Genomic DNA, 266,555 nt, shown 5'->3' with positions numbered 1-266,555 from the left:
GATGTTACCACGGTCGTCCTGCGGGTAGTAGGATGCACCGACCTGTTGCAATTCAGCAACGCAAGGGACGTCAGCTTCTCTTGAGAAGTCGGTGCAGTAATGTTTATAAGAGAGAGAGAGGGGGGAGAAGGAGAAGGAGACGGAAAGGGTGGGAGGGAGAGGGAGAGAGAGCGAGAGAGGGAGAGAGGAAGGAGGGAGGAGGAAAGGAGAGAGAGGAAGAGAGGGGGAAAAAGGGGGAGAGAGAAAGAAAATTGGAGAGAGAGAAGGAGAGAGGGAGAGAGAGAAAGTTGGAGAGAGAGAAGGGGAGAGGGAGAAAATTGTAAAAAGGGAGGAAGAGAAAGACGGGGGAAAGGGAGGAGAGGGGGAGAGGGGGAGAGAGAGAGAAAGAGAGAGGGAGAGAGAGAGCTTGATTGATTGGCTCTCTGGGAGCAAGTCCCTTCAAGCGCCTATTAAAATCTTACAAAAAGAAAAAAAATACATAAGCATACATTACAAGTGTGTGTGTAGAACGTATGTGTGTGTGTGTATATGTGCTTGTGTCAGTGTATGTTATGTATATCACATAATTTATGCATGCTTGATGCTTCAGGTACAAAATTTATGTATAAGCATATGTGAGTGATGTTGCACAATAGAAATTCATTTATAGATGTTCTAGACTAAGTCTCAAGTAAAAGAAATCAACAAAATAACAGAATATAAAATAAGGAGCACACTTTCTTGGGTGGGTAAGAGAACACAAGCGGCGTACTACGGGTCAATTGCTAGTAAATGCGCATAGAGTAAACGTTTAAAATCAGTTGCCGTCCGCACGCCTCTAATGGAAAGCGGCAAGTTGTTTTAGAGTCTAATCGAAACAGAAACGAAGGATTGTCTGTACAACTCAGTACGACACTGCGGAGGAATCAAAGAATCCTTAGATGACCGTGTGTCTCTAGCAGAAAATTGGGCCCTGTGATTAAGTTTGTCGTACAAATAATAAGGTAGACCTGTTAGTAAAAGATTGAAAAGCAGGCAGCATACAAAGTAAGTCCACCTCTCATCAACCTTTAGCATACGCGAATCTTTGTAAAAGTGTGATGTACTCGTCCCTTCTTGCATTGACGATAAATCTTATGCACGCATTCAAGGCCCTTTGAATCTTTAGATTCTGCTCAGATGTCAAGTCGGTGAAAGCAGCACAACAGTAGTCCACATACGAAAGAATCAGTGTGGTAACCAGTCGAGATCTTAGTGCAGCCGGGAAGAGATGTTTACAGAGCTTCGGACGATAGAGGGCCGACCTGATCTCTGCCTGATGTAGGATGTAGCCGACAATATGTCAGCTGCTCGATCTCTGACAACCTGAGTACGATTTGTCAAGTAGAAGTAGATCCATGTCAACGTTGAGTCGGAAAAATTTAGATTTTTTAGTTTTCTCACGAGTCAGATGATCAACTCCGTCGAACGTTTTGGAGAAATCAAAAAAGACAGACACGGTAATCATTCTTCGATCAGCCGCACACCTGATCTCCTCCAGTGTACGGACCAAATAGGTTTGGGTAGAATGATGCCTTCGATAAGCAGATTGATAAGGATCAAGCAGGTTGGCCCCATCAAGATAGTCACATACCTGCTCACAGGCAGCACGCTCCAAAATTTTAGATAGCGTAGGCAGTATAAAGATCGGCCGATAGTGCTGTGGACATCGTAGGATTCTTAATTTTCGGAATAGGGCAGATGAGAGCCGTCTTCCAAGCAGTCGGGAAACGCTCCATTCTGCAAGGAGAAGTTAAGCAGATGCTCCAGTATCGGTAGAACCGCGATCATGATGAGCCTAATATATTTAAGCGAAATGCCATCCAGACCAACCGCATTTGACGAAGCTCTGGCTATCAATTTAGATATAACTCGTGGTGTGATGTAGCTCCAATAAAAGTTACCCTCGACATACGTTCCCTTGAAAAGTGCTGAGAAAGAAGGCCCACGGTCAGTCCCATCCTCTCCCCTTGCATTACCCACAAAAAACTCATTAAGGCTATTCACTGATATAGAAAGGCCAGCATCAGAGTTTTTGGCCCTGATCAGTCTTACAATTAGATATCGCAGGGTATCCCAGATATCATTTGTTCTATCCAGGTCACTAAAGAGGTTGAGATAGTATTCTTTTTTTGCAATCCGTATTATATTCTGGGTCTTGTTTCGTAGTACCTTATATTTATCATAATCTTGACTCTTCCTGCTTCTCCGCCAAACTCTTCTAGCTAGGTTCCTACCCCGCATATATTGACGTATATGTTCCGTCAACCAGGGGGCAGAAAAGTTCCTGAAGTTACGTCTCCTTAGGGGTGCACGAGTATCTAACAGTTCAAGTAGTTTGAAGTTAAAAAAATTGATCTTTTCATCCATGGAAGCAGCCAAAAAAAAACGTCTCCAATCCAAGTCACGCACATCCTGCTGTAGTGCCGTCACATCAAGGGCATTCTAATCTCTACAGATAATGGACCCATTCGACGATTAACCTTGACGGCATACTTAATGTAGATCAGATCATGGGCTGACAAGAAGGGAACACCATGCTGTCCATACTCCACCAGCTTCTTCTCATTATCATTAATGCACAGATCCAAGAGCGTGCTTGAGTTCCTAAGATGGTGAGTAGGGTCAAACGGCACAAAAAACAGACTGGATGAGGCAACAAGGGTGTTGAGTTGCTGACTGTCAAAGGTACACTGGAGAAGATCAGCATTGAAATCTCCCATAATGATGGAGTGCGCATAGTTCGTCTGCAAATCAAGAAACCTGTGAAAGACTTTGTCAAGATAATCTATATTAAGTAGTCTGTAGACAACGTAACCAAGAGTAACCTAGCGGCGTACTTGAGTATAATTTCCGCAATAATAAACTCAGGCCTGCCAGCTGGAGACCCAGAAGAATTTGCTAGGACATTGGCCTGTAGTGTGTCCGTCAGGTAGAATGCAACTCCTCCTCCCCCCCCCCCCTAATACATCTGTCGCATCTATAAAGAGTATAGCCAGGTAGCCTAATCATATCATCAGTGATATCCCTGTCTGAGCCACGTTTCAGACATACAGATAGCCTGGTAATCAGCCTTGATGAAATGAAGTCAGAATTCATCATATTGTGCAAACAAAAACTGACAATTTACATGACATAGCGTGAAGTCCTCTGAAAGATCCAGCCATCTACCCATAATTGATGTTAGCAATTTTATCTTTTATTCTTTTAAATAGGATAGGGCATAACCTTCCATTGGTGGCCTTATACGCAAAGTCCATGTTAGCCTGCTCATTGGAACCATTCCTCTTACAATTTGCGCATGCCGGCGATCTATTCCTTGCATCGCAGTCCCTCATCTCGTGCTTTCCCGCACAGAAACCGCAGAAAGGCCGTGACATGTTGTGTTTGAAATGAAGTTTTCTAAAGTGAATATGATTGTTATGCCGGTACGGATTAGGAAAATTTTCTGGAGGACGGCCGAATTCTAAAAGCATAGGTCGGAAAGAATGGCCTAAATTATTAATAAATTGATACATTCAATATATTCTTTCTTCAGATTGAGAATGTAATAAGATTCAAATATTTATCAAAATTACTCATTACAAGAGTATAATATTTCTACGAGAGTATTCAAGTATTTATTCAAACTTACTCTCCACAAGAGTACGAAGACTTCCGGTTAGTTTTATTTGAGCGGGATCCTAGCGGGGTCTTAGCGCGCGGTGCAATAGCTCACATCCTGATAGCCCACGACAAATTTAACATAATTCCCGATAGCCCACATATCTTTAACATACATCTCGATAGCACACAAAATAAATCACGCACTATCTCAATAGCGTATCAAGTAATACGCGCATTATTCCAATAGCACACATAATGCCGATGGCGCACGAAATGTTGGATGCATTATCCCGATTTTAATGAGTTTTCAATATATTGTAGAGCATTGAAAAATATTAGAGCCGTATTTTTTTAAGCTGCGTATCTCGACGTTTAGGAGATAAAACACCTCCTTGAAAATAATCAGTTTTCTATTTCTGAACTAATACCGTTAAAACGGGAAAAAATATTAAAAAAAGTTTTAAATAAAAACCAAGATAAATTGTTAATTGTTAGTCTAAATTAAAAACAAAGTTGTTAAGTAATTGATCATAAATATGACTATAGATGAATATCTTTATTTTAGCGACGTTTCGACCCTAAATTGAATCCTTATCCAGTTTAGTTTTAATATACAAAAAATTATTTGTTAGACATATTTGCGATTAGAGACATCAATTTCATCATGCTTATGTTAATCTTTGATTTTGCGAATACAGTTAATGACGATCGAATTTTTACTTGAATTAGTTATTTAACGTTTAATAATTTTTAATTTAGAACCTTACAAATTGATATGTCTCTAATCGCAAATATGTCTAACAAATAATTTTTTGTATATTAAAACTAAGCTGAAAAAAGACCCAATTTAGGGTCGCATGTCGCTAAAATAAAGATATTCATAGAGTCAGTGTGGTCAATTACTTAACAACCTTGATTTCAAATAAAAATTTTATAGTTTTTAATGTTTTTTAAAACAGTGCAATCAAATTTTTCAAACATGTCTAATTTTTCGGAATTTTCCCTCCTCCATAATTTTTAAAATAATTAAAAAAAAAGTTTTTATAACAATTTTGAAAGTCCATTTAATGCTAATCATATTTAATAAAGTTGTATTCCAACATCACATTTTTCAGAAATAAGCTGGAAACACCTCTATACGTGCTCCATTCGTCGAGTTATCTGCCAAATGTTCGCTACTTGTGATCATCATTTTTCTTCGTACTCTCACAGAAAGAATGAATTATCAATAAAAAATGTATATATTATAATTTATACATATATATATTATTTACATTTTTTAATATATCTTTATTTTCAACTGTTATTTTTGTAAAATTTAGAAATTTTATAATGACAAAAAATTAAAAAATATTGAATGTCACCAAATTCATCTGCATCTATACGCGCGTGCGTGCGTGTGTGTGTGTGTATGTGTAATAATATTATGTTTCCACAATGCAATTTTTATAACATCGTGTGTTGTAGAAGCGTCAAATGTAGCTATAAGCGTCGTTTTTACAATTTAATGTGTATGAGGAAATTCTTTTTAATTTTTCCAATTTATTACCATCTTCATTGATTTGCTCCTCTTATCGTCGTAGTTGTATTGATATAACTTTTCTGAATTTTAGTCTAATTCCTTCAAGTAATCTTGGTTTGGTTTTTGCACTTCTCCAGTATTCTACAGCTTGTCTTTTATAATTACTTGATATTGTTGCATCAACAGAACTGCAAATAACATCTTCCGGAAGGTATACTGTTTAGAAATCTCGCGCGAGTGGTCGGGTTGTCGCGTCGGCGGACTGCTTGACCCTGCGCTTGCGCTCCTCCGTTAATGGCTTTCCGTCTCTCAACCAGCGGCGCTGGTAACGCTTCTTCTCCCTCTCGGCTACGCTTGGTCGTCTTTGTCGTTCGTTCGTAGTAGCCATCCTGTCTGTGTCGTTTCAGTTGAGCTACATATTTTATTCTCTTGTTTAAAGTCAAGTTTGCAAGTTGATTTATCAACATTGAGTACATCTCATTCTTTGGAATTCCGTCTCTCAACAGCTATTATTCCTCGAGTTCAAATCAAAACAGAGATGTAATACAAGGAAGACGGAAAGTCTTTAAGGCGAGGCTGCCTACCACCAGAGTGTATCCGAGACGAGCACAAGGGCTTCTGGCTGGTTTTGGTTTTTATTCGCAGATTTTAGATCACTTTCAATCTCCTTAGGTTCAGGAAACCTTTTTAATCTAAAGAGATTAATCTGACGAATATCGCAGAAGCCCCGTTCTTTCTATGTATTTTCACGTTATTTTCTGTCTCCCAAGGTACGTGATTGTGCATCTTTGTAACTATTCATTGACTTTCAACCTGAGATCTTGGTTTATATTCTAACCTCAGGATGTCGGAGTTTCTTTTCAGACTGAATTAGTTATTCAGTTTTTTTCTTTTATTATAAGAGTACATTCTAATTATTTTGATTATTATTATTTATTTATTTCAGCAACACATTATATTCTATATACATATATATGTATATATACATATGTATATATATATACATATATATATGTGTATATATAAATATATACAAGGTGTCCCAGAATGGGCGAACCACCCGCAAGATACAGATAGAGTAGATTAGCCTTCCATTGTTACTTGATACTAGGCGCGCCGACGAAGCGGTGGGAGGATCGCTTTGCGCCGCGCGCTCGTACTGGGCGCCGATTGGCTTATCTTTTATAATTAATATTTCTTTAACTATTGCGAAAATCGCAAAATGGTACAGGACTTTTTTATTCAGTTTAACTTACTCTATCTGTACCTTGCGGGTGGTTCGCCCATTTTGGGACACCCTGTATATGTTAAGCGTTTACTTTGGGGAAAAAATTTCGGGCGAATACATATTTTGGAGACTTTTGTATACTTTGGGGTCAGGTCTCAAAGTATCCATATATTAAATGTATGATTTGGGGACATTACGTATATATATTAAACACATAATTCGAGGTCACTAACAGATGGCGCCACTAATACTGAAAATAGAGTATTTTCCGCCTGAGAACGATGCATAATATTCCCTATTTGTCTTGCACAAGAGATAATTAAAATCAAGTTTAGGAAAATTATTTACAAATAATAAAGCATTTAATGTAAGAGAAAGTAATAATTTATAAGTTCTCAGATTCCTTAATTTCGCAATAACATCGCGTTTGGCTCTGTGGCCGAGAAGGAGGTGCATATCGTATTTTAAATTAAAAGAGCCGACCTAATATTCTTATTATAATTTATAAGTTGTATTAATGTATGATCTCAAATGATGCATTTGTCTTATAACCATATAGTATATAAAACATAGGATTTATTTTGCAACATGCCGTCAACTTGCATTATATACATTGCTTTTAAAGTAGAGATATTGATTTTGTTTTTTTAACATATAAAGAGTGTTTCAAAAGTTTCGGGCCACTTGAATATTTCGAAAACTAAACATGGTAGAAAAAAACGTTTCCAATAAAACTTGTAGGGCTTATTATAAGACATTTATTAGTGACCTCGACTCTTTGACCTTTGGGTCAAATTTAGAGGTCATTTCATAGTCAACCTAATTTCTTAAAATGGAACCCTCCATTTTTTTACATATTTTTTTAGTTCTTTTTTTTATTCTTTTATCTCGAGAACATTCAAAAACACTATAATAAAATTATTTTTTATGAAGTACTCTCTGAGTTAAAAAGATTAGAAGAGTTAACAACTTTTTGACAAAATGTAAAATATTCTATTTTCGGTAATCATAACTTAATATTTTTTAAATCCTAGTTATTAATAACATTAATATTTTTTGCACAATATAATAAGATCAATCAATTAGTTTTAAAGAAAATAGATAATTGTTAAAAAAATTGTAATATTCAAAATACAGCTGTATACTTCTTTTTATAAGCAACTTCGTGTTTTTTTTGCATCAATTCATTGTGTTCTATAGGGCATTCTAGGTCTATCCTTCTCATCTGATACATGGAGATAGAATGATAGAATGAATTAAACGTGAGTAAAAAAGTCCGTTTTGCAACAAAATCACTTGCACATAGCGCACTATCGTTTTTCGTAGAACGTTCCTTTGTTTCACTGTGCGCTGTGTATCAAGTTACAGCGGCTTGTTTCATCTTGTGGCGCGCTTCTGTTTGCGGATTGACTGATCTTTTTAAATTAATTTCTTGTTAATTATTTTGAAAGTAGCTAAATGGAGGACCTTTTATGCAGTTTAACCTGTTATATTTCTTCAATGGATAGAGCAATTGACTTGAGACACTCTGTACAAGGTTTGTGACCAAAGTGACTTCAATGTATGCGTTGTATAATTTATAAATAATTTATAATTTTTAAGTTTTATTTTAATATTTTTTAATATTTTTTAAATTATATTGTTTATTGATTTTATGCATTTTTATTGTGTTTGCCGTTTGTGATCACCGATATATTTGAGACGGTACCAAATTGTAATGTACGGTGTTGGACATAGGAGGAGGAGGTGGAGGTCAGCTCGACACTCAATGTGCTAACGTTTTCTTCTACCATAATATAATAATTGATAATTGAAGAAATAAATTCATTTTATAAATCTTATTATTATACAAAGTGTTTCATCAAATCAATCGCTTTATCCGTTATAGAAATAAAACGGGTTAAACTGAATAAAAAATCATATATATGTATATATGTCGTAAGCATATAACGGGGACAAAATCTCAAGCGTATGTACATGTAAGCTTTGGGGATATTTCTATACTTTGGGGATATACATCAAACTATACACATATCAAACACGCGTGGTTCGCAGACAATCTCATATTAATATTATACTAAAAATGTGGTTATTATAATCTTTGTAGTAGTAAGTGTAGTAAGTTAATATTTTTTGTGTGATTTTTGGCTACCTCCGTATATCTTAACTGTCGGATCTATCAGACAAATTATCTATAAATTATACAACGCATACATTGAGCTCACTTTAATATAAGTACTTGAAATAATTTTATAACTTCTAATTCATTCAGTGAAGTCATCCATTAGTAATTGATAAATTTTAAGGTGTTCAATCTATGAGTGTAATATATAGAGGAGATTGTTTCTAAACCACGCATGTTTGATATGTATAAAGTTTGAAGCCTGTCCCGAAAGTATACAAATGTCCCCGTTATATGCTCATGACATATATACATAATAAGTATATATATATATATATATATATAAGTATAACAATAATAAATTATAAACTAATGCTAATAATAAATAGTAAATTAATAATTATTAATTTTAATATTTAGGATGAATGCTCGACGACAGGAATGAAGTCCGGCTTTCTTATTTTTATCTCATTAAGTATTACGGTTCAAAGTTTTCTTGTAATAATTGAAATTATTATACAAAATTGCATAGAAATTACAAACTGTTTATTTATTTCCTCGGTTTTGTCACGGATATAATGCAACAGTACACTTGCTATAGTAAATGCTCGAAATGACCTCCGTTAAATTTCAAAAAACTTAGGTATGTCGCAGACATCAGGATTTTTCAACGGATTTGCTAGTCAATGTGTGTACTATTTTATTATATCTGTGGCAAGACCAATAAAATAAATAAACAGTTTGTAACTTTTATGCGATTTGATATAATTTTTTTAGTCATTACAGGAAAACTTTTCGAACCATGGTAATTCTAGGAACAAGCATTTTTGATCCCATGTTTATAGCATTTTTTGCTTGTGTTTAGATCCCTGGAATTTATTCTCAAAGTTTGTAGGTTTGTACAGACCATTCAAATACATCTTGCGTATAATAGTCTTCGAAGTATGCGGTTACTATAAAGTATACTTCTAAACGCATGTTTTGGGGACAATATAAATATTTTTATCATATATATATAAATTGTATAGTTTGGGAACTCTCCCCAAAGTATTAGTTTATTATATACATGTATATATATGAAAGCCCTCAAAGGACTTAACATAAGGAAAACCTAAAATTTAAACGCATACTTTGAGGACAGGGTAAAAACGTCCGTCATATATGTGAAATGTATAATTCAAGGACTGTCCTTGAAATAATCGTTTATTATATATATATATATATATATTTTAAAGTCCCCAAAGTATACATTGTGTACTAAAAAGTTATGTAATTTAAAAATTATTGCCATATATTAGGTTTAATAAATTTGGACATGTCACTGTGACAATATTACACATATTTACGCAAAAAAATGGATATATATATTTATGTATATATACATATACATCTATATACATATATTGTATATATATACGATTAATTATATTTTTAAATATTCAAGTTTATTAGTTTTAGAGTTATTTTGGTTTCTTTATTCAATTGATAACATCAATTAAGTTTTAATTGTAATAAGAACTTTAATAGTTTAAAAAAGTTACTTTTGTTTTAACGTAGAAATTAAATTTTATTTTAAAATAGTGTTGACTGATCGAGACGAAAAAACTAGTCTTGTTTTATGCATCCAATATTTTTTTGGATTTATTTTGTATACGCAACTGTCTATTCGTACGGTAAATAACTTGTAACTTCTACATATATATTACTTTATGAATTACAATACTCTTAATAAAACTATATATTTATATAATATATTACTTTTATACTAATTCAAAGATTTCTTTTTTTTGTCATCCAGCTGCGTCCTTCCAGATATAGAATCACAATGGTTTTTAACATTTTTTGATCCTTTGAGCCGGATGCTAGTGGATAACTGAAGAGAGAGAAAATGAAGCTCAATCACGTAAAGAATCGAATAGAGCAACAGTTCGTATTAATGGACTTAATTGCCAATGCAATTGATAACTTAACCAAATTGTTGTATAAGTTGGGTAATCAAATATAACATCTCAAAGGGTACAGGCTCGTCTCACTTTTCTAAAGATAATATGGGAGATGTTCTCTACCTCTCACGAAGCCATTGGATTAGCAATGACTGACAATGAGTTAGATTCTGAGGAACAATTACAATCAAGCGAACATTCATACTTTTCAGAAAATCTCTATTCTATAACGCATAAAGGTTATTTGGAGGCAGTGGAGAAAATGAGTATACTACTCGACTCTGTACAAAAAACTATGCAAAGAACATTTTCGCAGTCTCTTTCTCAGACATCAAGCTTTCCAACGTCCTACTAGCATGCTCGATTACCAAAAATCGACATCCCTAACTTTAATGGCACCCCAGCTGATTGGTTATCTTTTAAAGATTTATTTATTTCTCTTATATTAACTAATCCCACTCTTGGCTCTGTTGAAAAACTGCAGTATTTAAAGACCAGTCTTGTAAGTTCCGCAGCTCATTTGTTGAAAAATACGACACTCACCGCAGACAATTTCCAGAAGACATGGGAAGCATTAATTTTATTCTATGAAAACAAATGACTATTAGTAAATGCTGCTCTTTATTCACTACTATCTCTAAAGCGTATGACCAAAGAATTAAATAGTGAAATTGAACAACTCTATACCAATATTACGCAAACCTACCAAACGTTAGAGACTCTTGAACGACCTGTGCATTATTGAGATAATTTCCTTGTCTTTATTGCCGCTCAGAGATTGGTTTCAGAATCTGTGAGGGCATGGGAAAATCATCTCGGATCATCTAAGAAACCTCCTATCTGGACTCAATTCACTGATTTTCTATTCACCAAATTGCATTTTCTACAAGCGTTTGAGAAATCTCGTCGTGGAAAGAATCTCTCGCAGTCACAACAACATTCGATAAAGTCACACTATCAAGGAAAGACAAAGGAGAATAATTCCAACAGCTCTAGTTCGTGCTCTAATATGTGCAGCAAAACATTATACATCAACTTGCTAGCAATACACCTCAAAAACTGTTGAACGACTAGCTATTATTACAAAACATAAATTATGTTATAATTACGTGGGGCTTCATAGAGTGTCTGCTTGTCGCATAACAAAAAGATGTCACAAGTGTTGACGCAAGCATCACATCTCCATACATCAAAATAAAACTCAATCGTCTACTTCTGAATCTAGAACACCTAAATCAACCGAATTTTCTACAACCAGTAACGATACCAATATCACGCAAACCTACCAATATTGGTATAGAGTACAAACGAGAAGCATGTATTACATTCGACATCCTCACCGAAGATCTCATCATGTGTACTTCTGGCAACTGCTCAAGTAATCGTTGTATCACAAAATGGGGAACTATCCAGAGCTCGAACATTAATTGATCAAAGCTCTGAAATTTATCTAATATCAGAACGTCTTGTACAACGATTAAAACTTTATCGAAGACAGTCGTCTCTTCCATTGTCGATGTAAGAATCTAGAGATCCTGCAAAACTCGAGGCACTACTTCGTTCAAATTAAGACCTTCTGACGGTAACTTTGAACAATTCGTTTCGGCCTATATACCTAAACTTACCACTTTAATTCCATCTATACAGATTGATTTATCAAAATGGCCACACATCGAGGGATTAAAATGAGCAGACCCAGATTTTACAATTCCAGGACTCATCGACATCATATTAAGAGCTGATATATATCAAATCATCGAAGAGGGCATTATAAAAAGACACGTAAATGCTCCTATTGCTCAATTAACCAAATTTGAATGCATCATTTCTGGTTCATCAGACTCAAACTCAACGTCTAGTGGAATACAAAGTTATCATGCATCAATTAATTGTTGGGAGCTGCATGATCTATTGCACCGATTCTGAGAACTCGAAGAAATATCATCACGACATAATTCTGCAATTTCCACGGAAAAACAGGAGTGTAAACAACATTTCAAGACAACTCACTCTCGGGACGCTCAAAGACGTTATTGTCACTCCCATTTAAGAATATTACTACTGAACTAGCCAACTCTCGAACTAAAGCTATTTGAATGATGAAAAACCTTATCCAAAAAATTTGCATCTGATTCTCAATATGCACAAGCGTACTCGAAATTTATGAATGAATATAAAGATCTACAACGTATGATTCTTGTTCTTGACTGCTCAACAAGTTCAGAATCTCAACGGAACTACTATTTTCCACATCACGGGGTTATTCGTGAACAAAGTCTAACTACAAAACTAAGGATTGTGTTTAATGGCTCAAGTCGCACGACCACAGGCGTTTTGTTAAATGATTTACTACACTCAGGAGCTAAACTACAAATAGACTTGTTCGACGTTCTTGTCTGGTTTCGACAGTTCTGTTACATTTTTTCGTCTGACATTGAAAACATGTACAGACAGATCAAGATACATCGAGATAACTGGGATTTCTAGAGAATTGTCTAAATTGATCAATCCAATAATATTCTCACCTACCAACTGACAACCGTCACTTATGGCTCTGCTTGTGCGTCTTTTCTTGCACTTCGAACATTAAAGCAGTTGCTGGACGATGAGGGAGACAAATTTTCCTTAGCTACACAAATTTTAAACAAAAAATGCTATGTCGATGACCTATTTGAGGGAGCTGATACCATTCAAAAAGCCCAAGACTTTGTCAAAGAATTAAATCAACTCTGCATGGCAGGCGGTTTTCCGCTTCAAAAATCAATAAGCAACCATCCTAATATCCTACAATCAGTTCCTTTCGACAAACAAGTTAATACTTCATCTCTACAGATTGATAAAGATGTGACTATTCACGTCCTCAAATTATGTTGGAAACCATCAACTGACACTTTCCAATTTACACTGCAGTTGTCACCTGCGAAAGTAATAACAAAACGAGCCATTCTATCTACCATTGCGAAGTTATTTGATCCTCTCGGGTTGCTCTCCCCTGTTCTCGAAAGCAAAGATCCTCATTCAAGAACTGTGGTCAATGAAACTCGACTGGGATGATCCTCTGCCTCCATTTATTTCTAACAAATGGACATCCTTCGTTGATCAACTGCAAAAGATGCCGAGCTTAACTTTTCCTCGCTGAGTAGGCTATAAATCGAATCATCATATTGAAATTCACGGATTCTGTGATGCATCGCAGCAAGCAATGTCTGCCGCTATTTACTTAAGATCTATTTCAACAGAAGGTGATATACAAGTAAATTTAATTTGCTCAAAAACCAAAGTGGCTCTATTAAAAAGACTTACTATCCCACGTCTTGTAACGCGGTATCGCCGTTACTATCGCCTCGCGGGCCAAACATCCGCCCGCCACATGAGTCTCTAGCGCCTAAAACGCCCCCTAAACGCCGTACACGAGCAGCCTCACTCTGGGGGCGCCCCACTACTGCGCCGTTGCGTTACCCCCGCTATGCACCCGACGCATGGCAGGAGGCCGCCGACCGGGTATATAAGCTGGCTCGGCAGATGAGTTGGCACCAGTCCCGTTCCAAATTCCTATATCAGGCAGCGGGCTTCTCGCTGTTAGGCCGGGCTTTTCGGTTTCTAGTTCCATCCGTTTGCATCGGGCAACGGGTTTCCGGTCTCTTCCTGCTACAAACCGGGCGACGGGCTTCCCGTCGTTAGGCCGGACTCCCTGGTTTCCGGAATACCTCGTCCCCCCTGCATCGGGCATATTAGGCAATTTGTAAGTCCCTTCCGGACACCGTTATAGGCTATACGCCTCCGTACATTATATATCCAGTCTTTGTATACCGGGTGACTTGTAAGTCCCTTCTGGACACCGTTATAGGTTATACGCCTCCGTACATTGTATATCCAGTCTTTGTATACTGGGTGACTTGTAGGTCCCTTCCGGACACCGTCATAGGATATACGCCACTGTGTATTGAGTTCGACCGCCGCGCATTGTATATATCAGGTAATCTGTAAGTCTTTTATCACCGTCTAGACTATACGCCTTCAGCGCATTAGATCCGATTTCCACTATACAACGTAACTAGCAGTACGTTCCTTCGGGGCAAAATATAATATATTTTAAAAAAACTCCATCTTCATCTCGACTAAGAGCCAAACGCGATGTTATTGCGACAAATTAATATTTAGAAATTTTTGGAAACTGAGGAATTTGAATCCTATGGTTGGGATCTCAGAAATTCCCCTTGTTCCTTCTCTTAACATCCCCTGTAAGAAAAAGACGAGAAAAATATTGGTCCGAAAGTCGGCTGAATCGGAAATCGAACCCGAGACCTTCCGCTTGCCGGGCGACTGCTCTTCCAGCTGAGCTATTCAGACACTTACAAATCAATATTTCTCTCAATGTTTATAACCCCCCACCCCCCACCAAAGCGTCGTACCTGGTCTAAACGCAACAAACATTAATAAGAATATTTGTCAGTCAGCTCTCCTATTTTTTAAAAAAACTCCATCTTCATCTCGACTAAGAGCCAAACGCGATGTTATTGCGACAAATTAATATTTAGAAATTTTTGGAAACTGAGGAATTTGAATCCTATGGTTGGGATCTCAGAAATTCCCCTCGTTCCTTCTCTTAACATCCCCTGTAAGAAAAAGACGAGAAAAATATTGGTCCGAAAGTCGGCTGAATCGGGAATCGAACCCGAGACCTTCCGCTTGCCGGGCGACTGCTCTTCCAGCTGAGCTATTCAGACACTTACAAATCAATATTTCTCTCAATGTTTATAACCCCCCACCCCCCACCAAAGCGTCGTACCTGGTCTAAACGCAACAAACATTAATAAGAATATTTGTCAGTCAGCTCTCCTATTTTTTAAAAAAACTCCATCTTCATCTCGACTAAGAGCCAAACGCGATGTTATTGCGACAAATTAATATTTAGAAATTTTTGGAAACTGAGGAATTTGAATCCTATGGTTGGGATCTCAGAAATTCCCCTTGTTCCTTCTCTTAACATCCCCTGTAAGAAAAAGACGAGAAAAATATTGGTCCGAAAGTCGGCTGAATCGGGAATCGAACCCGAGACCTTCCGCTTGCCGGGCGACTGCTCTTCCAGCTGAGCTATTCAGACACTTACAAATCAATATTTCTCTCAATGTTTATAACCCCACACCCCCCACCAAAGCGTCGTACCTGGTCTAAACGCAACAAACATTAATAAGAATATTTGTCAGTCAGCTCTCCTATTTTTTAAAAAAACTCCATCTTCATCTCGACTAAGAGCCAAACGCGATGTTATTGCGACAAATTAATATTTAGAAATTTTTGGAAACTGAGGAATTTGAATCCTATGGTTGGGATCTCAGAAATTCCCCTTGTTCCTTCTCTTAACATCCCCTGTAAGAAAAAGACGTCTTTTTCTCGTCTTTTTCTTACAGGGGATGTTAAGAGAAGGAACAAGGGGAATTTCTGAGATCCCAACCATAGGATTCAAATTCCTCAGTTTCCAAAAATTTCTAAATATTAATTTGTCGCAATAACATCACGTTTGGCTCTTAGTCGAGATGAAGATGGAGTTTTTTTAAAAAATAGGAGAGCTGACTGACAAATATTCTTATTAATGTTTGGTGCGTTTAGACCAGGTACGACGCTTTGGTGGGGGGTGGGGGGTTATAAACATTGAGAGAAATATTGATTTGTAAGTGTCTGAATAGCTCAGCTGGAAGAGCAGTCGCCCGGCAAGCGGAAGGTCTCGGGTTCGATTCCCGATTCAGCCGACTTTCGGACCAATATTTTTCTCGTCTTTTTCTTACAGGGGATGTTAAGAGAAGGAACAAGGGGAATTTCTGAGATCCCAACCATAGGATTCAAATTCCTCAGTTTCCAAAAATTTCTAAATATTAATTTGTCGCAATAACATCGCGTTTGGCTCTTAGTCGAGATGAAGATGGAGTTTTTTTAAAAAATAGGAGAGCTGACTGACAAATATTCTTATTAATGTTTGTTGCGTTTAGACCAGGTACGACGCTTTGGTGGGGGGTGGGGGGTTATAAACATTGAGAGAAATATTGATTTGTAAGTGTCTGAATAGCTCAGCTGGAAGAGCAGTCGCCCGGCAAGCGGAAGGTCTCGGGTTCGATTCCCGATTCAGCCGACTTTCGGACCAATATTTTTCTCGTCTTTTTCTTACAGGGGATGTTAAGAGAAGGAACAAGGGGAATTTCTGAGATCCCAACCATAGGATTCAAATTCCTCAGTTTCCAAAAATTTCTAAATATTAATTTGTCGCAATAACATCGCGTTTGGCTCTTAGTCGAGATGAAGATGGAGTTTTTTTAAAAAATAGGAGAGCTGACTGACAAATATTCTTATTAATAATATATTTTCTTTTGCATTATATAGCCTCAATCCGTATCACCCGCAGGGTGGCCTATAAGTCCTCAGCGGACACTCTACTTTTTATTTTCAATAAATAAAGCATTTTTGTAAAGGAATAAGCAAGTCTGAGTCTCCCTCTTCTCCCGAATCCTGGAACCGGCGAGCCGATCCGCGGCGTCGGGAAAGGTGCACCGTTACAATCTGGAACTTGCAAGAGCCATATTATTGACAAAATTGGCTTCTCATGTCATACAAATTTTAAACTTGAAAGTGTTCCTGTATATTTATAAACACACTCGTCTATTACTCATATCTAGATAAATAACCAACCTTCTCGGTGGAAGGACTTCGTCCATAATCGGGTGTGTTATATCCAAGAAACAATACCACAACAAATCTGGCGATTTGTTCCGGGTCAAGGAAACCCGGCGGTTTAACTACCAGAGGAGTAACGCCCACTCAACTATCTGAACTTTCCGTATGGTAGACTAGACCTCAATGGCTGTACCGACAACCATCTATGTGGCCAAAGAAGCCGCAAATGATTTCTTCTAATAACAACCTCATAGAATGACAAGTTTAAGTCTCCACCGTCACCAACGATAATCTATGGAACCATGGAACCTTCTTGACAGATACTCTAATACTTAAACCGATTACTACGGATCACTGCGACATGTCGACGGGTAATCAATCGATTCCGCGGAAATCAAAAGTCACTCTATAAGAACTGGAAGCTACAAAATTCTGCTGGATTAGGACAATCCAGCAATATCATTTCCGACAAGAAATCAAGATCTTTTTCAAAGGACAACCATTGTTCTGGTTTAATCCGCTTCTATGACTTACTCTGTTCATGGACACTACTGAACTATTGCGAATTGGAGGCCGGCTCCAATCTTCTCTATTACCATCAAGTGCAAAACATCCTCTGATCATCCCAAAGGATTCCGTATTGACCAAACTCATCATTTCTGACGCACACTTACGTACCATATCACACTCTCCTTCATAAAAATGAGTTCTGGATTATTGGAAGTCGAGAACCAGTACGATCACATATACTGAAATGCGTGCGTGTGTATTAATATTATGTTTCCACAATACAATTTTTATAATGTTGTGATATAGAAGCACCAAACGTAGCTAGTATATAAACGTCTATCATTTGAAAAGCGGCCATTTCATCTTGTGAAGTGATAATGTAAAGAATTGTGTGTTGTTCATCAGAAAGAGAGAAGAGAAAGAGGTGTCGGAATTAGTATAAAAAGATCATTACATTAATTATAAAGTATGTATTATTTTTTATCTAATTAAAATTTGAAACTTTAAATTTCAATAAATTTAATAAGAAAATATTTTTATCGGCTCTCAATATTATTAATAATAATATAATAATATTTAAATTGGCCAATAAAGCCCAAGCGCGAAAATTAATTTTTCGTAACTGTATCTCTTGGTTTGAGATTACTAAATTCCATATATTAATTAACCTCGAACTTACATATAGAAAAATAGGCGAGAAAAATATAGGTCCGAAAAGTCGCTGAAGCGGGAATCAAACCCACGTCTTTCACTTTTCGGGCAACTGCTCTTACCAACTAAGCTATTTAGACCTTTTCGATCCAATATTTTTCATTTGCCTTTTAGTAGATGTTAGTAAATAACGCCATGATTAAGCCCAGGCGTAAATAAAATCAGACAAGAAATATATGTCGGCTCTCAATATTAAGAATAATAATAATATATGAATTTTAAATCGGCCAATAGAGCCCAAGCGCGAAAATTAATTTTTCGGAACTGTATCTCTTGGTTTAAGATTACTAAGTTCCATATATAAATTAATCTCAAATTTATATATGGAGAAAAATAGGCGAGAAAAAAATTTATTTATTAAATTTATTTGATTTAACATTTTTTAAAATAATACATTTTAATCCATACAACATAATAATGTTATTATCTGTAACTGTTATTGCTTTCAATTTTCCACAAAGTCTGATAACATCAAAAAAAGTAGAAGTGAAAGAAAAAATTGAATGTGCTGCAGAAAATACAAAATAAAAAAGAATTCCAATTAGAAGAGAAAGAAACGTTAAATTTTTACAATTTGTTTGACATTCCAGAAGCGGAAAAAGTTGATGTATTTGAGAGATAGTAAGGTATATGTTATAAAACTACTGTGATATTTTATAACTGGAAAGACGCAGCTGGATGACAAAAAAAAGGAAATTTTTGAATTAGTATAAAAGTAATACGAGGGTCACTATTTATATTTCGGGAATAGGAACAAAAACAAATAGTTAAGCTGCGAATATATTTTTATTGTTTTTCAAAGTACTCGCCACGATGATCGATACACTTTTGCATGCGCTTAAACCAATTTTCAAAGCATTTATTCCATTCCGAATGAGGTATCTCCAAAACATGATTTTTGAACGCTTCAATAGCTTCTTCGGGCGATGAAAATCGTTGACCACGCAGTTTATTCTTCACGGATGGGAACAAAAAGAAATCATTGGGTGCCAAATCAGGGCTGTACGGCGGATGACCCATCAATTCGATGTTTTGAGTGCTCAAATAGTCTCTTGTTTGAGCCGATGTGTGAGAGCTCGCATTGTCATGATGAAGAACAATCCGACGTCTCTTGTTTGTTTTCCTTATTTCACCGAAGATTTCTGGCAAACAGATGGTTGTGTACCACTCAGAATTTACTGTTCTACGATCCTCTAGAGGCACTGTTGCAATATGACCAGTTTTTCCGAAGAAACAGGCCACCATTTTCTTTGAAGTGCTTCGTGCGCGAACAACTTTTGTTGGATTTGGTTCATCTTGGAACACCCATACAGTCGACTGCTGCTTACTTTCGGGCTCATACGAATATATCCATGATTCGTCACCTGTCACGATTTTATAAACGTCTTTTGAAGCACCGCGATTGTATTTTTTAAGCATTTCTTTGCACCAATCGACACGAGCCTTTTTTTGAGCGATTGTCAAATTATGTGGGATCCAACGCGAACATAACTTTTGCACAGCTAAGTGTTCATGTAAAATCGCATATATGCTGGTGGAACTAATGCTTAGGGATGCCTCAATCTCACAATAGGTTACATGACGATCTTGCTTAATCATTTCGTGCACAGCATTGATGTTTTCTGGCACTACAGTCGATTTTGGACGACCTTCACGAAACTCGTCGGACAGCGAACTACGACCACGATTGAATTCACTATACCAGCAATACACAGTGGTTTTTGATGGAGCTTCATCGCCAAAAGTCAAATTAAGTTGATTGACGCACTCTTGTTGTGATAATCCACGTCGAAAGTCGTAAAAAATCATCGCACGAAAATGTTCACGATTCAGTTCCATTTTTTGCCGAGACGAAACTTTCAACTAAATATAAAATAAACAAATAGCGTCCGTATGACAAAATGTTCTGAGTACGTATATCGTCAAAAATGTCAAACTTCACGATGGAACCGTCAGATGGACTCACATGACATCAGTGTTGCCAATTCCCGAAATATAAATAGTGACCCTCGTATATTATATAAATATATACAATTTTATTAAGAGTATTGTAATTCATAAAGTGATGTATATGTAGAAGTTACAAGTTATTTACTCTACAAATAGATAGTTGCGTATACAAAATAAATCCAAAAAAATATTGGATGCGTAAAACAAGACTAGTTTTTTCGTCTTGATCAGTCAACACTATTTTAAAATAAAACTTAATTTCTATGTTAAAACAAAAGTAACTTTTTAAACTATTAAAGTTCTTATTAAAATTAAAACTTAACTGATGTTATCAGTTGAATAAAGAAATCAAAATAACTCTATATAAAATTAATAAATTTGAATACTTAAAAACATAATTAATTATTTATTAGTTTCCAAATTTTCTTATCTTAATCTGACGCAATAACATCGCGTTTGGCTCTTTAGTCGAGATAAATACGATGATTAAAAATTGGAGAGCCGACTTAAAAATATTCTTATTATAATTAATTATATTGTATATATATATATATATATGTGTATATATAATATAATGTGTTGCTGAAAGAAATAAATAATAATAATCAAAATAATTAGAATGTACTTTTACACAATGAAAGAAAAAAGTTCTGAATATCTAATTTAGACTGAAAAGAAACTCCGACTGTTACATCCTGAGGTTAGAAAATAAGGACCTCAGGATGAAAATCAATGAATAGTTATAGAGATGCACAATCACGTACCTTGGGAAACAGAAAATAACGTGAAAATACATAGAAAGAACAGGGCTTCTGGCATATTCATCAGATTAAATTTTCTTATGTTAAAAAGGTTACCTAAACCTACGGAGATTGAAAAGTGATCTAAATCTGCGAATGAAAACCAAGATCAGCCAGAAGTCTTTTGCTCGCCTCGAATACACTCTGGTGGTAGGCAGTCACGCCTGAGAGACTTTCCGTCTTCCTTGTATTACATCTTTTTTTTTATTTGAACTCGAGAAATAGTAGCTGTTGAGAGACAGAATTCCAAAGAATGAGATGTACTCAGTGTTGATAAATCAACTTGCAAACTTGACTTTAAACAAAAGAATAAAATATGTAGCTCAACTAAACGACACAGACAGAATGGCTACTACGAATGAACGACCAAGCTGAGCCGTGAGGGAGAAGAAGCATTACCAGCGCCACTGGTTGAGAGACGGAAGGCTACTGACAATGGAGCGGAAGCGCAGATTCGAGATACCGCTAACGCGACACCTCGACCACTCGCGCGAGATTTCTAAACATTTCAGCCCGCCTTCGTTAACTGAAGTTAACAAACGAATTACAGAGAGTCTACTGAGATGGGCAGAAGGCAGAGCTTAACAATCGGTCTTTTGAAAGATGATGTTTGTGTACGGACAGTGACCCACTCTAATATGGCCATCTTTGCCAGGATGCATTTGAGTGATTCTTCCCAGAGGCCATTTCGAGGGAGGATATCGCTCATTAATGACTAAAACTAGAGAGTCTTCTTAGAGTGAAGGACTAGGTTGGTTCTACTTGTCGATGGCTAAATATTGCTAGATACTCCTTACACCAGCGCGACCAAAATCTATCTACTTTCTGACGAATGAATGCCATCTAGACAGACATGAGCTATTCAAGGTCTCGAGTGATGGCTCTGGAATGATGGCCGATGCACTTCTAATCAAGAAATGACCGGGAGTTAAAGCATTTAAATCTTCTGGGTAAGCTCAAAGGCCGCGAGTTAAGAACAGCCTCAATTTGTATAAGTAAGGTAGTCATCTCCTCATACGTAAAGAGTGTATCGCCGAGAACTCGTTTAAGGTAATGTTTTACAGATTTAACTTCTGCTTCCCACTTGCCTCCGAAGTGAAGAGATGGATTTGGTGACATTCGATGTTCTTTAGTTTTTGTCCTTACAAAATTACTAAATTTTACAAAAATAACAGGTGAAAATCAGGACAAATTAAAAAATTTTACATTTTCCAAAAATCTAAATAAAATATAAATAAGAAAAAAAGAATATTTCGTAAAAGCGCCAGTACATATAATCACAAGGATCACAACAACCAGTTGTTAGCTAAACGTCTCAGTAGACACACGTGTTTTCATACATATAATTTTATAGTGATGACTATCATACATATTTTATTATAATGACATCAAAGAATCTTGCATTTTAACATTTAACGTTTGTTTATTTGATAAGAACGTGAACCAAAGGTCTAAACGTAATGATAAAGATCTAATAAATTAATATATTTTTTGCCCAGTTTGGTTGTCTACAATTTTTTCAAAGATTTTTATCATTGTGAAAATATAAATATATAAATTGTAATATATAATTTTTTTGTCAATAATTTATTCTTTTTGTAAGATTACGAACGGTGATCACGAGTAGCGAACGTCTGGTAGAATCAAATGGAGCGCGTATAGTGTTATTTCTAGCTTATTTCTGAAAAAGGTGTTGTTGGAATACAACTTTATTTTATATGGTTTGGCATTGAATAGGCTTTCAGATTTGTTACAAAAAAATTTTTAAGTTTTTAAAAATTATGGAAGGAGAAGAAAATTACAAAAAACTTTACGTTTTTGAAAAATTTGATTGTACTGGTTTAAAGAACATTAAAACCCATAAAACTTTTATTTGAAACATTTTTTAATATCTTTTACCACTTCGACGGTATTAACTCAGTAATAAAAAACCGTTTTTTTTCAAGGTGTTTTACCTCCTAAATGTCGAGATATGCAACTAAAAAAATACGGCTTTAATATTTTTCAATGCTCTACAACATATTCAAAACTTATTATAAATCAGTAAGGGACACTTCCTACCGTTTCCTTGTCAGTGAACGCAATATAATATACCATAACATTAATATATATGTATTAATATTTTTTTTAATTTATTTTAAAATATATTTAAAATATATTTTTTTTTATAATTTTATAGTAATATACATATTTCATTATGTAATTAATTATGTAAATAATATACGTTTAAATTTGTTACATACTTGGATACTTGAACCTGGAATCATACGATTGATGGAAAATATCGTTTTTTCAAATCCATCACTTATAACGCACTGACACGACGAGGTAATTCCCGAATTATTTACTGGTTGTTGACAGAAGTCACACGCACTGGAATAAATAATTTCAAAATTAAAATATTTGCAAATATTTTAAATTTACATAGCAATTCAGAAACCTCAGCAAAATTTGCGAAAAAATATCTCATATACTGTTCAATATCGAAAAAAATCCTCGTCTATCAAACGGAAGTATTATTTCATTAAACCGCCGGTGTGATAATTTACAGTAAGAATTATCCACAAGGTAAATGAAAATGAAGATTTATGAAGTTCAATTCACATAGATTTATTGTAGAAATCCGGAGGATAGCTTTAATATTCACACGTTTAACAGATCCACTGAACATTCGGTGATACTCAACGTACAACAGTAACGAGAGCTCTAGCTCTGCTTTTGCTGGCTCTTAAGATCGAACTAAATAAGATCGAAACATCGAGGAATGTGCAAAACACGCGCCCCGGACGTCGCACCATCAACTCGACGGACCACGTGTAAACAAAAACTCGAACCGTCGAGGTGACGGGGTAAAGGCAAACGGTTATTTACATTGTTAGAATTACAAACCTGTTGTTGGTAATTTGAGGATTTTATTCTTCACGTTTAATATTGACCATATATGTTTTAGATAAGTGAAAATGTCTGCTATTTTGTCACAAATACGTTTATGAAAGGTTGTACACATGTTCCAAATGTTACGTTTTTTATGTTATAGTTTTTTAGATGTTTTATTGACGTTTTAATGTCATTTGGAAACTGTTTTGAAATTTTTTAATGTTTTTGAAGCATTTCTGTTGAATTTGTGTTGTGAGAAATTAAGAAATACATGTAATTATAGCATATAACAGTAATTTTATTTTTACATTGTTTTCCACATTTATTAGTAAGGTTTCCTAAGGACAGAGTTGAGCACATTTTATTCGAATAACGCATTAAGAATAAATTATTCGAATAAAATATTATTCGGATAAAATCTTATTTGAATATATCTCATTCGTAATATGGCTAACTAATATGTTATTCGAATAAATCTTTATTCATAAAATGCGAATAAAATTTTATTTAAATTAATCTTTATTTATAAAATAAGAATAAAATATTATTCGAATAAATCCTTATTCAGAATTAACAAATAAATTTTTATTTGGATGAAGGTTCAATCACATGACACGAATAAAGTTTGATTCGAATAAATTGTTATAATTCGAATGACTATAACTATATTATATTGAATATTATCGAATATTATTATATTAAATATTATATTAGTAATAAATAAATAAGTAGACATTATATAACCGTTCGAGAAACGTTCTCACGCTCTCGCAAAGCGCTTATCGCGAGAAGACGCGAACGCGACAGAAAATACGCGAAACGCCGGAAACCGCGGATTGCAAGCGAAGATCTAATCTGCTTCGCTTGCACCTAGATAAAAAACGCGTAAATAATATTAACCAATGAGAGAGCTTTTCTACATCCTCTCCCAAAAAGATGTAGAAAAGACAGGAGACCACCTGGGACGGAGGCGATGAGAGCAGTCGCTAACGAAAATCCAGAAAGACAAGTCGCTAATCAGAATCTAACTAAGAGTCGAAGACAAGCCGCTGATTACTAACCTACCGCCTGTACTCTAACTGCCGAGTGCGGAATTATCTAACTAACCACCTAGGCGGGATTTGACAGAATAAAAACCCACTCAAGAATTCTGCGTAAATAAAGAGTTTATTGAAAATAAGAAAGCTCGAATTAAATTAAAGACGTCCGTCGATCTTTTGGATCCCTATCCTAAAGTCGGCCGAGACCCGAAAAATCTTCGTGCCTCCGGCGAGGAACAACAAAATATCAATTATTTATGTCTCACATGTTGGCGCTCACTTTCACTAATAACAATAATTATCGTATAATAATTTAACCGTGACTACTTAGTTTCTAGTTTCTAGGTATCATTTATGGTATATTTATTTTTTTTATAATACATAGTGGGTGTTTTCCAGCAACGACACTGCGACCGTCTCTCCGTCCTCTCTCGTCAAACGAGAGAGAGAGTGCGAGAGAGACTGCTGCGCAACCTCGTCGTGCCGCTCTCCGTTCTCTCAATACTTGCTCGGTATCACTATGTACTCGGTATCGTATCTTTTGGGCGCCAGGTGCGATCAGGCCGCACCACTCAACAATATCTCGGCAAATAATCAGCGGACACGACGGCTCGGCCTCGGTAGCTCGGTATCAACAGGGGGTAGAGTGTCGTGGTTCTTTCCGTAAGGAGATTCGGAATCGACGTCTCGGAGAGAGAGAGGAAATCTCGATATTAATTGTACTCAGAAATAAGATAAAATAAGAAGAATATATTTTCAGTTGGTAGTATATAGATAGAATGAATAAAAGTAACTATAATATTATTATCGAGCCGTAGGGAGATCGCTGGGTTTTATCGAAATCTCTAGTTATCATTACTCTCCTCCCTTTGTATCCGGCTCGGAATCGAATAGACCATACACTAATCCAGCGTAACTTATTCTCAAGGATTGCTAATCAATGACTCGATACAATGCTACAATTACAATATATTACGATATGACTGTCGACTCGTTTCGGTGCCCCTCGGAGAGGCGAAGAAGGCAAAGATTTACGCAATACTTAATGACGCGGAAATCGCCGCGAGTCCCGTGAGTCTCTCAGCTAATTCTCGGTACTAAATTATTTATAGCATAATTGCTCGGTATTGTTACACGTCTCTAATAACTCACGGGTCTCCGCCGAATCCGCGCTTACCGGACGATCGAGGAGGTGGCCTTACAATAATTCGCCGTCGCAGGTGGTCGCTGTGGGTCGTCGTCCTTCCACGTGTTCGCAGGACACCGGCTTGCCGAACAGTGATTTCCTTTCGGGCCGGCGGGACCTTGGAAGGTACGCTGGTGGGGAGGGGGAAGACAATGCGCGCCACCCCGGCCCGGTTGCCAGGCTTCGCGGCAGCGTTGCGCCCCGCGCCGGACCCGGAATCGATTCTCGTATCGATTCCTGTGTGTCGCGGCTGGTCGCGGACTCCCGCCGCCAAATTCAAATTGTAGTCCTCGGTAACGCTCTCCGTAAACCCGATCCTGGCGGCCCCGCTCACACCTCGTACGACTGGGTGGGTATTCTTGTTAGCCTTGCTTCGCTGGGGGAGACCTTTCCGGGGTGATCAGGCCCGAGGGATCTCCGCTTTCTCCTCGACGTGTGGTGGCGGGGCCCCTTAGGGGTGTCCATCCTTGTGTAGAGATGCCGACGCCTTCCCCTGCCTGCTCCGGGCCGCTCCCGATCGTCCACTCGAGGCTGTAATGATTTCCTTGGCAGTATCTCTCTCCCTTATTCACTCGATACTGTGTGTTTTATACTCACCGGGCCGGTCGCTCAGTCTCCGCTCCTCCCCCTTCGAGATCGTCCTTCCGTTGTTCGCCTGGGTCCTCTTCTTCCTAAAACAATGGCCGTTCTCCTGGCCCACCACCTCGATCCCGATACAGAGTACGGGTGAGCTAGCGAAAAGGTTACTGCTCACCCGCACAAAACACAAAATTAAAGCGCTCTTAGACGCCTCCCGGCCGGGCGCGTCCGCCCTTGTGACGGGCTCAAAAAGACCACGTCACAACACAGAGCAACATAGCGTATCATTCAATCTTCTTTCAATATCAGTAAACAACAAAGATATTCTGTGTCGCTCTGTGTCGTTGCTGGAAAGCACCCATATGTATTACATACTATACAGAACAATAAATGTAAAAAGACAAAAATTCAGTTCCAACAAAAAAAATTTTTTCCTTGTTTTCTAACCTTTTACTACTGACATTTTATGCGATAAAATTTTATTTATTATTTGTAAATAAGGATTTATTTGAATAAATTTTTATCTACAAGTTAGAAATATAATTTTATTGGAGTAAATTTTTATTCGTGACTTACGAATAAAATATTTTGTTCGAATAAAATAATAAAAATTTATTCGAATAAAATTGTATTTTTGATTTGCAAATAAAAATTAATTCGAATATATTTTTATTTACAAGTAACGAATAAAATTTTAGCGGATAAAATTTCATTCTCAACCTTATCTAAATAAAATTTTATTCGAACAATGCCCAATACTGCCTAAGGAGATAACGATTTCCGTGGCGCGTAATTTTGACTATGAATTCTTGCTAAATGGATTATTTGAAGTAAAAGTGGACATAGTCGCTATTAATAGTTTCAGAAATATCGATCCTTTTTTTTATTGCTATATAAGCAAAGTAACTCGCATACATTTTAATTTAAAATCGAAATTAGGTTTGGTGTACGTTATACCTTTCGGACGTAGAGCCCCTCCCCCCCCCCGCCGTAGGGAGGAACAAAACCCACTGATTGTGAGTCCACGCATATACTTTACAACGCAAAGCGAAGTTCCACATGAGTTTACAATTTTCCAATGCATAGCGAGGTTCAAATCAAACCACGGTCGTGTACACAGGTCTGGAAACTCGGCCAATTTTCAGTAGTGGAGGTACGTCGCTTATTGAAGCAATTTAATTTGCTTTGTCGCCACGAGGACGAGGATCGTTGCGATCGGGTAATGTTGACAAATGTAACCAACAAATTATAAAGAGTCCGTTCAGTCATTCAGTCTTGCATTGTTTAATTAGTTTATTTTTCAATTATTATTTGGCGATGACAAAGCCGTGTGCTGTGCCGACATGCAAAACGGGCAACAGAAGCGAAAAATCGAAACGTTCTGTATTTCGCGTACCAAAGGACATTGAACAATTAAAAAAATGGATAGAAATCATTTCTGGGATCGTCAAACTGAAGCCGACGCACGTGATATGTGACAAGCATTTTGAAGATAAATATAGGTATATTATTCGCAAATAGATTAAACGAGACAAGAGTGGATGCGTTATTGCACAGGTTCGTTAATAAAATAAATTTAATGACTAGTATGTGAAAGCGTAAATATCACATTTTCTTTTATTGAAGGTCCTATATAAATATCCACAGCTTAGTAAGCTTGCTGTACCAACAAGATTCTCAAACGATGAAATAAACAATGAAACCTCAACTGAATCGTCTTTAGTGAACCCTGTTATCAATTCTGTACAGCATGATGGAGCTATATCCGTTGTCCTCCGAGTCTCCCGTTAACCAGTTAACTGAAGGGACTATGATTACAGACACCCCTCATATGCAAAATATGTGTTGCAGTATGGTTAAAGCAAGAAATATAAGGAGCTTTCCAGCAAGACACTGTGTAACACAGTGTCTATTAGTATAAGTGAGACACTGATATTTTCTCTTTCACACTAGTGGACACTGTGTTACACAGTGTCTTGCTGGAAAGCTCCCATAATGAGATATAATCATAGAATTATATATTTTCTTTTTTTAGAAAATGTATGCATTCAATTGCCAATTTCATAAGATGGACAATCACTTACAACAATAAAAGTAGCTGATATTGATTCAACAACAATGGCGAATTCAACCTCAGATCTGCAATTGAAATTGCTTCAGAGCCACTGTCCGAATGTCAAACACAGGAAAAACTTTTTCACATTCATTCAGTGTTTAGCGAACATGAGTTACCAAAACTTTTTACTGCATACATTAGTAAATCATACAATAATAAATTATAAGTGCTTAAAGCATCTGTATTCATAACACACAAATATTCTTGCAAACTGTAAAAAAGGTTGAATATTAATTATTAAGAGTATAGTGATAAATGTAAAATACGTGATTTCATGGGCTACAGTAAAGACTATACTACTAATGCTTCGAAACATCATTCTATATCTGTTTAACATTCCAAGAGAATAAAAATAGAATGATGTTTCAAAGTATTTGTAGTGTAGTCTTGACTGCAGCCATTGAAAATGTTAATTCCTTTTAGTGAACCTGAAATGAGAAAAATTAATATAAAATAATTTTTTTCCATTTTTCTTTTAGGCATTCAGAAAGGGAATGCAAATACCAATGCATGTGACACAAATTTTGCAACAATACCAAAATTCTGGAGCGTCAGTGAATTGCCTGTTCAAAAGGGACAGTGTATTCTATTTTCATATACAAAACCAAGATCGGACAATGGTATGCATTTCCCGTTAATTCAAAAATATGTTGTTCTCGACACTCACAGACAATTACAGTACTACGTCAATGGATGCCACGTCAACACGCAGGAGACGGAAATAGAGCAAATGTACAATACAGCCGATCTCATGCCATACATTTTGGAAAAGTTCCAAAACATGAATGTTTGTGGAGGTCTTGGTGATATTGATGTCCACTATGTGCCCGCTAATACTGCATTCCAAGATGGGGCCAAACAATGGCAAAACAAAAAGTGTAGTATGATTCCAAAAACAAAAAATGTAACAATTGCATGAAGTTCAGAAAATGTATACTCCAACAAGTATCGAGAGAGAAAGTTGGAAAAAGGGAGGAAGAGAGAGAGGGGGAAAAGGGCGGAGAGAGGGAGGAAGAGAGAGAGAGAGAGAGAGAGAGAGAGAGAGAAGTTGAGCGAAAGGACTTTTTAACCGTTTTGAGAGAGATAGAGGCCCGAGGACAAAAGAGGCATCTCTTCTGATAAGAATGAGAATACTTATTAAGTCAGCTCTTTTAATTTTTAAAACCACAATCTCCACTTAATTCCTCTCGACCAATAGAGCCAAACGCGATGTTATTGCGATAATTATGAAAGAAAGAACATTTGGAAAATTAAGGAATTTGAATCCAATGGTTGGGATCTCAAAAATTCCCCTTGTTCCTTCTGTTAACATCCCCTATAAAGAAATAGGCGAGAAAAATATTGGTCCGAAAGTCGGCTGAATCGGGAATCGAACCCGAGACCTTCCGCTTGCCGGGCGACTGCTGGGTAAAAATCATTCAAGGTTATCATTTCAGTGAAGAACTAAAGGCATTGCATAAAGGAGAATCTGTACCTCGAAAAAGCAACGATTTATTAAAACGATATATTTCTCGGCGAGAAGCACCTTCGAATATATATACGGACAACGGAACCAATTTTGTTGGAGCCGACAGAGAATTGAAGAACTTTGGAGAAGTTTTTATTAATACAATGCGTCATGACAAGATAGTGGATTTTTCAGCACAAAAAGGCATAAACTGGCACTTTATTCTTCCGCATGCCCTGCGCTTCGGCGGCTTCCCATAAGCCAGTAGTTAAGGCTATGAAGTTTTATTTGAAAAAAGTAGCAGGGACAGCAAATTTAATGCATGATGAGCTACAAACAATTTTGATTCAAATTGAAGCAGTGCTAAATTCCTGTCTTATGATTCCTCTGTCTAGCAATCCTAACGATCATACCTATCTAGTCCCGCTCACTTTTTAATCGGAGACGCTTTTACCGCTCCCGCTGAACCTAGCTTATTAGATCTAAAGGAAAGTCATCTTTCTCGATGGCAAATCAAACAACAGTTCTGGAAGAAGTGGCAATCTGATTATCTTAACCAGATGCAACGGCGTACTAAATAAAAGACCAACGCTCCATCCTTGAAACCTGGTGACCTGGATTTATTATGAGAAAAGACAACATCCCTCCATTGTGCTGGCCAATGGCACGCGTTAAAGCGGTGCATCCTACAGCAGATGAAGTTGTTTGCACCTCCACAGTCAAAAATGCAAAGGAAACCTACAAGAGAGCGGCATCGAAGCTGTGCCCTTTATTTATTAGAGATTAATAATTCTGATGGAAATTAATTCATTATTTTGTTATATGATACGTTTATTTGTTTCATTTATTCCGAGCATAGACAAGGGTTGCAAATAATGTTAGTTATTTATTTTATGCCGCTCTTATTTGTTTATAAGTGCTCATTTATTACATTGAAAATAATATATTTTCAAGGCGGCCGGCATGTTTAATACTTTTTTTTTTTAATATTTTTAGCGTTTGAGTTTTTTGATGCTTATTAGTTTCTGTAGTTTATTATATTGTATACAGTCCACCTCTTTGAGTTATATTTACTAAAATAATATTTCGGGCGATGTGTTTGAGCGCCCTCGATTGTATCTTATGTTAATTTGTTGCTATGTATGGAAGCCCAGAGGGCAGCGCTTCTTTTTCTCGGCCCGCTCTCGCCACTGTTGGGTCAGGTTAAGTAAGCGCCATTGTAACTTGTACGTAGAGACAGTCACTCGTGTGTAATAGAATCAAAAACAATAAAAAGTAGACTCTGGCTCACAAAAGCAAGGATTATCTCTACATCTCATATGGAACAAATTGTTCTATGTTAATATAATAATGTCAAATATTATATGTAAACATATTTTCTGAACAAATATATTGAGAAAATTAAACAAATCATATATAGTAGGCCAACTGAACGAGCAAATAAATAAGGTGTAAAAATTTTTATTAATAGTTAAATAATTAAATTAACATTCCGTTACAGAATCGATATAAATTGTAAACGTTTCGACTGCACTACAGTCTTTATCAATACATAAAAGTTAAATATTAAAATACAAAGTTAAATGTTAAAAATACAAAGTTAGTTAAATATTAAAATATAAAATTGAAACGATTCTTCGCTGTTGACCAATAGATATGCAAGGCGATTGGTCTGAGATGCCAAGTTATGCGACATTTGAGCATGCTACGGATATAATACGCGAATTAAATCAATGTCAGAGAAAATTAAAAAATCTTTCAACTTACATTATCGTTTTAACAAGTCCTTTTCCCCGATATTTCAAGTGTGTGTTGCGAAGTCTGAATACCAAATGTCAAAATAGAGAGCGTGATGTATTTATTTATTACCAATGTTTTTTCTAAATTATGATTCAGCAAATTTTTTAAGTATGTCAAAATAACTACTGTCTAACAATTCGGTGTCTGTATTTAAATTAATTCCATTTTTCTGTTCTTTAATGTGGATCATTTCAGATATTAATCTTTTATGGTAGTTCTTTTCGTGATCCATAATTTTAATATTGTCCCAGTCAAATGTATGTTGTTCGTTTAGAATGTGTTCTGTGACAACCGAATGTCTAGCAGAGTCTAATTTAATATTATTTTTATGTTCTTTAAGTCTCGTTCCTAACTGTCTTTTTGTCTGTCCGACATATGTGGCGTCACAATCGTTGCAATTCAATTTATAAATAACATTAGAATTCGTGGGGCAATTATTTTTGTCCTTTTGAACTTTTATGAAGTTATTCAATTTTTTAATGCAACGATATCCTACCACTACGTCAGGTCTTCTTATTGCTGAAGCAACTTTCTCAGATATTGATTCTATATATGGTATGACAAAATATTTAATGTTAGTATTAGTATTATTGGTATCTGTTATATTGTTATTATTAGGCTTGTTAAATTTCTTAGTTGAGAGATTTTTTAATCTGCGTTTTATTTCTGTGAAAATTAGATCAAGAGGATAACCGTTGGATAGCAAAATGTTAATAGCTTTCTCTATATTTTTTTTGTGAAATTGCGGATGTGATAGTAATAAAGCTCTATCTACCAAGTTATAAATTGTTCCTATTTTATGACAAGTCGGATGATTTGAAAAAAATGAAAGTAATCTACCTGAGAATGTCTTTTTGTGATACCAATCTAAATAAATTTTATTATCTATTACTTTGATCATTATGTCTAAAAAGCTTATACAACGATTATCCTCTTTTTCCAATGTAAACTGTAGTCTATCGTTATAATTGTTGAATTCGTTCAAAACATATGTAATATTGTCAGCGGAAGTGCATAAAATAATGTCGTCTACATAACGGAAATAGAAAGTCATTTCGCAATTTAAATTACTAATTACCAATGTTTCCAAGTCCTGCATGACTATATCGGCAATGATCGGAGAAAGTGGGGAACCCATAGGAGTCCCATAAATTTGTTTGTAAGTTATGTTATTAAAAGTGAAAAATGTAGAAGTTAATATAAATTTTATCATACCTATGAATTCATTTTTGGGAATCTTTGTGTGTGACTCTATAAAATGCCATCTATTATTGATACCGTTTAATGCAAGATCTACGGAAACATTAGTAAATAATGAAACAACGTCCAATGAAACTATTATGTCGGTATCTTGTATTGTTTTCCCTGATAGAATGTTGCATATATCATAACTGTTATTTACAAAACTGTCCGCTCTAGGAAGGCTATCTTTTAAAATTTTATGAAAGAAAGAAGCAATATTATATAGAGAAGTATTTATTGAGGAAACTATTAATCTAAAAGGAATATTTTCCTTGTGGATCTTGGGGAGCCCATAGGCTTTAGGAAGAAGAGAGTCGCTTGAAAATAAATAATAATATTCTTTTTTGTTGATGAAATCTTTTTTCAACCATTTTTTTAAACAAATATTGAGTTCTTTTTCTATTTTTGTTGATGGATTGTTTTTAACTATGGTATACGTAGAATCGTCTTCTAGGAGACTCTCATCTTATATCTGGCAGGAGATTTTAAATCACCATTGCAACTCCTTTTCTTTGTTCAACCAAAAATTATATCTCATACACAAGAAAAAATTCCTATGGCTGCGTAAATCGCATGAAACAGAGTACATTAAAAATATTGATCCTATCGAATTGAAAACAATATCATCGACAAATATTGTTGATAACACTGTTTCTGCCAACAGTTTTCGTTGTGCTACACATAACCCTTTACAACAAACTAACCAGAAATGGTTTATTAATTTAACTGATAAAAAAATTCCCCCCAATGTAACCAATCTATTACAATTGGGAGGTGAATTTAGTCTCCCAGTTAACTTAAATAAAAAAGTAGCTATACACGAATTCATCAAAGATATAGAAAGCAATTCTAATGGGATCAGAAATCTTACTTCGATTCGTAATGCTGCCATTCCACAATTTTCATTATTTTTAAACAATAACGACAAAAAAACGGACATACAAGAAAAATTATTTCACATGCATAAAGACACAATTAAATTCTGCAATCAAAATCCTAATATTTTATTTACTAGAGCAGATAAAGGCAGCATCACAGTCGCACTAGAAAAAGAATTTTATATAAAAAAAGTTGAGAGTCTCCTAGAAGACGATTCTACGTATACCATAGTTAAAAACAATCCATCAACAAAAATAGAAAAAGAACTCAATATTTGTTTAAAAAAATGGTTGAAAAAAGATTTTATCAACAAAAAAGAATATTATTATTTATTTTCAAGCGACTCTCTTCTTCCTAAAGCCTATGGGCTCCCCAAGATCCACAAGGAAAATATTCCTTTTAGATTAATAGTTTCCTCAATAAATACTTCTCTATATAATATTGCTTCTTTCTTTCATAAAATTTTAAAAGATGGCCTTCCTAGAGCGGACAGTTTTGTAAATAACAGTTTTGATATATACAACATTCTATCAGGGAAAACAATACAAGATACCGACATAATAGTTTCATTGGACGTTGTTTCATTATTTACTAATGTTTCCGTAGATCTTGCATTAAACGGTATCAATAATAGATGGCATTTTATAGAGTCACACACAAAGATTCCCAAAAATGAATTTATAGGTATGATAAAATTTATATTAACTTCTACATTTTTCACTTTTAATAACATAACTTACAAACAAATTTATGGGACTCCTATGGGTTCCCCACTTTCTCCGATCATTGCCGATATAGTCATGCAGGACTTGGAAACATTGGTAATTAGTAATTTAAATTGCGAAATGACTTTCTATTTCCGTTATGTAGACGACATTATTTCATGCACTTCCGCTGACAATATTACATATGTTTTGAACAAATTCAACAATTATAACGATAGACTACAGTTTACATTGGAAAAAGAGGATAATCGTTGTATAAGCTTTTTAGACATAATGATCAAAGTAATAGATAATAAAATTTATTTAGATTGGTATCACAAAAAGACATTCTCAGGTAGATTACTTTCATTTTTTTCAAATCATCCGACTTGTCATAAAATAGGAACAATTTATAACTTGGTAGATAGAGCTTTATTACTATCACATCCGCAATTTCACAAAAAAAATATAGAGAAAGCTATTAACATTTTGCTATCCAACGGTTATCCTCTTGATCTAATTTTCACAGAAATAAAACGCAGATTAAAAAATCTCTCAACTAAGAAATTTAACAAGCCTAATAATAACAATATAACAGATACCAATAATACTAATACTAACATTAAATATTTTGTCATACCATATATAGAATCAATATCTGAGAAAGTTGCTTCAGCAATAAGAAGACCTGACGTAGTGGTAGGATATCGTTGCATTAAAAAATTGAATGACTTCATAAAAGTTCAAAAGGACAAAAATAATTGCCCCACGAATTCTAATGTTATTTATAAATTGAATTGCAACGATTGTGACGCCACATATGTCGGACAGACAAAAAGACAGTTAGGAACGAGACTTAAAGAACATAAAAATAATATTAAATTAGACTCTGCTAGACATTCGGTTGTCACAGAACACATTCTAAACGAACAACATACATTTGACTGGGACAATATTAAAATTATGGATCACGAAAAGAACTACCATAAAAGACTAATATCTGAAATGATCCACATTAAAGAACAGAAAAATGGAATTAATTTAAATACAGACACCGAATTGTTAGACAGTAGTTATTTTGACATACTTAAAAAATTTGCTGAATCATAATTTAGAAAAAACATTGGTAATAAATAAATACATCACGCTCTCTATTTTGACATTTGGTATTCAGACTTCGCAACACACACTTGAAATATCGGGGAAAAGGACTTGTTAAAACGATAATGTAAGTTGAAAGATTTTTTAATTTTCTCTGACATTGATTTAATTCGCGTATTATATCCGTAGCATGCTCAAATGTCGCATAACTTGGCATCTCAGACCAATCGCCTTGCATATCTATTGGTCAACAGCGAAGAATCGTTTCAATTTTATATTTTAATATTTAACTAACTTTGTATTTTTAACATTTAACTTTGTATTTTAATATTTAACTTTTATGTATTGATAAAGACTGTAGTGCAGTCGAAACGTTTACAATTTATATCGATTCTGTAACGGAATGTTAATTTAATTATTTAACTATTAATAAAAATTTTTACACCTTATTTATTTGCTCGTTCAGTTGGCCTACTATATATGATTTGTTTAATTTTCTCAATATATTTGTTCAGAAAATATGTTTACATATAATATTTGACATTATTATATTAACATAGAACAATTTGTTCCATATGAGATGTAAAGATAATCCTTGCTTTTGTGAGCCAGAGTCTACTTTTTATTGTTTTTGATTCTATTACACACGAGTGACTGTCTCTACGTACAAGTTACAATGGCGCTTACTTAACCTGACCCAACAGTGGCGAGAGCGGGCCGAGAAAAAGAAGCGCTGCCCTCTGGGCTTCAATACATAGCAACAAATTTACATAAGATACAATCGAGGGCGCTCAAACACATCGCCCGAAATATTATTTTAGTAAATATAACTCAAAGAGGTGGACTGTATACAATATAATAAACTACAGAAACTAATAAGCATCAAAAAACTCAAACGCTAAAAATATTAAAAAAAAAAAGTATTAAACATGCCGGCCGCCTTGAAAATATATTATTTTCAATGTAATAAATGAGCACTTATAAACAAATAAGAGCGGCATAAAATAAATAACTAACATTATTTGCAACCCTTGTCTATGCTCGGAATAAATGAAACAAATAAACGTATCATATAACAAAATAATGAATTAATTTCCATCAGAATTATTAATCTCTAATAAATAAAGGGCACAGCTTCGATGCCGCTCTCTTGTAGGTTTCCTTTGCATTTTTGACTGTGGAGGTGCAAACAACTTCATCTGCTGTAGGATGCACCGCTTTAACGCGTGCCATTGGCCAGCACAATGGAGGGATGTTGTCTTTTCTCATAATAAATCCAGGTCACCAGGTTTCAAGGATGGAGCGTTGGTCTTTTATTTAGTACGCCGTTGCATCTGGTTAAGATAATCAGATTGCCACTTCTTCCAGAACTGTTGTTTGATTTGCCATCGAGAAAGATGACTTTCCTTTAGATCTAATAAGCTAGGTTCAGCGGGAGCGGTAAAAGCGTCTCCGATCAAAAAGTGAGCGGGACTAGGTAGGTATGATCGTTAGGATTGCTAGACAGAGGAATCATAAGACAGGAATTTAGCACTGCTTCAATTTGAATCAAAATTGTTTGTAGCTCATCATGCATTAAATTTGCTGTCTCTGCTACTTTTTTCAAATAAAACTTCATAGCCTTAACTACTGGCTTATGGGAAGCCGCCGAAGCGCAGGGCATGCGGAAGAATAAAGTGCCAGTTTATGCCTTTTTGTGCTGAAAAATCCACTATCTTGTCATGACGCATTGTATTAATAAAAACTTCTCCAAAGTTCTTCAATTCTCTGTCGGCTCCAACAAAATTGGTCCCGTTGTCCGTATATATATTCGAAGGTGCTTCTCGCCGAGAAATATATCGTTTTAATAAATCGTTGCTTTTTCGAGGTACAGATTCTCCTTTATGCAATGCCTTTAGTTCTTCACTGAAATGATAACCTTGAATGATTTTTACCCAGCAGATAGTCGCTTGATTCAAGTTGCTTGTAGTGAGGTTCTTGTTCCTTTCTTTCTTGATGTTCTTTGTATTTTTTTAGAAATTGCAGTATGTATGCTATAACTCTGATAAGACGCGTTGCTGATGAAAATCTGGAAATATTATCCCATTCTTGATTAACTCGTTGTACGCTTAAGTCATTCTTGCGTGCTTCTGGAAGCTCTTCAGTGTTGAAGAAAACTGAAGTATTTTCCAATCCTTAGTCTCATGATTAAGCCACGGAGGCCCATGCCACCAAAGTGTTGGTTGAATTAATTGAGAGGGAGAGATTCCACGGGAAATTAGATCTGCAGGATTTTCTTTTGTATTTACATGCCTCCATAATGAAGGTTGAGTTAACTCCTGAATTTGACCTATGCAATTGGAAAAGTATATGCTCCAGCGTTTGGCGTCCGATTTTATCCATCCTAGGACAATGATGGAGTCAGTCCAGTAATAAATGCTATCGAATTTAATATTAATCGCCTTAGATACCTTGTGTATCAATAAAGCGAGTAAATGCGCTGCAAAGTTCCATTCTGGGTAAGGTGATGGTTTTTACTGGAGCAACACGTGATCTTGCACACAATAAACGTGCTTCTCCATGGTTATTATGATCTATTGATTTAATATATATTGCAGCTCCATACGCGTTTAGACTTGCACCGCAAAAACCATGAAGTTCAATGATATTGGTCTGTAAAGATTTACGGAATTACTTTTCTGGGAATTGTCAAGGCTGTTTAAAAGACTCAACTGGGCTTTGTAGATACGCCATCTAGTTTTAATTTCCAAGGACACCGTCTCATCCCAATCAAGTTTAAGTGTCCATAACCTTTGTAGTAAGATTTTTCCTGTTACGATGATTGAGCCTAATAACCCGAGAGAGTAAAAAATGCAAGCAATGCTTGCAAAATTGCTTGCTTCTTTTTGTTACGTTTTTTGTAGATGTCAGCCTGGTTACATCGTACTGCAATAGATCAAGAGAAGCATGCCAATGTAGTCCTAAGGTTTTATGTCGCTCACCTTTGTTTAAAACTAATACAGACTTTGTGGTTTCTGAACTCCGAAATCTTTGCACCAATTTGGAAGAATTGGATATCTATTTTCTTAACTTGAATTAGCCTTTACTCAATGCGGCTATTATTTTGTCATGATTTTTAATGGCCTTGTCAAGATTGTCATCTTCTGTCAATAAGTCATCGACATAAAAATCTGAAATTATGAATGCTGCTCTTAAAGGAAAATTAGTCTTTTCTGCTTTCGCCGTTTCTTTAAGCGCTCGTGTTGCTAGATACGAAGTTGAGGCTGTTCCATAAGTAATAGTTTTTAATTCAAAGGTTTCTATTTCTTTACAAAAACTAGCTTTCCACAAAATGCGTTGATATTGAGTTTGTGAATTGTTGACACGAACTTGTCTATACAGTTTTTCGATATCGGCCGACATGACGGACACCCATATGCGAAATCTGAGAATAATGTTCCAAAGCTCTTCTTGTATTATAGGTCCAACCATGAGAGTGTCGTTCAGCGAAACTCCTGTAGAAGTCTTCAATGATACGTCGAAACCTACCCTTCGTGGTCAAGCTGTCTTTTTTTATAACTGGATGATGCGGCAAATAATATATAATATCCTATTCGGGAGCACCTTTACTTTGTTATTTCCTCCATGTGTCCTAAACGCTGATAATCTTCTAAGAACTCGACATATTGATGTCTTAATTCCGAATCCTTGCTCAATTTACGTTCTTGCAAAAGAAAGCGACAAAGCGCCATGTCTCTTGATTCACCCAGCTGCTTGAATAAACCATCCTTGAAAAGAAATTGTACAACAAATCTGCCATCTAGATCTCTGCAATGAGGGCGTGTGAAATGCTCTTCACAAAGTTTTTCTTCCTGCGTGTAATTGTTTCCGTTCGGAAATACGTTTGTTTTCCCACAATCGTGTAAAACTTTCGTCCAATTGATAATTAGTTACCAAGTTGCAAATTTTAGGAGTTCAATTGTTCCCTGGATCTCGAATAGCTCCTCCTAAAGTCCAGCCAAACAGAGTTTTTTGAATTACTGGATACTCCTCGGTGGCCTTGACTTACACAAAATTTCCCACCGTGGCTGAAATAAGTATATCGATATCTTCTGGCAAATGAAAGCTTGGGTTAGCTCATTTCAAGTAAGGTAAAATCTTCATTTTTAGCTTGTTAAACAAAGTTGCTGGAAGCCTATTTATAATGTGATTTAAAATAAAATGGTCAACTTCTTTTCTGTAAGAATAATGATTAGAAATAAGCAAGATTTTTACCATATCACGCGCAAAATTTGCCATTTGATTAATTCCAATGATAGGCGTGTTGTTCAAATGTCTGAGAAGTCTGAAGTTATTTATCAAAGCCTCGGTTATTAAATTCGATCCAGGATCAAGGGGGCTCAACATGAATGTGGTTTTTCTTCAACATCCAATACTTGCAATCTCACCGTTGACAGCCATACTTGAGAATGTTTGGAGTCTTGGACAGCACTAGTGACTATTGGCGTAGATTTTATAAGTTTTTCTTGATTAACATCCTTCGACGACTCATTCCTTGTATTTGATGCTGATGAAAAATGTAGTAGTGTTGTGTCGCTTATCACATGTCATGCCACAAGAAGTATAATCCTTGGCCTTATGTGAGGTGGACCGTAAGCAGATTAAACATAGCTTGCTGTTTCTGATGGCTTTTAACCTATCCGCAACAGACATTTTTAAAAAGGTTTCGCAGGCAAAAATGATCTTGTTTGCATATGGGACATTCTCTAGTATGACTCTGCGTTACGAGGTTGAATAAAGTAGGTCTTGATGGACGTTGCTCATTTATGCCAGATACAGTTGTTGATGGCTGAGTTTTTTTTAAATGATCTCCAAGGTGTGATATCGGTGCTCTAAAAAAGCCATTAAATCCTGTAAAATATCAGGACCTGTCAAACTGTTTTCCCATTTTCTGTTAGTAGTCACATTTAGCTTACTCGTGATTAAGTGCATATAAAATATCTCGTAAATCGTTTACTTTTTGACCATCCTACCCATATCCCTTATACTTTTTTATGCAGAATAGTGTGAGAAATCAATTAATGTAAAAAAATATGATAGTTCTATTTAAAAAATTTAAGGTGACATTAATTTGTTTATAAAAAAAATTTTTAATTTTATTACATGTTGAAGCTTGCGTAAAAGATTGATTTTCACTGTATAAACTTTTTTAAAAACTGATGGAAATGTCCCAAAAATTGTGGCAACCGTTACGTGAACCACCCTGTATATACAAATATTAAAAATTATAATAATTAATAAAAATAATAAAAATTATATTTTAAGAATTATAATTAATATTAAAAAAGAAAAAATACAATACACACATAACGCTTTTCATAATTACTCTAGAAGAAATATCACAGATAAATTTATTTGAAAAATACACACATTAATTTTAGAAATTTTTATAGAGTAAAAGTGAAAAAGCAACAGGAGCGTGAAGTAATCGACGAAACAGAGGATGCAAACTGATGATGGAAAAATGCAATATATAATTCATATTAAATCATATTAAAACTCATATTTAGTTTATTTTATATATATTGTAAAAGTTCTATATAGTTTATTATACTATAAAGATTATTATTCGCAGTAGCGTAATTGCCGGGCCCATTTTTGTTAATTTTTACAAAGGTGCAGTAGTAATAACCACATTCAGCAGACTTAACAGTTGAACAATTTTCCAATGTCATTCGATGCTAATTGGCTGGATCTTAAAGTAAGAATCACATTTGATTGCTACTTGAGCTGTTAAGTCTGTTGAACGCGGCTAATAAGTATTATTTTATTTTGTTCTTAATTTTATTTAAATTTTTATTTAATTTTTTTTTTATTTTTATTTAAAAATATAATACAATTTTTTTATATGTTGTGTAAGGAAACTCAACAATTGCGGAAGCATCCCAGCCAAATAAACTTACGCCACTGCGTTATTATTATATAAAAATAATTTATAATAATATATACATATATATATATATATTATTTTTATATAATAATAACGCAGTGGCGTAAGTTTATTTGGCTGGGATGCTTCCGCAATTGTTGAGTATTGTATATATAACATATAAAAGTTTGTATATATAATATATTATATTAAAATAATATATAATATGTAATTATACATATAATGATATATATACATATATAAAGTATATACACTAATGATGTAATAATTATAAATATATATATTGTGACGTGGTCGTCTCGACGCCGGTTCACGCCCCGACGCGGGGCCGAAAAGTCAAGCGGCCGCGCCAAGAGAGCGAAAGCGAGCGAGAGAGAGAGAGAGAGAGAGAGAGAAAGAGCAAACCCCGAGACACTTAGCGGCGCGAAAGAATATTATTATTAACGCGTTTCATTTTTATTTTTTTTATATATTGTTTGGGAGCCTTGCTGAGAGAATTTATTTTGTAAGAAGAGATTAACAAAGAAGAGGAAAAAAGCGGCAAACAAAGAATCGACGAAAACACCACGCATGGAACACGTGGCCCTACGAAAAGTCAGCACAACAACGGCCGCGGGGCGAGAGAACCGTAGGAGCGCGCCCACCAGCAGGCGCCAAGAAGGGCTCCAAGGACCCGCGGATAATCACCGCATCCCCGCTTCCTTCTTGCCAGAACTCCGTCGGCCGACGTATAATAAGGAGATCGCCGTTCAAGGCCGCAAAAGCCTAGAAATAACGTGCCTCAGCGAGATTTATATGTTAAATTAATTGTCGCGAAGGGTACCGAAAGTACCCCGCACGTTGCGTTACTGTCACGCGAGTCGGGGAAAATCGCGGACAGCTCTAATTAGCTGTCGCGAATCCTACCCCTGACTCGCCGAATTCGCTCGGCTGCCGATACCGAGTCGGCAGATTGGCGCGACCGCTTACCGTCAGAAGACGTATTTAGAGAGACAGAGACCAAAAAACCGAGAGGATTAGAAAGATCGGGAGAATAGAGCCCCGAGGACAAGACGAGGATTCCCTTTCGGTGAGGCTACTCTGTTCAAGTAACACGCAAGTAACACCTCCTCATTGTGTACTTTCGAGTCTCGACCGTGCTGACGCGATCGCGTAATTTAGTGTCTTTTGTTAGCGTACGGGCTAAGCCCGTTATTAGAAATAATTTCGAGTTCGTAATTAGCCGAGAGCAATCGTGGCCAAGCGGCGAGTGATTTCGAAAATCTTTACGCGTCGTGGTTGCCTTCGCGACTCACTTCTCTCGGGGATTTATTATCGTCGCGCTGTCTCACTTTTTGTCGCGTTTATTGTCGTGTATTGTATAATTGCGTTTTGCGAGAATGTCGAGCAAAGTATGTGTGAGCGAATAAGACGAATCGCGTAATAATTGTCGTTGTCCGTCGCGTAATTCGATTGTCGCGTGTAATTAAGAGAGAGCGAAGAACAAGCGAGATCGCGTGCGAGAACGCAAAAGCGACAAGGACGGAAAGTGTATGCGCGCGAGAGATCGAGACGGTGATAGCCGGGAACTGCCGGTCACTGACGAACTCGGCGTTACACGACAAATTATATCATTTTGTGGTGAGATCTTTGCTCTCAGATTATCCCTGAGGATCTTTCGGATCGGATTTCTGATTTTCTTGACTGCCGAATCCTTTGTCCGCTCTTTTATTGCATGTAATTTGTTATCACGTTGTCGCCCATCAGACATGTGTAAAGTTGCATTATTTAGCGAGCCAAGATTATCACATTATTTTGCGCCTTATGTATGTTGTCGTCTTTGTCGAAATCTCCGTGTCGTCGAGCCAACGTGTTATTCGATCTATCTTGTCAAGTACGAAATTTCTATCGAATCTATTCTTGAGTATTCCTATTTTTTTTTAATTATTATTTTGTGATAGATAGGCAAGGAGGCAAGAGAAGAAGTGACAAGATAGGTGGAGGAGTATGGGAGAGTGAGAGAGGAGGAGAGAAAGAGAAGAGAGCAAAGGTTGATAAAGTAGATAAGAGCGGCCAGTAAAGAAAGAAGAGTGGTAACAGCGGTTAACGAGAAAGGGCGTTAGGAGAAGCAGGGTGGAATGCAAACAGATGGAGCACGTGCTCAAAAGAAAATATCACACACATGGTGCACGCTCATAATTACATGTAATTATACGCAAGAAGCGGAGGTAAAGAGTAAGAGCTGACGAGAAGGAGAAGAAAATAAGGAGAAAGGAAAAGCGAAGGGAGTAGAGGGAGGTAAAAAATAAAAAGAGAGAAGAAAGAGGAGGAAAGATAATAATAAGAGGAGAAGGGCAGAAAGAAAGAAGGTACGGTGGTGAAATAGTTGAGGTTAAATGTGAGTGCCGGGACAAGGAGTTAGAGGTACAAGGTGGTGAGAGTGAGGCGAAAAGAATGCAGAGACAGGGAAGTAAAAGGAGTGTGAAAGAAGAAAGAAAATTGGGAGAAGTAAGAACTGCGGCTGCAAGGAGGAAATGAAGGAGTTAAGTAAAAAATTAAATAGAGTGGTTACGATGGTGGAGGAGATGGCAGGATGGATGAGGGAGAAAAGAGAAAAGGAAAGGAATAAAGACAGAGTGGTTAAGGTGGTGGAAGAGTTAGCAGAATAGATAAAGGAAGAAAGAAAAAGAAGGAGGAAGAAAGAGGAAGAGAGAGAAGGAGGAAAAGGAAGAGAGAAGGTAAAAGAGGATGCAGAAAGAGGTGAAGATGAAGAAAGTAAGAAGAGGGAAGGAAAAAAGAAAAAAGAGGAGAAGAGGAATGGAACGCAAAAGGAAGGGAGGAAAAAGAAAGAAGAAGGAGAAAGAAGGAAACAGAGGAAAGAAGGAAGGAAGAAGAAAGGAAGGAAGGAAAAAGAAGAAGAAAATGGGGGAAAAATGAAGGGAGAGGCGGAAGAGAAGGAAGAAGGCGGTAAGACAAAGGAAAAGGGTGAAAAAGAAGAGGGCAAGAGAATATACGTGACAGGATGGTGGAATGGTGAAGAAGAGTGGTAGAAGAGGAGGAAAAGAGAGAGTAGGAGAGAAAAAGGAGGGAAGAAAAGAAAAAGGTTAAGGAATGGAGAGAGAGGAGGAGGAAGGAAGAAGGAGCATGGGGCAAGGAGGAAAAAAAGAGGGAGAAGAAAGAGAACAAAGGAGGAAGTGAGTCAGGAGAGAAGGAAGAAAAGAGAAGAGGCGCGAGAAAGAACGAAGATGGGAAGAGAGCAGAGAATGCAAGGAGAGAATGAGAGGCAGAAAATACAAGAGGAGGAAGACAAGGAAAAGAGGAGGGAAAAGAATGAGGATAGGTAGAAGAAAGGAGAGGAAATCTGGAAGAAGATAGAAGAGAAAAAGAAGGGAAAGGGAGGAGAGAGAAGATGGAAAAAAGGAAGGAAGAAGCAAGGAAGAAGAAGGAGGAGGAATGTTATATGGAGAGACCTGGATGGAGAAGATCAGGAAAAAAGGAGGGTATTGATGGAGAAGTTTATGGAGGTGGTGCTGGATAGGGAAGTGGGGGTAGTAGGATCATCAGAAGTAAAAGGGGATGATGGGAGAATGTTGGTGATAGTGAAGATAGAAGATGAAAAGAACAAAAGAGAGTTGCTGGAAAATGGGAGAATAATGTGAAGAAGATGGGAGGTAGGGGTAGACAAGGATTTGACGAGGGAGGAGAGAAGGATTAGATGGCTGTTAGAAAAGGCAAGAAAGGAAAGGAGAAGAGGAAAGGAGGTGATGGTACGCGGAAAAAGGTGTATCATAAAAAACGATTCATTTCAATCTGTCTTTTGCGCGCGAATTTGGGACCGCGCCTTATCGTGCGTAGTAATATTCGGCAGAAAGCGTGCCTAGGAGCCTCCCACTCAGGCGAGCGGGCCAGAGCTAACTAGATCGCGGAAAGAAGCGGACGCACGCGTGAGGCGACACGTTTTCGTGAGAACAAAGGCGTCCAGTATATTTTTACCCGCGATAACGTTTTCAGTTATACCCTTAAATGCAACGAAATTAGCTTGTATTCTAACCAAAGCAAATAAATATTGTGAAAGAAGAAGAGTCAAAAATCTTTTCGACCACATCGTCGCTGACGCACTCCTTCCAGAGACACGTGTGGCGAGCACATGTTCTCAGCGTAATCATTACGCAACAAAGTTGGTCCTTTGAGCCGGATTTATTATCCGTTCATTTGTGCTTCGGAAGAAAAGTGTGGAAGAACCCGGGAATCAAACGGGCGAAATTCTCCACGCACTGTAAGCTTTCGGTATCGCAACAGGGATATAAAATTACATCGCCGCAACAGGCGATATCTACCACAGTACGATCTTCTGAACGGCTGGCATCATTCATGCAATCAGGCAGCTTCAAATATTTCAGAAGAAATCATCAACGGCATTCAGAAATTTATTCTGGACTACCAGACTGCAAGCACGACTAGCGACGCAGCGAGACCGACGCAACAAGGCGGCTTCCTCGAGATCGCGTCACGTGTAGACATTGCAGCGATCTCTACTATATCACGATTTTCCGGACGGCTAGCTGACGTTATCGACGCAATTAAGCGGCTTCTTTCTACATCGGGAAATTATCGACGGCATCCAAAAATTCATCCCGGACAACGAGACTGCAGGCACAACCACCAACGCAGCGAGAGCGGCACATCAAGGCGGCTTCCTCGAGATCGCGTTACGTGTAAACATTGCGGTAAGGGTGATTATTTCTTAGCAGCGCCAACCCGTATTCATTTTGTATTAACAAATAAACTCATTATCAATTCAATATGACTGATATCGCATCGCTCAAAAGACAGCGCGCGACCATCAAGGCTTCATACACGCGAGTCAAGACGTACGTAGATGCCATTGTTACTGTTACGCCGCCTATCGTAGCACAACTTGAAGAGCGTAAAAATAAATTAAACGAATATTGGTCGGATTACAATGACGTACAAACGCAAATCAAGTCACTCGACGAAAATGAAGCAAGTAATCGTGACAATTTTGAGGAGGCATTTTTTTTGTTATCTGGGAGCTCATTAAACCCGCATTACCGAACTTAACGGAAGGCTCACGGTCTTCATCATGCGCTTCTGACACGGTAGAAACTCATTCCAATGTTCGGTTGCCCAAACTAAATTTGCCGACATTTTCCGGAAAATACGATGAGTGGTTTCCCTTTCACGATTCTTTCAATTCTATTATACATTCCAATCGCACGCTAAATAATATACAAAAACTACAATATTTGAAATCTGCGCTAACCGGTGATGCGAGCAGTGTCGTAAACTCTTTAGAAATTAACGATTTAAATTATGATATTGCGTGGAATCTTTTAAAGAAGCGCTACGATAATAAACGCGTTGTTGTACAAACTCATGTAAAGGCAATCATGGACTTGCCATCCATGCCTAAAGAAAATTTAGTTGATTTGCGACATATCGCTGACGGAGTGACTAAACACATCAAAGCATTGGAAGCGCTCGGGCATCCTACTTCACATTGAGACGACTTGATCGTGCATGTTTTAAGCTCCAAATTAGATACACTTACAATGCGAGAGTGGCAATCGTCACTAACTGGCACAAACCCTCCTACGTTTGAGGAATTTAACGATTTCATAATCCATCGATGTCAAATGCTTGAGACCCCGGGAAAAACAATTTCTTCATGCAACAAAAACGTTAATAAGCAGTTCAGCTTAAAGCGTCAAGCCTCATGTGTCGCGACGGTCAAGCCTAAATGTAATTTTTGTAATGGCGATCACGCCATATATTATTGCAAAGATTTTTTAGCATTATTAGTACACAGAGGATAACAGAGATTTGCAATCGAAAAATTTGCGGTAATTGCATGCGTTCTTCGTCTCATACGTCCGTCAAATGCACATCAAAGGGTTGCAGGGTATGTAATGCCAAGCACAATACGTTACTACATTTGACAAACAATTCAAGCGGAATACAGGAAGTCAAATCAATTAAGGCCAAGAAACCAATTCTGTAAGCTCATCGACGACGCTGGTGACGCACGCCTACAGCAACAACATTAAAAATCACATCATGCTCTCAACCGCAGTGATTAACACTTCCCACGCCAATTGATCAACGAGAACTTGCCGTGCGCTATTGGACAATGGGTCTCAGGCACTCTATCTCTACAGATTTTATGAAGCTACTCGGATTACGGCCTCGACCTTTAAATATTTCTATATCGGGCATAGGTGATACGACTACGAAATCTACTCACGTAGTCAGAGTAAAGTTACAATCTCGGTACACCTCATACTCCGCTACAATTGACTGTATTGTTACAGATTGAATCACAGATGATCTTCCGGCTTTTACTATTAAGCAAGAAGCATATAACCTTCTTTGCAATATCAAATTGGCAGATCCGGAGTTCAACATTTTGTCTAGCATTGATATATTAATTAGAGCCGAAGTATTTTTGGAATTATTATGCGTGGGACAAATTAGGACCTCTTCCGAATACTCGACATTGCAAAAGACGCAATTTGGTTGAATACTGGCTAATCGTTTAAATAATCTACCGATGACCACACATAACGTACAATCTTTCCACGCAACTCTTATTAACAATCAACTGCATGATCAATTATCAAAGTTTTGGAATGTAGAGGACTCTCGTATTGTTGTTGACGACTCTCCGAGCACACCAAGGCAGAATCATTTTGCGAGAAACATTTTTTGGCTAACACTTCTCAAGACTCTTATGGTAGATACACAGTCAAACTTCCAGTTAACGAGTCATTGATCAATCAGCTTGGAGACTCAAAGAGCATAGCATTGAAATGCTTGCGAAACTTAGAAAAACGCTTCTGTTGAGAGCCCGCATTAAAAAAACAGTATGCACGGTTCATTTCCAAGTATTTATCTCTAGGCCATATAAAATAAGTAAGTGAATTGCCGAACGAGCACGAGCAGTCTTATTATTTGCCACACCATTGCGTGTTCAAAGGTTCTGGACCATCGTCGAAGATTCGCGTCGTTTTTGACGCTTTGTGCAAAAACGCATCAGGCGTGTCATTAAACAATGCCTTAAGCATTGTCCGGTTGTACAAGATTTAACGTCGATCTTACTGCGATTCCGTACCTTCGCGTACGTATTAGTAGCCGATATTGTAAAAATGTACAGACAGGTACTTATACATCCAACGCAAACGCGCCTGCAGAGAATATTATGGCGAGATGACCCATCTCTAGATGTTCTTATAAATTAATTACAGTCACCTATGGAACTTCTTCGGCATCCTTCTTGGCCACAAGATGTTTAAAGGATTTGGCTGAGCGGCACGCATCGAAATTCCCAGTTGGATCGACACATCTTCTACATGATTTCTACGTCCACGATATGCTCGCTGGAGCAGATAGCATCCAGGAGGTCAAATCGATTCAGGAGGAAATAATACAATTATTGAAACTGGGATTGTTCGAGCTCAGCAAGTAGGCTTCAAATCACTCGTAACTATTAGATTCGCTTGATAGCCAAAGCGATAAGCCGATTCCTATCGAGGATAAAACTATCTCTTATGTTCTGGGGATACAATAGAATCAAGGCGCTGACACGTTTCATTTTTCATACACGCTCTATGCAGAACACAAGGTCGTGTCAAAACAAACTATATTATCTGAGGTCTTTATGTTGTTTGATCCCTTAGATTTCATTGGTCCTACAATAGTTATCACCAAATTAATACTTAGGATCTTTGGAAACTGGGCGCACAGTGGGATGAATCTCCGCCGTTGCACATACATACTCGTTGGTCAGCAATCAAATCGCAGCTGGTGGAATTAAATCAATTGACAATACCACGTCGAGTCAAGTTCGACGCCAATCCACAGGCTATCCAAATACATGGATTCTGCGATGCGAGCCAACACGCCTATGGAGCCTGCGTATACATTAGAACAAAGAGGGATCTCAGCAATTATCGTGCAAAATTGCTCTGTTCTAAATCCCGCGTGGCGCCTTTGAAGGCCATATCGTTACCGCGTCTAGAACTTTCGGCGGCCCTGCTATTGGCACGTCTCATCGAGAGGATCAAAGCGGCGATAGACCTGTCGGACATCCAAATATATATCTGGTCGGATTCAACCATCACCCTGAATTGGATAGCATCCCCATCTCGCAAATGGGCGGTATTTATTGCCAATCGAGTGGAAGAGATCCAGCGATTAACTGAGTCAAAATGCTGGCGTCATATACCGTTAGCTCAGAATCCAGCCGACATGCTGTCACGGGGACTCAACCCTCGTGATGTAATCAACGCTAGTACTTGGTGGCATGAACCAAACTTCCTTCAACTTGATCAAGAACACTGGCCAAGCAATGATTTTTCTCAACTGGGCGAGGACGCTTCTGAAATGCGAAAGGTGTTCACTACCACCACCATTGTCGATTGTGACATAGTCGACAAATTGTTAAGCAAGTATTCCAACCTGAACAAGGCCTGCCGTATTTTAGCTTACTGCTTGAGATTTGTAAAGGCAAGCCCAAGGTAACAGACATGTTTCATATCGCATGAAGAAATTTCAGCGGCATTGCATCTGATGTGTAAGCTAATTCAACGGCGCTCCTTTTCCGAAGAATGCAAGGCGTTAACCAAAGGTAAAACTATCAATCCCTCTAGCAAGATTTTATTATTATCTCCGTTTATGGACAAACAAGGATTAGTTCGTGTAGGGGGCAGATTGTAAAATTCAAATTTGTTTTTCGCGGCATGTCATCCTATACTTTTACTTCGTGATCAACAAGTAACGAAACAAATAATAATGCGAGAGCATATACGCAACATGCACGCGGGAACCCAAGCTACTATGGTTGCCGTCAGACAGCAATTCTGGCCTCTATCTTTAAAATCCGCTGCACGCAAAATCATTTTAGGTTGTGTAAAATGTTTTAAGGCCAAGCCTACGTTTTCTGAAGCTTTAATGGCTCCCTTGCCCGTGGATTGCGTAACAGTTTCGAGGCCATTCTCGCATTGTGGAGTTAATTACGCGGGTCCTATAACATTAAAGGAGGGTAAACGTCGAAATGCGCAAAACCATAAGGCATACATATCTATTTTTGTTTGTTTTGCGACTAAGGCAATACACTTAGAAGTAGTAAGTGATCTAACCACTGAAACATTTATAGCCGCTTTCAAGCGTTTCATATTGCGTAGGGGGAAACCATCTCACATGTATTCCAATAACGGAACTACTTTCGTCGGCGCTCAAAATTAGCTTAAAGAATTCTTTGAATTTCTAAATAAAGACCAAACGCAGGACGATATAAAACAATTCCTTCGTGATCAACAAATTAGCTGGAATTTCATTCCTCCTCACTCCCCACACTGCGGCGGCTTATGGAAAGCAGCGGTGAAATCTGCGAAGTACCATATGACGCGCGTTATTGGTAACGCTCACTTAACGTTTGAAGAGATGCAAACAGTTGTCTGCAAAATAGAAGCAATTTTGAACTCGCGTCCTATCACCGCGTTAAGCACAGATCCAAATGATCTTTTTTATATAAGTCCGGGTCACTTCTTGATTGGCGCTGCTATGAATAGTCACCTTTGTCCCGACCTAGGTGATGTAAACGAGAATCGCTTGGTACGATGGGAGCGAGTGGAGCAGCTAAGACAACACTTTTGGCACAGGTGGAGCTGTGAATACTTAAATTCACTACAATCCCGCTCAAAGTGAAAGTCTAATAAAAGGCCTCAATTGCAACCAGATCAAATAGTGCTTATAAAACAGCCAAACTTAGCTCCGTTGCATTGGCTGCTAGGGCGCGTGACAGAAATTCACGTCGGAGCAGACGGGATTCCACGTACTGCGACTGTTAAAACCGCCAAAGGTTCTTTTACGCGATCTTTGTCTAGCCTCGCGATAGTTCCCATGAAGTCGTTGGACGCGACTTGTTAATTTCGTTCAAATTATTTGTATTCATTTAATTTATATATACCTTTGTTCATCATTTATGTATTTTGTTTGCGTTTACCGCGTCTACGACTATTTAGCTTAAGATAACTACTATGTATCTATAGGCAATATTATTCAATTTATTTGTAAGTTGCGGTTTTCCGTTCTTTAAAGGAACGCATAGTCATGCAAACCAAAGAGCAATTTATTTTACATTTATTTTGAAAGTCAGTTCTTTCAAGGCAGGCGGCGTTGTATCGTAAAAAACAATTCATTTTAATCTGTCTTTCGCGCGCAAATTTGGGACCGCGCCTTATCGTGCGTAGTAATATTCAGCAGAGAGCGTGCCTAGAAGCCTCCCACACGGGCGAGCGGATCAGAGCTAACTCGATTGCGGAGAGAAGCGGACGCACGCGTGAGGCGACACGTTTTCGTGAGAACAAAGGCGTCCAGTATATTTTTACCTGCGATAACGCTTTCAGTTATACCCTTAAGTGCAACGAAACTAGCTTTTATTCTAACCGAAGCAAATAAATACTGTGAAAGAAGAAGAGTCAAAAATCTTTTCGATCACATCGTCGCTGACGCACTCCTTCCAGAGACACGTGTGGCGGGCACATGCTCTCAGCGTAATCATTACGCAACAGAAAGATATGGATAAAAGGAAAAGAATAGGGGTGGGATAAGAAGAAAAAGAGGCTAGTAGAAAAAAGGGGTAAAGGGGAAGAAGGAGAATAAGAGATGAGGGAGAATAGTAGGTGAAGGGGAAGAAAGAGGAGATAGGAGGACGGTAGGAAGGAGAGTTTAAGAGGTGGAAAAGAGGACATGGAGAGAAAGAAAAGGGAAAAAGATAAGAGCTAGGAAATAGGAGCTAATAAAAGGATAAGAAGGTAAAAAAAGTAAGGATTTTGATGGTAAGGTTAGTTGGGGATGATTTTTGATGAAGGAAGGAAAGAAGGGGGATAAGGGAGAAGAAGGAAAAAGGGAAAGGAGGAAAGAAAAATTAGAAATATTGTAAGGTCGCAGAAGGCCAGGTGGAGAGTTTGAAGAGGATTATGAAGTAGGTTAAGGATGAAAGAATGAGGGAGAAGAAGGGAAAAAGAGAGGAGGAAGTATGTTTATATGTTTAAGGTAAAGGGGAAGAAGAAGTGCGGAGAGGAGGTCCAAGTCGAGTGCAGGACATCGATGGCGTGAGGGCGAGAATGTATTTGCGACATTGGACAGTTGGTGGAAAGAGGAGGGAAAGAGTAGGGAGAAGGAAGGAAGCAGAGAGAGACAGAGAAGCATGAAGGCAAAGGAAAAATGAGGAAGAGAAAGAAGAAGGAGAGGAGGGAACATTGTTAGAGAATTATGAGGTCGCTTAAGGTCAGGCTAAGGATGAGAAAGGGAGATTGTATTATTATTTATTGTATTATATCAGAGACGAGAAGAGGAGGATGTAAGGGATTTGGCGGTCCCTTGAAAACGCCCCGACAACCTCGAGGGGAGTCCGGAATAAACTTGAATTGAATTGAATTGAATATATATATATATATATATATATATATATAATTATGTAATATATAAGTATATATATATATATATATATATATATATATAAGCTTAAAAAACTTGACTTCGACGTAACTAGCAAATTTTATTTAATTATTTCACGACGTTTCGACCATTTGGTTGTGGTCCTTTTCAAGTGAAATTTCTACAACATAATATTACACAATAGTTTTTAACATACGAGAACTCATTTAAGTGTTAAATTAATAAAATAAATATAAATTTTATAAACATACCCATCAATTAAACCGAGATTAACGTAACACTGGTGTTATTTAAAATCGAAAGTTAAAAGTTAAAAGAGGAACACCTCCCATCGTTATGATTTTGAAAGTTAAAAGTTAAAAGAGGAACACGTCCCATCGTTATGATGTTTCGTCAACGACTAAATTTGAAACGCGCCACTAAACAATCTTTATTATTTTGTCGTAAATGTTTGTCAAATTCTCGGTGTCTTTCTGTAGGTTAACTGTATTGTCATGTTTCTTTATGAAGAACATTTCAGCAATCTCTCTCTTTCTTACATGTTTCTCGTTATGTAAAATTGTCGGTGATTTCCAATCAAAGTTATGCCCAAAATCACATCTGTGTTTGCTCAAAACCGAATGATTAGACTCATGTAATTTAATATTGCTGGCATGTTCCTTCACTCTAGTGCATAAATGTCTTTTTGTTTGTCCAATGTATGATGCATTACAATTTTCACAATTAATCTTGTATACTACATTCGTTTTAATATCATTAGTTATTAAATCTTTACCTCGTTTTATCAGCCTATTTAAGTTTTTTGGCAAACTATAAACGACATTTATGTTAGCATTTTTAAGTGACCTTTTAATACTGTCGCTAACGTCTTTAACGTATGGGAGTGGAATTACATAATTCTTATCTTGAGCCGAATTCGCATTAACGTTATTATCTAAATCATTACTCAAACTGTCGTTATTATCCGCATTGTGACCGTTAACATTCCTGTTGTTATTCAGTACATTAATTCTTTTATTTACATACTTATTAATAATATGATCCGGAAAACAATTATTAATTAAAATGTTCTTTACAATCTCAATATTCGTATTATGAAATTGTTCGTTAGAAAGTAAAATTGCATGGTCTACTAAATTGTAAATCGTATTAATTTTGTACTTAATAGGATGACTCGAAAGAAAATTGATGTATCTGTCAGAACATGTAGGTTTCCTAAACCAATTAGTTGTCAATTTATTCCCATTGCGGATAACTGTAGAATTTAAAAAATTAATGGAAGAATTGGTCTCTATTTCATGTGTAAATTTTAAACGTTCATGATAGTTATTAAATGTACTTAAAATTTCATTTATTTTAGAGCTAGGTAAAATAACAAAAATGTCGTCCATATATCTATAAAAAGTCTGAACTTTAAAACTTAAAGAATTTAAACAATTTGTTTCCAAGTCATCCATTACCAAGTCAGCTAATATCGGTGATAGAGGAGATCCCATAGGGCTTCCATAATACTGCTCGTTAAATTGAAAATTAGTTGAAGTAAGTATTACATCAATAGCGTATAGAAACTGTTGCAAATTAAATTTAGTTTTTAGACTTATGTCACTCCAACGACTTTCAATTGCAGAAAAAACTAAATCTTTTGGAATATTTGTAAACAACGAACAAACATCTAAGGAAATCATTACGTCATCGTCATTAACTCTTGTATTTTTAATAGTATTCACAAACGTCCAACCATCTTTAACATTTGAATCCGGTTTCTTAACAGACTTAACTAATATCTCATGAATGTAACTGGCAATATTATAAAAGGGACTGCCTAACGATGACACAATGATTCTCAATGGATACCCGCTCTTATGGATCTTTGGGAGCCCATAACACCGTGGTAAATTACCATTTGTGCAATTCAGAAATTTATATGTTTGATCATCAATGATCTCATTATTATGCCATGACTTTACTAACGTATGAAGTTTGTTCGTCAGACGTGTAATCGGATTTTTATTTAATTTTTTGTATGTCATCGAATCACTTAACAATAATTCCATATTAGTCACGTAATCATTTCTATTCATAACCACTGTCACTTGTCCTTTGTCAGCTTTGGTAACAATTAAATCGTTATTATTCTGCAAATATTTATTAAAAATAAACGCATTCTGAATAAATCTGTCACTATAATTGATATGTTTACTTTTAGATAGAAATTTTTGTAGTGAATTGGCAATGGATATTCTAGTTGTTTCCAAAGCATCCTCAGGAACATAACGACAATTCGATTCAAAATTCTTTATCACTTCAACGGTATAATTTAGTCGGTCGTTCTTATTTGAGCAATGAATCGGCAAGGCAAACGTGTCGCCTAAACTTAAGAGTTTAGATACAGTATCAGGTAACACTTTAGAGCTGATATTTATTAACCAGTTAGAATTGTCGATGTTTTCCAACGGATTTGACAATACCATATATTTCTGTTTCATCCTATCAAACTTTTTTATCATCCTACTTTTTATTCTATAATTAAAGTTATTTAGTCGTTATTTACTTAAACAAAAAAACTGATTTACCACGTTATTAGGCAAGGAATCAAACAATTTTTTGACTATATTAGAGATCTTACACCGAATGAAATTTAGGTTTGTGTTCAAATCTTTAATCTCCAAATTTAACAATCTAACTTGATTATTCTTAACTATAGTTTTAAACCTTTGTTTCGCATAGGCACTGTGAAAACTAATTTCAGTCTTTAGGTTCTTGATGTGTGACGGCACAATGTCATATTTTCGACATCGGAGTAAAAATTTCAGTTGATGGTTACAAGCATAAAAATTCTTCTTGCATTTAATCCATGACTTAAATAAATAGGCGGTCTCGTTATTATATTGTTCAGAGATGTGTTGGAAAAAACAATCCTTCCGTACGTGCTACGTGTTGGAAAAAACAATCCTTCCGTTACGTTAACCTCGGTTTAATTGATGGATATGTTTATAAAATTTATATTTATTTTATTAATTTAACACTTAAATGAGTTCTCGTATGTTAAAAACTATTGTGTAATATTATGTTGTAGAAATTTCACTTGAAAAGGACCACAACCAAATGGTCGAAACGTCGTGAAATAATTAAATAAAATTTGCTAGTTACGTCGAAGTCAAGTTTTTTAAGCTTATTTTCACTACTAGCGACCAATATTAATTTTGATTAATATTAATTTTAATTGATATATATATATATATATATTTATATATTACATAATAAATAATATAAAACATGTAAAATTTTATATTTTTAAATAAATCTCTCATATATTCTAATAAGGTTACAATAATCTTAAATTGTAAGATTCCACAGAGATTAATAAATATGCCATTAACCTCTCAGTACTATGTGCATGTTTGTCCAATCTCATTCCCTTAACATCCCAAAAACCTTATAGAACATGTTGTATTAATATTTATATAATATGCTAAGAATCTTTTTATTTCTAGTATTTAAAAGGTTCTTAGTATGTTTATAAATATTAATACAACATGCCCTGTAAGATTTCTGGGATGTTAAGAGAATGAGATTGGACGAACATGCACATGTTATTGGGAGGTTAATGGCATATTTTTTTATTAATCTTTGCGGAATCTTACAATATTACAATTTAAGATTATTGCAGCCTTATTAAAATGTTGATGTGCTGTGAGAGTATTTACATTATAGTATCTTATGTGGCAAGTGCTGAAAATAACGAATTACGTCGCGTGTGAAGTTGCCGCATGAGCCGAAGGCTTATGATGCATTCACACTCGTGTATCAATTCGTTATTCACACGAGTGTGAATGCATCATAAGCTGAGGCAAATGTGGCAACTTTACGCACGATGTATTTGTTGTCCTCCGCACATGCCACATACAATATTTTTTATAATACCTATCGCGAAAGTTTGATTTGAGATTAAAGAATTAATTAAAATTGAATTCAAATAAGAAATAGTATTATATACTGTTATATTTATTTATCGCTGTAGAGAGTTAGTCTACTGTTTATACGCTCGCCAGATAAAATAGCTAATTGGATATGGTATTTATGCAATAAACGTACTCATTGATTACATGACACTCATATTTATTTACTATTTACATATGTCTGCGTGTACGTGTTTAAGAGGTAATCAATAGGCACATAGCGTCTACCTCTTCTTTTTCTCATCTGAGTCGCCTAGTCCGCCGTCTTCTTTCGGGGATCCACTGTTTGCGTCGTTTTCTCCTGGGCTAGCTTCACTGGCCACTCGTCGGTCTGTGTTTCGACCGTCCGCGTCCGTCTATACCACCGGCGGCAGGTATCGCGGCGTCCAGAGTCGCTTTGGGCTGTTGTCTGTCAATGAAAAGCTGATCGACGAGGAAAGATGCAAGTCTAGCTCCGGCTCTGATGCCGTATCAGGTACCGGGGCTGGAAGGATCTCCGCTGGTAGTCTCTTAGGAGACGATCCCCTCGACGACGTCCTCGTTCCTCTTTTGTCGGAGTCGGGTGGTTTGGTGCTTGTACGCAGGCGTTTGGCGCCGGAAGATAGGTGTTTGCTTGAGCTTTTGTGCTTGGTCCCGGAACCGGAGCATCGAACGCTGGACCCGAGCAGCGACCACGGGACGTTTACTAATAGGCGTATCTTCCTCGGAGACTTCGGTTGGTCGTGACCTGAGCGTACAGCGCCCGAAGATGAGGCCTCTTGGTGGAAAGCGTCGGAGTCGGGGCGTGTGTTGTTAAAGGCGAGGTTACGCCGGCGTCGAGATACCGGAAGGCTTGGATCTTGGCGGGGAGCGCCGGAGGCCTAACGTAGAACCCGGGATGTAGGCATGAATCGCCGGGTCTTTGGCGAGAAGCGCCTGTTTTGTGGCGTGGAACGCCGGAGACGTGGCGTGGATCGCCGGGATTGTGGCGGAAAATGCCGATGATCAGGCGGGAAACGTCGAGGGAAGGCGAGGATACGCCACAAGGCGAGGAAGCGCCGGGTAAGGGCGAAAGTTCTCCGAGCGAATGCAAGAATGTACCAACTTCCTGGCTCGAGGGGTCGGAGCCCTTCTTTGCCAGGAGATGAATTGACGTTGGCCGGGTCCGTCGTCAGATCCCGCTGACGTCTTCCTCTGGAGGAGCGATGTTCTCTCTGTCCACCGTCTTTGCTTCTTCTGACTTCTTTGTATGGGGAAGATGCGCGCGGTCTTGTAAGCCGAAGCGATCAATGCGCTAAAAATTTCTTATTAATAACTCCGCAGGAGATCTCACTTACGTATTCTCCTTTGTGAGAATCTTGACTTCGAAAAAGCGGAATCAGCGTGCGGCGCCTAGCGGAGATTTTTAGTACTCCGCGTCGCTTGCTTATGTAACACGCGCGATGTTTCTTGCATGCGGGTTTGTCTTGTGAGAGCGCGGCAACGGCGGAACTATCCCATGCTTTTTGTGGTGAGTACCGCTACAATCGCCAAAATAAACTGTGAAATTTGAAGAATTATTGATATGATACGTATACCATATATATAATGTTTTTACTCATGTACTTATCTCTCGATTTTTTCGGTAATAAAGTCTTCATTTCAGCAGATTCAGCAGATAAAGCGGATTCAGCTGCTTTTATAAGTTCTAACTGCGTGGACGGTCTTGAACACTCGTTTCTTTTATCCATTTAACCCTTTTTGAATAATGAATGTCATAACAAATTGATGTTTTGCTTCGCGTGAATTTCGTTACGTTCAAAAACAAAAACTATTAACTAATAACCATTACGAAAGAAGATTTTTTCAACTAAGATTAAATTACGGCTCTGTAATATTAAATATAAATCTAAATTGCAAGAAAGGCGTAAAAAGCCATACGCGGATGTTGTTGCGTACATTTCCAACGAAATTAAGTTTTCGTTGAAAATAAACCGTGCACAAGGCACGTATTATTCTCGGTGTACTACCAAGATTTAAAATTTGAAATAACCTCTTACTTGAGATTTAATTTCAAAAATCCCTTAACCCCCCTACGAAAATAAATAAATAAATGCGAGAGAAAAATATAGATCCGAAAGTCGCTGAATCGGGAATCGAACTAGAGAACTTTTGCTTTGTTCTTTTAGTAATATTATTAATTTTTGCGACACAATATGGCATAAACATAGCACAATACAAAACAATTTTTTTTACAAATGGTGGTGCTAACTTCACGCACATGACGCCACCTTATCGCCAGAACACAACCGCTCTCTCGAGACATCCGTATCCAAATCCGCGAATAAATTCTGCGTCGCATTACCGCCAGTAAGGTGCTCTTATGTACTCCACCATCTGCCTTCGCCAATGGACATTATTCGCGCCACCAATTCGTCCCACTTGTAGACAATCCGACCTGTCGCGCAATTTCCTTCAAACTCGCTAATCGTTAAATCATTTAACTTATCCTGAGGTGCTCGGTAGATAATGCGTTATCAAAATTTTTGTAAATAACTTAGCAAAGTCGTTGCTCACCCGATATAACGGGAGACACACGATATTAAATGCTCACAAGTTTATAAAATTCTAGAATATTGTCTAAGATCACAAAGCGGACACAAAATAAAAACCAATCCGTGCACCGCGTTATTAATTTTCGCAGTCACACGAGTTAAACTTCTTGCAATACGATCACAGTCAAGTTCACTCCGCGAACGTGCATTCCAAAATCTGATCCGATTCCGCGATCCGAATTCCACCGTTTAAACCCACTTCTAAATTTTGTGGGGAAAAAGAAGAAGATTATTGTCCTTCAATTATTCAATTTATGTGGAAAGAATCAAGATAACGTTAAATAAGCAAATCGTAGATTATCATTTTATTTACTTTAATAAAAGAATGGCCAGACAGATATTTATGTATTGTAACAGGTAGGTCAAAGGAAAACTCGTGTCAAAAAATAAGTGTGGTATTGTCGGTTAATCTTTTTTGATTGATGGGTATTGACCCGTCCCGAGACAAAATCGAAAGATCTTGTGCAGTCGATCTCGTGCATCGCAAAACATGCACGTTTAAAATATAATATAAAATATATAATTGCCTACAATTTTTAATTTTTATATCTAACTATCTTTGAATAAAATTCGCACGTCATTACTGCGCCAACTGTTATGCCTTCTCTTTTATATTCACTTTATTAAATTAACATTATAAAAGTTTTAGATATTTAAATTATTTTGATTATTGTTAATTTGATATAACTCATCAGATTTTTTAATGAATTATTTATGTGAAACTGTATTTATATGTATAAATGTACGAATACATACAATACTCATATACACATATACATACCGATTATTTGACGTATAATATTCAAGAACAAAATGATAATAACAATATTTTGCTGGCTCGTTGTCTTGACATTGTCGTGCGCATTCTTCTGGTGTTGATAATTGTATAGATTTATGTTTTGTGTATTCAGATGAATCCCAGAAAAGAGAAGCTGTTAAACATAATAATAGATTTTTAAATAAAATACATAATTACAAATTTACATTAAGATAATTTATTTGAAATTGCACTTTTTATATATTTTTCGCAGACCGTTTTGATATATAATCTCTAATATTATATAATTTGATAAATAATTGATTTGTGTATAACAAATTGTAATTACATATTGTAATTGTAACTACAATATATTAGAATATATTTATCTATAACTAATTCTATAACTATAACTCTATAAAAAAATTTAATTATATTTTTGCATCTGCATCAATTATTGTAGAAAGCTTTCAAAAAGATTATCAAAATTATTTTAATGTAATCGAAAACTTAAGTATCTGATCCAGAACGAGTAGTTACAAGTTATTGTAATTAGGTCTAAAAAGTTTAACGTATTTTTTTCACTGGTTTACATTGTAAATGTTAAGGTATGTCTTGCACGTTTGAATAGCGCGCGCGTATGCGGAGCCACAGCGATGGCGTTGCATGCACCCTCAAGGTATGAAACAAATTTTGCCGAATTCAACATACCAACAAATTACGAGGAAGCGCCTGATGCATTTCGATGTATCGAAGCTATCAAAGAAGAGTTGAAGGTCCACGAGAAAAACCACACGTGGCAGACAATATCCAGAAATTACGAAAAAAGAATGATTGATTCAAAATAGATTTTAAGGTTCGAAGAAAAGACGGGAATGCGCGACAAAGCAAGACTATGTGTTCAAAACTTTCTTTAAGAAAAAGAAATGGACTTCACAGAGACTTTCTCACCCATCGTTTGTTATGACTCTTTGCGAGTGTTACTGACGACAATTGCCTAAGAGAATCTCGAGATGGTTTAATTCGACATGCAGAAGCATTCTTGTAGCTTAGAAAAAATCCTTATACAATTTAAAACAAGCGTCTCGGTTCTGGAATCGTAGATTTTATGATTTTCTGAAACAATTTAAATTGAAGCAAACAGATGCTGACGAATGTCTTTTATATGAATATCAGGGTTTAGCAATATATCTCGTGTCATTTGTAGACGAGTCTCATTGTGTGCAAATCAGAGGAAGTGTTAGAAATAATTCTCGAGAAAATAAGAAGTACGTTTGAAATCACTTTCGGAAATTGTAGTAGCTTTGCCGGATTGTAATTAATTCGTAACAGAATAACAAAACTTATGTTTATTTATTGTTACGTCCCGACTCAATAAGAAGGAAGAGTCGAAGGAAGAACGTGACTATACTGATGTCGAACGACACTAGACGGTGCGTCTGTTCGACCCGAGCGAACGTACGAAGGGCCCCGCAATAGGTCAGCGACCGCAAGGGTGACTCTTACTCTATTTAAAGGGCAGTTCGCTCGGTGGTCCCTTTTCAGCAAGAGAATTAAATCTCTTTTGCGTGGGATGGGACCCTGTGCGACTTCCAGGATGGAAAGGAATGAGAGTGGTTGCTTTTTTTTGTTTAAATAATTAAGTCCAGATTCATCCCAAAAATCTAGTTTAATATAATTATTTTTAATGAAATTAGAAAAGAAGAAAAGGTATTTACATGTCTAATACTTAAACTACACGAAAACCTTATATGTTCGATGTGAGTGTGTGTGTATATCTCGCGGGTGTTACATAAGTGCGGAGGTCATCAACCGGGGTTATAACGGATAGGGTGTGAGAATATTTATATATATATTTAAATACTAATACCCCGATTGAACATTACAATTTAGCAATAAGGTTAATTTTAAGAGTAGGCGTGTATAGGTATGTGTGAAAGGTCATTGGATTTCTTCGAGTTGGACAGTAGAGGGGGGATAAAGTTTTTTAAATAGGAGTTGCACGGGGACGAGCAGAGGATATTCCGACTCGGAAAGATACCAATATACGAATTCGTCGGGATGTGCAGTTGTTAAGAATTGCGCCAGAGCCTCTAGATCCACGAGGTCGGGACCGATCGTAAATCCGTCCTCAGGTACTTCACGTACCCTGGGGATCTGATCAATTAACCAGGCTCGGAGTTGGTCTAAAGTTAACCTGGGCTCTTCCTCGGTAAGATCGATCGTTTCGATCTCTTCGGTAGGTTCCGAGTCTTCGGAGGATGACGGGGAAGAGACAAGGGATTCCTCGAAGATGATTGTCGAAGGAGCAGGGGATGGAGATCTAGGAAAATCAGGGAGCTCAGGGGAGGAAGGGGAAGGAATTTGGGGAAGTTCCGAGGATGTGGGAATGGGAGACGTGTGTGGTGTGTGGGTGTCGAATGAATTAATATTATTGTTAATAATAGTAGGGTCTTCTACACCCCGACCCGCTCTTTGTTTCAGCCGCCCATTCCGCCGATTCCTCGATGACCTGAACGCGGTCCGCGATATTCGGTTTTGAGGTCCGTCCACTACGAGATCGGGTGGTTTAAATTGTAAAAAAAAAGAAAGGGTTCTGTTACAAATCGCGGGAGCTATATATATATATATATATATATGTATATACATACGTACATACATATACAATGTGTATATTTTTATATTCGGTTTCCCTTTTATTTCCTAATTTACTAGCGGGAGAAATCACGAAGTCGTCCGCTGTTGCGGAGACTCCTGAGTGATTTCTGGAATAGAGGGTAGAAATCACGAAGTCGTCCGCTGTTGCGGAGAATCCGGAGTGATTTCTGAAATAGAGGGTAGAAATCACGAAGTCGTCCGCTGTTGCGGAGAATCCGGAGTGATTTCGGAAGAAGCGGATAGAAATCACGAAGTCGTCCGCTGTTGCGGAGAATCCGGAGTGATTTCGGAAGAACAGGATAGAAATCACGAAGTCGTCCGCTGTTGCGGAGAATCCGGAGTGATTTCTGGGAGAAAGGTAGGAGAAGGATCAAAGGGTGTGAGGTAAATAATTGGGTTACCGAATCCAACGGCGAACCCAAAGACTCTAGTTTTTATGATTTGATTAAACTCCCGGAAATTGTACGAAGTATCGGTGTGAATGTGTTAGGTAGACTTACTACTTATCCAGAAGAACCTTGGTCAGCAGGAGGTGGCTCGGTGGTTGACGACGGCTGGGATTTCGTTTTGCGAAATTAATACTAACAGAATTAACAATTCTTTCGGTTGAACACTTAAATAAAATTAGTTGAAGTTTGCGAACGGGATGAGACTGACTGAATGAGAATGAATAAGAATCGAGAGAAAAAGCCTGTGTGTCGCTCGCACGGTGTTACTCGTATATAAACCTCCTTGCTCCTCCTTCTCCATTAGTTGTTAATATTCCCGACGAATAAGGAAATTTTCAATGACGCTTTGGAAGCGTCCTTTGATTTTGAAAATTAATATGATTGGTTCGGGCTTTGTTTAGAGTCCAGGGTTTCGACCAATAGAGAATTTGTTCTTATAGAGGGAGGTTGATATTTTATTGCTCCTCTAGTTGTGACTCAAGCAGATATCGCGTCCGGTGATCTGTCAGGCGAGGATTGTTTAGGTTATCGGAAAGTTTTATTGATTCTCAAGGGCTCTATTGAAAGGAATAGGCACCAAAAATTGTTTTCCCTCGCCTGTCACATCGTGCCCTATCTGCGGGTCTGCGATATTTTGAATATCATTTTACACTCTCCGAAAGGAAAGAGATTCGTAGATTTCACGATTTATTACGTTTACTTTGCTTTTCGGGTCGTTCTCTATCCGCTTTTGATGTTCAAGATATCGCTTTGCGTTCTTTGAAAGAAAAGAATCGTGAAGACCGCAGGACGTAACATTATCAAAGTTTGTATACGCAGAAAATTCTCGGGCAATTTCGTATGAGTGAAGCAAAACCTGTTTTAGCAGATCCCTATGTAACGTTAGAATTACTAGAATCAAAAGAGACAAAGTTGTGCAATGTTCTTTATCGCGAAGCTGTTGAACCATTTATGTTTCTCGCTATTGTATCGCGTTCTGTATATAGCATATGCGGTTAACGTTGTTAGCAAATTTTTAAATAATCCTGGCAAAAATCACTGGCAAGCGGTAAAGAGAATCTTTGCATTCCTAGTCTGTACCAAAAATGTAGGCATAACGTATCAAAGCGACGGAAACGAATCAGACCTAATAGGATATTTAGATGCGGACTGTACAAGCGAGCCTGAGACAACACTATCTACAACTTATATATTCAATTTAGCTAACAAGGGTTCAATAACAAGGGCGTCTCAAAGACAAATTAGTTGTTTTCAATACTACTGAAGCTGAATATGTCGCCGCATCTATAGCAACAGAAGAGATTCTCTGGTCAAGAAAATTAATGAGCAGTATCAGATCAATGCAATCAAGTTATTGTACTATCGAAGTACAATATGATGAACTAAGGACCGTAACTTTCATAAAAGAACAAAGCATGTTGATGTTCAATATTGGATCATTTGTGTGAAACTTCAGAGATAAAGGTGATACAAGTCGAGTATAATTCATCCAAAAGCCAAGGGTAGACATTCTTACTAAAGCGTTACCAAAGGAGCGTTTTTTTAGTCACAGTAAAAGCATCGCAAGTGAGCACTATATCAAATGCTAAGACGGTGAAAGTGTTAAGGTATGTCTTGCACGTTTGAATAGCGTGCACGTATGTGGAGCTTGGTCACAGCGATGGCGTTGCTGTTCTTCCGATCGATGTACCGCGTATATTTTTTTGTACTTTTTCTTCTTCCGGTGACCGTACCATTGTACTCTTGCGTGTAAGTTATAACGTGTAAGAATAAAAGTATGTCTAATATAACTTTTTTTCAATTTTTGACACCCTCTGCCAGTAACAAAAGCACGAACAGAGAAATACTTCCGATTGTCTCAACAGTAAATTATATGTATAAAGTGAAAGAATAAAATATGTTTATGGTGTCGTTGAGTAAAGGAGAAAGAATAGCCCTTACAATGTTTAATTACATAACGAACATAGAATGGTACAGTAAACTTCAATCTATCTAATAGGAAATACTTAAGTTTTTGATTTTCTCACACACCCTTTTTTTGTCAAAAGAAGGAGATTATGATTATCACTAATGGCACAAAAAATTTTAGTTATGGCAGCAGGAATGTTTCAATGTCTCAATTGCGTATCATCACATTTGTAATATCTCTGAGATCATTTTTTTTTAACACAAAAAAGTATATCAAGGCTCTGTAATATTAAATAGTAACTACAAATAAGAAAGACCTAAGAGCCATACGCGGATGTTCTTTGCGTACATTTCCAACGAAAATTGATTTTTCGTTGGAAATAAACAAAATGTGCACACAGGCACATATTATTCTTGGTGTAGTACCAAGACTTTATCATAAACTATCTTATACTTGAGATTTAAATTCATAAACCCCTATACCCCCCTAAAGAAATAAAGAAACAAACACCAAAGAAAAATATAGATCCAAAAGTCGCTGATCCCGATTTCCCGATTCAGCGACTTTCGGATCTATATTTTTCTCTCGCGTTTATTTCTTTATTTCTTTAAGGGGGTATAGGGGTTTATGAAATAAAATCTCAAGTATGAGATATAGTTTATGATAAAATCTTGATAGTACATCAAGAATAATAATTGCCTGTGCGCACATTTCGTGTATTTCCAACAAAAAATTAATCTTTGTTGGAAATGTACGCAAGGAACATCTGCGTATGGCTTTTAGGCCTTTTTTATTTGTAGTTAGTATTTTTTTTAATAGTAGTAGTAGTAGTAGTAGTAAAATCTTTAATGATCCCCTTGGGGATACAATCTTCTTAAACAATATCCATTTATATATACAAACAAAAATATAAAAAAGAAACAAAAATAACAATTTTCGTGTACTCCACTCTCTCCTCCAATACATAATTCATTACAACTAACTTAACCTAATTTAAAACTACTCTTAAAAACTAACGCCGAAAAGGTTGAGCTTCGGTGACCAGGTCCATCGTCCTTCCTCCGGACTATTTCTCGGCACCTCCACCCAATCTCACACACATACACCTCTTCCGCTTTAGGCTCCCGTTTTTCTTGCTTCTACTTTTCATCAATCTCCCCTCTTTATCCCTTATTCATCCTCTCCTCTCTCTCCCTCTCTCCCTTTTTCCCTCTCTCTTTCTCTCTCTTCTCTCCCTCTTTCTCTCCCTCCCTCCCTTCCTCTCTCTCTCTCTTTCTCTCTCTCTCTCATCGCTTCCCTTAACCTTTTCCTGTCCATCGAGTCAAACGCCGCCTTCAAATCCACAAACATCGCCGTCATTTTCCTCCACTTTCTTTCTAAATGTCTATTTACTATATAGTTCAACACGTAAATGTTGTTCATCCCCCTTCTGAATCCCGTCCGATTTTGCGGCACCATTTCTTTTTCTTCCACCTCCAGCCTTATCCTTTTCTCTAGTACCATCGCATATCTTATATAATGTCAACATCAATGTCACCCCACTGTACTTCTCCACCTCTTTTCTCTCTTCTTTCTTAACTATCGGCACTATCACCCCCTCTCTCCAGTTTTCCGGTCAATTTTCCCCTCTTCAAATCCTATTGCAAAAGTCCCTTACTCACATTCCCCCCTCAAACATCTACACTTTACTAGGCACCTCATCTATCCTCCCCGCTATCCCTTCCTTCAGTGTTCTTATTGCATCCTTTATTTCTCCTCTCCCTATCTCCTCTTTTGTATTCATCTCCTTTCTTCCTCTTCCTTCCTTCCTTTTTTCCTTAACTACTCTCTTCTCTACTTCTCCCAATAACCTCATGAAATATTCTTTCCATTCTCTTATTTCAATCTCATTGTTTATCTCTTTCTTTCTCCTCCTCTCTCTGTTCACTATTTCTCATACGTCTTTTTCTCTTTTCGCCTCTGCCGCTCTTCTTTCCTATCTCTCGTTTTCCTCCTCCTTCTTCTGGCACATCTTTTTGTATCCCAGTTTCTTTTCCCTGTACTCTGCTCCCTCTTCTCCTTTCCTCCTTCATTTCCTCAGTTCCCTCCTTAACATCCTTTCCTCCTCTCAACACTCCTCATCCCACCATCCTCTTATTCCTTTCACTCCTTTCTTTATCTCCTTCTGTTTCCGTCATCGCCTCCTTTAACTTCCCCGCCACTCTTTCCTATTCCTTCTCTATTTCCTCTTCTCCCATCTCTATTTCACCAGTCTTCTCTCTAAATCTCTTACACCCTTCCTCATTCCATATTCCTCTTCTCACTCCTTTCTTCCTCTCTTTCCTCCTTCCTATCTGCATCCTTCCTTTTTCAAGCTTCACTTTCACCTTTTTTTTCTCTCCTTCTCTCTTTCTCCTCCTCGCTCGTCTCTTCTAATCTCATTTCTCTACTTTCTTCTCCTGTTTTTGTGTAAAAGTCTGCTCCTATTAATGTGTATACTCCTTCCTCTTAGACATCCATCCACTGCTCCATTTCTTTTAATGCTTTCTCCATACCCATATGCTTTCTGCATATACACCCACTATCATCTATCTCTTCCCCCCTTCTCCCCCGTCTCTCTCCCTCTTCCTCTCCCTCCCTTTCCCTCCCCCTTCCCCTCTCTCTCTCTCTCCTTCTCCACCCCCCTTTTCTCTCTCTCTCTCTCTCTCTTGATTCATCCTACTACGAAACCTTCTTTATCTGATTCCATCTTCGATTCCTTCTCAGCTATTTTTTTCCTGATTTCCATTAACATGTCTCCCATTGCTATGCCTCTATTGTTCTTCCTGCTCGCCCTTGTGTTCCCCATATGTATCCTTTTGGTAAATTTCTTTTTACCTTTATTCAATCCTTTTTCTCCACCCATGTGGGCTTTTCTCCTCTTATAACACCATTACTTCCTAATCCTCTAGCTCTATCCAAAAATTCTTATCCTTATTACCTAATCCTGCAACATTCTAGAACGCTATCTTCCATTCCCCTCCCTTCTCCCTTGTCTTCCTCCCTTTCTTTTCTCCTATTTCATTTGTTCCTCCTCTTCCCCCATTTCACTTTTCCTAATATTTCCTCTTTTATCCTTCAAAACCTCCTTTACTTCATTCTATCTCCACCATTTTTCCCTTATTCTTATCTTCCCGTTACCTGTTCATGTTCCTTCTTTTTTCTTCCATCCTTGCTATTTTCCTTAGCTTCCATCTTGTCTTTCTTTCTTTCCATGTCAAATCCGCGTCAATTCTCTCCTTCCTGCCTCTTAGCTTCTTTTTCTTTTCCATTACCTCCTATTTTGTTCCTCCAACTCTACCACCATCATCTCCCTTCCCTTCTCCTTTTCTTCTCCTACTTTCTTCATTATCATTATCCTCACATTCGCTCCCCTAGCAACTTCTCCGCTCTCTCTCTCTTCTCTTCCCGTCTCTTACTTCCAACTTTCTTATAATTATGTTCCTCCTCCTTTCTTCCTTCTCCATTATGTTCCATCATGTCCTCTTCATATCCCCTACTCTTCTTTCTATTTCTCTCCCTGAGAGCTTCCCTCCTCCTCTCTGTTTCCTTCCTTTCACTATTGTTTTCTCCATCCCTTTCACTTTCCTCTTTATTTTCTCCATGTCCTCTCTTAACTCCTTCTTCTCTTCTCTCCATTTTTTCATCTGTTTCTTATAATCTTTCCTTAATTTTTCCACCTCTTTCTTCCTTTACCCCCTCTTCTTGCTCCTTCATTTCCACACTTAATTTTCCTATCATATTCCTTACTTCCTTCCTTATTTCTAGAATCAGTCTCCTTAACTCTCCCTTTTTCACTTCTTCTTTCCCTTCTTTCTCCAGAAATCTCATTATTTTGTTGCTCTTTTTAAAAGCATCCATGTCCTCCTCTCCACCTTTTTCATATCTCTCTTTTTTCAATAAATCCTTTATATTCTCTAGGTTACCACTCCTCTCTTTTCTTTTTTTCCCTTTTATTTCTCCCCCTCATTTCCCACGCTTCCTTCTTTCTTTCCGCTATACATATTTCTCAAATTTATTCCCTTATACTTACTCTTCTACCTGTCTTTTCTTCTTTCTTTAATTCTCTCTATGTTCCCATTACTTCTTGTTCTCACTATGCAAAAGACTAACTATATCCTAGTGCCTAATCTCTCTTTACGTACCTTGCGCCTCTCTCTATATCCTCTATATTCCTTGCTCGGACTGTCACCTGTCAGCTATCTCTCTACCTAACTCTTTCTTTTGCCTTTCTATTATTTATTTTCGTCCACCTCACTTTCACTTACTCACTTTCTCCTCCACTATCTTCTCACACTTTCCTCTCCTTTCTCTCCTCTTTCTATACGGCTCTAATGCCTCTCTCAAACGCACACACACACACACTCCACGTGTTCACTCCCCACGCACCGGAAACGGAAGCCCTATTTTTTTTAAATATTGCAATTGCAAAATTTCTGTAATTATGTTGATTGAAACCTTACAATTGAAATGTTTTTGCAGTATAATATTTTGTAACATTACAAATGTCAGTAACTATTTGAAACTTCTCAATGATTGCCGGATTTTGTCGGGATAGATAGCAGTGTAGTTGGGCGTAGTGTGTTGTGCTTACGTGTCTGCCGAAGATATATTGTCTCATCACGTAAAAGGTATGTATGCTTATAAATTAACGAATAAAATACGAAAATAATAAGTTACATGTAAGCATCGATAGCTTTATTTTTAACGGAAAAGTTTAAATTAATTACAACTAGAAAAAATATTTTTTGTGTCTGAAATAGGTTAGTTCATTGAAGATTAGAGATTATTTCTAAAATTTTTAAAAGTAAACCATTTATAATAAATATTTATATAATAAGTATGTCTTTCTAGAATGTGATGTAATTTTATAATGTGTGATATATATTTATATTCTACAGGGTGTCCCATAGAAAATTGCTGAATCAGCTGTCATTTTTTAATGCATGCAGATATTGAGAAAACAAAATTTGTGTTAGACAGAGTAAAGTCTGCAGTTTTTAATGGATATAAATAAAATGTTTGTATATTTTATTGAAAAAAAGTAATGAAAAAAGTATTAATAATCACATATGTAAACTATAATGATAAATATTTTTGAAGTGCGCACCATTTGAATTGGTACAAAATTCTGTTCTTTTACGAAAACTCGTAAAAACTTTTTCTAACATGTACTTTTTAATATTTTTGATGATCCTTTTAATAGCTGCTATTAAATCTGACATTGTTGAAAATATTTATCATTAGTTTATGTGATTTTATGTAATTATTAGCACTTTTTCATCATTCTTTATCAATAAAAAATAAATTATTATATTTTATTAACTAACATATATTTTATTTATATCCATTAAAAACTGCGACTTTCCTTTGTCCAACATAATTTTTTTTTCTCAATAACTGCATGTATTAAAAAATGACAGCTGGTTAGTTTCAGCAATTTTCTATGGGACACCCTGTATATTGCATATATTTTTAAGTTTAGGTATTCATCGATTAGATTTTTTAAACCAAAAACTTAATGTCTTATTTATATTTACATTTTTATATATAACGACTAAAGTTATATTATTGTTACGTATTGTTTATGGATTTGAACAAGAACGTTTGCTTTTTTGAACAATGTGGCTGTTAATTAAAAAAGGCTAAGGTATTTGATTCAAGAACATTGTATAAAGATAAATTGAATACTTAAAACGTCGCTAGTGATATTTAAAACAGGAACGATATATTAAATTCGACCCAAACTAGCCAAAAAAATTTTTATTTTATTTCCACAACGTTTCGACCATCTGTTTTTGGTCCTTTTCAAGTGAGAAACTAGAATGATACAATTAATTAAGATTAATAAAGATAAACATTTTGATGTTAAACGCAAGAATTAAAATTTACATACTTTTTTAATAAAAGCGCAATTAGTTGACACTGTTGTCATTATTAAATAATATTATTATATCGGAATTTTTTAAACATTTGAAAAAACTTTTGAAAGAAACTAACCGCATCTTATCGTTATGATGGATCGTCAAAAACTGAGTATATAGAGTTTATACGACCTTTATAATTTTGTCATAGATATTGTTTAAATTCTCTGTGTCTTTATGTAGGTTAACTGTATTATTAACTTTTTTGATAAAAAACATCTCTGCGATTTCTCTCTTTCAAATATGTTTTTCCTTATGTAATATAACAGGTGATACCCAATCAAATTCATGTCCCAACTCTTGTCTATGTTTGCTTATGACCGAATAATTTGTTACATGTAATTTTATATTGTTAAAATGTTCTTTTATACGAGTACGCAAATGTCTTTTTGTTTGACCGATATATGAGGAATCACAATTTTTACAGTCAATTTTATACACAACATTAGTTCTATCGTCGTTAGGTAATCTATCTTTCCCTTGTTTTATTAATATGTCCAATTTTTTGGCTGTTCTATAGACTACACTAAAGTCAGCATTTTTTAATGAACGACCGATATTCTCGCTCACATTTTTGACATACGGCAATGAGATATAAGGAGACTTGTTTTCTCGCACTTCATAAGTCTCATTTGTAACATTATTACTATTATTATTTTTTAGGTAATTAATTCTTTTACTTATATGTCGCTTAATAATATGTGTTGGAAAGCAGTTGTTCATTAAAGTCTGCTGTACTATATTAATATTCTTGTTATGAAATTTATCATCTGATAGTAAAATGGCATGGTCTATGAGATTGTAAATGGTGTTGATTTAACGGATGATTGGAGTGAAAGTTTATATATCTTCCGAACCAAGTGGGTTTTCTGTACCAATTTGTAATAAGTTTTTTATCATTGCGAATGACGCTAGTGTTCAAGTAATTAATTACAGAATTATTTTCTGTTTTGTATGTAAATTTCAACCTTTGATGATAATTGTTAAAGATTGATAACATCTCGTCTATTTTTTTACGTGGAAAAATTGCAAAGACGTCATCTACATATCTATAATATACGAGTACAGGTACATCAAAGTTTAATAAACTCAAACATTGTGTCTCTAAGTCGTCCATTACAAAGTCCGCCAAAATTGGTGATAACGGGGAACCTATAGAACTACCAAATATTTGCCAAATCATAGATTGTCCGTTAAAGCTAAAACTGGTCGAATCCAAAATCATTTCAATTGCGTATATAAACTGAGATAAATTAAATTTCGTGTTTTTCTCTATGTCGCTCCAGCGTTTCTTGATGCCGTCTATAACTAATTCTTTGGGAATATTTGTAAATAAGAAACTAACAAAGAGATAATTACATTGTCATTATTAATAGGCATATCTTTAATGTTTTTTGCGAAAGACTACTCATCTTTAATATGAGATTTCGGTTTTTTAATAGAGCTGTACAATATGTTGTGAATGTAGCTCGAGACATTACACAGTGGACTACCAATTGACGATACAATAATTCTCAATGAAAAACCAATCTTGTGAATCTTGGGTAACCCGTAGCAACGTGGTAAATTGCCGTTAGTGCAATTGAGTTTTTTATGAGTAATTTCATCTATTAAATTATTATTAAGCCAAGGTTTTGTTAAGGAATTTAATTTGTTCGTTAAAGTCTTAATAGGATTCTTCTTTAATTTTTTGTAAGTAGAGTGGTCACTTAATAGAAGTTCCATTTTCTCAAAATAATCTACTTTATCCATGACGACAATGGTCTGGCCCTTATCGTTCCTATTTTAAATATCACTAGCAACGTTTTAAGTATTCAATTTGATTGTATATTACTCCTTGACTTAAATATGGAGTCTTCATATATCAATGGTTTCTACAAAATGATTTCTGAACGATTTGACACCAGTAACACAGGTATTCTGAAATCATGAATAAACTGCAAGAAGAAAATGCTTATTTCCAACCAACAACTAATATTTTTATTACGATGTAGAAGATGCGATTTAATTCCGTCACATATCAAGAACTTGAAAACTAACATCGTTTTTTACAGCAACAACGTTATTTGTAAGTTTGACAACGGTATTTTGAGGAATCAGTTTAGATTGTTGAATTTAGAGATTCAGGATGAAAACATTAACTTAAATTATCTACGTATAAAGATCAAAAATATCGAAGAAAAACTTTTTGATCGTTTGCCACATGACTTAGTGATTGGTTTTTTCCAATTTAATAAACAAAAAATGTTGGCATTTAAATTTAGAACGAAAAACAATGCAATTAGGTTTAACAATTTAAAACTTAAACACAACATTAGTTTAAACCCTTTTAATGCAATTAAAGTTGCAAACCTAGAGTCATATAATAAACCAGTAAAAAATAAAAAAATTTATACATAATATTAATCAACAATTAAAAGGCAATAAGAGCTAATTAAATTCTATCAATTAGTAATTTATTTGTGAAAGGATGTATAACATATTAAATAACAGACAAAAATAAATTCGTTTGAACGTTTTGGTTCTTTTCCAACCTTCTTCAGCGTATACAATTAAAATTAGAGGTTAATAAAATTTTACAATAAATTACTTATAAATGTCATTATACTAAAAATATACAGAGTCAAGATAATTTATTTTTTAATTAAGCGAAAGCAACGCATTTGTAAAGCATGAGCATTATTTATATATAAACTATTCTTCAAAACGTCATTATATGTGATGATCGCGAAACGGATCTTTCACTAATTATTCTGTTAGGAAATCGGTTGCGAATCTCGATAAAACTGCCATTGTTAATATGTCTATAAAATCATTATGTACGAAAATTAACAATGCAGATAAATAAAAATAAAAAATAAACTTACAGTTAAATCAAGTGAGATGAAATCTTTGACGTGAAGGCTTCTAGATGTTGATTGCTCAAGCTTGCTATAACGAATGGTTCTAAACTCTCAAAAAGACGACCGCAAAGTGAGAAAAATAGTTCGTTGTTTATGTTTTTTAACTTTCAAATCTTAGGTAGTCTATGTATAATATCGTCATAAATTATTGGCAAGCCATCTATGTCTGTTTTTAAATTGAGACTGTTATTTTGTCTTTTTATAAATATCATTTCTGAAATCAATCTTTTGTTATAAAGTGATTCTTTATCAAGTATTTTTATATCGTCTCAACAAAATTCATGATTATATTTTAATCTATGGTCAGTGATTACAGATTTTTTTACATTCCTGTGTATATTAGATCGATGTTCAGATATTCTAGTAGATAATTTCCTACTAGTCTGACCAACATACGACGCAATTCACTCTTTACAATCTATTTTATATATCACATTGGTGTTTGAACACTTAGGAATAGGATCTTTGTGTACTTTTATGTATTTATTCAATTTGTTAAGACTGTAAAATGAGAGTTTAACATTCATGTCTTTAATGATGTTTCTGTATTGTTCACTAAGCGTCGGTAAGAATGGGATGCAAAAATACGAGACTTTTTCAATGTGGTCATTATTTTTTGTAAGAATATTACGTTGTTCAATTAAATATTTTAGTCTATGGTTCATTGTGTCAAAGATTAATTTCAGTGGATAATTATTTTCAAGCAATAAATTAATTACTAGCTCTAAATTTTTCTCATGAAATTCTGAATCTGACAATAAAAAGGCTCGATCAACAAGTCCCATTATTGTATCTCTTTTTTGACTCATAGGGTGTTGAGAAAGAAAATTCAGATATCTACCAAAAAACGTTTTTTTATGATACCAATCGTATATAATGTAATTATTTTTCAATATCAATGTTAAGTCGAGAAAATTAATTTTATTATTATCTTGAATTTCAAGAGTAAACTGGATTCTTTCATGACAGGAATTAAATACATTCAGAGTGTGATCTATGAAATCCGACGGAGCAGCCATTATTATATCATCAACGTATCCAAAATATATAGGTGGATTAAACTTTAGTAGTTGTAGAGCTTTATTTTCCAAGTCCTGTAGTACTATATCCGCTATGACAGAGATAAAGGAGAACCTATTGGTGTGCCGAAGGACTGTCGATAAAAAACATTGTTGAATTTAAGAAACGTAGAATTTAATACGAGGCTTACCCCAATTAAAAATTCAGACTTAGGAAAATTGCACTTATTCTCAATATATTGCCATCTACTGGAAACACTCTTGAGAGCCAAATCGATAGGTATGTTAGTAAAAAGTGAGATAACGTCAAGAGATAAAAATTTGTAGTCATCTTGGATGTAAACATCAGAAATTTTGTGCTGCTCCGTCTCGGATTCCATAGATCACACTCTGAATGTATTTAATTCCTTTCATGAAAGAATCTAGTTTACTCTTGAGATTCAAGATAATAATAAAATTAATTTTCTCAACTTAACATTGATATTGAAAAATAATTACATTATATACGATTGGTATCATAAAAAAACGTTTTCCGGTAGATATCTGAATTTTCTTTCTCAACACCCTATGAGTCAAAAAAGAGATACAATAATGGGACTTGTTGATCGAGCCTTTTTATTGTCAGATTCAGAATTTCATGAGAAAAATTTAGAGCTAGTAATTAATTTATTGCTTGAAAATAATTATCCACTGAAATTAATCTTTGACACAATGAACCATAGACTAAAATATTTAATTGAACAACGTAATATTCTTACAAAAAATAATGACCACATTGAAAAAGTCTCGTATTTTTGCATCCCATTCTTACCGACGCTTAGTGAACAATACAGAAACATCATTAAAGACATGAATGTTAAACTCTCATTTTACAGTCTTAACAAATTGAATAAATACATAAAAGTACACAAAGATCCTATTCCTAAGTGTTCAAACACCAATGTGATATATAAAATAGATTGTAAAGAGTGTAATGCGTCGTATGTTGGTCAGACTAGTAGGAAATTATCTACTAGAATATCTGAACATCGATCTAATATACACAGGAATGTAAAAAAATCTGTAATCACTGACCATAGATTAAAATATAATCATGAATTTTGTTGAGACGATATAAAAATACTTGATAAAGAATCACTTTATAACAAAAGATTGATTTCAGAAATGATATTTATAAAAAGACAAAATAACAGTCTCAATTTAAAAACAGACATAGATGGCTTGCCAATAATTTATGACGATATTATACATAGACTACCTAAGATTTGAAAGTTAAAAAACATAAACAACGAACTATTTTTCTCACTTTGCGGTCGTCTTTTTGAGAGTTTAGAACCATTCGTTATAGCAAGCTTGAGCAATCAACATCTGAAAGCCTTCACGTCAAAGATTTCATCTCACTTGATTTAACTGTAAGTTTATTTTTTATTTTTATTTATCTGCATTGTTAATTTTCGTACATAATGATTTTATAGGCATATTAACAATGGCAGTTATCGAGATTCGCAACCGATTTCCTAACAGAATAATTAGTGAAAGATCCGTTTCGCGATCATCACATATAATGACGTTTTGAAGAATAGTCTATATATAAATAATGCTCATGCTTTACAAATGCGTTGCTTTCGCTTAATTAAAAAATAAATTATCTTGACTCTGTATATTTTTAGTATAATGACATTTATAAGTAATTTATTGTAAAATTTTATTAACCTCTAATTTTAATTGTATACGCTGAAGAAGGTTGGAAAAGAACCAAAACGTTCAAACGAATTTATTTTTGTCTGTTATTTAATATGTTATACATCCTTTCACAAATAAATTACTAATTGATAGAATTTAATTAGCTCTTATTGCCTTTTAATTGTTGATTAATTTATTAAAAAGCTTTTACAAATTATATACATAATATTGTTGCGCTCCTGGATCTGTATCCTCATCCCCTAAGACGTTTCCGGGAGATCGTCGTCAAAAGTGTTGTTGATAAACAACCTCCGACTTTTGTTTATCGTCGCCATCTGTCAGTCTTGGTCTAGCTATCAAGTTAGATTGATGTTACGAGACCGCAGACATGATTTTTATTAATTATTACAAAATACAATTTATCTTCTTTGTCCTGGGTCGACCTATTAAAAACTTAACTTGTGTTCAAATGAGTCTTTATTTCATTTCGCGCGCGAGTGAGAGTGATTGTGTGTGTGACCGCACGAAAGGCGTCCGGGAGACGTAACATTTTGGGGGCTCGTCCGGGATAGTCTATAACATTCCAAGGGACCAACGAGGAATAGCTGCGACATAATGGCACCGAGTCATTCTTCGAGAGCAACGCGATCTCGAGCGGAACGTTCTCCTGTCAACGAGACTTCCTCCGAGTCGGAAATGCTCCAAGCTGCGTTGCGAGAACTGCGGGAAATGTGTGCTTAGCGAGAGCAACAACAAGCTCACTTCGAAGTTCTTCTTCGAGAGAAGGACGACCAACTGCGACAACTTGAACAGCGGATGTCACAGCAAAATCAGCTAAGTTCTTCTAATAACAGAGCTTCCGGCGACACACAAAATATTCGGGGAGCTTGTGCGATAGCCGCGATTGAGTTGACCAACGATCGCGCGAAAACGGGCTTTAAATTGAAGCCTGATACGTACAAAGGAAAAGTTTCGCTGCGGGAATTCCTCTTCCAATTTCTTTTGATCGCGATGGCAAATAATTGGGATGATAAGATAAAAACGATAACTTTCGCCGCGAATTTAAGGGGAAAAGCGTGGACTGTGTTAGAGAATATTGAGAATTTTGAAGATCTAACTTTTGTGGAATTAAAATCAAAATTATATAGAGCTTCTTTTTGGGGACGGAAATTTAACACAAAATTATTATTTTCTTTTTACTAATAGAAGACAGAAATTTGGGGAAGATTTTGCTTCGTTTGGAACCGAACTTGAGAGATTATCACGACTCGCGTATCCGGAATGTTCTTTCTTGGTTTGTGATAAAATTGCTTGCGCTCAATTTATTTCCAGTTTGACAGACGGGTTTGTGAGGAAAACCCTTCAACTAGAAGGAATAACCTCTTTAAATCTAGCAATTAAAACGGCAAAAGCTGTCAAAATCATTCAAGGGGAAAATTTTGAGAGAAAAAGGGAGAATTTTGGTAACAATGGGAGATTCAAAAATTTCGAAAAACAAAATTTTCAAAAGGCGGAGAGAAATGACGCGCAAACTAACTCCGTAAAAAGGAAACGCGAAAATTCAAAAGACTTGAGAGAAAAAGCGCAGACAAATAATTTTTCTTCTAAGGAATGTTGGTCGTGCGGCAAGACCGGACATTTTCGTTTTTAATGCCTTGACGGAAAAGGAAACTAGAATTAGTTGAACTTTTCGGGGAAAGTTCAACTTTCATTGAGAGTACCCCGACTTTTGATTTTGTAGAGTGTAGTGTTAGAAGAATTTTTCAAAAAGATTATTTCTCATATTTTCGGAAACTGAATGGAAAAAGTTGTTTATTTAAAATAGATACGGGCTCTGATGTCTCAATAATAAATAGTAAATTAATAAGAAAAAATCTTGAGAAGATTCCAGTCAAAAATATTAATTTGAAATATCCGACGGGAGAGAAAATTTTAATTAAGTTTTTAGTAGAAGCAAAGATCGAAATTGGAAATTATTTTGTTGAAATATCATTGTTTATTGCAGAAATAAATGATCAATGTATACTTGGAATTGATTTTCTTAAAAAATTAATTTGGACAGTGTTCCGGAACCGTTGAATATATTTGAGAGTCTCCGCGAAACGTTGAATGTCGCGCGATCGGACATATTGAGAACCATCAATCGTCGCATTAGCGAATCACAAATTTCCACGCGAACGAGGTGTCGCGCGTAGCCGATCCTTCTCACGCCTCATTGTAATTCGCATTTGCGGTCCTTTTTCGCCAACTCGAGTGCGCGGTGTATCGATTCTGATCTGTCGCGCACCCCGTTTCTGCCTATCTAAGTCGCTAATATCCTGCTCTTTCTTCTTGTTCCGGCTCGTGGTGGATCAACACGTTATCTAGTGATCGAAAAATCGTAATCCGCGTTGTTAAAAAATAATCCGTCGAGCTACAAAAGTGATTCATTTCCGCCGGTCATCGGCAAGATTTGTAGAGTATCGTGCATGCGATATTTTTAGTCAAGTCCGTTCATTTTGTGAAATACACGCATATTTTGGCTGCAATTACGACCGCACGTGTCATCACGTGCTCCGACATTATAGCGTTACGGAGACTCTCCAAGACCCCGATCTCGCGAACGGTGCGTCGCGCATCCGCGTTCGGCCCTTGATCGCTGCGATCTTTCGTTAAAATTGTCGCGAGAAGATTTCCGTCGCGTTCGGAACTACAGCATAGTTCTGCCCAAGATTTCCGTCGCGTACGCGCGCAGCAAGTACGATCAAGCGCAAGATGTCCGTACGTTCTCGTTGAATTTATTTTCCACCGTTCGTCGAGTGTGCCTAATTACTTGAGAACTTTAATTATTTGTAAAGAGCCGAATAAAGTTTTTATAAACGATATTTTTGCTGTTAACAGTCAATCCTCTCTTCCCTCTATTCTCGATCAAAATTATTTTATCAGTGCAATCCGCAACAGACAGAGTTTTCAATAAAGCTTTTAATGAATCTGGATTTGATAATAAAAATTTTAAATGTTTACGGATGGAAGATTTTTTGAAGAAAGTCCCGTCAATTTTAAATGAACTTTTTGAAAAGAGCTCCATCTATTTACAAGAAATTCAAAAAGACACTTTTATTGACTTTTTAAATAAATTTCAAGATCTATTCTCTTGCGAAATTATTGCCGGGAATTGTGATGTTGTTGAACATGTTATAAATGTCAAAGACTCTCTCCCCATTAAGTAGGCACCCCGTAGGATTTCTTTGCAGATGAGAGAAAAAGTTGATAAAATCATGGAGGAGATGAAAACTGGAAGGAAGTATCGAGGAATCTCAGAGTCCTTGGGTGTCTCAAGCTGTTTTGGTTAAAAAGAAAGATGGATCTCTTAGATTTTGTATCGATTATCAAAGGCTCAATGATATCACGGTAAAAGACTCCTATCCCCTCCCTCGAATCGACGATATTTTAGATCAGTTATCAGAGAATCAAGTTAAATTTCTTTGGAACAATGAATGTAATAGTGCTTTTGAAAACTTGAAGTTAATGTTATCTTCATCCCCAATGTTATCTTTTCCAAGAAAAGAAGGAACGTCCACTTCGTTCTAAATTGACGACCCATGACATTTCCGCTCAGTTCTATTGGACATATTGGGATGCATTAGTTCTTCAGAATGGAATCCTTTACAAGAAGTGGGAAGCTTCAAATTTGAAATTTAGTTTTATTCAATTAATTGTTCCTCGAAAATGAGTAAAAGAAATCCTTGAGAAGGTACATGATTCTCCCTCGGGAGGTCATTTTGGAATAAACAAAAGGTTCAAAAACGTTTCTATTGGACGACTTATAAGCAAGACGTTGAAGATTGGTGCAAGTCTTGCAAAGTTTGTGTTTCGAAAAAAGGCCCCACAGGAAAAGGAAAATCTCTTATGTAGATCTATAATATGTCGGAAGTCTTTTTAAAAGAATTCAAATAAATATCCTAGGTCCATTTCCAATAACTTCTTCTGGAAACAAGTATTTGGTTGTCATTGTAGATTGCTTCATCAAATGGGTAGAAACTTTTCCCCTGAAGAATATTAGAGCAAAGACAGTGGCAGAAATCTTCATTAATGAATTTATTTTAAGACATGGAGTACCTTTAGAAGTACATACCGATCAAGGGAAGAATTTTAAATCGAAACTGTTCACTGAAATAATGGAACTTCTCGGAATTAGGAAAACGCGGACTACTGCGTTGCATCCTCAGTCTAATGACAAGTCGAACGACAACATCAGACAATAATCAATTATCTAGCGAAGTATATTTCATAAAATCAAAAAGATTGGAATCGATGGATTCCCATGTTTCTTCTAGCTTACAGATCTTTGAAGCACGAAACCACTGGAATGACTCCTGCGGAATTATATTTCGCTCGAGATCTAAGACTTTTAGTGGATCTATTACAAGGAGATGTTCCTAGATTAGAAGAAAAAGAGCCGTCTTTGATAGAAAATTTTGCTGGTACTTTCAGAAGAAAGTTAGATAAAATCTATTCCGAAATTAGAGAGAAGATGAATATTAGATCTTCTAGGGTGAAGAGTTGGCAGATTCTCTTTCAAGAGGGAGAGAGAGTCTGGTTTTATAACCCTTGAAGAGTTAAAGGTAGAGCTCCCAAGTTACAGAGTAATTGGGAAGGACCTTTTTCTATAGTAAAGAAGTTCAATGATGTGGTGTATTGCATTTAAAAGACACCCAGACATAGGAAAAAAATGGTTTATGAGGATAGATTAGCTTCATTTATAAAAAGAAATATTGTTAATTGTTAGTTCAGAGCCCGAATAAAGATTTTTTGTGAAAATTAAGGAACTTGTGTGTGTGTTTATCTGGGAATGTGCGCACTCTCTTTGTTGAATTTGTACTGCGTGAGAAATGTTTTTCTTTTCCAGTTGGAAATCTTTGAGAGAAGATTTGCTTGAGTCTTCAAAAGGTGAAGGTCCTTCAGAAAGATTTCTATGGACAGAGCTGACACCTTCCAGAAGGAGACTTCCCATTTGCTTCATTTCCACGGTCGTTAATTCTTCAACTAACAATAAGAAGATCATCTTTTTGTCACAAGATTGTTCTTTGCCAGGAAGACTGTCTTCTCATCTTTCTCGTGGTTTTTGACCCGTGGTTTTCCCACGAGACGAAGAGCAAATGCCGAGACAGGGACTAGGGGCGTTTATGAGGAATGTAGGGTCCACGGAAAATAATCCCCCTTGTCTAAAGATTCGATGTTTCTCCGGAGGACGGTTCAGCGGAAGCAATGGAACAACGAGGACAGCAGGGATTTTGCTCAGCTGGTGTAGGGAAGAGTCTGGCCAATTTTTCTCAGGAGACACCATTTGAATGCGGAGAAGAAGAAGACGAAGGCCGGTAACTCGTAGCAGCAGCTCGAGGAGGGCAGGATTCGTCCGGACGAAAAAGACGTGTGAAGTGGATTCAGGCGTTTTGCTCGACCACCCAAGTAGCAGCTTGGGAAGAGCAGGAGACTCGTCGTTCCCCGAGAATCAACGTCAGAGTCCTAGGTCTTCAGAGTCTTCGTGTTAGATTGTCGGAACGACAATCTTAAAACAAGGGGGGCAGTGTTGCGCCCCTGGATTTGCATCCTCATTCCCTAAGACGTTTCCGGGAAATCGTCGTCAAGAGAGTTGTTGATAAGAGTGTGAGTGTGAGTGCGAGTGTGAGTGTGAGTGTGAGTGTGAGTGTGAGTGTGAGTGTGAGTGTGTGTGTAGTGTGTGAGTGTGTATGTGTGTGTGTGTGTGTGTGTGTGTGTGTGTGTGTGACTGCATGAAAGGCGTCCGGGAGGCGCAACAATATATATGATACATCCATCTCTGCCAATAGAGCCAAACACAATGTTATTGCGAAAAAATTTAGTTAAAAAAACTTGGTGTGCTGATAAGTTTTAAAATTACAATGCACCTTAAAGTAACATTAATTAATGCAAAATTAATACCTAATCAAACCATCACATACCAATGTTCAAGCTCGTATGACAATAAAAACAATGATAAATTATTAAATTAAGGCCATGTGTAACGAGCAATACGATATTATTTTATTATTTAGAAGAAAATTCTTAATTTGAAATAATAATTACACAAACGTTTCGAGCTCTACTTGCTCCTCTTCAGTGCGCAAAAAAATAATGATAATAAATAACGATAATAAATAAATACATACATAAAATTCTAATAAAAAATCCGCAATACATAGTCAATATAAGTTATATAGTTAAGTCATAGTTAAAACGCAAAATATATTTACAATGAATTGAAACCATTAAAATATTTCAACAAAGTAAGAACCCAATTAGAAGCAGAATGATTCGTCCGGTTATTCATAAAATATTTTAGAATTATTAATAAAAACTCGGAGTGACACTTATACATTGCTCCAAACGAACCACTTATCGTTATTTGACGAAAGTCCCTCGATCTGGCAATGATTATGTCCATCCTCTCCAAATTATTTGATATTTGTTAACTGAATTTAGAGAATTTATTCAATTGTAAAATAGGATTCCACTAATGTGTATGTAAAAAAAGATTAAAAATTACAAATTAAACTAAATACTAAAATATTGAACTTTTATGCTTACAAATTGTTCCGAATAACTTGAGATGACGATGCTTCTAATTGTTGTTGGCCTTATTGTTAGTACTTGACTGTTGTCTAGTCTTTTAAAAAGTCGAATAAATAGGTGTCAGATCTCACAAAATAAACATTTACATAAGTCTAAAAATTCGATATTTCTTCTAGAATGTCGAAATACGCGTTGTTAAGCAATTCGGTGTCTGTGTTATTATTTATACCATGCCTTTGTTCCTTGATGTGTATCATTTCCGAGATAAGTCTTTTATAATAATTAGATTCAATATCAAGTATTTTAACGTTATCCCAATCAAAAGCATGTTTTTTATCTATAATATGTTCAGAGACCACAGAATGCTTGGAGGAATCAAATTTAATATTATTCATATGCTCTTTTAGTCTAGTGCGTAATTTTCTTTTTGTTTGCCCAACGTACGAAGCTTCACAATCCTTACAATTAATTTTGTAGACAACATTATTATTATTGTTATGCACGTTTTTGTCCTTGTGGACTTTAATTAAATTGTTAAGATTATTTAGACAACGGTATCCTACTCTGAAATCTGATTTTTTTATTGTCGATGCTATTGTCTCAGAAATGTTATTAATGTATGGAATGACGAAAAATTTTTTCTTGCTATTATCTTCTGCAATTTCTTTTTTTCTATTGTTGTTAAACTGTCCATTGTTTAAAACTCTTATTCTCTTATTTATTTCTTTAAAGATTAAATGAATAGGGTAACCGTTGTCCAATAATATTTTAATACACAGTTCTAAATTTTTCTTATGATATATGGGATGAGATAATAACAATGCCCTATTAATAAGATTATAAATTACTCCTATTTTATGGCACATAGGGTGACTCGATAAAAAAGATAGTACTCTACCTGAACATGTCTTTTTTTGAAACCAATCTAAGTGTATGACGTTATTTATTATTTTAATGTTTAAGACTTAGATTGGTTTCAAAAAAAGACATGTTCAGGTAGAGTACTATCTTTTTTATCGAGTCACCCTATGTGCCATAAAATAGGAGTAATTTATAATCTTATTAATAGGGCATTGTTATTATCTCATCCCATATATCATAAGAAAAATTTAGAACTGTGTATTAAAATATTATTGGACAACGGTTACCCTATTCATTTAATCTTTAAAGAAATAAATAAGAGAATAAGAGTTTTAAACAATGGACAGTTTAACAACAATAGAAAAAAAGAAATTGCAGAAGATAATAGCAAGAAAAAATTTTTCGTCATTCCATACATTAATAACATTTCTGAGACAATAGCATCGACAATAAAAAAATCAGATTTCAGAGTAGGATACCGTTGTCTAAATAATCTTAACAATTTAATTAAAGTCCACAAGGACAAAAACGTGCATAACAATAATAATAATGTTGTCTACAAAATTAATTGTAAGGATTGTGAAGCTTCGTACGTTGGGCAAACAAAAAGAAAATTACGCACTAGACTAAAAGAGCATATGAATAATATTAAATTTGATTCCTCCAAGCATTCTGTGGTCTCTGAACATATTATAGATAAAAAACATGCTTTTGATTGGGATAACGTTAAAATACTTGATATTGAATCTAATTATTATAAAAGACTTATCTCGGAAATGATACACATCAAGGAACAAAGGCATGGTATAAATAATAACACAGACACCGAATTGCTTAACAACGCGTATTTCGACATTCTAGAAGAAATATCGAATTTTTAGACTTATGTAAATGTTTATTTTGTGAGATCTGACACCTATTTATTCAACTTTTTAAAAGACTAGACAACAGTCAAGTACTAACAATAAGGCCAACAACAATTAGAAGCATCGTCATCTCAAGTTATTCGGAACAATTTGTAAGCATAAAAGTTCAATATTTTAGTATTTAGTTTAATTTGAAATTTTTAATCTTTTTTTACATACACATTAGTGGAATCCTATTTTACAATTGAATAAATTCTCTAAATTCAGTTAACAAATATCAAATAATTTGGAGAGGATGGACATAATCATTGCCAGATCGAGGGACTTTCGTCAAATAACGATAAGTGGTTCGTTTGGAGCAATGTATAAGTGTCACTCCGAGTTTTTATTAATAATTCTAAAATATTTTATGAATAACCGGACGAATCATTCTGCTTCTAATTGGGTTCTTACTTTGTTGAAATATTTTAATGGTTTCAATTCATTGTAAATATATTTTGCGTTTTAACTATGACTTAACTATATAACTTATATTGACTATGTATTGCGGATTTTTTATTAGAATTTTATGTATGTATTTATTTATTATCGTTATTTATTATCATTATTTTTTTGCGCACTGAAGAGGAGCAAGTAGAGCTCGAAACGTTTGTGTAATTATTATTTCAAATTAAGAATTTTCTTCTAAATAATAAAATAATATCGTATTGCTCGTTACACATGGCCTTAATTTAATAATTGAACATTAATTAATTTAACTACAAAAAAAATATATTTTAACTGCAACAAGTTTTAAAAAATAATTTATTTTTAATATCAGTAGAATATTATTTAGCAGCGCGCCAAGTTTTTTTTAACTAAATCTTTTTATTCTTTACTCATTATATGACTTGTGACGTGGTCGTCCCGACGCCTGTCACTCCCCGACGCGGGGTCGTAAAACCGAGCGGCCGCGCCAAAAGAGCAAGAGAGAGAGCGAGAGAGAGAGAGAGAGAGAGAGAGAGAGAGAGAGAGAGAGAGAGAGAGAGAGCGAACGCGACCCAGAGAGACTTAGCGGCGCGAAAGATATTATTATTAACGAGTTTATTTTTATTTTTGTTATGAATGTCGGGAGTCTTGCCGAGAAAAATTGTTTAATCAGGAGAGATTAACAAGGAAGACAAAAAGCGGCAAACAAGGAATCGAAAACACCACGCACTGAGACGTGGCCCTACAAGAAGTCAGCACAACGGCCGCGGGGAGAGAGAGCCGCAGGGGCGCACCCGCCAGCAGGTGCCAAGGACCCGCGGATAATTTCCGCACCCCCGCTTCCTTCCTCGCCAAAACCCCGTCGGCCGAGATATGATAAGGAGGCCGCCATTCCGGGCCGTGAAAGCCTAGAAATAACGTGCCTCCTTAGCAAGATTTTTTATATTGTATTGCTGTCACGAGAGGTACCGAAAGTACTCCACATATTTCGTTATTGTCAAGCGAGTCAAGAAAATCGCGGAAAGCCCTAATTGGCTGTCGCGAATCTTACCTCTGACCCGCCGAATTCGCCCGGTTGCCGATAGCGAGTCGACAGACTCGGCAGATTGGCGCGACCGCTCGCTTGGATAAGGCGAATTGAAAGAGAAAGAAAGCCAAGAAAGGACTTAGCCGTTTTTGGGGAGAGATAGAGGTCCTGAGGACAAGGCGAGGAGTTCTTCTGGTGAGGCTACCCTCTCGTCAACGTAACGCAAGTAACACGTCCGCTTTGTACTTCCGAATCTCGACCGTGCTAGGCGCGATCGCGTAATTTAGTGTATTTATTTAGCGTACGGGCTAATTATTGGATTATTTCGAGTGGATGATTTCGCGAGAGCGATCGTGGTCAAGCGGCGAAGAATTTCGGGAGTTTGTACGTGTCGTAGGTATCTTAGCAATTTACGTCTCTCGGGGGTTTATTGTCGTCGCGCCGTCTCAATTTTTGTCGCGTTTATTTGCATGTTTGAAAGATTGCGTTATTGATGAGAATGTCGAGTATTGCATGTACGAGTGAGTGAGGAGAATCGCGTAGATATTGTATTAGTCCGTCGCGTAATTCGGTAGTAACGAAAGGTCGAGAGAGAGAAAAACGATCAAGCAAGATCACGTGAAAGCGACAAGGATAGAGAGTGTGCGCGCGCGAAAGCGAGCGAGACGGCGATAGTTGGAACTGCCGGTCACCGGCGTATTCGCGTTAAATATCAAGTTTTATCATCCTGCGGCGGTACTTTCGCTCTCTGACTAACATTGAGGATCCTTCGAATTGAAGGGCTCACTTTCGTGATTGCTAGACTATTTGTTCCGCTCTTTTCTCGCGAGTATTATATTATAGAGTTGTCGCGCACCCGCCGTGGGTACGATTCGTGTTATTTCGCGAACCGAGAGTATCGCGATATTTCGCATATTAAAAGAAGTCGGCGTTTTTGTCGAACGCTTAGTGACGTCCGTTTGCTTCGTGTAGTAAGTATCGTTGATTCGGCGGATGTTATACGGAGTCAACTTATTCCTTTTGTATTATATTTTTGTTATTGATTACTATTTTGTAAAGGCGATTACTCGCTAATTCCTAATGTTCTCATTATCGAGATTATATTTCTTTTGTAATCCAACAGTTATCCGATTTACTTCATATTACTTTCTGTATTATATTTTTTTTTATTGTAATAAATCGGAGTCTTCTTATTTTATACAGTCGCGTCTTTAGTATTTTATGTATCTTTGTGCCGTACACCTCAGTACCGGGTGATTAGAAAATAGAAATCTCGCGCCTACTGTGAGTCAGCATATTAGTAATTCTCTCCCAAACACACCCTGCCCTTCTACCATTAGGTGAGCAGCCGGCCCGTTGCGGAAGTTCCGGCCGGATTTTTGCGTTATTCCGTGTGTCGCGAATTGACGCGTGAAAGATCGTGTCTGGCATCCAAAATTTCGAGTAATTTTGCATATTCGTCGGCTGGCGTTCTACTGCGGCACGCGTGGAGCGACCACCAACTCAGTTCCCGCGTTTGATAATAATTTTTCAAGAATAAATAATTTTCTATTCTTCTTTTTTTGACGACGACCTCTGCCCGCCGCATTTGCTCCGGGGCGAGAAAAGTCGTTGCAGACTCTATATACATTTGCAACTTTAATTTTCCATTGATACAAGATTTTATTTTCACTTATAATTTTTTTTTAATATCATTTTTGTAGTACGATTCTACATAAGTACGATTCTACATGGGGTTCCAATGGTTAAATGTTCATAGGATTCTGCATGGGTTTGCAATTTTTCATAGGATTCTACATGGATTTGCAATAGGTAAATTTTCACTACTGGTGAGTCCATACTAGGCGCCTTTTTTTACCTTTTTTAAAGGTAAGTTTTTATATATTAGCAACTCTGGCGAATAAAAAAAGTTAAACATATAGTTAATAAATTTAAATTAAGAGTTTAACAAGGCTCTGTAATATAAATATAAATATAAATTTAAAGTGTCAAACAGGCAATAAGAGCCAAATCGCGGATGACAGTGCGTTATTCCAACGCGTGAAACTAAATTTTTTCGTTAGAATTAAAAACCTGTGCACAAGGCACCAAATTTTACTTGGTCACGGCCAAGATTTAAAATTAGAATAATGATGCTTTTTATTGTCGCATCCACAATTTTTTAACAAAAATTTAGAGTTAATTATCAATATATTACTTAGCAACGATTATCCTTTGGATCTCATATTTAATAAAATTAATCACAGGTTGGGTTATCTTATTTCCAACAAAAACATCAAAGAAAAACAAATAAATAATGGACTTACAAATAACACAGAAAAAAAATAAGAACAAAAAAATTAATAATTATTTCTTACATTAAAAAGATCTCCGAAATGGTTGTCTCCTCGTTAAATAATTCTGACTATTTAGTGAGTTACAGATGTCTTAATAACCTAGACAAAATCATTAAGACACAAAAAGATAAAAATGAACAACCTTTTCATTCAAACGTTGTGTATAAGATCGGCTGCAAAGATTGCAACGCCTCATATGTAGGCCAAACGAAGAGATAATTACATACTCGGTTGAAGGAACATAGGAATAATATTAAATTAGACTCGACAAAGCACTCGGTAATTTCAGAACACATAGTAAAAGAACACCATAATATTGATTGGAATAATGTAAAGATTTTAGACAGGGAAAGTAATTATCATAAGAGACTTGTCTCTGAGATGTTACATATCAAAGAGCAAAAAAATGGCCTTAATTCCAACAATGATACCGAGCTGCTCAGTGTGTGTGTGTGTGAAGCTTATTTTGATATTTTAAACATATTAACAAACAGATGATAGATTACTAAAAAGACAAACAAGACATCAACATTTTTTACATAATAACTTAATATATATAAACACTCTTAGCTTGTTGACTTGATACAGTTGAAAGTAAGATATCTTACCGAACTAACAGTTATAAAGTTTTTATATAAATTTTTTTTTAAAAAAACGTGAAATTAGCACAAAGAGATTTAAAAGTAAGCCGAACAATTACGTAAGATTTTATAAATTGTGACTGATTATTAATTGACTTGATTGTACATACCGTTATTAACCATTTCTCGCAAAAAAAACAAAGAAGTTTCACGGGAAGCATTTTATAACTTAAGAGCGATCTCTACACAAAGAGATTCATGGACGAAACATCAGACATGACACATTGCGACACGTGACACATTTCTAACATTATTAATTTGATAGGATATTAATGTAATGTAATAGCGTTTAAGATATGACTTGATAATTTATGTAACACTGAAGAAGACTGCGTGCAGTCGAAACGTCTAGATAATTCTTTTATGTAAGATTCGGTAAATTTGCGGTTTGTCCGATTCAATTGATATTTTTTCGGTTTAACAATGCTTGTAGAATATATTAAATAAATTTCTGAAACTATCTATTTAATGCTCATTATACTGGCCTCTTTTACTATATTGATTGTTTCAACAATATACGAGCAAATATTAAATTCATGTAAAGTGTTAAATATTTGGGACATATTATTTTGGGAGAAGGTACTGCCACGGACTCTGAAAAGATTGCTGCCGTGAGAGATTGGCCAATTCCTCATACTAGGAAACAATTGCGAAGCTTTCTCGGTTTTTGCTCGTATTAGCGTAAATTTGTGAAAGAATTTTTTTCTTTGGCAAAACCTCTTTATTCATTAACAGAAAATCAAGTTAAATTTGTTTGAGGAAAAGAATGCCAAGATGCTTTTCAGAAATTAAAATCGATGTTGTCTTCTCCAATATTATCTTTTCCTAAGGGGGAAGATCAGTTTATTTTGGATACCGACGCGTCTAATATCAGTATCGGTGCAGTATTATCCCAGAGGCAATTAGGAAAAGAGAAAGTAATTGCCTATTTTAGCAGAGTGTTTAACAAGGCTGAACGGAATTATTGTGTAACTAGAAGAGAATTGTTAGCGATAATAGATTCTTTGAAATTTTTCCGTCACTATCTTTTAGGTTGGAAATTTATAATTTGTACAGATCATGTATCGTTGAAATGGTTGATGTCTTTCAAAGATCTGGAAGGACAATTGGCTCGATGGCTCGAAAGACTTTAAGAATTTGAGTTCGAAATTTTTCATCGGAAAGGACAATCTCACAAGAACGCCGATGGTCTATAAAGGCGATTATGTGAGACTTTTGGATGCGAATACTACGCTAAAGTTGAAAAAAAGAGCACAGAAGAAACAGAAAAAAATGGTCGCTTGGATTGCGCTTACAGGAGAAGATCTTGAAGACTGGCGTCAAGCACAACGAAAAGATCCAAGTATTTCATTTATTATCCAAGGAAACAGGAAGAAGACCATTGCATTCGGAAGTTCCGACTAGAGATGTTTCGGCTCAGATTTATTGATCCTATTGGGATTCTCTCGTCTTGAAAAATAGAATTCTCTATAAGAGATGGAAAACCCCAAATCTTAAAAGAAGTTTCCTTCAATTAATAGTTCCTCAAAATCGAACCAAAGAAATTTTACAGAAGACTCATGATTCTCCATCCGGAGGACATTTCAAAGTTAACAAAACTCTTAGGAAGATTCGAAAAAGATTCTTTTGGGCAAGTTGTAAGCAGGATGTTGAGAAATGGTGCAGAACATGCAAGGTTTGCATATCAAAGAAAGGTCCTTCTGAAAAAGGAAAATCCCCATTGCAAGTATACAATGTCGAAGCTCCATTAGAGAAGATATAAATGATATCCTTGGTTCTCTTCCGTCGACCAAGTCAGGAAATAAGTATCTTTTGGTTATGGTAGATTGTTTTACAAAATGGATAGAGGCTTTCCCTGTAAAGAACATTAGAGCTAAAACAGTGGCTGAAGTGTTTGTGAATCAGTTTGTTTCTAGGCATGGAGTGCCTATTGAGATTCACACAGACCAAGGAAAAAATTTTGAGTCCCAATTGTTCGGAGAATTGATGCGACTTCTTGGGATAAAAAAGACAAGGACTACTGCTTTTCATCCTCAATCGGATAGCCAAGTGGAGCGTCAACATCAGACGATTATCAATTACTTGGCGAATTTCCGAAAATCAAAAAGATTGGGATGAATTAATTTCTATGTTTCTTTTGGCATATAGATAATCGAAACACGAGATCACAGGAGTTACTCCTGCTGAGTTATACTTTGCTAGAGAACTTAGACTACCAGTGGACTTATTACAAGAAGGTCCTAAATTCGACGAAGAGAGATTGCCTCCCGAGACTTTTGTAGATAATTTGAAAGAGAGATTAAAAGAAATTCGTTCTTGTGTTAAGGAACAAATGGTTTTGAAGTCTTCACAAATGAAAGCGAGTTATGATCAGAAAGCTAGAGCTATTATCTTCAAGGAGGGAGAGAGAGTCTGGTTATATAATCCGAGGAGGAGTAAAGGAAAGGCCCAGAAATTACAGCGTAATTGAGAGGGCCCTTATTTGATTGTTAAGAAATTTAACGATGTAGTGTTCTGTATTCAAAAGACTCTTAGGCATAGGAAAAAGGTCATACACGCGGAGAGCTTCTTTTCTGGAGAGGGAATAGAATTGTTAGGATAGATTGAAGCCCGGCAAATGTGTATTAGTTAGAGAATTCGGAGGGAAATTTAATCGATAGGAATAGGGAAAATTTCTACGTAATCTTCTTTTTCTGTTACAGAATCCCCAAAGAAGAGAGGTTTCGTTTCAAGGAGAGGTTTCGTCGAAAGAGAATTTCCGATTCTGCTTGGGAGAAGAGAAGTTTCCTGGAAATGGCGGAGGAGTCAGTCTTCAGGCTCAGCTTTCCGGGAAGAGGAAATTTTCGTCTTCGTTTTATTCTAAGAAGACTGCCTCGCCCACGATTTTTGATCCGTAGTTTTCCCATGGGACTTTGGGCAAATACCGAGGCGGAGACTTGAGGAGTCTACGCGAGACGATGGGTCCACGGAAGTTACCTCCCTCCCCCTTATCTGAAATTTTCTGGAGTTTGCAGGAAGATCAGGATGCGACAAAAAGAACATCGGTCGATTGGATTTCAACGGCGGATCGCTCGTTAACCTGTGGCAGCAGCCCAGGGTAGAGCAGGATGGTTCGCCGGAACCCTGGAGTCGACGTTTGACTGTCGATCGATTGGGGCCGAGAGTCGCTCGGGAACCTGTGACAGCAGTTCAGGGTAGAGCAGGAAGACTCGTCGGTGCCTGGAATTCATGTGGGTGCGACTGGATAACGGACTGTTCAAGAACCTACGGCAAGAGCCCAGGAAGGGACAAGGAATTCGTCGAGATCTTAATGTCAACATCGCAGTTTAGGACAGCGTTGAATAACCCTCCTTGATTGTCGGGACGACAATCTTGAAGAAGAGGGGCAGTGTTACGTCCCTGATTTTCATCCCTTAAGCGCCTTCATTTCTTCCCCTGACAATGAGCATCATCGTTAGGAGGGTTGTTCAACAACCGGCGTTTGGATGTTTTCCGGCGCCTCATTCAGATTTGGTCTGGCTGACACATCGAGCGGACGCATTTTGAGATCGATAACTATTTTCGCATATTGTACAATACAATTTATTGCATTTCTGTATTGGGTCGTCGCATTAAAAATCATTGCGACCATACGTGAGTTGATTCATTTTGTACGCGTGTGAGAGTGGGTGCGACGGAGTGTCATCGAGATATTGCAAGGCCGCCCCGTGGACGTAACAATATGTACAATAATCGTTATTAATTAATTCTTAAACAACATAATATTTTTACGTGAAATAGTCTGTTGTAATGATTTACAGCTATTTGTAATGATTGATTTTTGCACGTGTCATTATTGGACCAATAAATGCTCTGATTGGCTATCGCATCGTTTACCAATTGCAAGCGTTGCACGTTGCCGTGTTTTGTGTTTTGTGCTATCGTGTGCCTCGTATCTTGTGTTATTGATTCATATAAAATTTGCAGCTCGAGAACAATTGGTTGAAAGTGATAAAAATCCGGCATACATTAGAAGATTCATTAATTCTATCTAATAATCGATCAACATAAATGAAAAGAAACCGGTAAGGGTATAGTTTCCAAGAAAAAATCGATTATAGTATAAAGAAACACAAGTAAATTGCTTGAAGCAATGTGTTTATATTACTTGTGTCGTTTATATTGAAGTGATAAAATATTATATTCTAATATGTTTTTATATATAAAAACTGTTCGTGTTTCATTTCTATCAATAAACTAAATTTTTAAGTTATATATAATCAGTTGTTATTTTACTAATCGTCTTATTTATCAATATTAATTTTCGTAAATCTTAATTTTAATCAATTCCATTTATTAACTTAATAAGTTTTATATAAAAATAATTATATATTAATATATGTATTTATATATATATATATATATATATATGTATGTATAATATATAAGATCACCACGCCCGGCCACAAGCAATAGAAATGGCCAGATATTTTTCTATATTTGTAACAGCGTCTGACTGTATCGTAAGTGACGCGCTTGATTTTAAAATGGATTATATCTTGAAAACTAAAAAGCCTGCCCGTCTTAGTCTTGGAATCTTTTTAAAGGGCAAGATTTCTACTTTTTAAAATTTTTTTTTGAAGAAAATCGAAGATGTCTAAATTTAAGAAAAAATTAGTTTTTATTTTGTTTTTTGAAAATCTTATTTAAATTACTATTGAAAGAAAAAACTAATTTTACAGGATTAAAGTACGTAAAAGGACCTTTCGAAACCACTTATTTTTTAAAATCAGAGTAGTCTTCTGAAATTTATCAACGTTTGAAGTTGGACGCAACGGCCCAATTGATGAAAACTCAAGTCCCTGTTAACAAAAAACATGGGCCAAACGACTTAAGAAATAATTTTACTTTTGATAGGACTACACTTTTTGTAAATTTCAGCGTGATTAGAAAACTTTAAAAATTTGCGTGGATCACTTCATAAATAATGCCCTATATGCTTTGTATATTATTTTAAGTATTATTAAAGCATATTAAAGGGAAAATAGTATTTTAGTATGCTGCGCTTTAATGACATTTAAGATATAAAAAAAAACACATTATTATATGATATAAAATATATTATTGTAATGTGTTATATTTTAATAATATGTATGACATTATTAAAACATATTATAGTAATCATTATATATATTAAGTATTTTTTTATACAATGTCATATATTTTTTATAGTATTATTTATTTTATAGTAGAAGCAAATTCTTTGTAGATTTTATTTTTTAAATCAATTTTATGATTATTATTCCTGAATTATTATTATTTCTCTTTTTATAGATAGTATCTTTTGATTTTAATAGATACATACAAAAAATGTTTATTCAAAGAAATATTACTATATAAAAATTGTTAAAAAAAAGTTTAGTATTAAAAGAGTTTTAATATATTAATAAAATAAAATTAAACATAGAAAATTAAACGTTTTCATTAAGTTACGGAAGCATCTCAAACGAAGAGTAGAGCAGGCAATGAAGGATCTTGCAAAAGTGGCATTGATTGAGAAATTGAAAGACAAAATTATTATGTCCAGTAATATCTCTTTAGATGAAAAATGTATGGATGTACGCATCAATGGAAACCCTACCTCAGATAAAAGTCCACTTAGAAGTTGGTATTGAAGAAATATAAAATATCGCATTTCCTGCCATCTATAAAAATATTGGCTAACTAATATATATACGCACGCGCACACAGACTCAGAGACACAAACACACAGTAAGATACATAGACAAAGAGACACTCGATTCATGTCTTCTTAAAATATAGTATCTGTTCAAACATTGAATAGGGTGTTATTATTTAAAAGGATAACCAACAACAGGTTATGGACCCAGAACACGTGAAGTAGACACAAATAAAGTAAAGTACGCTAGTGTTGAAGAAAACCGACAGTAAAGAGATTAGCGAAAAAGCGCGCACAAAGAAAGCATGGCAAGTATAAAATATAAATTGCCAGTGAATATAAATTGGAAGGTCCTGATGATTGGGAAAAATGGAAATGGCACATGAACATGGTATTTCGTGCTCATGAACTTGAAACGATAATTGACGGATCCAAAGAATGTCTTGACTTCCGATAATGCCACAGAACAACATCGGAAGCTAATATCCGAGTGGAAAAAAAGACGCGAAGGCGGCAAGTATTATTGCATGCGCACTTAATAAACAAATTGCTGAGCTCGTTTTAACTTGTACTAATGCTAAAGAAATATAGGAAAAGTTATATTCTAGATTTGCGCGTAGTAGTATTCAAAGAATAAATATGCTTATTGAGTCATTTTTTCAAGCAAAATTATGAAAAGGAAGATATAAATGCACACGTTGCCAAATTGCAAAAGCTGTTGGTCGATTTAAACTCTGAATTGGCCAAGCACAATAAAAATATCCTGTCAAAAACGTACGTTAAACGGATGAATTCTATCTACTCTTGGTAAAGAATACGATAATTTCAAAGATTTGTGGGACATAATACCTACGGATAAACAAAAATTAAATCTATTTATTGAGAAACTCTGTGCAATCGAATCACGTAAAAAAACTGATAAAACATCAGATAAAAATACAGGCATTTGTAGCGCACAAGAATTATAATAAGAAGAAACACTACAAACGCAAAAGTCAAACAATGAAAAATATGACAACGCTAAGAAGTTTCCTTGTAAAAAATGTAAATAATTCGGTTATTGGATTGCTGAATGGCCTCAAAATAAATACTTGCAGAATAAAAACAAAAATACTTCAAGAAATAAAACTAATACATTTCTAACATATAATATGGATGCATCGGCTGGTACAGGCATTAATGCGGACAGTTGATGCTGTGATAACGGTGCTTTACGTCACATTACACCTAGTAAACAATACATTACATCATACAAGAAATTTGCAGTTCCGGAAATTATATCTTTAGGAAAAAGAAATGCAACAATGCAAGCTTTTGGAAAAGGCGCAGTTAATGTTCAAGTGTACTATTATGGTAACTGGCATGATGCAACATTAAAGAATGTTTGGTACGTACCAAATGCAAATACTCATTTATTCTCTGTAAAAGCAGCTGCACGAAATGGTTTACTAACAATAATAGACGATAGAGATGTTCAAATTCGGAATAAAAGAAATAAGGAATTGGCAGCAACAAGTCATCTAAATAATGAATTCTATATAATAAACATGCAAGTTAACAAATCAATTAAAAATGTACAAGTAAATATAGCTTCTAAAAATGATATGCTACAGGTATACTATGAACGATTTGCACTTCAACATAAACGTCACGCCAAGCAAATGCTGAAATAGATGAATATAGATATATGTACAAGTGCAGAAAAAAATTTCTGTGACGGTTGTGCACTAGGGAAGATGCACAGGTTCAAGCAATGAAAGGATCGCTCAAGGAACACAGGAGAACTCATACATGCTGATGTAAATAGACCTATGAGTACAGTATCTATGGGAGATGCACGTTATTATGTATGTTTCGAAGATGATTACAGCAAGTTTAGAAGCGTATACTTCCTGAAACATAAAAGTGAAATTTATAAAATGTTAAAACTCTTTGTAAATAAAGTAAAAACAAAAAGACATAATGTGAAGCAATTTTGTTGTGACGGCGGCAAAGAATTGGATAACAAAGATATTGCTGAGCTGCTGGCAAGAAGAGGTATTGAACAATTAATTATTTCATCCTACACGCCTCAAAAAAATGGAGCGGCAGAACGCGAAAATCGCACTATAGTAGAAGCTGCGCGTTCCATGCTACTGTGGCGATAAATGCCACAAGCATATTAAAATATATACAAAATAAAAATATATACAAAATAAAAATATATTACAAGCGACGAGTGTTGAGTATATCGCGACCGGTGACACAAATCAATAAATAAACAAATAAGAGACTAACATGACAAAGGTAAATTTCGATTTCCGTACATAATAAAAAGCGAAAGTACCTGAGAATAATAGATAGTCTAATCACCTAAAAATAAAAATAAGGTCGTGGAATGATCGAGAGAAGGAGACAAAGCGCGGCCTCGAAGAGGCAGATAGAATTTGACTCGCGTCCACGTAACACGGTTTTTCTCGGTGGAGAGTAAAAAGTTTGTATTCTTTGTGATTCGAATAAATGCAGTGAAATACAATATGCTTTGCACCCTAAATTATTATTCCTGATAAAATATCCTCTCCTGATTCGCGATAGTGGCGAAACATTAATTATCGAACAAGCACGCGCCCCCAAACTACAAACAAGTAAACTACCAAAAGCGATGTGGGCTGAAGCATGCATCACAGCAGGGAGGATTCCGTTAGCGCTCGAAGCGATAGCGTACAGCCCGATAGCACACGTCAAATTTAAAATAATTCCCGATAGCCCACATTCCTTTAGCACACATCCTGATAGCATACAAAGTAAATCGCGCACTATCCCGATAGCGCACCAAATAATAGGCACACTTGCCCAATAGCGCACAAAAAAATTAAACATAGTTCCGGTACCGCACGAAATGTTGAAAGTATTATCCCGATAGCGCAGATTATATATTTTATTTTTTCCGATAGCACATTATTCGCGTTTCCTTTCCTAACAGCGCATGAGATGTGCTACTGGGATGTGTGCTAACGAGAAAATACGCGTTTATTTCCCGATAGCGCATGAGATGTGCTACTGGGATGTGTGCTAACGAGAAAAGACGTGTTTCTTTTCCGATAGCGCACGAGGTGTGCTACAGCGAGGTTCCACGCAAACCTATTTGTCTAGTTTTTTGGTAGTGAAGCCCCCCGCAGGGGAGCGGAACCCACTGTTTCCACGAGATACGACATGGATTTGCAACTTTCCACGTAAAGCGAAGTTCCACGCAAACCTAGTTGTCTAGTTTTTCGGTAGTGAAACCCCCCATAGAGGAACAAAACCCACTGTTTCCACGCATGTTTTTCGACGCGAAGCGAGGTTCCACATGGGTTTGCAATTTTAACTACGATTTTTAAAATTGATAGTGCAAGAGGTGCGCTGTCAGTCGGGAAAAAAACGCGTCTTTTCTCGTTAGCTCACGTCCCAGTAGCGCACCTCGTACGCTATAGGGAAAATAAACTTGTCTTTTCTCGTTAGCACATGTCCCAATAGTGCATTTCGTGTGCTATCAGAAAAGAAACGCGATTAGTGTGCTATCGGGAAAAATAAAATATATAATATAGGAAAAATAAAATATAAATATATAATATAAAAAAATATAATATAAATATATAAAATATATAATGTGCGCTATCGGAATAACGCTTTCAACATTTTGTGCACTATCGGGATTGTATTTAATTTTCTTGTGCGCTATCGGGCAAATGTGCCTATTACTTGGTGCGCTATTGGGATAGTGCGCGATTTACTTTATGTGCTATCGGGATGTGTGCTAAAGGAATGTGGACTATTGGGAATTATTTTAAATTTGACGTGTGCTATCGGGCTGTGCGCTATCGCGCTGTGCGCTAACGGATCCCGCTCAACACTGCAGCTTACATTTTAAATCGCACAGGAACATTATCAGAAGCTGACAAAGTATCATATGAATTATGGTATGGTCGAGACATTGGAAAATGAGATCATCTAAGAATTTTCAGCATTTCTTGTTACGTACATATACAGAAACAATTTAGATCAAAGTTTTACAGCAAATTAATACCAGGACACTTGATTGGATATGTCAACGACAAAGATAGATATCGAGTGTGGATTCCATCGCAAAGAAAAGTACTAAGTAGTCATGATGTGATATTCAAATCAGTTATATGTAACATAAGTAATGATACTGAAGTCGTAATACAAGTAAATAAAGAAACACAAGACAAGATGAACAAAAATAAAACTCTAGAAGAACCACATAAAGATTCAAATGATGAAACAACTGATGAAGAAGGAAATAAATCTTTCAAAGATTCAAAAAAGACAATACAGAAGATGTAGAAGCTAATAATGAGGCTCAAAAACAAGCGGGTAAATCTGAGAAGCAAAATGATAAAACTGAAAATAAAAATAAAACTCGTAAAAGTACACGTAACAGAAAATTACTAAGCTGAATAATTGGTGAATATGTAAAGTTGTCAGAAACAGATAAAATGGATCACTATCAAAATCTAAGTTCGTATATTGAAGCAGTGAAATCACAAAAACGCAAACAATGATTCGCTGGAATGCATGAAATATTATCATCATTGGAATAAAATGACACGTGAGAGTTAATAACACGACCGCGGAATATACAAGTAATTCAAAATTGATGGTTCTTTGAATCAAAACATTAGACAATAAAAGTCCTTGTTTTGAAGCTCGTTTAATGGCAAAAAGATATGTGCAAAAACAAGGTATAGACTATGACAAAACTTATAGTCCCGTAGCGCGACATGATACAGTTCGTATACATTGGTTGCAATAGCTGTCTCAAGACAAAATTAAAACAATTCGACGTAAATACTGCTTTTTTATATGGAATACTTCAGGAGAAATTGTATCTAGAGCAACCGAAAGGCTTCAATGATGGCACTAGTCGTATATGTCGTCTGAAGAAAAGTTTATATGGATTGAAGCAATTTCCACGATGCTGGAATAAACGTTTCATAAAAAAGTTGGTTTGAAATCAAGCACAGCGGATCTATGCTTATTCTATCGAAACTATGGTAAAGTCACTATATGTTGTCATCTACGTAGACGATGGATTAGTTATAGGCAACACTGAAGAAGTTCAAGAGTTTCTGAGACAATTAAAGGAAGAATTTAAAATAACATTTGGCTCATTGAAGAATTTTCTAGAAATGCAAATAAAATCATCAAGATGGATCTATTTCTATAAATCAAGAAGACTATATATCTAAAATGTTAACAATATCGTTTGGATGAATGCAATGCTATATCAACGCCTGCATTTCAAGGAAAACTTAACAACAAAGAAAAATTAGAAGAAGAAATTTCTTATCGTCAAGCTATTGGGAGTTTAATATATTTAATGACAGCAACTCGACCCGATATTGCCTTTGCGCTCAATAAAGTCGTAAAAGTAATGGATAAACCAACAAAGAAAAATTGGACCGAAGTGAAGCGGATTTTCAAGTATCTTCGAGGTACAAGTAACTATGGAATTACCTACAAGAAGGATTTCGGACACTTTATTCACGATGTCAATTTTGCAGGAGATAAGGCAACACGACGTTCTACTAGTGGAATGATAGCTATGCTATCTCAGGGAGCTATTTCTTGGACAAGTCAATTACAAAAATCATTGACTTTGTCTACAACTGAGGCAGAAATCGTTGTCGCAAGCGAAGGTGCCAAATAATTATGGCTTACTAGATTATTATCAGAAATCATGGAATCAGATAAACTATCTCCAAGTCTATATGTTGATAATGCCAGCGCAGTTAAACTAAAAAAACCCAAAATTCCACCGAAGGACAAAGCATATTACACTTTTATGTAAGATAACGAGTGCTAAATGGCGACATCAACATTGAACATATTCAAGGAGCGAAACAGTTAGCTGATCTATTTACAAAGGCTTTAGAACGCAATAGACATGAGACTCTACGTAAGGAAATCGAAGTTTGTCCTATACATAACAAAGATTTGTAATTAAACTATAAACGCTCTACCAATATTCAAATCAAACAAAAGATCTAACTGTAGATGGCTATTAAGCAAAAGCGCAGTAAACAATGCACAAGTTATGAAACTTATAATTTTATTTAAAAAATAGACATTTCACAAACGTTTCGATTCATTTTTGAGCTTTCTTTGTGTGCTTAGATTTGCATACTCACAGATCGTTAAAATTTCGAATGATTTATATAACTTAGTCCCTATGTAGATGTGTAACTGTTTTTTGTGAGACAGAATGTTAACATATTGTATAAATCAATTTCAAAAATTTAGGAAAAAGTTCAGATTTCTATGTTTAAAAAACACCAACAGCATAAATTACACTAAACCGATTGAATATTTTTTCAGTTCAAGGAATTTAAATAACAAATTCAATTTCTCGTTTAAACAGAATAAATTTCCACAGAAACGTGATAATGAAAATATTCAAAATAAAAACTTGTGTACTTGGCTCGAATTATTGTGTTACAATAAAAATAAAATATCGACGGCAATCGGAACCTGTGCGGACGTCATGCACAAAATTAAAAAATTAAAATAAGATCTCAAGTAAAACTCATTTATTAAATTCTAAACGTTTCGACTCACTTCGGGTCTTCTTCAGTAGCTGCAAAATACAAAAAAATTCAAGAAATCAAAGATAATCGTTACAATTATAAAAATATAAAACTCGTATACATACAATCCGCAAACCAATTAAATGTTATTCTCCTCCCTATTCAAACTGTCCGGCCGTCGGAGTGTCTCCCTAACGGTGACCATCGTCAGGAAGGAAGCAGAGCACATAAGTGACTCCCTTACCAACACTAATCAAAGTCACAAACATTATATAAATTAAACGTAGAAAAATCCACAAGAATTAAAAAATTAAAAATCGGAGAGAGCACTCACCCCGACAGTAAAAACAAAGAGAAGACGATGCTACACGTGACACATCACTCTAACGACTGTGCGGTATCCTACCTCGGCACAGTCAATACATATATACGCAAAAAAAACAAAAATAAAAATAAAATATAAAATAACAACAACTAAAACTTATCGGCGCTCATATTAAAGGTCTAACAAAACCACGGATATGTATGATCACAGAGCTAGATTTTGGTAAATTTTTCTATTAAAAGATCAAATATATCATTTAATTTATCGGTGTCGCAGTGTAAATTTAAACTATTCCTCTGACGTTTTATGTGGATCATTTCCGATATCAAACGTTTACCTAAAAAAAGCTCCTAGGGAGGAGAATAACATTTAATTGGTTTGCGGATTGTATGTATACGAGTTTTATATTTTTATAATTGTAACGACTATCTTTGATTTCTTGAATTTTTTTTGTATTTTGCAGCTACTGAAGAAGACCCGAAGTGGGTCGAAACGTTTAAAATTTAATAAATGAGTTTTACTTGAGATCTCATTTTAATTTTTTAATTTTGTGCATGATGTCCGCACAGGCTCCGATTGCCGTCGATATTTTATTTTTAATGAAAATACGTATTGTCAAGTTAGATCATATGCTATTTACTAATCACAAACATACTTTTCTTGACAATAATAAATGGTTTGTTAACCTATCATCGGTCACCATTCCACGTAATATTCCAGGCTTTTTACAACTAGGACAGAATTTTAACATCTCGATTTCAGATGAAAATAGATTAACCATTGAATTTATCAAGAACATAGAGAATAATATTAAAAAATTTTTGCTAGATGACAGAATAGAAATCAGGAATAACAAATTAACATTATTAACATAAACTCTTTTTTTGCATCCTCTAACACGGTTAACACCCAGATTAAGAATCTTGTTTTTCACACCAATAAATTTTTTAAAGAAAATCCAAATTTAATATTAATGAAAGCTGATAAAGGTAATATCACGGTTGCTTTAGACAGGGACATTTACTAAGTAAGATCGAACATATGCTCAGAGACATTAATATGTATAAGGTTATTACAAAGAATCCCATAAACAAGTTAACAAATAGTTTGAGGGAATGCTAACAAGGTGTAAGAACCGAAATCTTATTTTGAAACAAATTTATAAATATTTGTTTTGTAATGATGGTGCATTACCGGGAGCGTACGGCCTCCCGAAGGTTTACAAACCAAATTGTCCCTTTAGAATAATTGTGTCTTCTTTAAACAGCCCGTTATATAACCTTGCTACCTACCTTTATAAAATAATGTACGACAATTTCTCTAAACTAGTCATAAATCGAATAGTTTTGAACCTGTTAATAAACTTTCAGATACATACATCAATGATAAGGTGAATATTATCTCTCTTGACGTTATTTCTCTTTTTATGAACATTCCCGTGGATTTGGTCATAGAAAGCATTACCAGGAGATGACATTTCATTAAATGCGACATCCCTCAAATGAAATTCCTTTCTGCGGTTAAATTGATCTTATATTCTATCTATTTTAATTTCAATGGGGTTTGCAATAAACAGACCTTTGAAACCCCCATGGGCTCCCCACTCTTTCCTATCCCAGACATTCTGCATGGTCTGGAGCACACAGCCTTACAGAATTTAAGATTCGCCCCTTCGATGTATTTTAGATGTGTAGATGATGTTATCTTTGCTGCTCTTGTTAATTCCTTAGATCATGTTCTAGAAACATTCAATTCTTTTCATCCGCGCCTTTAATTTACTATGGAAATTAGCGTAGACAATAAACTCAACTTTTTCGATTTATCATTCATTCTTAATAACAACCGAATTATTTTTGACTGGTATCACAAATCGGCTTTCTTGGAAAATATTTGAATTTTCACTCATTACCCCCTTTGTCAAAAACAAGGCACAATCATGAGACAGAGCTTTCTTTTTGTCTCATCCCTTCTTTTACCAAAAAAAATTATGCATCAATATTTTGCAGAATAACTATCCGTTAAAATTTATTTTCGATACGATACGTAAACGTCTGTGGAATTCATTTTTTAATAAAGTATATAACAACCTCACGGACAATTGCGGAATGAGCGATGAACGAATCTCCTCGGGTTTTTCCACTGTTTCTTACACCTCGTCCATATCTGAACAATTTAAATCCATTACTAATAAAATTAACATGAGAACTGCATACATTAGCTTCAGTAAGCTGAACAGATTTATTAAGGTTCCTTTGGACAAAACGAACTATAACAACATAGTTTATAAAATTAACTGTATAAATTGCGACACATCATATGTGGGACAAACGAGAAGGCAACTGAAAATGCGAATTAATGAACATTGTTGTCACATAAAAAATAATTCTGCGACTCGCTCTGTCATTACAGAATATAGGATTGAGACGGGGCATGATTTTAACTAGAATGAGATACAAATCCTAGATAACGAACCGAGTTTGGAAAAAAGATTAATGTCTGAAATGCTTTATATTAAAAGACATAGAAACAGTTTCAATTTGCAAGTGGACACTGAGTTACTCCCGGATACATATATGTCAATAATTAATAAATTGCCTTTTATTTAGTTTACTATTAGAGAAACATATTACGGATATCTTTTTTGTTTTTCCTTTTTTAATATTATAAAAGAATATATGTGATTTTATTCCAGTTATTTCGAAGATATTTATCTTGTTTGGAATCTTATTATCATATAATTTGATGTTATTTGACTTTAGTTTAATGTTATTATGATTTTTACTGTTACCGACTTTTTTGGATCTGACTTTGTTCTTCTATTTATAATATTTTTAATGTTGACGATTTTACCTACCTCTGAATATTATTTAGTGTTTAGACACTTTTAGTCATAAATTTATTTTAACAGAATATAGTCTATATCGTTTTTTATATAACTATTTTTGTGCGAGCGACATACTTGTGGGGAGTTATAATTATGTGAGTTTCTTTTGTATTTTTATTTTTATTCTTATTCTCATGAATTTTATTTTAGTTTTAATTTTCTATTGTTTTTAATTTTTTTTTATTTATATTTTTAATTATTTTTGATATATTTATTTCTCTATCTGTGCTGTCACTATTTAAATAACTTATTACCTTAGATGCTGTAACATATTTCTATTATTTTACGATTGGATTTACCGCCTCATGTATAAATACATCCAATACTTCTTTTATTGCGACTTGGGAACTCCGACATAAATTAAACGCAATTTGACGACTGATCCCGCTAAACATGTAACTTTCTGGTAACGTCACATTTCGACTATAATTAAGCAAATTTAAAACGTTTACATGCAACGGTAATAAAAGGTTCTGTAAACGTCTCAAATTAACGTTTTATTAGTGTCAGTTCGTAAAACGTATCAGAAACGTTGCTTTTCCGCATTAATTTGACAATTTGGAACGTCACAAATGAAATGTTTTGTAATGTTCAAGTAACATTTCGTATGAAACGTTTTCTTTGCGACTTTATAAACGTTACTTCAATGCTAGCATTTCTATGTTTCTAAAACATTCATTTCACTATGTACTTGAAACGTTTCATTTAAAACGTAAACTTTGAAAAACATTTTACTACTCCGCACTAACGTTATACTATAAATACGATATTATTAAAAGATTTAATTTTGCAGCCTCATAAAGTGAACTTACAATTTATCGTTGATAAATGATCATAACTTTTTAACAAATTGCAATTTTGCAACAAATAAGTCTCAAAATATTACTCCTATTATTATAATTGTTCGATTGCGACCGCTGGCGGCTTCCACGTATCAGAAAGTAAATATAGGGACATACTGATAACCGCGGCAAATGTCGCGCGCTGCAAACGGTTGCACTCACCGTTTTAATTTTTTGTTTCGCACGTTATGATTGGTCGCTTGAATTGCGACAACGCACGATGTGCTCGCGTATGCCGAGCAGTCGGGGGACTTACCGTGTAGTGTGCCAACGTATTACAATCTTCTCGTATAATTGTGTGCCGGTTGTTTTGTACATTAATAATAAAGTTCTCAAGTATAATAAAATATCAATGACGTCGCGCACTCAGACTCCTGTTGCTGAGAGAAATCAACAACAAACTTATTTATAACTTATACTAACCTAAAAATTAATTAATATTTTACGTTTTAGAAAACTTATTGTTCCAAGTAAATACTTGCGCGAGCGGATTAAAAGTAGAAAAAAATATGGGAAAAATAAATAAATGCTTTGTGTCCAAAAGACATGCGTCGAATAATCAAAAAAGAATTATTAGAAACTTTGTTGGTAAATCACAAATTAATTAAAATAAATGATAAATCACAAACTAAAACTGCATCAGCAACGCAAAAAGGAAATAAAAATAAAATAAATATTCGCATAACAATTTGCACAGACTGAAAATCAGTGTACTGCAGCATTTCCAAAAGAAATAGATGAGGCAGAATCTATAAGATATATTGAAACGCTCGTCGATGATGATTTTCAATTACATAAATGTAACGTAGAATTTGACGATAAAATTTCATCTGCGACTGAAGAGTTTGCACTTAATGCTACTAAACAATGGGTTCTGAAATATAAACATTTATTAAGTCAACGGGCCATTAATGATTTGTTGCAAATTTTAGGAGTGCCATATCCAAAGTTTCCTGCAGATTCGCGTATTCTTTTAAAAACACCAAATTCGTGCCCCTATGAAATAATTAATATGCCCCCCGGTTTCTATTGTCACATTGGTATAGAGAATACAATTCGTAGACTCATCAATGACAGTATTAAATGCAAAATTTCTTATTTCAAAATTTAGAACCAGTGTTACTCATTAGTATAAACATAGACGGATTACCTATTTCAAACAGTTCAAAAAGTCAATTTTGGCCAATTTTTATTTCTCTACATGTAGATTCAGTTAGTCAAAAAGCGTTAAAACCTTTTGTAGCTGGAATTTATCACGGGCACACAAAACCAGCTGATGTTAATCAATTTTTAAGTGAATTTATTACAGAATTCAAACATTTACAAGATAATGGATTTAATGGATGCAATAAAACTGTTAAAATGAAGGCCAGTAAATTACTTTGCGATGTTTCTGCTAAATCATTCGTTTTATGTACAAAAGGTCACACGGGATTTTACAGTTGCACTAAATGTACTCAAAGTAGTACCTTTATTAATAATCGATTAGCTTTTCCAGATATGAATGTAGACTTACGAACTGATGCAAGTTTTAAAAACAAATTAGATGATGAATTTCATAAAGATACAACTCCTCTTGAAAATCTTAACATCGGGTTAGTTTTGCAAGTACCTCTTGATGGTATGCATCCAGTATTTCTTGATGTAATGAAAAAACTGATAATGTTTTGATTGCGAGGACCAAAAAACATTCACTTCACTGATGATAAGAAAAAAGTCATTAACGATCAAATATTATTTTTAAAGAATTATGTACCTAAAGATTTTGGCCGCTTACCAAAAAGCTTAGATGACATAGAGTACTTTAAAGCTGCTGAACTAAGACAATTTTTGTTGTACATTGGACCGATCGTTTTACAAAATATGAGAAACAAGAACATGTATACACATTTTATGGCATTATCATGCGCTATTCGCATTTTATGTAGTCCTGCATTATAATTCAGTTTATAATGATTATGCTTTGCAACTTATTCAGTATTTTGTTTAAAAATATTCAGTTCTTTATGGTCCTGTGTTTATCAATCACAACGTACACGGTCTCATTCTTTACCTGCAGACTGCTTGTTGCACGGTCTACTAGATACATTTAGTTATTTCAAATATAAAAACTTTCTGTACAAAATAAAATCAAAAATTAAAACAACAAAACACCTCTTACAACAAATTTGTAACAGACTAAAGGAAGAAGAGCAGAAAGAGAAACAAGACGACAAGACTTATCCGATTTTACATCAACAAAGTAAAGTGCAAATTATTGATAAGGAAAGATGTATATTCTACAAAAAAGTGGATATTGGAAAGTATGAATTCAGCACAGAAAATAAAGAAAATTGCGTCATGCATAGAGACAAGTCTGTACTATGCGTAGACGGTATTTTCCAAAACACTAACACACTGGAAATGTTCATAACGGGAAGAAAGTTTACAGCAAATCAACGTTTTTTAAGTCATCCTGTTCTTCTGAACTATTTAATGTAGAACAAGTATAAAATATTTCTGAGAATACGTATACTGCTAATATTAGCAAAATTCAAGCAAAATGTATAAAATTTCCGCACAAAAATAAGTTGATAATTATGCCATTAATTCATACACAATAATAACAAATATTTAATAGTAGTAATATTTAATAATAGTAATTAATAATAATATTTAATAAGTAATTAATAATTGCACTGCGTCTTTTCCTGCGCCAAAACGCTAAATTCGGAGAGAGGAGCGTTCAATTTAAATATTCTGATCGTTAGCGTCGAAAATCGGTAACATAAGAACGTAACTGCTCTTATTTTGGTACTTTTGGTGATTCACAATAAAGTTGGGCGCTAGGCGCATTTACATGCGCCGCGGTAGCGATAAAAACGGGACCTTAGGTATTCCTTCGAAATTCGGCAGCGAGTCGCAGGTCTAAATTGTTCTTATTCTATGGCTGAGAGAGAGGTATTCAGAGAGACTTACACAGGTTGACATGAATAGACAGATATATTTCAGACACTTAAGATTAACAATTGTACATGGAATAGATATAAATTTACAATATAATTATATGAGGGAAGTTAACATTTAGGCTAGAGATACGAATAACTATAATGAACAGAGATGAAAATTTCGGTACGACGGTATCGATCGCCAGGATCGACTAATCGAATTTTCATTAACTATGACGGTAATTAACAGCTTCTAACAATCTCGCGACAGTATTATACAATTAAATATACAGGAATATTCGGTAAACGGTTCGGTCATTCAAACTCGGTATCTCGGGTACGCGGTATGCACAGAGGTCACATAAACACGAGTCAAGACACGGCGCGATGCAAAAAAAAACGGTAAATGATAAGGCGACAGCAATTTCGTGACTCTCTCGCCGAGTCGAAAATCGAAATAATTATCACACTCGCGGAGAACGGCTGCACGCAAATTCCGTAAATCTAATCACAGAATACTTAACAAAGAAGATCTTACGCACGGTGACCGTGACATAGAACGGTACTCGAAATATACCGATGAACAAGAATGGAAGATTTTCGGTCTCGGAAAGATTGACTGTCGGGGGCACTTCTCGGAGAGGGCTCGACTCGCGAAACTCGAAGTCGGCTGGCCCCGCGGTAACGATACTTAGAGAAAGAGACCGCTCTCTCTAGCACAAAACGACACGGTAACGAGACAATACGGTACTCACGGTAATTACTCTACTTTTTCACTACCCACGACACCAACCAACACTCACGTACGGCTACCCGAGAGGCGGCTTACAATAAGTGGCGATGAAGTCCGATGCCCTTGCGAGATATAGGCCGGAATCTAGAGGCACCCTCTAAGTGTGTATAGCTTGCCGAACAGTGAAAAACCGAGCCTCGCGCTCCTTGGTACCTCGAGCGCCGCGCCGATCTCCCGCGCATTCCATCGATGATAGGGTCGATGGCGAGGGTCCTAGGGTCTCCCGGATTCTCCTCTAACCGGTGTAACTTCTCGCCGAGAATTTTAAACGCTGAACGAGAGGATGCTTTCTCCGATATCTCAGGCTGGCATTCCTCTTGCGGGATAGGCGGTAGGCTGGCCGGGCCATCCGTTTGTCCCTCTCCAGGATATGCAATGTGGTCGATACTGTCCTGAGTTTTCTCGGTATTCTATACTATGTCAATTGCATTACTATTGCGCGAGAGATATTTAAGTAAATTTCGGCCACTTGATACTTATCTGTGCGGGGGTCCCGTGCTCTCTCACTCTCGCTCTATCTCTCTCTCTCTCTCCATGCTGCTGCGGTATCCTGGCACATCCTGTCTTGTTTCCTTTTGCCGCACAAAATAGCTTCCAGGCCGTCCTCTCGGACCGTCGTTGTCGCGCTTTTTAATAACCTTACGGCACGCGCATCGACAGACCGATGCTGCGTGTAACTCCTAGCTTCGCAAAGAAGGTCTTACAAAATACTTATCGCACCCTCCCCGATACGAGGGGCGCTCCAGATCGTCGCGTCCTACCCGGTCAGGCTTTCCGTCCTTGTGACGGCGCTCCAAAGGCGTCACGTCACAGCACAAAGGATCTGTGCTATTTAATTTTAATTAATATATAATACATCAATATAAAACCAGTAAATAAATTATATTTTGAATTTAAATTTTAATATAAAATTGAATTATAATATAATTATATGGTACAACAAGAAGGTACTTTCACATTTTGCATTTACTTATTCTGATATTTTTATTTATTTTTATTACAAATAAAATTTGTGTTATTTCAGTTTTTTTGGTCTGTATTTGAATTTGCAGAGACTTCCAAAGAATCGACTGCAGTAGAAGTCGTTCTGACAACATGGGTAACAATTTTAAACAACGAAATTACATGCAAATGGCCTGAGAAAAACATCCGCAGAGCAATCAAGAAACGGACAACCCCATTAAGTTCTTGGAAAACTTGGAATATAAGACTTTTTGCAAACTGGTAATTTTTATTGTAATTAATATTACTATTTTTATTTCAAAACACTAATAAATATATGTAACAAATTTATACAATTTTGAACACAGCATTAATATATATATATTGTTACGTCCCTGGTTTACATCCTTTGAGCACCTTCATCCCTTTTCATCTCCTAGGAGGGTTGTTTATAGACAACCGGCGTTCAAATGTTTTGGGGCGCCATGATTAGATTTGGTCTAGCTGTCGCACCGAGCGGACGCTTACGAGACCGATGGGCATTTTGGCCTATTATATATTGTATTTCTTTGTTTTATTGTATTGGGTCGTTTTATTAAAACTCCTTTCCTCATTACGAGAATTTATTCATTCCGGACGCGAGTGAGAGTGTGAGTGACATCTTTTTGTGAGACAGCGCAAGAGACGTCGCGAGGACGTAACATTTTGGGGGCTCGTCCGGGATCGAACGAACAACGAGCTACGAAAAATAATTAGGAAAATGACCACCCAACATTCGCCCAGACTAACTCGTTCACAAGCTCCGCTGCGAACACCATCGAATACGGAGACTCTTTCGGAGAAAAATGTGCTGCAAACTGCGCTCCGGGAAATCAGAGAGCTGCGAGAACAACGAGAGCAGGAGCGCACGCAATTCGAAGCTTTACTGCGACAACGCGACGAGGAGCTGCGCCTGTGAAAACGAGCTAAGTCCTCCCAATAATATCGCTTGTATCTCCGATAATAGAGCTTGCGGAGATATTAGTAGTGATCTTCGCGCGAGAATCGGTTTCAAAGTAAAACCCGATACATTTGACGGGAAAGTTCCGCTGCGGGAGTTCCTCTCCCAATTTCTTTTGGTCGCGCGCGCGAATAATTGGGACGAATCCGCGAAGACCGTTGCTTTAGCCGCGAATTTAAGGGGAAAAGCGCGAACTGTGTTAGAAAATATAGAAAATTTAGATAACCTCAGTTTTACTGAATTAAAATCAAAATTAGAATTACTTTTTGGGGAGGGAAATCTTACTCAAAACTATTATTCTTTATTCACGAATCGGAAACAAAAATTCGGGGAGAATCTCGCTTCTTTTGGTGCCGAATTAGAAAGATTGTCGCGACTCGCATATCCCGAATGTCCTTACGCGGTGAGGGATAAAATCGCGTGTGCGCAATTTATCTCTGCTCTCTATGACGGTTTCTTGAGGAGGACCCTTCAATTAGAGGGGATAACCTCTTTAAATTTGGCCGTTGAGAGGGCAAAGATTATAAAAACTATTCAAGGGGAAAATTTTGAAAGAAAGAAGGAAAATTTCGGAAAATTTAACAGCGCGAATTTCCATAAGGTGGAGAGGAACGACGCGCGAAAGGATTTTGATAAAAAATACGGGAACGATAATAAGAACCATGAAAACAGCGCGCGAAAATCTGATCATGAAAATAGAAATCCTTCAAGAGGGGGATGGCGAAGAAACAATTTTTCCTCAAAGGGCAAAGAATGTTAGACGTGTGGTAAAACGGGACATTTTCGATTTGAGTGTCCTGAGGAGAAGGGAAACGCGGTTTAGTTGAGCTGTGCGGGGTGAGCTCGACTTTTTCCGAAAAAGCCCCGATATCGAATCGATTTGTAGATTTTAGTGTTGGTAGAATTAGAGAAAATGATTTTTGTTATCTCGGAAAGATTAACGGTAAAAAATGTTCTTTGAAAATAGACACGGGCTCTGATGTTTCACTTGTAAATAAAAAAATGTTCAATAAGGATGTAGAAAAGATTCGAATTAAAGATTGTAATTTGAAATATCCTACAGGAGAAAAAGTTTTAATTAATTTTCTAGTAGAAGTTAGAGTAGAGATTGGAAGATATTGTGTTTTTATTCCTATGTTTGTCGCCGCCATAAATGATAATTGTATTTTGGGAACAGACTTTCTTAAAAAGATTAATTTACAAAATATTTTTGATAAAGAATTTAATGAATTAGAGTCAAAAGAAAATAAAACTTTTAATTGTTCTAGAATTGAAAACTCTTGTAAAGTTCCAACTATTTTAAAAAATCTTTTTGAAAATAATTCTTTGAATTTGAAAGAAACAGAGAAAGAAATTTTTGCAAACTTTTTAAATGATTTCTCTGATGTATTTTCTGAAAACATTGTGGCTGGCAACTGTAGTGTTGTAGAACATGTTATTAACATAAAAGACTCTCTCCCCATTAAGCAGGCACCTCGTCGAATTCCCATTCATTTAAGGAAGGAAGTAGATAAAATTATTGAGGACATGAAAGAACAAGGAGTTATAGAGGAATCGCGAAGTCCATGGATCTCTCCGGCCGTTATGGTGAAAAAGAAAGACGGCAGTATAAGATTTTGCATCGATTATCGAAAATTGAATAATGTGACGGTAAAAGATTCATATCCTCTTCCCAGGATTGACGATATTTTAGATCAACTCTCAGGTAACTCTTGGTTTTCTACATTAGATTTAAAGAGCGGTTATTGGCAACTAAAAGTCCGTTCCGAGGACAAAGAAAAGACGGCTTTCTCAATCGGCAGGGGTCTGTGGCAATTTACAGTAATGCCGTTTGGTTTATGTAATGCTCCCGCGACTTTCGAACGATTGAAGGAAAAAGTCTTACATGGCTTTTTATCAAAAAAATGTTTAGTATATTTAGATGATATAATAATTTTCGGTAAAACTTTTGATGAAATGTTAGAGAATTTGAATTTAGTATTTTCGCGATTGAGAGAAGCTAATTTAAAAATGAATCCAAAAAAATGTATTTTCTTTCAAAGAAATACGAAATATTTGGGACATATTATTTCAGAAGAAGGCATTACTACGGATCCCGAAAAGATTATAGCCGTGAGAGATTGGCCGGTTCCCCATACTAGAAAACAGTTACGAAGCTTTCTCGGTTTTTGTTCGTATTACCGTAAATTTGTGAAAGGATTTTCTTCTTTGGCAAAACCCCTTTATGTATTAACAGAAAATCAAGTTAAATTTGTTTGGGAAAAAGAATGTCAAGATGCTTTTGAGAAATTAAAATCGATGTTATCGTCTTCCCCGATACTATCTTTTCCTAAGGGAGAGGATGAATTTATTTTAGATACTGACGCGTCTAATATCGGTATTGGTGCAGTGTTATCCCAGAGACAGATGGAAAAAGAGAAAGTGATCGCTTATTTTAGTAAAACGCTTAGCAAGACTGAGCAGAATTATTGTGTGACTAGGAGAGAATTGTTAGCAATAATAGATTCCTTGAGATTTTTCCGTCACTATCTTTTAGGTAGAAAATTTGTAATTCGTACAGATCATGTATCATTAAAATGGTTGATGTCTTTTAAAGATCTGGAAGGACAATTAGCTCGATGGCTCGAAAGACTTCAAGAATTTGAGTTCGAAATTATTCATCGAAAAGGACAATCTCACGGGAATGCCGATGGATTATCCAGGCGATCATGTGAAGCTTTCGGATGCGAATACTGCGCTAAAGTCGAGACGAAAAACGCAGAAGAAAGAGAGAAAATGGTCGCTCGCATTATGCTTGTGGGAGAAAATCTGGAAGAGTGGCGTCGTGCTCAGCAAAAAGATCCAAACATTTCATTTATCATACGAGGGAAAGAAACAGGAAAAAGACCATTGCATTTGGAAGTTCCTACCAAGAATGTTTCGGCTCAGATTTATTGGTCTTATTGGGATTCTCTCGTTTTAAAAAATGGAGTTCTCTATAAGAAATGGGAAGCCCCAAATCTTCAAACTAGTTTCCTTCAATTGATAGTTCCTCAAGATCGGATCAAAGAGATTTTACAGGAAACTCATGATTCTCCGTTCGGAGGACATTTCGGAGTTAACAAAACTCTTGAGAAGATTCGAAAAAGATTCTTTTGGGCAAATTGTAAACAAGACGTAGAGAAGTGGTGCAGAACCTGCAAGATATGTATAGCAAAGAAAGGTCCTTCTGGAAAAGGAAAATCCCCTTTGCAAATTTATAACGTCGAAGCTCCATTAGAAAGGGTGCAAATGGATATCCTTGGTCCTCTTCCATTGACTAAGTCAGGGAATAAGTATCTTCTTGTAATGGTAAATTGTTTCACAAAATGGGTAGAAGCTTTCCCTATCAAGAATGTTAGAGCCAAAACTGTGGCTGAAATATTTGTGAGTCAGTTTGTTTCAAGGCATGGAGTGCCTATTGAGATTCACACAGATCAGGGAAAGAATTTCGAGTCTCAGTTATTTGGAGAATTAATGCAACTTCTTGGGATCAAAAAGACAAGGACTACTGCTCTTCATCCTCAATCAGATGGTCAGGTAGAACGTCAACATCAGACAATCATCAATTACTTGGCGAAATACATTTCTGAAAATCAGAAAGATTGGGATGAATGGATTCCTATGTTTCTTTTGGCATACAGATCGTCGAAACATGAGACTACAGGAGTGACTCCTGCCGAGTTGTACTTTGCTCGAGAACTTAGACTGCCAGTAGACTTGTTACAAGAAAGTCCTAAAATTGATGAAGAGAAATTGCCTCTAGAGAATTTTGTGGATAATTTAAAAGAAAGATTAGAAGAAATTCGTTCTTGTGTTAGGGAACGTATGGCTTTAAAGTCTTCGCAAATGAAAGCCAGATATGATAGGAAAGTTAGAACAATTCTTTTCGAGGAGGGAGAGAGAGTCTGGCTATATAATCCCAAGAGAAGTAAAGGGAAAGCCCAGAAATTGCAGAATAATTAGGAGGGTCCTTATTCGGTTATTAAAAGATTTAACGACGTGGTATATTGTATCCAAAAGACTCCTAGGCATAGGAAAAAAGTTGTGCATGCGGATAGGATAGCTCCTTTTCTGGAAAGGGATAAGGATTGTTAGAATAGATTAGAGCCCGAAGAATGTCTATTCTATGGAAAATTCAGAGGAAAATTTGAACAGATAAAAGTAGGGTGAATTAATTATTGCGTAATCTTCTTTTTCTTTTACAGAATCTCCGAAGAAGAAAAATTTCACTCGAGGGAGAGGTTTCGATTAAAGGAGTGTTTGCGATTCTGCTTTGGGGAGAAACGGAGTTTTCTGGATATGGCGGAGAAGCCGATTTTCGAACTGAGCTTTCCAGGAAGAAGGGTTTTCGTCTTCAGTTCATTCTACGAAGACTGCCTCTCTCGCGGTTTTTGATCCGTGGTTTTCCCGCGGGACTTCGGGCAAATGCCGAGGCAGGGACTTGGGGAGTCCATAAGGGACGATGGGTCCACGGAAGTTACCCCCCCCTTGTCTGAAATTCTTCACGAGGTCGCAGGAAAATCAGGACGTGGAAAACAAAACATCGAAGGTCGATTGGGTTTGAGTTGGCGAATCACCCGGTAACCTGTGGCAGCAGCCCGGGGTAGGGCAGGATGATTCGTTAGAGCCCTGGAGTCGACGTTGGTCTGTCAGTCGATTGGGACCAGAATGACGAAGTCGCTGGTCCCAATCGCTTGGTAACCTGTGGCAGCAGCCCAGGGTAGAGCAGGAAGGCTCGTCGGTGCCCTGGAGTCGACGATAACTTGTGTGGATGTGCGACGGGATCCAGAATGGCGGATTGTTCGGTAACCTGTGGCAGGAGCCCAGGGTAGAACAGGAAAATTTGTCGGAGTCCTGAGGTCGGCATCGGAATGCAGAGTTATTGGACAGCGTTGGATAGCCCCCTGTTTCTGATTGTCGGGACGACAATCTTGAAGAAGGGGGGCAGTGTTACGTCCCTGGTTTACATCCCCTGAGCACCTTCATCCCTTTTCATCTCCTAGGAGGGTTGTTTATAGACAACCGGCGTTCAAATGTTTTGGGGCGCCATGATTAGATTTGGTCTAGCTGTCGCACCGAGCGGACGCTTACGAGACCGATGGGCATTTTGGCCTATTATATATTGTATTTCTTTGCTTTATTGTATTGGGTCGTTTTATTAAAACTTCTTTCCTCATTACGAGAATTTATTCATTCCGGACGCGAGTGAGAGTGTGAGTGACATCTTTTTGTGAGACAGCGCAAGAGACGTCGCGAGGACGTAACAATATATATATATATATATATGAATAATTTTGATTGACAGATGAATACCAGACTGCCATAGATTTTGCAAAAAGAAAAACAAAAACTGATATAGATACGTCAGTGCCAGAAACTGGCCGAAACAAAAGGAGAATAAAGAAGAAGAGCCTAAATGATTACATGAGCGACTTCAGCGATAATTCCCAAAGTCATGGAATAACATCACCTCCGATGCTGTCTACCGTATTTGGTACATATTAGTAGTGCATTATTAATAGAACTGAAATAAGGTAGTGCATTATGTTACTATATAAATATAAAGAAGAAAGTAAAAATGTATAATATAAATTCTCCCCTATAAAATAAAAATAATATAAATATTATATTTTTTGTAATCAAGTAATTCTAATTTTGTTAAGTGTTAGTTGAAAATATGTTTACGTAATACATAAATAGTCTCTATTCATTTTTACAAGTGAATACAGAAGTGAATATTTTTGCAACGATTAGATGAGTCTTTTTATTAAATATATTTATGTTGAGAATCCAGTTATGATTTAATTAAATGTTAATCACGAACACATTCCGCGACGATATAGCACACTTGAATGGTATAACTGCAATGGCTACTAGATATTATTTTATAGATATATATTCTGATTTATACAAAAGTCCGCAGGCACGTTAACTTATACACGTCTGACGAGAGAGTGAGTATTGTATATCGGCTGCTCATCCTGTGACCGAACACGCGTGCATGTATTTATCATGTGTCTATCACGTGCATGATTCTCGAGCATTTTCAGTGAGATGTCACCATATACACGATATATTATTCGGGTAATGACCAACACTCCTTCTTGACATCTGAATCCGCCCAATGGTGCTCATTCATCATTCTGGATATGTTGCTTCAATCCTATCTTCTCTCTCAAAATGGCAAGTCTGATTCTTCCAAGCGGCTTCGTAAGCAGATCCGCTATCATTATTTCGCTGGGACAGTATTTAAAATTGACTAGTCCCTTTTCTGCTAGGTCACGTGCGAATTGAAACCTCGTATCCATATGCTTGGTTCTGTTGTTCATTGCCCTTGGATTATTTAGTAGCGCGAGGCAGCTTTGGTTATCCTCTAAAATCGTCATAGGTTTAATAATATTTTCATCAAAATCGTCTAGTATCTGGTGGATCCAAAGCAGTTCCTTGCAAGTCTCCACGAGTGCGATGTATTCCGCCTCAGTCGTGGAAAGCGCAACGCATGTCTGCTTCCTGCTGCCCCATGCGATCGTTGATCCATGCAATTGTATTAGAAATCCGCTGATGGATTTTCGATCGCTTCGGTCCTGAGCCCAATCCGCATCCGAATAGGCAATGAGTCCATTATTGTTCTCCTCGATGTTTCCTAGCTTGAGCTGAAGATGTTTTGTTCCCTTTAAATACTTCAGAATCCGCTTTGTTTCCATCCAATCGGCAATTGTTGGATTGGTCGTGTGTTGGCTCAGAATGCATACTGACACGAGAATGTCCGGCCTTGCGTTGACTCCTATGTACAGGAGTTCTCCGATGCGTTCTTGATAACTCTTATTTGATTCCAGCATATTTGATTGGTATCTGTACTTTATGCTTCCTGGATCCATAGGTATGTGCGACGTTTTCGCGTCTCTCATTCCGTTGCGGTTGATTATTTTTTCTATGTAGGTCTCCTGGTCTAGGTGAAAAACCCCTCGTGCGTCCTTTTGTACTCGAAACCCGAGAAAACTTCTCGGTTCTCCAAGATCTACGATATCAAACGTCGCTCTTAGCGCTTTTACCGTTTTATCGATGATTCTCTGAGCAGTGCTCGCAATCAAAATATCATCCACGTAAACGATTAGATATGTTGTTGTTGCTCGTGAACTTCTTTTAAATAGGCATTTGTCTGATTTGCCCTGTTGATATCCGTGTTTGTTTAAAACGTTTTTTAGTGTGTCGTGCCATGTCTTCGCGGCCTGCTTTAGACCGTACAAACTTTTTTGCAGTCTACATACTTTGTTTTCTCCTCCTTGCTTTATAAATCCCTCCGGTTGGGTCATATATACGGTTTCCTTCAGGTCACCATTGAGAAAAGCAGTCTTGGCGTCAAACTGCTTAACGATGAGTCCCCTTTTTCCTGCTAACGTGAAGAAAATACGTACTGTTGTTTGTCCAACCACCGGAGCGAATACTTCGTCATAATCCCTGCCATACTTCTGCGAAAAACCTTGAGCTACTAGGCGGGCCTTATATCTGCAAATTTTTCCGTCAGTGTCAGTTTTAATTTTAAAAACCCACTTACTTCCTATGGCTTTATGTCCTTCCGGCAAGTCGACTAGGTCCCATGTATTATTTATCATCAGGGCCTTTATCTCCTCCTTCATGGCCGAACTCCATTTTTCTTTATCGGGACCCGTTAGCGCTTCCGTGACAGTCCTTGGCTCCATTGTGAAGGCGCCAACCATGTTTGCGTGATCCGGGATTGTAAACCTGTCAGGCGGCTTGCCTTTGTTTCTGCGCGATGATCTTCTTGGTCCCTCGTCTTCTTCTTCTTGGTCCTCGTCTTCGTCTTCTTCAGCATCCTTATAGCTTTCTTCGTCACTAGTGATGACGATAGTTTTGTCTGTTGGTGATACATTTTGATCCTGCTCTTGCTGAAATGATACAGTTTTCTCATCCGGATCCTGCTCAATGGAGTTTTCTTTTCTTGATTGATCAAGGCTCGTTTCTACATTTGATGTATTTTCAAAAACTTCCTCACCGACAAAGGTCACATTTCTGCTTATTGTGATTTTTCCTGTCTGCTTGTCCAGAAGTCGATATGCCTTGGAGCCATCTGCGTATCCGACAAAAATTAACTTTTGCGCTCTAGGACTTAGTTTTCCTCGAAACATCTTAGGGATGTGCACATACGCGGTACAGCCGAACACGTGTAAATTTGTCATGTCCGGCAGCCTTCCTTCCCACAGTTCAAAAGGCGTCTTTTCCGTTGCTCTTGTCGGTAGGCGATTTTGTAAATAATTAGCTGTATTTATTGCTTCTCCCCAATATTTTTCGGCCAGATTCGCATCATACAGTAAACACCTTACCATTTCAACTAGATAGCGATTCTTCCGTTCCGCTACTCCATTCTGCTGTGGGGAGTACGGTGCTGTTAATTGTATTTGTGTGCCAGATTTCCTTAAGTATTGCTGCAGATCCTCTGTAATAAACTCTCGCCCTCGATCGGAACGTATTGCCTTAGGTTTCCGCTGAAACTTCGTAAATACCGCTTCAAAATACTCCGTTACAGCTTGCGCCGTATCCGATTTTTCCTTCAACAGACTCACGCAGGTATAACGGCTATAATCATCAATTATAGTAAGTATATATTTCTTACCACCTTGCGTAGCTGTCCTCATAGGTCCACAGAGATCAGTATGTAACAATTCTAGCGTGTTATTTGTTTTTGTCAGCGACACCTTGGGAAATGGTTTTTTCGTCATTTTTCCCTTAATACAGCATTCGCATGCGCATCTGATTCCACAATCTTTTAACTTAATTCCCGTTGCCAGTTTTTTATCTACCAGCTGCTTCACCGCAATGGGATCTCGATGTCCGAGCTTCTTGTGCCATGTATGCTGACATTCTATAGTGTGGGCAGGTTTTGCTGCGAGTGCACTTTCTACGAGATGCAAGTAATATAAACCACCTCGCAAAGTCCCTGTCGCGACTAATTTTCCTTCGCGAGTAATGCTGCAATTCGACCCGCTAAATAGTACCTTAAAGTCATTGCGAGTTATCCGTCGAACTGACAGCAGACTCCCTTTCAGCGTCGGCACGTACAGGACATCTGTCAACTTCACCGATGTGTGCTGTCCTTTACGTCCCACGCATCGTAACATCACGGTTCCGCTTTCTTCGATTCGTGCCATTCTACCGTCCGCAAGCATAACACTACCTTTCACGGCACTGAATTTCATAAATACGTTTATATTAGCTGACATGTGTTTTGACGCACCAGAGTCTATTGTCCACTCAGTGTCTGTTTCCTTCGGCTTGCTTGCTCCAACCATGAAGCACATGTGCACCGAATCTTCCGTGTCTTCACTCTCAACGTCAATAACGTTTCCCGCACTCTCTTTGTTATTCTTCCAACGTTTGAAACGGGGACAATTTCTTTTGATATGCCCCGATTTTCGACAGAAATAACAAGTTACACTGCTAGCACTCGATACCTTTAAAGCATTCTCCTTGTCGACTTCTCCGACCTTGTTTATTTTTCGACGTTTGTATTCATCGATGAGCTTTCCTTTCACGAGCGTCAAGGTCAATTGATCGTCAGGACGGCTTTCAAGAGCCGTTACGAGCGTACCATATGAATCCGGCAGGCTTCCAAGAAGAATTGCAATTTGCAAACTTTCTACAATTTTCTCACCCAAAGCCGCTAACTTGTCGACAAGCAAGAGCGTCCCGTTAATATGCTCCTCCATATCTCCGTCTTCATCCAGCTTTCGATCAACGATGCTTTTTAGAAGGAATACTTTACTGGAAAGTGTCGATTTCTCGTGGTACGCTTTTAAAGCGTCCCATGCTATTTTTGCAGTTGTTGCTTCCCTTACGTGTTGTAACTGATTGTCCTCTACTAGTAGACAAATTGTCGCGCGCGCTCGATTGTCCCTTCTTGTCCATATCGGAGTGATAATTTCCGGTGGCGTTTCATTTACAACATCCCATAGGTCTTCCTTTATTAGCAGTAGTTCAACTTTGTATTTCCACAATTGGTAATTATCGTTATCAAGTTTCGCGATGGAAATGCGTGTTGTTTCCGCCATTGTTTTTCACACTTAATTATGTTATTACTGAGCACGTTAATTTGATCCTGGGCCCATAACCTGTTGAGAATCCAGTTATGATTTAATTAAATGTTAATCACGAACACATTCCGCGACGATATAGCACACTTGAATGGTATAACTGCAATGGCTACTAGATATTATTTTATAGATATATATTCTGATTTATACAAAAGTCCGCAGGCACGTTAACTTATACACGTCTGACGAGAGAGTGAGTATTGTATATCGGCTGCTCATCCTGTGACCGAACACGCGTGCATGTATTTATCATGTGTCTATCACGTGCATGATTCTCGAGCATTTTCAGTGAGATGTCACCATATACACGATATATTATTCGGGTAATGTCCAACAATTTATCTTTCAGATCCTGCAATCAAACGTAGACGATCAAGTAAAGTTCTACAGACTACAAGAAATTTGCCAAAAGATAGTGACAACATTCTTCCAACCGTCAATAAAAAAATAAATGGTAATATAGGTGATATAAGTTAGTATTTTTTAATGTTTATAAATAGAAATATTAATATTTTGCCTTGAGTACTTATTAATTTCGTATTTATTCAGACTCAAACAATAACAATAATAAAGAAAATCAGATAGATCAAACGGATGATATAGAGGTGAATCGTAACAATAATATAAACAACACTGTGGATCTTGAAACCTACCCAACGGAGGGTATGTACCTAAACGTATATATATATATATATATATATTTAACATTCACATACACGTATTTATTGGTCGTAGTATATCTACGATAAGTAACAAATACTATTTTAATATATCAAGACTTTCTTTCCGAAGTTACATTTTTATAACATAAAATATTTTAATTCTACAGATTTAGGTCCGCAAAATATTACTGGAAACGCATCTCGAATTCCGATAAGAAATAACTTATTCGCACAAAACATAATCTTTGAAGATTTTCCACCAAGTTATCAACTTTTATCAATATTTATTGTTATTTTATTACTTAAACAACTACACACCACAACAGCAACAATAATAACAATAAAGTATGTAATAATATTTAATTGTAATTTTACAGATAGCCAGAATATAATTAAGGTTTTAGAGAACACGATAGAGATTCAAAAGCTATTAAGACAACAAAATGAATTTTTTTAGCAATTAAAACGACGAACCAGTAATATTTGCAGCAGCAGGTCCAAGATATAATAATGTTTTAATTATCCCTGCAAAACCATTTAAAAAGCATCGAAAATTGCTACAGTATGACATTTCATTGAAGAATGATGAAGATGAAAAAAACAACTGGTAATAGTATATACACTATCCGTCAATGATTCGCCCCCCTAGAAAGAAACGGCGCTATAGATTTTTTATAGTTTATCTATAGCATCGTCTTTATTTCCTAGGAGGAATGGGAACGAATCATTGACAGGTGATACATACATTCCCCACTTACTTATTTATACAATTGAACATACATTCCCCACTTACTTATTTATACAATTGAAATATAATTGCATTGTATATTCAATTAGACATGTAAATTATAAAAGATTGAAAAAATGTAAATAGCTTGTATGATGTCAATACTCAGAGAATTGTGCGGCCGAAAATACTTTTATTGTATATGAATATTTTAACTTAATTTTACTGTACATATATACTGATATTTACAATTTTCTATTACATGTTAATCTCTGAAGTATGCATATTGAAATATGTAATATTTCGACATTATTCATGTATGAAAAATGTAGTATGTCGTTATAATTGTAATAATTATATGATTCAAGAAACATTTTTCTATTTACTTGGAGGAGACTCACCCCAAGATCAAATAAAACATAGCTTGGAAAAAATGTTTTCCAATAAATTGGCTATAAAATGTTTATGGAAAGGCCAGAAAGGAAACTTTGCCATAAATTCACTTCTGCTAATAGATATCATAAAAAGTAAAACTTTCTGCATTGACCTAACTTGAAACAAAATTATATAAATCAATTTATTAAACTTTAATTTTTTCTTGCGTTTTATAGAGGCTGCTCGAAAGCATTATCTAATATTAACGGATAGATAATTTTTAAATCATGTTTCCGCTTGGCTTAAATATGCTAAAACACGCTATGATAGAAAGCAAGTACTTTTTTTATTCTACTTAAATGAATTACTATTTTTATACAGCGGAATTGATTTTTTTTTGTCTTAGGCAAAAGCACTTAGAAATCATATCGGATAATTCAATTTTAAGGAAATGTACATGAACTCATATATGGCGTTCATCCGACCCTGCAAATGCACTAATAGTTCAATATTAAAATAAGATTTATCTTATATAAATATTAGAAATATTTTAAAAATACATATTATATAAATAATATATAATAATATATATCTTATATAATGATGTTTTATATAATGAATGTTTTATATTTTTAATTTTATCACAAAATGTATGTGTATGAAAATAAATGTAATTAAAATGCGAATAATTTTTGTTTTTCACTGATCGTATTATTACGCATGTAACGAATATATAAAGTCATAATTATGACTTACGACTTAGAACACATCTGATCAACGATTAATGACTCATTGTAGACTTATACATTCGTTACAAAAACGTTGCAAATTAACCATAAAACGGAAAATAAGTTCCTCGAACGTTGTATAAAAAACGTTGTATAAACATTGATTTTGGAATGCGTTTGTAACGTTTTCCTAACGTTTCATGCAAGTTTTATAAACGTCGCAAAAAACGTTGTAAATGCGACGTCGCACATATAAGGTTTCTCAAATGCCTAAAACGCGTTGCAAGTTCGATGTCGCATATGTAAGGTAATTGAATCGGGACATTTCTGGTTCCTGCAACGTTACCAAAAGCACAATCTACCCTTCATTTCTCTCGATCAATAGAGCCAAACGCGATGTTATTGCGACAATTAAGAAAAAAAGAAAATTTGGAAACTAAGGAATTTGAATCCTATGGTTGGAATCTCAGAAATTCCCCTTGTTCCTTCTCTTAACATCACCTGTAAAGAAATAGGCGAGAAAAATATTGGTCCGAAAGTCGGCTGAATCGGGAATCGAACCCGAGACCTTCCGCTTGCCGGGCGACTGCTCTTCCAACTGAGCTATTCAGACACGAATCAATATTTCTCTCAATGTTTATACCCCTCCCCCCCCCCCAAAGCGTCGTAATTAGGTCCAGACGTGATGAAACAATAATAAGAATATTTTTAAGTCAGCTCCTTAATTTTTAAAACCACAATCTACACTCGCAATAACATCTTGAGCATCGTATCAAAAGAACTTTACTAAATCAAGTCTTGAGAACCCTGGCGAAGCCAGTCTTTTTAATGATAACTTGACAAAGTCAAGCCTTGAGAATCCTGGCGAGGCCAGTCTTTATAATGATAACTTGACAAAGTCAAGACTTGAGAATCCTGGCGAGGCTAGTTTTTATAATGATAACTTGACAAAGTTAAGCCTTGAGAATCCTGGCGAGGCCAGTCTTTATAATGATAACTTGACAAAGTCAAGCCTTGAGAATCCTGGCGAAACCAGTCTTTATAATGATAACTTGACAAAGTCAAGCCTTGAGAATCATTACCTTGACGGAATCCCTTGAGATATAATTACCCAATTCTTTGTCCTTCCATTTCCGGCAGTATTTATGGAATCTTTCCAATAAACGAACTGTATACTTCCCGTCAGGGGGTTTGATGGAAGAATCTAGCACGGGATATTGCGCACGATAAAAATCGCCTCGTGTGGAATATTGTCGTGTTTGTCCAATCGTAGACATCCAGATCAATAATCAATTCAATGATTTGAACAGATGAGAATCCTTTTCTAAACAAGAACGGTAAAGTCTCAACAGACTGTTGAAACTCAACTTAGAATGATCACGACTCAAAGATCACGTGTTTCTCTTAAGAGAGGACTATGAACAATGGCGGACTCGACTTGGCGGGACGAAGGAAGAAGCCAGCGCTTTTAGCGTTCGTGTTCGGCACCAACGGCCTCTCGTAGCGCCTCTCCTTCCGGCGCGCCACGCGTCATTTACGGAGACAATAATACGCGCTAATTTAAACGTCCGAGAGTCTTTTCAACAAATTTCATCAGTAAATTCTTCATGTGGTCTTCATTAATTATTATAAGTTCTTTGCAGAAATAAATTATTTTTATACTCTTGTTTATTTGTGGCAGATTTCGTTGATGCTTAACATTCAAACGGCTGTAACTCCACACCTATTACAAATTGTTAATATGAACTTTTTTACTCAAAATGATTCATACTACAACCTCCTGAAATATGTACCTTTCCTCCTGAAACACCCTGTATACGTACGCGCACACACTCAGAGACACAAACGCACAGTAAGATACACAGTCAGACAAAGAGACACTTGATTGATGTATTTCTTAAAATATATTATCTGTTCAAACATTAAATAGAGTATTATTATTTAAAAGCATAACCAACAACAGTTGGGATAATATATTAGAAATAAATAATGAATAAGATATATAATATTTCTCAAGTAATTATTTTGGGAAATACTGAAAATGGAAATGAACAAAGAGTACATAATGAACAAGATATGATTAAAGCACTTTTATTAGATGATGAAGATGATAATGTATTAAAGATCGAGATTGAAAATTGAAATTTGACTGATCAGAACAAAATAAAATTTTAGTTTTTATTGACCTTATTAGTTAAAATTATCTAAAAAAGGAGTCGATCAAACTGGCAATAATTTATTTCAATGTTTAATATAAATACGACGTTTCGATCGTCATTGCAGTCCTTGTCAAGTACATTTACAAAAATTAATACAAACAATTTTTTAAAAAATAAATATTAATAATAATTACAAGCAATTGCACAAATTAATCATTAAAAAATAAGAACAAAAGGAAGTAATAATATAAGTAATTATGTTACCAAAAAATCAGAAATATAAAACGCATTCATAGGATGGTAGTAAACAATATAATTCAATTGCAGACTGGCATCACTTTAGCAATTATTTTAAAGAACAATGCTAAAACTACCATACTACAGACAGAACGTATATAACGATGTTAACAGCGCGAAAGCAACCAAGTCACTAACATACCAAATACAATTACGAAGATCAAGTAGTTAAAAATAGCAGTAGCAAAGTTAAATAAATAAATAAAATCAAATAGCATCAAGCACATGATCATAAATCACACTGAAATTCTCCGTATCTTTTTGTAAATTAATAACATTTATTATGTTTTTTGATGTAAAACATCTCTGCGATTTCTCTTTTCCTTGTGTGTTTTTCCTGGTGTAAATTCTTAAGAGAATCCTACCGGAACTCATGGTTATTAGAGGTGCGGTGCAGACTGACCACAGAATGAGAAGAACTATCTTTTTTAATATTATTACGGTGTTCTTTAATACGTGTCTCTAAATGTCGTTTTGTCTGTCCAATATATATATCGAATTGCAACCTGCACATTCAATTTTATAAACTACTTCCGTTCGTTTACAAGTGTCAAGTTTATCCTTGCCTTTTTTAATAAGTATATCTAACTTTTTTGGGATGGTATATATTACATCGCAATCATTTTTATTGATACACCGTGTAATATTCTCACTAAGACCTTTTATGTACGGTGAGACAATACGTGCATCAAATCTGTTATAATCTTGTGAGCTAAGATTACGATCAAAAGTAATAGATTTCAGCCTTTTCTTTATATATACTTATTAAAAACAGATGGAGGGTAACAATTATTCCGTAAGATTTTTTAACAATGTCAATATTCTCATCGTGAAAAATAGGATCAGACAGTAAGATAGCTCTATCTACTAGACTTGTAGTAACACTAAGCTTGTATCTCATTGGGTGACTAGACAAATAATTAATATAACGGCCCAAAAAAGTTGGTTTACTTTTTTAGTTATTAGTTCTATTTTTGGCGACCTTTTATATTTTATTATCTATTTATTAAAATTATCTATTGTAAACCTGGTTTTGCAGAAAATGTCTTGTAGACTTTTATAAAACGTCTAATAGACGCGTATAATAGATGCGTCTAAAAAGAAACCACCAAGACGGCTATCTAAATGCGAAAATCGATCTATCTTAGACTTATCGAATAGACGTCTGCTATACATCTATTCGATGTTATGTTTCTCCCTGGACAAATTTTGCAAAAACGTATTGCAATATTTATGATATGTTTCAATCTATCACATAAAATATTCCTCAAATATCCCCAAAAAGTACTGTATAAGTGTGCAAAAATGAAATAAAAAATTAATCGATTTTACAGATTATCTTATATGAAAAATTTATCAAAACATTGATTATAAAGTGATTTTTTATGACATTCTTTCTTATTATTTTATATGCAAAATAACATGAGAGAATTATTTTTTAAGAATAAAATAAAGTAATTTTAGTTTTTGAAAATATATTCATATAACGTTGTTATAAACATATACAATTTTATAAATTTCAAATAATATATATAATGTAAAGTGTAACTTTTTATACTTATTTTTTATTAGACATCTAAGTGAGAAAAGCTTACTTTTTCTAAATATAAAAATAATGTTAGTATAAAACTTAAATAACAATTACCTTCACAAAACTGCATATTAATATTTATTAAAAATATCAATACAATTGGACACATTGATGCAAATAAAGACATAATAAAATAAAACCAAAAAATTGCAAGTACTAATTGATTGCAAGTACTAATATTTTCTGAGTTTCACAGTTTTATGGATTTTCTTCTTTATGCGAATTTTACGGAACAACTTTTACTATTTCTAGAAGGGACTTCATTTTTTATGTAAACTTATGCTTATCTTATCAATTCGCAAATTTGTAAGTTTATCATTTAAACAACTTTTTATTCATAAGAGTAATATGTTTATCTTAGTTTGTTGACTATTTATCGAATTTTAGGCTAATGCAAAGCGCATGTTATATCCCCCAAAGATATACAATAGATATAACTATTAAAAGTTAACCAATATTAAGAAATGGGTACTCGTATTGCATCCGCAATTACGACAGACACTGACCGCGTTAAAAAACGCATACGATGCGAGGTATACGCGGAATCAGAGTTACGACAGATAATGACCGCGTTAAAAAGCGCATACGATGCGAGGTATACGCGAAATCAGAGTTACGACAGATAATAACCGCGTTAAAAACGCATACAATGCGAGATATACGCGGAACAGAAATTGGTCAACGTGCAAGCAAAGCAGAAGGACTTTGAATCTGCTTCACTTGCACCTAGATTCTCGACCGGGGAAACCTGTTGCCAGGCACCCCTTCCGATCGGGAAAAACTCCAAAAACAACGATATAAAAAGAGAGTAGAGACGCGACAACTCGCTCAGTCGCAGACACAAATAATCGCTCTAACCACGATCTCGCTAACCGCGCGCGCACTTAGCATCGACTCGCAGTTGTGCGCGATACGCGGAGTAATATAAAGTCAGTGCCGCACACTCGTAAAGCTACAGTGTATTGATAGTGGAATAAAATAAAGACCAAGTGGTTGAAATTGAATAAAGAATTTTAATACAAAAAGTGTAGTGCATTTCTCTACAAACACCCGACAAGTCCTGACGCCCCGGATTCCCATCCCAATTTGGCGCGACCCTTAAGTGTCTCTCCCGAGGCACACAACACGCATTATTAACATAAACTTTATTTCAAATAATTTATTGACTTATTATAGTGTGTGTATATGTAGTTGAAAATTTGACAGAAAATAGAAAACAAAATCAAGCCAAATAATATTTTTTAAAAATAATATTTTGGTTTTATTATAGGTTTGTTTGTTTTGATTACACTGGCTACACTAATTCAGAGGTTATCTTTTTCCTTCCAATGTTGAGCAAAAAAGACAACCTCTGAATTAGTGTAGCCAATGTAGCCAAAATGAACAGATCTTATGCCTCAAACAATTAAATGTATTTTAGTTTTGAGACCTTCGCAGCCATTGAAATCATCAATGCAAAAGGTTTCCGGATAGATGCCGCGTGGTTGAACAGCGTAACGCCGACGTTTCTTATATAATTAAATGTATAATTAAATGTTATAATTAAATGTATTAATTAGAAATTAGAATGTATAAAATGTGAATAGAATATACAAAATAATATTGAAGCATCAATTAAACTACTCACACAGCACAAAATAAATATCTTTCAACAAATATCACTCAACAAATATCTTTCAGATACGTTCGCAAAAAATTACAAAAAAGATTTCAAAAATGTTTCATATACCTCTTAGATACGTGAAAATGTCCGCTATTTTGTCACAAATACGTTTATGAAAGATTGCAGAAACATTTCCTAGAGATTTTGCAATTGTCTCTGTAATGTTTTGCATACGTCTCTGTAATGTTTTGCAAACATTTTGATTACATTGCGTAGAGGTACCTGACAATTGTTAATAATTATCCGTACTTCTTCCCCCCAAAAAACTACAAAAGAATACGAGAAACCTATTAGTATTATTGAAGAACTTTATACTAGTATTTTTTTCGTATTCTTTTGTAGTTTTTTTTCAGGAAGGAGGAGTATGAGTAACAAGATTATTTTTATATGATGGAGAAACAAATCAATATATACATATATATATATATATATATATATATATATATATATTTTTTTTATTTTATTTTTTTCACTTTTTATCATTCAAGGTTGATCACTCGACGAAAGTACTGTTAGCGTCATATCTTTGTGATATGGAGCGGATCTTGACATTTTTTTCACAGAGGTGTGATAGGATATTGTCGAATCGCTATTTATCATGGATATGAAGGGTATCAACATTACAGTTTGTATTGCGTCCGTTTTTTTGTTAACTACGATGTTATCACTTTTTATTTTATTATGTGTACAAATTTATAATTGCAAAAGACTACAAAAACAAGATATTTTTGAAAGAGATAATTTAATTATAATAAGATTATTAAGTCTAATTTTATATAATGAATATAAAATTACAAAAACATGAGATAAATAAAAATATTTAAATAATTATTGTTGCACATAGAACATAATTTCTAATAAATCAGAAAATTAAAATAATATAATTTTATAATGAGTAGAACACAACAAAAGACATTACAAATACAATAAAATTTTATAATAAATATTAATATATATGTGTATATATATATATATATATATATATATATATATTGTATATAATTAAGCAATAAAAGTATTAAAAAATAAAAACAAAAATAAAATCATAATAAGAATAAGAATCAAATATACAAAAAAATAAGAAAATAAGAAATAAGTTTTTTAACAAAAAAATAAACATTGTTGAAGTTCTGTCTTCATATGTATTAAATGGTATTTTATAGTATCTTCTAGCATTTATATTAAGATAGAAATTTTATTTAAGAGCTTTGTTTTAAAAGTTTTCATCAAATGATGTAGTGGATTTCTCTTCATCATTACTGTATTTATTAAGAGATTCCTTTTCTAATTGTTTAGACCTTGAAGAGAATAAACTGTTAAATACATTTATTTGAAATTAAATACCTGCTCTTAGTCATCAATATATAATAAACATTTACTCGATAATCTGAGCTTAGCATTTATTAATCATCTGCTAATTATTGGTTTTATTGTTATTAAATCTTTATTTGGTTATCGACGTCTTACTGCTCCTAAAATATATTATATTTTACATAGAATCTAAAACTAGTTAATATATGTGAATATTAAGAAGAACTAACTTATAATTTCTTTAAGTATATGTAAATTACGGAAACATTCTTTTTTTCGGCCGTTCCAACTAAATTCAGTAGTTATACTATCAGTAAAAATGTTTTTAAATATGTCTGTGACCATTTCTTTGGAATCTCTTCCTCCAATCGAAGTGAAGTAATGTATGAACTGTAAAACAATTATAATAATTTAATAAATATCTTATTATGAAATATAACTATATTTAAAAGATAAATAATAATAAAAAATGGTTTTTCTACATTATTAAACTGTACTATAAAATGTACTATATACATATAAATATATATATATATATATATATATGAGTCATTCCACGTTAACCGAGCCATACTTTTGTTCAGAACAGATTGCAACTTAAAAATATGTTCAGGGGTGCAAAATTTACTTAAAAATATAATCTTTCAAATACCGTGTGCTAAAAATGTGCGATACATAATTGCGATATACTCATGTAAAAAATTTATTATATAATATAATTACAATAAATCGACAATTTCTAAATAATCTTAAAAGAAATGTTAAAATTAAATCAAAATAAAATATATACTATACCTTTTCAGATCATCTTCAAATAACTTTTACATAAAACAAATAATTTTAATTTGAAATATTTTATTTATTAAAATTTGATTTATTTAGATGATTTTTACATTCTATAATTATTTATTACATTATTTAAATTACACATTAATTGGATTTATAATTTTAAATAATTAGATTATTATTAAAAAATATATATATTAATAGCGGAAAAGAAGAATATATATAAATATTTAAAATAATTAACAATAAATATTTTAATTTTGTAAATTCTTTTCTTTTCTTTTATTATTTAACATCATAAATTCGTTATAAGATTATTATACATGTAATATATTTAAAAATTATGATAATAAATAAAAAATGTTACGTTTTTCCGCCTATATATAATTAATTTTATATATTGAACATATTTTATGTATTGAAGAAGACTGTAGTGCAGTCGAAACGTTTACGCTGTATATTGTTTCTCTAACGGAATGAAAATTTAATTATTTAATTATTAATAAATCTTTAGATCTTATTTAATTTTGCTCGTTTAGTTGGCCTACAAGATTTACCTTTTTTTATTTTGTTAATTTATGCGAGCTTTTCATTAATTAATTTTAATTTTATATAATTTAATTATTTTTTAAATAATAAATCATATAGGATAATTCCATCTGTCAATAACAAATTAAAACAAAATTTAGTAATAAATTTTTAAATATGATTGAATTAAAAGAGATTATCGCTAATCATTTACAATGCAAAATACATTTCAATTAAAATATAAATTTTGCATTTATTAATTTAAAAAATCAATATTAATATTAAAATTTTTTTAAAAACTCTATCTTTATCTCGACTAAGAGCCAACCGCGATGTTATTGCGACAAATTAAGATTTAGAAATTTTTGGAAACTGAGGAATTTGAATCCTATGGTTGGGATCTCAGAAATTCCCCTTGTTCCTTCTCTTAACATCCCCTGTAAGAAAAAGACGAGAAAAATATTGGTCCGAAAGTCGGCTGAATCGGGAATCGAACCCGAGACCTTCCGCTTGCCGGGCGACTGCTCTTCCAACTGACTAGTCAGTTGGAAGAGCAGTCGCCCGGCAAGCGGAAGATCTCGGGTTCGATTCCCGATTCAGCCGACTTTCGGACCAATATTTTTCTCGTCTTTTTCTTACAGGGGATGTTAAGAGAAGGAACAAGGGGAATTTCTGAGATCCCAACCATAGGATTCAAATTCCTCAGTTTCCAAAAATTTCTAAATCTTAATTTGTCGCAATAACATCGCGTTTGGCTCTTAGTCGAGATGAAGATGGAGTTTTTAAAAAATAGGAGAGCTGACTGACAAATATTCTTATTAAAATTTTTTATTTAACTTTTTTTCATTTTTATTTCAGATGCAATTAAAATAGTATAAATATATATATATATATATATATATATATATATATATAATTACCAATTTTTAATTAAATCAGACATTTGAAACAATATTTCTTTTTATTTTTATTTATTATTTATGGCATGTTTGATATTATTATAATATAATCATATACATATCACTCATTTACTTGTTATAATCAATCAAGTATTTCTTTATAAACGTTTTCTAATAGTTTTTTTATATTTTTAGATTGATTATCATCTCTTAAATAAACTTTTAAAGAATCCCAAGAACGAACTCGTGAAAATACGACATATAGTTGTCCATGACAAACGTTTTCTAATAATTTTTTTATATTTTTAGATTGATTATCGTCTCTTAAATAAACTTTCAAAGAATCTGAAGAACAAACTCGTGAAAATACGACATATAGTTGTCCATGACTAAAAATATCTTTTCGAAGATCTATTGCAATTTTGTCGAAAGTTTGTCCTTGTGATTTATTTATTGTCATAGCAAATGCCAGTTTTACTGGAAATTGTCTTCTTTTGAAAGTAAATGGATATACATTTTCACAATATAAAGTAATATGATTAAGAAAAACTATTTCTCCAATCTTATTACCTGTTAAAATTTCACAGCGTAATTAATTATTATCTAAATCTAAAACTAATAATCTGGTACCATTGCATAAACCTTCGCTGATACTAAGATTTCTAATAAGCATGACAAAATAGTGTATTTTCTTAAGCGTAATTCATAAGATGGAACACGTTGGGTTTAAAAAGTTGAGATATTCTATCGGAATTGTTTCATATATATCTTGATTATCTCCAGTTGTTTCAAGAGTATCTATACTTGTGTAAACTCTCTCTGTCGTTTTATCTAGCAAATTTATTACATTTTCGTTTATTTCATCAACATTAACATTCCTTGCAGATAATATAACATAATTAGTCATTGTTTTATATTGTTTACGTTTTATAATGTCACCATACATATCTTTAACCATATTCGAATTTACATTTGCTATACATTTTTCTAGAATATTGATATTATTTGAAGGATCATTTAAAGAACCGTTACCTAAATTTATTGAAAATTCTGCAAATTCTTTTTCTTGTGGTAAAGTTCTCATATTTTGTGTCAATAAAAATATTCTAAATTGCTACCATAGAATACTAAATTTTATTGATAAATTAATATTTCCAGAACGCGTACCTTTTTTTTTATAGGTAATAATTGTCTAAAATCTTCACCAAGAAGAACGATTTTACCACCAAAATATAAATTATTTCGCATTATATCACATAGTGTTCGATCTATTATGTCTAATATGTGGTGCCATAGGAGCTTCGTCTATAATGAAAACATCCACAAGTTTTAAATTTTCAGCTTCTTTATATTGAACTTTAATGTTCGATGTAGAATCGGCGAAAAGAGGTACAGGTAATCTAAAAACTTTGTATTGTTTTACCATTTGGAAGTAATGTTGCAGCAATACCGATAAATGCCATTGTATTAACTATTTTGCCTGTACTTTTAAGTATATAATACAAGGTTGTATTTTACCATTAATATAAAAACAGTTGTTACTATTATTATTTGTGGTTGCTATTAAAATAGTATCAACAATTTCTTTTTGTTCTGTATTTAATTATTCATATTGTCGCATACCTATCGATGTATCTTCTTCAATCTATTCGTCATTTATTTCTTGATCCTCTATTTCTTGTTCCATTTCAGAAAAATTAGCAATATTGGATCCTTCTTTTTAAAGTAAATTAATAATATAATTATAAAGTTTCTTTATTCCTATTATAGATCCAAATCGTTTTGTATAATCTTCCGACATATCTTTTTTAAATGCATTCCATAACTTTTTCGGATGAACTGGTTGACAATGAATCAAAATTCTTACGAATAAATTACGAAGTCGTCTTGGCATTATCCAAACTTTTGCTTCATTCATTGCGCGATACCATTCTTCATCATCTTCTATGAGAGTAGGAATAATAAGGGGGTTCTAGACCAGGTCCTCTGAAGGGGGTGCGGGGCGGGGGGTTTTCAGTGGCGAGGGGGTATGACGTCACGCGGGCGGGGGGTCTTATCAGCAGATAAGCTTATCTTATCAGCTCATGTTACCTTATATGTTTATAAACAAAAGATAAACATTCCAGCAATATCTATTACAAAAGGGCTGCCGACAATCGGGGGGGGGGGGGGGGTTGCGTTTCTTCTCCTCATACGTTTATGTTTATAAACAAAAGATAAACATTCCAGCAATATCTATTACAAAAGGGCTGCCGACAATCGGGGGGGGGGGGGGGTTGCGTTTCTTCTCCTCATACGTTTATGTTTATAAACAAAAGATAAACATTCCAGCAATATCTATTACAAAAGGGCTGCCGACAATCAGGGGGGGGGGGTTTCGTTTCTTCTCCTCATACGTTATCTGTATATTTCTAAGAAATATAATCAAATTTTAAGAAGGGCCACCGCTTGGCATGCGCCGACAATCAAGGGGGTTGCGTTTCTTCCCCCATACGTTATCTGTATATTTCTAAGAAATATAATTAAATTCTAAGAAGGGCCGCTTGGATCCGAGCGCCGACAATCAGTTCTCTGAAAATCTAAGATAATCAAATTTTAAGAAGGGTCACCGCTTGGCATACGCCGACAATCAAGGGGGTTGATACATGATTTATACATATATTTCTAAGAAATATCAGCGGGTAAAGTTTCAGGGCGAACAAGTTGCTGCCTGCAACCTCACCGCTTGCGGCCTGCGACATGTTTTTGCATGGGATTGTACGTATATCACCCTCGCGGTACCTCCCCAATAAGCGGCGGTTCTTTATTGTTTATCTTAGGAAGAAATACCAGCGCCGATAACCAGCGGCTGCAGGAATTTATAAACAAAACAAGCGCCGAAAATTTACGTCATCTAAATTTTTCTCGTTCGTACGTTGACGAACAAAGGGTTGATCGGGGATATATAATGAGGACCGATGCCGCTGCCGGGCCATAGTACCACTGGCGAGCGCACGCTCTCTTCATTCAAGATGTTTGTAATACTATCAAGTGCTTCCGACATTCTCAGTTTAAGTGCCGAACAGTTACAATATATTCTGAAGATTGTTTTACTGCAAAAGTGCGGATATTTCGTAGAGCATTTGTGGGACAAGCTTCCGGAGCATATCAAGACGGATCCGGAGGTTCAGACATATCGTCGCTGCCTCGAACATTACAATCGGCCGTGGATGCGAACGCATATTGACGGTCCAGCACCGATGATCAGGGATTGCAGCGAATGTCAGCGAAAATAGGCTGAGGTTAAAAGTGTGAAAAAGTGTGATTTATAATATTGTATTATATATTTAAATTAATAATTGTTATATTTTTAAATTAATAATTGTTATGTTTACAGATGAACCATACGTTCCAATATTTGTTCCAGAGATGTTCGATTGGGACGCATTTTTAAGAGGCGACGACGAGGCCGACCTGCTCGATTGGGGTCTGGTGCAGCTTTTCACTCTACCAGACCTGTACGATGTTAGGCCTCAGCCTACACCGCCGTCACCGCCGCAATCACCGTCGCAATCACCGTCGCAATCACCGTCGCCACCCCAATCGTCCATAATGTAAATTATTTTATTTTTTATTTTTCATTTATATCCTTATTTTTATATTTTTATATTTTTATATTTTTTAATTTTGTATTTTACATATATTATTTTTTATTTTTATATTTACACACACACAGTAGAAAAGGTTTGGAGTCAATAAATACCGCGGAAGTGACGAACCGTGGGGTCCTTATCTCTTCTGTAACACATGCACAAGTACACGCACACACACACACACACACACACACACACACACAAATGTAAATTTACACATATTTTATAGATTAAAAAAAATATTATTATCAAATTAGTGTATTTATTTTAGATTAAAATGTCCTTACCTCTTGTTCCCTTTTAAATATTAGGAAAATATAAAGAAATTATTAAAAATTATTTTAAAAGCTCTCTCTTTTTCTCTCTCTCTCCTTCACATCTTCTCTCTCGCGCTCGCATCTTATTTTGCCGTCTCTCTCAAAACTCGTATGTCTCTTTTTCTCTCTCTCGCGTACGTCTCTCGCTGCAGCCCGTCTTCTTTCTCTCTCGCGTATTAATTCGCCGTCTCTCTCAAAACTCGTATGTCTCTTTTTCTCTCTCTTGCGTACGTCTCTCGCTGCAGCCCGTCTTCTTTCTCTCTCTCGCGTTTTAATTCGCCGTTTCTCTCTCGCCACAGGCCCGAGCCGAATCTCTCTCGCCGCGAGCCGTCGAATCCTCTCTCTCTCTCGCCGCGAGCCGCCACATCCGATCTCTCTCTCGCGCGCTGTCTCTTTCTTTTCTAGTGGTTGCTCTCTCGCAAAGTATGTAACGGGTGGCGCGCAAATAAAGTACACCATGATATACATATAAGTATTTATTTGTCTTATATTTAATACATAATTATATATATAAAGTTTTATTACATATTAAAAACTAAAGCCACCAGCTCGCAATCGACAAGTTGGTGCATGTCAAAGGCGTTGCTAGCGCGTATCGCATTCGGCAATTCTCTCGCATTCGTTACAGTGGATGCAATATTGGAGAATTGCGTATGTTTGATATCGACCGTTGCGATGAGCCTCGTCAATCGATCGAACATTATTTCGATGCATGAATCGAGCTCGAACATACGACGTAACGTCGATTCGACCATCATCATGCGCACGTCCGCCGATTCGAGACTTATGAGCTTGGTGTCGTTTATCTTGTAAAAACGTACTGTTAGCGGCCCGACACTTATGAAATTATACACATCGTTGCTGGGAGAGTCATTGTTCAGATAATTGTGAATAGCGTGAGGTTGCTCGTAGAGTCCTTTCCACGTTTCGAGAGATAGTATTAGCTGTTTTCCTCGATGATCTCCTATAGCGATCTCCACGTAACTCGGCGGATCCACTCTGATGCCGATTTCGAGGAATTTGAATTCCGTGGCCGTCAATGCGTATCGTCTTCCTAGTATACGAACCGCACGAGACTCCAGCGAAACGCTGTAAAATTAGGAAAAAGAAATTAAAACTAAATTAGGAAAAAAGAAATTATAACTCATAAAAAAATAGAAAAATAGAAAAATATAAAATATTAAAAATAGAAAAAGTTATACTTACTCGTCGCATTTCTTCTCGCACGTTTCATCGCGTCTCGGCATGTAGTAATTCATGCTGCTGCTTTTTTGGTACAGAATATTTTTCTCGAGAGTATTAAAAAGTGAACCACCAGTCAGAACAGTCGACAAAAGACTGATCATATAAAAGTACTAATAATCGAGTAACACTCATTTTTAAAATATTAGGAGAAGGGGATTCCTAGAAATATATATCTGGAGAGGGAATAAAGAGAAATATTTAAAAGTAGTGGGGATAAAAAATTAAATATTAGGAGAAAGGAATTCTTAGAAATATATATCTGGAGGGGAACAAAGAGAAATATTTAAAATATTAGGAGAAGGGGTAAAACAAATTCTTAGAAATATATATCTGGTAAGGGAGAGAAATAACAAAGAAAATAGTATGTAAACAATATGTTTATTCAAAAAACGGATGATCGTCGGATCCAAGCCTGGATTTTGCGGCCGACCACCAATTAAATAATTTAAATACATTTTGTAACGCGCAATTTTTTACATGTTTATTACACCGTAGAGTATATGTGAGATCTAACTTATTTAATGCAGGTACATCTTCATATATGGCATCCAAGGTCTCAATGGTGAAACCGCTGCTCGCATCGTCCACTATTTCGGCCAGCCATTCTCGCTTTTCGAGTCCTTTTACATACACGAGAGAGGACTCTTCATCGTCTTCTTGTTCATTTATACCAATGATAGCTGCCGTAATCAAGCGCTGAGCCATGTCGTATGGAACATTTCCATCCTCCCATTGTAAGCTGTGATGATGTTGAGTTAGCCACGAGGCCTGACGCCTTTCCGACTTTATAAGCACGCTCCATGGCACAGGGCATGCGAAGAAATAGTGCGACAGGATATATCCTCTTCTCAGGATTGCCGCTTCCTTTACGATAAATCGTTTATTCAGGATAAATCCTTGCAGATCGACAAACGTTGGTGCAGACATGATCTCTTCGATGTGAGTCAGTCGAGAGGTATTACTTCACTAACATGAGACATCTCACATCATCTTAATTATGTATCCTCCTCCCCCTTTTTCACACGCGTATTTGTGTAAACATTTTTTAGGTGATTTTGCGCACAACGTTGGTCAACGGGTTGTACTGGATCACGCGATCGTGCATGATGAGGCAGTACGCAGTGGTATTATTAGGTATATTCTCCTTACACTCAAATTCCAATCTCACATCCACCGTTGCGCTCTTGACCGATTCGTTTTGTCGAGAACAATCGATAATCACAAACGGACCGTTTTGTAAAAACTGTGTGATGGTGAGGCTCGGCTCGAGATACTCGTATCCGTAATATTTTTTGCAGAAACGCGCATACGTGTCATACAGAATCGACCATCTGTTTCTATCGAAATCCAGATTCATATCGTCGTACGGATAACATTCCGAGTTCAGATAGAGTTACACGTTGGTTAATTTACAGTTGTCGAATCGACTCGTATCGTTGGACATGACATTTTTACGCCCCGTCTGCAGAGCAAAAATTACATATCGCGGCTTCTCCAGTTGAGTCGCGGTCCTAATGGCCCACGAATGCTTGGTCGTACGCTGCAATAGCGGAAATTCGTATAGATCCCACGAGCGGAAACCCATGCTGAGGTAACGTCCGCTTTCCAGAGCGCGCAGCATCGACAGCTTCTTAATCTCGCTCAACAACACGTGTGGCATTCGCCATTGTATCTTGAATATGTTGATTACAGGCTCCATGTGCAGAATCTCCATACAGACAATTATTGTCGTTGCGCGCTCGTATTAGGATCAACTCATGACGCGCATTAATAACAACGCGTTTGTAATCCTCGCAAAATCCCAGCAACATGTGCAGCGGCACACAAAAATTAAAGTACCCATTCACAGTAGTCGGGCTATCCCAGCCTGCATTTCGCATAATCACGCTTATATCGGATGACATTGTTACATAGTTTTTGAGCAAACTTGTTATTCCTACATTTCTGTTGCGATCAATCTTTACACCATCGAGCTCATAGCGAATTTTGTCAAACATGAATGCGACGCAATTATTTCCCAGCATCACATTGGATCCCTCAACTGGATGAGTTATCCGCAGTTCACCCTCGATGTATAAGAAACTCTCGTACGGCAATGTATACAAATCCTGTTGTATGGGTATTCTTATCTCATCGCTGTGTCCAAATGTTGTGTTGGCAAACGGATTGTATGTGTGAGTCTCAATCTTGACGATGCGATCGTCAAAGACTGGATCTTCCTCGATGTTGAGAATCTCAGTCATTGTTCAGATGGCGCGCACCGCAAATCCCAAAGATTGTAAAAACGCAACGTTTGACGAAGTGAGTCTCTTTTTCGTAGTTGATTTGATATTAGCGAATGATGTTGCTGCTGGTCTGATTGTGTTCTTCGTGTCTTTATTCAACACGAGCATCCCATCGCACGAGGGTGGCCCGCCGTCGTACGTGCAATCTAACTGTTATTTCTTCACCTCGAAAATCGAGCAATCGTCCCTCCTGATCAGTAACGCGTAACACTAAATCAGTAATGCTCCGTACGAAGACCGGCAGGTAAATGATCTGCGCCGGCGTTTCCGATATCTTATATCCTGGTAGTACCCTCGGTGAAAATTCGTGTATCGTGTGAACGAGTTTATCGTTGCTGTATGCACCCGCGGTCACGTTACACTCTATGCGGATAATGTTCACGTTGATAATATTAATCGCCATGTTCGATTTGTGCCATTTTCGCGGTTGCAGTATACGATTTGAGAATCCCAGCAGCGATCCAATGTTGTTGGGCAAGCTAAAGTTTATTCTGTAGGCACACTTGATCTCGCTTCTCATCGTATTGTAATTAGCGCGGAGCACGATTGGGTAATCTTCATCGTCGACACCTTTATCGCTAACAGCATTATGTTTTCGGGAAAGTGTGAGTTTCAAAAATTCATGTATCGCTTGCAGCTCGTACGATCCCTCGGGAATCGTAATTTCCGCGTCGTCTGTGCCGTAGTAAAATTTATTATTCGAGGAATTCACATTCGATATAGTGTGATAAGTTTCAAAATTCGTCAGACCGAGCTCGTAGTCCGCGTCGCTCAAATCTATGGGCGGAAAGTAGGTCGCCGCGAGGACGCTACTCTTCCCAGTCAATGTTAGTGTTAGCGACATGTTGACAAAACTGAGTTAAATAGCGCAATGTCAGTCTTTAAATTCGCGGCGAGAAATCTCGGAGAAACTGCAAGCACAACTGTCCACAGATACTCTGATCATACGTTTGATAAGAGGTGTAATTGTATTCCAATTTCGACACATTTAAATATCGCACCAATTCCTCGGGTGGTCGAAGATTGCCAAAACTGTCAAAATAAATTGCGCGATTTCCTCTTTTTGCATACGCCACCCAATGAGTGCCAGGACCGTCTGTACTGTCTAGATTAACGATACCACTCTCATTTTCTCGCGCGCCATTTATCGGTAAATTATTGCGCATAAATACACCTCTAAAGTATGGAATGTGCATACGTTTTGCAAGTTGTAGCAATTGCACATTTGTAGTTACACCTTTCGGCATTTTTAACGTTTTTTTGACGTTTTTTTTTTCTTCGCTCCTCGTCCATATTTGTAAGGGGCGAGATACAGTCCGCGGCCTTCCATGGCGCGATTGTGGCGTAGTATCTCTTGCAACTGACATTGCGCGGCTTTTCTGTCGTTTACCGCTTTTCCTACGCCAGCCGCTCCGCCAACCGGGGATCCGAGCGCGCCCAGCATTGGTAAAATCGGCAAAAATCCGCCTCGTTTCGCTGCCGAAAGTACCCTCCTCTTCGTCTTCCTCTTTTTCGTTTTCAAGCCCATGCCGAGCTTCGTCTTGGCCTTCATCGCTGTCCAGACAACTGTGGCCGCGGCTCTTTCACCGAGACTCGAGTCTTTCGCGACGATGCGAGTTTTCGCTTTCTCGGTGAGTACCTTATCCGCCGCGTGTCTCTCGGTGAGTTCGCTGCTCCGAGAGTACGCTATATCATGTTCACGGCACGCCGCGTCCAATGAGTTGACACCTTGATCACCTCTAGCTAATCGCTTTTCCAAACGAGTTCCCGGGCCGCAAAATTGATAGCCGGGAATATGAAGCTCGACCGGAAGTGCGTTTATCGCACGATTTAATAGACCTGTGCCTATTTTCGTTGACATCCGTTGCAATCTCTAGACATTACTGAGCAAAGCGCGAGTCCGCGCAGCTATAAATAGGCGGACGTTGGAGGTCAAATCGGGAGTGAGAAAATGAAATTCGTGCAACAACCTCTGACGATACGAGTGATGAATTACGACGACAGAGTACGCTGCAGCGTGAACGAAGGTGTGCGCAAACACGGTACGATGCTACCGACAACTATACGCGCGATCGTTTGCGGCCCCTCAAACTGCGGTAAAACCAACGTGTTGATAAGCCTGCTGGAAAGTCCGCACGGTGTGCGTTTCGAGAACGTGTACGTGTACTCTAAATTGCTGCAACAGCCGAAATATCGCTATTTGGAAGATTTATTGACGCCGATTGACGAAATCGGCTACTTTACATTCTCCAATAACAGTGACGTCATTCCACCGAGCGAGGCATGTCCAAATTCAATTTTTGTCTTTGATGACGTGGCATGCGACAAGCAAGATACGATAAGAGAATACTTCTCAATGGGGCGCCACTCGAACATCAACTGCTTCCTTATTGTTAATAGATTAAACAAAGAAATGACTCAAGATATAAATAACGAAATCATAAATAATGACAATAATAAAAAATTCATAGCGATACCTTATATTTAAAGAATCTCGGAACTAGTAGCATCAGAATTAAAGAAATCAAATATAACAGTAGGATACAGATGTCTAAAGAAATTAAACAGAGTCATAAAAACGCAAAAAGACAGAGATAAGCTCCAAAATAATTCGGGGGTCATATACAAGATTTCGTGTAATAATTGTGATGCTACATATGTAGGACAGACGAAAAGACAATTAGGTACAAGAGTAAATGAACATAAAAATAATATTAGATTAGATTCAGCAAGGCACTCGGTGGTTTCTGATCATATTGTAAAATTTACACACAATTTCAATTGGAACGACACAAAAATCCTAGATTATGAAAAGAATTATTATAAAAGGTTGATATCAGAAATGATATATATTAAAGAAGAAAACAACAGTATCAACCTAAAAAAGGACACCGAGCGTCTTGACGGTTCTTATTATGATATTCTAAAAAAATTGTCTACGTCATCTTAAAAATTGGGTATATATACAGCGCGCCGACATTGTAAGATACAGATATCGATTTGTTTTTTAAAAAAGTACACATTGTGATTATGTTAAGTAAAAAGAAATAATTTTGTAACAAAGGTGTTATGTTCGTTGACAAAAAAGTAAGTTAATACTATTTATTAAAAATCTAAATGTATTGTGATATTTGAGCGGATATATTAATTTGTTCACAGTGTCGTTAAATAATATAACAGCATCTGACGCTCTAACTCATGCCAACAATCATGAATTTTGTACTGCGTTCGTCATATAATCTTATAATTGTTGTATTTATTTATGATGTCGAAATGACAAAATTAATTTTTTAACATATTATTAGGATATTGAGAAAGACTGTCGTACAGTCGAAACGTTTATCGTAACTTTTGTATAGTATGACGTAAATTAATAAATAAAAATTTTTCAATTATTAGCATATAAGCTCGTTAAGTTGGCCTTTTATTATATCACATATTTTAATTGTATACGAGCCGAAGTTTAATTTATAAAATATATATAATCAACTGCTTCTATCTCTGTCAGACATACGCGAGAATACCGAAACATCTTATACGCGACAACGCGAACCTGCTAATCCTGTTTAAACAGGACGCCACCAATTTGAAGCACGTGTACAACGATCACGTGAATACCGACATGTTGTATGAGGATTTCAGTGAGTTATGTCGTACTTGTTGGCAGCAAAAGTATGGATTTCTAGTGATAGACAAGGACAGCTCGCTTTCGAACGGGCGATACAGAAAAGGATTTAACGAGTTCGCGATACCGCAGAGCCATTAGTCTCTAAAGAGTGCTGCCGACATGGCTGATAATATTCGCGAGCGTGAAAAAGTTGCCATGGAGATTGCCAAGACGGCTGAATCGATCCGCAAGAAACACCGCGCTCTGAAGACCGGAAAGATCGATGATGATATCGCTGTCAAGACTCACTTTAAACCTATATCGAGCCGCTACAAAAGATTGTCGACAACGCGACGATTTTGGTGAAAAACGAGCCTAACACCGACGACGACAACGACGACGGTGTGAAGATTGAGACATGGTATGAGGGGGAGACACAGAAAAAGAGAAAACATAAAACCATCAAGCGATATAAAGAGGAGGAGGAGGAGACATTGAAAAAAAGAAAATATGATATTTCGAAGCCATTGGACGCTTCATTGCCGACAACATCTACACCGAAAAACGCACAACCTGTGATACCCAAAACACTCGTAGACGAAAATGTTTTCGAAACCACGCGTAACCCGCCCGAAATATCCCTTCGACACTGGTTAAGATCGTCGGAAGGTCGACAAATGATGCGAAAGGATTGGGGGCCATTAGGACAAAAGTACATGGACGCTCTCCTCGGTGCTGATGAGAAGAAAGAAATTGATAATGTATACGGAGTCTATTTTGACGAGAATGAAATGCGCATCGGAAACAAGCGATTCGCGATTGACAAAGATGACAATATAATCATAGGCGACACGCGGTACATTGGAACGCCCAGATTGTACGAGTTGATCTTCAAAAAAAGACCTGATTACCAGGAAGATGATTTGCAAAAATACAAACATATATTATTGGCGACAAATGCGCATAAACGCAATTTTGATGTGCAAGGCCGTGTGAAAAGTAGCAAGGGGTACAAGTACAAATATATAATCGCACCGTTGACGCGGGTGGAATCGGACGACCCAAAATCTGGCATGGGAATGCCTCGCGCTATGACGCTAACCAACAATAAGATTGATTACGTGCACTGGGACGACCCCAACGAGCTAGTGGATTGCCTACGATTGCTCGATGCTTCGCACCAAGCTGGCAACAACGCGCATGACAACGAGATCTTGTCGATTATCGAGGAACTGCGGGAAGCGGGCATTATTATAAATTAAACAAGGTTCCCGACAATCTATTCAGTTCATCGTGTGACACTTTACAAAGCATTGAAAAAATGTCTATCAATAAATTTGGATTATTCGAAAGGAGAAATGATGCAACCCCTGGCACAAACGATCAATGGTATAGATTGATTAGAAAATGCGTGCGCAAAAACGCTCTGCATCGCGTCGCTACAGATTATGATCGCGAGATCGCGCAAGATTCGCCGTGTAGCGCAACCTGAGGCGGATACCGATGTCGTCAACAAATTGTACCTGGAAGAGTGCTTTAAAACATTGATGATCCAACAGAAAGAGTCAAATGAGAAGCTGGCTGCGTTAAAGAAGGATGTACGAGCGTTGGAAACTGCGATAAAAAAGCTTCTGCGTGCGCCAAACACTACCTCAGACACAGGCATCTAATGAGCGGTTGGCTCAGAAACGTCTATCAAACAGTTGTGAAACGTCTAGAAGGGATTCTCGAGTGGTTGCAAACAGTTGTTGAACAGCTACGAAGGATTATCAGCGTGCTACCAAACAACAATGAGTGGCATCAGTGACCGACCCGGAAGCAGCAGTGAACGACCTGAAAACGGTGGTGAACGCAACCGCTACGATCGAGGTTACGAACATGTCAAGCAGGGCTGCGAACGAGGCTACGAACAAGTTCTTAAAAGTTACATACAAGGCTATCAACAACTCAGTAAGGGTTGCGAACAGGTCAGGGACGGTTGCGAACGGGCCAAGGCGGGCTATGAACGGATCAGAAACGACTTGGGACGAGGCTGTGATCGAGTCAGGAACGATTTTCGAATGGGCCAAGGACGTGAGTGAACAACGTGAACGAACCCTGAAAAAACCCGAAAGAACGAGGCACGAACGTGAACAAACCCGAAAGAACAAGGCACGAACCCGAAAGAACGAGAATTTAACCCGAAAAAATCCGAAACAACGAAGCACGAACGCAAAAAGAACCCGAAAGAACGAGAATTTAACCCGAAAGAACCCGAAACAACGAAGCACGAACGCAAAAGAACCCGAAAGAACCCGAAAGAACGAGAATTTAACCCGAAAGAACCCGAAACAACGAGAATTTAACCCGAAACAACGAGAATTTAACCCGAAACAACGAGAATTTAACCCAAAAGAACCCGAAACAACAAGGCACGAACCCGAAAGAACCCGAAAGAACGAGAATGAATAGTGAAAATAACAACGAGCAACATAGTTTGGAGAGACGGCAGTTGGTAAACGAGTTGCATGCGTCAGCGAGAAAAAATTTCCCTCGAAGACACGTCATAGTGCGAGGATACGATGATCTGTGGCAAGCCGACATTGTCGAGATGCGTCCGTATTCCCGTTTCAACAGAGGTTACCACTACATACTCACCATCATCAATGTGTTGAGCAAGTATGCGTGGGCTGTACCACTCAAGAGTAAAGGAGGAAGCGAGACAGCTGACGCAATCGTCAAGATAATTCGGGATAGCAAGAGATGCCCGAAAAACATGCAAACCGATAACGGAAAGAAATTTTACAACGCCGATGTGCAACGACTTATGCGAAGACATGACATTAATCACTATTCTACATATTCGATATTGAAGGCGTCGGTCGTCGAAGCGATTCAATCGCACGCTAAAGAACGACATGTGGAAGATGTTTACGCTGAATGGTACTTACAAGTGTTTCGACATGCTGCCACGCCTCGTATCAGATTACAACGGACGCAAGCATCGAACGATTGGTATACGACCCGCTGACGTTACCCCCGCGATCGCCGAAAGACTCTTGGCTACCGTGTACAATCGTGTAAAAATCGCGGGCCCGGCAAAGTTCAAAGTAGGTGATCAGGTACGCGTCAGCAAACAACTTTTCGAGAAGGGATACACGCCAAATTGGACAACCAAGGTGTTTAAGATTGTTAAAATGCAGCATACTAATCCCGTAACATATCTACTCGAGGATTATCGCAAGACATCTATCGCTGGAGCGTTTTACGAGCATGAGCTGCATCGTGCAAATTATCCAGATGTGTACCTCGTGGAGAAAATACTGCGCAGGAGGGGTGACGAGGTTTATGTGAAATGGCTGGGATTCGACAGTTCGCACAACTCTTGGATACATAAAAACAATGTTATTTAATGTATTTTATTCAATCATTGTATAACAATATATATATTGTATAACATATATGAAATATATGAAATATATAACAAAATATATATAATTCTCATTAATACGTCCTTACAATATAATTTATTTACAACGGTATTCGATAATGTCCCCACGGCAAGGTGTCGGTCGAATCAGGTACGACATACCGCTTGTCGTCGTAGGGACTTAGAGCAATTTTCGTGTCGCTGATGGTATACACTTTATGCAATTTCGATCTTATACATGACTGCTGACGCGTCATTTCAATCTCGTCATTAAGACAGCGCGTATAATCGTCGAATGTTATACTACGCGCTACGACGTTACTTTTGACACCTTTTGCCTTTTTAGTGTCTTTTTTACCATCCACCCGCAAAGCATACATTTTTGCTCTAAGCCCGACGAATTCGGTCATTATCGCGCCGTTATTCTCATCTTTCATCAGACCCGGCACCTTTTTATTCGCGAGCGGTATACCGTACACATTATTCGCGGCGGTATCACTGGTATCGAATCGAGCGATGTCGCGTTTCAAATTTTCATAGACATCCTGACATTTAATTTGATATATTAAACTATCCGTGTCGGTGTACATTACTCTACAATTGTCACGATAGAGCGGTGACATGTATTCGTGGTGAAATTCATAAAGACATACTTTTGATACGTCGAGTATGCACATGCCGACGTAGATTGGTTTGTAGAATTTAACTTCGAGTTTGCGTAATTCTATGGCAACTAATTTTTCCGAAAATATGCTTGTACTATGAAAATTTGGTTTCGCGATCATTGCCTCCGCACCGTACCGTCCGTCTCATTTTGTTAATAATTTTACATCCATATGATTGCGCACATTTTCCATCGTCTTGCCGAATACCGCATTATTCATCAATTTATATAAATTTTTTTCAAAATCGTTTTTCGCTTGTGTTCTAAACTGTGTGTTGAGTTCGATGTATTTTTGAAGCCACGCTGACTGCGTGAATTGTAATATGCGATATATTTTTGTTATGCGTAGCCCGTGGCGCGTGCACTGCTGCAGATTACGATAGTGTATTACGTAGCGCTTCTTATCGTAAAGCGTTGCGAGGAGTTTATACTCCCGCTTGCCGGGCGGCTTATCGCGCGTCGGGCAAAACGGTAGGTCAATGTGCGCGTCATGAAGATGCTGCGGATACTCTAAATCTACTTCGAGAACATAGCCTATAGGTGAATCGAACGCGATAGATGATACGTCAAAATTCGATACATCGTCGACCCACCGAAAATCGGCATATGGCAATGGTTGACACATTGCCCATCCGTACAAATTATTTACATCGAAATACATGAGATAAGATGAGGGTTTTGATGGGTCGTACGATTGCATGTACTTGTTATTTGCCTGTGCGTATCGACTTGAACATCGACTAAGGCCGCCGCGTATATCTCGTTCGACAAACATTACCATGTCAATGTCTGTTAATAATTCAAATTTTATATTTGTATGTTTTAACATGGCGTCCCATGTATATCCGGGGAGAGTATAATAATACGTAGGATCGAGTCCATAACTTTTTAAACAACTGTCGCGAAAATTGTCAAATATGTCTGCCAATAACAAGACATCAATTTTTAAATATAAATCGCTATATTCGCCTAGCGTTCGAAGGGAAAATCGGCTCCAGACGGTCTCGGCGTGCGCGTAATCACTCTCGGATACTGTGTCGCCAGTCAGGGAACTGTAAAATGAGTCGCGCGGTGGTAAACGTGTGTCTTGTAATCTGTCCACGCAGTCTATGTATTCGTATGGAAAGACACCCTTTCGTGTCAATAAATTGAATTTTTCACTAGTTAAATTTTGATATTCCGAATGTAAAATTTTTAGTTTGTCTTTATCCAAAAATGACGCTAATTTGTCAAGACTAGCACTGAGAAACTTATACGAATCTATAAAGCGTAATTTGATATAATTTTTTGCATTTTTGTCTTGTGTCAATCTAACAGTTTTCGAGAATGATATATATTTTTCCTTTGTTATCGGCAATAATTCGATTTCCCCTTCGAACGCTGTGGCTATGTCCTCGATAATGAAATGCGCGTCGTAGCCGGACAGATTGTGAAAGACTATAGGAATACAAAATGATTCTTTGTAATTTAAGTTACAATTTGAGTTCGCGGGGCCTCTGTACCGCCCGGTGAGGTGGCAATGATCGCGAACGCGTGTATCGGCTTCGTCAAACGGTTTTGCGCATATATGACAATGTGTTGCGCTGCGAAATTTTGTCCACTCGTCAGGCGTTAAATTTATCATGGGGACATTGGTCGTTAAAATATTTTTTACGCGGATTGCTAAATTTTTAAGCTGTTCGGCGAACCACGCGACGCAATCGACACTACGGCGGGAATTGTATGTGGACAACGAACTGTCATACGAACACTGTACATAATACGCGATGCTGAATACTTGATGGTGTTGATAATTTTTGGCATCTTCGGTTTTTGCCAAAACACACTCGAGATCGGCGTACACTACAAACGGCAGCCGCTCCTTCCTCGTGTAATTGTCGAAGCTGAGCCACTTGTCCTTGTCGCTCGGCAACCGGATAGCACAGTCGTTCAATTTCCCGCAATCTTCCGTATGCGCTTGCAATTTATCCTCAGAATAGAAATAATGTAGGCATCTGTAAAAAATAAAAAATTTTATTAGAAATATTTTAAATATAATTTAAGTTTAATAAATATATACTTACCGATCGCAGATAAATTTTCTACATTTGTGTTTGCTCAGTTGTGAGCTCACGAGGCGAGACAATTTTTTATCAAAACAAAATGCCCGACGCTGTTTTCGTCTTCCACGTACAGCAGATTGACGTGTCTGTCTTTTTTTTTCCGAAAGACGTAGCGGGACGATGTTCTCGTTCTCGATGATGTATACGTTTACGGAGATGTCGTTTGCAAGTTCGAATTTTTTAATTTGATTCACAGTCACTGGAAACTCAATGTTTTGGAGATTCAGCACTGTGGTGTAATGCGGATAGGAGGATTCCCGATCCACATGTATATCAGCGGGGTACAGAGCGGCCACCACTGACCATGCAAAACACGCATTGTCCGCTGATCGCACATTAACAACCGCTCTCTTTGTCACAATTTTTTGCGGTAATGTGATACGACATCCCGCGCGCATAGGATTATACTTGTTGATATTTACTGTCAAATCTATTATCCGCGACAATGCCCAGCCGCTATCGCGTTCCTGGAACTCTTCTAGCGATGCTAGTGTGGGCTCGATTACGCGGCGCTCGTACCACTCGCGTACATCGGACGTGCGAAAGAGTTCAAAGTTTCTCGTATTGATACTTTTATTGGCACGCTTGTCACCGGACACAAATTCGCCGTTGAAAACAGTGTTCACTTTTACACTGGCGTGTCTTTGTAGCACATTCTCCACGTTCTCGACTACAATGTCTTTGGCATTTTCCAAAAATTGACGCGGTTCGATATAGTCTGCGTTAATTACCGCACCGGTCAGTATACGGCTATCGAACGCTGTATCGATCTCGCGCCAAACGAGTCTTTGCGCGTTATTGCCGCCACCACTAAATCCGCCGCCGCCGCTGAATCCAGGCATGGACTCACCGACATACTGCCTCTGTAGACGCACCTTCGCACCTTCGAGTCGCGCTATTCTCGCCACGAGAGATTGCCTATGTCCAATCGAGAGACGCGGACGCTTGGCACGGCTGCGTTCTTCCAGCTCTTCGATAAACCGTTCGCACTTTTGCAGCCATCCGAAATATTCGCCCAAGGTGGCGACTTGGTGGGAACGCTCCAACAGGTCGCGCTCAATATGTTCTGCGTTCTCCATTTTTGTAAAAAATTCACTTGTACTGCACAGAAATAACTACTTCAATTGCACACTAAACTTTTTTCTCACAGCTATTTTTCCTTGAGGAAAGCATGCGCTCGCCAGTGGTACTATGGCCCGGCAGCGGCATCGGTCCTCATTATATATCCCCGATCAACCCTTTGTTCGTCAACGTACAAACGAGAAAAATTTAGATGACGTAAATTTTCGGCGCTTGTTTTGTTTATAAATTCCTGTAGCCGCTGGTTATCGGCGCTGGTATTTCTTCCTAAGATAAACAATAAAGAACCGCCGCTTATTGGGGAGGTACCGCGAGGGTGATATACAATCCCATGCAAAAACATGTCGCAGGCCGCAAGCGGTGAGGTTGCAGGCAGCAACTTGTTTGCCCTGAAACTTTACCCGCTGATATTTCTTAGAAATATATGTATAGATCATGTATCAACCCCCTCGATTGTCGGCGTATGCCAAGCGGTGACCCTTCTTAAAATTTGATTATCTTAGATTTTCAGAGAACTGATTGTCGGCGCTCGGATCCAAGCGGCCCTTCTTAGAATTTAATTATATTTCTTAGAAATATACAGATAACGTATGAGGAGAAGAAACGCAACCCCCCCCCCCTGATTGTCGGACAGCCCTTTTGTAATAGATATTGCTGGAATGTTTATCTTTTGTTTATAAACATAAACGTATGAGGAGAAGAAACGCAACCTCCCCCCCCCCCCGATTGTCGGCAGCCCTTTTGTAATAGATATTGCTGGAATGTTTATCTTTTGTTTATAAACATATAAGGTAACATGAGCTGATAAGATAAGCTTATCTGCTGATAAGACCCCCCGCCCGCGTGACGTCATACCCCCTCGCCACCGAAAACCCCCCGCCCCGCACCCCCCTCAGAGGACCTGGTCTAGAACCCCCTTATTATTCCTGCTTATGAGCTCTAATGCATCGGTAAAAGTTTGATGTATTTCATTATTAACTGTTTTTAATTCTTGAAAATTCGTAGCTCCTTAAACATGTAGTAAAAGTATACGTAAATGAAATAATTCTATTTGAGATGAGCTAACAGAATACATTCGACCGATACAATTAAATATCTTTGACGTTTCTCCCATCGATTAATAGTTCTGCCATTAATTATAATTTTTTTAAATACATAATGCGATGGAATATCACTATATTGAATATTGTTTTGCTTCCTCATCTCGAGTATTTAACTCAAAATAATCTAATAACATATTATTACTCGTTCTACAGCAAATGTTATCGCATTATTATTAATATTCTCATCGATTATCACAGTATGTTCATTTGATAAATGAACTGGTAAACGGAATATAGCGTGACTTTTTTCTTACAAAGGTTTGCTTAAAATATGCTAACATGCTTCCACGGGCTCGACATATCGTGCTTCGATAAAATCTTGAATTTCATCATGATTTATTGTTTCATTTATATTTTCTCCAATAACTACAGATACAGCATCATGATCTTTATAAATATATTTATACATACAAGTGATAGATAAAAAGGCCAACTTATTGAGCAATTATTAGAGTTATTCTGTCAAATAAAATTTATTCCATGTATAAACATAAAACATTATGTAAAAGCTACAAACATTCTATACTCAAACTTAAGCAAAAATTACAATCATTATAAAATAAATGTTTCAACCGCACGCGGTCTTCCTCAGTATTATATTACAGTAATTATTAAAAAATACAAATTCATACAAAAATTCCACATAATATCGAAAATTAATGTTAGTTCTTCAATAAGAGTCGAGAATTTATAAGCAATTAAAGCGTGTTTCAATCCGTCATATTTAACAAATGTTTGCCTCGATCTTTGATTTTAATCAATTCTCGAAAAGTTTCATCGTTAATATGCGAGAAATTAATACGTTCCGTAGGCGCTGCGATTAATAAAAAATTGACGATTAACGTATGTCAGAAATTAAAATATATATCCTTAACAATTAGCAATATGCTTACTTGACATCAAACTTCTTGACAATTTTAACCACGTTTTTTTGAAAAAAGTTATTGAAGATGACACAAGACAAGATCAACAATATAAAAAGACACCTCATTTCAAACTCTACTTAATCGAAAAATGTGTGTGTTTATATATGATCTAATACCTATGTTTAAACCGTTAATGTCCTATTTGTCTTATTATTATTTATTGTTCGCTAATTTATTCAAAATATCAAAATAAGACTCGCTGAGTAATTCAGTATCTTTGTTCTTTAATATGTAGCATTTCCAGAGATGAGTCTTTTATAATAATTATTTTCGTTATCCAGAATCTTTACGTTATCCCAATTAAATGTATGGTGTTCATTTCTTATGTGTTCAGAAATTACTGAATATTTCGTTGAGTCCAACTTGATATTATTTTTATGTTCTTTTAGTCTCGTCTGTAATTGCCTCCTCGTTTGGCTTACATAAGATGCATTACAATTATTGCAATTGATCTTATAAACAACATTCGAATTGCATGGATGTTTAATTTTATCTTTCTGTGCTTTAATAATGTTATCAAGTTTGTTGAGACATCTGCATCTTACTATACACTCTGTATTTTTTACCGAGGAGACAATCATTTCTGAGATCCTATTTATATACGGAATGACAAAGAATTTTTTTTTTATCAACTGATTCCTCTTCTATAATTTATGTTCCTTCTATGTTAGCTTGTCTTTTTATAATGCTTTTTTTAGATATGAGATGTTCTATCCGATGATTAATTTTGTTAAAAATTAGATCAAGAGGGTAACCATTGCTTGTGAGTATATTAATGATAAACTCCAAATTTTTATTAAAAAATTGTGGGTGTGATAACAACAAACATCTGTCCACAAGGTTGTATATTATTCCAATTTTATGACATAATGGGTGGTGAGAAAAAAATGATAAAGTCCTTCCTGAGAAGATTTCTTTTTGATACTAATCAATGTATATTATATTATTAATAATTTTTAGTGATAAATCTAAGAAATTCAAGCTACGGTTAACCTCTTGTTCTACCGTGAATTTAAGTCTATCATAATAGTTATTGAAATTATTAACTATCTGAGTCATATTAATCATAAAAGTGGCTAATATTATGTCATCTACATAACGAAAGTAAAACAAACATTTTAAATTTAACTTTAAGAACTGTATCCTCAAGATCTTACATAACCAAGTCAGCTATAATTGGTGATAACGGAGACCCCATAGGGGTCCCAAAAGTCTGTTTGTAAATTATGTCATTAAATGTAAAATAAGTAGAGGTCAATATGAATTTTATACCACATATAAATTCGCTTTTCGGTATTCTAGTATTTGTTTCAATGTGATCCCATCTATCATTAATCCCATTAATCGCAAGATCTAGAGGTTCGTAAATAAAGAAACAACATCTAAAGAAAACATCTTATCGTTCTTATCAATCTTTTTACCAGACAACATGCTGTACAAATCAAAACTATTATTAATATGACTTTTAGCTTTAGGTAGGCTAGTTTGTAAGATGTTTTGTAAAAACGAAGCCAGCGAGTATAAAGCTGTACCGATGAAACTATGATTTTAACTGAATAGTTTTCCTTATGGATTTTAGGTAATCCGTACTCTTTTGGAAGGAGAGAATCACTAGAACGTAATTTATAATATTCATTTTTTGAAATACAATCTTCCTTAAGCCATTTCTTCAACAAATTATTCAATTCATTTTCTATTTTTTTGCACGGATTTTTATTAACAATAGTGTATGTATTAACATCTTTTTATACGTTTTCCATTTTATTAATATAATAAGATCTTTCCATTGCAACCGTAGCGTTACCCTTATCCGCGCGTGTGAATATAATATTCGGAATATCTTTACAAAATTTTATTGAATCTCTGTATAAACAAAGTAGTTTTTGTTAAATTAAGTTATTTTTATCATTAGTGTTGAGAAGTTGTGCAAATTTCGGAACAGCAATATTTCTAATAGTTGTGAGATTATTAATATTATTCCGTTTATGATTACTCTCTATGTCTTTAATAAATTCATGTATAGCTAATTTTTTTATTAATGTTCGGGAGGCAGAAATTATCACCCATTTGCAAAATATTAGAAACGTTAGGAGGAATATCTATATTGGACAGATTGATAAACTATTTTTCATTGGTATTTTCCAAAGGATGAATCATATTATCAAGAAATTTATTGGCTTCTATGTGTATACTAATAGCCTTAGCATCATTAGTGATTGCCTTAGGACAATCGATATGAGTCGCTCTCACCCGAATAATGTGTTAGAAGCACATTATTCGGGTAAGAGCGACTCAGAATTATTTACTCACGAGAAAACCGACACGTTACTAGGAGTTCGACTTACGCGTACTTTAATTTCTTTTCTTACTTTTATATCGGCGTCGATTTCTTCTTTTGCAAATAAGCTTTCGTCGAAAGTATCAAACGGAAATTCGTGTTCGGTTTTCTCGTGAGTAAATAATTCTGAGTCGCTCTTACCCAAATAATGTGCAGAATTATTTACTCACGAGAAAACCGAACACGAATTTCCGTTTGATACTTTCGACGAAAGCTTATTTGCAAAAGGAGAAATCGACGCCGATATAAAAGTAAGAAAAGAAATTAAAGTACGCGTAAGTCGAACTCCTAGTAACGTGTCGCAACGCGGAGAATTCTCGCTTGCGTCCTACGACAGTAGTATTTTTGATCCTAACGAATATCAGGACATGTCGCGAACACCGCCAAACGGTGCCATGAATGTATCCAAGGGTGCTGTTGACCGTGAAATCAACTGCCTTCGTAATGCTGTAGCACGCGACCATGAACAATTCATGGAAGTCGACGTGCATAGATCACCTGATAATCGCGAGGTAGACACAGATAGTCTATTGCGCGAATTAATACAGGGTATGCGCGAAATACGAACAGATGTGCGTGAGGAAATAAATGCAATGCGCGAGGAAATGCGTAGAGAAATACGTGCGTCATTGTTTCGCGGAGAGGAATCGGACGACAGCCGTCAAGAATTCCACAGGCGTACGCACGACCGAAACATGATACCGTATCGCAATAACCCAAGAAATTCTCGCGAATACATTAGCGACAGGGACGTAATCGTAAGGTACGACAGTCGGCAGAACATACGCGACAATCTACGCTATCAGGACGCGGACAGATATCGATATGATAGGGATGCGAACAATGGGTATGATAATCGATGCGACTCGCGAGACTGCTCACGCGACCGAGATCTGGATAGACGACAGAATCATCGACGTGATCTACGAAGAGACACTCACGAGCAAGGATCCGAAGATGAACAAGAATTTCGCAACGAAAACCGGAACAGACGTGAGGAAGAAAGATACGACATCGCATACGGACGCAGCGAGTACGACGTAAGAAACCGTAGAAATACGCGCGGAAGACACATGACACTAAAGGAAGCAAGGGAACTTATACCCACTTTCCACGGCGAGTCACAGCGCGAATTCAATGAATTCCTAGATGCATACACGTATGCTATCAGTCATATAGATAGACGCGACGAGGACAGTCTCGTTTGGGGCATTCTTAGCACAAAAGTCAAGGGAAAGGCTTGGCTTGATTGCAAAACGCGAGATATACGTACTTACGAGGAGTTAAAAAGACAATTAGAATCAACGTATCAAAGCAAACATACGACTACCCATTTACAAATCGAGTTTAATTCCCTTAAACAAAAAGCAAACGAAGACTCACAAGCTTTCGGAATTCGAGACGAGACTATTGCAATGGAGCTCTATGAGTCAATGATCGAGGGACGAGCGCGCTCCACGACGGAAAAACGCGTTATCCTCGAGACGATACAAAGTCAGGCGTTGCATAATTTCCAGACAGGACTACGCGAGGAAATTCAAACCATCGTTAGGTCACGGGATTATCGTACATTGAAAGATGCTATTAACGCAGCAATAACGGAAGAAAAGGTCAGAAACGCAAATGCGATCCGATCGACTAAAAATAGCCACCGGGATATAAAGTCGTCATCGCGAGATATCGAAAAAATTATTTGCTACAAATGTGGAAAACCAGGCCACATCGGGCGAGAATGCCGTAGTAGTAAATACGCGCTTCCAAAACCGGAGAAGAGAGATCGCGTAACTACGGTAGAAAAATTTTGCAACTATTGCAAGAAGCGTGGGCATAACCGCGACGAGTGCTGGACTTTAAATAGACGGCCAAAAACGACATCAAGTCACGATAAAACAAACAGTAATAAAAAATCGCGTAACGTTAATGCAACCGAAAGTCGTAAGAGTCCGAAAACGAGAAACAGTGATACGGATTCCGAGCGTAGCAGCGACGAGGACGAGCGAAACAGCGATGATGACAGAGAGCGCGGAGATAAGATTAAGAAGACTTGCGCGCTCGAATATCAGGTGACACACGTGCGCCGAATGCCGAGAGAGAGAGAGAGTTTAAATATAATTACTCTGCCTATGCGAGAGGCAAAACGCGAAAAAATAAATATGCTTTACGATTCGGGAGCTACGATTTCATTGATAAAAGTGAAACACTTGAAGGGCGAGACCGAAATTTACAATAATAAAATAACCCTCGTTGGAATAACCGGTCATAAAGCAAAGACAATCGGAAAAATGTACGCGACAATTAAGCTAAACGGAAACAAGATAAAACACGCGATTTACGTCGTGAAAGATGATTTCCCAATGGAATACGATGGGATAATAGGAATAGATTTCCTGAAAAAACAAGAAGTTTCGTGCGATTATAGAAAACAGGAGCTGCAAATAGGAAACGCGGTAATAAAATTGCGCCCGTATAAAAAGATTCTATTAAAACCGCGTAGTAAAACTATTGTACAAGCTACAACAAATTGTAACAAAATAGGCGTGATAAAAGCCGAACAAACCGCGCCAGGAATTTTTATCGGACAATGCCTAGTCGAACCAAAAAATTTTCGATGCCCTGTCAGCATGATTAATACGACTGATACTACCGTAAAGATTGACAAGCCACTTGTAACTGTAAAAGACATATGTGAAGATAACGCACACGAGATATATACTATACGAGTAGGTGACGCGTATAACTCGACATCGCGTAAACAAAAAAAAAATCGAATCAAAAAACTATTATGATAAAAACGCGAAAGAAATAAAATTTAAAGTCGGAAATAAGGTACTTGTATACGATGAAACGCTACGACAAGGACAACCAAAGAAACTTGACGCCTTATGGGCAGAACCGTATACAATAATAGAAAAAAATTTAAGCGTCAATTACACAGTAAAGAAAGGAAGAAAAAGCGATACGCATACACACAACAAAGCTAATGCACAAACAAATTAAAACTATTAATTGAAAATTAGGACTTACCTAATTGTCTGCTTCATCCTTGTAACATACACGTCCATAAGGGAGAGGCCGCCCCTCTTGCAGAGCCCTCAAAGTTTGCATGGCCGGAATCATGAATCCCTCCTCGGGAGGCACCAAAGCAACTTCGCGCACAACGCGCACACCAGACCGCACATTCACACTCACGTGTAAAGAGAACGGAAAGGAGCTAGCCGCATATCTTGCGACAGCCCCCAAAGCCCGTTCAAAACGGTTGGTCGGCCCCACAACTGGGCCCACACATCTAAGAAATCTCGAACATGAGAAACATATCGGTTCCCACCAGGGCACAAACTCCACATGGCATCGCGAGCAATCAAACCACATATCAGAACCAAACATTTTTGTGTGAGACGACGCAACGGTAGTAATAAAGCAAAGGTTGTCATAAGACTAAAGGGACGACAGAAGACATATAGAACGAACGTTTCCTCTTGCCTGATAAAAAATTGCAAAAAAAAAAGAGCATATACTCACGATCAAGGATAAAGTAGTAAGAAGAATTGTATGTATATCATTACAAGGCACTCTCACTCTTAGCCTGCAACGCTGCAGTACTCAAAAAGGAAAGTGAGAAGGGTCAACCGTATGAGATAACAGAATTCAAACATAGTCCAGGAATATATTTCGAGCAAATTGACAATTACATGAAACAGACAGAAACTATAGACAATGACTTACAAAACAACGAACAAAATTTTTATGCACAGAAACAATTTGTCTACCCAATGACATTTACCGGAATAATAATGACAGTAGCTGCAATATCCATGGATAATAGTAAAAAGAAAAAATAAAAACAAAATATAGCCAAAGTAATAATAAACGATGACTTCGAAATACCGCGATCAATACTAAAAAGAAGTCAAAGTACTAGATTTTAAGAAACGATTATAGAACCTACTATGTATCGGAGAAACTATAATTGTACATAGAATAAGATATCAACATAATCAAATATTGTTAAAACCAATGGTATAACGAAAAACTTTGTACCTCCGTTTTTCTTTTTTAACGGGGGAGGAATGTTATAGCCCGAAAGGCTATAATTACAAGTTAACGGATATAAAATCCGCGTGGAGACCGCTGATGCAGCAGCGGGCCGGAAACCGCGAAGACGCAAGCTAAGAGCTTCATCTTTCGAACAGCTCTTAGCTCAAAATCTAGCCGCGTATGCAAAAGCTATGCACCAATCGGGTGCCTGTCGCCAGGCACCCCTTCCAAATGAAATAACGAAAAACCGAGTTTACGTAAGAACTCGGGAGTGAACAGAGAGCGAGTTGAATTAGACCAACCTACCGAGACACATCGAGGATAACTCCCGACTCTTAACCAGACGAGTCGTTAATTAGCTAAAGTCAGAATAACTTTAGAGTCGCGTCAAACGAACGAAAAAGAGAAACAAAGTTACCAGAGGTTTTTTAAATAACCATACGCCGAGTCTTGTTAAGATTATATATACCAATATACATATATATATATATAGTGAATAAAGAAGTAATTCTACATTAAACAAGACTAAAATCTTCGGAGAAACCCCGACGATTCAGAAGTCCACTTCCTAATCCGCCAACATCCCTTCTGTGTCTCTCGCGAGGCACAACAGCAGCAATAACGGAAGAAAGGTCAGGAACGCCAATGCGATCCAATCAACTAAAAATAACTAACGGGATATAAAGTCGTCATCGCGAGATATCGGAAAAATTACTTGTTACAAATGTGGAAAACCAGGCCACATTGGGCAAGAATGTCATAGTAGTAAATACGCGCTTCCGAAATTGGAGAAGTCAGATCGCGTAACGACAGTAGAAAAATTTTGCAATTACTGCAAAAAACGCAGTCACAACCGTAAAGAATGCCGAAATTTAAATAGGTTAAAAACAAACGCTGCGGAAAAAACGAAAAAATATAACGCAAAAATAACACAAATAGAATCGAAAGACGACCGGAAAAAGAGTAGGTCACGAAAAGAGACGAATCTGAGGACGAACGCGATAGCAACGAGAGAGACTCGGAAGAAGAGACCCCGATACGCGCAATCGAGTATCGCGTATCACATATAAGATCAACACTACAAGAGACCGCAGATTTGGATTTAATTACACTATCGATGCGCGAAGTTCAGAATGGCACAGTTAAAATGCTATTCGATTCAGGAGCTACTATTTCATTAATAAAACTTAAATATCTAAAAGACGACGCACTAATACATAAAAAAAAACACTCATTGGCATTACGGGACACAAAGCGCGGACATTAAAAAAGACACATGCGACAATTGACATAGGAAATCGGAAAATAAAGCACACAATCTACGGCGTCAAGGACGATTTCCCCATGGAATACGAAGAAATTCTCGGGATAGATTTTTTGCGGAAACAGGGAGTTAACTGCAATTTCATGAAACGGGAACTCACCATAGGAGACGCTGTGTTAAATTTACAACCGTATGAAAGATCCGATTACAGCCGCGCAGCGAAACGATTATCCGAGCCGTCACTCATAAAAATAGCGCAAGAATCGTAAGAGCCGAACAAACTGCACCCGGTGTCTATATAGGACGATGCCTTGTGCAACCAGAGAACTATGTGTGCCCAATTAGCGTCATAAATACAACTGACGAAATTGTCGAATTACGAACACCATTAATAACCATAGATGAAATAGATGGGGAAACAACGCGCGAAAATAAACGTCATACAAACAGAAATCTCAAAATATTCGAGCAAAAGAAACCGGGAAATATGACAATCATTACAAACGGACCACCTCAACTTAGAAGAACGACAGGCTATACACAGGATATGCGAAGAATACTGCGCTTTATTTCTTCTGAATGGAGACCTATTGAGCTCCACCGCGACCGTGGAACATGAGATAATCACGTGTGCCGATTCAGCACCGGTCAACGTACGACCGTACCGCCTGCCGGAGAAGCATAAGGCGGAAATAAACAAACAAGTTAAAGAGATGCTAAATGCCGGCATTATCAGGTCAAGCGTTAGTCAATGGAACGCCCCGCTGTTAGTAGTGCCGAAAAAAGCTGACGCATCCGGAAACCCAAGACTCAGTAGTTGTAGATTTCCGAAAGGTAAATGACCTTACGATAGACGACTCGTTCCCGCTACCAAATATCACGGATATTTTGGACCAGCTGGGAAACGCTAAATATTTTACAACGCTCGATTTAGCATCAGGTTACCACTAGATACCGATCGCTGAATACGACAAAAATAAAACGGCTTTCTTAATTTCTTTCGGACACTACAAATTCAACAGAATGTCATTTGGACTGAAGAACGCACCTGCGATCTTCCAGCGGCTAATGAATTCAGTATTGACCGGAATTCAAGAGCTCAAATGTCTTGTATGGTATACCTTGACAACATTGTCATATATGGATCAAGTTTAGAAGACCATAATAAGAGGCTTACAAAAGTATTGCAGAGACTACGGACACACAACTTGAAACTGCAGCCAGATAAGTGCGAATTCCTACAAAAGGAAGTTATCTACTTAGGACACATAATCTCGGAAAACGGTATATTACCTGATTCATCAAAATTAGAAGCGGTAAAAAATTTTCCGACGCCGCAAAAAGTCAAAGATGACAGGCATTTATAGGGCTCGCCGGGTTACTACAGAAAGTTCATTCAGGATTTCTCGAAGATCACGAAACCCCTGACTAAGTTAACAAAAAAGGGCGAGACCTTCGGATGGAACAACGAACAACAAATTGCGTTTGATATTTTAAAAGAAAAGCTAATAACGGCACCAATATTGCAATATCCAGATTTCAGTAAAGAATTTAATGTAACCACAGACGCGTCCGATTACGCAATCGGAGCCGTGCTCTCACAGGGACCGATAGGCAACGATCGCTCTGTTGCTTACGCAAGCAGAGTGCTATCTCGCGCGGAGCAAAATTACAGCACAACTAAAAAAGAATTATTAGCAATTGTATGGGCCGTAAAACATTTTAAGCTATACGTATACGAGACAAAGTTCAAAATCATCACAAATCATAAACCATTAGTATGGCTATTCAACGTAAATGACCCCGGCTCAAGGTTAATTCGCTGGAGGTTAAAATTAGAAGAATATGATTACGAAATCATACATAAGGTCGGACGAGCGAACGCAAACGCTGACACACTGAGTCGGAATGTAATTCGAAACGCTGACTCGAGCGAAAGGATGGAAGAAATATGCAAGACAGAAAAAGAAGAGGTAAACGACTCCGATAATGAAAGGGTGTACACCGAAGAGGAAAATCGACAGATACTTTATAAATATCATGATGCGCCCATTGGAGGACATCAGGGAATAGAGAGAACAATTAAGAGGATCCGTTTAAATCATGATTGGCAGGGTTTAACGAAAGACGTCGAAAAGCACATCGCCAAGTGTGAATCATGTCAAAAAAATAAATTGTCGCGAAAAAACAAGGCGCCGTTAATAATTACAGATACGCCTAGCGAGCCATTCGAAAAATGCGCATTAGACATCGTAGGGCCGTTAACAGTAACTGCAAATGGAAATAAATATTTATTGACATTTCAAGACATCCTAACAAAATTCAATAAGGCGATACCAATACCTAACCAGGAAGCTGGCACAATCGCGAAGAAATTCGTAACAAAAATAATCCTAGAACACGGAATACCGGAAAAATTTTTAACAGATCAAGGGACAAATTTTTTAAGTGAAATATTCAAAAACACATGCAAACTATTAAAAATTGCAAACAACCGCGTACCATCCGGAAACAAATGGGACACTCGAACGGTCACATAGAACGTTAGCAGAATACCTTCGGCATTATATTGACGCTGATCAGACCGACTGGGATGAATGGACGCCTTACGCAATGTTCACTTATAATACGATCCCACACAGTGCAACGGGATACACGCCTTTTAAGCTAATTTACGGACATCAAGCCAACCTACCGACGGCATTAATAAAATCACCGAGGGTTACTTACAAATACGATGACTACGCTAAAGAGCTTAGGAAAAGGTTAAGGGCCACACAACAAATTGCAAAGGATCGCGTAAACGAAGAAAAAATCAAATAAAAAAAGTATTATAATAAAGACGCGAAAGAAATAAAATTTAAAGTCGGCGATAAAGTGCTTATGTATGACGATACACTACGACGAGGACGGTCAAAGAAACTCAACGTTCTTTGGACAGAACCATACATAATAACTGAAAAATATTCTGATGTCAATTACACCATAAAAAAAAGAAAGGCGGATGATACGAGTACATGCAAATAAAATAAAACAATTTATAGACAACTAAGAAAAATACAAGATGTAAAAAACTCTGAAGTCACCAGATGATAATTAAAAAATGGTAGTAATTTATTCAACCAACTCTGGCTATTTAATGATCTTCATTTAATATTCACGACGTTTCGGTCATGGGTTTCGGCCTTTATCAAGTGCTACAGAATTATAATAATGACAATTATTAGAAAATTAAAAAATTAAAAAAGAAAGAAAATTTGGAAACTAAGGGATTTGAATCCTATGGTTGGGATCTCAGAAATTCCCCTTGTTCCTTCTCTTAACATCCCCTGTGTTCAAAATGCATCAGAAAATATTATCCGCATAATAGAATATTATATTCGAACAGAATATTTTAGAAGATTCTAGACCAATCGATATTTTCAGCAAATCGTTTTTGTATGTTTTTCGAGGAGAAAACACAGCGACATAAATCAATCTGTTTCGGAAAAAACTTCTCAAAACATCAACAATTAACGGTACCACAACCGTTCCGCCGAATAATTATTTTCAGTGAGCATGCGCAGCTTATCACGGGCGTCTCTTTTCACCAATAATTATCGCGATCGCCCGCTCGCGCATGCTTTCTGCCAGCCGTCGTCCCGTTAATTTTGACAGCGGCCAATTACGCGTAATGCGCTCAGGTCACCTCGCGCAACGTTTGAAATCCGCAAAACTATTGGCGCTTCACGCGAAGGTGGGCTCCATCCTAAAAATTATAAAAGAAGAGCTCACACCCGGCTTAGCAGCCTTATCGCTTTTCCGCCGTGAACCGCATAACGCAAACCGCATACTTGATAAATCGCTAAAAATTCGTTGACGACCGCCGCTTATTCCGCACTTTGATTTTTGATTACGTTTTCAATGTAAAATAATTAACATTTGTAAGAAGTTTGTTAAAGTGTATTTGTCATTAAGTGTGTTAGAGAATTAAATTCTTTTGATACGAAAGTGACTCATCCTTTGTGCTGCGCGATCCTTTCTTACGCAGCGCGTTCGCGAACACCCTGTAAAGAAATAGGCGAGAAAAATATTGGTCCGAAAGTCGGCTGAATCGGGAATCGAACCCGAGACCTTCCACTTGCCGGGCGACTGCTCTTCCAACTGAGCTATTCAGACACTTACAAATCAATATTTCTCTCAATGTTTATACCCCCCCACCCCCCACCAAAGCGTCGTAATTAGGTCCAGACGCGACGAAACAATAATAAGAATTTCTGAGATCCCAACCATAGGATTCAAATCCCTTAGTTTCCAAATTTTCTTTCTTTCTTAATTGTCGCAATAACTGTTTTAATTTTACTATTTCTTATACTTTATTTTTGACTGATTTATTATTTGGAAATAAATGAGACACTTATTTTCATACACTTGAACTTAATAACTTTATTATTAATATAATCAACCAAAAGCACAATGACTGAAATTCTCTCTTTTTATTTTCGTACGGTGTGTTTGTCGCCGACGACCGACAAGAAGTGTGTTTGTACGCGCGTTCCACTATTTTCAATCACGCTCGCTCAACGTGAGAGTCTTATGATTCATTCCATCAATGGATGGCACCACTGAAACGTTTAGCTAAACCTTTCTGATATTGAAATATTCACTTATTCCAACACGCCTCCTTGAATTTTCAACATCATAATTCGGCAATTTTCGTTTTCTTGCATTAAATCGTATAATCAATTTTTTTAATTTTCGCATACATTATTTTGTTTCTTACTTACTAACATATTTTAAACTTAATCTTTTAATCTGTATTTAATACTAGAATACTTTAAATTAATTTTAGCGCTTTCCTATTTTTAACAAATTTTGCTTTGTCTAAACTTTTCGTTAATATGTCGGCCAAATTACATTCAGAATCAATTTTCACAATATCAATCATGCCATTTTCATAATTTTCATTAATATAATGATATTGCACTTCGATGTGCTTTAAATTTTTCGTATAGTTACCAAATTTTGCAATAGCTACCGCGCCTGAGTTGTCCTCATAAATTTTTATCGGTTTCTCTATCTTTAAATTAAATGACTCGTTTAGTAAATTTCTCAAAAATAAAACTTCTGTCACTGCTTCCGACATAGCAGTATATTCTGCGAAAGTTGAACATTTGGATACTGTATTTTGCTTACGTGTCTTCCAATAAATCAAATTACCACATAATCTTATTATAAATCCAGTTGTAGATTTTCGATCAATGTTGTCGCCTGCATAGTCTGAATCAACCATACAGTCCAACTTTTCATCTTTCACACTTTCATCATAGTAAGTCAATTTTAAATCTTTAGTTTTATATAGATATTTCAAAATTCTTAGAGCATATTTGAAATGTGTCTGGTCATAACAACTTTGGAATCTACTTAAATAGTTTACACTGTATGCAATATCTGGTCTTGTACCTGTACTAATATACAGTAATTCACCAATTAGATTTCTATACTCTATTCTCTCATCGATTTCAGTAGCTTGTTCCAGTTTTAGATTACTCTCTATGGGAGTATCATACAATTTGGCATTTTCTAAATTATATTTTACAGCCAAGGATTCAATATATTTTGTTTGACTCAATGTCATTTCTTTTCTGTCTTTCCTATAATCTACATCGATTCCGATATATTTACCGATTTTACCTAAATCTTTCATAGAAAATTTTTGTTTGAAACTAGCTTTCACTTCATTAATTTTAATTTTATCTTTGCAACAAATCAAAAGATCATCAACAAAAACTAAGATATATATTGGATCTTTGCTTGTATTGTTTACATATAGACAGTAGTCATAATTGCTCCTAACAAAATTTAAATTTTTAACATATTTATTAAAGCAATCGTACTAAGCCCTCGGACTCTCTCTAACAATAAGACCATATAGAGCCTTTTGCAATTTGCATACTTTATTTTTTCCTGTTTCATAGCCGAGAGGTTCATTTATATATACTTCCGATTTTACAGTACCATTGAGAAATGCTGTCTCAACATCCATTTGCTCAATAAACAAATTATTTGCGCAACAATAGCTTAACAAAATTTTAAAAGTTTGCATTTTTCCTACGGGTGAGTAAGCGTTTTCAGGATACTCTTTTTGCTGAAACCCCCTTACAACTAATCTAGCTTTGTACGTATTGTCGTTTTTTCTTTTATAAATCCATTTTACATCTATAATTTTCTTATCTTTTGGTCTATCAACTACAGTCCATGTTTTATTTTTCTTTAAACTTTCTATTTCTGAACTCATAGCTTTTTTCCATTCTTTAGATTCTCTGGAGTTTATCGCCTCCTCAAAAGTATTGGGTACGCTTACATCAGCATAGTTTACATAAATATAATGCGTTATAGGGTTACCAAATCTGTTTACCGGATTTCTCTTTCTACTTAAAACCTTTTTTTCTACTGGCTTTTCATTTATATTTTGCTGGTCATTTGATTTGTTTTTCTGTTCTAACTCGATATCCATATCATTATCTAGCTCATCTTCCTTATCTATATTATTTCGATTCAATTCGCTGTCAGATTCATTATCATTTTCATTTTCTAACTTCAAATTTCTAACGTTGTCATCATCAGAAGTTTTGTTTTCATTATCATTAGCCTTTTCTAAACAAATTAATTCTGTACCTTCTTCAACTACTCTAACATGTCTAGCATTAATTATTTTGTTATTTACCAGAACTCTATAACTGTTGTCATTATAACCTACCAGTATACCTAATTTTGCTTTATCGTCCCATTTATTTTTCCTCGAAACTTCGGGTATTCTCACAAAAACTCTACTTCCATAAATTTTCAAATGTTTTACATTAGGTTTTTTGCCAAAAAATATCTCGTACGGAGTTTTGTTTTCTTGTGTGTTGGCTATTGTACGGTTTTTCAAATAAGCGACCGTTTTCATAATTTCGGGCCAATATCTGCGATTTATTTTTGCTTCTCTTGCTAAACATCTACCTATGTCCATTGCAGACCTATTATATCTTTCCGCGACTCCATTTAATTCGTGCACATAAGGAGGACATGGCAACAATTTAATTCCTTTGTGCTTAACAAAATTATAAATTTCTCTATTTAGGTATTCCTTGCCATTATCACATTTCAATTTCTTTAATTTTTTATTAAATTGATTTTCAACTAAGTTTGTAAATTCTATGAAACAACCTGCGGTTTCCGCTTTACTTTTAATGCAATAAATTTTAGCACATTTATTGTAGTCGTCTATGAAAGTCAAAAAGTATTTTTCGCCACCATGACCGGTGGTACTATGTGGGCCATTCAAATCTGTATGGATTAATTCCAAAATTTCAGTGGACTGAGTCCTCTTATTTTCAAACGGTACATTAGCCATTTTACTTTGGATACAGTTTGCACAATTTATGATATTATTTTCTAATTTATCTGGTAAGCCTTCTACTAATTTACCATTAACCAATTTATTTAAATATTGAAAATTTACATGGCCTAACGCTCTATGCCATTTTTCTTTGTCTGTCAGTTTCACTGCATTTGCATATATATCATTTTTTTCATTATCGTAAAGAAAACTTTTCATGATGTACAAACCATTACTCTTATCGGCAACAGCTGTTAATTTTCTATCTTTATTATAAATTTTAGCATTGTGTTCTCTAGCTACAATAGTATTGTTTTCAGTTATTTTAGAAAGACTCAATAAGTTCCTTTTTATACCTTTTACAAAATAAACATTTTTCAAATCAACTTCTACTTCATTATAATAATTTTTGAAATAAGTTTTGACTGTACCTAACTTTGTTGCTTTCATATTTTTTCCATTAGGTAATTTTACATCAATAGGACTTTTTAATTCAACGTACTTACAAAAATACTCCTCGTTGTTGATAATGTGGTCTGTACAACCACTATCTAACAGCCACTCGATTTCGTTATCATTTCTATTTACATTTTTCACTACATCATTTACATTTACTTTAACGACTTGCGTTGCCCATAATTCTTGTGAATTCTCCTTGTGATTCTCGTTGGATGGTCCTGCCGCTTGATGACCTTGTCCTCTGCCTCGACCATAGCCCTTTTGCGTCGTACTTCTGCCTCTGCCCCGTGATGGTTCTCGTTGACCTCGGTAATGCCCTTGAGCTCCTCTGCCCTGGTTATGTTGAGTTCCTCTGCCTTGTTTTCCTTGCTGTCCTTGCCAGCAGTCGCTTTTATAGTGTCCAAATTTTCCACACAGGAAACAGCTTCCCTTCGTTTTTATGGCAAATGTGCTCACATTTGTTTTCTTTTCACTCTCATCTTTGCTCAAGTTTTTTTCCTTAATTTTTGTTTTGACATACTCGACGGTTCTTTGCTCTTCAGGTACTAGATCAATAAACTCAGAAAATAAATATTTTTATCGGCTCTCAATATAAAGAATATAAGTATGCTGCCTTCTAAGCCGGGCAATAGAGCCAAGGAAACGAAACGAAAAATTAATTAAACGGAACTGTATCTCAATTTGAGATCCCAAAGTTCCACATATAAATTAATTTCGAAACTTACATATGGAGAAATAAGCGAGAAAAATATAGGTCCGAAAAGTCGCTGAAGCGGGAATTGAACCCGCGTCTTTCACTTTCCGGGCGACTGCTCTTACCAACTAAGCTATTCAGACCCTTTCGATCCCATATTTTTTATTTGCCTTTTAAGTAGATGTTAGTAAATACCGCCGTGATTAGCCCAAGGCGTGAATAAACTCAGAAAATAAATATTTTTATCGGCTCTCAATATAAAGAATATAAGTATTTAATTAATTTTTCGTTTCGTTTCCTTGGCTCTATTGCCCGGCTTAGAAGGCAGCATACTTAGATCAATAAAGTCTCCAATGTAGCAGTAATTTGGTGGTAGAGCTTTAATTAAATATCTCATTTTTTCTTCTTCTCTCAGTTGTCCACCAGCTGATTTCAGCTTGTTACATGCCTTTTCAAATTCAACAAAAAATTCTTCCACATTACTGTAATTTTTCAACTTGACTTCTTCTAATTTTCCTCGATTTATTATTTGCAGAGATGTCGATTTTGTTGAATACATTTTTTCTAGCTTTGACATCATCTCAAACGTCGTTTTACATTCGCTAATGTATTCTAATTGCTTATCTGACATGGCACTGATTAATATGGTTTTTGCTTTGAGATCACTTTTCTTCCAAGCATCTTCGTTATCAGTAGCAGCTCTTTCTCTTCTTGCCGGTTCTTAACAATCTTTATACTCCAAAATGGTCGTGAGTCGGAATTTCCAACTTGCGAAATTTATTTCATCAAACACTGGAATACTTATGTCGTCGATTTTTGCTTGCCTAGCCATTTCTTCTGCTTCTTTAATTTTCAAATTCTTGTCGATTTCAATCTTCAAAATCACAGTTTTCTTCAATATTTTCAGGAAACTTCTCCTCAAAAAATTTCTGTCTTCTTTGTTTAGCTTGAAGTCTTGATTTTTTAGTTTTTGCTCAAGTTCTTCAGTTTGTGTTTTATCTCCCGAAATTAAATTCTTTATCTTTGATTTCTGATCCGGGAACATGTGCTTAGCCACTGAATCTCCATGTGATTTTCACTAATTACGGATGTTTTTCAGCAAACCACGCTCTGCTACCATGTTTTAATTTTACTATTTCTTATACTTTATTTTTGACTGATTTATTATTTGGAAATAAATGAGACACTTATTTTCATACACTTGAACTTAATAACTTTATTATTAATATAATCAACCAAAAGCACAATGACTGAAATTCTCTCTTTTTATTTTCGTACGGTGTGTTTGTCGCCGACGACCGACAAGAAGTGTGTTTGTACGCGCGTTCCACTATTTTCAATCACGCTCGCTCAACGTGAGAGTCTTATGATTTATTCCATCAATGGATGGCACCACTTGAAACGTTTAGCTAAATCTTTCTGATATTGAAATATTCACTTATTCCAACAATAACATCGCGTTTGGCTCTATTGGTCGAGAGGAATGAAGTGTAGATTGTGGTTTAAAAATTAAAGAGCTGACTTAAAAATATTCTTATTAAAAAATTAATTAAAAAGTAACCAAGTAACTGTAATAAAACAATAAATATTTCCACACATTAATATGTAACCTACCTAAAACACAACTTTTTATATAGAAATTTAATTTCTGATCTTAGAATGTAATATGATATAATGTGAAACAATTAACTATATTATTATGTCGGTTTCAAGCTCTTTATATACTCATTACTTCGATCAAACTAAACGACCTTTATTAGTTTATTGTAAACAATATTTAGATTATCCGTGTCTTTTTGTAAATTTATTATGTTGTCAAATTTTTTGATAAAAAACAAATCCGCGATTTCTCGTTTCCGTACATATTTCTCATGATGTAAAATTTCAGGAGCGGACCAATCAAAATCATGACCATTATCCAATTTATGATTACTAATGACTGAATAATTACTATTGTGTACCTTAATGTTATTAAAATGTTCTTTTATGCGTGTGCCTAATTGTCGTTTAGTCTGACCGACGTATGATGAGGAACAATTTACGCAGTTAATTTTGTATACAACTCCTGTTTTTTCTTTTAAAGGTAAAGGATCTTTGACACGTTTAATTAGTGTATTCAATTTTTTCGGTATACAATAAACGCTTTGCATGCCCGTAGATTGTAATAATCTCGAAACGTCTTCACTTAGTTCTTTGACGTACGGTAATTTTATGATGCGGTCCAATTTTTTACTAATTAAATTATCATTGTCAATATTGCGATCGTCGTTATTTCGTGTCTCAAGTAATTTTAGCCTATTTTTTACAAACTTATTAACCACATTCGACGGAAAACTATTGTTCATCAGTATCGATTTTACTTTAGCGATGTTTGCTGGATGAAAACTGTCGTCCGATAATAAAATTGCATGATCGACCAGACTAAAAATGGTATTCTTTTTGTATTTAAAGGGATGGTTTGAATAATAATTGATATATCTACCCGAACATTCTTTTTGTATTTAAAGGGATGGTTTAAATAATAATTGATATATCTACCCGAACAAGTGGGTTTCATAAACCAATTAGTTATTAGAATACCATTTTTTCTCATCACAGTAGTGTTCAAAAAATTAATCGAGTCGTTACTTTCAATTTCAAGAGTAAATTTTAATCTAGGATGGTAATCATTAAAAACCGACAAAATTTCATCAACACCCTCGCATGGGATAATTGTGAAAATATCATCCACGTATCTGCAGAACAACAAGGTTTTGAAACTCAATCTTTCTAGGCAATTAGTCTCTAAATCATCCATTACGATATCCGCTAATATGAGTGAGAGCGGAGACCCCATAGGACTGCCAAAAATCTGTTCATAATATTGTCCATCAAAAACAAAACTAGTAGAGTCTAATATGAACTCAATCACATATAAAAATTGGGAAAGATTGAATTTCGTATTGGTTGAAATGTTCATCCAACGCTTTTTTACGCGCTGATTACTAACTCTTTCGGAATATTCGTAAACAGGGAGGTAACGTCTAATGACACTAGTAATTCGTCATCAGTAATCACCCTGTTCCCAATACTCTCGACAAAGGACCAACCATCCTTAACAAAAGATTCCGGTTTCTTAATCGACTTAACAAGTATGTTATGGATGTAGTTAGAAAGATTATACAACGGACTACATAATGAAGACACTATAATTCGCAATGGACAATCGATTTTGTGGATTTTCGGTAACCCCTAACATCGTGGTAAGTTCCCATTAGTTACGTTTAAATAATTATAAGTAGTCATGTCTATTAATTCATTATCAAGCCAAGACTTAATGAGAGAATGCATTTTATTAGTTAATTTTTTAACAGGATTTTTATTGATTTTTCTGTAAGTCGATTTGTCATTTAATAAAACTTCCATTTTTTCCACATAGTCAATTTTATTAAGGATCACCGTCGTTTGTCCTTTGTCAGCCTTAGTAACAATAATATCGTCGTTATCCCTCAGAAATTTTTTTTACTCAGAGAAACATCTGAGAATATGCTTGTCTATAAAATTAGTATGCTTTTGTGTGGTTAAAAAATTCTTGATAGAATTAGCTACCGAAATCCTAGTTGTTTCACGTAAGTTAGAAGGAATCCTGTCAATACTCACCTCTAGACTTTTAACTATCTCAAGTGCGGTACTGACACGATCTCTCCCAACACCTTGTTGTATTGGTAAACCGAAATTATCACCAAGGCTTAATAAATCAAGTACATTATCCGGTATTACTTTATTACTGAGATTACTAATCCATTTGGATTTGTCCATATTAATAAAAGAATACTAATAGAAAAATACATACCCCGGCTAGATCATTCAAAAAACAGTTTATATATCCAATGGTATCTAGCGGAATAATAATAATAATAAAAAAAATATAATGACATTAATTATAATATTCATTGTAGTTTAAAAAATAAGAAATAAAAAAAGACGATAAAAGAAGACCGAGAGTCACGATACTTGACTGGAATTTACCTAGATCTATACTAAAAAGAGCAATAGCACACATTTTTAGAAAATAAGAAACGATTATAATTATATTGTAAACGGGTATAAAACATTTGTAAACTTTAGTTTTAAGCGAAAAACTACGTACCTTCGTTTTTCTTCTTTAACGGGGGAGAGATGTTATATCCCTAAAAGATATAACTATTAAAGTATAACTATTCATATTACATTCGCTTGACGACGGGCACTGACCGCGTAAAAACGCATACACTGCAAGATACACGCGGAACCGAAATTGCCCAATGTGCAAACAAAGCAGAAGGACTTTGAATTTACTTCGCTTGCACCTAGGTTCTTGACCGAGGGGACCCGTTGCCAGGCACCCCTTCCGATCAAGGAACTTCCAAAAAACGATACTATAAAAACCGAGCAGGAGACGCGCTCGGCAGTCGCTCTTGAGTCGTTAATTAAGAGTAATCTCGCTAACCGCGTGCGATCTATAACATTTTATCGCAGTCGCGCGCGCGAGTCACCAAATCATACGTAACCGATTTTGCTCGATTAGTTAAGTAACTACAAAGTGTAACATTGTGGAAATAAAGATAACGTCAAGTGTTTAGTTCAAATAAAAGCTTTTTAATAGCGAGAACGTGAAGTGAATTAATACAATAACTCCGATCCAAGCTCTGACGCCCCGGACCCTCATCCTAATTTGGCGCGACCCCTTGTGCCCGACTCGAGGCACACAACAGACAATATTGCGGATAACCATCTTTATTCATAGTTGTTTCAGATTGAAATGGTTTTGGAAAATGTTTTGAACATTTATCGTTTATTAAACATCAATCTCCACATGGCCCATGAATCAAATGTTTCATTACAGCGTTATGTAATCTTTCATTTTCATTAAGATTAGGAATTTCTGCAGAAATAAATTTATCAATTATTTCAGAATGATGTTTTGATATTTTACAATTTTGTTTTAATGTAATCAATAAATGTATATGTGGTAATCCACGTTTTTGAAATTCTATTATATAAACGTATGCTTAAACTTTACCTTTAGCTTTAAATAATCCTTTTTTATATTAAATGCCCGAGTGTATATATCTGGCCTATCTGCAGGTTGTTGATTTAGAAGTAAATTTTCTTTAATTTCTCGCCAATTTTGATTACAAGTCATAGTAACAAAGATATCTGTGTTACGTCCAGACTCAAGAAAGGAAGAGTCAGAGGAAGGACGTAACTACGGATTTTGTCGAACGACGCCGAACGGTGCGTCTGTTCGACCCGAACGAACGTGCGAAGACCCAAATAGATCAACGACCGAGCAGGTCGTTATTACTTTATTTTAAAAGGCTGTTCGTTGGAGGTCCCTTTTCGGCAAGAGAATTTAATCTCTTTTGCTCGGGATGGGACCTTGTGCGACTTCTGGTTTAGGAAGGAATAAGAGTGGGATTTTTTATTCAATTAATTATATAGAGCTAAATTCATAATTAAAAATTAGATTTATTTTTATCATACCAAGAAGGAAAAAATTTTATACATAAGAAATATTAAATTTACAGATCTTAATTCGACGCAAAACGTACATAAAGGTGCGTGTGAGTTTGTGTGTGTGATTTGCGAGTGATACATGAGTACGGAGGTCTTCAATCGGGATAATAAGGGAGAGAGTAAATGTAAAAAGGTGTTAATATCCCGATTGGATATTACAATAAGAGCTTAATAATAATAATAATAATAATAATAATAATAATAATAATAATAATAATAATAATAATAATAATAATAATAATAAATATTATACGTGTAAGTAGGTGTGTGAGAGAGGTCATGGGGAATCGCAAGGTTCGGAAGAGAGAAGAGGGAGGAAATGTTTAAGAAATTCTACAGGACATCCCAGAGAGGCTGGGATAACAAAAGGAATGAGGGTGCCAGGAGGACACGGTTCTACTAGGCGTCTGAGGTATTCCTCATCGTAAAAACCGTCAGCGCCAAAACAGATAGTGCCTTTGGAGAGAGGAAGATCGAGAGCGGGGAAGCTATTTACAATCCATTCGACAAGATCATTCTCATCGGAAAATGGTCTTGTTCCTTGGTTGTTTTTTTAGGAAGGAGAAGGTGTCATGGAAACAAGGGGGAATCTCTGGGGGGATACTATGGTTCTCACATTCGCATGGTTGCGTGTGAGGGAATAGTGGTGAGGAAGGAGCTGGTAAAGTTTCTACGGGATGGGTTACTTCCTCTTTTGTATCATCTACGAGGTCGATCTCGAAAGATGCGGGGAAGTTCGAAGGGGAATCGTGAAAGTTTATGAGGAGGGGAGAGGGGGACCTGGGAGAGTCAAGGAGTTTGGAGAGGGGAGAAAGGATTCGCCGGGTCTCTTCCCCAAGAAGTCTTTCAAACTCGGGTGAGATCAGCTGTGAGAGCTCCTGGCGTGACCCGTGCCACTTCTCGCCTCAACCGGCGATTCCGTCGGTTCCGAGCGTGCTTTACGGCAGCTCTCGACTTCCGGTTCTTAGGAATGTCTACTACGAATGTAAACAATTTAAAAATAACCGAATTTGGACTATCTGAGTACCTAAATAATTCTTAGGTTTCCGAGAGAAGAGAAAGGGAGAGGGAAAATAAAATAAAATAATAAAAAAAGGGAAAAGGAAGGTTGAGAGAGAAAGAAAACTATAAATCTCTCCGCTAGTGCGGGAAATCAACTATGATTCTAGAAGGAAGTGAGGAAAACCACGGATCTCTTCAGTAATTCAGGAAATCCACTGTGGTTTTCGAGGGAGAGGAGGAAAACCACGGATCTCTCTGCTAGTGCAGGAAATCCACTATGATTTTCGAGGAAGCGGAGGAAAACCACGGATTTCTCTGCTGGTGCAGGAAATCCACTGTGCTTTTTAAATGAAAGGAAGAAAACCACGGATCTCTCTGCTAGTGCAGGAAATCCACTATGATTTTCGAGGGAGAGAAGGAAAACTACGGATCTCTCTGCTAGTGCAGAAAATCCACTGTGCTTTTCGAATGAGAGAAAGAAAACCACGGATCTCTCTGCTAATGCAGGAAATCCACTATAATTTTGAAGGAAGTAAGAGGGATAGAGGAAGATGCTGACTTATTAAAATCAGAAAAAAAAGGAAACATTTATAAGTATCTCAATTTAAGGTCTAAGAATTATTTGGGAAATAACGAGTAATTATTGAAGGGATTTACTATTTATTGAGAGCAATGTTAACTCAACTCGGACCCAAACTCTGGAATCTCGGCTGATTTGCTAGTATTGGCGATCAGGTGGCGAATTGCACTCACAAGTTCGAGTTAGGGTGCGCGTTCAGCGAAAACTCTAAGTACAAACTTCGCGTGAAACTCAAAGAAAAAGATTCTCTGCACTTAAACTATCTGACTTGCTCGAGCGGTGTCACTTGCATATAAACCTCTTTGCTCCTCGTTCTTCATTGGTTTGTTAATATTTCCCAACAAATAGGAAGATTTTCAATGACGTCCTTTAGGTCCGGATACGTCTCTTTGACTTTGAAAATTAATACAATTGGTTAAGGCTTTTATTTAGAGCCTTAGATTTCGACTAATAGAGAATTTGTTCTTATCAAGGGAGGTTGATATGTTTATAGCTTGTGACTTAAACAGATATCGCTGATCTGTCGGGCGAGGATCGTTTAGAGTTACTCTTTGAAAATTTTATTAGTTCTCAAGTGATTCGTTGAAAAGAACAGTGGGTTATAGTTTTATATTTTCTTAGGCACAAAAATTGTTTTGTCTCGCCTGTCATATTGTGGCTTATCTGCGGGTCTGCGATATTTTAAATATCGCCTTACGTTTTCCGAAAGAAAAGAATCGTGGAGACCGCAGGACGTAACATCTGGTTTTCCATATTTTTGAACGATAGCCATCGCATCTTGATAATGTTGCAACATATCACGCGGTGAACCCACAAATGTTGATGGAAGTATAATCATTTTTCCAATGTGAGCATCGTTATTATTGGCGGCGTTTGCTAAATAATCAATTAATCCTTTATAAGTATTAGCTCGCAATCGTTTTTAATTCTGTTTACAATAATTAATTCGGTCTTTTTCAATTTTTACATAATTATTTACAAGCCATTGTTGAAATAATCGTCTACCCATAATTAAAATTATCACGTATAGCTGTTCGATATTTTACGTATGCAGCTCTACTTACTTTTTTATTACTATTCTTAGATAGATAGATGGTTTATTCTGGACTTCCCTTGAGGTTGCCGGGGTGTTTTACGAGATTCGCCAAACCTCTTACAATTTCCTTCTTTCTATCCATTTCATACAATAACTTATTACAATTTACAATTTATATACATATTTTCAATCCATTTCCAATTATCCCTTCTATCTCTCTCTCTCTCTGACAACTGGTCTCCTCCTTTCTTCCTTCTTCTTCTCCTCTTCCTCCATCTTTTCCGTACTCATTGGGATGAGTATTTCTCAGCTGTCGTCTCCTCGTCAATATCTCTTTCCGCTCTCCATCTTTCTTCTTTCCTTTAACAGAAATCAAAAACAAAAAAATGAATGCCCCGTTCTACTCTCCTGTCTCCTTTCCCCCTCCCGCCCAATTCCTAAACTCTATCCTCCATCCTTCTCTCTCCTTACCCTTCCATAACTATTTTCTTATATATATACATAAATCTTTTCCTCCTTTCTTCTTTCCTCGTCATTTTGCGACCTTACAATTTTTCTAAACATCTTACCCCCCTTACCTCCTTTTCACCCTCTTTACCTTTCTCTTTCCTTTCCCTCTTCTTCTCTTCTTCTCTCCTCTCTCCTTTCTCCTTCGCCAAAAACTATTCTATTTTCCTTCTCCCCCTCTTACTTCTCTTTTTCCTACCCTTCTCCTATTTCTTTCTCACTCTCCTCTCTCTCTCTTCTTCTCTAGCTTCTCTCTCTCTCTCCTCATTCCAAATCCATTCTTTTCCTATTACCCACATCCTTTTCCCGCTAACTACCACATTCTTTCCTCTTCCTCTTTCTACTCTTGCTCTCTCCGTCATCTTCCACCTAGTCCTCCTTTTTTTCGTCAAATCCTCATCTACCTTTATTTTCCATTTTCTCCACATCATTCTCCCCTTTTCTAATAACTCCTTTTTGTTTCTTTTATCCTCTATTTCCACTATCACCAACATTTCCTCTCCCTTTTTTACGCTGCGCATCTTGCATCCTGTCTCTTCCCCACACACCCTCGTATACACTCTTCTACCTCTCCTTGCCTCTATCTTCCTTCACCTTTTCCTTACGCTATCTTCACCTCCTTACTCTGTTTACTCTGCATGCCTTGTATCCTGCCTCTTTTTCTTATACCACCTCTTACATTCTCCCTTCTCCCTCTTCTTGCCGCCACTCTCCTTTACCCTTTCTTCATCTTCTCTTCCTTGTAACCGATAGCTCTCCTTTCCCCTCTTTACTCTACACACATTGTATTTTATCTCTTTTCTTACACCGCCTCTTCCATCTTTCCTTACCGCTATACTCTTCACCTTTTCTTCACTCTATCTCGCCCTCCTTACGCTGCACGCTCGTATCCTGCCTCCTCTTCTTACACCACTTTGTACACCTTCTCCTCCATTTCTTTTGCTTCTTTTCTTCACTTTACACACCTTATCACTCTTCCCCTTTTTACTTCGTACCTCGTACCTTTCTTTCTTTCCCTCGCCCCCCCCCTCTCTCGCTCTTCCTCTTTCTCTCTCTCCCCTCTTTTTTCCCTCCCTTTCCTCTCTCCCCTTCTCCCTCCCTCTCTTCCTCCCTTTTTCCCTCTCTCCCTCCCTCTCTTTCTCTCTCTCTCTAACATTAAAAGATGTTTTAAATGCTGGGATTATTATCATATTGCAAAAAATTGTACGTGTAATGAAACATGTCACAAATGTGCAGAAGATCATAATGTGAGTGAATGTACAGCGACAAAGAAAAGATGTATAAATTGTATATTTAAGATTAAAACATATAATTTAAAAATAAATGATGAACATGACGCACTTGATCCGGAATGTCCAACTTTTAAGAGGGCGATACAGGAGAAGAAGAAGAGGACCGGCTGGAAAGAAGCTAAATAGCAACTACAGAAGGAAACAGAATTAATACTATATACAAAGTTTGATGGCGCATAAGGACGAGATACAGCATCAGATTATGAAGAATATGAACTCTGCGATCGTAGCGTTATCAGAAACTAGAGTGACTGCTGAAATTGAAGACTTTGAAGTAAACATATCAGGTTATAGTATGATTAGATGTGATGCTAAAAACAGAAATACAAGAGGAGTTATTTTATATATAAGGGATGATATTAAATATGAGATAGTATTAATAAAAATGTTAGAAGCAAATTGTTGGTGTGCTGCGATTGAGGTAAAAGTTAAATTGTATAAGGGAGTGGTAACAGTAATATATTCATCGAGTTCATCGCATGGTGATTTTGTGAGATTTCTGGAGGATATAATAGAAGAATTAATAATATGAGGAGAATGTATAGTAATAGAAAATTTTAACATCAATATTATGTTAGATTCTTTTTAAACAAGAATTACCAAAGATAGTAAAACAATTATAGATTTAATTTACGCTTATAATAAAATAAAAGTGCAAGTAATTAATGAATCTAAAATAACGGACCATACGTGGTTAAAAGTTGATCTTAATGCGAATAAAATTAGTAATAAATACAGAGAATTTGCTAGGAATTTTAAAGAGTTTAATGTAAATAAATTTATTAATTTAGTGGAAAATAAATTAGAAAGAAGCCACGATATGAATGTTAGTGCAAGAGCGAAAAAACTTGTTGATAATATAGTAGACGCGTTGGACGCTACAGCACCTTTTTTTGTGACGCAGCGGGAACTCTCATGAGTACCACACACTCCCGGGTAGAGGTGCGGGTTATGTGGAACTGCTTGTCCCCCTTGACCAAGCCACGAATGGTTCGACCAGGGGGGTCCAAGCCCTACCTCACTAAAACCGCTGCGGGTGCCTTTGCGAGCCCTATGGGGGATGGCAAGGAACTGCCAAAGCATTAATCTTACTATCCCACGGCCTTTCCTGTCCCAGGAGAGCATCTTCCCCGAGAGGAAAATACTCTCCCCCGCGTATAAGTCGTGCGGACCTTTCTGGTTGTGGCGCAGGGGGGCACCACCTCCACGCCACGCCCTCCCAAAAAGTTTGGGGGGCGGGGTCACGGCTCGAGTGTTCCCGCTTGAGCCGCCACCCCCCGCCTCTGAAGTGGTACTCCCTCCCAAGAGGGACGGGGATTTCGGCGGCCAGTCCTAGAGGCTCTATACCAGAGGACCCTTCTCAAAATGGGAAGAGTCCTCTGGTATAGAGCCACTCCGCAGGCAATGGTGTCCTCCCCCCGGCACCCTTGGACATCAATGAGAAAACCGCCAACTATCGCGTCCAATCCCTGAGAGACCACGTACAATGGTGCGTGAGCCTCCCGTGCCCCCGGGTCAGGACTCCCTCCCTTTACGGGATTCGGCCATTGACTCGGGAGCTACACCGAGACCTCCTCCTGGAAAGAGACCTCGGCAGGGGCGGGAACGAGGAGCGCCCAGTCCCCGGTCGCAGGGCTTTCACCGTGCGGCCGAGACCAGACGACCCCCCCTCGTCCATCCTCCAACCAACTATCCCGCGCAATTGCGCTAACTCCTCCTTGTGTCCAATTTCAAGGGATGAAGGGAAGGCTTGAGATCCTCTCCTCCATTTTTCCCATCATGTTTGCTCCCCATTTAGCAGGGGGGATTTACGTGCAAGGCGGTCGCCTTCTCCTTCCAATGTTTCTAACGGGAGGTGGTCTTACATTTACCACCCCTCTGCTGTTCCCGTCATCTTGTGCCCTCTCCTCTCTCTCTCGCTCTCTCTCCGCCACCTCCTTCAGGCTCATAACCTCGTTGTAGAAGGAGATGACGGAGTTCCACTTCTCTTCGCTCTCCAGCATCTTTTTCATGACGCTGGAGAGCGACAAGTCCTTCCCGATCTTGTTTTTGAGGACACGGCGCTGCCCCTCAAATGCTGCACAATGTTCGAGGGTGTGCTGCGCCGTATCCTCATCATCCTGGCAGTGGAAACATTGCGCCGTGCGCGCCCTTCCTATTCTACGCAGGTACTTCTGAAAACAGCCGTGGCCTGTGATCACCTGCGTAGATCTGAACGACGTTAGTCCGTAGGTTCAATCCATCCATTCTTCTAGTATCGTTGGGGGCACATTAGAGAGGTAATCTTCCCATCTCTCCATCATGTGTCGCCGGGTTCGGAGTCTTACCTTATCCCTAACCCCAGCGGAGAGCTTCACTCCTCTCCTACATGCAGCGAATGACCATCCTTCATCTAAACTTGCCACAGATTAGTTTGGAAGCCATCGCCACATCCGCCTATACCGATGCCCCGTACAGGGCAATCGAGTTCACGATGCCCATGTACAGTTGGCGGACCCGACCGTCTGGTTCCCCCAAATTTGGTAGCAGGCAACATAGTGCCCTTGCTACCCTGTCCATCTTGTTGATCAGACGGTCAAAGTGTTCGGTAAAACTCCAAGACCCGTCCAGCGTAAATTCCAGATATTTGAGGGTTTTGCCCACGGGTACGGGAACGTCGTTCACAGCGACATGAGCCCTCGGCGGCACTCCATGTGTGCCGTCATGTATGAATAGCGCCTCTGTCTTTTGAGGTGCCACTTTCAGATCCATGTCGCTAATTGCGCGCACGACGGATGCCACTGAACGCTACAACATCTAGAAAAAAAATTTAAAATACCAAAAATATGGGAAGGGAAAAAGTGGTTTTCAGATAAAATAAGGGAAGCAGCGGCTATAAGGGATGAAGCATACAATAAAGCGTTGTATAATAATACGGAAGAAAATTGATTACAGTTTAAAATGGAAAGAAAGTGCAGTGATTAAACTAATCAGGACAAAGAAAAAAGAATACTATGAAAATATTATAAATCATAACAAGGAAAATCCGACATTTATGTGGAAAACCTTGAAAGAAATAATAAGAGGCGAACCAAAATGTACAAAGGAAATAGAGAATATAAATTTTGAAATATTAGATAATACTAAAGAGTGCAATATAGCTGATAAATTTAATTTATATTATATACAAAGTAATGATGACATAGTAAAATCTATAAAGATAAGTTAGAAAGTCCAGGTAAAAGAATTATTTTTGTTATTGAAAGCGAGGGAATAATGGAAAATTGTGAGATGGTTAGAATAGAGCAGTTAGAAAAAATTGTTATGGGACTACCAAAAAAAAAAAAGATACGGAAGAACTAGTGATATACTTAAAACAGTATTTTATGTGTAATCAGGATTTTATACGGAACGGGCACAGGTCGGGATCTTTATTTAAGAATAGGCTTTAGTGATCAGGAGAATGCTGAGATATTAAGTATATAGCGATTGTTCCAAATAATATATATGTTTATTACGTATAGTATTGAGAGATCGCTCAGGTGAAATCTTATTGCTCATCCAAGAGCAAGCCGATTGTCAGAGTGAGTCTTTTCGAGTGTGTGTATTAGAGAGAGTATGTCTTTACGTCTTAAAATTAACCATATTTATACTGCTTGTCTCGATTCTTATCCCTTCCGTAATTCCTCGAACCAATCGTTTAAACAACCGAAAATTCATGTTTCGATGTGTCCATACGGACGTTCGTATCTATATTTTGTTATCATATAAATGTTATCGATATAAAGTAGTTAAAAAGAGCAAATTGAGACGTATTTAAAAGATAATTATATTATAACAGAGCATCAGTCAGGTTTAGAAAACAGTATTCCTGTGAAACAGCGATTCAAACAGTCATTGACGAATAGAAATTGTTAGTTAGCGAGGCGAAAATGGTGGGGGTAATTTTTATGGATCTCAAGCTAGCATTTGAAATGATAGATAGAGAAAGATTATTAGAGAAATTATATCAATATGGAATTAGAGGAATAGTTTTAGAATGGTTAAGATCGTATTTAAAGAATAGAACACAGCAGATACGATTTATTAATGAATGGTCCACATTAATGGCCACAGAATATGGAGTACCACAGGGATCTGTACTAGGACCTTTGTTATTTATAATATATATAAACGTTATAATTAAAGCCACAATCTCCACTTGATTCCTCTCGACCAAACGCGATGTTATTGCGACAATTATGAAGGAAAGAACATTTTGGAAAGGAATTTGAATCCTATGGTTGGGATCTCAAAAATTAAAAGAGCTGACTAAATAAGTATTCACATTATTGTTATAATTAAACTTCTGTCCTGTCCAGAGGAATGTAATATAAAAATGTTTGCAGATGATACGTTAGTGTATATAAGTGGAGAAAGTAGTGCGGAATTAGAAAGAAAAATGAATATGGCATTTGTTGCAGTGGAAAGATGGATGAATACAAATAAGCTAAAAATGAACGCAGGGAAAACGAAATATATGATAGTTCGAAGTATAAGAAAAGAACTGAGAGGTAACATTACATTGGAATGTTTGGACGGAACAGAGATAGAGCGTGTGGAAAGAATGAAATATCTAGGCATAATTATTGATGATAGGTTCAGATTTAAAGACCACTGTAATTACATGCTAAAGAAAATAGGGAAAAAAGTGAGTTTTTTAAATAGAATAGATCAGAGCTCGGCAAGAAATGCACATTTCGCCCGATTTTCAATTGACTCCGCCGAATTCTTTCCGAAGCAAATTACAGTTATTTAAATCTGATTTAAATAACAACATTTTTCATTATTTTCCTTCTTGCCAGATTCTTTTCGAAGAACACGGCAGTAGCTGTAATTTCAAAAAAAATATTCATTTCGTAGATTCTGTTATAGAAGAATTCGATACGCGTTTCACCTGCTTCGAAAAACTTCGAACAGAATTAATTCTTTTCGAGAATTCTCTTACAGCGCCAATCGCAGAACAGCAGATTAATTTACGGGATGAAATATGTGACCTACAAAATGATATTTCTCTGAAAACGGTTCAAGAAACCGGTGCAGAATTTTATAACGTTTTATCAAAATCAACCTACCCCAAGCTTCGAGATTTCGGACTCCGAATTTATTTTATGTTCGGATCCACATATTTATGTGAGACTTCTTTCTCGAAAATGAAGTTTATTAAAAATGAAAAACGTTCTTGTTTAAGCGACAATTCTTTACCGCGTCTTATGCGTCTTGCTACGTGCAATATGCAGATCGACGTTCCTGCTGTCGCTTGTAAAAAAGCCCGAAAGTCGTGAATCTAAATGTGAGTATTTTTATATTTCACTTAATATTTAAAATTCTGCTTCTTTTAAATTAATTAAAGCTATTAAAAGGTTGTCTCAGTCATCAGTGGATTAGGCCTAACGGGGAAACCACTTAAAAAAAAACGCGTCGATAATATAGTACTCCCTGGGTGATGTGGAAAGCTATTAAAAATATGTATGCGAGGTCCGGTGACACGATACGGTCGCGAGTCGCGAGGTGACACGGTCCTGAGCCTCGCGCGGCTCGTAGGCTGCGCGCGGGACGTCGAGGTAAGGGAAGAGCGCTGGGCGGAGTCAATTGAAAATCGGGCAAAATGTGCATTTCTTGCCGAGCTCTGGAATAGATAATTACATATCGACATACACTAGATGCATTATATATAAATCAATCATAGCGCCTCACTTTGAGTATTGTGCGACGCTGTTAATTATTATGAGAGAAACACAGCTGAATGAGTTGCAAAAAGCGCAAAACCGAGCCATGAGGGTCATATTGCAATGTGATAGATATATCAAAGTAGAGCGTATGCTGCAAGCGCTGCAGTTTATGTCCGTAAGACAGAGGCTATATTATAATGTGTGTATATTTATTTTTAAGATTTTGAGGAATATGTTACCAGGTCAATTAAGAAATAAATTAACAGTAGTAGGAAATGAGAGTAAAAGACAGATGCAACAAGCAGGGAACATTGTAATGCAATATAATTTGTAACAGCTCTTTAGAAAATTACAATCTATAAATAAAAAGGCAATAAGAGCTAATTAAATTCTATACAAGAAATATATTTGTAAAAAAATTTATAACATAATATTAAATATTAGACAGAAATAAATTCGTTTCGGTTGTTTTTTTCAACCTTCTTCAGCGCATCAATTAAAAATTAAAGATTAGTAGAAATTAACAATAAATTATTCATAACTGTCATTATAATAAAAATATACAGAGTCAAATTAAATTCTAACACACGAGATCAACGCATTTATAAAGTAAGAGCATTTTTAGTATATATTCTATTCTTTAAAACGTCATTATATGTAATTGTCGCGAAACAGATCTCTCGCTAATTGTTCTGTTAGGAGGTTGGTTGCAAATCTCAATAACAGCCATTGTTAATGTGTCTTTGTGTCTATTAAATTATAAGTATATGAAAAATTAACATTGAAGATAAGTAGATTAATAAAAATGAACTTACAGCTAAATTGAGTAAGATGTTATATTGTGACGTAGAGGCTTACAGATGTTGATTGCTCGAGGTTACAATAACGAATGATTTTTATCTCTCAGAGAGGCGACTACACAACTCAGAAAATAGTTAGTTGTTTATGTTTTTTAACTTTCAAATCTTAGGTAGTCTATGTATTATATCGTCATAAATTAGTTCGCGTTGTCGCGTATAAGATGTTTTGGTATTCTCGCGTATGTCTGACAGAGATAGAAGCAGTCGATGTTCGAATGGCGTCCCATTGAGAAGTACTCTCTTATTGTATCTTGCTTGTCGCATGCCACGTCATCAAAGACAAAAATTGAATTTGGACATGCCTCGCTCGGTGGAATGACGTCACTGTTATTGGAGAATGTAAAGTAGCCAATTTCGTCAATCGACGTCAACAAATCCTCTAGATAGCGATATTTCGATTGTTGCAGCAATTTCGAGTACACGTACACGTTCTCAAAACGCACGCCGTGCGGACTTTCCAGCAGGCTGATTAAAACGTTAGTCTTACCGCAGTTTGAGGGGCCGCAAACAATCGCGCGTATAGTTGTCGGTAGCATTGTACCGTGTTTGCGCACACCTTCGTTCACGCTGCAGCGTACTCTATCGTCGAAATTCATCACTCGTATTATCAGAGGTTGTCGCACAAATTTCATTTTCCCACTCCCGATTTGATCTCAAACGTCCGCCTATTTATAGCTGCGCGGACTCACGCTTTGCTCAGTAATGTCTAGAGATTGCAGCGAATGTCAACGAAAATAGGCCGAGGTCTATTAAATCATGCGATAAACTTCCGGTCGAGCTTCATATCCCCGGCTATCAATTTTGCGGTCCGGGAACTCGTTTGGAAAAGCGATTGGCTAGAGGTGATCAAGGTGTCAATCCATTGGACGAGGCGTGCCGTGAGAACGGTAGCGTACTCTCGGAGCAACGAACTCACCAAGAGACATGCGGCGGATAAAGTACTCGCCGATAAAACGCAAACTCGCATTGTCGCGAAGGATTCGAGTCTCGGTGAGAGAGCCGCGGCCACAGCTATCTGGGCAGCGATGAAAGCCAAGACAAAGCTCGGCATAGACTTGAGGACGAGGAAGAGAAAGACAAAGAGGAGGATACTTCCGGCAGCAAAACAAGGCGGATTTTTGCCGATTTTACCAATGCTGGGCGCGCTTGGATTCCTGGTTGGCAGAGCGGCTGGCGTAGCAAAAGCTGTGAACGACAAAAAACCCGCGCAACGTCAGTTGCAAGAGATACTACGCCACAATTGCGCCATGGAAGATCGCGGCCTGTATCTGGCCTTACAAATACGGACGAGGAGCGAAGAAAAAAAACGCCAAAAAGACGTTAAAAATGCCGCGAGATGTAACTATCAATGTGCAATTGTTACAACTGGCAAAACGTATGCGCATTCCGTACTTTAGAGGTGTTTTCATGCGCAATAATTTACCGATAAATGGCGCGCGAGAAAATGAGAGCGGTATCGTCAATCTGGACAACACAGATGGCCCTGGCAGTCATTGGGTGGCGTATGCAAAAATGAGAGATTGCGCAATCAATTTTGACAGTTTTAGCAATCTTCGACCTCTCCCCTCCCCCCCCCCGAGGAAATAGTGCGATATTTAAATGTGTCGAAATTAGAATACAATCGCGCTTATTATCAAACGTATGATCGCTCTGATCATACGTTTAATAATAAGCGCGATTGTATTCCAAATTCGACACATTTAAATATCGCACTACTTTCTCGGGGGGGTCGAAGATTGCCAAAACTGTCGAAATAGATAGCGCGATCTCCCCTTTTCTGCGGACAACTGTGCTTGCAGTTTCTTTGAGAGATTGAATTTTAGTTCAACTCGCCGCGAATTTAAAGACTGACATTGCGCTATGTAACTCAGTTTTGTCAACATATCGCTAACTCTAACATTGATTGGGAAGAGTAGCGTCCTCGCGGCGATCTACTTTCCGCCCATAAATTTGAGCGACGCGGATTACGAGCTCAGTCTGGAGGATTTTTAAAACTTATCACACTATATCGAATGTGAATTCCTCGAATAATAAATTTTACTACGGCAAAGACGACGCTGAAATTACGACTCCCAAGGGATCGTACGAGCTGCAAGTGATACATGAATTTTTGAAACTCACACTTTCCCGAAAACATAATGCTGTTAGTAATAAAGGTGTCGACGATGAAGATTACCCAATCGTGCTCCGCGCTAATTACAATACGATGAGAAGCGAGATTAAGTGTGCTTACAGAGTTTAGCATGCCCAACAACATTGGATTGCTGTTGGGATTCTCGAATCGTATACTGCAACCGCGAAAATGGTACGAATCGGACATGCCGATTAATAATATCAATGTGAACATTATCCGCATAGAGTGTAACGTGACCGCGGGTGCATACAGCAACGGTAAACTCGTTCACATAATACACGAATTTTCACCGAAGGTACCACCAGGATATAAGATATCGGAAACGCCGGCGCAGATCATTTACCTGCCGATTTTCACGCGAAGCATTACGGATTTAACGTTACGAGTTGTCGACCAGGAGGGACGATTGCTCGATTTTCGAGAAGAAGAGATAACAGTTAAATTGCACGTACGACGGCGGGCCGCAGCGGCGGCAGCAATAACACCTCGTGCGACGGGATGCTTGTGTTGAATAAATACATGAGGAGGGATAACAGGCCAGCAGCAACATTTGCACCTAATAACAAATCAACCACGAAGAAACTTACCTCGTCAAACGTTGCATTTTTACAATCTTTGGGATTTGCGGTGCGTGTTACGACTTAAACAATGACTGAGATTCTCAACATCAAGGAAGAGCCAATCTTTGACAATCGCATCGTCAAGATTGAGACTCACACATACAACCCGTTTGCCAACACAATATTTGGATACAGCGACGAGATAAGAATACCCATACAACAACAGGACTTGTATACGTTGCCGTATGAGAGTTTTCTCTAGATTGAGGGAAAACTGAGTATAAATCATCCAATTGAGGGATCCGATGTGGTGCTGGGAAATAATTGCGTCGCATTCATGTTTGACGAGATTCGCTACGAATTCGATGGTGTGGAGATTGATCGCAACAGAAATGTGGGAATAACAAGTCTGCTGAAAAACTATGTAACAATGTCATCCGATAGAAGCGTGATTATGCGAAATGCCGGCTGGGTTTCCCCAACTACTGTAAATGGATACTTTAATTTTTGTGTACCGCTCGACATGTTGCTGGGATTTTGCGAGGATTACAGACGCGTGGTGATTAATGCGCATCATGAGTTAATCTTAATACGAGCGCGTATATCTCGTTCAACAACACGTGTGGCATTCGTCATTGTATCTTGAATATGTTGAGCACAGGCTCCAGTGCAGAATTTCCATACAGACAATTATAATAATAATTGTCTGTATGGAAATTCTGCACTGGAGCCTGTGCTCAACATATTCAAGATACAATGACGAATGCCACACGTGTTGTTGAACGAGATTAAGAAGCTGTCGATGTTGCGCACTCTGGAAAACGGACGTAACCTCAGCATGGGTTTCCGCTTGTGGGATCTATACAAGTTTCCGCTGTTGCAGCGCACGACCAAGCATTCGTGGGCCATTAAGACCGCGACTCAACTGGAGAAGCCGCGATACGTAATTTTTGTTCTGCAGACAGGCCGGAAAAACGTCATGTCTGAGGATACGAGCCGATTCAACGACTATAAATTAACCAATGTGAAACTCTATCTGAACTCGGAATGTTATTCGTACGACGATATGAATCTGAATTTTGATAGAAACAGATGGTCAATTCTGTACAACACTTATGCGCGTTTCTGTAAAAATTATTATGGATACGAGTATCTCGAGCCGAGTCTCACCGTCACGTCATTTCTACATTTCGGTCCGTTTGTGATTATCGATTGTTCTCGACAAAACGAATCTGTCAAGAGCGCAACGATGGATGTGAGATTGGAGTTTGAGTGTAAGGAGAATATGCCTAACAATACCACAGCATATTGTCTCATCATGCACGATCGCGTGATCCAGTACAACCTGTTGACCAACGTTGTGCGCAAAATTACCTAAAAAAATGTTTACACAAATACGCTTGTGAGAGAGAGAGAGAGAGGGAGAACAGGATACATAATCAAGATGATGTGAGATGTTTGAAGAGTATTGTCATACCTCTCGACTGACTCACATCAAAGAGATGATGTCTGCACCAACGTTTGTCGACCTGCAAGGATTTATCCTAAATAAACGATTTATTGTGAAGGAAGCTGCAATCCTGAGAAGAGGATATATCCTGTCACACTATTTCTTTGCATTCTCTGTGCCATGGAGCGTGCTCATAAAATCGGAAAGGCGTCAAGCCTCATGGTTAACTCAGCATCATCACGGCTTACAATAAGAGGATGGAAACGTCCCATACAGCATGGCTCAAAGCCTGATTACAGCAGCTATCGTTGGTGTAAATGAACATGTACACGAGGACAAAGAAGAGGAGTCCTCTCTCGTGTATGTAAAAAGACTCGAAAAGCGAGAATGGCTGGCCGAAATAATGGATGAGGATCATGTGAAAAGTGATTTCACCATTGAGATCTTGGATGCCATATATGAAGATGTACCTGCATTAAATAAGTTAGATCTCACATATACTCTACGTTGTGTTAAACATGTAAAAAATTGCGCGTTACAAAATGTATTTAAATTATTTAATTGGTGGTCGGCCAATCGCGACGATCATCCGTTTTTTGAATAAACATATTGTTTACATACTATTCTCTTTGTTATTTTTCTCCCTTCCTTCCTTCCTTACCAGACATATTTCTAAGAATTTGTTTTACCCCCCACTACTTTTTAATATTTCTCACGCGATCGTATTTCTAAGAATTCCTTTTACCCCTTCTCCTATTATTTTTAAACATTTCTCTTTGTTCTTTCCCTCCCCTTCTCAGCAAATATATATTTCTAGGAATTCGTTTTACTTCTTCTCCTAATATTTAAAAAAATTAGCGTTATTCGATTATTATTACTTTTATACAATCAGTCTTTCGTCGACTGTTCTGGCGGGTGTGTAATTTACTTTTTTTTATTAAAATTTTCTGCACCAAAAGAAGCAGCATGAATTACTACATGCCGAGACGTGATGAAACGTGCGAGAAGAAATGCGACGAGTAAGTGTAACTTTTATATTTTGTATTTTTATATTTTTTTGTATATTTTTATATTTTTTATTTTTTTTTCGGTAAATTATAATTTTTACCTAATTTTTACGTTTCGCTGGAACCTTGTGCGGTTCGTATATTGGCAAGGCAATACGCACTGACAACCACGGAATTCAAATTCCTCGAAATTGGCATCAGAGTGGATCCGCCGAGTTACGTGGAGATCGCCATAGGAGATAATCGGGGAAAACAGCTAATATTATCTATCGAAACGTGGAAAAGACTACGAGCAACGTCATGCTATTCAAAATTATCTGAATAATGACTCCCCCAACAACAATGTATATAATTTCATAAGTATCGAGCCGCTAACAGTGCAATTTCACAAGATAAACGACACCAAACTCATAAGTCTCGAATCAGCGGACGTCCGCATGATGATGGTCGAATCGACATTACACCGAATGTTCGAGCTCGATTCATGCATCGAGCTAACGTTTGATCGATTGACGAGACTTACTGCAACAGTTGATATCAAGTTTACACAATTCTCCAATGTAGCATCCGCTGTAACAGATGCTAAAGAATTGCCGAATGCGATACGCGCCAGCGCCACCTTCAACAAGCATCAACTCATCGATTACGAGCTGGTAGCTTTAGTCTTTAGTTCTTAATATGTACAAAGGAATTATATTTGTGTAATAAATATTAAAAGATAAAAACGTAAATATTTGAGAATCGCCAGACAGAATTTAAAAAAGTAAAACTTTTCTCTCGACCGTACTGGCAAATATTATTTATTAAATCACAACGTTTCGACCCTTCTTTGAGTCCTAATCAAATGATTTGTAAAAATAAAAATAAAATTATTATATAATTTTAAGATGTCAAGAACGAATATAGTGTCGGTTTGACAACACGTCAAGACTCTTAGACGAGTTATGAGAGACTGAAATATAAGAAGAATAAATATAGTTATAAGTCTATATATCGGGGTACTTTATTTGCGCGCCACCCGTTACATACATTGCAAGAGAGAATTATCGTGTCAAGGACATTGTCGCAGCAGCGGCAGCGAGTAAAAATCAATATTTTTATTTTACGAGGTTAGAGATAAGACAGGCCGCTCGATAATTGTATCGCGAAGCGCACGTGATGGTCTCATTAAGGGACAGAAATATCTAGAAAACGGGCCGCATCGAGATCCATGCCTGGAATCTGCTGTAGTAGGAGAGAGAAGGCCCGCAGTGAGAGAAATGATGCAAGAGACGTGATAGTGAGAGAGAAAAAAGACGGGCCGCAGCGTTCGAGAGAGACGTACGCGTTCGAGAGAAGACACACGCATTCGTGAGAGTGAGAGTGAGAGAGACGGCAAAATAAGACGCAGCGTGAGTGAAAGATACGGCGGCTCGAGGTAGCGGCAAGAGATACGGCGGCTTAAGGTAGCGGCGAGAGAGGCCCACGCGGCGCGAAGGAGAGAGAGCCGGCGCAGCGAGAGAGGCGCGTTCGAGAGAAGAGAAGATGCAAGAGAGAGGCGCGAAGGAGAGAGAGAGAGAGAGAGACGCAAAGGAGAGAAGCGTGCTAAGTAGTGACAGCGCGGTGAGAGAGAGCCGGCGCGGCGAGAGAGGTCCATGCGGCGAGAGAGAGCCGGCGTGGCGAGAGGCGCGAAGGAGAGATAGACTATAAACATTTTTTTTTATAAAAAGAAATATATTAAAAATTTTATATTTATAAAAAGACAGAACTATATTAAAATTTTATATTTATTTTATATATATTAATTTATTTTTTTATATATTAACAGGGTGTCACAATGAATGGGAAAACGACAAGGTTTATTTGTACATTATTTGTATATAAAAAATATAGTTTATTATAAATTTTTATGTGTGTGTATATTTACGAACGTGTTTGTATGTATGTATGTGTGTGCGTGAACGTGTAATTATTATAATATAAAATTTATAAAATTGTATAAATTAGAAATTTATATAAAAAATTATACAAATTAAAAAAAATACAAATATATAAAACGGTATATAAAATAAAAATTTTATAAAATAAATATATAAAAGATATATAAAATTATATAAAATAAAAATATTAAAAACGTGTATTCGCTCGTCTATTGATTAAAACAAAATTTAGTATATAAAAAGGCCAACTAATCGAGCATTATCAGATGATATAAACTAAGTATTTATTCTATATAAGATAATACAGTACAAACGTTTTGACCGCACGCGGTCTTCTTCAGTATAGGAATTAAAAGTAGATGATCATAAGTGATTGTAAGTCGCAATTTTATCGCCAAATTAGTGCATGTCGTGTTAAGTCAAATTACAAAACGTCAGTATATTTCTTACGGATTGATCGCTCTATTAAGATGTTTGGCCGATTCCATAGATTTCATCGTTAGTATGCGAGAAATTATTGTTGTCATAACGCACTATGAATAGTGAGATGTAATAAATTAATAATGTGTCAAAATATAAAAATTGGTCTTACGTGATCTGTGCGCTTACTTGTAATGTTTGTTGCTTCCCAACTAGACCGTACCAACGTAACATGACCTCTCATTTCCAAATGTACTCATTTTGTAATTATGTGTGTTTAGGATTTTAACGATCTGTTTCTCTTGTATGTTTTTTTATTATTATTACATATTTGCTAGTTTTTCCAATATATCGAAATAAGATTCTCTAAGCAACTCGGTATCTCTATTTAGATTTAACCCATTTTTTTGTTCCTTAATGTGTAACATCTCGGAAATGAGTCTTTTACGATCATTAGTTTCACTGTATAAAATTTTAACGTTGTCCCAATCAAAAGAATGATGTTTATTTGATATGTGATCAGAGATTACCGAATATCTTGTCGAATCTAACTTTATGGGACTCCCATGGGCTCTATCATGGGAATATTTTTTTTTCTCCCACTTTTTAATCCTTTCCTTTCTATACACTGCACTATCATTTTCTTCCATTTCATCGAGACACTTGGACACATATTTTTTCATTACATTGGCATTGACTATCACACCAACTTTCAATAATTCGAATGGCATCTCATGCAACGGCACCCCCTCGCGACGACTCGTTGGCTGCATATTTATTGTCTGTCATTTTTCACATTTATTACACAGGATTACTAATTTCAGCCTATTTTTGCTGACATTCGCTGCAATCCCTAATCATCAGTACTGGACCGTCAATGTGCGTTTGCATTCACGGTCGATTGTAATGCTCGAGACAGCGAGGATATGTTTGAACCTCCGGATCCGCCTGGATGTGCTCCGGAAGCTTGTCCCATAAATGTTCTACAAAATAGCCGCACTTTTGCAGTAAAACAATCTTCAGAATATATTGCAGCTGTTCAGCACTTAAACCGAGAATATCGGAAGCACTTGATAGCATGACAAACATCTTGCACACCGAATGAGGAAATCTTGCGCTCTCATGGTCACCGTATTATGACCCGGCAGCAGCATCAGCTCTCATTATATATCCCAATTAACCCTTTATTCTTCAACGTGCGATGATGCAATTGTTAATTTGCAAGAAATAATTGCGATATCTCTTTGCTGATATTCTTCGGATTTTCTAAGAAAATTTTGATAACAATTATAAAGCCGCCGCTCGGCAGATCATCGTTACATCTCTGGTGTAAATTTCATCCCGTCGCAAGCGGCGAAGACATGTCACAAGGTCGCAAGCGGCGACACGTTCGCCCCCGATGACGCAAAATATCCTCGCTGATATTTCTTAGAACTAAACAAATAACGTATAGATCAGCCGCGCTCGCAGCCACGTATGGGAGGGAAGAAACGCAACCTCCTTAGTAAATAGATATCTGATTGTCGGCACTCGCCAAAGAAACGGCGGCAGCCCTTTTGTTCTTAATAATTCTTAGAATTTGATTAACCAGAATGTTTACCTTATCTTATCTTGTAATAGATATCGCTGGATTTTCCACGAAAATTTAGATGTCTTATCTTGTAATAGATATCTTATAATAAATATTTTGTAATAGATATTGCTGGATTTTCCACGAAAATTTAGATGTCTTATCTTGTAATAGATATCTTATCTTGTAATAGATATCTTATCTTGTAATAGATATCTTATCTTGTAATAGATATCCGCTTATCTTGTTTATAAACATATCAGGTAACATGAGCCGATAAGAGGCCTTTATCAGGTAACCTGAGCTGATAAGATAAGCTTATCAGCTGATAAGACCCTCTCCCCCGCGTGACGTTACCCCCCTCGCCCCCGATCCCCCCCCCCGCCCCTTACCCCCCTCAGAGGACCTGAGTTAGGACCCCCATAGTATATCTACTATCCTGGCCAGTTATGATTTAATCAAATTCTTTTGATTGTTCGTTCGATTCCTTGATGCCCTCCTGTGGGTGCATCGTTATATTCGTAGAGTATTTAATTCTTTTCCTCTTCCAAATATTTCCTTGTGTTATCGGCGAATTCTTCCTTTTCTTCCTCTTCTTTTTCGTCTTCTTCTAGTTTGAAGATTGTATTCTTCCCGGTGATATCTCGGGTTACCTGTCGGCTTAGCGCGTCGGCATTTGCGTTTGCAATCATATTCCTCGAGTTTTAATCTCCAACGGATTAATCTCGATCCAGGGTCAGTTACATTAAACAACCATAGCAAAAGTTTATGGTCGGTAATTATTTTAAACTTTATGCCATATATGGTTAGAAATGTTTAACAACCCATACGATTGCTAATAGTTCCTTTTCCGTGGTATTATAATTTTGTTCCGCACGAGATAATACTCGGCTAACATAAGCGATAGGCCTATCCTTGCCTATCGGTCCATGTGATAATACGGCTCCGATTACATAGTCTGAGACATCGGTAGTCACGTTGAATTTTTCATTGAAGTCCGGATACTTTAGCACTGGCGCTATCATTAATTTTTCCTTTAAATTTTCAAACGCTATTTGTTGTTTGTTTTTCCATTCGAACGTTTCCGTTTTCTTCGTTAATTTTGTTAACGTTTTCGCGATTCGCGAAAGTTTTCTATAAATTTTCGGTAATAACCCGCTAGTCCGATAAACGACTGTACGTCTTTTACTTTCCGCGACGTCGGAAAATTTTTTACCACCTACCTAATTTCGACGGATCTGGTAATATGCCGTTCTCGGAAATAATATGTCCTAGGTATATTACCTCTTTGCGTAGAAATTCGCACTTTTCAGGCTGTAGTTTGAGACTGTTTCCGTAGGCGTTGTAATACTTCCGCGAGTCTTCTGTTATGATCCCCTAAACTGGATTTGTATATAACAATGTCGTCGAGATAAACGAGACATCGGAGCCCTTGTATTCCGGTTAGCACTGAGTTCATAAGTCGCTGGAAAGTCGCAGGCACGTTTTTAAGTCCAAACGGCATTCTATTAAACTCGTAGTGTCCGTAGAAAGTCGAGAAGGCTGTTTTATTTTTGTCGCGCTCAGCCATCGATATCTGGTGGTATCCCGACGCGAGATCAAGCGTCGTAAAATATTTGGCGTTTCCCAACTGATCTAGTATACCGGTAATGTTGGGCAGTGGGAATTAATCGCTTATTGTTAATTCATTCAATTTTTGGAAGTCTACTACTACTCTCAATTGCGGTTTGCCTGACGCGTCGGCCTTTTTTGGCACTACTAATAACGGTGCATTCCACTGGCTAATGCTTGTACTAATAATTCCGTCTTTTAGCATTTCCTGTGCTTGCTTATTCACTTCTAATTTGTGTTCCTCGGGAAGGCGATACGGTCTCACATTGACGGGTGAGGTATCGGCGCGCGTGCTTATCTCATGTTTTAATGTTGCTGTGCATGATACTGGTTCTTTGCTTAAATAAAAGACCGTCGCAATATTCTTCGCATATTCTCTGTATCGTTTTCTTTTCTTCCTTATTTAAGTGTTCTGTTCGTAACAATTGTCAAATTTGTTCGTCACGCGTTGACGAATTCGGAGTCTCGTCCGTACGTATCGTGTATAATTCGTGCGCGTTATCTTCGCTAACGTCTTCTACGATTACGAGCGGTGTATGTAATTTGACCGGATTATCAGTTGTATTAATTACATTGATGGGACATTGGTAATTTTTTGGTTCTACTAAACATCGTCCGATATAGACTCTTGGTGCGGCTTCTTTGGTTCAAATAATCCCTGTCTTATCACGATTTGTTATCGCTTGTATTATTGTTTCACTGTGCGGTTTTAAAATAATTTTATTATATGGCTCTAATTTTAAGATGGCGTTTCCGATTTGTAATTCGCGCTTTTTGTAATCGCACGTGACTTGCTACTTCTGGAGGAAATCGATTTCTATGATCCCGTATTCCATTGGGAAATCATCCTTCACGACGTAAATCGCGTGTTTTATTTTGTTTTCGTTTAGCTCAATGGTCGCGTACATTTTTCCAATCGTCTTTGCTTTGTGACCGGTTATTTCAACAAGAGTTATTTTATTATTGTAGATTTCGGTCTCACCTTTTAAATGTTTCACTTTTATTAATGAAATCGTAGCTCCTGAATCGTATAGCATATTTACTTTTCCGTACTTCGCCTCTCGCATGGGCAGAGTAATTATATTTAAACTCGCTCTCTCTCTTGGCATTCGGCGCACGTGTGTCACCTGATATTCGAGCGCGTGAGTCTTCTTAATCTTATCTCCGCGCTCTCCGTCTTATCGCTGCTATGCTCGGAATTGGAATTTCTCTCTTGTTGGATTCTTTATTGATTATCTATTTTATTAATGCTTCGGGTTTTTTTCCGATCCTCTGGTTTGTTTTGTGGGGGCATCTTATTTTTCAATAATTCCCAAATTATTAATCCTTGTCACTAGTTATTAGAATAGGATAGTAGAAATAATCGACCAAACCAGCATATATTTCGTTTATTAAACTCAGTACGTTTTGACCATGTGGTTGTGGTCCTTTTAAAGTAAACACTAAAATATATAATTATTAACATACGCAATTCAATATATGACAAAAATTGAAACAATAACTAAAATTACTTACAATATATATCATTAATTAAGAGTTTTAACAAGGCTCTGTAATATAAATATAAATTTAAAGATATAAGACAGGCAGTAAGAGCCAACTCGCGGGTGACAGTGCGTTATCCTAACGAAACTAAATTTTTTTGTTAGGATTAAGTGTCTGTGCACAAGGCACCAAATATTTTTACTTGGTCACGGCCAAGATTTAAAATATGAAATAATCTCATATTTGAGATTTAATTTCCATAACCCTTTCACCCCTACGGAAATAAGTAAATGCAAGAGAAAAATATAAATCCAAAAGTCGCTGAATCGGGAATCGAACCCGAGACCTTTCGCTTGCCGGGTGACTGCTCTTCCAACTGAGCTATTCAGATCCTTTCGATTCTATACTTTTCTCTGCTATATGTAATAATGTTGATAAACAAACGCGTTTAAGCCAGCGTGTATAAATTAAGAGTTTTAACAAGGCTCTAATATAAATATAAATTTAAAGATATAAGACAGGCAGTAAGAGCCAACTCGCGGATGACAGTGCGTTATCCTAACAAAACTAAATTTTTTCGTTAGGATTAAGTGTCTGTGCACAAGGCACCAAATATTTTTACTTGGTCACAGCCAAGATTTAACATATGAAATAATCTCATATTTGAGATTTAATTTCAATAACCCTTTCACCCCTCTACGGAAATAAGTAAATGCAAGAGAAAAATATAGATCCAATAGTCGCTGAATCGGGAATCGAACCCGAGACCTTTCGCTTGCCGGGCGACTGCTCTTCCAACTGAGCTATTCAGATCCTTTCGATTCTATACTTTTCTCTGCTATATGTAATAATGTTGATAAACAAACGCGTTTAAGCCAGTGTGTATAAATTAAGAGTTTTAACAAGGCTCTGTAATATAAATATAAATTTAAAGGTATAAGACAGGCAGTAAGCGCCAACTCGCGGATGACAGTGCGTTATCCTAACGAAACTAAATTTTTTCGTTAGGATTAAGTGTCTGTGCACAAGGCACCAAATATTTTTACTTGGTCACAGCCAAGATTTAAAATATGAAATAATCTCATATTTGAGATTTAATTTCAATAAACTTTTCACCCCCCTACGGAAATAAGTAAATGCAAGAGAAAAATATAGATCCAAAAGTCGCTGAATCGGGAATCGAACCCGAGACCTTTCGCTTGCCGGGCGACTGCTCTTCCAACTGAGCTATTCAGATCCTTTCGATTCTATACTTTTCTCTGCTATATGTAATAATGTTGATAAACAAACGCGTTTAAGCCAGCGTGTATAAATTAAGAGTTTTAACAAGACTCTGTAATATAAATATAAATTTAAAGATATAAGACAGGCAGTAAGAGCCAACTCGCGGATGACAGTGCGTTATCCTAACGAAACTAAATTTTTTCGTTAGGATTAAGTGTCTGTGCACAAGGCACCAAATATTTTTACTTGGTCACGGCCAAGATTTAAAATATGAAATAATCTCATATTTGAGATTTAATTTCAATAACCCTTTCACCCCCCTACGGAAATAAGTAAATGCAAGAGAAAAATATAGATCCGAAAGTCGCTGAATCGGGAATCGAACCCGAGACCTTTCGCTTGCCGGGCGACTGCTCTTCCAACTGAGATATTCAGATCCTTTCGATTCTATACTTTTCTCTGCTATATGTAATAATGTTGATAAACAAACGCGTTTAAGCCAGCGTGTATAAATTAAGAGTTTTAACAAGACTCTGTAATATAAATATAAATTTAAAGATATAAGACAGGCAGTAAGAGCCAACTCGCGGATGACAGTGCGTTATCCTAACGAAACTAAATTTTTTCGTTAGGATTAAGTGTCTGTGCACAAGGCACCAAATATTTTTACTTGGTCACGGCCAAGATTTAAAATATGAAATAATCTCATATTTGAGATTTAATTTCAATAACCCTTTCACCCTTCTACGGAAATAAGTAAATGCAAGAGAAAATACTGCTTGTCTTATACCTTTAAATTTATATTTATATTATAGAGCCTTGTTAAAACTCTTAATTTATACACGCTGGCTTAAACGCGTTTGTTTATCAACATTATTACATATAGCAGAGAAAAGTATAGAATCGAAAGGATCTAAATAACTCAGTTGAAAGAGCAGTCGCCCGGCAAGCGAAAGGTCTCGGGTTCGATTCCCGATTCAGCGACTTTTGGATCTATATTTTTCTCTTGCATTTACTTATTTCCGTAGGGGGGTGAAAGGGTTATTGAAATTAAATCTCAAATATGAGATATTTTTATATTTTAAATCTTGGCCGTGACCAAGTAAAAATATTTGGTGCCTTGTGCACAGACACTTAATCCTAACGAAAAAATTTAGTTTCGTTATGATAACGCATTGTCATCCGCAAGTTGGCTCTTACTGCCTGTCTTATATCTTTAAATTTATATTTATATATCATTAAATTAAATCTTCATAGTAGTAATATTGTCGATAATTATTAAACTATAAATTATATAAAAATGTCAAACAATTAAAAGTACGAGAAATAGTCAACATGTCACGCCGAAGGATCGTCAAGTTATAATATATTTTTAATAAGCAGATTTACACGACTGTTTGAAACGCATAATAGAAACTACATGTAATAAAATATTATATCTTAAATAGAATATTCTAGAATATTCGCTTCCGATCGCAAGTCAACAGGCATATCGTTTTTATATGTTTTTTTTTTGAAAACATATCGCGACATAAATTATCCTGTCGTACAAAAACACGCTCGAAATATAAACAATTAACGGTGTCGCAACCGTTCCGCCGAATAATTATATTTTATTGAGCATGCGCGGCTTCTCACGGGCGCCTCGTTTCGCCAATAATCATCGTGATCGCCAGCTCGCGCATGCTTTCTAACAGCCGTTGTTCTGTCAATTTTGACAGCGGCCAATTACGCGTAATACGCTCAGGTCACCTCGCGCAACTTTAAAAAGACGCAAAATTATTGGCGCTTCCCGAAAAGGTGGGTTTTTTGCGGAAACCCATAAAAGAGAGCTCGCACCCGAAATCAGGGCCTTATCGCTTTTTCCGCCGTGAACCGCATAACGCAACCGCAGATTTGTAAAACCGCAGAAATTCGTTGACGACCGCCGCTTATTCCGCACTTTGATTTGAGTTCGATTTTCTCTGTAAATTAATTAAGTTTTGTAATAAGTTTGTTAAGGTGTTTGTTTTCTAATTGTTTTATAATATTAAAGTCAATTTAATACAAAGAGTGACTCATCCTTTCGTGCAGCGCGATCCTTTCTCTCGCAGCGCGTTCGTGAACATATTCTGGTCCTTCGAGCCGGATCCGTCGCACCGGCAACCGCAAGTTCGCGAGCGTGACTTCTCGTGTGAGTGAAGGTGTGAACGTCTGGGTGTGCAGCCGTCATGGATGTGTCCACGCTGGTCGATTGTCAGCGTGAGATTCAAATCCGAATCTCACGCTCCGTAGAGTACCTGAAGAAGCTGGGCAGCGCCAACATCACCACCAGTGCTATCGCCACACGCACCAGAATCCTGGATCAGCTGTGGGCAAAGTTCGAGACGCAGCACGACCTTATCCGAGCGGCCCTGAAAGACAAATTCAGTGAGAGCGAGTATTTCCAATCAGATTTCCACGCAGATACAGAAAATCTGTATGTAAGTCAGCGAAGCATACTTGATGGCTACGCCGAACACTTTCGTGCACCGAACGTAGCTCCTTCTGCCGACGTCACGCCACGGTCGTCACTGCCGCGCATCAAGGTACCGCCATTCTCTGGTGCTTACGCTGATTGGCCGTCGTTTCGGGATCTCTTTCTCTCCGTCGTGAGTGGCAACGCGATCTCCAACATCGAGCGCTTCCATCACCTCCGCTCATGTCTGACGGGACCGGCTGAAAAGTTAATAAAGTCGTTACCCGTCACTAGCGACAATTATGAGCGTGCTTGGGCGATACTGGACAAGCACTACAACAATAAAAAAGAATTGATTCGCTCCAACTTTGCCACGTTCATCGCCGTGCCAAAGATGAAGGGAGATACCGCAGAGGAGTTGAGACGCATCCACAACGCCGTTACTGCCACCGTCAACGGTCAGGAGAGCATCGGGCGTCCAATAAACTCCCACGGGATGGACCTCTTCAACTTCCTGGTGACGGAGCTTTTTGATGCACGCACACGTCTGGAGTGGGAGTCGTCCATTTCAGACTCATCAGAGCCAGCACAGAACGAGGCACTCGTTGACTTTATCAGTCGGCGGATCCTGACGCTCAATGCCGCACGACCAAAGGGCGTCAGCAAACCGTCCGGAGATGCTCCACGGATCGCCAAGGCACACGTCACGAAACACCAAGGATCTGAACCGCCGCACTGTGCACTGTGTCGCGAGAACCACACCTTGATGGCCTGCCGAGACTTCAAGGTCAAGACAGTCAACGAGCGTAAGGCGTTTATAGAGGCAAGCAAGCGCTGCTACAATTGCTTAGGCAACCACTTTCTATCTCGCTGCCAGTCGAAGAAGAACTGCCTCACATGCGACGCACGACACCACACGATGTTGCACGGAGCACCGACGTCTTCACTGTCAGCTGAGGCCACCACACGCGCCACCACACTGACCACGACTCTGCAACATCAGGATCACAAGGCCGTTCTTCTGGCAACAGCTCGAGTGAACATCGCCGATCGGTACGGGTCTCCACACGCCGTACGCGCTCTGATCGACCAATGCTCTGAGGTGTCGATCATTTCAGAGACCTTGGCACAACGCCTTCGCCTTCCTCGAGTTTCGACGGATCTTTCGATCTTCGGCATCGGAGGGACCCGCTCAGGATCCGCTCGAGGCAAAGTAACGCTGCACGTAACGTCAGACGTGACCAACGCCGAGCTCAGCGTGGTAGCCTTTGTGCTGCCTCGCATATCACTGCAGCAAGGATCAGTCTCACGAGGAGAACGCAGCTGGCCTCATCTCAAGGGACTCCAACTGGCCGATCCTCGTTTTTTGGACGACGACCCAGCTGAGTTACTCTTAGGAGCCGAGGTCTATTCCTTGATCCTCGAGGAGGGCCTCCGCAAAGGAGATTCAAGGATGCCGATCGCCCAGCAAACAAGCCTGGGGTGGATCCTCTCTGGCGGATACGACGCCGCATCAGTCAACGGACATCGCCGCACATTCCGATGCACCGCCGATCATGACCTCGCCGACCTCGTTCGCCGCTTTTGGGAGCAGGAGAGCGAGCCAATATCTCAGGCTCCACTCACTCCTGACGAAACCAAGTGCGAGGAGCTTTACGTGCGCACCGTCACACGCACGCCCACCGGAAGATACATGGTGAGACTGCCTCTTGCATCACCGCCGACGACTCTTCAAGACACTCGCCGCCCTGCGGAGCACCTCCTGAAAGCCATGGAGTCCAAGGGCAGCCGAGACCCTCGATTTGGCGACCTCTATCGCAGCTTCATGCAGGACTACGAGGACCTGCAACATATGAAGAGGGTAAATATCGCAACAACAGATGAGAAGATCAGATGCTACTTACCGCATCACGGGGTCCTGAAGGAGGCGAGCACGACGACGAAGCTCCGAGTCGTGTTCAACGGCTCTCAACGGACACGAACTGGGAACTCGCTGAATTCGCATCTGCTGACTGGGGCGAATTTGCTGCCCGCTCTCACCGACGTGCTGCTGCGATGGCGTTGGCACCGATATGTCTTCGTCACAGACATCGAGAAGATGTATCGCCAAATTCTCGTACATCCTGAGGACTGCAGCCTTTAAACGATACTGTGGCGTCAACACAAAACGAGCAAGATCCAGGAGTACGAGCTGCTGACGGTGACCTACGGCATGGCGTGTGCACCGTTCCTGGCCATCCGAACGCTGCGGCAACTCTGTGCGGACGAAGGGGCGCAGTTTCCTCAAGGGGCCACAGCACTTCGGCGAGATTGCTACGTCGACGACGTAGTCACCGGAGCGGACGACCTCGGCGATGCCGTCAACCTCCAGACAGAGCTGCGCAATCTCTACATGGCGGGCGGATTTCCGCTGAGGAAGTGGGCTTCAAACAATCCGGACGTCCTCAGCGGAGTCCCACAGGAGCACCGGCTGCAGCAAGGACCACATTCCTGGGACGACGAGAGCCATTCGACCTTGGGTCTGCGATGGCATCCTCAAGAAAACCGGTTTGCCTTCGTCATACATCCTCGTGTAGTCAGCGAGTTTACGAAGCGACGAGTCCTCGCAGAGACTGCACGGCTGTTTGACCCGATGGGCTGGCTCGCACCTGTCGTGATTCGGGCGAAGATCCTGATCCAGACCACCTGGCTTCAGCAACTCGACTGGGACTCTCCACTACCTGCCAAGGACGTCAAACGTTGGCAACAGCTGCTGAACCAGCTACCTCTGCTCAGCAACATACGGGTGAATCGCTGGCTCAGCAACGACAGCGATTACTCCACGTTGCAGATCCACGGCTTCGCCGATGCATCAGAGCGAGGATATGCTGCCGCCGTTTACATCCGCAACTCTGGAACGAAACTAATCACAATCAATTTAATCATGGGGAAATCCAAAGTCGCGCCCGTCAAGCCAGTTTCGTTGCCTCGCCTTGAACTGTGCGCTGCTGTGCTACTCACCACGTTGACGTTGCATATCCGAAACACCCTCGGCTTGACATCAACTCCAGTGCACCTGTGGTCCGATTCCAAGGTCACTCTCCATTGGATCCAGGGACACGCCGCTCGCTGGAAAACGTTCGTCGCCAACCGGGTGGCTCACATCCAGACTCAGCTCCCGGACGCTCAGTGGAGACACGTGGCCGGGAAGGACAATCCTGCAGATTGCGCATCACGAGGAATTAATCCGGAAGAGCTAGTCAATCACACGCTATGGTGGACGGGACCTACCTGGTTGGCACTGGACGAGACAGCATGGCCCAGCTCAGAGGTCCACATCGCAGAGGATGACCTTCCTGAACAGCGCACCACCAGCCTGATGACCAAGGGCTCCGTCGTCGTCGAACCGGACATCCTTCTTCGGTTCTCTGCGCTTCATCGGCTGCTACGCGTTACGGCCTGGTGTCGTCGATGGCTCAACGTGGCGAGCCGAGAGGTCACACTTGGTCGTCCGCTGCATCCTGACGAGCTGGACGCCGCCCTACTTCAGTGGCTTCGAATTGTGCAGGCACTCCACTTCCCGGACGAGATAGCCGCTGCCACTGCGGGACGTCCCGGTCCACCACGCAGTTCACTGATCAAACTCAGTCCATTCCTCGACGACCAAGGTGTACTGCGCGTAGGAGGGCGCCTCAAACACGCTCTGCTGCCTTACGACGAGAAGCACCCGGTGATCGTTCCGGCCTCCTGGATGACGCGACTGCTCATCGAGTCCTGCCATCGTCGGTCTCTACACGGCGGCGTCCAGATGACTCTCGGCTTGCTTCGTCATCGATTCTGGGTGCCACGAGGAAGGACCGTCATTAAGCAGCAACTTCATCGGTGCGTCACTTGCACTCGCTGGCGAGCGGCCACTCCACAGCCTCCAATGGGCAACCTTCCGCGTGACCGAGTGACGCCGACTCGGCCATTCCTGAGCACTGGCCTGGACTACGCGGGACCCATCTTCATCCGGACCAGCAAGGGGCGCGGACACCGCTCACAGAGAGGATACATAGCTGTCTTCGTATGCTTTTGGTCGAAGGCTATCCACCTCGAAGTCGTCTCGGACTACAGTTCCGAGGCCTTCATCGCCGCCTTACGTCGCTTCGTTTCCCGCAGAGGCCTGTGTACAGACGTGTACAGCGACTGCGGCACGACGTTCGTCGGCGCCGATCGCACCCTGCGCGAGCTCTTCAAGGCGTCATCTTCCGAGGGCCATCACATCGCTCGCGCCGCCAACAATCAAGGGATCCGCTGGCACTTTAATCCGCCAGCGGCCCCTCACTTCGGTGGTCTGTGGGAGGCTGCCGTAAAATCCACAAAGTTCCACCTCCGTCGAGTAATCGGCGAAACCACCCTCACATATGAGGAGCTTAGCACACTCCTCACGCAAATCGAGGCGTGTCTTAATTCTCGTCCGTTGCAGGCTTTATCAGACGATCCGGACGACACTTCGGCGCTCACACCAGGCCACTTCCTCATCGGGGCTCCACTATTAGCCGTACCTGAGCCATCGTCGACTGGTCAACCAGCATCCACACTGTCACGCTGGCGTCATCTCCAATTGATGCGAGACCATTTTTGGCAGCGTTGGTCAGCGGAGTACGTGCACGGCCTCAACCCCCGGACCAAATGGGTCAAGTCCGAGGCCGCACCTCACGTGGGGGACCTCTGTCTCATTCGTTCGGAGCTCACCCCTCCGACCCGATGGCCTCTCGCACGGATCACGAGACTGCATCCCGGGGACGACGGTATCGTCCGCGTGGTTTCGGTCCGCACCGCCACATCCGAATTCGTGCGCCCGCTCGTTAAATTAGTCATGCTTCCGGGCGCGGATCGTATTCCTGGCATGACTAACGCGGACACATCGTCCGCCGGCACATAATTCATCTCGCGACACTTTTCACCTCACGCACTGTATCACTCATCACATCTCATTTTTTACCTCATTTTTTATCTCATTACCGCACTTACATTTCATCCATCACCGCACTTACATTTGATCCATCACCGCACTGATAATTGTTCCATCATCTCACTGCACTACACAACTCACCAAACACGCGGTTTCATTGCCTCAGCTGATCACCACATGTTCATTGTATCAGCTGATCGATTCAATTACCACGCGATCATCACGTGTATTCTCCGCGTCTGCGCGTCTACCCCACCATCGATCAATATCGACTTGCGATTCCGCGACCGAAATACCATACATGTTGTCACTGCGCGACAAGGCGGGCGGGAATGTTTGAAACGCATAATAGAAACTACATGTAATAAAATATTATATCTTAAATAGAATATTCTAGAATATTTGCTTCCGATCGCAAGTCAACAGGCATATCGTTTTTATATGTTTTTTTTTTGAAAACATATCGCAACATAAATTATCCTGTCGTACAAAAACACGCTCGAAATATAAACAATTAACGGTGTCGCAACCGTTCCGCCGAATAATTATATTTTATTGAGCATGCGCGGCTTCTCACGGGCGCCTCGTTTCGCCAATAATCATCGTGATCGCCAGCTTGCGCATGCTTTCTAACAGCCGTTGTTCTGTCAATTTTGACAGCGGCCAATTACGCGTAATACGCTCAGGTCACCTCGCGCAACTTTAAAAAGACGCAAAATTATTGGCGCTTCCCGAAAAGGTGGGTTTTTTGCGGAAACCCATAAAAGAGAGCTCGCACCCGAAATCAGGGCCTTATCGCTTTTTCCGCCGTGAACCGCGTAACGCAACCGCAGATTTATAAAACCGCAGAAATTCGTTGACGACCGCCGCTTATTCCGCACTTTGATTTGAGTTCGATTTTCTCTGTAAATTAATTAAGATTGTAAAAGTTTGTTAAAGTGTTCGTTTTCTAATTGTTTTATAATATTAAAGTCAATTTAATACAAAGAGTGACTCATCCTTTCGTGCAGCGCGATCCTTTCTCTCGCAGCGCGTTCGTGAACAACGACCTTTATAATTTTGTTGTACATGTCGTTTAAGCATTCTGTATCCCTTTGTAAATTTATGTTATTATTTTGTTTTTTAATGAAAAACATTTCTGCTATCTCCCTTTTTCTTAAATGTTTTTCCGCATGTAAAATATCAAATTTTTTCCAATCAAAATCATGATTAAATTCACATCGGTATTTACTTACAATAGAATGCGAACTATGTAATTTAATATTTTTACAATGTTCATATACGTTAGTTTGGTCGATTATTTCTACTATCCTATCCATCTTATTGTTCGGTCATCCGTTTAACTCCCAACATTCGTCGCGATTATGTCCACGCTTCTTGCAATAATTGCAAAATTTTACGATGGCGGATACCGCGAGGATTTTTCCGGTTTTGGCAGGACGATGATCTTGCTACGACAGTCTTGTCCGTAATGTCCGGTTTTCCCGCATCTATAACATTGTCCAGTCGTTTATTGTCCTGGTCGCGCTGATTCAGGTTCATATAGCAAGGAATTAATTGCCTGTAACGTGCTAGGTCCGATAAATCTCTCTTCCGCGCTCGCGCCGGCTATCGCTTCTTCAAGCGTCATATATCGCTGTGAGCGTATGAGTACCTCGAGCGGTTATATAATATTCAATAGTAATATAATGTATGTTTATCGTCTAATAATAAAGTAATACTAATTAATAAAATAATATAATATAATAAAATAATATAATAATTCAATATAATACGGTTATAGTCATTCGGACTATAACACAATTGAAAATTTGTAAAAATAATAATAACTAATCAATTTAATTTAATTTAATAATTTAATATAATTATGTAATTATTAAATATATAATTAAATTAGTTTAATTATATTTCAGTTTAACGTTAATTTAAAAATTATAAATAATTTAATTTCAACAATTTGATAAAAAGTAATTTTAATTCAATAATCCAAATCAAAGCTAATTTCAATCCAAGCCAATTCAAAGTCAATTTTAATCCAAGTCAAAGCCAATTTTAATCCAAGTCAAAGTCAATTTTAATCCAAGTCAAAGCCAATATCAATCTAAGTGAAAGCCAATTTGAATCCAAGTCAAAGCTAATTTCAAGTCAAAACCAATTTTAATATAAATCAAAATCAACTTTAATCCAAGATTAAGCTAATTTCAATCCTAGATTAAGCTAATTATAATTCAAATTAAAATTAATTTTAATTTAAATCAAAGACAATTTTAATCCAAATTAAAATTAATTTCAATTTAAGTTAAACCCAATTTTAATCCAAATCAAAACCCTTTCAATCCAAGATTAATCCAATTATAATCCAAGATAAGGCTAATTTTAGTACAAATCAAAGTTAATTTCAAATCAAGTTAAAATTAATTACAATTCAAGTTAAAGCCAATTGTAATTAAATAATTAAATAATTAAATAAATGAAAACACAAAGATTTATTTTAAAATCCGACCACACTGGCAATGCTTTATTTAATTAATGCTTAACATGACGTTTTGACCATGGGTTTTGGTCCTTATCAAGTGTCCTACTAATCACACTATCGACAATAATTAACACAATCAATTAAAAATTTTTACAGAAATTAATAAATATAAATTTAAAGTGTAAGACAGGCAATAAAAGCCAATGACAGTGCGTTATCCCAACGAAACTAAAATTTTTTTCGTTAAAATTAAATACCTGTGCACAAGGCACCAAATTTTACCTGGTCACGGCCAAGATTTAAAATTGGAATAATCTCTACAAGAGATTTAATTCCATACATCCCCTCTTCCCCCCTAAGAAAATAAATACGAGAGAAAAATATACATCCAAAAGTCGCTGAATCGGGAATCGAACCCGAGACCTTTCGCTTGCCGGGCAACTGGTCTTTCAACTGAGCTATTCAGATCCTTTCGATTTTATACTTTTCTCTGCTATATATATAATAATGTTGGTAAACAAACGCCTTTAAGCCAGCGTGTATAAATTAAGAGTTTAACAAGGCTCTGTAATATAAATATAAATTTAAAGTGTAAAACAGGCAATAAGAGCCAAATCGCGGATGACAGTGCGTTATCCCAACAAAACTAAAATTTTTTTCCGTTAGAATTAAATACCTGTGCACAAGGCAAATTTTAGTTTTGTTAGGATAACGCACTGTTATTTGCGATTTGGCTCTTATTGCCTGTCTTACACTTTAAATTTATATTTATATTACAGAGCCTTGTTAAACTCTTAAGAAATTAATAAATTAATACAATATAAACAATAGTTAACGCAATCAATTAAGTTTTCCAGAAAACAATAATTTATTGCTTCTAAAAATTATAAAAATTATTAACATTTTACTAAATTTACGGAAATCAATAATTTATCGACTCTAAATATACAAAATTATTAACTATTTACCTAAATTCCGTTAGTTGTCAAAAAATGGCCAATACTTTATAAAACAAGATAAACCGAAAAAACTTTTCTGTTAAACACATCGTCATTACACATAAGAGGCTGAGAACAGACTAAGCGACCTTTATTATTTTGTCATAATTATTATTTAGATTTTCAGTGTTCTTATGTAAATTCAGCGTGTTGTCAAACTTTTTAATAAAGAACATTTCTCTTTTTTTAACGTTTTTTTTTTTTATGTAATACTTGAGAAGCAGACCATTTAAAATCATGTCCGCAATCAAGTTTATGTTTGCTAATTACTGAAAGATTGCTGGTATGCATTTTTATATTGTTAAAATGTTTTTTCACGCGGGTGCCTAAATGTCTTTTTGTCGGACTTATATATAAAGCAACTACTGCAATCAATTTTGTACACCACTTCTGTTCTGTCATTTATATGAATTCTATCATTATTACGCTTAATTAATAAATCCATTTTTTTCGGAATACTATGTACTACATTCAAGCCAATTCTATTAAATTCACGTTGAATATCGTGTCACTTAAGGGTGCTTTACACGCTGCTGCTTTTGAGGCTTGTCGTTGGCTTCTTTTGTCACCAGCTTTTCGCTTTTCCAAAACGAATTTCTGGCTGACGAAGTCGCTAGCGTTAAATCATTTACACGTTGCTGATAAAAAAAAATAAAGTCGCAAGCGTTTTGGCAAAAATTTCTCTCGCACATGCGCAGGATACCAAATTATTCGCTACTCGCCTGGTTATTCATTCGCTACCATCTTAACACGGTTTTTTGACGCTGCTGCTAAAGTCGTTTTTTATCAACAACGTATAAATGATTTAAGCTAGCGACTTCGTCAGCCAGAAATTCGTTTTGAAAGAGCGAAAAGCTGACGACAAAAGAAACCAACGACAAGCGTCAAAAGCAGCATCATGTAGAGCACCCTTTAGACCAACGACATAAGGCAATGTGATAACGTTAGATAAATCCAAACGATTATTTATAACATTATTTTTATTCACCTCAAAATTATTAATCTTTCGTTGTTTTAAAATATTCAGTTTTTTTTTAACATGATGTCTAATGATGTGTGGTGGAAAACAATTCTTATGGACAATTTTTTCCACAATTTAAATGTTAGTCTGATGGAATCGGTCATCAGATAACAAAATAGCATGATCAACAGGGTTATAAATAGTATTTATTTTATAATTCATAGGATGATTGGAGTGATAATTAATATATCTATCAGAACTTGTAATTTTACGAAATCAATTTGTTATAAGTTTGCCATCACATCTAATGACTGTGGTGTTCAAAAAATTGATTGCAGAATCAAATTCTAATTTATATGTAAACTGCAAGCGTGGGTGATAACTGTTATACGTCAATACCATCTCGTCAAGTTTTGTCCTCGGAACAATAGTAAAAATATCGTCAACGTATCTGTAGTACAGTGGAATCAAGAAACCAAGTAAGCTCAAGCACAATGTCTCCAGATCAATAATCATATCAAAATAGGTGAAAGAGGGAAACCCATCGGACTGCCATAAATCTGTTCATAAAACCGACCCTTAAAGCAAAAACTAGTTGAATCCAAAGCGGTAGTAACTGCGTGCAAAAACTGAGGTAGACTAAACGTTGCGATGTCATTCCAACGTTTCTCTATAGCATTTATGACAAGTTGTTTAGGAATTGTTCCTCATTATATATTGGTCAAACTAAATGACAATTAGGCACGCGTATAAAAGAACTTTTAATAGTATTAAAGTACACAATAATAATTATTCAGTCATAAGCAATCATAAATTGGATAATGGTCATGATTTTGATTGGTCTGCTCCAGAAATTTTACATCATGAGAAATATGTTAGTAAACGAGAAATCGCGGAGATGTTTTATATCAAAAAATTTGACAACACAATTAATTAACAAAAAGACACGGATAATCTAAATAATGTTTACGAGAAATTAATAAAGGTCGTTTAGTTTGATCCAAATATTGAATATATAAGGAGCTTAAAATCGTTACGACAACATAGTTATTTCGTCTTCATACTATTATATCATGTTATATTCTAAGATCGATTATTGTTTTTTAAAAAAGTTGTGATTTACTTTGTTTGAAGAACATAGGTATGTTTGCGTATTAACGTGTGAAAGTCTATATATATTTTCTAATTTCCCTTTAATCATAATTGTTAATGTTATGTTATAGCACTTGATAAGGGCCAAAACCCACGGTCGAAACGTTGTGAAATTTAATAAAATTTCTTTTTTGCCAGAGTTGGTCAATTAAATCATTACTATTTCTTAATTATCGTCTGATGATCTTGCAGTTTTATATCGTTGTTTAGGAATATTAGTAAATAACGAAGAGACATCAAGTGAGATCACCTTATCATCACCAATGGCTCTTACCGCAATAATTGTGGCAAACGACCAGCCATCTTTAATATGAGATTCCGGTTTTTTGATAGAGCGATGCAGAATGTCATGAATAAAGCTAGCAACATTATAAATCGGGCTGCCAAGCGACGATACAATTAAACGCAACGGAAAACCGGTTTTATGAATTTTAGGCAATCCGTAACATCTAGGCAGGTTCCCATTAGTGCAGTTTAAATGTTTATACGTCAATTCATCTATCAAGTTGTTTTTTCGCCAGGATTTAACCAAAGAATTAATATTCCTAGTCAAATGCTTTATGAGGTCTTTATCAAGTTCTTTGTATGTAGATCTATCGTTTAGTAGCATCCTCATTTTATCAACATAATCTTTTTTGTTTATGACTACCGTGACCTGACTTTTATCAGCTCTGGTGACAATGATATCACCATTATCCCGCAAAAATTTTTTACATGATGAAAACACGTCAAAAATATATCTATTCGTGTTATTAATGTGTCTCTGTATACAAAGAAACCTCTGAAGTGAATCCGCCACTGAAATCCTAGTTGTTTCTGTTTGGAGTTTGACAAGTAAAAATTATCGCATATCGATTAATCTTATATTTCGGCATTAAAGCTTTTGATCATTGTATTTATATATCACGTCTTTGTATAGCCAATTATTTCAGCGTGACAAATATATTATTTTCGAGTCTCGTTTTGTTACGGTGCCGCGACCGTGACATTCCTTGTTGTTTTTCGCTGCCGATCAGCTGGCGATCAGTTTCCGATCAGCTGATTCGCACTCCAAGTAAACATACCTTGCTCCCCGCTTTTCACCCTTACAACGGGGAATTCTTGTCTCTCGACACCTCGTCAACAGTTAGTTGAGCTGAGCTCTCTGATCAAGCGAGGTTGTCGCGCGAAGGCTACGTGTCTCGAACTCAGTTTTTTCTCCATCTCAATTGTGTGTTTCTCAAATAAACTCTTAAAAGATCAAATCAGTTTGTCATCTCTCTTAAGCACTGATATTTCATCTTTCCTCTATCCTATCGTTCGGTTAATTTTGATGTCTCCAGTGAGAACGTGGATTCTCATACAGTTCATGTGCGAATCCCGGGATCTTTGAAAAACTCTACATATCTCGCGTAAACAGTTTCCTACACCAGGCAGCGGGCTTCTCGGTTTCTGGTTCCTTCCTTTTGCATCGAGCGACGGGCTTCCCGGTTTCCGGACACCGTTATAGGCGATACGCCTCCGTATCTAGTACAACCAGTCTTTGTATATCGGGTGACTTGTAAGTCCCTTCTGGACACCATTATAGGCTATACGCCTCCGTACCTCATATATCCAGTTTTTGTATATCGGGTGACTTGTAAATCTCCTCCGAACACCGTCATAGAATATACGTCACCGTGTAGTGAGTTCGATTTCCGTGCATTGTACATACCGTGTAGTCAGTAAGTCTTTCTGTTTATCGTCCAGGCTATACGCCACCGTGTATTGAGTTCAACCGCCGCGCACTGTATATATCGGATAGTCTGTAAGTCTCTATTACATCGTCTAGTTTATACGCCTTTGACGCCTAGGTCCGGTTTTGGCCAGGCAACATAATAAGCGATACTTTCTTTAGAGGCAAAATACACCTTTATTTTCTTTAGCATTATATAGCCTCAATCTGTATCACCCGCAGGATGGCCTGTAAGTCCTCAGTGGACACTCTACTTCTTATTTTCCATAAATAAAGCATTTTTGTAAAGGAATAAGCGAGTCTGAGTCTCCTCCTTCTCCCGAATCCTGGAACCGGCGAGCCGATCCGCGGCGTCGGGAAAGGTGCATCGTTACAGAATTTTATGTACATTGACTTTCAAATTTTTTACGATTCCAAGAACGACTTGCTCGCGATCTCTCTTGCAAGACTGATGTAAAGGTAATCCGAAATTGTCACTAAGGCTCAAAAGATCCGCCACGCGGTCCGGTATTATTTTACCACTAAAGTTTAGTAACCATTTGGATTTATCGATATTACTGAAAGGATTCACCGATTTATTGTGTATAAATAACAAGTTGTTAAATTTCCTAATAGTGATAATTTTTTGTCTGTGATTACATACCAAGATAATATGTCTGTTGAGTGTAAAAAATCTTGTAACAAGTTCGCGAGGCAAATTTTCGAAAAGTCTATCCTCAATCTTCTTTATCTTGTTTCGCATATAATTCAAGTGAAAATTTGAGTCTTTAATTTCTAGATTTAACAAACTAACACGCATATTTTTAGTAATTTTTTGTTGGAGTTGCATAGTAAAATGAGTACCAATTTATATCAATAGGTTTTTATTGTTATTGTTGTATAAAAAACATGAGCTCAATCCGTTCCTTTTTGCTCTGTAAACACACGAGTCAGCACTTGTTGGCAGTAATCTAAGTCCACGAAGTTTGTTATCCAGCTTCAAATGCCACTGCCGTTCTGCTTGATGTAAACCATAAATCGCCTTTTGTAAACGGCATACCATATCTCCATGTTTCAAATTGTTCAACATTACTTTAGCCTTTTGAACTATAGGAACATGTTTGTCTTCTTTCTTCAAAATTAACATCAGCATCTCTTGTAGAAAGTCTGACCTTTCCATATATACCTTTTCTTCGATTTCTTCATTAAGAAATGCAGTCTCAATATCCAATCAATACAATTTAAGATTATATCTTACAGCCAGTGCCATTATTAACCTCATAGAGCTCAACCTTGCGACAGGAGCAAATGTTTCCTTGAAATCAGATCCAGGTTTCTGTGAGTATCCTTTTGCAACTAATCTTGCTTTTCGTCGTGCTAATGTTCCATCAGGATTAAGTTTATTAGTTAAGACCATGCGACAGCCAATCACATTTTTATCTACTGGCCTTTTGACAATTTTTCATGTATCATTATTTATCAGACTCTTCATTTCAGTGTAAATTGCATTTCACTATTTATTTCTGCCATTGCTCTATAAAGCAATCTTTTGACTTACTTCACTCACATTTGCTTGTATAAACTGACAAGCATTATAAAACAACTCATCTATATTCAGCGAAGAATCCCGGGCTCTCAGTTGCACCATCGGCTATATCTTTATCATTGTTGGGTTGATTCAAATTAAGTACGTAGTTATATACGAGTTTAGGACGACTTCTTTGTCCAGTGTCAATTTTGTTTGGTCTTCCTAGACCTCTCTTGAATTCATTTTGAGGCTGTCCTTGTTCCAAAGCAATTTCCTCAATATGTTCATTATCTGGTTTATGCAATAAATCCAATTCTTTTTCATGTAATAACTCAGGCTTCTGACAAATTTTCATCCAGGATTCATACTCGTTCTCTGTCGTTTCAAATGCAGGTACATTTTTACCATTTTGATGTCGAAATTCATTTAAAAATCTTACGTCTCTCGTAACAATAACTCGTTTATCAACCGGTAACCATACTCTGAATCCCTTCACTTCATCTGAATATTCAACAAAGGTTCCTTCTTTACCTCTTAGGGCAAACTTATCCTTACCTGGAGACTTATCCAATACATATACCTTGCATCCAAAAATCTTTAAAAAATTTAAGTTTAATCGCAAGCCTTTCCAAACTTTATATGGATACTTCCATTTAGTGCTTTGGTAAGGTATCTATTGCGTAAAAAATTTGCCGTTGCTATTGCTTCTGCCCAAAATGAAGGTGGCACTGATTGAAGCATCATACAGCGAGCCATCTCCACTAACGTTCTATTTTTACGTTCAAACGCGCCATTTTGCTGAAGCGTGTGTGGAACAGTTAAACGTCTCTTGATGCCATGCTTCTTGAAGTAGATATCAAATTTCTTGTTGCAGAACTCAGTATTGTGAGATTGTAATGACTTGATTTAAGCTCCTGTTTACTTTTCAATATAATTTTTGAAATCTATGAAAACATTTAACAAGTCACTTTTCTTTTACAAAAATCTTACTTTGCACCATCGTGAGTAATCATCTGTAAATGTCACAAAATATTTTGACTTTCTTAATGATTCTGTTCTCATTGGACCACAAACATCACTGTAAAATATTTATAATTTGTGCGTTGATTTACTTACAATAAGTAGATTTATGCCCAAAGAGTGAGGCCAAAAATCGCCTGTTTTGCCACTCTTGAAATCCGACTTGAATTTGGTGCTAAACGATAGTTATATATAAGACATTAATCATCTGAAAGTTACAGATTGAGCCCACTCTTTATCTCCAAGATATGATGAGTCAAAGTTCGCATACTCTCTTAATCCATTAATTCCCATTGGTAACCCAGAGTGGATTGTATAAAAGTAACTACAGGATGTACGATGTAACCGAGAATGATAATTATTGGCGAGAAAATATTGTCAAAATAATTTGTCTATAACAGGATTATTTAAACAATTTATTGCAAAAATGATTTTCGGCAGGAAATAATGGCGCCATCTTATTCAACAGAGGAAATCACATATTAATAATGTTCCATACAGACCAAAGATTGCAAGTGTCATAAAAACGCAAGAAAAAAACAATCAATGAACAGTTCTATCCCGGCTCTGTCCATGCCTAAGCAAACTACAATGGCTCAAAACCGACTACTGAATCTGATCAAGAGTAATGATTATTGGTGAGGAAAAATTGTGAACAATTTCTTCTAATATAATTGCTTAAACAATTTATTGTAAAATTGATTTTCGGGTGAACATGATGGCGCCTTAGTTCTTGCAAGTTTAATCTTTGTGTTAGCACACAGGATAAATCTGATAGAAACGCGATTATTAAATATTATTGTACTTGCAAGAGCGGTTCACGTACTGTCGGATGTTGCAGCCATATAATGACAATTATATGGTATATGGTATATCGGCTATGGACAATACAATGGGATCAATATACCCAACCCTGATGCAATGTGTCAATAACCATTCCTAAAAAGCGAAATTAAAGGGACATATCAAAACGTATGCATGGTTCAAGCACCATCTGAAGTAGGTCAGAACAGTTGATAAGGACGTTGATGCATAATGCGAACTTTGACTCATCATATCTTGGAGATAAAGAGTGGGCGCAATCTGAAACTTTCAGAGGATTAATGTTTTATGTTATATATAACTATCGTTTAGCACCAAATTCAAGTCGGATTTCAAGGGTGGCAAAACAGGCGATTTTTGGCCTTACTCTTTCCTATTAGCGCTGTTATTTTGAAAAGAGATATTAATTTTAATGTTTCGGATAAATGAAGGAATCACGTCGCATCTTCTACAGTGGAGTAAAAAAGTTAATTGTTGTTGAGATGTGCATATTTTCTTCTCAAATTGATCCATGATTTCATTAGGAATGTGTTGTTAGTACCATAATGCTTCAATATTGTTTGAAAAAAACATACTAGCTCCATTATTACGTACTAGCTCCATAATTAGGTCCAAAAGCAAATAAATAATTCAAATTTGATGAAGTCGCTAGAAGATAAAATCAAAACACAAAGGTTTATTTTAAAATCCGACCACACTGACAATGCTTTATTCAATTAATCTTTAATAAGACGTTTCGACCATGGGTTTTGATCCTTATCAAGTGCCCTACATAAACGCAATATTGACAATAACTAGCACAATCAATTAAAAAACTTTACAGATTAATAAATTAATACAATATAACGGATCACCTTTCCCGACGCCACGGATCGGCTTGTCGGTGCCAGGATTCGGGAAGAGGGGAGACTCAGATTTGCAAGAACCACGCGGTTATTCTGGTATAAACAGAATTTATTCGAGTCACCTTTCAGTGGTTGACTCGTTATTTAGTCCACGGGTACAGAAAATATTAAGACGGACGAAACGCGACCAGATTATATGAACGCGGACACGACTTGTAGCTAGAATTTACAGACAGGAGTACTACGGACGAAACGCGACCAGATTATACGGACGCGGACACAACTTATAGCTAGAATTTGCAAGAAAAGGTACGACGGACGAAATATATCCAACGTGGACGCGGATACGGGCGCCCTAAAAAGGGCGAGCTCCGTAGAGCGCCGATGATTCGCGAACAGGACCCGGTGACCGAGAACACTCGGCCTACGCGACGAGAACGCTCGTCGGCCGGGACGGCTTACGGACGGGACCCGGTGACCGAGAACACTCGGCCTACGGGACGAGAACGCTCGTCGGCCGGGATGACTTACGGAGAGGACCCGGTGACCGAGAACGCTCGGCCTACGCGACGAGAACGCTCGTCGGCCGGGATAGTTTACGAACAGGACCCGATGACCGAGAACGCTCGGCCTACGCGACGAGAACGCTTGTCGGCCGGGATAGTTAGGAGCTTAGGATTTGAAGAGTGATCTCTGAGAACGCTCGAGAAACCGGGACGGGACTGGTCGAGAAGCCTCGGCTGAGCCGCTTTTTATAGCCGCCAGACTCTCTCCAAGCTAGTCTTGGAGTGGGGCGGCTGGTCGGGTGGGGCGAAAAGGCGAGTTTCCATCGCGTTTATTATATGGTGGCCCCGAAAGGGGCCGTTTGTATGAGCGCGAGCTGTGGGTCGGTCCTGAGCATGCGCGGCGCTTAGTGACGACCAATCGAGTCGTCACAACAATATAAACAATAGTTAATGCAATCAATTAAGTTTTTCAGAAAACAATAATTTATCGCTTCTAAAAATTACAAAAATTATTAACATTTTACTAAATTTACGGAAATCAATAATTTATCGATTCTAAATATACAAAATTATTAACTATTTATCTAAATTCCATTAATTGTCAAAAAACGGTCAATACTTTGTAAAACAAGATTTGTTTGATATGAAAATATAAAAATTATAAATTCTAGAACAGTCGATTGTCGCGTCGATAATAAAAAGTCACAGTTTTTTTTATATGTTTGTCAAAGAAAAAACCCGTCATATATTAAAGCCGTCACCAAAAAAACTATTATTCACAACAAACAAGTAACGGGATTGCAACCGTTCCGCCGAATATCTATACCATAATAAGCATGCGCAGCTTATCACGTGTGTCCCTAATCACCAATAATTAACGCACGCTCGCGCATGTCAAACCCGCGTCATTTTGCTAATCTCGATTAAGCAGCCAATTATGAACCATGCTCTCAGATCACCTCGAGCACAATTAAAATCGCTCATAATCATTGGCGCTTCACAAGAGAATGGGCTCCTTCGACAATTCCATAAATGGAGTTCACGCCCGAACGTTGGGGCCTTATCGCTTTTTCCATTGTGAACCGCATATCGCTTATCCGCTAACTGTAAAATCGCAAAACTCGTTGACGACCGCTGCTTATTTCTTTTGATTTGATTACGTATTTCTGAAATTAAGTAAAGTCTGTGTTAATTTTTGTGCGTGTATATATTTTGTCAATCAATGTGAATTATATAATTAAACTCCTTTTTCACATATAAAAGATGACTATACTTATTTAGCGTGACCTCCTTTCGCAACACGCGCTCCCGAACAAAGATAAACCGACAAAACTTTTCTATTAAATACATCATCATTTCACATAAGAGGTTGAGAACAGAATAAGCGACCTTTATTATTTTAATAATATAAGTATGCTGTCTTCTAAGCTGGGCAATAGAGCCAAGGAAACGAAACGAAAAATTAATTAAACGGAACTGTATCTCAATTTGAGATCCCAAAGTTCCACATATAAATTAATTTCGAAACTTACATATGGAGAAATAAGCGAGAAAAATATAGGTCCGAAAAGTCGCTGAAGCGGGAATCGAACCCGCGTCTTTCACTTTCCGGGCGACTGCTCTTACCAGGTAAGAGCAGTGCCCGGAAAGTGAAAGACGCGGGTTCGATTCCCGCTTCAGCGACTTTTCGGACCTATATTTTTCTCGCTTATTTCTCCATATGTAAGTTTCGAAATTAATTTATATGTGGAACTTTGGGATCTCAAATTGAGATACAGTTCCGTTTAATTAATTTTTCGTTTCGTTTCCTTGGCTCTATTGCCCAGCTTAGAAGACAGCATACTTATATTATTTATATTGAGAGCCGATAAAAATATTTATTTCTGACTTTATTATTTTGTCATAATAAAATATTAATTAAATAAATGAAATTAAAATTTAATTTAATATTATGTTTAGCTGATTTTCCACTTACAATATTATCCCGTTGAATCTCTGAAAAAGAAAATATTAAATATTAATAATTGTGTCAATACTTTTCAATTTTTTTTGTACTTTTAAGATATTATTTTTAATTGTTTTTTAAAATAATTTGCATGTTATATATAATAAAAAAAACGAGTCGTGCACGACAAATCGCAAGCAAACGAAAGCACACGTATATGGTTCTGACATCAACACAAGCGCACACACTCATACACACACTAAGCATGACCGGCAATTAAACGAAAGGTTCTTTTTCGCTTTCTCTCTCTCTCTCTCTCTCTCTCTCTCGCTCTCGCTCTGCATGATCAGTTTCAAACAAGTTCGCGTTTGGCGGCGTCCAGCGATATCTTCAATATCACTGTTGCCAATTCAAACATATACACGATTGACATACCGCCCGCCAATTACAGCAAAGGATTGAGCGGAGCGTCTCGGAAGAAGAGCTTTGTCCTCACTTCTTTTTAGTCAATCTTATGAAACAGACGTGTCAGAGAGATATACGAAATAAGAACAATTTCATATGATTCACCTTAACTCAGACTATCATTCCCTAAGCGTTGTTAAGGTGACTATTCGAGACTCAGAGAATACACCCCTACACGGTAAAAAACATTTTGTATTTCTGTTGAAATTATCTCGTGTAGAAATTTTTGTGTTAAATTTTTAACATACTCTTATGTTAATGTAACATATTGTCGTTGTGTTATTTTGACATTTCTGTGTTGAGTTAATATTTACTGTTTTTAAGTGTTAAAACAACACAATTAAATAAAAATGTACGAATTCTTGATGATATATTTTATATGTTAAATTAACATACTTATAAAGTTAAATTTAATTAAAATAAAATGTAATTTTTACATTTTTTGAAATAGTTGTTTAAAGGTTTTAATGAAATTCAAATGTTAAATTTACATTACCGGTCTGTTAAGAATTCTATATTTTAACATTAAAAAAATGTTAACGTAACATTTTTTAAATGTTTGTTGTAACTTATAAACAGATAACTTATGTTACTTTTCTCTTTATTACAGTTTTTATCTGTTTAATCGACATATCTTTTATGTTATTTATCATAAAGAGATATCGTCTTTTGTTTTCTGGCGGTTACTGAGTGCGACAAGTTGCTGCGCGACTGCGTGACGGCTAAAGCTATCTCGCAGTCTCTTGATATACGTGCTGAAGCATGTGCTATTGTGTGGCCACTGCGTGCTTTGCGTATGAGTATCGCAAATAAGTGAGTGATCCTTTCAGTGATATATAAGATAAGTGAAACTAACACTAAGGTGCACATATGTGGTAAGAAAATTATTATTTCAAATAATATAATAATGATTATGTCTTGCAGGCATTGTGAATATATTAATGGAAATATGATATAATAAATGAGTTTGATACTTTTCCGTTAAATAGATTGATAAATAGATATATTGATCAATAGCAATCGGTTAGCATATCTTAACAGGCTTGCAATCTTATAAATAAATTGATTAATTATAATCTTTATAATCTAACAAGTCGATTTAACAAAAATTATAAACGTGAAATGTATGATAGCAAATGAGAACAGTGATTAGTCATTTACTTTCAGTTTTACTGTTTTTTATGTATCAAATGTTGTTTTAATGTTAATATATTAATAAATATCTGCATAATCTTCTCTATTCAATGTGTATAACTAACCGTAACTGTAGAGTTTTTATATTTCATATTAATATAGAATAAGTATGGGCCAAAATCGAAGAACCATGTACCTACGAACATTTTATTGAAAAAGGTCATTTTTTAACATATTTTCATTAATATATATTAAAGTTTTATCATTTTTATTTAATTGCAATGTACATTTCATTGTAATATATGTTTACAGCTGAAAACATTTTTCCATCATTAAAGAATACAGAGTTTATCTTTACGGATGAAAATGATGCTAAACTTCAACCAGACATTTTATCAGAATTTGTTAGAATAAATCCACGAGGCGTTATTATAAAAATTAAAACAACGACAAATATTGATATTTGTAAGTATGAATAGTATACATATTTTATTACATTTTCTAATTTCTTTTATATTTTGTTTATTCTTAAAGAACATTACAATTTTTTTTATATAGCATTGTCGCATATCCCTAAAGAAGCAAATCAACCATCTACAAGTTCAGATGTAGATACATGTTCTATTAGAAGTTCCGTTCTATTAGAGTTCTCAAATAGTGAGTATGAAGAAAATGCATCGTCTTCCAAAAAATATAAATTAGATGCTACCGTTTCTGAAAGTAATGAAGTTATATCAAAAGAGGTATGTTAACTTTTCCTTTTTTTATAAATTATAAAATAGAAAATTAAAAATAAAAAGTTTGTTGTATTTCTGTTCTTTTAGAAGTTGCATGAAATAATAAAAAATTTTGCGTGCGAACAAGAAATACTTGACAATTATAAAAAAAATAAATATTTATCAGAAAAGTACAGAAAGCTTTTAATAAAAATTGTTGTGCAAAGTTTATTAGAATATAAAAAAAAAGTAAATAGACAAATCTATTCTTGGGAAAAGTGTAATTATGCACAAGCAATTATTGAACTCTTCCCAAATTTAAAAAACTGTGAAGGTGATCTTGGCTATGTAAGTTTTTATATTTCAACTGTCATAACATCAATTTTTATTATATATATATATATATATATATATATATAAAACAAGATTGCATTTATATATTTTACCAAATTTATATAATTTATAAATTAATATTTGTAGAAAGCAATTTTTAGTTTTTGTAAACTGTTTAACATGAGAGTACTATTAAAAACATATACAAATAATATTGTATTTTATTTATTTATATATTATTTATTTATTTATATATTATATATTTATTTATATATATCTGTATACATATCAAAGAGAATATTTTATACTTTTGCATTATGCATAATTGTTTATTAATATAATTTTATAGGAACACTTTTATAATCCTAAAACTGAGACTGGATATATTGCTTCACGTTTATCAAATGTACAACGAAAGGGAAGCATCTCAAAAGTAATTGTGGATAACAAACAAAAAGAAAATATTGATAATAATATAACAACTGAGTCTGTTGATGAATCGGACATCATTAAAGATTCAATCAATTTTATGAAACATGCAACATTAGAACAGAAAGACCAAATTATAGAGAAAACTAAAGAAGCTTTTAAAGTTCGTCGATATTTATATTTAAATGTGAATTTTTTTAACGTATTTCCAAGATTTTTGGATATGCCTGAACTGGTAAGCACCATTACTTAATTGTAAAAATATAATAAAAGTTATCTTGCACCTTTTTAACTCAAAAGCTCAATTTTACAATGTTATGGTTAATTACTCATTTTTCTTAGTTTATTTTATATATACATATATATTTTATATTATAACTATATTCTTGCCAAACTGAAGTGTATATAAAACTTGTTTGATTTACAAATATTATATAGAAATTTTTTCTGCGTATTCCTTTTATTTTTAAAACTAGATTTTTAATAAATTTTTTTATTTAGATTGATGTAGAATTTAATCTACTTTTTCCTGAAATTGATCCAGATAGATTTTGTAAGATATATCCACAATATATCGATGCTATTTTGTCAGTTTTTGAAACTAAAAAAAATAAAATTCCTCTTGGTACGTTAATTTTTTTATATGGAAATTACATATTAATATTATTAATATTGATTTTTAACGTGTTTTAATATTTTATTTTTAAGAATGGAATCTTATTACTAACTCATTTATTGCCTTGGCACTATTATTACCACCAACAGCAAAAGGAAAAAAATTAGCTACAAGAGATAAAACAAATAATATAATTAGAAAATTGATTGTTTTTGTACAGGTAAAAGATTAGAATTATTTTTTTTACAATTATTAATTTTATTTACAATAATCGCAATATAACATTAATTGTTTTACTTTTCAGAATGGGACACCCTTGCGTTCAAATGAAAACGTAAATCAACCAAGAATCATTGTTGTTGGTCCTAATAAAATAGCACCTGAACAATATTTTCTTGAAATGGACAGGAAATTTATTTTATTACCAACGAACGATATTATTAAATCAATTGATTACCTTTTCAAGGCTCACTATGCTTTTCATGTAGAATTTGAGAACGATCTTAAAAATTTTTGGATTTTTCTGCAACACTATTTCTACACGATTCCAAATAAATGTACGAGTAAAGTGATTGAAGTACACACGAAACTTGAGGTAACAAAAAACAAATTATCGTTAAATTAAAGGTACTATTCAAACAAATTAATTAAACATAATATAACATTTCTCATATTATTTAAGAGATTATAGATATAATATATAAGTATTAAAATATTGAACATTGATATTCATGCAAAAGTTAGTTCTTTTTTATTTTTGTGAGTAAAAATGCAAATATTAAAAAAAGATATATATATAATTTTTTGTTTATTTAAAAAATAAGATTATAATATAATTATATTTATTATAAATTTCATTTTTCCTTTGTACGCTTTTTTCAACGTAATTATTATTAAAAATGTCTCTTCAGTGTTACTTATGTGAATATAAAACATTACAAATCAAAGATATATGTCGTCACTTACGTAATGTACATATGCTGTTTGAGAGCTCTAATCTTATTTTAAAATGTTGTACGAGTTGTACAAATTGCCCTGCCGTTTTTAGAACATATTGTGGCTTTACAAAACATTTGAAAAAATGTATTCTCCAAAAAGAAAATATACTTTCCAAAAGTAACGCTTATGAAAAATCAAATGCTGAAAATATTGAGATTTTTGAAGAAGTTGATATTAATGATAATTGTGATTTGATTGAAAATGAAACTGTAACATCAAATAAGTCAGAGACTGAGAAAAAGCAACTAATGCAGGAAAATATATCTAATTACGTAACACACTTATATTCTTTAGGTTTACCTGATCTTATTATAACAAGTATTTTAGAATCAACATCAAATGTAATTTTTCCACTCATTGACGATATTATATCACTTTCACATTTAGATGAACGTCAAAATCTTGCTCACGACTTTAGATATGCATTTGACAATCACATGACTGTATATAAACGAAATAAAAATTTGCCAAAAAATTTTGTACAGCCTATCCAGAAAGCTCATGGTGTTGGAATAAAAAAAAATACGACAGTAGAGCACAATGCTATAGACAAGTTCCAATTACACGTACTTTTACATATATACCTATATTAGAAACTCTTCAATTTATATTAAATAATGAAGCTGCTCAACAATTCTTTACGAATAATATTTTTGAAAATAATAATGCTTACACTAATTTCATTGATGGTACAGTTTATAAAACTAATCCTTTTTTCCAAATAAATAAGAACGCAATTCAGATTCAACTTTATTTTGATGAATTTGAGGTATGTAGTCCTTTAGGAAGCAAAGCTGGAATTCATAAAATCGGAGCGTTTTATTTTACAATTAATAATTTTCCTATTCATATTAATTCAATGTTGCAAAATATTTTTTTAGTAGCTTTAAGTTATAATGCTAATATTAAAAAATTTGGTATAAATCCTGTCTTAGAGGTCATTGTATATGACATAAAAATTCTAGAAAAGCAAGGAATATTTATTGAAGCTCTGAATACTTATGTGAAAGGTACATTAATATCTTTATCTTGCGATAATTTAGCTGGAACTATGTTGCTTGGCATGAATGAATCTTTCAATTCTCATCACTATTGTAACATTTGTACAATGCATAAAGAACATGCCCAAAAAACATGTGTTGAAGATTTAAATTTATTACGAACAACAGAAAGTTTTTGTCATTTATCATATCAACGAAACTATGCCAATAGCGATATATTTAATTTTTTTGGAATAAAACATAAAAGTGCTTTGTTAAATATAGCTTATTTTAAAGTTTCCGAAAATCTCAACATTGATGTAATGCATGATTTTTTTGGAGGGCATTTGCCACAGAGATCTAAAATTATTCATAGATTTTTGTAATAAATCTGGACTAATAACTTTAAATGATTTAAATGAAAAAGTACAAGCGTTTGATTATGGTTTTTGTAATAAAAAAAATCTTCCAAGCATTATACATTTTAGTAAAAATTCAAATTCAATTGGACAATGTGCAGCACAAACTCTTTGTTTAACAATATTTTTGCCTTTAATTCTAGAAGATATAGTTCCAAAACTGGGAGAAAATTTTAATAAATGGAAAATAATTTTATTACTCATAAAAATGTTAAAGATTGTTTTTATCACCAAAAATTACGCTTAATATGTTACATGATTTACAAATAACGATAAAAGAACATCACGAACTTGTAATAAAAGAATTTTCCGTTCTATTAACTCCAAAAGATCATATAATTACGCATTATCCTACTATAATAGAAAAAATGGGTCCTCCAAGAGCTTACTGGACTATGCGATTTGAAGCTAAAAATGGTTATTTTAAAGATTTAGCTCATAAATTAAAAAATTTTAAAGATATTGCGTTTACTTTATCGTTACGTCATCAAAAATATATCAACTATGAGTGGAAAAATAAGTGTAATTTTATTGAGGAACAGCCAATCCTTCAAAATTTTAAAAAGGAACATTTGAAATCTACAGACTATGGAGCAATAATTGCAGAACATTTAAATATTACATTAAATACATTAATTTACATTGGAAAAAACGTACAATTTAGAGGTACAAATTTAAAATTAAATAAATTTATTTGTACATCTTTTTCTGAAAAGTTTCCGAATTTTGGTAAAACAAAATTATATTTTTCTTTAAATTCTATAATATATGTTTTATATGAAAGTTGGAATACTATTGACATATCTCCACTAAATTTGGGATACATCATAAAAAATAATTCTTCCTTCTTTATAATGAAACTGGTCAATTTTCCATTTACCAAAGCTTGGGAAATGTATAAAACATCAGAAAATGATACGGTTATTGTAACAGAGTATTTTTTGTAATTTGTAATTTTTATATTATATACAATTGTAATCTGTTTCTTCAGATAAATAGAATGTGCAATTTTGTCAAATGTATCCGTAATATTTCTATATAATATTTCTATAATAAATGTAATATTTCTATAATAAATAAAATACTTTGTGGAAAAATATGTTATTTTATGTTATTGTATAACAATAAATAATATTATATATTTGTTCAAAATGCATAAGAAAACATTATCCGCATAATAAAATATTATATTTGAATAGAATACTTTAGAATATTCTAGACCAATCGATATTTTCAGCAAATCGTTTGTATATGTTTTTCGAGGAGAAAACACCGCGACATAAATCAATCTGTTTCGGAAAAAAACCTCTCAAAATATCAACAATTAACGGTATCACAACCGTTCCGCCGAATAATTATTTTTCAATGAGCATGCGCGGCTTATCACGGGCGCCTTGTTTCACCAATAATTATCGCGATCGCCCGCTTGCGCATGCTTTCTTCCAGCCGTCGTTCCGTTAATTTTGACAGCGGCCAATTACGCGTAATGCGCTCAGGTCACCTCGCGCAATGTTTGAAATCCGCAAAACTATTGGCGCTTCACGCGAAGGTGGGCTCCATTCTAAAAATTATAAAAGAGGAGCTCACACCCGGCTTACCAGCCTTATCGCTTTTCCGCCGTGAACCGCATAACGCAAACCGCATACTTGTTAAACTGCTAAAATTTCGTTGACGACCGCCGCTTATTCCACACTTTGATTTTGATTACGTTCTCTTCTGTGAAATAATTAACATTTGTCATAAGTTGTTAAAGTGTATTTTGTCATTAAGTGTTTGTTGTAATTAAACTCTTTAATACAAAAAAGGTGACTCATCCTTTGTGTTGCGCGATCCTCTCTCTCGCAGCGCGTTCGTGAACATATTTCTGGTCCTTCGAGCCGGATCTATCGCACCGGCAACCGCAAGTTCGCGAGCGTGACTCTTCGTGTGAGTGAAGAAAGTGAGCATCTGTGTGTGCAACCATCATGGATGTACCCACGCTGGTCGACTGTCAGCGTGAGATTCAAATCCGCATCTCACGTTCCGTGGAGTATTTGAAGAAGCTGGGCAGCTCCAATATCACTACCAGTGCTATCGCCACAAGCACCAGAATTTTGGATCAGCTGTGGACGAAGTTCGAAACGCAGCACGATCTCATCCGAGCAGCCTTAAAAGAAAAGTTCAGCGAAAGCGATTATTTTAAGTCAGAATTGCACGCTGATACGGAGAATCTGTATGTCAATCAAAGAAGCATACTTGACAGCTACGCCGAACACTTTCGTGCAGCGAACGTACCTCCTTCTGCCGACGCCACGCCAAGGTCGTCACTGCCGCGCATCAAAGTACCGCCATTCTCTGGTGCCTACGCAGATTGGCCGTCGTTCAGAGATCTCTTCCTCTCCGTCGTGAGTGGCAATGCGATCTCCAACATCGAGCGCTTTCATCACCTCCGCTCATGCTTGACAGGGCCGGCTGAAAAATTAATCAAGTCGTTACCTGTCACCAGTGACAATTATGATCGCGCTTGGGCGATCCTGGACAAGCATTATAACAATAAAAAGGAATTGATCCGCTCCAACTTTGCCACGTTCATCGCCGTGCCAAAGATGAAGGGAGATACCGCAGAGGAGTTGAGACGCATTCACAACGCCGTTACTGCCGCCGTCAATGGTCAGGAGAGCATTGGACGTCCAATTAACACCCACGGAATGGACCTCTTCAACTTTCTAGTCACCGAATTGTTTGACGCACGCACGCATCTGAAATGGGAGTCGTCCACGTCAAACTCATCAGAGCTGGCACAAAACGAGGCACTCGTTGACTTTATCAGCCGACGGATCCTGACGCTCAATGCCGCACGACCGAAGAACGTCAGCAAACCGTCCGGAGAGGCTTCACGGATTGCCAAGGCTCACGTCACTAAGCACCAAGGAGCTGAGCCACCGCACTGTACACTGTGTCGTGAAAGGCACACCTTGATGACCTGCCGAGATTTCAAGGCCAAGACCGTCAACGAGCGTAAAGCATTTGTAGAGACGAACAAGCTCTGCTACAACTGCTTAAGAAATCACCTCTTATCTCGCTGTCAGTTGAAGAAGAACTGCCTTACGTGCGACGCACGACACCACACTACGTTGCACGGAGCAACCACGTCTTCACAGGCAGCTGAGGCCACCACACGCGCCACTACACTGACCACGACTCTTCAAGAGCAAGATCATAAGGCTGTTCTTCTTGCTACAGCTCGAATTAACATCGCCGATCGGTACGGCTCACCACACGCCGTACGCGCCTTGATCGACCAATGCTCCGAGGTGTCGATCATTTCTGAGGCCTTGGCGCAACGTCTCCGCCTGCCTCGAGTCTCGACGGATCTCTCTATCTTCGGAATCGGAGGGACCCGCTCAGGATCAGCTCATGGCAAGGTCACGCTGCACGTCACGTCAGACGTGACCAACGCCGAGCTCTGCGTGGTGGCTTTTGTGCTGCCCCGCATATCGTTGCAGCAAGGCTCAGTCTCGCGAGAAGAACGCAGCTGGCCTCATTTCGACGGACTTCAGCTGGCCGATCCGCGCTTCCTGGACGACGACCCAGCTGAGCTACTGCTGGGAGCCGAGGTCTACTCCTTGATCCTCGAGAAAGGCCTCCGCAAGGGTGACTCAAGGATGCCGATCGCCCAGCAGACCAGCCTGGGATGGATCCTGTCCGGCGGCTACGACGCAACGGACATCGCCGCACATTCCGGTGCACCGCCGATCACGACCTCGCCGACCTCGTTCGACGCTTTTGGGAGCAGGAGAGCGAGCCAATAACTCGGGCTCCACTTACTCCCGAGGAAGCTAAGTGCGAGGAATTGTATGTGCGCCGTCACACGCACGTCCACCGGGAGGTACATTGTGAGGCTACCACTTTCATCACCGCCGACGAATCTTCACGAGACTCGCCGACCAGCGGAGCGCCTCCTGAGACCCATGGAGACCAAAGGCAGCCGAGATCCTCGATTTGGCGACCTCTATCGCAGCTTCATGCAGGAGTTCGAAGACCTACAACACATGAAGAGAGTCAACATTGCAACTACAGCGGATGATTTCAAGTGTTACTTACCGCATCACGGGGTCCTGAAGGAGTCGAGCACGACGACAAAACTCCGAGTCGTATTTAACGGCTCTCAACGCACACGGGCCGGTACTTCGCTGAACTCTCATCTGTTGACTGGGGCGAATCTTCTGCTAGCGCTCAACGACGTGTTGCTGCGATGGCGTTGGCACTGGTACGTCTTTGTCACCGACGTAGAGAAAATGTACCGCCAAATCCTCGCACATCCTGAGGATTGCCGTCTTCAAACAATCCTGTGGCGTCACAACAAGACGGACGAAATCCAAGAATACGAGCTGCTAACAGTAACCTACGGCATGGCTTGTGCACTGTTCCTGGCCATACGAACGCTGCGGCAACTCTGTGCAGACGAGGGGACGCAATTTCCTCAAGGGGCCACAGCACTTCGGCGAGACTGCTACGTCGACAACATAGTCACTGGCGCAGACAACCTCGACGATGCCATCAATCTCCAGACGGAGCTGCGCCACCTGTGCACGGCGGGCGGATTTCCACTGAGGAAGTGGGCCTCAAATAACTCCGAGGTCCTCGCGGGAGTCCCTCAAGAGCATCGGCTGCAGCAAGGACCGCATTCATGGGACGGAGAGAGCCATTCGACCTTGGGCCTGCGATGGCATCCTTTTTTTTTTTTTTTTTTTTTTTTTACGCAGTGGGAATCCTCATGGATACCACCGCTCTCCGAGAAGAGAGCGGATGGTTATGTGGTACTTCTTGCTCCCCTTGGCCGATCCACGAATGGATCGGTCAGGGGGCTCAAGACATACCTCACTAAACCCACTGCGGATACCTTCTCGGGCGTTTAAGGGGGACGGCGAGGATGCTGGGATCCCATGCCGTCTTGCCGCCCCCCCGCCTTATCCCTCCTTGGGAGAGTGTTGCGGAAGGCAACACTCTCCCCCCCCGCGAATTGCATCGTGCGGGGTCCTCGCGGTTGCGACACAGGGCGGTATCAATCCCACGTCGCGCCCTCCCAAAGAGTTTGGGAGGCGGGGTCACGGCTCGAGTGTCCCGCTCGAGCCGCCACCCCCCGCCTCCAGAGTGATGCTCTCTCCCCCTCCCGAAGGGAGTGGGGGATTCGGCATTCACTCCGGAGGCCCTCACCAGGGGATCCCTCTCAGAAGGAGAGAAACCCCCTTGCGATGGCATCCTCAAGATGACTGGTTTGCCTTCGCAATACATCCGCGTTCGGTCACAGAATTCACGAAGCGACGAGTCCTCGCCGAGACTGCACGGCTATTCGACCCGATGGGCTGGCTTGCGCCTGTTGTGATTCGGGCGAAGATCCTGATCCAGACCACATGGCTTCAGCAGCTGGACTGGGACGCTCCACTGCCTGTCAAGGATGTTCAACGTTGGCAACAGCTGCTGAACCAGCTACCTCTGCTCAGCAACATACGAGTTAATCGCTGGCTCAGCACCAACGACGATCACTCAAGATTGCAGCTCCACGGCTTCGCTGACGCTTCCGAACGAGGATACGCCGCAGCGGTTTACCTCCGCAACTCTGAAAAGAGGAAAACATCAACTAATTTGCTCATGGCAAAATCCAAGGTCGCACCCGTCAACCCAGTCTCACTGCCTCGCCTGGAGTTGTGCGCTGCTGATCTACTCACCACGCTCACACTGCATGTCCGCAACACGCTCGGCTTGGCGTCTACTCCAGTGTACCTGTGGTCCGATTCCAGGGTCACACTCCATTGGATCCAGGGACACGCCACCCGCTGGAAAACTTTTGTCGCCAACCGGGTAGCTCATATCCAAACACAGCTCCCGGACGCTCAGTGGAAGCACGTAGCCGGGAAAGACAATCCTGCAGATTGCGCATCAAGAGGAATTACTCCTGGGGAATTAATCAACCACGCATTATGGTGGACAGGACCTACCTGGTTGGCACTGGACAAAACGGCGTGGCCCAACTCAGAGGTCGACATCTCAGAGGACGACCTTCCGGAACAACGCACTACCAGCCTAATAACCAGGAATTCCGTCATCATCGAACCGGACCTCCTTCTTCGGTTCTCCGCACTTCATCGGCTACTGCGCGTTACGGCTTGGTGTCGTCGATGGCTCAACCTGGCGAGCCGGGAGGTCACATCTGGTCGCCCGCTGCATCCTGACGAGCTAGACGCCGCTCTACTCCATTGGCTTCGAGTGGTGCAGGCGCTTCACTTCCCTGACGAGGTAGCTGCTGCCACCGTAGGACGGCCCGGTCCACCACGCAGTTCACTGGTCAAGCTGAACCCATTCCTCGACGACCAAGGTGTGCTTCGCGTCGGAGGACGCCTCAAGCACGCTCTGCTGCCCTACGATGAGAAGCACCCGGTGATCGTCCCGCCGGCCTCCTAGATGACGCGACTGCTAATCGAGTCCTGCCATCGTCGGTTTCTGCATGGCGGCGTCCAGATGACTCTCAGCTTACTTCGCCTTCGATTCTGGGTGCCACGTGGAAGGACCGTCGTCAAGCAGCAATTGCATCGGTGCGTCACTTGCACGCGCTGGCGAGCTGCTACTCCACAACCTCCTATGGGCAACCTTCCTCGTGACCGAGTGACGCCGACTCGGCCATTCCTGAGTACTGGCCTGGACTACGCGGGACCCATTTCTATCCGGACCAGCAAGGGGCGCGGACACCGCTCACAGAAGGGATACATCGCAGTCTTCATATGTTTCTGGTCAAAGGCTATCCACCTCGAGGTCGTCTCGGATTACAGCTCCGAGGCCTTCATCGCCGCTTTACGCCGCTTCGTCTCTCGCAGAGGTCTGTGCACGGACATCTACAGCGACTGCGGCACAACATTCATTGGCGCCGATCGCACGCTGCGTGAGCTCTTCAAGACGTCGACCTCCGAGGGCCATCACATCGCCCGCGCCGCCAACACTCAAGGGATCCGCTGGCACTTTAATCCGCCAGCGGCCCCTCACTTTGGTGGTCTTTGGAAGGCTGCCGTAAAATCCACGAAATTTCATCTCCGTCGAGTAATCGGCGAAACTACACTTACGTTTGAGGAGCTTAGTACACTCCTCACACAAATAGAGGCGTGTCTTAATTCTCGTCCGTTACAGGCTCTGTCAGACGATCCAGACGACACTTCGGCGCTCACACCAGGCCACTTCATCATCGGAGCACCGTTACTCGCGGTACCTGAGCCATCGCTGACGGGTCAATCAACCTCTACGCTGTCACGCTGGCGTCACCTGCAGCTGATGCGAGACCATTTTTGGCAGCGGTGGTCGGCTGAGTATGTGCACGGTCTCAACCCCCGCACCAAATGGTTCAAGGCCGAGTCCGTACCTTACGGGGACCTCTGCATCCTAAAAATTATAAAAGAGGAGCTCACACCCGGCTTACCAGCCTTATCGCTTTTCCACCGTGAACCGCATAACGCAAACCGCATACTTGTTAAACCGCTAAAATTTTGTTGACGACCGCCGCTTATTCCACACTTTGATTTTGATTACGTTCTCTTCTGTGAAATAATTAACATTTGTCATAAGTTGTTAAAGTGTATTCTGTCATTAATAGCGTTTTCGATTGGGGTGCACTGGCTGCACTGAATGTCAGGCGCGTGTTCGATTGGTAGTGCCAATGCGCACTTGGCTAGTGTTGCGTGTTCGTTTGAACGCACAACACGCGCATAGTGCGCACTCAGTGCGCACTAAGTGGCACGAGATATTTTGACGGTGCCAGTTCAGTGCACTGGATGCATGCAAGCAGTAGGGCATTCTTTTGGACGAAAATTCGACATAATGAGCAATTCGGATTTGGGTGTCCTTAATATTTTGGACACATTTTTGGAATCTTCTTCTAGTTCAAGCGAGCAAGAAGAAATAATTACAACTTTTCGAACTAGAAGAATAATTCCAAAAACTGTAAATTATGTAGAATGTGTGAAAAAAATGGATAATGACACCGTAAATGTTATATCTTTTTATATAAACATCGAACCTATACTTTTTTTTAAAATATAATTAATGTACTTAATGTAATAGCATTTTTATACTGAATAATAATAATTTTTATATTTGTCATAGTTTTGTAGGCACTTCAGAATGTGTCCAGAAACATGTGAGTAATTAATAGATGGTTTTCAGCAATCAGATTTTTTTCCAAAAAATGAAATGCATGGTGGTAGATCAGCAGTTTCTGCTGAAAAGCATATTTTATCTTTTTTGTGGTTAATACAGCAGAAAACAGTTCCTTTTAATAATTATAATTGTATAAAAATTGATATAATATATTTTACAGGTTTGCAGGAAACAAATCATCGATGCGAGACGTAGCAGATCGATTCGATACAGCTATTTCAACCTGCGAAACGATTTTATCAAGGGTTATGAATTATCTTTTAAGCGAAAGATGTTATAAAGTTTCCTAATAATGACGAAGAAAAAGATGAGCTAGCTTATTGTTTTTCAAAGGTTACATCTTAAATAAAAGAAAATTACTTCTAATTATTATTGAATTGTTATAAATTAAAATAATAAATAATTATTTCTTTTCAGATATCAGGTTTTCCAAATGTATTAGGATGTATTGATGGATCGTATATAAACATTCGAACTCCTAAGTATAAAATAAGATCTACTTACGCTAATCGACATGACAAAACGAGTCTTATATTACAAGGAATTTGTGATGATGAGAAGAGATTTATTGACGCCTTCACTGGAGTGGCTGGCAAACTTCACGATAGCAGGACATTCACATTATCCTTCATAAGCAAAAATATTAGTGGTATATGTCAAAATGGAAAGTATCACTTGTTAGGCGATAGTGCTTACCCAATAAGGGAATATCTTTTAACACCTTATAAAGATTATGGAAATCTTATTCGATCACAAAGAATATATAACAAAAAGCTTTGTGGAACTAGAGTGCTTATCGAAAATGCATTTGGCTTGTTAAAATCGCGATTTCGTCAGTTAATAGAATTACAATTTCACGATGTCAAAAAAATGTCAAAATTTATAATGGCATGTTGCGTATTGCATAATTTGTGTATTGATCTGAAGGATTCATTCGACATAGAATTAATAAACGAGCCCAATAATGATGAAATATTTAATATCGATGATCCCGAAGTTTTGGGTAAAATAAAAGCAAAAAGAAGAGGAGAGCAGAAGAGAAATGAAATATGCGAGTCATTTGATAATAGTTAATAGTAAATAGGTGATAGTTTTAAATTTAAAGGTTTTTAGATCATATGTACATTTGATTAAAAAACATGAATAAAAAATGAAACAATATCTATTACTTGTTAAATGTTTTAATGTTTATAGTTCTTGCATCTCATTATATCTCTTTTTTCCATTGCACTTACATTCTTATTCTAAATAACAAAAATAAAATAAAATTACAAAAATAAAATAAAATTCTTATTCTATTATTAATGTCTTAATTTGTGTAACAGTCTTAATTAAAATAAAATAATAATAATGAACACAAAACATGACAATATTAAGTTTGGTAGAATATTTGGAAATAATGCCGTTTACTCGGCTAACCCTGAAGGGGTTTACATATATATAAATGTATATTATTACTTATTCGTTGAAAGTGTTTGGAATGTTATATTATTCATTTTTCTTTTCGTAATATTTCTCACAAAATTGTTTAAACAACTCAAGTTTTTCTCGATGTCTTCGTTCTCTACCTTCTTCTTTCTTTTCATGTATTTCCTTCAAAGTGTCTTCGACACTTCGATTCTTATTAGAAATCTTCTTTTTCTTAGCATTTGTCTCTTTATCAGAAACGTTTTCTTTGGTTTCATTTCCAAGATTAGATAATATTCGTTTCTTGTTTACAACTAGATGTTTGGCGTCCATTAAAACCTATATTTATACACAAATAATGTTAAAATTACAAAATATAATTAAAAATTTATAAGATTGATTACATGATTTAAAATTAAAATTATACCTCAGGTTCTATGCTATCATCTAATCCTACAATTCCGGATAATTCATTTTCATAAGGAACAGTCATTTTACTCCGCCCTGTACTTTTGTTGTTATCGATTGCCTTCTTCTTTCGTTTCATAATGGTTTTATACCGATTTTCACATTGCAGGGATGTTTTGAACACACAAAAAATATTTTTTAAGTCCATTGCTATTTTCTCCCACATAGTTTTCTTTGTTTTAAATTGTTTCATCGGACCAATCATAACCATGTATTGACCATATTTATCTAGGAGAAATTTCGTTTCACCTTCACTCCATTCTGCCAAATCTTAAAATATTTATATTATTAGACCTTTATTGCATTGATAAATGTTTATTATAATTTATTTACCAATAATCACCAAGTTATCTGTCAGATAAAGTTATCTAGAGGTGAAGAAATTGGCCATAAGCAGCACAGTAAAAAATATTATTTGTTTATAATTTCCACAAAAAACAAATATTTACTTTTGCTATTATCAGTCTCGTCTACTTCTAAATTTTCTTGCGATTCCTGAACATTGCTACATCCAGCCTGGGATTCACAATTGTTAGTTTCTGGATCGGGATGATCGTAATTAATATGATTCAATATAGTCTTATATGATCCAACAATTCCACAGAAACTGCACGCGACATTTATTTTTTCCATTATGAAAATGTTTTCAATCTTAAATGAATAATATCAAATATTAGTAAAAACTCAAAGATTAGATTAAAATTTTTTTATTTGTGCCATTACATGTAATAATTTATTGCATGTAAGTGTGTACAATTATTGATAAATACGTGATATTCTTGATCATCTTCTATATTTAATTACATATAATAAAAATCATTACTTAACTGAACACAAGATGTCGAGGTTACTTTTTCGTTCTTCCCGGAATCTCAAGTGGCACTGAAAATTTCGGCGTGTTCTTTTTCATCTGCACTATTCAGTGCAACCCATGGAACTTGTCCAGTGTTCGTGTGAACTGAGTGCGCACTGGTGCGCACTAACTTTTTCCCAATCGAAAACGCTATAAGTGTTTGTTAAAATTAAACTCTTTAATACAAAAAAGGTGACTCATCCTTTGTGTTGCGCGATCCTCTCTCTCGCAGCGCGTTCGTGAACAATATTAGTATAATATATTACTGCAGTACAGTATAATACTAATAATAGCAATAAACATTTAAAAAACGTTAACATTTAGTAAATGTAACGTTAACATTTAAAAAATGTAACGCTGACATTTAAAAAATGTTGCGTTAACATTTAAAAAATGTAACGTTAACATTTAAAAAATGTAACGTTAACATTTAAAAAATGCAACGCTGACATTTAAAAAATGTTACGTTAACATTTTTTTAACGTTAAAATATAAAATTTTTAACACACCGACTGTGTAAATTTTACATTTTAATTTTGATAAAATCTTTAAACAACTACTTTAAAAAATGTAAAAATAACATTTTATTTTAATTAAATTTAACTTTATAAGTATGTTTATTTAACATAAACTTTATTTCCAGATAACATCTAAGTGTTACATTTTTGTGTAATTTTTTCACATATTACGTGTGTTATTTAATTACATATTTGTTTTCTGTTAAATTAACATTAAAATTAGAGTGGATAAATTGGGACATGTGAAATGTGTTAAATTTAACACAATTTTTTTTACTGTGTACCGCCACGGTGCTATACGGCAAGATCTCGCGCGCGTACGAGAATCTTCGGAAGCTCGGCGAGGCCAATATCACCCTCGGCGCGGTAGAGGCCCGGCTTCAAAATCTCGAGAAGCTGTGGGAGAAATTCGACGCAATTAATGACACGTTAGCCGATCGAGTTGACGAGATACGCCACGATGTCTACGCAAAGCAAGACATCCCTTCGTTGGGCGAGGAGGCTTACCTGCAGAACAAGGGCCTCATGCTAGACTTGAAGAGCTCTCTCCAGCTTCAACTGCAGGCCGCCAGCTCTACCTCGGTCGCGACAACGACGTCCGCTTCTCGGACAGCGCTGCCGAAAATCTAGCCGCCGACCTTTGCCGGAAAATACGAGGACTGGCCTTCATTCAGGGATCTTTTCCAATCGATCATCGGCCGGAACCAGGCAGCAAAACCTGTGGAGAAGCTGCATTATTTGAAGCTCTGCGTAAAGGGTGATGCTGACTTGCTAATTCGGAACCTCAGCACCACGGACGATAACTACGACATCGCCTGGAGGACGCTGAGTGATTATTACGAAAACAAGAGATTACTGACTCGTAATTATCTCAACAATTTTTTGACGTTGACCAAGATGAAGAGCAAATCCGCCGCTGAATTGAGAAAGCTTTTTCACGGAGTCAAAACTACGGTCAGCTCACTGAAGAGCATCGATCGACCAATAGACCGCACGGAGGACCTCTTCGTCCACCTAGTCGTCGAGCTCCTTGACAATCGCTCTAGGCGAGAATGGGAGAGTGACATAAGTCACACGACGAATCTGCCCTCCTACGCCGAGCTGGAGGCCTTTATAGAACGCCGACTTCATACATTGGAGGCGCTGTTTCCGGCCAGGAACGATAACGGCAGCCACAGCACTTCGAAGTCAACGCGGAGCCACCACGTGAAAAAACAAAACCCGAAAGAGAAGCCCAGGGGCCGGTGCTCTATCTGCCAGGCGGACCACTTTGTGATGTTTTGTGGCGACTACAAGGGCAAGACGGCGATGGCTTGCAAACAGCTCGTCAGCGAACACAAGCTCTGCTCGAACTGCCTTGGACGCCATCAATTTTCGGAGTGCGCGTCGAAGAAGACGTGTACAGCGTGTGACAGTCGACATCACTCCTCGCTTCACGACGCCTTCCGGGAAGCCGAGACCTCCACGACTTCACATGTGGCTCAAGGTACAGATTCTTCCTCCGCTATGGTGCTGCTCGCCACGGCTAGGGTCCACGTCCTCGACTGCCACGGATCTTGGCAGTCCGCTCGCGCCCTAATCGACCAGGGATCCGAATCATTCATCATCTCGGAACGATTAGCGCAGCGCCTACGATTACCTCGAATAGCAACCGCCGTGAGTGTCTATGAAGTCAGAGAAAAAAGGACCGGAGTAGCAAAGGGGAAGGTGAGACTTACCCTGCAGTCACGCCGCGGGGCGTCCACTTTTGTCAACGCTTTGGTGCTGCCGAAGTTGACATTGTTCTCCGGAGCATGCCGCAGCCGTATGAGATCCTAGACCCATCTGAAGGACCTGAAGCTCGCCGACCCGGAATTCAGCTCCTCGGACCCCGTCGACATCCTGCTGGGTGCCGACGTATATGGGACCATCATTCGCCAGGGCCTACAAAAGGGAGGTCCTCAGGAACCTGTAGCTCAACAAACCTCGTTGGGCTGGATCCTCTCGGGCACCGTTAGCTCGACGGCGCCCGGCCAACGTATTTCCACTCACCACTGCCAAATTGAGGAGGACATCACCAGTTTGGTGCGGCGGTTCTGGGAGCAGGAGGAAGTTCGTCGGCCATCTCCGATCCTCACCAAGGCTGAACTAGAGTGCGAAGAACACTACCGCCGTCATCATACTCGTTCTCCAGACGGCCGGTACATCGTGCGGTTGCCAACGATCGAGCCTCTCCCTGACCTGTCGGGGACTCGACGCGCCGCAAGTCGTGCTCTGCATTATATGGAGAAAAGATTCGAGAAAGAGAGCGACTTCAAAGGCATGTACGTTGAGTTTATGCAAAATTACAAGGACCTTAGCCATATGATGCCTGCGCCAGAGCCAGCTGAATCGCATCGAGGTGCCTGCTACCTGCCGCATCATGGTGTGTTGCGTCCAGACAGCACCTCCACAAAATTGAGGGTAGTCTTCAACGGCTCGAGCTTCTTGCCTAACGGAGACTCCCTCAACAAAAATCTCGCCACAGAACCGAATCTGCTTCCATCACTGGCCAACATCCTGCTGCGTTGGCGATGCCATCGCTTCGTCTTTGCTACCGATATCGAGAAGATGTATCGGCAGATCCTCGTGCATCCAGACGACCGAAGCCTGCAACGAATCCTATGGAGAGATAATTATAAAAACGACGTCCAAGAGTACTGGTTGTGCACCGTTACTTACGGGCTATCATGTGCTCCGTATCTGGCCATCCGTACCTTACGCCAACTCGCCGAGGACGAGGAGCATCGCTTTCCAAAAGGCGCCGACATCCTGCGGGGCGATGTCTATATGGACGACATCTTGTCCGGTGCCGAAAATCTAGAGGATGCCGAAGCAATGGTAAAACAGCTGACGAATATATGCACGGCGGGCGGGTGCACGCTCAAAAAATGGTCCACCAACGCCTCCTACCTGCTGAACCTCGTGGAACCGGACGCGCGCCTGCAACAAGAGGCCAGATGGTGGCTGCCCGGAGAGAGTCACTCCACTTTCGGACTTCGATGGCAACCGTGCGACGACCGCTTCACCTTCGCCACTCACCAGATCACTCTCTCGGCGGTCACTAAAAGATTGGTCCTCTCCTTGACGGCGAAATTGTTTGATCCACTCGGCTGGCTGTCTCCAACTACCGTGCTGGCCAAGATCAACATTCAAACTACCTGGCTACTGGGCCTTGACTGGGACGCGTCTCTGCCAACCGAGGAAACGAGGAAATGGCTGCGGTTCCAGGACAAGCTAGCGGCATTGGAAACTCTGGGTGTGCCTCGTTGGTTAGGAAGCGTAGCGGGCTCCCATCAGGAAATTCACGGGTTTGCCGATGCCTCCGAACGTGCCTATGCCGCCGCCCTCTACCTGCGAACCAAAACAAACGGAATTAGTAGAGTGACTCTGTTAGCTGCGAAGACCAAGGTAGCCCCGTTGAAGCAGGTATCCTTACCTCGTTTAGAGTTGTCGGCCGCCACTCTTCTCGCTTGACTGGTCGCCCACGTCGTCCCTCTTATTGGCGTAGAGAAGGCACCTTTACATCTGTGGTCGGATTCCATTGTGACTCTCGGCTGGATCCGGGGCCACCCCTCGTCCTGGGTCACCTACGTGGCTAACCGGGTGAGCGAGATCCAGACGCTGACTCCGGACGCTCACTGGCATCACGTCCCCGGCCGAGATAATCCCGCGGACTGCGCTTTCAGAGGACTCTACCCCAGCGAGTTAGTGGACTACTCACTCTGGTGGCAAGGTCCGTCGTGGCTGTCAGCCGGGAACCACCCTTGAACTGCCAACAGCGAGGAGCTTCCAGAGAATGACCTCCCAGAGAGGCGAGTCCGCGCCCACGTTGCCGCCATCGCCGAACTGAGGACCGAACCGGAGATGCTGCTCCGATACTCCTCGCTACAACAATTGCTCCGGATCACTGCGTGGTGCCGTCGCTGGTTGCTGATCCACTGTCAGCCCCATCTCGAGCACGGCCAGCCCAGCTTGATCAGCGCCGACGAGATCGAGGACGCTCGGATCTCCTGGTTGAAAATAATCCAGGCTGAAACATACCAAGAGAAACTTAGACACCTGAAAATTGGAAAGCCTCTGCCGTCGCAAAGCTCCCTGCTGAAGCTCAGTCCATTTCTGGACAGCGAGAGACTCCTACGCGTTGGCGGACGCCTGAAGCACGCTCAGCTGCAGTACGATGCCACGCATCCACCAATACTACCAAGCCAGTCAAATTACACTTGCCTCATCGTCGACGACCACCACAAGCGGACGCTGTACGGCGGCACCCAGCTGACCTTGTGCTCCCTTCGCCAGGAGTATTGGGTTCCTAGAGGTCGCTTGCTGGTGAAGAGCCGCATCAGCCAGTGCCTAAAATGCACGAGATGGCGGGCCGCCATCCCTCAGCCGCTAATGGAGGACCTTCCGGCACCACGAGTTACCAGGCCGGCCGTTCCTCCATACCGGCGTAAACTACGCCGGACCGGTTTGGATGCGAACAACCAGGGGCCGCGGACACAAGGCGACCAAAGGTTTTATCGTTGTCTTTGTTTGTTTAGCCTTCAGAGCAGTTCATCTCGACGCGGCCTCGGACTACTCCGCCGAAGTCTTCCTTGCCGCCTTGCGCCGGTTCGTCGCCAGGCGAGGAGTTTGCCACTCGCTGTATAGCGACTGCGGCACCAACTTCGTGGGTGTCGACAAACAGCTTGGGCAATTGTTCTCAGCCGCCAGTGCCGACGGACGCCGCATCGCAGCCCTCGCCGCCCAGGAAAAAATCCGGTGGCGCTGTAACCCGCCGGCTGCTCCTAACTTCGGCGGCTTGTGGGAAGCTGCTGTGAAAGCAATGAAACATCATCTTCGGCAAGTCATAGGTGAAACAACACTCACCTATGAGGAGATGGCAACTTTACTCGCCCAGATTGAGGCCTGCCTCAATTCCCGACCTCTGCAGCCGTTATCCGATGACCCGGAGGATTTAGCTACGCTCACACCCGGTCACTTCCTGGTCGGCTCCGCTCTCTACAATCCCGGAGCCGTCGCTCGAACTAGAGCCGGCGGCACGTCTGTCACGGTGGCAGCTCCTACAACAGATGAAGGACCATTTCTGGTCTCGGTGGGTCAGCGAATATTTACACACGCTGGCCCATCGGCCAAAATAGTCTCGAATTAATCAGGAGGCTCGCGTCGGTCGAATCTGCTTCGTGCGAAACGAGATAACCTCACCAACGCGGTGCGTCACGCGCGAACGCGTGAATAAGCGCGCGCCCCCATTCTCGAACCTCTAATTCGATTGCAGTATACTGCAAGGCGGGCGGAATGTTCGAAAATCGAACGTCAAAAAGGCTGAAAATGAAAGAAAAAAACAGTTAAACCATTGCATACAGATTCATGCAGTATTAGCATGCAACATGCATCATACAGATAATGTTAGATTATCTTGTAAATGCGTAATCTTACGTTATAATAAAAATAGCGCTCGGCTGCGAGAGTATACGGATACTCCGCGCCGTCGAAAAATAAGCGCTTAAATCTTTTAATATTAAATGTAAACACCGCGGTCGCGCGAGAGGAGATAAAAATTAGGCAGATAATAACAAAACGACTATTTTCCTGAAAATAAATAATTACAGAAAACGCTCTTTCGCCCTCAGCCGAATAATAAAATAAAGAAAAATTGTTCTCAAATATTCCAGAAATACGGGCCTATTTAAACCTCCTCTCTCGTGACCCCGGGGCTCTTTTCCGATTGCTTGTCGCGTCAAGAGTGTGCTTATACTTTACGAAAAAGATCGCTTGTCTCTTTCGTTTTTCACGTTTAATTACCGTTGCTTGCGGACATTCAGTAATTTATTTTCGACCCGGCTTTTCTCTCGTTTATTGCATTCATTTCTAATACGTTTGACTCGGCTATCTTTTGGTAAATTCTGTGCGGTTAAACAATTGTATTTTTTGTTAATAGCTTAAATATATTTTTGTTCACGTTACGCGTGTGTCAAGTGCTATGCTTCTCTGTCTTCTCGCTTCCGACCTTCCTATCCCGCTTTCCGTCGCGCACACAAGAGAAAAATATAGATCCAAAAGTCGCTGAATCGGGAATCGAACTCGAGACCTTTCGCTTGCCGGGCGACTGCTCTTTTAACTGAGCTATTCAGATCCTTTCGATTCTATACTTTTCTCTGCTATATGTAATAATGTTGATAAACAAACGCGTTTTTAAGCCAGCGTGTATAAATTAAGAGTTTAACAAGGCTCTGTAATATAAATATAAATTTAAAGATATAAGACAGGCAATAAGAGCCAACTCGCGGATGACAGTGCGTTATACTAACGAAATTTTTTCGTTAGGATTAAGTATCTGTGCACAAGGCACCAAATTTTACTTGGTCACGGCCAAGATTTAAAATATAAAATAATCTCATATTTGAGATTTAATTTCAATAACCCTTTCACCCCCCTTATTTCATATTTTAAATCTTGGCCGTGACTAAGTAAAATTTGGTGTCTTGTGCACAGATACTTAATCCTAACGAAAAATTTAGTTTCGTTAGGATAACGCACTGTCATCCGCGAGTTGGCTCTTATTGCCTGTCTTATATCTTTAAATTTATATTTATATTACAGAGCCTTGTTAAACTCTTAATTTATACACGCTGGCTTAAAAACGCGTTTGTTTATCAACATTATTACATATAGCAGAGAAAAATATAGAATCGAAAGGATCTGAATAGCTCAGTTGGAAGAGCAGTCACCCGGCAAGCGAAAGGTCTCGGGTTCGATTCCCGATTCAGCGACTTTCGGATCTATATTTTTCTCTTGCATTTACTTATTTCCGTAGGGGGGTGAAAGGGTTATTGAAATTAAATCTCAAATATGAGATTATTTCATATTTTAAATCTTGGCCGTGACCAAGTAAAATTTGGTGCCTTGTGCACAGATACTTAATCCTAACAAAAAATTTAGTTTCGTTAGGATAACGCACTGTCATCTGCGAGTTGGCTCTTATTGCCTGTCTTATATCTTTAAATTTATATTTATATTACAGAGCCTTGTTAAACTCTTAATTTTTTTAGTTATGGTTTTTATTCGTTCTGAGATAGTTGGAACATACGGTATTGTAAAGAAAAAATCTCGCTCTTTGTTCTGTTTAAAAATATTATTTTTTGTATTTAAATAGTCATTACTTAATATCGATTTTAGGCGTTTTTTAAACGTTGTAAAAATAAAATCTAACGGGTAGTTATTTGTGAGTAAAACTTCGATATTTCAAGATTCTTTTGATAGTACGAAGGATGAGTTAAGAGTATCGCTCTGTCTAATAAACCCATTATGATACCTCTTTTCTGATAAATCGGATGTTGGGAAAAAAAGTTTAAGTATCTGCCTAAAAAAGTTGGTTTGTGGAACCAATCATATGATATCCTGTTCTTTTTTAAATACAGAGTGTTCACGCTTGAACTTCGCGCTCGAGTCGCGGCCGTGTTGTAAAGAAAAAGATCGGGATCGTCGCCGAGTGGCACCACTTTTCTGGAGGCACCCGCTCAGCGCGTGATCGCAACGTGCGCGGAGCGAGCGCCGCGGTCTCAATCGGCGTGCCATGTGAGATTCGAGCGAACGGTAACTGTGTGTGCATGGCCTGCAATTTTGTCGAAAGTGCAATTTCCGAAATCGTCGTGCATATAGCAAACTATAGCGTGAAAGGTGGAGAACGCCCAGAATCGACGTGCGGGGGAGCGTAAGCCTGAACAAACCAGAAATTCAAGGAGGGCCTCCACGGAAGAAACGACGAAGAAGCACGCCGAACCGGCTATCACGTGCGGCCATCATCAGCTCCCACATGACATCTTCGAACCTGAAGCGAATCTCCGCGTTTTGGATTACGTGTTAAAGAGTTCTCAAATAAAGCTGAGTTTGTCAAACCGTCATTTATGCCTTCCTTCAGTGCCCCGTTCGGAGCACGTCCCGGCGTTCAAACGTTAAGCGCGGAGGCGCTCGGCTACGCCGTAACATAATTTGGTCCTTCGAGCCGGATTGATTGATATCACCCTGACGGCATTTCCTCAGAAGGATGTCGGACATCGTCGAGCGGCAGCAAACCTTGTGGCATTCCATCGCCAGAGCCCAGGACAACTTTAAGAAAATCGGCCGGAATAATTATACTCCGGCAAAAATTCGGTCGCGGATCACATCGGTTAAGGAGACCTGGACCTAGAGCCTGCAGTGCCACACAGTTATCATCAAGACCTATCCCAACGAGAAGGCGGAAGCGGAACGCCAAATGGATGATCACGAGGATATATATCGGGCCACGCTGGACTACATGAGCGAGTGCCTGGAGGAGCTGGACCCCCCCGCGAGTCTTAACAACTCGATCGCAAGTACATTTCCGCCAGCGGAACCGTCAGCGTTTCCGTTACAGCATTTACCCGCGATTATCTTACCCCAGTTCTCCGGGAAATTCGACAAATGGGAGACGTTCCGCTATCTCTTCCAGTTTTTAATTACTAAAAATAAAGAACTCTTCAATTTCAGTCGCATGCACTTTTTGGAGTCAAGTTTAACGGGTCAAGCCAGCGCCGCGATTTCGAACATTCCCATCACCGCGGATAATTTCGAAGTGGCATGGAATGCCTTGTCAAGTCGCTACGAGAACAAGCGCCGGCTAATCGAAATCCACGCCGACACCCTGTATAATCTCCCGACGATATTACGCGAGTCGGCGTCGGATTTGCACGCGCTCCGAGACAGAGCTGAGAAAGCGATTGCCGCGTTGAAGCGACTCGGCCGCTTACCCGAGGACATGTTGAACGACCTCTTAGTGTATTCCGTCTCTCGGAAGTTAGATCAAGCGACGCGAAAGGCCTGGAAGTTGAAATTGGGCGAGGTCAAGGACCCTCCCTCGTATCACAAATTAATCGAATTTATATCCGCACGAGCGCTGGCTCTCGACGAGTTAAAGCCGCTATCGGTAGCAAAATCAGGTCGGAATCAAAATGTCACAAACGCCACAGCGTCGACGGCATCGGAGCCTACCTGTTCACTTTGTCAAAAGCGTCATTTAATAAGTAAATGCTCAAAATTCATCGGGAAGAGCCCGAGTCAACGCCGCGAAGTAATCAATCAATACAAGCGATGCTTTAATTGTCTAAGTGACAAACACGCGGTCCATGCGTGTCAGAGTCAGTTCACTTGTCGCAAGTGTCAACGAAAACACCATACAATGCTGCACGTTGACTCGCTCTCTTCGCCGACGACGAATACAGCGACGATCGAATCCAATCAGAAATCTGCGCCCGGCGGTGCGGAACCCGTAGTCGCGTTTGCGTCCGTCTCGTTATCCGCTGGTCCACGACCCGTTTTGCTCGCGACAGCACAAGTGGTGCTTAGCTCCACGACAGGGCGAGAGCTGAGAGCGAGGGCCTTGCTCGATCAGGGATCGGAGGTCACTTTCGTGACCAAACGCATCGCGCGATTATTGCAATTACGGCGTGTTCGCACCTTAACCTCTATCTTAGCGGTGGGGGGCGCGTCCGCGGGAATTTGTCGACATGCAGCACAAATTAAAATCGCGGCGCGCGACGGCTCCGGCCCGTGTTCTCCACTCTCGCGTTCATTTTAAGGTCACTTACCAAGTACATTCCCCTGCAAGGCTCGATTAATGCAAATTGGAAGCATCTGGTTGACCTCAAGCTAGCGGACGAGGATCTAACTAGCTCGGAACCGATCGATATCATTATCGGGGCCGATCTATACAGCCGCATAATTTTAGAGGGAGTCCGCAAGGGACCCCTCGACCAGCCGGTCGCCCAGAATTCCCACTTAGGCTGGGTAATCTCCGGTCCGACAGTCGGCACAAGTTCTCCTACAAATCGAATTCTCGCGTTTCACTGTTCGCTCGAACAGGAACTTCGCTTATTCTGGGAGATCGAGGAAGCTCCTCAAATTTCCACGCCTTCTCCTGAAGAGAAGCAATGCAAGGAACATTTTCTCGCTACGCATTATCGCGCTCCCGACGGCCGGTATGTGGTTAGACTCCCGTTCCGGAGGATCGAGATCGGCGAGTCCCGCGCCAGCGCAGCGCAGATGCTCCGGGCGTTGACGCGTCGACTGACACTCAAGCCTGACTTGAACCGCGCGTATACCGACTTCTTATCAGAATATCAACGTCTAGGCCATATGGTACCAATAGCGCAGACGGAAACGGGCACTTCGCAATGCGTTTACCTCTCTCACCACCCGGTCATCCGCGAAACAAGCTCAACCACCCGTGTGCGCGTGGTCTTTAACGCTTCTCGCGACACGACCAACAGAGCTTTGTTGAACTCGCATCTCATAGCCGGCCCGAAATTACAAACGGATTTGTTCGCCGTCCTGTTGCGGTGGCGGCAACACCGGTATGCTTGCACGGCCGACATCGCTAAAATGTATCGGCAAATCCTCATCGATCCACGCGACCGGGATTACCAACGGATATTATGGACTAACCATGACTCCAGCTATGTGAACCTGGCACCCGACTTAAAGTAAATGGATATTTCAGGTACGCATTCGATTGTATTTCGTTTGTACCCGTTTGTACCGATTTTTATTTTGTTTGTACCCCTAAGGGTTGCAAGTTATTAAGGGTTGAAAAATCACCAGCACTCCACTTTGAGATATCGTAATTTTCGTGGTGCCATTCGATACAGTATCGTTTGTACCCGTTTGTACCGCTTTCCATTTCGTTTGTACCCCTAAGGGGGTGGAAATACGGGGTATTTAATATTCGCAAAAGGGGTAACTTTGTCAATTTCAAAGATATTCGAATTCTGCAAACGGGTGCTGTTTCCTAATTGTTTGTACCCGTTTGTACCGCTTTCCATTTCGTTTGTACCCCTAAGGGGGTGGAAATACGGGGTATTTAATATTCGCGAAAGGGGTAACTTTGTCAATTTTAAAGATATTCGAAATCTGTAAACAGGTGCTGCTTCCTAATCGTTTGTACCCGTTTGTACCGTTTTCCATTTTGTTTGTCCCACTAAGGAAGTTTGTTCAGCATTCCATATTTTTACCCCCGTGGGAATACAAACGAAATGGAAAGCGGTACAAACGGGTACAAACGATTAGGAAGCAGCACCCGTTTACAAATTTCGAATATCTTTAAAATTGACAAAGTTACCCCTTTCGCGAATATTAAATACCCCGTATTTCCACCCCCTTAGGGGTACAAACAAAATGGAAAGCGGTACAAACGGGTACAAACGATTAGGAAGCAGCACCCGTTTACAGATTTCGAATATCTTTAAAAATAGCAAAGTTACCCCTTTCGCGAACATTAAATACCCCATATTTCCACCCCCTTAAGGGTACAAACGAAATGGAAAGCGGTACAGACGGGTACAAACGATTAGGAAGCAGCACCCGTTTACAGATTTCGAATATCTTTAAAATTGACAAAGTTACCCCTTTCGCGAATATTAAATACCCCGTATTTCCACCCCCTTAGGGGTACAAACGAAATGGAAAGCGGTACAAACGGGTACAAACGATTACGAAGCAGCACCCGTTTACAGATTTCGAATATCTTTAAAAATAGCAAAGTTACCCCTTTCGCGAACATTAAATACCCCATATTTCCACCCCCTTAGGGGTACAAACGAAATGGAAAGCGGTACAAATGGGTACAAACGATACTGAATCGAACGGCACCACGAAAATTACGATATCTCAAAGTGAGGTGCTGGTGATTTTTCAACCCTTAATAACTTGCAACCCTTAGGGGTACAAACAAAATAAAAATCGGTACAAACGGGTACAAACGAGGTACAATCGAATGCGTACCTGAAATATCCATTTACTTTAAGTCGGGTGCCAGGTTCACATAGCTCATGACTCCGGCCCCGCACAGGATTATCAATTGACGACAGTCACCTACGGAACTGCGTCAGCCCCGTTCCTAGCTCTTCGTGTTCTCAAGCAATTGGCGAGCGACGAAGGGGAACAGTACCTCCTCGCCTCAACCAATCTGCAGGATCACATTTACGTGGACGATGTTATCTTCGGCGCCGAGGATATCCCTCTCCTCCGCTGCGCTCGAGATCAAGTTTGCGCGCTCTTACAGAAAGGCGGGTTCACCCTGAGGAAATGGGCCAGCAACTCCGCCGAGATGCTCACCGACATTCCGGCGGACGACCACGGGCTCGCGTGCAAGAAGGAACTTCAACCGGACGAAATGCTGAGCGTATTGGGAGTGAGCTGGAACCCAGCTCTTGACGTCTTCGAGTTTCACGTTTCTCTTCCTTAGAACGTCCCCCAAACAAAGCGCGAAGTTCTTTCGACCATCACGCGACTTTTTGACCCTCTGGGATGGATCGCGCCGGTTATTATTACCGCGAAAATTTTCGTGCAGAACTTGTGGCGACTCAAGTCCGGGTGGGATGACCGCATGCCCTCGGAACTCCTCGCAAAGTGGGAAACAAATTACAAGGCGCTTCCTGTCACGAGCGGCTTAAAGCTCCCGCGCTGGGTTGGTCGCGGGGCGGACACGGAGCAGGTCAAGCTGCACGGGTTCGCGGACGCCTCCGCGGAAGTCTACGCAGCGGTCGTCTACATGCGACTCACGACGGTGTCAGGCAACGTTACGATCGCGCTACTCGCAAGCAAGGCAAAGGTGGCTCCCGTGAAACCAATGAGCATCCCGCGCCTAGAATTGACAGCCGCCGTTTTGCTTTCACGATTGATAGAGTTTGTTTGGTCCGCCTTGAAGGCCAGCGCTGTCCCCTGCCATTGCTGGACAGACTCCACCCTCACGTTAGCGTGGGTGAGCCAGCACCCCTCGCGTTGGAAGACGTTTGTCGCTCACCGGGTCGCGTTAATTCAGTCCCAATTGCCGAACGTTGAATGGCACCATGTGCCGACCGAATCAAATCCAGCGGACTGCGCGTCGCGAGGCGTGCTGGAGGGCGCGATCGCGTCAAACAGCCTTTGGTGGCATGGGCCTCAGTGGCTGTAACTGGGAAAGGCGGAGTGGCCGTTGCGACCGTCGCACCCGACCTCGGAGGAGACGAAAGCACGACCTCTTGTAAGTCGTCTCGCGATGCCGCGAGCGAACTGGGAGCTGCACGCACGATTTTCTACGTGGCCGAAACTCATTTGAGTCACGGCATTCATTATGCGATTCTGTGATCGCTGCCGCCGTCGGGGAGGCTCGATCCGGGAAGACGTAATCCCGTCGATGGCACTCACCGCAAGCGAGTGTTGCGCTAAAACCTTTTGGCTCAAAGCTGTGCAGGCTGAGTTATTCCCCGCGGATCTAACACGGCTTCACGCCGGGCAACCTCTTAACTCGAAAAGTCAGATCTGGTCATTAAATCCGTTCCTTGATAACGAGGGAATAATTCGAGTCGGGGAGCGGTTAAAAAACGCGCCCCTTCCTTTCGAAACCAAGCATCCCGCGCTCTTGGCGAGCCACAATATCGTGTCCTTGATCGTGCGTCACGCGGACTGCCGAGCGCTTCACGCGGGCGCTCAACTCACACTCGCGCTAGTGCGACATGAATAATGGATCGTTCGAGCACGACCGCTCATACGGGCGGTTATCCATTGCTGCGTACCGTGCACACGGGAGCGGGCGGCCGTGCCGAACCAATTAATGGGCCAATTGCCGCGCGCTCGCGTCTCTGCTCCTTCTCGACCGTTCGTTCACTGCGGAGTGGATTACGCCGAGCCGGTCATAGTACGCGCGGCCGCCGGGCGCGGTATTAATCGATCGGAGTGGCCGTTGCGACCGTCGCACCCGACCTCGGAGGAGACGAAAGCACGACCTCTTGTAAGTCGTCTCGCGATGCCGCGAGCGAACTGGGAGCTGCACGCACGATTTTCTACGTGGCCGAAACTCATTTGAGTCACGGCATTCATTATGCGATTCTGTGATCGCTGCCGCCGTCGGGGAGGCTCGATCCGGGAAGACGTAATCCCGTCGATGGCACTCACCGCAAGCGAGTGTTGTCGCGCTAAAACCTTTTGGCTCAAAGCTGTGCAGGCTGAGTTATTCCCCGCGGATCTAACACGGATCGTACAAGGCATACCTCGCGGTGTTCGTGTGCCTCGCGACGAGAGCTATCCACCTCGAACTGGTAGGGGGATACTCCACCGCCGCTTTCCTCGATGCGTATACGCGCTTTTGCTCGCGCCGTGGACTGCCGGAAATCATGTATTCGGATAATGGGACAACGTTCACCGGCGCAGATCGCGAGTTAGCGCGAGCCTATCGAGACGCTCTGCGAGATCCAGACTTTCTCAACCGCACTGCCTCGGACAACGTGTCGTGGAAATTCATTCCGCCTCATGCCCCGCATTTCGGAGGGTTGTGGGAAGCGGGAGTGCGTAGCCTCAAACATCATTTGAGACGAACTTTGGGCTCCCACACGCTGACCTTTGAGGAGTTCACTACGCTCCTCTGTAAGATCTAGGCGTGTCTAAACTCGCGGCCACTCGGGCCGTTGAGGGAGACTCTGGAGGATTGCGAGCCATTAACTCCAGGGCACTTCTTGATCGGCTCCGCCCTCACCGCTGCTCCCGAGCCCTCCGTGCTTCACCTCCGGGAGAACCGGCTGTCTCGCTGGCAACAAATTCGGCAGATCACGGAGAAATTTTGGACGCGTTGGCAGACGGATTATGTAAATACGCTGCAGCAGTGAACAAAGTGGCGAACCGCCGCGCCCTCCATCCGCGTCGGGTCCCTGGTATTATTGCGCGAATCCACGCTCCCCCCATGCAAATGGGAGCTCGAACGCGTGACACAGTGTTTCCCCGGTCCCAACGGACTGGTGCGAGTTGTTATGATTAAAACTGCGACCTCAGAATATAAATGGCCTATAACAAAACTGTGCCTACTTCCTATCGACTTGGAGTCGCCCCCAAAAGCTCAAGGGCCAGCTACGTGCGTCACAGAAACGCCAGCCGCTCTGCAACTTCCACGATCATCGGTCGGCTTTGAGTAAGTCCTGATGTGCCGGACTAAAAGGTCCTTTTGTTAATCGCGTGTTAGCGCAAGCTGTGAGATCCGGTGCGAACGGTTTATGGCGGGCGGCGTCACAGCAAGTAGCGTCGCTTAATATGACATCTCGGCGGCGTAGCTCGCGGGTGTCCCCAGAAAACGAGAACTTAGTCGAAACGGCCGTTTCAAAGAGGGCGGTATGTTCACGCTTGAACTTCGCGCTCGAGTCGCGGCCGTGTTGTAAAGGAAAAGATCGGGATCGCCGCCGAGTGGCACCACTATTCTGGAGGCACCCGCTCAGCGCGTGATCGCAACGTGCGCGGAGCGAGCGCCGCGGTCTCAATCGGCGTGCCATGTCAGATTCGAGCGAACGGTAACTGTGTGTGCATGGCCTGCAATTTTGTCGAAGGCGCAATTTTCGAAATCGTCGTGCGGCATATAGCAAACTATAGCGTGGAAGGTGGAGAACGCCCAGAATCGACGTGCGGGAAAGCGTAAGCCTGAACGAACCAGGAATTCAAGGAGGGCCTCCACGGAAGAAACGACGAAGAAGCACGCCAAAGCGGCTATCACGTGCGGCCATCATCAGCTCCCACGTGGCATTTTCGAACCTGAAGCGAATCTTGAAAGAATGAATTAAAAGTATCTAATATTCAATTATACGAGGAGGTAGAGGCAGTAAGTATAATATCGTCGACATATCTAAAGTAAAAGAATGGAGACAATATAATAAAATTAAAAATTGACTATGGACAGTGTCTGTCCGATTTCTTGCTGGACAGAAAATTTATAAAGAATCAACAAATCTTGAAAATATTTTATTAACATCCATTAAAAGCTTTATCAATACAGATAATGTTTCCTGTCATGCAAATACCGTTCTACAATGTATCTTACATAATGCTGTTATTAGAAAATTATTATTGAAGCACGATGAAATAGATATTATGAAGCAATGAATTACCGATTATTTTGGTGACAAGAATATATTGAACAGTATAAGACAATTTCTTTGTAATTCATTTTTACTGAATGCTCAATGAGATTTGGTAGAATTTTTAATAGTGCTCTGTGCAAAGATTACAATATTCTTAAAGATATCATTAAACACAATTTTTTTACAACAATCCATTGCAAAAAATGTAATTAGTAATTATTAAAATATGATAGTTATACTTACTATTCCCCTAAATCTAAAGCAGAGCATAGATATACAATATTTAATGAAACACAACTTTTCTCATTGGACATCTGTTGAAGAAATGTGCAAAAATTGTAAAAAAAACAATCAATTTCTTATTAAATATGATGTTTTTTAAAAAAAATAATTGTAATGCATTTAATATTTTCATCAAATAATAAAGACATATCTAAAATTATAAATAAAAAATTGGAAGGCTCGTGTAAATTAAAGAATTATTTAAAAATAAAATTATAAATAAATGTAGCATTAAAGGTCTTTCAACTGCTAAAATATCTATTGGAACAAACTTTTATAAAGTTGTTAATGCAATATTTCATTATGGAAATAATTTACATGACGATTATTACACAAACATGTTAAGAGACTATAAAAATAATAAATCAAAATGACTTTTTTTTTTTTACGTCAGGGAATGTGCTCTACACATACGCCATCTCGGGGGAGAGGCTTTGTTATGTGGGGATGGAAAGGGGCAGAAGGCCCTCGGCTTCCCGACCCACTAAACCCTGACGGTGGCTTCCTAACACCTATCCGGGAGCTGACCGGGAACCGCTATCGCATTACTTCCAGCCAACTCCCAGGTGATGCGTAATAACGCGCGACATACATAAAAGAAAAGCATTTTTACATCCGGTACAAACTTCAGACAGAACAGCGCCACCTGCAATGCCGCTCCATTTGGCCCACATTGTGAGCATATGTGCAATGGCCTGTATAGTCACCCCGACTATACTATCTAATGCAAACAATGTGGATTATCACATTTAATGTATGACGGACAGACAGACGAGCGACCGCCTACTCCATCTGAGATCGAGATTTCCGAGGGAGAGCGGCCAGAAACTTAAGAATTAGAGAACATCAGGGAGAGAGGAGCGTGAGGAGAGAACCCTCTATTCTCCTCTCATCTCCCTCCTTACTACGCATTACAGAATTCACAAATGTACTGAAGCAATTCCATTTGTCCTCTAACATTAGTATTTCCTTTATAACGTTGACCAGATTTAAGGCCTCGATGTTTAAGTCAAGTCCGACCATCAAGCGCGAACGCTCTACTATCCATTCCAGACAATAGAACAGTGTATAATCTCTTGTATCGTCAGGATTACCACATTGCTGACACATTGATAAGAAACGTTTTTTCATTCTATACAGGTAATGACCCAGACAACCATGACCGGTAAGAAGCTGAGTCATATGAAAGGACACATTACCGTGCTTGCGCAATAACCATTCTCTAAAAACCGGTTGAAATGCCTTTCTAGTGTTTTCCCCCGGTGGTCCGGGTTTACTGATTATCGCTTCCCACTCCTGAACCAATACCGCGTCTTCTTCAGCTTTTATCCTACTAACCTCGCTAACAGTGAAATCAGCGTTGCAACGAATCTCAGTTACTCGCGTATATACCCTTTTACGCAAGGACGCGGTAAGAGACCAGGGAGGCATTCTGACCAAAAGACACGCGACGACACATGAGACGGTTCGATAGCCCGATATCACACGAATAGCGACTCTACGCTGCAAAGCTGTCAGTAACCGTGTTTTCTTATACGGAGTTTTAGTAAATTTATCCGCCCATACCGGAGCCGCGTACATAACTATAGAAGTTATAACGTTGGCATATAACTGCCTTTTCCGCGGACCGGGTCCTCTCAAATTAGGCATCAATCTACAGAGCGAACCGACTACTCTCGAAGCCTTTATATTGATGTACGAAAAATGGTCTTTGAATGACCATTTGCTATCGATTATGACTCCCAAGTACTTCATGGAAGTCGAGACAGTGATGCGAGAACTACCACAGGTAACGAATGGTCTAACATCCGGTTCACTTTGACAGAATAAAACCGCCTCCGTTTTTTCCTCGGCCACCGACAACTTAATGCCTTCGATATAGCTCAACACTCTCCGCAACATGATATTCGATTTAGTTACGGCACAATTAATGCTAGAAGCGGTCGAAACAATTAAAGTGTCGTCCGCGTAGCACATAATTCGACATCCTGGCACAAGTTCCTGCCTCAGAACACCGTCGAAAGCTAAATTCCAAAGGAGAGAACCAAGGACTGAACCTTGAGGAACGCCAGCAGAAACGCCACGCCTACATGAATTGCCTTCTCCATCCACATATTGAATTAACCTACCATCGAGATAAGCATTAATTATGCGTCTTATGTAAATTGGAAAACCACGCTCGTCCATAACCTGCTTAATAACGTTCCAGGGAACAGAATTAAACGCATTCTTAATATCAATGCCTACAGCTATAGCAACATCACCGTCCATGACAGCATTGGATGTAATTCTATGTAGTTATAATAAGGCATCGACAGTAGACACGTTTCTGCGGAACCCATATTGAAAAGGGGAAAGATTAGAATCCTCGTTATTCGTCATCCAATCATGCATCCTGTCAGCTATTACGCGCTCCAAGGTCTTGCCCAATTCGTCAAGCAGACAAATAGACCTAGCCTTGATAGAAGTTCCCAGATTAATAGGGTCCTTGGGAAGCAGGACGAAGCAAGCAGTCTTCCATTCGTCTGGAAAAGTACCAGTTTGAAGGCATTTGGTAAAACATGCCGCGAGTATACGCTTGAAAGACCAAGGAAACTTTCTCATAATACCAGCCTTGATCCCGTCAGGGCTAGGAGCCACATTACGAGCGGATCTTCTAGCTATGTTGGCGTGAAGCTCACCAGGTGTAACAGACCAAACCTCCCGCCAATCATCCACTTCCAGTTGAGAGTCGTAATTGAACTCGTTAACCGGGAAAAGATCGTTCAATAGTACCGAAAGTTCTGAACCAGAAAGAGAACGTATAAGACCGTTACTTGAGTTCCTTAAACGATTTAACACCAATTTATACGAGATACCCCAAGGGTCTCTATCAAGAGTATCCAAAAGTTCTCTCCAGGCAGAACCCTTAGCCTTCCTTATTGACTTCCGAAGGGTACTCTTAGCATTCCTATAATTAGCGAGACATTTGTCGATCACAAACGCATCAGCCTTCCTCCTAGCACAAATATACTTGCGTCTATGACGAACAGCCGATGCTTTCAAATTGGCTACATCGTCATTCCACCAATAACAACCATGCCTTTTAGAAGCGGAAGACCGAGGAGTGGAGGCATTACACGCATCGATTATAGTATTTCTTATCCAGCTCACAAGAGAAACGGGAGAGGGATCCTGTAACTCTGAAATAGAATCCAATGTACTGTACCATTCCAGGCACTCCACGTACACATCGACTTTCATCTTTTTAAAGTTCCATCTAGACGGAGAGGGCAATGTGGAAACAGATGATCCACTTTTAACGTATTTAAATGTAATATATACGTGATTGGAAAGTGTTTCCAAATCAATTTCGACTCTCCAATTCAGAATGAAGTTCGCCATAAACGAAGTAGCCCACGTGATATCTCTAATCGACTCACCCTGCGGCCTAATACAGGTAGGTTGATTACTTATATTAATCAGGCGCAGATCATTTGAGGAAGCCATGAGATCGAGGATGGCTTCACGGCTATTGATATACAAAGATCCCCAAGTGTTTGGTTTCGAATTAAAATCACCAGCAATCAAAACCCTGCCGCTCAGCTGCTTGATAGATACATCTAACGAGTTTATAAAGTTTTCAAAATTTGCCATGGATATATTCGGAGACACATAACAAGAAACAACACTAACATTGTTACATTTAACAATTACAATATTATTCAGACTTTTTATCAGCCTGCATCTAATATGAGAAAAACCAGGGACAATCATAATAACCGACAAAGTATCAGAACTGTAAAAACAGTCAGAAGCCGCATTAATTCCTACAAAAGGTTCAGAAATAATTGCAATATGGGAACCCAATTCGACAACTTGCTGGCGAAGTAAATCAAGCGCCTGCCAAGATCTATTCAAGTTGCACTGCAAAAAATTAATTGCCATAATTATATATTCTACTCTTTCTATCTACAGCAGTTTTATCCGAAAAACCATTGTTTTTCAAACAGATATATGATCCTAGACGATGAGCACAATTTGCATCAGGCAAGTGAGCACATACGACGCAGTACGGTGCTTCTGAAAACGTTCGCCAGATGCCCAAACTGCCCACATCGAAAACAGGATCCTTGACGATCTTCCGGCGCATTGCAATTCTGACGCACATGGCCAAAACGCCAGCATCTAAAACATTGAGTTGGTCTCTTTTTCATTAGTTCTATTTTGGCACGCGTCCAGCCAATGCACAGATATCCAGCCTCAGCAATAGAGATAGCCGCATTGAGGGGACATTGTACTCAAGCAATGCCCATCCCATCACGCATGCTACGTATCTCACTAATTCTAAAATCGTCCGATGGAAAACCACTCAAGGCCGTTATCTCATGCAGGATTTCATCACGAGAGGTTGAAGGGGCAATTCCAACAATCTTTAACTCTTTTCTAGCTACAGGATTACCAACTCTAGCAACATCCTTTAATATAACCTCCAATTGATTTTTTAAGCGACTAGCTAACTCAGCTCCATTGATACCAAGCACTTCGATCTTATAGCCACCGTTAAATGTAGATTTAATCCTGGTATTGTCGATACCTAAATCGCTTAGAGAGATTTTTTGTCTGGCTGTACGCAACATGTCGGCATAAGACAGTTCACAATCTTTTTTCGCATTGATAGTGACAACTGCCACCTTACGCCTGCCAACATTTGGTCGCAATGCACGAGAAGAAACAGGATCCCAATTCCGATTACTATTCTTAATAATTCGACTATTAATATTCAAGGTAATTCCCCTATCGACATAACTAGTACTAGGATTAGTTCTTTCAAACCTTCCATCACTCTGCGATGTGAAGGAAAGATATCTCACTCTTAGTTTTTTCTGTTTTTTAATTTTCGGAAAGTCTGTAGAATACTTGTCATCAGAAAACTTCCTTTGATTAGATCGCGCCGGCGTTATTTGGATATTTTCGATAACTCTTATACCTTTATTAAGAGAAGGTCTAAAACTTTTATTTTCAATAACTTTAGTTTCATGTTCAGTTTTTTTGCCACAATATCTTGTACTCTATTGCTTTTATTTGAGTTACGAAAAGGTGAAAACTGATCAGTATTACCAGAAGGGTTTGAAGACTTGACAACATTTTTAGCATTACTACCAGAAGATAGGTTCCGAGTTTTTCTGACAAACTTTTATTTTTAAATTTACTAAATAAATTATTGGTTTCAGGTGATGTACTATCTCTTTTAAACGACATTATTTCCTTAGAAAGCGCATCAAATTGACTCTTCATTTCATTGAACTTGCAGCGCAATTTATTTTTACGAGCCTGCATTTCTCTGATCTCTTCCATCAGGGCATCATTACGCCGTGTAAGAAACTCCACTTCACTCTATTCTTCTGTCTATCAATCTTGGTCATGTACGTCTCTATTACATCCCTAAGCTGTAGTAAATGATTCTTCCATTTACTACTATAAGGACCCGATATATTTTTACTTTTGACTCTCAACCTTTCTATACTTTTTATAAGATTTAAGCCATATGAGCCTATTTCAGCATTGCTCATTGACATCAAGTCTAACTCTGAAATACGTTTAGAAACGTCTATTTCGCAAAATGTAAAATCATCATCACTCAAAAGACGTTTAAGATTTACCGCTTTTTTAATGCTATTTTTATGTGTTTTATTTTTATGGGAGGGAGAAATATCCGACATTGCACGTTCATATGAGTCAGACTCATTATTGGATATTTCGATAGAGTCGGCAGCACTAATGCCAGGGACATCACCAATTTTTTTCAGGTTCTCAATCTCCAAATTTCTATCTTTACTAGTGGACTGCACTTCCGTTAAGGCTTTGGGAGCAGCTTTCACCGCTCCATCTTTGCTATTTTTATTGATCGAGTCCACATCCTGATCCTCCTCAGAATCATCAATAACTCTAAACTTACGAAATCTGGGAGGAAGAGGAGGATTCGAACTATCCTCAGTTTCTGGAGAACCATCCGCCTTTCTTTTAACCAAAATCTCAGAATTAGCAATCTCCATAGGTTCAGAGATATCAGGGAGAAGCTCCATGGTAGCAGTTTCAGCTGAAGAGCCCAATGGCAACCCTTCAGCAAGTCCCTTTTTTTTGTGACGCTGGGGAAACCTCATGGTACCACACACCCCCGGGTAGGGGTGCGGGTTATGTGGGACTCCTTGTTCCCCTTGGTCGAGCCACGAATGGTTCGACCAGGGGGCCCAAGACCTACCTCACTAAAACCCCAGCGGGTGTTCTTCCCGGGCGTTGGATAGGGGGCGGCGAAGATGCTGGTATCCCATGCCGACTCGCCGCCCCCCCGCCAAGCCGTCTCCGGGGAGTTGCCTCAGTCTTGCGACCGAGACCCCTCCCCTACCGCACAGTCAATGGCTGTGCGGTTCCCTCGCGGTTGCGGCGCAGGGCGAACACCGGCCCCACGCCGCACTCTCCCAAAGAGTTTGGGAGGCGGGGCCATGGCTCGAGAACTCCCGCTCGAGCCATCGCCCCCCGCCCCCCTGCTGGACGCATCCCCCGGACCCCCAAGAGGGTGATCCGGTTCGGCGTTCCACCAGAGGAGCCCTCGCCAGGGGGTTCCTCTCAGAAGGAGAGAAACCCCCTCCGTGGACGGCGTTGCCCTCCCACCGGTGCCTTATGGCTCCCGGTGAGAGGGCCCCGCGCGTCACGTCTCCGTCATTGAGGGGGGCCCAGACGCCCCAGGCGGACAGGCATCGCCCGCCCGCCAAGGACGCGTGGCCTCCCCTCGGTCCCCCTAATTACGGCTCCCTCCGCTCCCATGGGAGTTAGGATTCGGCCGCAATCAGGGGGATTTCCCGTTCAGGAGCGCGGCCGCGCCCGCCTCGCCTAGGCAAGGCGGCGCACCCACGCCCCCGATTCTCGAGAGGTCTTTGGGGGGGAGTCCAGGGACTTAGTCGTTTCCGACCCCCCCCCGGCAACCTCATCCCGCGTCATGTGACGCGGGTGTGATTATGGCGGACCCTCCCCGCCCCCCGCCACCACGGGTGAGAACTCTCCCCAATGGCGAGGAAAGAGAGGGCCCGCCCCCTCCTCCGCGGCTATTTCTTGTGCTGCCGGGGGCGAGCCCCCCCTGATTCCAGCCACCACAGACGAGCGAGCTCGCCAAAGGCGGGAAAAGGGGGGTCCTTCTCCCGTTCCTACTGCCTCTACCTCTACCGCGGGCGCGCCCCCCCCCGCCCCCGATTCCCGCCACCACAAGCGAGTAAACTCGCCGGTGGCGGAAAAGGGGGGGGGCCCGCCCCCATCCTCTGGGTCGTCTCCTCCTCCGTCCTCCTCTTCCGAGGGCTGGGAGCCACCCCTTCCAGCCCTCTCCCTCTCTCTCTTTGCCTCCTCCTTCTGCGAGAGCACTCTCTCGCAGAAGGAGAAGAACGCCTTCCAGACATCTTTTCTCGCTACCATCTCCTTGACTATCGATGGTAGCGAGAGATCCCCTCCCCCGATTGTCGCCTCCAATTCCCTCCTCTCTTCTGACCAAGCCACACACTCTTGGAGTGTGTGGCCGGCCGTGTCTCGCCTATTGCCGCAGTGGCGGCAACGTGTCGTGCGCTCCTTCTTAATGCGACACAGGTACTCCCCGAAACAGCCGTGTCCGGTGAGCACCTGTGTCATCCGGTATGATACACCCCCCTTGGCCCTGCCTAGCTATTGTTCCAGGCAGGGCCGGATGGCCCCGACGGTCCATTGTCCCGGCAGCCGTGGATCTTGTAGGCTGCCGGACCAACTCTCGATCAGTTTCCGTCGGGTCTGGGCCCTCAAAACACGCCGGACACTATCCGTGACGGCCGTTCCCTGCCTTTGTAGCCCGCGTATACACCTATAAACCTCGGCGTACATGCGGGCCAGCAACTCGATAGGGGGTACTCCTGCGAGCACCCCCACGGCCGTCCAGCTAACGGTACGGAACCCCCGGCATATGCGGTTGGCCACCCGCCTTTGCAGTTGATGCAGGGCATTTCTCAGTTTGCGGGTGGCCTCTACCTTTTCCGCCCACACGGGGGCTCCGTACATGATCATAGAGTGGATAGTTCCGGCGTAAAGTCGGCGAACCCTTCCGTCCGGTCCCCCGAGGTTCGGCAGCAGTCGGCATAACGCCATTGCTGCCTTATTTACCCTCGGGGTCAGTTGGCGGAAGTGCTCGCCGAAGGCCCATCTGCCATCCAAGTGGAGACCCAGATATTTAATCTGGGTCCCCACCCCTATGGGGGTGTTCCCAACTAATATTTGGGCTTTGGGTGGCGCCCCATGAGAGCCGTCATGGAAGAAGACGGCCTCTGTCTTTTGGGGCGCCACCTTCAGCCCAATTCCTTCAATTGTGCGCACGACACGTGCCACCGCAATATTGGCACGCGCTGTCGCTTCCTCCCAGGAGTCTCCCCCGGCCATGACTAATGTGTCATCCGCATAGCAGATGACGTCACAGCCGTGGGGAAGGGCGGTCCTCAGGGTCACGTCATAGCAGAGGTTCCACATGAGGGGGCCCAAGACTGACCCCTGTGGAATCCCGCACGAAACCTCGACCCTGCGCTCCTCGGCGTTCTGGTCTATGTAGACCAGACTTCTGTCCCGAAAATAGTCCGAGATTATTGACACCAGGTAGGGGGGAACCCTGTGGTATCTCAGGGCATCCCCCACCCGGTGCCATGGCAGGGTGTTGAAGGCATTTTTGATGTCTAATGAGACCGCCAACAACACCCCGCCTTCCCTCACGACGGCCTCCGAGACCGAGCGGACACGCAAGATTGCGTCAACGGTTGACCGCCCGGCTCGAAAGCCGTACTGTTTCTCGTCCAAGTTCGGACCATTTCGGGACAGGTGATGGACGAGGCGGGCAGCGATGATTCTTTCCAGAATCTTTCCCGCCTCGTCCAACAGACATATCGGTCTGTACGCCGAGGGCGAATCCCTAGGTTTGCCTTCCTTAGGGATTAGGACTATTGACGCCCTTTTCCACTCTTGGGGGAAGGAGCCCTCCTTGAGGCACCCGTTATACAGGTGCCTCATGGGCTCGACCAGCTCTTTAAAGGCGAGGGCCCAGATTCTTCCGTGGATGCCGTCTGGTCCAGGGGCTTTCCCCTTTTTAATTCTCCTGACGGCATCCCGGATTTCTCCTCCCGTGACCCCCATCTCTCAGCAAGCCCCTCGCTCGATAACGACAAGGTGGTGCCGGAGACGACAACCCCACCAGGCCGGCCACTAGAGGGTCCGAAGTCCACTTATGGCGTTAAGATATTTCCCACTTGAGGAAAAAGAAAGCATAACTATTGCAAACATAATTATTGATATCTTTATTTATATCTTCCAGTAACATCTTATTCTCACAGAGTGATCTATTGATCGCCTGTAAAACATCCTGAGAATGATCTATTTTGATAAGCCTGTCTATATCCAGAAGCTGAGGATCAGTTGTTCTTTTCATTTTACTTGATACAGAAACATCAGATGCATCGAAAGGTATATTTATGACAAGCGAAGATATTTCCAATTGAGGAATACTTTCTGCAGATGAATCATCTCTCATATCAAAACTATTTACATTATTATATTTACTTAAAAGTTCCTCAAGCTTTTTAATTTTACCTAATAGAAAGGATCTGGCACAGTACATTCGATGCCCTTTATTATAAAGAAGGAGAATACAAGCCTCAATCAATTTTAAGCGACCCGCAATTTCAGACCTAGTATGATGTATATTACTATAAACATAAGCAACGGCATCAATAGCACGATTCGTAAGTACTGTAGGAGAGACATTATCCCTCTGAAGATAATTACAGATCTCTTCTACAGACGCCATACTAAATAACAAATAGAATAAAGGAACTAAAAATCTAACAACAGTTGCTAATTATTACATAGCAAGCAAATAAAACTTAATAAGAGATACAAAACTGTAAGTAGAATAATCTTCTTAACTCTAACTATTCACTCTAGGCACTATACGAGGGTCACTATTTATATTTCGGGAATTGGCAACACTGATGTCATGTGAGTCCATCTGACGGTTCCATCGTAAAGTTTGACATTTTTGACGATATACGTACTCAGAACATTTTGTCATACGGACGCTATTTGTTTATTTTATATTTAGTTGAAAGTTTCGTCTCGGCAAAAAATGGAACTGAATCGTGAACATTTTCGTGCGATGATTTTTTACGACTTTCGACGTGGATTATCACAACAAGAGTGCGTCAATCAACTTAATTTGACTTTTGGCGATAAAGCTCCATCAAAAACCACTGTGTATCGCTGGTATAGTGAATTCAATCGTGGTCGTAGTTCGCTGTCCGACGAGTTTCGTGAAGATCGTCCAAAATCGACTGTAGTGCCAGAAAACATCAATGCTGTGCACGAAATGATTAAGCAAGATCGTCATGTAACCTATTGTGAGATTGAGGCATCCCTAAGCATTAGTTCCACCAGCATATATGCGATTTTACATGAACACTTAGCTGTGCAAAAGTTATGTTCGCGTTGGATCCCACATAATTTGACAATCGCTCAAAAAAAGGCTCGTGTCGATTGGTGCAAAGAAATGCTTAAGAAATACAATCGCGGTGCTTCAAAAGACGTTTATAAAATCGTGACAGGTGACGAATCATGGATATATTCGTATGAGCCCGAAAGTAAGCAGCAGTCGACTGTATGGGTGTTCCAAGATGAACCAAATCCAACAAAAGTTGTTCGCGCACGAAGCACTTCAAAGAAAATGGTGGCCTGTTTCTTCGGAAAAACTGGTCATATTGCAACAGTGCCTCTAGAGGATCGTAGAACAGTAAATTCTGAGTGGTACACAACCATTTGTTTGCCAGAAATCTTCGGTGAAATAAGGAAAACAAACAAGAGACGTCGGATTGTTCTTCATCATGACAATGCGAGCTCTCACACATCGGCTCAAACAAGAGACTATTTGAGCACTCAAAACATCGAATTGATGGGTCATCCGCCGTACAGCCCTGATTTGGCACCCAATGATTTCTTTTTGTTCCCATCCGTGAAGAATAAACTGCGTGGTCAACGATTTTCATCGCCCGAAGAAGCTATTGAAGCGTTCAAAAATCATGTTTTGGAGATACCTCATTCGGAATGGAATAAATGCTTTGAAAATTGGTTTAAGCGCATGCAAAAGTGTATCGATCATCGTGGCGAGTACTTTGAAAAACAATAAAAATATATTCGCAGCTTAACTATTTGTTTTTGTTCCTATTCCCGAAATATAAAT

At 38.2% G+C, this 266,555-nt stretch overlaps 12 protein-coding genes, 1 long non-coding RNA gene and 2 pseudogenes across 13 annotated transcripts; 12 read left to right on the top strand and 3 right to left on the bottom strand.

Moving 5' to 3' along the window:
- Positions 1–23,320: 23,320 nt before the first annotated feature.
- Positions 23,321–128,891, bottom strand: LOC146724665 (uncharacterized). The gene is made up of 3 exons (XR_014923999.1): positions 128,722–128,891; positions 60,750–60,900; positions 23,321–23,449 (listed from the first exon to the last, which is right to left on the bottom strand). It is a non-coding gene; the product is annotated as an uncharacterized LOC146724665 (long non-coding RNA).
- LOC146724666 (uncharacterized) lies at positions 122,177–124,328 on the top strand (annotated as a pseudogene).
- Positions 128,892–145,120: 16,229 nt separating the features above from the next.
- On the top strand, positions 145,121–146,269 carry LOC146724664 (uncharacterized). The gene is given in 2 exon segments (XM_085479512.1): positions 145,121–145,256; positions 145,259–146,269. Coding segments are annotated over 2 exon segments (1,080 nt in total). The 3' UTR covers positions 146,203–146,269.
- A 56,203-nt stretch (positions 146,270–202,472) lies between these two features.
- LOC146724663 (uncharacterized) lies at positions 202,473–204,096 on the top strand. Its single transcript, XM_085479532.1, has 2 exons — positions 202,473–203,752; positions 203,994–204,096. The coding sequence occupies exons 1-2, from the start codon at positions 202,473–202,475 to the stop codon at positions 204,094–204,096; spliced, it is 1,383 nt and encodes a 460-aa protein (XP_085335658.1).
- On the bottom strand, positions 204,079–204,822 carry LOC146724662 (uncharacterized). Its single transcript, XM_085479519.1, has 2 exons — positions 204,604–204,822; positions 204,079–204,520 (listed from the first exon to the last, which is right to left on the bottom strand). The coding sequence occupies exons 1-2, from the start codon at positions 204,819–204,821 to the stop codon at positions 204,367–204,369; spliced, it is 372 nt and encodes a 123-aa protein (XP_085335645.1). The 5' UTR covers position 204,822; the 3' UTR covers positions 204,079–204,366.
- Positions 204,823–204,911: 89 nt separating this feature from the next.
- On the top strand, positions 204,912–207,605 carry LOC114937947 (uncharacterized). The gene has a single exon (XM_029311613.2). The coding sequence runs from the start codon at positions 204,912–204,914 to the stop codon at positions 207,603–207,605; it is 2,694 nt and encodes an 897-aa protein (XP_029167446.2).
- Positions 207,606–218,009: 10,404 nt separating this feature from the next.
- On the top strand, positions 218,010–225,911 carry LOC114937949 (uncharacterized). Its single transcript, XM_085479531.1, has 9 exons — positions 218,010–218,088; positions 222,865–222,921; positions 223,493–223,645; positions 223,739–223,923; positions 224,005–224,244; positions 224,579–224,821; positions 225,160–225,283; positions 225,367–225,494; positions 225,579–225,911. The coding sequence occupies exons 1-9, from the start codon at positions 218,010–218,012 to the stop codon at positions 225,897–225,899; spliced, it is 1,530 nt and encodes a 509-aa protein (XP_085335657.1). The 3' UTR covers positions 225,900–225,911.
- Positions 225,912–227,031: 1,120 nt separating this feature from the next.
- Positions 227,032–228,671, top strand: LOC146724661 (uncharacterized; annotated as a pseudogene).
- A 965-nt stretch (positions 228,672–229,636) lies between these two features.
- LOC146724660 (uncharacterized) lies at positions 229,637–231,463 on the top strand. The gene has a single exon (XM_085479530.1). The coding sequence runs from the start codon at positions 229,637–229,639 to the stop codon at positions 231,461–231,463; it is 1,827 nt and encodes a 608-aa protein (XP_085335656.1).
- A 1,549-nt stretch (positions 231,464–233,012) lies between these two features.
- LOC146724659 (uncharacterized) lies at positions 233,013–234,113 on the top strand. The gene has a single exon (XM_085479529.1). It carries the CDS (start codon positions 233,013–233,015, stop codon positions 234,111–234,113), a length of 1,101 nt encoding a protein of 366 aa, XP_085335655.1.
- Positions 234,114–234,170: 57 nt separating this feature from the next.
- On the top strand, positions 234,171–235,190 carry LOC146724658 (uncharacterized). The gene has a single exon (XM_085479528.1). It carries the CDS (start codon positions 234,171–234,173, stop codon positions 235,188–235,190), a length of 1,020 nt encoding a protein of 339 aa, XP_085335654.1.
- Positions 235,191–237,341: 2,151 nt separating this feature from the next.
- On the bottom strand, positions 237,342–237,753 carry LOC146724657 (uncharacterized). The gene is made up of 2 exons (XM_085479520.1): positions 237,688–237,753; positions 237,342–237,599 (listed from the first exon to the last, which is right to left on the bottom strand). Exons 1-2 carry the CDS (start codon positions 237,751–237,753, stop codon positions 237,342–237,344), a joined length of 324 nt encoding a protein of 107 aa, XP_085335646.1.
- Positions 237,754–238,277: 524 nt separating this feature from the next.
- LOC146724656 (uncharacterized) lies at positions 238,278–242,594 on the top strand. The gene is made up of 4 exons (XM_085479527.1): positions 238,278–238,283; positions 239,406–239,681; positions 239,730–240,806; positions 240,918–242,594. Exons 1-4 carry the CDS (start codon positions 238,278–238,280, stop codon positions 242,592–242,594), a joined length of 3,036 nt encoding a protein of 1,011 aa, XP_085335653.1.
- An 8,158-nt stretch (positions 242,595–250,752) lies between these two features.
- LOC146724655 (uncharacterized) lies at positions 250,753–251,379 on the top strand. The gene is made up of 2 exons (XM_085479526.1): positions 250,753–250,807; positions 250,940–251,379. Exons 1-2 carry the CDS (start codon positions 250,753–250,755, stop codon positions 251,377–251,379), a joined length of 495 nt encoding a protein of 164 aa, XP_085335652.1.
- A 141-nt stretch (positions 251,380–251,520) lies between these two features.
- LOC146724654 (uncharacterized) lies at positions 251,521–252,087 on the top strand. The gene has a single exon (XM_085479525.1). It carries the CDS (start codon positions 251,521–251,523, stop codon positions 252,085–252,087), a length of 567 nt encoding a protein of 188 aa, XP_085335651.1.
- The last annotated feature ends 14,468 nt before the right edge of the window (positions 252,088–266,555 follow it).

The sequence above is a fragment of the Nylanderia fulva genome, unplaced genomic scaffold (genome assembly GCF_048542155.1).
Source record: "Nylanderia fulva isolate GAGA-0341 unplaced genomic scaffold, ASM4854215v1 Scaffold121, whole genome shotgun sequence".
Lineage (NCBI taxonomy): Eukaryota > Metazoa > Arthropoda > Insecta > Hymenoptera > Formicidae > Nylanderia > Nylanderia fulva.
Note: the sequence above shows the minus strand (reverse complement) of the source record. Positions and strands in the feature narration are given on the sequence as shown.

Excerpts from the sequence above, each read along its gene's own strand:
- LOC146724663 (XM_085479532.1), top strand. The coding sequence starts at position 202,473 with ATGGATGTGTCCACGCTGGTCGATTGTCAGCGTGAGATTCAAATCCGA. Across the intron at positions 203,753-203,993 it reads CGAGTGAACATCGCCGATCG|CAAGGATCAGTCTCACGAGG; the intron begins GTACGGGTCTCC and ends ATATCACTGCAG.
- LOC146724662 (XM_085479519.1), bottom strand. The coding sequence starts at position 204,821 with ATGTACGAGAATTTGGCGATACATCTTCTCGATGTCTGTGACGAAGAC. Across the intron at positions 204,521-204,603 it reads CTTCAGGACCCCGTGATGCG|CTGCGATAGAGGTCGCCAAA; the intron begins GTAAGTAGCATC and ends TCCTGCATGAAG.
- LOC114937947 (XM_029311613.2), top strand. The coding sequence starts at position 204,912 with ATGGCGTGTGCACCGTTCCTGGCCATCCGAACGCTGCGGCAACTCTGT.
- LOC114937949 (XM_085479531.1), top strand. The coding sequence starts at position 218,010 with ATGAACAGTTCTATCCCGGCTCTGTCCATGCCTAAGCAAACTACAATG. Across the intron at positions 224,245-224,578 it reads GTGAAGGTGATCTTGGCTAT|GAACACTTTTATAATCCTAA; the intron begins GTAAGTTTTTAT and ends ATAATTTTATAG. Across the intron at positions 224,822-225,159 it reads AAACTAAAGAAGCTTTTAAA|ATTGATGTAGAATTTAATCT; the intron begins GTTCGTCGATAT and ends TTTTTTATTTAG.
- LOC146724660 (XM_085479530.1), top strand. The coding sequence starts at position 229,637 with ATGGATGTACCCACGCTGGTCGACTGTCAGCGTGAGATTCAAATCCGC.
- LOC146724659 (XM_085479529.1), top strand. The coding sequence starts at position 233,013 with ATGGGCTGGCTTGCGCCTGTTGTGATTCGGGCGAAGATCCTGATCCAG.
- LOC146724658 (XM_085479528.1), top strand. The coding sequence starts at position 234,171 with ATGACTCTCAGCTTACTTCGCCTTCGATTCTGGGTGCCACGTGGAAGG.
- LOC146724657 (XM_085479520.1), bottom strand. The coding sequence starts at position 237,753 with ATGACTGTTCCTTATGAAAATGAATTATCCGGAATTGTAGGATTAGAT. Across the intron at positions 237,600-237,687 it reads ATGATAGCATAGAACCTGAG|GTTTTAATGGACGCCAAACA; the intron begins GTATAATTTTAA and ends GTATAAATATAG.
- LOC146724656 (XM_085479527.1), top strand. Across the intron at positions 239,682-239,729 it reads AGGCCGCCAGCTCTACCTCG|CCGCCGACCTTTGCCGGAAA; the intron begins GTCGCGACAACG and ends CCGAAAATCTAG. Across the intron at positions 240,807-240,917 it reads CCGGAGTAGCAAAGGGGAAG|ACCCATCTGAAGGACCTGAA; the intron begins GTGAGACTTACC and ends ATGAGATCCTAG.
- LOC146724655 (XM_085479526.1), top strand. The coding sequence starts at position 250,753 with ATGGGTACAAACGATACTGAATCGAACGGCACCACGAAAATTACGATA. Across the intron at positions 250,808-250,939 it reads GAAAATTACGATATCTCAAA|TCGGGTGCCAGGTTCACATA; the intron begins GTGAGGTGCTGG and ends ATTTACTTTAAG.
- LOC146724654 (XM_085479525.1), top strand. The coding sequence starts at position 251,521 with ATGCCCTCGGAACTCCTCGCAAAGTGGGAAACAAATTACAAGGCGCTT.